The sequence below is a fragment of the Lampris incognitus genome, chromosome 4 (genome assembly GCF_029633865.1).
Source record: "Lampris incognitus isolate fLamInc1 chromosome 4, fLamInc1.hap2, whole genome shotgun sequence".
NCBI lineage: Eukaryota > Metazoa > Chordata > Actinopteri > Lampriformes > Lampridae > Lampris > Lampris incognitus.
In genome coordinates this window covers 48,173,576-48,461,933 of record NC_079214.1, presented here as the reverse complement: position 1 = coordinate 48,461,933, position 288,358 = coordinate 48,173,576, and the positions used below count along the sequence as shown (strand labels likewise).

Here is a 288,358-nt window from a genome sequence, read left to right as displayed (position 1 = left end):
AAGACCATTTCCTGTCAATGGAATCATCCATGCTCAAGAGAAGCTCAATCTCTTCCAGGCTCTCAGCCAGAGAGAGGCGGAGATTGTTCTGGACCTCAGCCTTTTCTAGCCGGGTACAGTCAAGCCTCTTCTTTCCTGACCTTTGGAGACGAACAGCAGGGCGTACCTCCACCTGGAGCCTGGTCATGATGAGCCGGTGATCTGTCCAGCACTCAGCACCTCTCATTGCACGAGTGAGTAAGACGTCTTTTGTATCAGCACGTCTCACAATGATGTAGTCCAATAGGTGCCAATGTTTGGAGCGTGGGTGCATCCAGGATGTTTTGTGCTTATTTTTTAATTGGAAGAGGGTGTTTGTGATGGTCAAGCCATGCACAGCACAGAGGCTTAGGAGGCGCAGTCCATTTGCATTGACTTTCCCAATGCCATGCCCACCAATGACACCACTCCACACCTTGTTGTCTTTCCCCACTCTGGCATTGAAATCGCCCAGCAAAAAGATCTTGTCCTCCTTGGGTATATGACGGAGAGCCTCATCTAGTGACTGATAGAAGCGGTCCTTTACGTCATCCTCTGATGGCAGTGTTGGTGCATAGGCACCTAGGAGGGTGGCAGAACGTTTCTTGGCCAGAGGGATCCTGAGCGACATGAGCCTTTCACTTATGCCAATCGGTGTTTCAGTGAGTCTTGGTAGGAGGCTGTTTTTTATTGCAAATCCCACACCATGCTGATGTTGTCCTCCTGCAGGGTATCCCTTCCAGAAGAAGGTGTAGGTGTCCTCCTTCAGGGAGCCTTCATCCAGGAACCTGCAATTAGTGCAGTCCTTCGCTGAGGTCTTTCGGCATTAACGTCCAGCAGAGTTCTTATGTTCCATGTTGCCAGTTTAAAGGGAATTATTTTCTTTTTTTTATTTCGACCGCAGAGTGGAATGTCCCGATAGGTGCGGTAGCCTATCCAGGATGTTTTGAGTGGGCAATGTTTAGGCCAACTTTTCTAGGCCCCTCCCCAGTTGGGGTGAGCAGTGTGGCTCCTAAATAGGGCTGCTCAGACACACAGGGGTCTGCCGAGAGCAGCTGCCACTCAAGCCCAGCTGCTGGCGACCATGAATAGCCCTGTGCCGCTGGCGTGCAGGGGTCTGAATAGGAGCTTCCAGTGCATTCATACCTGCTCCCGTCACCAGACACCCCATCGCCGCCAGACTTTGATCCATATTCCGGTTGCTGGTCTCACCGAGGCAGAGGTGGATACCTGCGCAAAGAGATTATTTACAGTGCCGCTGGGGGTGCGCATGTCCCAGCAGCACTTCTTCACTGTGAGAGGGTGGGATCTGGTGGCAAGGGGGGCCCAAGACGACCAGCACTCTTCCACAGCTGCAGGAGGCTGCCGGAGCTCCATCAGAGGACCGCCTATCGTGCGCCGCCATGCACATTGCTTTTCTCTCAGGGTGTGCTCCCCTAGCCTTTGTCGTCCTACACTTACCCACAAGGCAGTGGGACAGTGGTTGGTCAATGCCAGGGCGTATCCACTTCACATGGGCCTGCGCATTAGACCTCTGGGGACCACTGTAGCTCCGAGATCCCCTACAGTTTAGCCAGGGACCGCAAGGTACCCAGTTACCGTGTGTGGCCACGAGGAGGCACTGCAGGAGTCTTGGCGGTAGAGAGGCTATGTACCGGCAGGGGAGACTTACGCACTCGGCTCCTCTTTTCACCCCCACAAAGAGGGCTAGCCGGCGACAGTAGCTGAGAGCAGAGAGTAGCAAGCAGAAGCAGCATGCAGCATGCACTAACTACAAGCACTACTACCCCAGTATTACTGCACTGACGCATCACACACGCCCTGTGCATCACACACACACCACACACATGCACATGCGCATGCACACACACACACACACACACACACACACACACACACACACATTAATATGACTGGGTTGATACCTTTCCGAGGAAGTATACCAAACCATCACCAATCATGATGACTGGTGTAAACATTTAACTCAGACTGAAGTCTGTGGGCGGCATAGTGGCGCAGTGGTCAGCGCTGTCACCTCACAGCAAGAAGGTCCTGGGTTCGAACCCCAGGGTTGTCCAACTTTGGGGTTCACCCCAGGTCGTCCTCTGTGTGAAGTTTGCATGTTCTCCCCATGTCTGCATGGGTTTCCTCCGAATGCTCCGATTTCCTCCCACAGTCCAAAGACATTTAGGTCAGGTGAATCAGCCAGGTGTGACTGTGTCAGCCCTGTGATGGGCTGACGGTCTGTCCAGGGTTTCCCCCCACCTGCCACCCAATGACTGCTGGGATAGGCTCCAGCATCCCGCAATCTCGATTGGGATAAGCAGCTTGGATAATGTATGGATAAAGTCTACTACTACTACTTTCAGCTATTCCCGTTAGGGGTCGCCACAGCGGATCATCCGTTTCCATCTCTTCCTCTCCTCTGCATCTTCCTCCTCTATCCCGCCCCAACATGTCCTCCCTCACCATATCCACAAACCTCCTCTTTGGTCTTCTTCTTTTCCTCTGCTCTGGCAGCTCCATCTTCAGCATCCATCACCCAATATACCCAGCATCTCTGCTCTGCACATGTCCAAACCATCTCAATCTTGCCTCTCTTGCTTTGTCTCCAAACCGTCCAACCTGAGCTGTCCCTCTAATACACCCATTCGTAATCCTGTCCTTCTTAATCACTCCCAATGAAAATGTTAGCATCTTCAACTCTGCCACCTCCAGTGCCACCCCTGTCTTTTCCTCAGTTCCACCGTCTCCAAATCATACAACATAGCTGGTCTTGTAAACCTTCCCATTAACTCTTGCTGGTACCCTTCCTTCACAAATCACTCCCGACACTCTTCTCCACCCACTGCACTCTGCCTGCACTCTCTTCTCCACCTCTCTTCTGCACTCCCCGTATTTAAACTCATTCACCTTCGTCACCTCTACTCATTGCATCTTCATCATTCCACTGTCCTCCCTCTCATTCACACACATGTATTCTGTGTCTTGTTCCAACTGACTTTCATTCCTCTTCTCTCTAGTGTATACCTCCACCGCTCCAGGCTCTCCTCAACCTGCACCCTACTCTCGCTACAGATCAGCGTAATCTGCAAACATCATAGTCCACGGAGACTCCTGCCTGATCTCGTCCGTCAACCTGTCCATCACCGTTGCAAACAAGAAAGGGCTCAGAGCTGATCCTTGATGTAATCCCACCTCAACCTTGAACCCATCTGTCATTCCAACCGCACACCTCACCATTGTCACACTGCCCTCATACATATCCTGCACCACTCCTACATACTTCTCTGCAACTCCCGACTTCCTCATACAATACCACACCTCCTCTCTCGGCACCCTGTCACATGCTTTCTCTAAATCCACAAAGACACAATGTAGGGGAGGCCGGAGTTGGTTGTCACACGGGTTGGTTGTCACAGTGCTTATTACAGCCACACTAGAGGGCGCTGTGACATTATATTAACATCAAACAGTTGGCCTGACATCCTGCTCATTTTGCACCGGTCATTTTGTGGAAAAAACATGAAACATTGAGGTGAGAAGATATTTTGTCATTTTTATGGGTCAGAGCAATTTTTTATGTTGGTATTGTTTTTGTATTAAAAGAATGTAGGTTATTAGTCATTTAAAAATCAAACACTTATTAAAAAGTGTAAGGTAATATCTTTGATTTGAGTCAACTTTTAGCTAGCAAGCTAAAGCCATGTGGTAGCTAGCTTAAAATGTTTGTCAAGAGGTTGGTTGGGTATGGTTGTCTCACTGCTCCCAGAGTATGAGCCATGTTTTCTCAGCTATGGATTAGGGATGTTGGCGAATACATATTCGGCAATGCTCGAATAATGCGTTCTCTCCGAATGGTTTCTCCTTCCGAATTTGGTCAATATTATTTGGATTCGGATTATTATTATTATTTATTTTATTTTATTTTTTACTTCCTCGGCGTCACCTCGAGTCCTAAGGTAGCCTATACGATGGATGCGACTCGCTCTGAAGTCCTATACAACCATGCCAGAATGACTGCTTTCGATGTCAGTCATCGCTACGCCATGACAACAGCACGAATAGTTTCTCATTTAGCCACACACACACACACACACACACACACACACACACACACACACACACACACACACACACACACACACACACACACACACAATGTTGCTTTAGTTCCTCATTAGAAAACAATGTTGTATCTAAACAGTTACATACTTCAACCTAGGCTGTTTGATATTTTAACAAAAGTTCCTGGTCATATTTTGATGGAGATTAATCTATTCCAATCTCACTGTTTCATTTAATGTTATATTCATAATGTATTGTTATGAAACAATGGCTTTAATAAAGGCTAGATTTTTTTCAGCACTGTAAATTCCTTCATTTTACTTCTCATTACAGAGGATAATTCAAACAAATAATCACCTGGTTCAAATTCATGGTTTAAACACAAGGGGCATTGATGAGTACTATTATAGAGGTGGTATTCATTTCAAAACTTATTTGGTGTATCTAGCTTAAAAAACTGAAAAGTTACACGTTTTTTTAAATCACTTTTTTTTCTAATGAAACCCCATTGATAACTATAGGGACAACCAACCCCGTACCTTGTGACAACCAACCCCAACCCGGGGTTGGTTGTCACAATGTGTCAGAGTGTCTTTGATGGTTAATTACCTCTTTGTTACAATAAGTTGAAAAAAATGAAAGGGATACACATTTCAAGCCAATACCTTAAGCTTCCATTTAATGTTGGAATGACTATTGTAAGATGTTTTGATGATGAGCAATTCACACGAGCAAAAAGTGTGACAACCAACCCCAGTCTCCCCTAACTCCTTCTGAGCTTCTCTATACTTCTCAATCAACATTCTCACAGCAAACATCGCGCCTGTGGTGCTCTTTCATGGCATGAAACCATACTGCTGCTCGCTGATCATCACCTCTCCTCTTAACCTAGCTTCCACTACTCTTTCCCATATCTTCATGCTGTGGCTGATCAACTTTATACCTCTGTAGTTACTACAGTTCTGCATGTCACCCTTATTCTTGAAAATCGGTACCAGTATGCTTCTTCTTCACTCCTCAGGCATCCTCTCACTTTCCTAGATTGTGTTAAACACTCTAGTTAAAAATGCCACTGCCATCTCTCCTAAACATCTCCATGCTTCCACAGGTATGTCATCAGGACCAACTGCCTTTCCACTCTTCATCCTCTTCATAGCTGCCCTCACTTCATCCTTGCTAGAAAAAAAAAGAAAGAAAGTCATGCACGTTAGGGTTAATACTCCTGTCTGTGCCCCTGACCAAGGCAATAGGATGAAATAACTGGAGTTGGTCCCGGGGTTCTGCACAGCGGCTGCCCACTGCTCCTAGCTACACAGCTAGGATGGGTTAAATGCAGAGTAAATTTCATTTGTATGTATGTAAAAAAATGACCAATAAAGAGTATTCTATTTTATTTTATTCTAATCCACTGCACTTCCTGATTCACCATCCCCACATCATCCAACCTTCTCTCTCTCTCTCTCTCTCTCTCTCTCTCTCTCTCTCTCTCTCTCTCTCTCTCTCTCTCTCTCTCTCTCTCTCTCTCTCTCTCTCTCTCTCTCTCTCTCTCTCTCGATTCATCAGCCCCTCAAAGTACTCCTTCCATCTTCACAACACACACTCCTTGCTTGTCAGCACATTTCCATCTCTCTTCTTGATCACCCTAACCTGCTGCACATCCTTCCCAGCTCGGTCCCTCTGTCTAGCCAACCGGTACAAGTCCTTTTCTCATTCCTTAGAGTCCAACCTCCCATACAACTCACCATATGCCTTTTCTTTTGCCTTCACCACTTCTCTCTTTGCTTTATCCTGCATCTCTTTGTACTCCTGTCCACTTTCTTCATCTCTCTGACCATCCCACTTCTTCTTCGCCAACCTCTTCCTCCATGTACTTTCCTGTACTTCCTCATTCCACCACCAAGTCTTCTTGTCTTCCTTCCTCTGTCCAGATGACACACCAAGGACCTTCCGAGCTGTCTCCCTCACACTATTTCTGCAGTGGTTGCCCAGCCATCCGGCAACTCTTCACTACCACCCAGTGCCTGTCTTAACTCCTCCCTGAATTCCACACAACAGTCTTCCTTTTTCAATTTCCAACCTCCCTTCTTCAACTTCCAATAACTCAGACTGAAGTAAAAAGCTTTTTATTAACATCCCTACTGTAAAAGATTATTCCAAATATGTCAGCTTTTCAGTCAATTTATTCAAAAACAAATAACCATAGCCTCAATATCTGCAAAAGTCATCAATCTGATATTATGGCTTGTAGGATAGAATTAACCAGTTTTCAGCTGGTAAATTATAAACTGCAAATTAAATGGAAACAATCTTCCTGAGCTAAACATATGGTTGACCTGTAGTTGGAATATTATGTTAGGCAAAACTAAATCTATTGGAATTAGGGTTTATCATCTGGATGTATCATAAAAGTTGCCACTGAACTGCGAAGAGAAGTGGATGGATGAAAAAAAAAACTATAAAAAACTGTTCATTAATTTCTATAGTTTTATGGTATTTTAAACAGCTGGTTATCCGCTTCCGGTGTGGGAAGATGATGGCGCGAATTCACGTTTGCAGCGGCCTTACCCAAAATCGGTGTGGGAAGATGGCGGCGCAAACTTATGTTTGCGGCGGCCTCACCCAGTACTGTCCATGCAATGTCTTTGTCCATGTCTACGTCTAAATTTGTTTTGTCTTCGTTTGATGGCTGTGAGAGGTGGTGCTGGATTGGCTGGGAGAGCTTGGGCTGCTGCAACCTGTGGGCCCAGGGAACATGGCCCTGACCAGAGCTGTGCCCGAAGACATAACAACAAGGGTGGTCTGACAGGACGTGGAAGCGGAGCAGGCTAAGCTAACTGCTAGCCCATGCAGATTGGCAGTTCTGATAGCACAGAGGGCGGTCTGGCGGCAGCCTCGCCTAGTGTTGACTGTTTTAGTGTCATCATGTGGAGTGCAGGTAGGTGTGTCGAAGGTGACTGGCTGGGAGAGTTGGCGTTGGATCGGCTGGGGGAGCCTGGTCTGCTGTGTCCAGTGGGCCCAGGGACCACGGCCCTGCCGGAGCTGCACCTGAGGAGGAAACGACAAGGGCGGCCTGACAGGACGCGGAAGTGGGGTAGGCTAAGCTAACTAACTGCTAGCCCATGCAGACCGGCAGTTCTGACAGTCATCTTGGCAGGTGTTCGTTCTCTGGACAGTGGAATTTTTGCACTGTGTTGCACTGAGTGGACTGTGTTGTGTGTGTGTGTGTGTGTGTGTGTGTGAGTGTGTGTGTGTGTTTGGGATATTTTTTGTTTGGTTGTTTTGCTTTGTTCTCTCAGTTTTTGTATATGTTTTCGGTGGTGTTGTTTTTGGGAAATTTGGGATGTGTGTTTTTGGCTTTTGTGTTGCACTACTGTGGGCTGGGAGAAATGGAATTTCGTTTTTTTTGTGTACGCAAGTACTACATGAAAGAAATTACAATAAATTGTTCCTGATTTCTGATTTGCAATGTTTGGGTTGTTTTGCTTGGAGAAATGTCGGAAGAGATTGCCTCTGTGTTCTTCTTCTCCCTCTTGATCTTTTCCTTCTTCATGGCCATGATCGTCTTCTATTTCTTCTCTTACTCGTCCAACCTACCCCATCTCCTTTGGCAGCTTCTTCTTCCTTTTCTTGATCGCTATTCCTATTGAAACCAGTGACTTTTGGTCTCGTCTCCATGACACACCTTTTCTTTGCTCAGATGTAACCGCTGAACTTGATGCTGCTCTTTTTTTTTTTGCTTTGAGGAAACAGGCTTTCTCCTCCTACCAGAGGTGGAGGTGTTTTTTAACCCCTACTCAGCCTGGCTGAGAGCGAACTTCATTCTTTCCTTTATCTGTTCAGATTACTCAGAGGACAGGCGCTTCTTTATGGCCATCTAAAGCCTCAATCCATTTCAGAACCATGAATTTCTTCCAACTTTTTCATCTGAGGCGAACGGCTCCCTCCTCAAGGCAGGACCTCATTTTGTTACAGGTTTCTCGTCTAGGAGGAGTAATTACCCCCCCCCCAAGTCTTGTAGTTGGCCTCTTAACCAATTCTTCTTCTATCCTGAAGAGTGCTTCGTCTTTGAAGACCTGCTGTTTTTGCAGACGTTTATCTTGTGCAGAAGGAGTAACTTCTTCTCCCCCAGTTAACTCTTGTTTGTAGCCTCCACCTCCCTGTTTAACTTTTGGAACTCCGCAGGTTTGAGCGTCTCTTACAGGAATTTTGTCGAGGAAAGCAATTCCCTCTCTTCCACACAGCTCTTGATGCTGGCTTCCAAATCCATTTGATTCGTTTGCACCTCATTTGCTTTTAGAAGCATGTCTCTTGTCAAGACACCCTTCACCAATGGGTTTCTTATTGTCTGGGGAAGCGATATCTTCTCCTACTGCCAACTCTTGTGGCTTGCTTCCTTACTCCGAGAGTATTTTGCAGGTTGATGGTTCAGAGCTGATTCAGCAGTCAAGACGAATCATTTCAGCTTTGCAGTTGAGGAAGATGATCTGGTTTCCTCATTATAGGGTTCCTTTTCTCTTTGTATCTCTACCGTTTCTCCCTTCCTTCCTCATATCGTGCTGCTCATGTCTTACTTTGTTCTATCTAAAGTCCTATGAATGTTTTTATGTTTCCATCGGGGATCCTCAGGCTGCAGTGACTCTCAATTGTGTTGCATTGTTTAAACTCCCTGATGAAAAATCACACAACAACCACCTTGACGAAGACAGTCGGCTTTAGATGGTTGGTGTGACAGGGTTCTGCCTCAGCCCTCTTAGATTAAAAAAAAACACAAAAAAACAAAAGCAAAAAACATAAGCAAAGTCACAGGTAGAGTGATGGTTGAGGTTTATTGTGCTCCCCTCCCGAAAGTGCAGATTAGTGCCAAAACTGTATTTACAAATAAGAAGAATAAAAAGTTTGAGAAAGGAAAAAAAACTCTCTATATATACTACAATCACTGTACCAAGGCAAAGTGGCTGTTACCTCCGCTGTAACCAAACTAATTGACTCCTCCATTCTTGAGGAGGCCCTTGATTAGGTAACATACAAAATAAATTGTGTTCTCAACCACAAGGTAGTCAATAATTTTCTCAATACAAATAAAAAAAACGTTTTTACTTTACTCATTACCAAACAATAATCTTTCAGATAACGTGAAAAAATGAATTTTTACATGGAAAATATATTGAAGTCACTCGTAGTCACATGACCATTACGTCATCTCAATGCGCCCTGCTACAATCCTATTTTAACAGCTGATTGTGCTCCACCTCTAAGAAATTGAAAGCCGAGCGGAATAAACCGCCGTTCTTGCAGTCCGCTCGTCATGTGGCTGGGAGGTTCGTATCCCAGACTCGCCGTAACCGGTCACGGCCAGCGCGTCAACGGGGGTAAGGCATTCATTAGGCCCCCCTTACCCGAGGGATAGTGGGTGTAGATCGGTGTAGTGTTCGGGGACTCGTCGTTCTCCAGCGACCCCTCTGGCCCATCCAGGCGCCTTCAGCCAAGCAACCGAAAGCATTCTCCCTACGTCTCCTTCGCGGCCTGAAGGTAATGCAATCCATGCGAGGCTCCAGCGTGTAAAATAGCGAGAGCAGCCGACACGAGTTGGAAGGCAGCTGGTGTTACGACTATCTCCTTCCTGTGGAAACGTGAGCCAGGGGAGTTATTCGACAGGAGTTCCGGATATATGCCATTGGGTTAATCGGGTGGGATAAGGGGAAAAACTAGAAATAAATTTATAAAAAAAAAGAAGAAAGAAATGGAAACGGATGATCCGCTGTGGCGACCTAACGGGAGCAGCCGGGAGCAGCCGGGAATAGTAGTAGAGATGCTCCGCCTCTGTTTGAATCGGGAAGCCCCGGGAACACACGAAAAGGTAAAGTAGACCAACAGTAAACGCCATGTGTTGTAGAACTTTGCTAGAACTACCAAGTGTGCAACCATGGCGATCTACCAGGCAGGCCAAAACCAGTCGGGCATTCCCTGTGTGCTAGCGCAGAAGATTAAGATCAAAGAAGAAGGGAGTGATAAGTGACGTGCAACTGTCAGTACAGGCTGTCATTTGCGGGATGTTGCAGGAGTGTATAAGGCAAGAAGAATGACTAGATTCTGAGAAGGGGAGAAGGAGCACAGTAAATCCGTGTGTTTGACCTTTGAAGGAATTGCCGGAAAGAGTGTACCTTGGTTATGTGAGTTACAGGGTGAGGCGATATGAGAGAGCTCCTCTCAGATGTTTTTGCTGTCAAGAATATGGTCATGTTGCTGCAGTATGTAACGAAGTCAGAATATGTGTGAGATGTGGGAAGGACAACTACAATGTGGCAGATTGTAAAGTTGAGAAAGCACAAGCAAAGTGCATGCACTGCAAGGGAAATCGTGATACGGGGTCAGCACAGTGTCCAAAAAGAACGACCGGGCAAAAAGGGACTGTCGTATGCTGAAGCTATTAAAAGAATGGAGAGAAACAACGAGAATGATGTGAGACAAGAACCTAAGGAGGACAAATCAGCCAGGAAGCATGCTGAGTTTTGCTTTTGTAAGGACCAGGTGAAGGTTATTGCATTTTTGCAATGGTAATTACTGCTGGAGTAGGAAGAAAATCTTGAGAGATTTAATGTAATTCTAGATGCAGCAAGGACGTTTCAGGGTGTTGTAGGAGTTTCTGGAGGTGTGCAGCAGCCGATGAGAGAGGCTTTTAGTCCCTCAGAAACCTGAGAAGTAGCCAGTTTAATTCGGAATCAGAATCCTGTTTATTGGCCATGTAGGTTTTTACTACATGGGGTTTGACTCCGGTTTCGTGGCTTTTTCAGTGTACTTAACATAGAATAACAACACTACAACACAACAATCTGCAAATATATACACAAGGATTGACTTATACAGGTGAAATAAGTGGCGATAAGGTGCAGTGGTACAGAGAATCTATCAGAGATGCTGAAATAGATGTTAGCACGTTTCTTACATAATTGCCTGAGGTAGATGGACATGACAGAGCATATCAGTACAGAACAGTATATACCAAATGGTTGGATTTATTTGATAGTGTTAAGCGTTCATTTGAATGACAGCCCACAGAAAGATTGGGATCTAAGGACAGGATGTTGTGTTGCTGTAAAACCCCCTGAGGCAAATTTGTAATTTGTGATATTTGGCTGTAAAAATAAAATTGACTTGACTTGGTTGTTTTGGTGTACAGTGCTCTGTAGCACCTACCAGAGGGGAGGAGCTGGGACAGGTTGTGATCAGGACGTGATGGGTCTGCAGTGATGTTGCCTGCCTGTTTCCTAAGTCTGGAGGTGTATAAGGCCTGAATGGAGGGCAGGTTGGCACCAATGATTTTCTCTGCAGACCTAACTGTCCATTGTAGTCTGTCCCTGTCCTGTTTGGTGGCTGAACCAAACCAGACAGTGATGGATGTGCAGAGGACAGACTGGATTATTGCAGTGTAGAACTGAATCAACAGTTCCTGAGGCAGGTTGAATTTCTTGAGCAGGCAGAGAAAGTACTTCATCTGCTGGGTCTTTGTGATGATTGTGCCTATGTTGGATGCCCACCTTAGGTCCTGGAAGATTGAGGAACCCAGAAATCTGTACGTTTCACTGTAGACACCATGCTGTTGAGTATGGTGGGGGGCAGTGTTGGGGGCTCCTGCTGAAGTCTACAATCATCTCCACTCCACTAATTGAAAAGATGAGTTTTTTTTTCTTTAGCAAAGATACATTCTGGTCCACTCACCATTCCAGTTGTTGGCAGTAATGCACCAAATGGTTGTTTGCCAACTGCTAATAAACCTAGAAAAAGATGATGATGAGCAGCGTGTGTAGATGTGTGTCTGCGCACATGCATGTGTGTCATTGTGAGCTCCACCTGCAGTCAGTGACAGGCCACAGTAAAATTGTTTTCTAGACCACATTTGGCAGCTTTGAAGATGGCGGTCAGATATTTACACATTTGCAAGTCTGGAAAATGCGTATTAAATTGGTGAAATATATATCCCCCAAACCAAGCTTTGTGGTGCGTAAAGAGTATAAATCAGCATCTTTTATGAAATATTTGATATTATAAAGTCAAATGGTTGGAGCGTTTAATAGACTGATAGGTTGAATATCAAACAAAAAGAAAACCAATTTTACCGCATTCCTTCCCTTCCTCCTGTCGTTGAAATCACGACTCTTCTAAATGTTTTTCATCTTGATGCAAATAACTTCGTCATCACACTTATATCTAAATAAATACCACATACTTTGGCCTGACTGAAGAGAATACTTAATTCCTCAGCCAATTACGCTGAAATGGGTGTTTTATGAAAGTCATCACTAAATACCGCAACAATAAAATGTTTAAATGACCCAAAAACCTTACTTTCCACACTTCTTTTAATGGACAGTAGGTTTGAGGGGACATGGAAATGAAGACAGGACAGAATAGGCAAGAGTTAGTGGGCCTATACAATTTCTGAAATGAGTCCCATTTGAGGAATGTCAGCTAAGTATATATGGCAAATATAGTGCACAAGTGCCAGTACCTCAGTGTGCCCCGGCCTCACATTTCAGACGAATTTTCAATCTTCATCGTGCACCTATAATCATGAAGGAGACAACATAATATTTTCTCCGTAGTCTACATTAAGAGTCACTCAGTTTCAAGATATATGAAGAAAGAAACAACCCAACTACTAAACAATATCCCCCCCCGTGCATAATTCTTACCCTAGGATTGATTTTTCCCCCCTCCTGGATAGTAGGGGTCCTTCCTATGGTTAGGGGGAGCCAATATAATAGTATTGTCATTTCTGATCATAGTCCTGTACAGTTAGATATAGGCTTCCTTGACTGCCCTAAACCCCGTCGCACCTGGAGATTAGATCCTTTATTACTGTCCTGGGATTCCTTTAAAAAAAAAAAATTCTCCCCCAGAAGATAGATATCTTTATGGAACTCGACTACTCCGGACATGCCACTAACCACTGTTTGGGAGGCTCTTAAAGCCTCCCTTAGAGGCCAGATAATCTCATACACAGCACAAGAGAAAGAAACTGTCTGATAGAACTGTCCCATAGCATAGCAGAAGTGGACTATTCATTTGCTGAATCCCCAACACCAGAGCTTTATATGAAAAAAAAAAATTATCAAAAAAAGAATTTGACAATCTCCCCATTAAATAAACAGAACAATTCTTTAAATCAAAATAGACATTTTAAAAACATGGAGAGAAAGCTGGAAAACTTAGCCCATCAATTTAGACAGTCCACAGCCACTAACAATATTCCTGACAATTGTAAAGAAGCAGGAGTAAAGACCACCAACCCTGACACCCTCAATAACCAGTTTAAATTACCCTTTATAGTTCAGAACTGCCCAGCAACTCGTCACATATTTTTGCTTTTTTTAGACAGCTTGACCATCCCAAAAATTGCCCTTGAGGACCAAGCACAGATATACTGAACAAAAATGTAAACGCAACACTTTTTTTTTTTTTGCTCCAATTTTTCATGAGCTGAAATCAAAGATCTAAGACTTTTTCTATGTACACAAAAGGCCTATTTCTCTCAAATTTTGTTCAGAAACTTGTTTAAATGTGTTAGTGAGCACTTCCGCTTTGCCGAGATAATCCATCCATTTGACAGGTGTGGCATATCAAGATACTGATTAGACAGCAGGATAATTGCACAGGTGTGTCTTAGGCTGGTCACAATAAAAGGCCACTCTAAAATGTGCAGTTTTATCTTAAAAAGATATTTTAGGCACTGAACTATGGATTTCACAGATTTGGGGGGGGGGGGGGGTCAGAAAAACCAGTCACTATCTGGTGCGACTACCATTCGCTTCACGCAGCGCAACAAATCTCCTTCGCATAGAGTTGATCAGGTTGTTGATTGTGGCCTGTGGAATGTTGGTCCACTCCTCTTCAATGGCTGTGCGAAGTTGCTGGATATTGGCAGGAACTGGAACATGCTGTCATATACACTGATCCAGAGCATCCCAAACATGCTCAATGGGTGACATGTCCAGTGAGTATGCAGGTCATGCAAGAACTAGAATGTTTTCAGCTTCCAGGAATTGTGTAAAGATCCTTGCAACATCGGGCCATGCATTATCATACTGCAACATGAGGTGATGGATGAATGGCACAACAATGGGCCTCAGGATCGCGTCACAGTATCTCTGTGCATTCAAAATGCCATCAATAAAATGCACCTGTGTTCATTGTCCATAGCATATGCTTGCCCATACCATTACCCCACCGCCACCATGGGCCCCTCTATTCACAACATTGACATCAGCAAACTGCTCACCCACATGATGCCATACATGTTGTCTGCCATCTGCCCAGTACAGGGATTAATCCGGGACGAGAACACTTCTCCAAAGTGCCAGATGCCATCGAAGGTGAGTATTTGCCCACTCAAGTCAGTTATGATGAAGAACTGCAGTCAGCCCAAGACCCCGGTGAGGGTGACGAGCATGCAGTTGAGCTTCCCTGAGACAGTTTCTGACAGTTTGTGCAGAAATTCTTTGGTTATGCAAACCAATTGTTGCATCAGCTGTCCAGGTGGCTGGTCTCAGACAATCTTGCAGGTGAAGATGCCGGATGTGGAGGTCCTGGACTGGCGTGGTTACATGTCGTCTGTGGTGTGAGGCCAGTTGGAAGTACTGCCAAATTCTCAGAAATGACTTTGGAGACGGCTTATGGTAGAGAAATGAAAATTCAATTCATGGACAACAGCTCTGATGGACATTCCTGCAGTCAGCATGCCAATTGCATGCGCCCTCAAAACTTGCGACATCTGTGGCATTGTGCAATAATCATGCTGTCTATTCAGCATCTTGATGTGCCACACCTGTCAGGTGGATGGATTATCTCGGCAAAGGAGAAGTGCTCACTAACACAGATTTAAACTAATTTGTGAACAAAATTTGAGAGAAATAGGCCTTTTGTGTTCATAGAAAAAGTCTTAGATCTTTGATTTCAACTCGTGAAAAATTGGAGCAAAAACAAAAGTGTTGCATTTACATTTTTGTTCGGTGTAGATAGATAATGGAGGAAGTGAATCGATTAAATCCATACAGAGCAGCAAAGCACCAGGTCTGTATGGTTTCTCAATTGAAATGTATAAAGAATTTGCTACCAAGCTGGCATCGATACTTAACCTGTTGTATCAGGAAATTCTTAACCAACAGAAATGACCCCAAACTATGACGCAGGCCATCATATCAGTGTTGCTTAAAAAAACAAATCCCCTAATGTGTAGCTCCTATCGCCCTGTAAGCTTGCTGAATTGCGACTACAAAATCCTCACAAAAATCTTGGCCACCCATATTGAAACTGTAGTCCCAATGGTTGTTAACTCCGATCAAGCTGGTTTTACACCAGGCAAACAGTCATTCTATAAAACGCACTGCCTATTTAATGTTCTGTATACACCACACTCCACTGAACAGACAGAATTAGTGATTTCTTTAGATGCCTAGAAGGTGTTTGATCACGTCGAATGGCAATATCTATTCGCTGTTTTAGAAAGGTTTGACTTTGGTTCATTCTGGGGTTACATTAGCATGGGTTAAAATATTACCTTGTTCACTGACAGCTGCAGCGCAGATGAATAGTATTTCTGATTTTTTTTTTCTCTTCATAGAGGCTGCATCCCTGTCTGCAGCCTCTCTCTTGACCTGTTCGATTTGTCGATTGAGCCACTCGCTATAGCTCTTATGGCAGCGGATAGCACGAAAGGTATCTCCCAAGGTGGTAAATCACGTAAGGTATGGCTTTATGCAGATGACCTGTTGTTATATATATCTAACCCAATAGAATCCATACCAAAACTATGACTTACCTTGGATAATTTTGGTCGCCTGTCAGGTTATAAGATAAACTATTCAAAGAGCTTGCTCTTTCCAATTAACCACACTGATATAGACTACTCTAGCTTTCCATTTAAACTTAAACACAATGTATTTACATATTTAGGATTTAGTCACTCATACAATTGGGAGTTTATATAACCATAACTTCAAAACACTATTAGAACAAACAAAACAAGATTTAAAAAAATGTTCAACACCACCGGTTTCATTAGCAGGCCGCATTAATATAGTTCAAATGAGAGTCTTACCCAGATTTCTCTATCTTTTTCAAATAATTCCAATATTCATACCTAAGACAACTTTTCAACAACTAGATAGGTTAATTTCATCATTCATCTGGAACAATTAAAACCCCCAGGATGAAGAAAATATACTTGGAGGTTCCTAAGGAGACAGGGGGATTAGGCTTGCCTAACTTTGTTACTACTGGGCTGCAAACATTGTAAAACTTTTAATTGGGCATTTACATTTAAGAATAAACAGGGTACAGATTGGGCTCACATGGAACTCTTATCCAGTCCTTTACTGATACTCACCTCTCCACCACCATATAATCATAACATTCAAATAGCAAACCCAGTGGTTAAAGCTTCACTTTGGATATGGCTACAGTTTAGGAGGCATTTTAGATTAAAGCATGCTAGCGGGCTTTTCCAGTAGCAAATAATCAATTCTTCCCATCGTCTGTGTTGGATAACGCATTTCAACACTGGCATAGAAATGGACGGTGTTTTCCTGTGATCTATTTACAGACAGTACGTTGACCTCATTTGAAACGCTTACCAAAGACCATAACATACCCAAATCCTATTTTTTAGGTACCTTCAACTGCGTAGTTTTGCCAAGAAAGTGTTTCCCTCATTTCCTTATCTGCCACCCAGGAGCCAATTAGACATTATTCTGGAGCTAGATCCCTTTGGGAAGAAACGTGTCTCTATATTCTACACACTGATACAGGGATTAAAACAGACATCCTGGAACAAAACAAAAATTTGCATGGGAGAGGGATTTGGGTGTAGAGCTTTCTGAAGAGGCATGGCAGGACAGCTTAACTCATATACACAGACACCCCACTGTGTATATGACATGGGTTAATTCAATTTAAGGTGCTTTACTGTCTTCACTACTCAGGGGGACAAGCTTGCCAGAATTTTTTCCTCCACAGACCCTGGCTGTCCGAGGTGCAGCCATATTCCAGCCTTGGTAGGACATGTTCTGGGCATGCCCCTCTCTCAACAGTTACTGGGTACATATATCTAATGTATTCTTGCATATTTGCAAACAGACCGTAACCACTGATTTTCACACAGGCACACCACCCCCTAACTATAAGGTCACAACTTTGCAGGCAGAGCATTTGCCTCATTGCTAGCTCGCAGACTTATTCTTTTTAACTGGAAGTTGAATAAAGCCCCATCATTTTTGCAGTGGTTAAGGGAGGTGCTGTCCTTTCTACCTTTGGAAAAGCTCAGATATAAAATATGTAAAACCTGCAAAAACTTCTCTTTGACCTGGAGTCCTTTCATTGACTTTATTGAAGGTTTTCCCTTTCATTGAATGTACATTTTACCTGGTTGTAACTACAATATTTATACAGATGGATGTGTATACTGTTATATTGTCTTCAAAAACATAGTTATCATGTGGAATTGGAATAAGAAGTCCCTACGTAGTCTTTATCTTTTCTTCGGCCTTGGGGGGGAGGGGGGATTTCTACATATGTTTTTTTGGTTGTTTGTGTATACTATATACCTGTTCCAGTAACTTGAAGGTCAGAAAATAAATAAATAAATAAAGATATATGGATGTATCACAAAATGTGAAAATATGAATACTGTTTTTTTGTTTGCAATTTTACAGTTGTAAATATTCTGAAAGCCGTTTGTTTTACTCTCATCAATACTATTTCAGTGATCATTCTATTTAGATGTTTCATTTCTTAAAACAAATAATTCATTCTGCGTACAGGCAGAAATTTAAACTCTAAACCTGTTGTGAGGACATCTAAGAAGTGGACTAGTGACGCTATGGAGGAGCTTTGCACGTGCTTGGACTGTACTGACCGGATATTTTCAGGTCTGCCACCAATAGTCGGGATGAGTACACTGAGGCTTTGACGTCTTACATTAGCTTTTGTGAGGACAGCTATGTACCATCACGCACCAGGGTTAGTTACAACAATGACAAACTCTGGTTTACATCTAAACTCAGACAGCTTAGGTTGGAAAAGGACAAAGGAGTGGGGACGAGGTCCAGTTAAAAGTCTAAGTACAGGTCTAGCAAGGTGGTGAGAGATGCTAAAATAACTGCACTCTGAGAGACTTCCAACAGCAGTTCTCAGAAAACAACTCGGCCTCTGTCTGGAAGGGCCTCAGACAGATCACCAACTACAAATCGAAAGCCCCCCCCCCCCCACTCTACTAATGACCTATACCTGGCCAACAATTTGAACGAGTTGTATTGTCAATTTGAAAGACAATGGGACAGTCTTGACACCATCCCCTGTGACACCACCCACCAGCTCCAGAGCACCAGCTCCTCTTCCCCCGCCTCAGCAGGGGCCCAGGCCTCTCCACAACTGCCCACCTTAGAGGCCCCCTCCTCCCCTACCACAAGGATGACTCTCTCCATTCTGGAGAGGGACGTTAATGGGCTTTTCAAGAGACAGAACCCCCACAAAGAAGCTGGACCAGACTGTCGCTCCCTCCACCCTGAAGCACTGTGACGAACAGCTTTCTCCGGAGTTCACAGACATTTCTAACACCTCACTGGAGACATGCCACATACCAGTCTGCTTCAAGACCTCCGCCATCATCCCCACCCCCAAAAAACCAAGGACCATAGCACTCAATGACTACAGGCCAGTCGCCCTGACCTCTGTGGTAGTGAAGTCTTTTGAGTGCCTTGTTCTGTCCCACCTTGAAACTATCACTGACCCACTCCAGGACTCCCTGCAGTTTGCCTACAGAGCCAACAAGGCTGTGGACGATACAGTACACCATCATCCTGGATCTGCAGCAGGACAAGCTCTCCCAGCTGCACGTTCCTTACTCCACCTGCAGGTGGATCACCAACTTCCTATCTCACAGGAAGCAGCGCATGAAGCTGAGGAAACACATCTCTGACTCCTGGACCATCAGTACTGATTCCTCTCAAGGCTATGTCCTTTCGCCTCTACGCTTCTCCCTGTATACAAATAGCTGTTTCTCCAGTCACCACTCAGTCAATCTTCTGAAATTTGTTAATGACAACCACCCTTATTGAGCTCAACTTTGATGGGGATGAGTCCACCTTCATGTGAGAGATTGACCATCTGGTGTCCTGGTGTGGTCAAGACAACTTGGAGCTCAATGCCCTAAAGACAGTTTAGATGATTGTGGACTTCAGAGAGTACCCCACCCCCATCACCCAGTGTGGTTCCCCAGTAGATACTGGAATCCTCCGCTTTCTGGGCACCATCATCACTGAGGACCTCAAGTGGGAGCTGATCCCTCACCAAGAAGGCACAGAGGTAGAGGGTGTGCTTACTATGGCAGCTGAAAATGTTCAACCTACCAAAGCCAATGATGGTGCACTTTTACACTGCCATAATTGAGTTCATCCTCACCTCCTCCATCATTATCTGGTACGCTGCTACCACTGCCAAGGATAACAGCAGACTGCAGCGTTAGCGTATCATTCATTCTGTTGAGAGGGTGATTGGCTCCAACCTGCCATCCCTCCATGACCTGTATGTCTCCAGGACACTGAAGCAAGCAAGAAAGATCATGGCTGACCCTTCCCACCCGGGTCATGGTCCCTTTAAAATACTCCGCTCTGACAGGAGTCTAAGGTCTATAAATACCAGAACCTCGCACCACAAGAACAGCTTATTCCCTACAGCAGTAGGCCTTTCTAACAAGTGCCCAAACACCCACAGATCATGACACTGCCGCCCCTTACCCCCAACCCCCTTCTGCCTTCCTTACCGTGCTCTGTATATGGACACCTTGCATAAAACCTGCACTACCCTGTACATAAGTCTTATTCTGTAAAAAACTTTTTAAAATTCTCATTTAACGTGTTGTGTAGCTCCTGGCACGCAGTGCCGGACATGAGGTGCTGCCCTGTGGTCTCTGGTGTTTCATCTCTGAACTGGTGGTGATTGTACCTTACTTTTATTTTTATTTTATCTTGTATCTATTTTATTCATTATTCTTTTTAACTTTTACCTTTACTATTCGCTGCTAGTTTTTCCCCTCCTGCACTAACATACCAAGACAAAGCCCTTGTATGTCCCTGTACTTGGCAATAAATGTGATTCCGATTCCAATTTATTCCCCGGGCTTTTACTTTGAAGTTAAATAGCAACGTCGTACCGGAAACAGCCTTCTATTGGTTGTGGTCGGGCTATCCGCGTTGCTGCTGGTTGGGACCGAGAGGTACTTTTCAAATCGCCCTACGCGTCCATTAATTTCAAAACTTCTTCCATTAGTAGATGATGACGTGAAAATAATCCAAAAACATGCTGGATTAACACCAATAAACCCCCCGTGGTTATTATTCTGTGCCGGCCGGTCCAGACAACGATCGAGGTAAACAAAAACAAAAAAACCAAACAGTTATTATTTTTTGCAACTCCTATTACGAGTGGCATTATTCACATCATACTGGTATATTTTAAACTACCATGGGCTCTATATGTGTGTGTATGAATATATTTTCTTTTCTCACTTCACATTTGGATGCAGTATTACCTCGGATCAAAGTGTGACATAGTTTTTCTTTCTGCAGACGGGCTGTCCATAGCTTTCTTTAAAGGACACTCCCTCCGGCCCTGTGCTTCTTCCTCCACCGCGGAAGTCCGCAAGTAACACCGGCCGCAGATGTTGCAGCCGGTCGGGGTGATGAGCGTCCTAGCCGTGCGAGGAGGCAGCCGCCGATAGTGATTTTGTACACACACGCATATACATACATAAATATATATATGTAAGACTTTGGTCCGTCCGGGAGCATGGAGCATGAGGAGAGCCCGTCTGGACCGACGGACGGCTCGCAGAGCCATTCATGGAGGCAAGAGAGGAGCCTGGGAAAGCTCACCACCAAGTTCGTCTCCCTGTTGCAAGACTCGCAGGACGGAGTGATTGACCTCAAAGAAGTAACCTTAAATGCCTTTAATAACTCTCATGTTCTCCTCACTGATGATGGCACTTTGACTCAAGCATGTTTTAAATCTTAACCTCATTTTAATCATCAATGATGTTAACATTTTAGTAGACAGTTGTTAGTTAAAACGGGTCATTTTGACTCTTAACAGAAGGGTTTATATACGTGCGTGTGTGTGTGTGTGTGTGTGTGTGTGTGTGTGTGTGTGAGTGTGAGTGCTGGGTGAAATGGAAAATAAAACCGTAATCAGAGACGTTTACACTATCGAGTTAGTGCTGTGTTGGTGAGAATTCCGTGATATAACTTGTCACAATTCACTATTGTGATATGATACTACAGAAACTGATATGTTGCAGTATTTTGTCAAAAATCTGAGAAAAAGGTCATAAAAAATAACACCTCTGTATGCATACAATCAGATTAATTAGTCATAGCAATTGCAGCAACACCTGTTGCTGTTCACGATACTCAGTGTATCTGTATTTTCTTACACCGCTAATATCGACACGCATCACCCTATCTGATTACAAAATGCCATGATTAAGAATCCAGCTGGGATTTATCGCTTTGAACCATTTGGTAATATAAAATATAATATCAAACCAAAACTAGATTTCACTCATTACTCTCAGATATTTTAGACCTCATTTTGTGAGAAATTTAAGTTAATAGAATCTCATTATCATGAATCCAGACAACAGAATTTGGTATTATGATATTGACACCGCTGGGATAGTCTCCAGCATCCCTGAGAGCAGGATAAGCGGTTTGGATAATGGATGGATGGATTGCTATGACACTAATTTAAACTTCAAGAATACATTTGTGGAATAATTTCTTCAGGTTCAAATTGATGTTTGTGTTTAGAAAAAGGCATTTGTTGTTACCACACTTGTTTGTAACGCATAATGGACATATGTAAATCATGTTACCCTGCATTTTGTATTTTATTTCTGTGCATTTATTTAATCTTTCAGCAAATCATATTCCCTAGGAAGAGAATTGTCTTGAGAAATAATTAGGTATTCTATATTATAAAAACCTTTTGAATATCGTTCAATTTCACTGTTAGCAAGTATCAATTTAAACTGGACCATGCATGTTGCAATAGCAATGCTTGTTGATCCATGAGACACAAGCAGCATTTAAGGAAAATTAAGGAAAGCTGATTAGTGATTTGAAATGTGATTGGATGAAGCTGAGATACATGGATATGCTGGTCATGGTCTTTCACCTCTCTCTAGGCTGCTCAGATCCTGGCTGTCAGACAGAAAAGGCGCATCTATGACATCACCAATGTGCTTGAGGGTATTGGTCTGATTAAGAAAAGGTCCAAGAACAGTGTACAGTGGAAGTAAGTTTTTATCTTCATCAGCATGTGGCTATGCATGTAGAGTGTTTGTGCTTACTTTGTGTTTGATAACATATGAATGCTTTCTTCAAATAAGTGGTATGATACCAGAAAGTAACTCACGGGAGGTTGCGGAGAGACTGATCGACTTAAAGTCTGAACTGGATGACCTGGAGTTGAAGGAAAGTGTGTTGGACCAACAGAACATTTGGCTCCAACAGAGCATTAAGAATGAGATAGAAGATTTCAAAAACAACCCATATCCTTTTTATATCTGTAAAAAAACACAAGCACTTAAAGATCCTTTTGCAGTGTACTGGGGATACAGCCAGCTGAACACTTGTGGTGAAATGTATAATTGGTTTTATGTCTGTCTGTGAATGTTCTCATTCATCCAGGTCATGGTTATCCAAAGGAGTTGAATCACGTGCAACTGGACTTGGTATATATTCATGGTTTTATGTCAACTAGAATATTCTACTGCTGTTTTTCTCTAAAGGGACAGTTAACCCCCAAAATGAAAAATACATGCTTTTGCTCTTGTCTGTAGTGTTATTTATCCATCTAGATAGTTTGGTGTGAGTTGCCGAGTTTTGGAGCTATCGGCCATACAGATGTCTGACTTCTCTCCAATACAATGGAACTGGATGGCACTCGGCTTGTGTTGCTCAAAGCGCCAAAAAAATACATTTGAAAAACTCAACAGCGATGTCTCTTTCCAGAAATCATTTCCCGGTTACTCAAAATAGTCCTCAGGCCTTGTTGTTAGCAGTTTTATGTAGGTGTAGTTCAGTCTAAGAAAATACGTAGTTCCTACTCCAACAAAATATTCTAAGATGAACCTTAACTGTGATCCACTTTTGCCTATGTGAACCATGACGACATCTGCCGCTGCTTCAATGGTATTGTTTTTAATTACCTTTTCTCTCTAAATGGTTGAGTTTTTTTTTTCTTCCCTGTGTTTTGAGTGTCATCAGCCAATATTATGCTGGAACTGTAAGCTAGAGGTGGTTCTTTTTTTTTCTGTTTGCATGTTTCATCAAAGCAGGAAGCTGAATGTCCTGTTGACTGGGTTTTTAGCTGGCCTTCCTGTCAACAGACCAACAAAAAACGACTAAACAAATTCTTAGGCTGGGGATTACAGGTTGCAGACTGAAAACAAGGGATGGCATGCTGGGAGAATGAAATGCATCTGAACACCCTGTTGTTCAAAAATGTGGAAGCAGGGGAGTCCAGGTAGCATAGCGGTCTATTCCGTTGTCTACCAACATGGGAACACCAATTTGAATCCCGCATTACCTCCAGCTTGGTCGGGCATCCCTACAGACACAATTGGCTGTGTCTGCAAGTGGGAAGTCGGATGTGGGTATGTGTCCTGGTCGCTGCACTAGCGACTCCTCTGGTCAGTCGGGGTGCCTGTTCGGGGAGGGGGAACTGGGGGGAATAGCGTGATTCTCCCACGCACTATATCCGCTTGGCGAAACTCCTCACTGTCAGGTGAAAAGAAGTGGCTGGCAACTCCACATGTATCGAAGGAAGCATGTGGTAGTCTGCAGCCCTCCCCAGATCAGCAGCGGGGGTAGAGCAGTGATTGGGATGGCTTGGAAGAGTGGGGTGGACGGGTACAATTGGGGTGAAAAAGGGGAGAAAAAATCCACACAAAAAAATGTGGAAGTGGAAACCTTGATTTTGCTGCTTTGTTCTATATCATGCTCAACTGGAATCGGCTTTTAGTCGGTATGACAGCGTCCTGGAAAGCATAAGACAACAAAGTTTCACAGGTTTAATAAAGACTGAAGTGAAGGAAAGGTTGTCATTCTATGTCAGGTTTTGCATTTTGCCTGTTTGGCTCATTAGGAAGAGAACTTTGTTTTTGGGATGTCCAGAAAGTGTGGCACAGAAACTGTGCCCTCTTCTGCAGTGCTCCTGGCTGACTTACCTCTGCTCTTCCACCTTCCATCTGATCTGTGCACAATGGGTTTTAGGAAAGGAATCCTCCATATTCACTGATTCATATTGGTTAGTATGATCATTAGGTCCATAAGAGGCAGAATTAAAAAATCAGTAGCACCTGGTTTGGCAAAGTGAATAAAATACTTCCCAAAGCAGCCATTTTTCTTTATATATAATCACACAAAGACCAAATGCATTTCACTGTCACATTAGTCCAGACGTTGACTGTGTCTTTTGGCTCTGTAGGTGATACCCTCTTGGCAGTGCGCGCGCCCTCTGGAACACAGTTAGATGTTCCCATACCAAAAGCTGTAAGTCCTGCAACATTGAAACAATAATGTCCTTTTCCCACTGGCCAAAAAACCCGCTAACATCCGCCTTTTTACATTGACCAAAGGCGGACATTAGCGGGCTTTTTTGCGGGGTTTTTTGGCTAGTGGGAAAAGGGTATAATTTTCCCAAATCTTTGTTCACTTCCAATGGAGTGATTAATTTGTATGCTTCTCTACTTAGGTGCTGGATAAACCAAAAAGATATCAGATCCATCTGAAAAGCACTAACGGACCCATCGACATTTTGCTTATCAATAAAGGCCCTGTTAACTCTGTGCCTATGGTAATACCGGTCCCACCGCCCAAAGAACTTTTACAGAGCACCAGGTTTGCTGCATCTTCTGCATGTGGAACTGGAGACACCTCCTCATCTGGATGGGCTGTAGCTAATGCCAACCAGGCAGCTGATGAGCTGGGCACTAATTACCGACAAAGGACCTCACGAGACACCCAGCCTCCTGAGATAACATCTAATATTGCTGACCCTCACAGGACGGACACATCTGAATGTGAGTGACCTATTGTTTGTGCGATGTCAGCCCTTGACATACTAAGGTGTATCTAAATATTTCGTTTAAATTGAAAGCCTTTACAATGTTTGTCACTGAGCGGATGTAAAACTGGTTTTAATAGCTGCTTGCCACATCTTCCTGTTGACCTTATTTGCACTGAAGAATAACGAGCTCAGAGTGTCTTTGTGATATTTAACCATTTGCTAGGGAAGAAGGATTATCTGTTATATGCTTGACTGATTCTATAATGTCTCTTAATATGTCTACCTCCCTGTTGTGTGGTTGCCTCCTTTTTCTTACACTCGCATGCAAACACACAATAGGCTATGCTGTTACTTTTCCTCTTAATTTCTTTCTGCAATTAATACTCATAGATTTGTTTTTGTTTTACCCATCCAATAGGCCTGACAGACATACTAGACCCAACCAAAGGTACAACGTGTGTTTCATGTAATGTGTCAACAACAAATTTGCACTTTCTACTGTTATAAATGCATTTAACTGAAGTGTGGACACCATTCTCTTCTTTATCTCCCTGTAGAAGTAATGAGTACAGATCTGATAGCAGAGCTTATGGCCTCTGAAGGTAAGCATTGCGTGGAATGGTTTCAGTCCAACTCGATTCCATCAGCGCTGTGCCTGTATGTAATCTGTGTCACGTACTGACCTGCTTGCTGCTCTCTTTCTCAGTCTTCTCTCCACTCCTACGTCTCTCTCCCCCCCCGAGTGACCATGACTACATCTACAATCTGGATGAGAGCGAGGGCCTCTGTGACCTCTTCGACATCCCTGTCCTCAACGTTTGACCATGATGTCGCCTTCAGCCAAAAGGCAAGACTACAATGGCACACTTTTCTTCAGAACATGTGCAGAATCATCTGTAGTCTAGTGCTTGTTTGATGACAATTTTCACACCCTTTTTACATACCCTTACCCTTTCAAATATCTCCCATGTTTACCGCCTAATGACCTTTGGTGTTAGGATGTTGATCTTCATTACAGGGCATGTATTTTCCATGAAGGGAGCCATTTTGAGCCCCGGCAACATTTGTAGCCTGGAAGACATATAATGCTTCCCTAATGAATGCTTTCACAAATTAACTTTAATGTTCAATGAATCATTGATGGATATTCTTGCATAATGAACGGATGTGATCCATTTCCCTGGCTGGCAGCATGCCTTTAGACTATTTTATTCTTTGGGTCATTTTAACAATCTAAGCACACGGTCTAAAGTGCATAGTACAAGTACATTTAGGACGTGTCCAAATCCACTTTTGCTAATTTAACAACAGAATCTGAGCACAAAGTAAGGCGCATGATTCAAAGGGGTTGTACTTAGTCTCTTAATTAATCATAGGTGTGTTTTGGGCGTAACATGAAATAAACCAATCAGTGTCATCTCACATTCCCTTTAAAAGCCAGTTGCACTTGTTCCTTGGTGGATTGCTATAATAATCGCCAAAATATCGCGCGTTTTGCCCCCGCCTATGTAGGCACATATTGCTATCTTAATAATACACTCTTATAACCGTAAAGTACTGCGCCATTGACTTAAGACCTAAATTGTAAAGACGAAATTGTCCCTAGGTGTGAATGTGTGTGTTTGTCAGCCCTGTGATGGACTGGTGACCTGTCCAGGGTGTCTCCCCACCTGCCGCCCAATGACTGCTAGGATAGGCTCCAGCATCCCCACGACCCTGAGTAGGATAAGCGATTTGGATAATGGATGGATGACTTAAGACCAGGTTTTTGTTGGTCAATCGCGCAATCACTTTTCGCTGCCTCAAGATAGCGGTGCGCTAACAATGTGCCTGACCACACCTCATTTTAAGACCAACATGTCCATGGGTGCTCAGATGGGCGCAAGTACATTTGCTATTTAAACAAAGTTGGCACTTGATGGAAAAATGACAACTGCGTTGGTCTGAGACTAGCAAAGACATTTGCGTTGCGCTTGGTGCCACTTTGCACTGGGTGTAAGATAGAGCCTTCATCTAAATTAATAGCAAATGGACATGCATTTGGCTCCTTGAAAAATATTTCTTCTTTTAAAGTTCATTTCCTTGAATTCCTGTTTAATATCATGAAATAGCTTTGTGATACTATTATACCCTACTTGGGGGCAATATTCTTTTAGTGAGCAAGCTCTTAGGACAGCTTTCCCAATAGACAGTATATGTCTCAGTTGTTTCAAGATTTACAGTCCTTTATAGATCGCCATTCATTAATCTATATCTCCACTTTGTAGTTTAACTTCCTTTAAAGGGTAGAATAAACAAGACTGTAGCCTTGACTTTAAGTACTTGTTTTATTTAATGAACATGGACTATTCATGGAATTTAGTTTACAAGGGACAACTGTGAAGATGATAGAAACCGTTCTAGTAAAAACTAGGACGTTTGAAAGCGGTATGATAAGTCTTTTTTTAAATTGAAACTAACATTTCACACAAAACATCAATGTAACATTTGTTAATTTCTAAAGTTGGCATTAGCAGTTTCAAAACCTGTTCATCTAAGCCATGTGACGAGGTAGCAGCTCTCCAAATAGATTATGTTGTGCTCATCATCTTGAAAGGAAATTTCACCGATGTTTTGTGTATGTGTAATCAGTACTGGTGAGTAATGCGGTGGATTGAAGCAATAAAGTCTTCCCTTTGTACTATTCTGATGGAGAAATCGGTGTTCTCCTGCTCAGGCTTTCCAACAGCGCCTACATGTACCAGAATGCATTGCATGTAAGCGTCTGTGTGGGCGTGTGTCCTGGTCGCTGCACTAGCGCCTCCTCTGGTCAGTCGGGGCACCTGTTCGGGGGGGGGGGCTGGGGGGAATAGCGTGATCCTCCCACATGCTACATCCCCCCTACCCCCTGGCAAAACTCCTCACTGACGGATGAAAAGAAGCGGCTGGCGACTCCAAATGTATCGGAGGAGGCATGTGGTAGTCTGCAGCCCTCCCCGGATCGGCAGAGGGGATTGAGCAGCGACCGAGACAGCTCAGGAAGAATGAGGTAATTGGCCAAGTACAACTGGGGAGAAAAATAGAAGAAAACAAATGGACAGACTCCAAATGGCAAAAAATATTGCCATAAAGAGTGTGATTTGTGACACAACGAAATAAACGATAGGGCCTAATATGAAACAATGACGTTTTTCTATTGTCATACGATATACGTCGTCATATTACACAGCACAGCCCTAGTCGGGTTCATTAATGGGTCTGTGCTGTTTCTCTTTTTAGGCAGAAAAGGCTATTATTTGGGTGTCTCCCCGCCTGCCGCCCAATGACTGCTGGGATAGGCTGCAGCATCCCCGCGACCCTGAAGGCAGGATAAGCGGTTTGGATAACGGCTGGATGGATGGATGCTGAAAAGAGGAAAGCTCCCACAGAGAATACCAGTTCACTGTGTTACAGCCCTCGGGGAAATGAAGTTGTTTTTTTTTTGTTTTTCTCAAGAGGATTTTTTTCTTACATTTGTTTTTGTATATATTTTTTTAATAAAGTAGTAAATTGGTATCTCCTCTGTTATTGCTCATTCTACAGGGGGTGGCTCTGAGGAACTTTAAGTGAGAATTTGACAACAACAAAAAAGACGTAAATTTAGATTATAAAGAATTTCATGCAGTGAAGTTTCTTACACCTCTTGAACTAGACTCCTAAAATTATTTAAGTGTTTGAGGTATGATCTGTCCATAAAAAGTGAAGTGATAAGGTTTACTGAGCCGTCAACCTGCCTGGAAAAGAGGACTGTCTTACATTCCCTTCACTTTGCATTTATTTTGCTTTTTCACAATGGGAATTTCCACCCATTCGTTTGATGAAACTAATATATTGTACGGTATGTAAAAACAGAAGGTGTACCTATATTGTAATCTGATCTCAATGAAGAAACTGGACTGGTGTAATCCTGTAATTCATTCTAATCTGACAAACTGGAAACCAGGCTATTTGAAGTCGCAGTGCACCCCGTCCTCACAAATCTTACAAAGGTGAATTTCTGCTAGTAAAGATATTGTATAAAAATAAATTGAAGCATTTTATTTTTATATAATATCTTTAATATAAGTTTGTTCCTACTTGCAAAAGACATGGTTTGTGCTATGAGGTATTTCCAATAGAACAACATAGGCCACGATTACGAAAGTAGTGGAGTTGGGTGTTTTGGGTTTTTTTTCACATCTACAGACCTGCTGCCAGTATTTTAGGCCCAAAATTTCATACAAATGTATTTTTAAGGGGGTGAATACATGTTGACAAGGGCAGTTTGGCTACATTGTTTAATATTATAGTTCAATATTTAGATAATTTATCCTGACCACTTAAGTTTAGTACACATTCATCCTTCCCTCCGTCCGTTAAGACTCATAATGATGAAGAAGAGTACTTCTGTCAGTCAGACATACCTTTTTTGTTATAAGCTAATTTTAAAGGATGATTTCAAAATGCATTAATGTGATTATCGGTTATTTGTGTTTTGGAGGGATGAGATTATCACAATGGCAAGATAATTTATTGTTTTATTTTTTTTATTTTGGGATACTTTATTGATCCCGTAGGGAAATTATCCTCTGCGTTTAATCCATCCTAGCTGTGTAGCTAGGAGCAGTGGGCAGCCGCCATGCAGCACCTGGGGACCAACTCCAGTTCTTCTTTCCATTGCCTCGGTCAGGGGCACAGACAGGAGTATTAACCCTAACATGCATGTGTTTTTAATGGTGGGAGGAAACCGGAGCACCCGGGGAAAACCCACTGCAGACACCGGGAGAACATGCAAACTCCACACAGAACGACCTGGGATGACCCCCAAGACTAGATAACCTCGGGGTTCGAACCCAGGACCTTCTTGCTGTGATGTGACAGCGCTAAGCACTGCGCCACCATGCCGCCCAAATTGTAAAAGTTGTAAAGGTTGAATTGAAAGTAGTCATGTCAAGTTTATTTGCATAGCCCAAATTCACGAGGTAGTCCCGAAGGGCTTTACAATCAGTACAGTATACAACGATATATGATAGTATACGACACCCTCTATGCTTGGACCTTAACCTGAATGAGGAAAACCTCCACAAGAAAAACCTTATCAGGAAAAATAATGTGGGAGAGACCTCAGGAAGCGCAACAGAGGAGGGCTCCTTCTTCCAAGACAGACAGACATGTAATAGGTGTTAAATGCACAAAATACGCAAAAATAACAATTGTAATGTAACATCCTAGATAACACAGAGCAAGGTAATGTAGAATACATACAGTTAATGCATAACATTTAGCAAATTTAAATGTGCTGGAGAATAAACTTGTAATGAGAGTGCAAGGCAGATTTAGTGAATCAGTGTCCAACCAGGACATCAGGAAGCCCACAGATGCAGTCAGAAGCCGGCAGGACCCCGCGCCACAAACCAGCTCTGCTCAGTGGGGCCCTCCAGAGAGAATAGACCACATACAAGAGGCGATGCAGACTTCCACACAACATTCACCATTCACACAGAGGGAGAAAGAAGACGAGAGACGTGATGAGAGTGATGCTGAAGTTGTCATAGCTAAAACAGTATAAAAGTAATTTTAAATGAGAACAGTGCAAACGATAGCATAAATCTCCAGGAGAGTGGGATTGTGACCAAGAGAAAACAGGATGCATAGCAAACAGGCACCAAAGTCATCAGGTGCTCGAAAGAGAGAGAGAGAGATGATCCATAGTCATCAGACAGAGCAAAGGAGAGAGCGGGGGGCAAGTGTACAACATGGGCATCAGTGATACAGAAGGTTAGAATGGAGCAATGCGTTCAGAAAGAACAACATTCAATGCATCTTAATGAGATTATAGTGTAGGAAATGCAGTTGGACTGACCATCACAATAGTCCTTGGTTATGTGGCTGTCATGTGAATCTAATTCCTGTGGTTTATAGGAAAATACAATCATCCTCCTGTCGATCCATTAAAAACAAAATGATGTGATTTCACTCAGTCGTTTCAGTCTGTTTTATGAAAGCCATGGTTGAACAGCTGTGGTACAGCGAAATCATTACTTAGAAACTATCTTTATTCTGGTCCATCTAAAACTCACTATGCCGTAAACCATTCCTGTATAACATTGAATTCATTTCATTTATTCATTTTAATTTATTCTTCGAGTCATTGTTCAAAGAGTGAAGCAAAAATATCAATATTTTAAAACATTTAATTGATTCTGTGTGTGATGTGCATTTTGTGAGGAGCACTTGTAGGGAAGCATTTTCTTATTTGAAAATGAAAAACGAAAACAGACAAGACTGTAATGACTTGTAATGATTTAGGTGCACCAGCATCTCCAGCTGAGGTGCACTGCTGCTAAGTGCTGCTGCTTGTCTCAGTCTGCAGCTGCACAGACTGTCCTGCACACATCATCTGGGAAATAAGCAAGCTACATAATGGCTATCACAAACACCATGTGCCAAAAGTTTGGCATTAACATCGTTAAAAAAAAAACCCTCAAAGTCTGGTTCTGGATCTATTTGATGACTTTGGCTTTCTAAGTGAGAGTAAGACGTCTACTGAAGTAGCACTGATTTGGGCCAGAAGTATGAATATTTTAGTAAAACCAAAGAAATGTATGCTTCCTTCATTTAAGTAACATTTGTTGTACTTTAGCCATGCCATGTGCTATCGTTTTGTTATTATTGCATGTTCTGTTTGTGCTCCATACCATGTGATTACAGTCTTGAGTCACATAAAATAAATGAAATGCAAATGCAGGAAAACATCGGCTTGACTAGCAGGATAAATTATACCCAACAGCTGCAATAAAATTAGTGGGATAGACTCAGCCCCGTTTCCTTGAAACTGTGGCTTAATGACAGATGTGTTATGTCAGTTTGTATATTTTCTGTCTATTATTGCTGCAGTGATCAGAAATTTTATGCGTTCAATTGTATGTATGACAAATACCCAGTTATCCATTCATCCACCAATTATCTGCACCACGTATCCTGCTCTCAGGGTCACAGGGATGCTGGAGCCTATCTCAGCAGTCATTGGGCGACAAGCGGGGAGACACCCCGGACAGGCCGCCAGGCCATCATAGGGCGACATACATGCACACCCACACACATTCATACCTAGGGTCAATTTAGTATGGCCAATTCACCTGACCTACATGTCTTTGGACTGTGGGAGGAAACCGGAGCTCCCAGAGGAAACCCACACAGACACGGGGAGAACATACAAACTCCACACAGGTGACGACCCCCCCCCCCCCCAAGGTTGAACTACCCCGGGGCTCGACCCCAGCACTTTCTTGCTGTGAAGCAACCGCACTAACCACTGCACCAACGTGCCGCCCATACCCAGTTATATTCTATCCTATTGTCAATATAATGCTTATGCTCAGAATCAAGCTTCATCCAGGTCTGAAGTTGAAGTAGAATCACTTTATTTGCGAAGTAAATTATAAACATACCCAAACTTTTCCCCCCGCATTTAATCCATCCTACCTATTAGGAGCAGTGGGTAAACCAGGGACCAGCTCCAGATCTGGAGCCAGTGCCTTGGTCAAGGGCAATGGCAGAAGTATGTCCCAAACATGCATGTCTGGTATGGGAGGAAACCCATGACAACATGGGGAGGACATGCAAACTCACTTCCAAGTTGTATATTTCTGACTCAGGAGAATACATTTCAGTAAGGTTTCTAGGTATCTTTCCAGCACTTTGTGAAAAGCATGCCTACTGTCAGCATCAGGAGGCATGGGAATCAAGCCAAATCAGTCTCAGCAGCAACTGACAGAGCTGGTTTCTCCAGCTGATGTCCCTACTGTCATAGCTGTTTCCAGCACAGAGAGAGAGAGAGAGAGAGAGAGAGAGAGAGAGAGAGAGAGAGAGAGAGAGAGAGAGAGAGAGAGAGAGAGAGAGAGAGAGAGAGAGAGAGAGAGAGAACATTCTGATGGATCAAGTTTCTCATTGAATATTCCTGTGGCCAATCGAGCCTTGCCATACTGAGTGACTGCTGTTCCCTACGGTATCAATAATACAAGAGGAAGTTATTGTCCACAGCAGGCCGCAGTATCACACAGCTAAAGGAAGGAGGGGGGTGGGGGCTTCAACCAACCTTCTAAGGTTTCAGGGCCTGCAGACAGTGGTCTGTAGTCTGGGGAGCCTGCTGCCGTACGTTTGTAAAGAGCTCGATTGTACGGCTGGATGGACCAGGGGATAAATGTGTCTAAACAGTGACAACTTTTGGAGACCTGCTCGCCCGGCCCCCTTGGTAAGACTACACTTCCACAGAACCAGTCACAAGATGAGTCCCAGCTGAAAGACGGCTCAATAGAAAATTAGTCAGTGGGAGGCACTGGACAGGATGAGAATGAGATAGATATCCTGGGTGTGATTAACCTGATCCAGATTTTCAGCTTGTTCGAGCAGCTAGCTGACAGGTGTGACCTTCGCATGACTTCGTAATGGTCAGAAATACTGTGCATAGAAAAAGAATTTACTGTAAATTTGATTTCAGAATCATCACATGTTGTGTTGTTAAACAAAACCATGGCATGAGCCAAATGATGTAAGAATGAGTCCTCATCCAGCCACATAAGTGAGGTGTGTGAGTCTAAACCTTTACCTATATACCACTGTCTCTACTTTCTGTGTATTGTCACAGAAAGTGGTCAAGCAACCCATGATGGCCAGATGACTCATGAAATATGAAGCCATGTGACTGGCTGAACCCCAAAGACATGAGAGCAAGAGGTCCAGACAGGGAAATGCAGACCGACGGATAGAGGGCACAAGTGGGAGGGGTACAGAAGGAGAGAGTGAAAAGAAGAGAAAGAAGGAGGGATGGGAAAACGAGAGTGATAGCCAAAAAGAGGTCGGCTCTGAACACACCAACACCTGCGATTTAGAGAAGCAGAAAAAGTCAAGCAAGGATGTTAAGAGAAACAAGCAAAGCATAACTGCTGGTGAGTTACCAAAATACGTTAAATCGTTTTCTTACATCTTCTTCAACCTTTCTTAGGTGTCATTTAAATCCGTGAATTTGCATTAAAAAAAGATGTTTAACATTAGAAAATAATGCTCAACAGACGCATGATTTCTTTTTCACCACCTTTCTCTGATCTTGCTACAGGTTAAAACTGTTTCAGTTTCAGTTTCAAAAATGTCAAGCCAAATTCTCAATAGAGTTTTTTTCCAGACTGCACTCATTTTCTAATTTCATTCTACATCACAAATTTCCCTATCCGATGAATTCATCCACTTAAGGTTTTTAGGAGTCAGTTAGATTACTGGTATTTGGGGTGAAAGTGGTCCGGTGACAGTAGACTCTCATTAAAGTTTAATAGCCCCTCTGCAGTGAGATACTTAACTCCCTGTGTCCATCCCACCCCTGGAAATGTGGCAACTGTCCCCTTCCACTTGAACGAAGGGCTTCCAATGGATTAATATCAGGGTTTTTAATCAATGAGAGGAACAGACTCGAGCGAAAGATATGACATTGGTGTGTCATTCTGTACACTGGTATGAGATGAAGAGGGCGGAGAAAGGGCCAAGGATGGCCCCTATTGGATTCACAACCATCATAGTTTCCATCATTTTACTTGCACAAGCATCTCTTGAAAAGACAGGTGTGTACATCACCTCATCTTGTCCATATAATACAACATTTATACCTTATAATACATGTATTGATAGCATAATGCTGACACTTGCTCTCTTTAAAGGGGCTTCAACAGGAGGAAAAGGAGACCTGAGAGATGCCATCCTCAATGATTTGCTTTCAAAATGGAATAAAGACGGCGGTTTGAATCCTCATCAGACCCCTTCTATTCCAGAAACAAGTCAAGAACACCGTGTGCACCCTTTAGTGAGGAATATCATGGGAGGGTTGAAAAAACTTGGTCTGCTGACGAGCAAAAACATGGGCCTGCCCTCCCTAAACAAACTGACGGACAGGCACCGTCTGTCTGGTTTCCTCTACAACATTTCACTGTACCTCCAAGAGATGGGCGCTGAACTAGAGGACATACAGACTGGGTTCGATGAAGAACAGCTGTGGGAGAAGGTCTTGCACTCCTTTATCATGTCTGAAGGGGGTGCTACGCTAAACCAGTGGAATGAGCATGTGCCACCGAGACCGAGCATAAGACTCCAGGATTGGTTTTTGTCCCTGAGAGGAAGCCCACACTGGGACTGGCTCCTGGGACTGCTGCAGAGTCTCATCTCGTTCTCTGAGCGGCAGCCTCACAGACCCCTCCTGGCTTTCTTATCTCAAAACTGGAAAACAGTGAGTGCTGTACTGGAGGCTGTGCTACAGGGGCTAGTCAGTGGGACCTACGGACAGGCCAGTGCAGGCCTGCAGGGATTCATTTGTGCACTGAAGGGTCGTAATGACTGTGCCTTCAATGTTAGTTGGCTTCAGCGGTTGCTTCTCTTCTTAGAGACTCACAACTGGAAGCCTGTGGTCAGTCTGCACCCAGCAGGTGAGGGGGGAGACCAGAATAGGGGTTCATCAGCATCTGGCCGTTTAAAGCCCTTCAGCTTGCCTCCTGAAGCGGTGAGGGAGGACCCTGTGTTGTCTAGAAATGCCTCTCTGGGAGACACAATGGACACATGGGATATAGGAGATGATATAGGCTCTATGCAGACCTTACTATTACAGGCACTATCACGCACCAGTGGGGGAGAGAGGTCAGTGCATTTGGCAGAGAAAAACCCTGTTCTTGTGCAGAGGTTAGATGGGTTGAGGAGAGGTCTTTTCCACAGGGTGGGTAGTTCTGTCTACAGTAACCTGAGGAAGAAGGTGTCAAGAGTCACCATGGCACTTCTTGATGATGTAAGCAGTCTGGTGGATGTGCCACACCCTAATCCACAGGGGAGGTGCTCAGTAGGTGAGTATGTGGTGCTCTTTACTTCTTTATTTCATGTAAATTCAAACATGGTTTTATAAAATGAAGAGCTGCTAACTACACCTATATGTGAGTTATAAAGGCCTGTCATGTTCACGAAGCACATGGCTACTAAGGTATCACTCAGTCCTCCTTGCCCATTCCCTAATAGCATCATTCCTTAAGTGTAAGTTCCATTCATAGATACATAGATGATAAATCCAGACACATAAGAACAGAGGGGAAATGATGGACGGGTAAAGATGGCAGATACAATAGAGAGGAGACATAATAAAGGAAGAAGTTGTTTTCTCTTTATAGAGTGGCAGGGAGTGCACTAACCTGGATATTTATTAATACAATCTTGCCTTCCTTTCCAACCTGAACAAAAAGAATGTCACACTGAGTAAAACAAATAAAAATGTGCAGTGGTAGAATTTTACAGATGAGCCGTTTTAGTTCCAGTGTTTTTTGGTGGGTGGATAACAATATATGAGGGACCACATCGCAATTCACACCAACTGAAAACTCTAGGAAGAGCAATGCATACAGTCATATGAATTATACTGTGGATCCACTGAGATACGCTCTACTGTAGGTCAGATAAAAAGTTATGATTCTTTATGCTTCAGTTGGTATTATTGAATTAGTTAACTATCTCTAAAAGTGTTGCTAGTTTGGCCCTGGTTTCCATCTTAATACACAAAAGAGAAAGCTTCTGTGACTGACACTGCTTTAAAATCAACATGTTCATTTCGGGCATGGGTGGATCTGTCATACCCTGACTCCCTTTGCCCAGTTAATCTCTTTACCCTCTCACTGATGCCAGTAACACAATATCCTGGGCATTGTCCACTGAGCTATGCTGTTACAATGAGAATTGTATCTAATTGTATGTTGCAAAGGCCCCGTTGTCACTTTTTCCACAGTTCATTTCTCTCTGATTCCACTGAGATTTGCTGTTAATAATTTCCTGCATTTGTCTTTCCAAAGGTGACCTGCGACAACTTATCCTATGGTAAGATATTAATAAAAACTCAGGCCACTGTGCTATGACTGTGGCACGTCGTAGCATCACTTAACATTATAGTTTGTGTTTTGTAGCCTTTGTTGAGAGAAAAAGGAAGAGTAGATTAGTAGCAAAGTCAAAAAATATTTATAATACTGCTGCTGTCTCCAACATTTACCTGTGTACTATATTCAGGGGAATAAGACATAATGTGACATGGAACACCCAGGCTTTAGGCTTCACCTCCCAGGGTCTCCCCAGTACCCCTCCATTCCTGTCCTGCCCACCAACTGGGGGCCATGAAGTAAGGTCCAGACTACCTCCACCTCACCCAGCTCATAAAACCACCCAATCCCAACGAATCCTCAGACAAAACCACCGACATGAGCCCCAGCACAAACCTCACCGCTCCCGGCTCAACCTGCTGCAGAACAAGGAAGTGGAGATGGGCAAAGAGCACCAGAGAGAGGCTGAGTACTCAGCTACAGCTGAGATCCTGGAGGCGGCGTGTAATGCATCCATCCCGGGCTTGACAGGAGTCTCCAACTTCACTGTATTCCTCTACTGCAACCTTTTTGAAATAGAAGATGGGTCAGTTGACCCTCCAATGGGCCAAGTGGGTCTTGACCTACATGCCACTTGTTCTGATGCAGCCTGGTACCTGTCTGCGGCTGAGGAGGACCTCCTATGGGTACATGTTTGTAGTGAGTTTTTTGCCCACGAGTTCAACACCACAGTGTGTGCCAACTCTTCTTTCTGGCTGCAGAGAGCACATCAGGTACGGAAGGAATTTAGTTGGTTTTTAGTAAAGTAATAATGATCAGGGGGTGTCCGGGTAGCTTAGTGGTCTATTCCATTACTATGACATACTAGTAATTATGTCATAGTAACACTATATGAAGTAGTACACATTTGCAACATAGTAATTATATCATACCAGCACTATATGAAGTAATACTACATTTACTATGTAGTAATAATATAACCACGTGTAGATGTCAAGTGTGCCTCAGATGATGAAGAGTCAGTGAAGAGGAAAATCAAAGTGCAAAGTAGATTTTCATTGTCACATATCAAAGCTGGTAAATTATGATGTCATAATGTGGGTTTCCTCCGGGTGCTCTAGTTTTAGATAGATATAGATTAAAGGCAAAATAAAGAGGAAACAATGAAATTGATTGCTGTAATTTTTATTTCAAACGACCTTTAAATACAAGGTTTAACAAACACAAATCTACCTGCTCTTTACCTTGTGTAGTGTAAATCTTAATTTGTACCATCAGTTGGTCTTACATAGAATTTGGTCAAACTGCATGATATTAATTCTTAAACCAGGGGAATTATTGCCCAATGTACACTAAACCATGAATTTGTGTTTTGCATGTTTTCTCTCACTTCTCTACCTCACTTGTTTTGGCCATGGAAATTCTGTCTTTCATATTTGCAGGCAGTGTCTACAAAGGAGTATAATTATTTCAACCAGTCGAGTATTGATGACTTGTGTTCGCACTTGTCAGCAGAGGCCATTTGGAATCCAGAACCTGATAAGAACTGTTTGTCTCAACTGGGCAGCAGGTCGCTCAGCGCTCAAGAATTCCAGCGCTGCTTCTTGCCCAATAACTCTGTCCTGATCTCAGCTCTTTGTGGAAGCGAGTCACCCGACCTCCACCAGTCCATCCTGGAGAGCAGCTGGGCTGCAGATTATTGCTCCAAAATATACAATGTCTCCCATACAGATGCCATGGAGGAGACCTGTAACTACAGGAAGTGGGCTGTGCACCAGTTCTCTAACTCCACCCTCCTGGAGCTGTGCATGCATGCACATGGGCTGAGAGAGTACATCTGTCAGAATGCCTCACTCTATTATCAGCAGTTAAAATTCAAACCCAACTTCTCTGACATCTGTACTGACTTAGAAGCAGAGCTGGAGGGCAGGAAGTGCTTCCTGCAGAGATTCTTTGACATGCTCCCAGCTCCGTATGACTTTGACACATCTCAGCTGTGTGTGAATCCAGCCCCACTGCTGGCAGAAGCCCTCCATAGGTTGAGTGTGTGCGAAGTTGAGGGTGGAGAGCATGGAGGCTGGATAGGAGCATTGGGGTATGTGTTGCGAGTGCTGGACTTCATGGTGGGACTCTCTGCAGGTCTGGAAGAAGGGGAGGGAGAGGCGAGACAAGGGTTGGGCCAGGCCATCCTTCTCTCCAGCCTCCTCGACAACACCTCATTCTGGGCCACACTGCAGCCGGAAGCTTCCATGAGTGTGCTTCAAACTGTGGGCATGTTCCTTCGCAGAGAGAAGAACCCCTCTCTCAAAGAGGACCTGTTAAGTTGCTTCAGTGTAAGAGAGATAATGCACAATAGTAACACACAAACACACACATGCACAAACATGCACGCACGCACACACACACACACACACGTTTTTTTCTATACTTGTTAGGACCCCCTCATTGACCACACTAATTCACTAGCCCCAACCCTAATCTTAACCGCCAGCACTGCATGCCTAAATTTAACCTTTACCCTATTAATAAACCAAAGTTATAACCTTAGAAATTCACCCTTGAAGCAGTGAAGACTAGCTGAAATTGGGCGGCATGGTGGCCCAGTGGTTAGCACTGTCGCCTCACATCAAAAAGGTCCTGGGTTCGAACTCCGGGGTTGTCCAACCTTGGGTGTCATCATAGGTCGTCCTCTACGTGGACTTTGCATGTTCTCCCCGTGTCTGTGGTGGGTTTTCTCCGGGTGCTCCAGTTTCCCCCACCATCAAAAGAAACATACATGTTAGGGTTTATACTCCTGTCTGTGCACCTGACCAAGGCAATGGGAAAACAACTGGAGTTGGTCCCCGGGCGCAGCATGATGGCGGCAGCCCACTGCTCCTTGCTACACAGATCACAGCAAGGATGGGTTGATTTGCAGTAACTGAATTTCCCAAGGGGATTAATAATGGAAACTTAAATTAAATGTTCTCACTTTACAAAAATGTCTTCAATGTTGTGGTTAAAATCTCAAAATGGTCCTCATAAATGTAGCTGAACAAGAACACACACACACACACACAAAACAGAGCAATAAGCAAATAATATTTTGCTGCTTTTACATCAGCCTATCTTGTGGGAGCTCATTCAGCGAGAGGATAACTCCTCTGCCCTCAGAGTTCTGATGCAGGTACTTAGCTATGAACATACATTCACATACACATTCATCATTTAATAACAGGTCAGCCCACTCAACTTTATATTCAGAGGAATTACTTTATCTTGCCAGGAGTATCTCCGGATGCCAAGAGAGAGCATTCGCACTCTTGTGATGTCGGCTGAAAAAGATGCTGTCAAGAGATTTCTTTCTCATATGCACCAAAGTTGGGATCAGCTTCAAGTTGAAACCACACAGGTTTGTTCAAAAGCCCTCCGAGTTGATTGACTCTTAGACATACTCTCTTACACTTGGTAGTGTTTACATTCTATCAAGACCCTAATGGAAAGTTTAAAAGAATAAGATAGCGACCTGAACATATTATTTCCACAATTCTATTCTGTTGTATGGTTAACATACAGCAGTCATGTGGTATGGTTTTATTTTAATTATTTCTTGTTACATGCCAAGTTCTAAAGATAGGGGTACCTTTCTTGAGTGCTGATCAATTTCTGCATGACTCTCCTGTTCAATGTTTAAGGCTTCACAAAAAGAGTTACAAGCCATGGAAACGATGACGGCTGCCTTCATTCACAAGTTCCCACGTGTGACCCCTGAGCTTTTTGTGGACCTGTCTCAGTTCATCCCCTTCATGTCTGTCTCTGACATCATGAGCTTCCCAGCCTCCCTGATGGTCAATGACAGTGTGTGAGTGAATGGAGTTAAAAAAAAATTTTTTTTTCTGTTTTTGTTCCAAAAGTCTCAAGGGCCTTGAGGTTCACAGCTTCTGTATTGTCCTGAAGGTTGTTGGCCATTCGTGACCACAGCTCAGAGATGAAGTCTCCGCAGAAACAGGCCTTTGTAAAGAGACTTCTACAGTCGAGCGTGGTGGGGGATGTCCCCACATGGCCACCATACTTTCTCAGTTCCATCCTCCCGCTACTCCCTTACCTCCCAGTCAGTCATTTTCAACAGCTGACATCGCACCAGGTAAGAAGCAGCACTCCTAATTGCTAGCTCTGATATAACTCTTGCAACATTTTCATAGAGAATATCAGCAATTCAGGATTTTTACAGAAATGAGCAGGTTCGGCATCCGGGTAGCATAGCGGTCTATTCCGTTGCCTACCAACACAGGGGATCGCCAGTTCGAATCCCTGTGTTACCTCCGGCTTGGTCGAGCATCCCTACATACACAATTGTCGTGTCTGCAGGTGGGAAGCCGGATGTGGGTATGTGTCCGGGTGCTGCACTAGCCCCTCCTCTGGTCGGCCGGGGCGCCTGTTCGGGGGGGAGGGGGAACTGGGGGCGAATAGCGTGATTCTCCCATGCGCTACGTCCCCCCGGTGAAACTCCTCGCTGTCGGGTGAAAAGAAGCGGCTGACGACTCCACATGTATTGGAGGAGGCATGTGGTAGTTTGCAGCCCTCCTCGGCTCGGCAGAAGGGGTAGAGCAGCGACCGGGATGGCTCGGAAGAGTCGGGTAATCGGCCGGATACAGTTGGGGACAAAGAGGGGGGAAAAGCCACATACACAAAAAAAAAATGAGCAGGTGACTCGTACATGTTCAGTCATTAGACCCAGTGTCCCACAGATGTCGACCTTTTATCTCCCATAGCTTCGTCCTCTTGTGGAGTTGTTGGGCAACAGTAGCCTGGATGGCACCAGGGGGCGTCATGTGCTGCGCACTGTGTTGAACACAAGGAAGAATCTCACTAGTGACGACATACTGAGGTAGGACCTTGGTGGTGTCATGATCCACCCATATTGTCATCCATGTTTTCCAAGACAATAAAGTGCAAGATAATTTCTTTCTATAGGTTAGGGACTCTAGTATGCTACCTGCATCCAGTGGACCTCCGTCCATTTCTTCAGGTCTCATCGCTGTCCTCGGCTCTCTTGCAGCAACTGGGCCATTGTATATCTAAGGGATTCATCAGTGCCAGTGGCAGGGTAAAGGACATAAACATGCCACATATTGTAACAGATATTTGGTTTGTACTGATGTTTTAAAGTACCATCAGTACAAGCCTCTGCAAAGTATTGAATCACCTCTCAAACATACCATCCGGTGTGGATTTGAGCACCACCTATGTGGTACGAGTGAGTGTCTTAATGCTGACTGTGTTTTGTGGCCAGCTATCTTCTTGGTTGATCCCAGCGGTTCAGAAGCTGAATGCCAGCAGCATGTCTTCTGCAGACCTGCCTACCCTGGTTGGTCTGTTACCTGAGCTAGGAGCCCCATTCCTCCAGTCACTCCCCACCCAACAGCTCCTGGAACTCCTCACACAACCTGGACTACATCCTTACTCCCCATCTCAAGTCAGTACTAGATTTTGTCAAAACTATGTGCCATTTAAGATACTGTAAATGTGTTGTGCTATCACATGTAGATCCTTTGGCTTTCTTGTCTCAATAGAAGTTAGAGTCAGACTGTTGTTTTTTTTACCGTTTTCCTTCATTGAAATATGATATTGTAACGTGCATGGATAAGTAGACACGCTGGCCGCTGGCTCGCGGGTCTGACCCTTTAGTCGAGCGGTTAGCGATGTCTCCTGCGTTGCGGGCGATACGGGTTCGCTTCCCGGCCGCGGCAGTTCCTGTGGTTGCGTTGTCCCCCGAATTCGCTACAATATAGTAATTTCGTGCTTTATCATTACTGCTGATGGAATGTATAAAGAATGTACTCAAAATACATTGGATTACCCAAAAACGTTCTCCAGGTTTGATGAATAAGAACGCCTCCACTACACTCTGATGCACATTATGGAGTGATGAAGCCATTAGGAAAGAACCCCCCCCCCCTTCGTCTTAGGATGTTATACTCATACAAAGTGGAGAAGCCTTTAGAAAGAAGGGTGAAAAGGTTAAAAAGGCACTATTATCTAGGATGGTAAATCTTATGGGCTTCTGCTGCTTTCAAGGGGAATATTTTCATAGGCGCTGCAGTAGCGTAGCTCAGGACGTACTGTAGGTTGTCTGGTAACCGGAGGCTTGCTGGTTGACACCACCATTGGGGTGTGTGTGTGTGTGTATGTGTACGCGTGCGTGCGCACATGTATGCACGTGCACATATGTGCATGTGTGCGGAGCTTAGTGGCTGTTGCAGCTAGAAAAGTGCTACATAAAACGCAGCCCATACACATGTGGCCTGTAAAAATAGTTAAGAATACAAACTGGCTCCTAAATATCTTAATAATGAAATAATCTAAAAAGGATGAAGGTATCTATCTATCTATCCATCTATCCATCTATCTATCTATCTATCTATCTATCTATCTATCTATCTATCTATCTATCTATCTATCTATCTAAATAGTGGCATCTACCTTTAAAACATTAACTGCTGAATTTTGTTTCTATTCCATAACGTATCAAACCTTAAGATAATATTGTTGTACTTTTTTTAGGCTTTTCAGATATTATCCAGGATTTCAAAAGACACCAATGTAAGTTGAACTGTTGTTCCATTGTATTTTTGCTGTTGTTGTAGTTCAGCTGACTGTGCATTGTAACTGTTGTGTGTCTGTGGTGGTGCTCCTCTTGCCAGCTTACCCTGGAAACCCTGTGCAGGTTGAAGCCATTGCATGCAGGTCTCTCTCCGTCTGCGCTGAGAGACCTGCATTTGTCTGAGATCAGTAGGAGTACTGACTGCCAGTGCTGGAGAGGCCTGCTGACCGAGCTGAGGCCTGGCCACAGAGCAATGCTTTACAGTGCATTGCAGAAGGTAATGAAACTGTAGTCCTTATTAATTGAAACTGTCCACGTCCAGACAGTATATGTGCAGTTGATTTGAAGCTGGAAAATCTGTCCAACATGTCTCAGAATAATTTCTTTAAATTTGGTGTTGTGTTTCAACAGGCTCTAGATCAAGGCTTGAAGAATATCACTTTGAAGGTAGATTGCTTTTTGCCGTTGATCCCTTTAAAGAAGCTGACAGAAGCTGTGAACGGAGACACAATACTGAGAGACATCAGCATCTATAGAGACCTGCGCTGGTCTCCACAACAGGTGTGCAGTCAGCTTTGTCATGCTCTTGTGTGACAATAAACACATTATTGATACCACTACAATGGGACACCAGTGCTACTGCCGTGGAATAATAGACATGGTGCTAGCTTTGGTCTCGGCTCCCATTGATTTGAAACTCATTGGATATGCTTCAAATGAGCCATTCAGGATATTAATACTCCATACCAATCAGCCACCATCAAGCTAATTAGTTTGGATGTAGCACAATAGTCTGGAGGGGTAGTATAAATTAGTAATGTCTACCTGAAAGAGATTTTGTCCCATCCAGTAGTGTATTAGGCTGCTTTCACCACCTGTTCTCAGCCTAACCAGACAGCCCTGGCCAAAACATACAAACACATTTTTAACATAGTGGTCATACTAGCATGCATTTTACAGTGCAGTTAACACATTCTATAATTTTGCTATGTCTAATTAAAATGATTATGAAAACTATATAAATTATTATTCAGTATTTTTTGAGATCCTACATGATACTTTTTAAATAATTAGATGTGTGCACACAGATTTTAACTAATTTACTAGTTTAACTACATTGGCGGCATGGTGGCCCAGTGGTTAGCGCTGTCACCTCACAGCAAGAAGGTCCTGGGTTCGAACCCCAGGGTTGTCCAACCTTGGGGGTCATCCCAGGTCATCCTCTGTGTGGAGTTTGCATGTTCTCCCCGTGTCTGCGGTGGGTTTTCTCCGGGTGCTCCGGTTTCCCCCACCAGCAGAAAAACATGCATGTTAGGGGTTAATACTCCTGTCTGTGCCCCTGACAGAGGCATGGCAAGACGAACTGGAGATGGTCCCCGGGTGCACGGCGGCTGCCCACTGCTCCTAGCTACACAGCTAGGATGGGTCAAATGCAGAGCAGAATTTCCCCACAGGGATAAATAAAGAGAAGAGAATTTTGCTATAGTTTAAGGCTGATTTATTTAACTTCAACCCCTGCCTTTAAACATAGAATTTAATTGATTAAATAATAGAAATTGCATTTCCTTAACACTGATTTTTGCACCCATACAACAAAATTACAATGTGACAGCTAAATTATGATCCCTGGAGTGCTGCTGAAAATTTAGTAGACTTAATATATCAAATACAGCAAAATGTAAAACCTCTTATGTTTGAAAATACTTATACAGCTGCTACTATTTTTTGAAGTCCATTTTTATCATCAAGTAGTTGGCTTATTATCAACTCTAAGTTTGTATTTTTCATGTGTCTATATTTTGCATGCATATATAGAATTAGGATAAAAAAGGTTTGGTAGCACTTTGCAATAACCCTTATAAAGGGACTATGAATGGTTTATAATTAGTTTATTAATTAGATTGTGAACACTTTCTAAATCATTAATAATCTGTTATAACACATTAGATAAAAAGGGCAACAGTGACCTGTTGTGAGCCTACATAATTTCTAGTGAAAGTGACTGTTTAACATGCTGACTGATAAAGGGACAAGATAAAGTAACCTAAGCAGCGAGCAAGATCTGAGATTTAACAGGATATATATCAAGTGCAGCAGTAAATTGACCTTGCCAAATAGTGAGCCTGTATTGATGTATGAAAATTGTGTTATAATTTGTTTATAATTGTTTATTAGTGATTTATATAGTGTTTACAACGAAATTATAAATCGTTTATAGTAACGGTTCAATGGCAGAGCATATTCCTCAACACTGACACTGAGACTAACTTTTTTTTTTCTGTAAAGGCCCAGTTTCTGTTTAAGAAGATTAATGAACTTGAAAACATTACAGGAGCATCTGTTGGGTGAGATGAATTTACCCTCCCAGTGCATTAATTTTCTGTTTCATTCATCATCTGCAAGTACGCTTATTGTGGAGTGTGAATAAGTAGTGCAGACTGAATAAATACAAAATCATTACAGAGGGAATTGGATGTCATTTTGCAGCCGTTTAATCACAGTTTAATCACTCATTTGTGTTTTCTTTGTAGGAAATTGGGTCACATTGCTAGTGGAATGACTTGTGATTGGTTGAGGCTTTGGACCAATGACACAGATTTCTTAGAGTTGCTGCAGTTTGTCAGTGAGCTACACGGGGGTATGAGAGCTGCTCTGGTGAGAAACATATATATTTTTATGACCCTAACTTCTTAAATACATTCATATAATCTCTATGAAGAAACCATTATTCATTAAATACCATTCAGCGTAAGACTAATGTGCACAGTGAATCCATCCATAACTACAAGAGTTATATGTTCAAATATTTAGAGCCTTACTGCACACTTAAGTATTTTGAGGGAAATCCTGAATCATATGGCTTTGTTTTAATAAAAGGCATCAGTCCAAAATCTCAACATTTATGTGCAAATATGATAACACCCACATTTCCTGTGATAAATCTGCCAACATTGCTCCTCTTCTGGTTGCCACAGGATTGCAGTGCCAAATGCTTACATGTCCAAGTACTTTCTTCTTTTTTTTTAACTGATTTTTGAACCAGTGTTGCATACAAAACTTTGTTATATATATATATGCAAAATGTCCAACTGAACTGGTTTTATACATATCCAAACAGAACCTATTATAGTGGGGTATACAAACAGTATAAAGAAACAGTATAAGAGTAAAAGGAGCAACAAGAACAGTAATCAATCCCTATTCCAATTAATTCTTACCCAATCTTCATACACCCATTAGCCCTGTAATTCCTCCCACCCAATCCCACCCACTTGTTACAAGAGAAAAACACCAAGTGAAAGGCAAAGAGGTACACTCGTTATACCTATTAACCCAATAACATTTCCCACCCAAATTCTTCCCACTAGCTATTAAAAAAACAAAACAAACAGAACTAAGAGGGAGAAAAAAAAAATCATTTCTCACACACACACACACACACACACACACACACACACACACACACACACACACACACACACACACACACACACACACACACACACACACACACACACACACACGCAAAAAAAAGGGTGGGGGGCTCTAGTTGTCATCTGGGTGAATGGTAGCCATCGTCAAGTACTCGATAAAGGGCTTCCAGGTCATGTCAAAGGATTTACTGGGGTTTTTACAAACCCCAATTCCAATGAAGTTGGGACGTTGTGTAAAACGTAAATAAAAACAGAAGACAATGATTTGCAAATCCTTTTCGACCTATATTCAATTGAATACAAAGACAAGATATTTAATGTTCAAACTGATAAACTTTGTTTTTTTGCAAATATTCACTCATTTTGAATTTGATGCCTGCAACACGTTCCAAAAAAGCTGGGACAGGGGCATGTTCACCACTGTGTTACATCACCTTTCCTTTTAACAACACTCAATAAGCGTTTGGGAACTGAGGACACTAATTGTTGAAGCTTTGTAGGTGGAATTGTTTCCATTCTTGCTTGATGTACGACTTCAGTTGCTCAACAGTCCGGGGTCTCCGTTGTCGTATTTTGCGCTTCATAATGCGCCACACATTTTCAATGGGAGACAGGTCTGGACTGCAGGCAGGCCAGTCTAGTACCCGCACTCTTTTACTACGAAGCCACGCTGTTGTAACACGTGCAGAATGTGGCTTGGCATTGGCTTGCTGAAATAAGCAGGGACATCCCTGAAAAAGACGTCGCTTGGATGGCAGCAGATGTTGCTCCAAAACCTGTATGTACCTTTCAGCATTAATGGTGCCTTCACAGATGTGCAAGTTACCCATGATGCCATGGGCACTAACACACCCCCATACCATCACAGATGCTGGCTTTTGAACTTTGCACTGATAACAATCTGGATTGTCCTTTTCCCATTTAGCCCGGAGGACACGACGTCCATGATTTCCAAAAACAATGTGAAATGTGGACTCGTCAGACCACAGCACACTTTTCCACTTTGCATCAGTCCATCTCAGATGAGCTCGGGCCCAGAGAAGCCGGCGGCGTTTCTGGGTGTTGTTGATATATGGCTTTCGCTTTGCATGGGAGAGTTTTAACTTGCACTTGTAGATGTAGCGACGAACTGTGTTAACTGACGATGGTTTTCCCAAGTGTTCCTGAGCCCACGTGGTAAGATCCTTTACAGAATGATGTCGGTTTTTAATGCAGTGCCGCCTGAGGGGTCGAAGGTCACGGGCATTCAATGTTGGTTTTCGGCCTTGCTGCTTACGTGCAGACATTTCTCCGGATTCTCTGAATCTTTTGATGTTATTATGGACTGTAGGTGATGAAATCCCCAAATTCCTTGCAATTGTACGTTGAGAAACGTTCTTAAACTGTTGGACTATTTGCTCACACAATTGTTCACAAAGTGGTGAACCTCACCCCATCCTTGCTTGAGAACGACTGAGCCTTTCGGGGATGCTCCTTTTATACCCAATCATGACACTCACCTGTTTCCAATTAACCTGTTCACCTGTGGAGTGTTCCAAACAGGTGTTTTTTGAGCATTACTCAACTTTCCCAGTCTTTTGTTGCCCCTGTCCCAGCTTCTTTGGAGCGTGTTGCAGGCATCAAATTCAAAATGAGTGAATATTTGCAAAAAATAATAAAAGTTTATCAGTTTGAACATTAAATATCTTGTCTTTGTAGTGTATTCAATTTAATATAGGTTGAAAAGGATTTGCAAATCATTGTATTCTGTTTTTATTCACGTTTTACACAACATCCCAACTTCATTGGAATTGGGGTTTGTAAGTAAAAATCTAATTCTTTCAAGTTTGATGTGAGATGGCATCTCCTTGAGCCAGCTATTGTGTGAGGGGGGAAGAACATGTTTCCACTTAAATAAAATGAGGCACCTAGCTAAGAGTTGTAAAGGCCAAGACGTGCCTTTTTATCAAAGACAAATTGGGTGCTGTAGATGGTGGGATTCCAAATAGGACTGTAAGGGGTTCAGGCTTAAGGTTCATACCAAATACTGTCCCAAGTGTGTTAAAATTTTGACACCAGAAATCTGTCAGTTTTGGACGGGACCAAAACATGTGAGTATGGTTTGCGGGTGATTGTTTGCACCTATTGCAAGTATTGATAGCTGGGTAGATTTTTGCCAGTCGGGCATTGGTGTAGTGTACTCTGAACAGAACCTTACTCTGGAGTAGACCATGCCTAGCACACATAGAAGCTGAGTGGACCAGATCGAGAATATGGTCCCACTGGTTGTCATATATTGACACACCAATTTCCTATTCCCAAATCTTCTTCAAATGGGCTGCTGGATCAAGGTTAAAGGAGTCAATGGAGCCATAAATGTCCAAGTACTTTTACCCACAAATACTTCACACATGCAAGAGTGCAAATATTACCACCCTTACTCATCAGAGGTACAGTCTGATCTCAATCAACCCCCGATTACCCCAAAATGTCCTCTTTCTGAGCATTTTTCAAAGGTTAGAAAGGGGAAGAGCATGTCAGCACTGGGGTGTGATGTTATTCTTGTAACATGTTCAGATGTGTTTTGGTTTTCTTGCCAGAGGAAATGTGTGGTAGAAGAATTAAGCAAGCAGCCAGAAATAGACCTTGATGTTCTGAATGCTTGGTTTACTGCAAGATTACCGTAAGAACACACTTCGTCATGACAACCATTACCCTTGACATAAGTTTATTCTTTACATACATGTGTATCCATATATATTAATACCTTGGTTCCTCTGCTCTGTTTCAGTGTAAAGATGATAGAAAGGCTCTCTAATATATCTCTCAGGGCTATCCTGGATTACATTCAGGGCCACTTTCCTGATTTCTTGAAACTTCCACGTTACAGGCAGATGAATTTAGCAGAGAAGGCTATTGCTGTGCTGGTAAGTTAAAGGGACAAACTATACAGATATGCCGTACTGATTCTTGCATAATTGGATTGATGTTGCTGTAGTTTTAGGTGGAGGTCCATGTGTCTAGTCATCAAAAACAGTGGCAAATTTATATATAATATTGAGAACTTTACTAACTAAATAAATGAACTATGAATTAAATATTAGGGTCACAAAAGCAGGAGTTAAAAGTTTGGTTTACATACACGTATGGTTACAATAAAGAGGCTGAAAGAAGAAAATCTACATAATATATTTTCCTCAAATCAAGTAGTACACACACACACACACACACACACACACACACACACACACACACACACACACGATGTGCAAAATATCACTGATGTATTCTCTCAATTGCTTATCAAATATGACATTTCAAGAAGAAAGAGCTTATGCTGCTCAGTGGTTATCCCTGAGAGGATGTGATATTACTCTGTGAAATACTATTCATGCCATCTCAGTACCTGTACGCTCTCTGCTGTAGGGCTCCTCGCAGACTCTTGCTGAGGGGCAGATAAGAGGTGCCACTCTGGACCTACTGGGTCCCTTTCTCCCGTTCTTGGACCGAGATAGTTTGGCCGTGGTGGAGAGAGGTGCCCTAGCTCTGCGGCTAGATGAAATGAGAGGCTACTGCCTACCTGGAGAGGCTCTGAGAGATCTCCGTGTCCTGCTTACTGATCTGCTTGGGTAAATCCACACATGTTTTACGGTATCTCTTGTGGCATACGTTGCTTACATCGGGCGGCACGGTGGACCAGTGGTTAGAGCTGTCTCCTCACTGCAAGAGATTCTGGGTTGAAACCCCGTGGTTGTCCAACCTTTTTTGGGGGGGGGGGGGTCGTTTGTAGGGCTGTCACAATTATTACACAATCGCCCGATCGCTTTTATTTGATCTGCCCGTGATCATTTTGCATAATTGTTAGAATCGTTTCCATTCATTTGTATAAAAACAGCTGGATGAAACCAACAGAAATGTCATATTTCCATCAGCATTTCCACTATGGGTTGTTCGACCGGAGCTCCTTTAATGACGTCATCTTGTTGCGCCCCTGGCATATGAGTGGCGAATCAGCACCAACAAACTGTTGAGACGCTTATTCTATAATATTCGACTACTGCATTTCGACGAGCATCTGTTGACATTAATATCATGGACATAATGGCAAAGCCAAACACCACAGCACCGACGTGGGCACATTTTAGTTTTAAGCCAAATCAACAAGCAAGAGAACTTGGAAGAGGCGATTTGTCGGATTTGCAGCAAACGAGTGGTGGTCAAACGCGCTAATACACCAAATTTAAAAAAGAAAAACCATCTACGGATCCACCGCCCCACCCAGTTAGCCGAACATGAAAAAACAGCCACCGCCGCAGTTCCAGCCCGGCAAGTGGTTGTTCCTGAAGCTTTCGGACGAGTGTCTAAATATAAACGTGACAGAACCAGATGGTGCACGTTAAGACAGTGTAACGCGGTACATAGCTAAAGAAATTCAGCCGATTAATACGGTTGAAAAACCAAAATTTAAAGAAATGCTGCAAGTGTTTGACAAGTAGGAATTACTAAGAAAAACATCCATCTCCAAAACTGCAATCCCCAATTTAGACAACCAAGTGAACGATGATACTGTAAGTGGCATAAAATGATAAAAAAAGAAGAAAGAAGATAATTAAGGGCGTGCGGGTAGCGGTCTAATTCCATTGCCTACTAACACGGATCGCCGGTTCGAACCTCCGCGTTACCTCCGGCTCGGTCGGGCGCCTCTACAAACAAAATTGTCCGTGTCTGCGGGTGGAAAGCCGGATGTGGGTGTGTCCTGGTCGCTGCACTAGTGCCTCCTCTGGTCGGTGGGGGGCACCTGATTTCCCACGCGCTACGTCCCCTGGCGAAACTCCTCACTGCCAGGTGAAAAGAAGCGGCTGGTGACTCCACATGTATCGGAGGAAGCATGTGGTAGTCTGCAGCCCTCTCCGGATTGGCAGAGGGGGTGGAGCAGCGACCGGGACGGCTCAGAAAATAGGGTATTTGCAAAGTACAGTTGGGGAGGAAAAAGGGGGGGAAAGCAAAAAAAAAAGAAAAATTAAATCGTTAATCGCCATTATTTGTATGACAATTAATCATCAACTAAAATTTAATGATCGTGACAGCTCTATCTCTGTGTGGAGTTTGCATTTTCTCCCTGTGTCTGCGGTTGGTTTTCTCCGGGTGCTCCAATTTCCTCCCGCAATCAAAAAGAAACATGCATGTTAGGGTTCATACTCCTGTCTGTGCCCCTGACCAAGGCAATGGGAAAAGAACTGGAGCTGGTCCCCAGGCGCAGCACGACGGCGGCAGCCCACTGCTCCTAGCTACACAGATCACAGCTAGGATGGGTTGATTTGCAGTAACGGAATTTCCCCAAGGGGATTAATAAAGGAAATTTAATTTAATTTATAGTATGTATCAGACCTAGGTTTAAGAGTTTCTGGTGCAACTTGTAAATGAGATACACAGGTTACACATGTAACCGGTTATTTTCTTGCCCGGTGCGGGATTCGATATAGGGTGTACTGCACCACAAGGCGACATCGCTAACCGCTCGGCTAAAGGGTCAGACCCGCTGGGGTTAACGTGTCTTATTAGAACTTTACAGTCGTCACCCTCCCCGGAAGCGATATTATGAACCCTACATAGGCCTCGCCAAAATCCCGTTTCTGGCTTTGTCACGTGTGCGCCACCGTAGCAACGCGAAAATATGTTGTTATGGGGTTAGCGCTCATCAAGGAAACGCTGTACACCCACAATTTAACCTGTCTAAGTTATCCACAATCAACATTAACGTTTTTAACTCAATCTTTGCTTGCTCCACGTTTGAGCATAGGATACTTCACCCCTTATCATGACTACAAACAAAACGAGCTCCTATATTGTAGTAATATGACTTTTACATTTATACACAGGTAACAACTTACTGATCAGCTTTCTTAAATGTGAGAAAGTCTATTTATTAGATATATGTTCATTTTCAGACAACTAACGTTACTTACCTCCGTTCTGTTGTTGACAGCCAGCAGTCCAAAATTACAAAAGCAGCCAGCTGTCCAAAATTGCGAAAAATACAAAATTACAAAATTGAAGGTAGCTAACGTTAGCTTTGCTTCGCACCGAGTTGATAGTTGATTGTTTCCTTAGCAACGCAGCGGAAATCCGGCGTCCGTTCGCGAGATTTGGGACAGGGTACGGGATTTTGGCGAGGGCTATGTAGGGTTCATAATATCGCTCCCCGGAAGCGTGCTCTCGCGCTTTGTTACTCCCGCGCTCCGAAGAGACTTCTGAGGATCTGCACACTTCCGGAATCCCACCGCTGCCACCAATGTAATTGGTTATTTTCTTGCCCGGTGCGGGATTCGATACGGGGTGTACTGCACCACAAGGCGACATCGCTAACCGCTCGGCTAAAGGGTCAGACTCGTTAACTAGGGGCTAACGTGTCTTATTAGTAGTTTACGCACACATGAAAACCAAATTACATACATGAAAGCCAAATTAGATTGGGGTTATGATTTTAAACTGTTAGCTAACGCTTTCAAATTTCAACTGTTTTTTTAGAAACCTGATTATCTGTTTGTTTTTATTAACAAATAATGAATTATTGGCGTTTAAAAAAATTAAGAAAGAAATATCTCTAAAGTGTACTGTTCAGTCTTCCTCGCCTACCTACTACTACTAACTTGAAGATTTTTTTTTTGCATTCAGTAGCAGCCTTTGTTTATTAGGACAGATTTTTGATTTCAGTGACATGTGCAGCTCTACCACACTTACACACATCACCATGTAGTCAGCCCTCAATACCGGCGTCTTACAGTATATGATGTTAGTCATTTGCCTTTATTTCAGAGACACAGTCAACAAAGTTCTTACAAACACCAGAATGCAAACTACATTTTTTTTCTGTGTCAGAATTGAGCCGGGTTGTGAAGTATTTACAGCAGTCATCAAATTGTAAATGCTGTAGTGGTAAGAATTTCAAGCCAGCAAAAATTGATGGTTAGCTGTTCACGAGATTGCGTTGAAGTGAAAAACTCTTAATTTGAATTGTTCCCTGTTCAATTATTTATGTAAGTGCTATTGGTGCATTCCTTCTATGACTTGTTGGGGTGATACATTGCATGCACTACACAATATTAGCAATGCCTGAATAAGAAAATCTTATATTTGCCAACGCAATTGGTATGGAGATCAAAATGCCAGTGTTTGGATATGTGTGTTTGCCAGGGAGCCATCGAAGTGGGATGTTGGGGATGTGGAACATTTGGGCAGATTGGTGTTTTCTCTCTCTTCAAAGCAGATCAAGTCCATTCCACTGGTGAGCAACTGAAAGCATGCATGACTCATAACTTTTAAGATAAAGGCCCCCCCCCTTTTTTTTTTTTTTTACCATGGTCTGAGTTTCTTTCCAAGACATACCTAAGTATAGGGCCATGACCGCGAATGAATGCGTGACTTTTTCTGTTCAGTCGGTGTTGAATAAAGACACAGTGGAGCAGGTCCTGGTGGCTCAGAAACACTGGGAGGACAGTGACGTGGGCCGAGTCTGCGTGACCCAGTGTATGGATCAGCACAGCCTCAGAAAGCAGACCCAGAGCCTTATTCGAGGGCTCGTCAATGCACGAAGCAGAAGAGCAAAAGGTTCCTCTTTCTCTCTAACATTTAATGATAGTATATTGCTAAACTGTTTGAAATGTGGGTGGCACGGTGGCGCAGTGGTTAGCGCGGTCGCCTCACAGCAAGACGGTCCTGGGTTTGAGCCCCGGGGTAGTCCAACCTTGGGGGTTGTCCCAGGTTGTTCTCTGTATGGAGTTTGCATGTTCTCCCCCTGTCTGCGTGGGTTTCCTCTGGGTGCTCAGGTTTCTTCCCACAGTCCAAAGACATGTAGGTCAGGTGAATTGGCTGTATTAAAATTCAATTTATTGTCATTGAAAACAATGTGCAGGCACATGTTTAAAATGAAATAAGGGCTGCGGCTTTGCCAAACAGTGCAAGACAGACATAGACAAACAACAAACACAGTATAAAATATACACAGATGAAGACCAAAAGTTAAAAATAAGTTAAAAAAGAGCATAAGTACAAAATATTTAAAAAAATATCCACAGACATTCAGTGGGTAGCCAGGTTCAGGTGGGCGTTTTTCAAATGACAAAATGGCAAAATTGTCCCTAGGTGTGAGTGTGTGTGTTTGTCTGTGTGTGTGTGTGTGTGTGTGTGTGTGTGTGTGTGTGTGTGTGTGTGTGTGTGTGTGTGTGTGTGTGTGTGTGTGTGTGTGTGTGTTGGCCCTGTGATGGCCTGGCGGCCTGTCCAGGGTGTCTCCCTGCCTGCCGCCCAATGACTGCTGGAATAGGCTGCAGCATCCCCGCGACCCTGAGAGCAGGATAAGTGGTTTGGATAATGGATGGATGGATGTTTGTAATGCTTTCAACTACTCTCTGCAGATGAAAGAACAATTCATTATATGTGCACGCCTTCTACCTGAGGTCATGCAGCCACAGAAAAAAACACTCCTTTATCCATCAAAGCACTAAATTCCCTTGTGTCTCATGCTGTTTGTGTAGTGCCAGTTCCAAGCTGTGCTGATATCAGAGGGACATTTTCCTCTGCTTGGACATCCACTCAGCTGAGCCGTATGTCAGCGGAGGATCTGAAAAAGTGCATAGAAGTGGTGGGTGGGGACAGTTCACTGAGCTCTGAGCAACGTCGATCGCTGTGGTTAAAGCTCAGGCCGGTAAGTGTTGTTATAGGTCCATGACAGCTGTTGCTTTTATGTTTTAGTGTCGGCAGAAGTTCTGTGACTTTGTTTTTGCCAGGCCTACAGTCCGGTGAGAGCCCTGAAGCCAGAACAGGTGCTGGCTCTGGGTTCTGTGGTGACTGAACTGGGGGAGAGAGAGCTACAGGATGTCAATCTTACTAATCTAGGCGTATTGGCACATATTGGTACACTGAAAGACTGGAGCCATAAAAAAGTGAGGTTTTGACATTTGGTCCAGATGTGAAACATCTAAGCTCATCTTTTATTTATTTATTTTACATTTACTATTCCGCAGTGTATGTGATACATAGAATTTTTACTCTTTAGATGAGAGCGGCAATTCTAGGTGTGATGCGGAGATGTAAGCTAAAAGTGGAGCAATTAACAACCTTAGATCTGGCAACACTTGGCCATCTGATCTGTGGCCTGTATCCATCAGAGATCAACAGACTGAACCCCTATAGCTTGAGGTTAGTGAAATTCTCCCAAGCAAGATCAATATATTTACTAGAGAATGGTCACACCAAAAATCCTCCAGTGTTATTGACAAAAGCCCACCAAAGAAATGTTGTATTACTTATCCTTACTGACACACACAGTGGTTTATGTTCTGTAACTGTGGGATATGTTTATGGAATACCTGAAATAAAAATTTGAGAGGAACGAGTCTGTCTCTTCCTTCAGCGTAATCAATGCTAACATGTACAAACAGGATGTCTCAGAAACACAGACTAAGGGACACTTTTTAAATGTCCATAAAAGGGCAAGAGCTTTTAAACATTTTGAACCCTTTCTTTTATATGACAGTATGAGTGTCCTGTTCCTGCGGGAGATGAGCCTACCATGTACAGAACAGCAGATGGAGGTGCTGACTAGCCGATTCTCCAGCCCCGAGGCCTTTGGTCCAGTCAGTGCCTGGGGACCAGAAGTCTTCACTGAGATTGGGACATTGGCAGGTATAGTAGATTTCAGATGAGAAACGATCACAGTTGTTTACTCTCACAATGCATTCATCTATCTCTCTCCCTTTCCAGTGGGCCTGGAGGACATGGCTCTGTCAGCTTTGGTGGAAGAGCAAATGGAGGGAATCACCCCTGAGACCATTGCTCTGTTTCCACCAAAGAAGATGGCGGTGAGTCTGTTTTTGACCTCAGAGCTTGTTGACTTTAGTTTGCCAACACAGTGATTGGTGGAATGTGAATATGACAGCTGGCAGCGCTAACTTATAATACAGATATTCCAGTTCCCATTATGTGTTTTATAATATTTGTAATTAGAGTTTGTGTCCCAGGTGGTGTTCAGTGCAACTCAGTTGTCTTGGCTGAGTGTGGAACAGGCATGGGCTGTCACTGAGGAGCAGTGGGCAGAACTGGACCATGGTCAGAGACACGCACTTGGCCTAGCTCAGTACGAAGGAGATGTCTTGCATGAAATAAGAGGTGAGGGTTACAATATAAGAAAAAATAAGGCCTTTTGTGTATAGAGGGCTGGGTTTGTTAAGCTAACATGCACCCTTTTAGCACTATCCTGCTTCCACTTATAAAGAGCATTTATGTTGATTTTTTCTTTTAATATTTGAAGTCAGTATTTACAAGTTGGTGCTAAATGTTCTTTTCATCTGCTTCCACAGGAAGGAACTTGGCTCCAACATCAGGCACCCTTACTATATTCTTATTGGCTCTATGCCTTATGTTATGGCAACTATTCTAAAAACTGAAACATATTTTTATTTATTTGTCAATTCAGTCCCTTATAGTATTGTCACATTTGTACTTAAAATAAAGATTTTTGAACTGTCTCCCACTTGTGTGCTGATCCTGAATTTAATGCTTTTCGCCTTATAATTTGCTTCCTCTTGTGCCTTGCACTTGCATAATTTATATCTAAATTATTTACTTTGCTACATATCACTTACTGGTTTTAACTACACCATATGCAATGTTCTGTTGCTTTGACATCCAGAGATTAACTTCAGGTAGCTGAAGCAAAGAATGCATTGGAATCTATTGGAGGAGGAAAACAGTCAACTTACGAGCCTTGTTAACCGTAGTTGCAGACACTCATGTAGAGCAAGTAATTCAATGGAAATAATTATGTAGGTGGAACAAGGAAAATGTTTCTGATATGAATGTGATATCTTAATAAATGTTTCAGGACCTTTATAGCAAAAAACATTTTTTTTAAATACAGTAGTTGTGGCTAAGTGATAAGACTACAGAATTTGACAAAATAAACAAAATCATACAGTGTTTTTTTTTTAAAAGTTTTAGCAGAGGTGCAAGATCTGGCAGATGCACAGAGGAGTTTATTTATTATAAGGGAGAACAGGAGATTGTCCTGTGTACATACATCTACTGATCCCCTTGGACACACCTTCAGTGATGTTCCTTGAATCATTGGGTGTCACGGGTCTTTCAGCATCATACATCCTCCTCCAGATGACCCAGCCGGGGCTGATCAGACCCCAGCTTGTATCCAGATGGCTAGCTACTTGTGATTCCATGGCTCTCCTCTTTTGAGCCACAGCCATATTGAGGCCCTCTTTGCATCGGTGGTACTGTGGACGGCTCTCCTCTTCGTCTCTCCCTTGATGCCCAAATCTCTGAAGGCTCTGGCTTCACTATTGCCTCCAGAATTTGCCTAACATATTAATCAAACTGCTTCCGTGAAGTCATTTTAGCTGCTGGCCATTTGATCCACCTCCTCTTAGCAGGATGTTAGAGGGATCAGTTTGCAACACTTGGAAGTTCCAGGCTCTATGAGGTGACTCCTGGCCTGGCAGCTCCTTCATCTCACCAGGTTGGACACATGTGTATTGTGCTGCTCCTTCTTCCACCAGACACTTCATCCTCGCTTGGTGGATCGTCACGTTTGATTGCTCTTACAGATTTTGCCACATGCACACTGCTTGTTGATAGTTGTTTGTTTGTTGCCTGGGTCTAATGCCATTGTATCCGGCTGACTGGGGTAAAAAGGATGAGCAAATTGAAGATGATGATTATGAGGAGGATGACAAGCCTCTTCCAGAGAACCAGGAAGTGGATCAATGGTAGGGAAAGTGCTCAACAAATAAGGAGCAAAATAATCCAGTGGGTCAAGTAAATTCTGCTTATGGCATGAAACAGGCTTCTAATGTCTCATAAAGAAAGAATTTACTTGACTCATTGGATATATACATAACTTTGTTAAAAGAAACACCCAGTGGTAGGGATAGTGCTCAACACATAAGGAGCAAAATAATCCAGTTAGTCAAGTAAATTTTCTATGAGACAGTACAAGCCTGTTTCATGCTATAAGCACTCATCAGCTGTCCATCTATGTTTGTAGACGGTAAGTCCTTCCTCCAGTAGTTTCATTGAGAGCTGATGATTGCTTATAGCATGAAACAGGCTTGTACTGTCTCATAGAGAATTTACTCGACTAACTGGATTATTTTGCTCCTTATTTGTTTAGTACTACCCCTACCTTTGAGTGTTTCTTTTAAGAAATATATATATATATATATATATATATATACACTACCGTTCAAAAGTTTGGGATCACATTGAAATGTCCATATTTTTGAAGGAAAAGCACTGTACTTTTCAATGAAGATAACTTTAAACTAGTCTTAACTTTAAAGAAATACACTCTATACATTGCTAATGTGGTAAATGACTATTCTAGCTGCAAATGTCTGGTTTTTGGTGCAATATCTACATAGGTGTATAGAGGCCCATTTCAAGCAACTATCACTCCAGTGTTCTAATGGTACAATGTGTTTGCTCATTGGCTCAGAAGGCTAATTGATGATTAGAAAACCCTTGTGCAATCATGTTCACACATCTGAAAACAGTTTAGCTCGTTACAGAAGCTACAAAACTGACCTTCCTTTGAGCAGATTGAGTTTCTGGAGCATCACATTTGTGGGGTCAATTAAACGCTCAAAATGGCCAGAAAAAGAGAACTTTCATCTGAAACTCGACAGTCTATTCTTGTTGTTAGAAATGAAGGCTATTCCATGCGAGAAATTGCTAAGAAATTGAAGATTTCCTACACCGGTGTGTACTACTCCCTTCAGAGGACAGCACAAACAGGCTCTAACCAGAGTAGAAAAAGAAGTGGGAGGCCGCGTTGCACAACTGAGCAAGAAGATAAGTACATTAGAGTCTCTAGTTTGAGAAACAGACGCCTCACAGGTCCCCAACTGGCATCTTCATTAAATAGTACCCGCAAAACACCAGTGTCAACATCTACAGTGAAGAGGCGGCTGCGGGATTCTGGGCTTCAGGGCAGAGTGGCAAAGAAAAAGCCATATCTGAGACTGACCAATAAAAGAAAAAGATTAAGATGGGCAAAAGAACACAGACATTGGACAGAGGAAGACTGGAAAAAAGTGTTGTGGACGGATGAATCCAAGTTTGAGGTGTTTGGATCACAAAGAAGAACGTTTGTGAGACGCAGAACAAATGAAAAGATGCTGGAAGAATGCCTGACGCCATCTGTTAAGCATGGTGGAGGTAATGTGATGGTCTGGGGTTGCTTTGGTGCTGGTAAGGTGGGAGATTTGTACAGGGTAAAAGGGATTCTGAATAAGGAAGGCTATCACTCCATTTTGCAACGCCATGCCATACCCAGTGGACAGCGCTTGATTGGAGCCAATTTCATCCTACAACAGGACAATGACCCTAAACACACCTCCAAATTGTGCAAGAACTATTTAGAGCAGAAGCAGGCAGCTGGTATTCTATCGGTAATGGAGTGGCCAGCGCAGTCACCAGATCTGAACCCCATTGAGCTGTTGTGGGAGCAGCTTGACCGTATGGTACGCAAGAAGTGCCCATCCAACCAATCCAACTTGTGGGAGCTGCTTCTGGAAGCGTGGGGTGCAATTTTTCCAGATTACCTCAACAAATTAACAGCTAGAATGCCAAAGGTCTGCAATGCTGTAATTGCTGCAAATGGAGGATTCTTTGACGAAAGCAAAGTTTGATGTAAAAAAAATCTTATTTCAAATACAAATCATTATTTCTAACCTTGTCAATGTCTTGACTCTATTTTCTATTCATTTCACAACATATGGTGGTGAATAAGTGTGACTTTTCATGGAAAACACAAAATTGTTTGGCTGATCCCAAACTTTTGAACGGTAGTGTATATATATATATGAAACTTTGAAAGGTAGTTTCATTGACAGTTGATGATTGCTTATAGCATGAATCAGTCTTGTACTGTCTCATAGAGAATTTACTTGACTAACTGGATTATATATATAATATTTGTGTGTCTGTATGTGTATAAACTTAATGATTTAGTATTTTCTTTCTTCTATTCCACATCTTCTTGTTCCAAATTTATAGTTGAGTATCTTTGATCTCAACCCACAAAGTGTAACTCTTGATCACATGCTCCAGCATGTCCACAGTCTCACAAAACCGTTCAGCCATTGATTTTCCTGTTGCCATCTTAATCAACCATCATCTGATGATTTATTAAGATGGCACCAGAGCAGGAAAAAACATCCTTTGTACCACGCAAACCTGGAAACTTGGCTCATAATTTGCATGTGATCTCTCAGCGACTGCTCTGTCTTTTGAGCGATGCTGTTTGGTTGACAATACGATTTGTCACCCCGTTATAATATTGTGGCCCGATTAAACCCGTTTGTAAACAAATCCTTTTTTTCTTCATTTGCCTTTAAATCCACTCATTCAAACCTATATTTGACGACGTATTTTACAATTGCGAAAGCTGGGGTGGGGGGTTCGCCACATCGTGTGACAAATATACGACAGTAGATGGCGCTACTACAATGTAGGTTGGATAAACGCCCGTCAGAAGGAAGGTGTACTCAATCGTTTGCGCTTTGTCCGCTGCGGTGACGTATTTCCTGGGGGTTGTGCGGACCACTTAGCGGTCCAAAGGGTATCATGACTATTTATAACCAGGAGTTGTATGTTGTTCTTTTCATCGGTGTTGTCGCGTCGGTTTGCGGCGTCGCGTCGCGGTGTTGAATACAAACAAGGGCGAAGGGAACACGATGTAAAGAGGAAAGCTGGTAAGTTGTGAGAGTTAAAGTTTTTTTTTTTCTTCTGGTCTTTCGAGGGTTGGTCGGCGAGTCCGTCAGTGAGCTAGCCGCTTGGTGTTTTTTTCTCGGGTCCGGGTACCGGTGGGACGGGGGGTAAAGGGGAGGGGGGGTAATAGCTTGTGCTGTCAGTAGATTTGCCCCGCTGTCACTGACACTCTTGTTATACGTGACGTCGACGGCACTGCGTCCGTCCGTCTGCCGAGCGGCGTCTCTTGCCACAGACTGCGTTGCAGCCGCGGCCAGCCGAGCTCGTAAACGTGACGACCGGAGCTATCGGGAGAGCTCACAAACCCGTTTTAACGGGGAAGCGGAGAGGTCCGCAGCACACGGGTCGGGTCCCACATTGTGTCAAGTTGCTGATAACGCGAAACGATCTCCAGACATATTGTCAGCAAAGGATTCGTCAGATCGGCAGTTGGAAGTGTGGGTCCAGCCGCGGGTCCGTGTGTACCAAATGACTAGCTACGTGTCGCTGTCAATGATTTAACGATTGCGGTGAGTGCTGCGATTGTGAACTACTGGCGATGTTGTTCCCATTATGATGATCGTGCGAATGTAACTTTCGCGTACAAACGAGACGAGATTCACGTTAGGCCTGTTTTTTACAATTTAACTATGCAGAGAGAAGTTTTTCTACTTGCCGGACTGCGGTGGGTTAATGTTCTTTGGCTCAGTGGTTATGAAGAAGCTAGCTCTTTAACTTTTGTCCCAGCGTCACAACGGGTTTCTTAAAAAAAACAACAACGACAAAACAAACAACAAAACACTCGAGGCGTGTTATCAATGTTTAGGTGTAACCTATTATTCAACCAATATATGAAGTTATGTGGAGACTCAAGTGTCGATTCCATAGTCAATCCAAGCTGCGCTTTAATATCTGCATGAGTCAGTCTAGCTCATTAAATAAATGGTTGGTCTACAGCTATCACGTGTGTGTGTGTGTGTGGGGGGGGGGGTCATAATTGAAATGGGTAGATTAAGGTCTGTTAATTACTACTTCCCTTCTTTGACCTCTCACCACTCAACACACGTTGCATTTTGACACCTTTTGTTTTGCATTTTAAATGATGCGAGGACCGGGGCAAGATGACTGCTTTCTCATTTGTCATATATATTTGATCAGTTTAAGCCCTTAAAGTTAAAGTGCTAAGGCAGGGTGAGCAATGGTTATTCAGACAGCCAAGGTTTAGACACATGATGAACCTGCAATTTTTGCCCTAAACACTCAGATCTGTACATTAATGCAGTATTTAGCTGCTGTATGCTATAACCCAATATCAAAAAAAGGTTATTGCACACAGGGACTTCCAGCATCTGAAAGTAATATCTATTCAACACAACGTACGTATTATAAAACAAAATATATTTGCTTGTCTACTCACAATGTTGGGACCCCTGATGGTAGTGCTGCCAGGTTGAGTGAGTGTTGGCATAATGTACTGCAATTCTAGAAAATAAATTCAAGTTTCAAAAAATTGAGAACGGACACAGCATGGCTTTTGAGAATAAAGTAAAAAAATAGAGTTGTTTCACACATACATGAGGTAATTGCCTGACAAACCTTCAAACCAAGGTCAAAGCTGAGCATGTAAAATGTCAATTTTCAGCTTATTTGCAAAGGTTCTGGTAATTTAGTGTTTGTGAAGGACTGCAGTAGCTGGAGCCTAAACCAAAACGAGTATTATTGGTCACAGTCTCATATACAAGTCTTAGAGGCAAATGTGAGCAGAAGAAAGCTTTAATAAATGAGAATCTGTAGGCTTATAATTGAACATTTATGAAATCAGCATGGTTCCCACACATGCTGGAAAAACTCAAAAATCTGGAAATGTATAGACTTGTTTTCCAGTCATGGAAAATGATAAAATTGATCAAATGTCCAGAAAATATTTTGAGGTCATGGAAAATTCTCAAGTTTGGCTATAAAATCCTATTTCTCACCCTAAGAGGGTATATTATTTACATTATATTTAGCTCATGAGAATGCATATCAGTTTGGTTGTGATGTTCAGTGGGAATCCAAAAATTACACAGTCCATTTACAGACTGATGAGGCTTCCACTGGTAGTTAATACTGAATAATATGACCTTCTGTGAGCAACGGCTGTCATGTATGTCCAAGCAAAAGTTGTGGAAAATGTCCTTGAAAGGTCCTGGAAAATGATGTTGTCAAAAGAATGGGAACCCTTAATCAGGTTATTACAGTACCTTCAAATTTCTTTCGTTTGGGATGCTGCACATCCACCTGTTTTGTTTGGGCTATCTGGTACATGGTGAAAATTATGAAATAAACATAAAATTATTTGTTTATTAGGGGAATTTCCCTTATTTTATGTCTTAGACTTTGAAATTATTTTAGGCTTATGTCCCCTGCAAACAAGCTCATGTTTTCTATTAATAAGAGTATGATAGATGTTGAGGCTAAGTAGAGGCGATTAGCTTCATGTTTCCTAGATATATTTTACTTCTCTCTCTGGCACTCTGCCCCAGAACATTTTAATATATAACCTATTAATCGTCGAAGTCTGATGTCTACATTGCACAAGGCAGAATCCATACCCCCAGCTGCGTGCATACAAATTAATACTATATTACTGGCCCCTTGTTGTTTGAAGTTGTGGTTTTGCGCACTGTTTTTTCATTACTAATTATTTAGCATCACAGAACAGAATGTTCAAGATTTAATCATTCTCTTCAAAGTCAAAATTTCTGCTCTCTGTAAAATAATTCTCGTCCTAATGCAGTAGTTATACAGTACTTAATTATTTGTTGCGAGAAAGATCGGTTTTGCAGTCGTTTCACCTAAATTCACAAAAATATCATCCCCTGTAGCACATCTAATATATCATCATCTAATATAAACAGCATGCAAAAAGGTATGAGGAATTTACTTCGCATAGGAGTTGTACTTTAATGGGAAATTATTGAGATTTAATGTAAAATACCAGATAAGAACAATTTAACACTGATGCTCTGCCATACATTTTTTCAGGCAAAATTGTATAATCCAAGGAAATTTCACTGCAAGTGGGATTTTTGAATGCAAAGTCAGAGCTGTTCTCTTGCAGGTCTAGCAAAATTGCATACAGAAACTCCACTGAGCCCTCGAATGTTCAGCATTAACTATCTGTGGTTGGATGGATGGATGGACACGTGTGTGAAAATGGAAGCATGTGCACAGTGTTACAGGAATAAATTATGATTTTAGAGTGTCGCTTATCCAAATCACAGTAAATTTAGTTTCAACATCATTGTGCTGTCATTGCATTAACTTGCCCCGAGGCCCCCTACTATCTTGCCAAAGTGGTCTCCAGTCTGACCATATTTGGGTACTATGAGCAACTTGAGATATTGATTCCATTTGTGGTAAAATGGTTTTCTAGAGCGAAATTTTTTTCCTTAGGTTTTGAATATTGACAAGGGTCACTAAGCAAAAGTTATTTGACTCCAGTGAATTTTAAAATGACCTATGGCGAGTTGAAAATCTGTTCTTTTGCAAATGGTGTTGAGGAGTTTTGCAATGAAGACTGGTGTTACAGATTAAAGATAGGCTTTTTGGATGTAAAAATATTTGTCTAACTTCAAATTTGACAGTGTCTTTTGTTACTTACCTTATCACAGTCTGGCATTTGTTTTCGTTGACTGTTGTATCCTGACTAGTCATGGCCAGATAGCTGACATCTTGTTTGTGTTTTCCCAGCAGTCAAGTAACTTACTGGTATTCCATGGTGTGTGGATTTCACAATGACTTTGAACAAGCCCACTGGTTGAGTGCCCAGTTGAGGTCACAAATGGCACTTCTACTTTGAACCTTGCATGTCTGGTACATAAATACTGGCTTGGAAAGCTACACAGCTCTTTTTATGTGAAGTCTGCTTTGGTTTGCATTTGATTTAAAAATGACACTACTCAGGAGAGAGGTGAGTGATGTATAGTTGACAGAGGAAATTTTGTTTTTCAGGTGCTAGACTATGCCGGAAAAAGTTTCTTTGAGATTTTATTATTGATTTTTTTTTTTTGGTCATTAAGTTGCACTGAATGAATACTTTGGAGCCACTCAAAATTTTAGGGTTATTTCAGACCAGTAGTTTCACAGTTTTTAAAGGGAAACTGAGTGAAAAAATCAAAATGAGTGTCATTACCATCTGAAACACTGAAGTGCTGTGACTGGCTGATGTGCTAGATTTTGCATCAAGTGGCATTAAGTGCACAATTTTGTTGAAAGACTGCTGTGACTGCACCGCAACACAACCAAAGTTTCTGTAAGTCAAAAATATTTCTTTGTCCTCAGGTGTGCTTTAGTTTTTTCTTTAAAACAAGAAATGTCATCACTATTGTGGGTTCAACAGGGTTATAAAATCAATCATACATTTATTCACATTAATTTAAGTGTTTTAATATTTTATAATTAAACTACTAAAATTGATGGAATAATCTGGTTGTAGTAACACTGTGCTACAGACTTGGCTAGTATTGCACCACTAATGGGAATACTTTACTTGGCAGAGGATGTCTTTAATGAATATTGCAGCAAAAACAGGCAGGACAACAGCTTACTCAAATGAAACAATTTATTAAAATAATCAACACTAATTATCAAACTAATGCTCGATCAGGTACAGTCAATAATGAGCAGCACAGAGGGTGATATGTGGTAGAATGAACGAATGAATGAATGATGATTTATTTCGAACATTTAAACAAGCAGGATATAACATACAGATAATCCATTGCCAATAATTTGAAGTGATAAACAAATCCACACATCAAACTCAGTGAACAAATCTCCATATACATCAGATCATTCGTTACATGTTCGAAAAGGAGTAGGAGGAAGTACACCCCTTCTCACCTACTCTTAAGTTAATTCAGCTACTATACATTACAAAAGGAACATAAATAAATATTTATTACAAAAGAATATGACCAAAAAAAAAAGAAGAAAAAATAAATATATAACAACCCAGATATCCACTCAGTGTCATAGGAAAATGAAAAAAATTAATTAGGAATGTTTGGAGATAATTAAAACTTTAACAGTTAACACAACTCTTCATCATCCCTATATCTCTTGAAAATCAGGCCTTTGTACTTCTTGAACTGCGTAATGTTTATGCTTATGTTTGAGTTCCATGCTCAAACTGTTCCACAATTTCACCCCACAGATTGAAATGCCCATGCTCTTCAAAGTTGTTCGAACACATAATTTTTTGAAGTTTAATTATCCTCTCAAATTATATTCCCCTTCTCTATCTAAGAATATTTTTTTTGTATATTACTCGGTAGTAGATTGTTTCTTGCTGTGTTAAATTCTACTAAATCCCTGAACTTCAAGGCACTTGACTTTAAAAATAGCTTGTTGGTGTTCACGATATCCTTCCTACATTATTAACTATCCTTATGGCTCTTTTTTTGTAGTATACATAATGGTTGTAGGTTGGTTTTGTAGGTGTTACCCTATACCTCCACACAGTAGTTCAGATATTGCAAAATAAATGAACAGAGTGTGCAATGATTTATGTTCCAGAATGTGACTTGCTTTTCTCATTACTGAATGCTCCTTGCCGATTTTGCTCATACATATGCTATGTGAGGTTTCCAGCAGATTTTATGGTCTAGTATCATACCTAGAAATTTATTTTCATATACTCATTCTAATTGGACATGGTCTATCACTACTTTTAATTTGGTATTTATTATATGATTTCCAAACAACATAAACTTTGTTTTGTCCAGATTTAAGGATAATTTGTTTTTAATTTGTCATCATCTCCAAAAACTGCTGTAAATTTTCACCAGAACAAAATATATTTGTGTCATCAGCAAATAAAACAAATTTCAATATTTTTGATATCTTGTATATATCATTTAAGTACAGAATGAACAATTTTGGACCTAAAACTGACCCCTGAGGTACACCACAAGTAATATCCATTCATGACGATTTATGTTCACCTATCATTACAAACTGCTGCCCGTTACTTAAATAATTTCTTAGCCAATTCTGTACCACCCCTCTGATATCATATCTTTCCAATTTATCTATTAATCTGTTGTGGTCAATAGTGTCAAAAGTTTTTTTTTTAGGTCTATAAATAGTCCCACGGCAAACTTTTTTTGGTCCATCCAGTTTGTTATTTCTTCAATTAATTAAATGAGCGCCAGAGATGTTGATCTGTTGTTCAAAACTAGTACTGGCTATCGGTCAACAGATTGTGCTTCTCAAGGAATTTGTCTCATCTAACAGCAACGAGTTTTTCTAGTATTTTGTCGAATTGTGACAATAATGAAATTGGTCTGTAGTTTGTAAATTGGTGTCCATCTCTGGTTTTATATAGGGGTATAACTTTTGCTATTTTCATTTTGCTTGGAACTTAACTAGATTGAAAGGACATGTTATAGTTGTGGGTTAGTGCTTTAGCAATACATTCGATTACTTTATTAACTATTATCATATCAATATCATTCCAGTCAGTAGATTTTTTTGTTCTTGCATTTGTTTACAATGTCCACGATTTCCTTCTCTTCTACTGCGCTAAGAAAAATGGAACTTGGATTTCTGTCCCCATAATCATAATCACTATCATTCCCCACTGTGATTGTTTGTGTGTAATTGATTTTTCCTGCCAGTTTTGGGCCCGCATTTACAAAGAATCTGTTGAAGCCATTGACGACGTCTTCCATGTTATTTATAGTCTTATCACTATCTGGAAAGTATTGAGGGCAGCTTGGTCTTCTAGATCCGTTTCTGATAATACTATACAACACATTCCATATACCTTTGGTGTTGTTTTATTGGTCTCTAACTCTTTATTATAGTATTTGTTCTTGCGTATTCTCATAATGGTGGTTAGCTTGTTTTTATATTTTTTGTATTTTATTTCTGCTTCAATGGTTTTGTGCTTTATGAATTCTTTGTAGAGCTAATTTTTATGACAAGCATTACGCAGTCCCTTTGTTATTCATGGACTACCATTATATTTCTGGTTATTGTTGAATTATTTTATTGGGCAGTTTTTGTCACATCAATCAATCATATAAGGATTGAAATATGTTTAGGAATTAATTGTAAGCTTTATCACTGTCTTTTTATACTATATTCCAGTTATGTGTTAATAATTCATCTTTAAAAGCATTCATGGAATCCTCTGTTCTTAATGTTGTTGGGAACTTTGTTACTCCTGAAATTGCAGTCATAGACCGTAAAAACTTGGAGATGGTCAACGATGTCATTTATTAAAAGCCCGCTCTCTGTGTTGCCTTCTATAATGCTTGTGAATATATTGTCTACTAATGTGGCACAGTGTGGGGTGATTCTGCTAGGTCTAGTGATTTTAGGATATAAACCCAAACTATACATTGTGTTAATGAACTCTTCAGTCTTTTTGTGCTTATTTGGATTGAACAGGTCTATATTGAAATCCTCACATATGAACACATCCTTTTGTGTTGCTTTTGAGTAAGTTTCTTATATCCAGTCCTTAAATTTTTCAATATTTGATCTCAGTGATCTGTATATATAGCTCACAATTACATTTTTCTTTTTTCCTTGCAGATTTCTATTGTAATGCATTCTAGCACATCATCAACCGCTGTTGTCATGCTTTACATCACCTTATAATTGAAGCTTTTATAGTGTGTAGGTAGTGATATTATGTGCAAATTTGCGGTGTAGAATTGAATATATGTAAGAATGGAGTGTATGTTAGGGAGAGAGAAGGTGGATGTGTGTGTGTGTGTGTGTGTGTGTGCGCGCGTGCACGTGTGTGCGTGCTGCTGCACACTGGAGAGGAAGTGTGTGTGTGTGTGTGTGTGTGTGTGCGTGTGTGTGTGCGTGCGTGCACATGTGCACGAGCTGCCCCGAAGAGGGGGGTGTGGGAGAGAGGCTGCGTGCAGGCGTACACGGGAAGAGTGTGTGATTAGATTAAGAAAAAGAGTTAAAGAGAGAAAGTGTATCTATCTACAAAGATAGCAAGCAAAAGAAAAATGGCAAACGGCTTAAAATGGAATTCTACATTTATCACAGTGTGCACATACAAATCACGAATGAATTTAAAAAACAGCTCTTTCCTAAATTCCTCACTGCACTTCCAAGACTAACTAATGCCCAGATACCAGCCTTATTGGTGGTCGTTCTTTTGCAGTGATCAGAGGCGCGTTGTTTGTTGTCCGTAGAACATTGCGGGTCGCAGATCCAGGGAAAACAGTTCTTTTCTTCTGCAGCTTGTCAGCTGAAAATCTTCAATGCTCTGTCAGCCGTCTGATGATCTCGACGAAGATCCTCAGAGCTCCATCGGTCGTCCGATGATCTCGAAGAAGTCGAGAAATAACCCTTTCAGTGAAAACTGTGGCTTGCAGGAAATAACCGGTTATGACAGCTGGTTAGCGGATGAACAAAACTAGGTTATCTTCCAAATAAACCGTGGCTAGCGGTAATTTGAATTCACGTGGTCTTTTTTCTGTTCTGTAGAAAAGGGTATCTCTTATGCATGTGAGCTTCACCGCAAGGGAGAGCCACAGTGAGAGAGAGATGATTTCAATTCCGCTGCGGTTTTCAGGGCGAAATTGCATCACCAGATACTGTATTGCCATATCCAATACTTTTACAGTGAAAGGTGAGATGATGGGTGGTGATTACCTGTGAAATTGAGAAGGGAATTATGGGTAGTGTAGGCTATGGGGTAGGGTAGCCCCTACAACTATACCTAAAGAATCAAAAGTCTGTTAGTTGTGTTATTTTTTTCAGTTATCAAGTTCATTCCTTCGCCATACCAAGTGTGAGGAGTTTCTGCACTTTGCATGCCTGCAAAAAGCTTCAGAACATCCATTAGGGGGTTATAGTCTATTTGATATTTGAATTCCAAGTCAATCATAGTGGATTCCTGTAGGTAGTGATAACATCATTACCGAAAGAATCAACAATGGAAGAGGATGGTTTCAATGAAGTGTCACTTTACTTTGTCTCTCGCCTTATCATGCTGTGCCTTAACTTGTGATGTTCCTATTTCCAAAATATGTTTCATGAACTAAAGATTTAAGAGTATAGATTAAATGGAAAAAATAGACTTTGTCAGAATTAATTTCAGCAATTTATGCTTCTAATGTGTATGTTAGAATATGGTGGATAGTGGGTCTAGTATCTAGTAAATCTAGTATCCTGTTCACTAGACACTGACTGCTGCTGGAGTATCTCTGCTTGCATGCTGCTGTGCTCACATAGTCTTGGGGGCAAACCCTGCTAGGCTATGAAGGTCGTACTCGAATCAGTAAAAAGATGTGTGACAGGCATGGCATCAGTAGAATTCAGCAGCTCTTTCAGTGTGATGTTTGTGTCTTTTCTCAGACACATTTTTAATTTCAACTGTTGAGGCAGTAAATTGTTAGATTTTTGATAATAAAGATATCTCATAGTTGAAGCAGGGGGTGACTTGACTTCATTTCCATTCTAATATCCTAATATACTACAATGACCAATATGGTAAAACTTGGATATATTTTCAATCCTGCAAAATGTGTGCAAAGGGGTTTGCTGTTGTGCTGATTTACACAACTTTTCAGGAACTACCACTTTAATATCCTCTGAATCCTGATGATAAGTAATTAGTGTACTAAAATCTGAGGGAGAAACCAGTCTGTTATGGATTAGATGAAGAAAACCACAAAAGTATTCTCATTTTTGCCGACCAACACACACACACACACACACACACACACACACACACACACACACACACACACACACACACAAATTATGTGCTCATGTATCTATACAGGTCCAAGGCCTCTCATAAATTATTACTTTGTATATGTAACTCTTAACCGTCAGATTATGGGTGAAAATATTGATTCACCAAAAGGAAAAATTGGCAAGCAGCTGCAAAAAGCAGATTTTTGATAAAGGTGTCTCCTATTGTGGTCCAATTCTCATAGTCCCCTGATGGGTCACAGGTTTGACTTTACTCTGACACATACCTGCCAAGTTGAAATTCTTGGTCTTTGATATTTTTTGTGTTTTTGAATGCGTGCTAAACTCTTTTGCAGATTTGTAACCCTTTTTTTGCCATTACTTTGTGGCTCTGACCTTCTCCTCATCTCTTATCATTATCTCCAGGCTACCCGTGTGCTGTGACAGTCCCCTTTTGTGTCTCTCTGTGCCCCTGCATGTACCATTGGCAGTCCCGGCCTCTTAGAGAGAGACACTGTGCTCAGAGACTGTGCTGCACTAGGAGAACCCATGGCTTTGGGCTCTCTGTCTTCCACCATAGGCCCCAGGCTCAGGCTGGTGGAGTTGCTGTATGGGGTTCTGCTATTCTTGCTGGTTTCTGGACTGGAAACAGCTCTGGGTCAGAAGGTCTACACCAATACATGGGCGGTCCACATCCCTGGAGGACGAGAGTTAGCTGACCAAATTGCCAATAAACATGGTTTCATCAACCAGGGATCTGTAAGTACCCTTTTACCAAGTTTTCCCACAATTACTGAGGAAGTCAAGTGCTAAGGTTTTCTTTTGCAAATAACGAAATGGTTGGAGTACTCCATCAAATAGACTTTAATGAATGTCATCATCTGAGCTTTGTTTGACTTAAGAATGCAAACAGATAGGCTACAGTAAAGTGAAATCTCATCCAAATGTGATCATGGCAATTCATTTTGCCATTGCGTTTGTCAGTTAAGTTGATGTACTTTTGTTTTGGCTGCACTTGGCAAGTGTATTTTGACAAATACCACCTGGTCTTATATCAGCATTAACACCGCATGCTTGGCACCCAGGTACTTCAGACTTTTCATGTTCTTTTGGAAAGACATTTTAACATTTCAGCTATTTACAATTTTTTTTTTACCCAAATTTCCATTTTGAAGTTTTTCTGTTTGTCCCCCCCCCCCCCGAATTTACCCTCTAACATGCCAGTGGGTGTCTTATCACTGTTATTTACCATAAGAGTTACCGCATGATACTTCTGGAAATGTGAGAGGAGTTTAGGGTGAAAAGGGGAAATGTGATCAATTTGCGATTTGTTTTTTTATTAATTATTTTTTTTAATACATTAAGATTTACAAATTAATTGCGTGCGTTAAATTTGACAACCCATGCAAGGTCAGAGGTCTTTTTAGGATGGCAGAGCCCTAATGTTACATAATAGGTCTTTCACCCTGTGGTCACACTGACACATTTTGGTCAAAGCAATGTCATCGTGTTTGTTACCTTTGCCAGGCGGTAGCCTGGGGAGGATTATGTGTGTGTGTGTGTGGTGTGGTGTGTTTGTTTGCGGCTAATCTCGCAAACTACTGGACCTATCAGCTAGATGTTTTTGTGCAGTTATGACTGTATGATGCAGCACAGTGGTTAGTGCGGTCGCCTCACAGCAAGAAGGTCCTAGGTTCGAACCTTGGGGTAGTCCAACCTTGGTGGCTGTCCCGGGTCGTCCTCTGTGTGGAGTTTGCATGTTCTCCTGTGTCTGCGTGGGTTTCCTCTGGGTGCTCCGATTTCCTCCCACAGTCCAAAGACATGTAGGTCAGATGAATTGGCCATACTAAATTGTCCTTAGTTGTGAGTGTGTGTCGGCCCTGTGATGGCCTGGCGGCCTGTCCAGGGTGTTTCCCCGCCTGCTGTCCAATGACGGGGCTGGGACAGGCTCCAGCATCCCCACGACCCTGAGAGCAGGATAAGCAGTTTGCATCATAGATGGGTGGATGACTGTATAATGAAGAACCTCTCGTGGTTGCAGTGATTCAAAACATCGGTTCTCGCTATCACTGCTCCCTCTCTCCATTCACCCTAGCTTGTTTGACCAACGCTGCTTTCCATCGCTGCCAGCTCTGAATCAACTGTGTGCATGTGGACTCACATCTACAGCTGAGTTATTTCGGGCAGCAATAGTGTCAAAACCAAGGCATGTATTCAGGTATGAGTCTTGAAAGTAAACGAGAAGTCCATCATATTCACAAGCCAGCAAATCATCCACTGCTGATCTCAGCACAGGAGAACTGGAAGAACACGGGATGAACCAAAAATAATTTGCCTTATTCACTTCGCTGCCACGCAGAAGTGCCATAGTCTCCAATGTTAAAACTCCGCTATAAAAATACAGTTTCAAAACTAGGATTAATAAGTCGCAGCTGGACATCATCTCAGTAGCTATAATAAAAAAATTCCCATGGCTAAGCTATGTTTTCTTACAGTTGTTTTATGAATGAAAGTCAATAAGCAGAGCAGCCATTCGCCTTCATTCATTTTATATCAAGAAAACCGCGACAATTAAACCCATTTGACATCTTTTCATAAGGGCTTTGAAATTATGATGGCCGGATCTCTGTCATCTCATATTAGACTTAATCTCTTTCGTGCGAGGGTCCGCCTAGGAGGCTGTGCATCCACAGACTGACAGGCAAACATTTTTATTAGGTAGACTTTTTAGCTTGATTATTAAGTAGCGTTTTTAGCTTATTAAAAACGCCCCCCCCCCCGGAGTATTTCCCATTTAATTGACTTGGGCGCTGTGTAAAAGTCTAATGTGTGGTGAGCGTTCTGGCACAAAATGGCTGCTGTGCATCACCCAGGTGGGTGCTACACATTGGTGGTGGTTGAGGTGAGTTTCCTCCCCTTCCTGGCTAGATAAAGCCCTATATAAATGGTAGAGGCTAGTTCCCATCGATGCAGAGAACGGAAATGGAGTAGAGAACGGTCAACTGAGCATGCGCGAAATGCCTCTACCATGCCTCCACACGCCCCGCGTAGCATCCAGGCGCTAGGATTCTAGGAAGACCCACCCCTACTCTGCGTCTGATTAGCTAACTTTAACCCTAACCCCGCCCTAACCCTAACCTTAACCTACCCAAACAACGGAGGCAACGAGTACTTGCGCATGCTCAGTTGACCGTTCTCTGCATCGATGGGAACTAGCCTCTACCCTATATAAATGTAATCCATCATCATTATAATGGCAGGAAAAACTGGTTTTTCAGTTCGTGTGTGCGTGTATGGAGAAGGGGAGATGCGTATGCCTGGTGGAGATCTGCAGTATACTAAGTGTAGTCCTCTGGTTTGCATATGTAGCAAGGTCACAGTGCTCTCCAAAATAGCTTTTGTCCGAAAAGGGTGGATTATGATCTGAGGATGGCATAGTACTGATGCAGGAATCGGGCTGATGTGATTAACAACAAAGATGTAGACTTTAAATTTGGTTCCATTCTATTTTGGGCAATGATGAATAATGAAGCCTTCATCAGCATGCCCATAGTTTTAGGGCCATAGTGTGGTGTGGTGATGTATTAAAAGAATTTAGTGCATTTGTATGGCATTGTGTTCTTTACAGCAACCTTTCATGTTGATGAATCGTTTTCATGTTCAGCTTTTTATAGCATCTTGTCTGACTTCAGTGGAAACCAGGTCATCTTTTGACCTCCTTACATCTCATGAAAAAGGAAATGAATCTACATTTACCATTTATCCTTATCAACTGGTTGATTTTTCTTTAGAGTTGCCCATGGAACAGATGTGATTTAAGTGCCTCCTGTTGTGTATGTACTCAAAATCCCAATTTTTTATTTTACTTGTCCTTCTTTGAGCTTGCTCAGTTTTGGCTAGAATCCTCTTTCCGTTTTGGGCAGTGTTATTGACGTAATAACTTGTGATCAATAAAACTGTTAAGTTAATCATCAAATCTGCGAGTCTTTGTTGGTCAAAGGAAAAGAAAGCCCCAGTAAACCCTTTTCTCACCCTCCAGTTGGTGCAGTGCAAGCTGCAATTTAAATAACCCAGCCACGTAGGTCTACAATGAATATGATGAAATAACAGTTTAATAATGAAAAAGGGCTGCCCCCGACCCCAAGATTTTCCCAGTTGATTTGTAGTCGTTAGTTCAAACCATTTGTCAACTAGTTGTTGCACGTTTATGATATTAATTTGGTTATTTTGGGCATCAGAAAATGGTTTGAGTTCTGGGGCTGAGAAATGTGATAAGTAACATTGTTAATGCTGTGCTTATGTACATTACAGAAAAATACAAAACTAGGAACGAGCCTTTAAAATATCAATTTTACAAGTACACGCATGAAGCAGGCCGCCTGTTAATGACACTGGCAAATGAGGTAATGAATAATGATTCTGAATGTGTCGGAACAACCAGCAAGGAGACTGAACACGTTAATTTATTTCAATACAGTATCGTATCACACAACTTCACACAACTTAAGAACTTGTAAACCCAACCCAATAACAAATGATGAATACAATGGCCTTTTATTAAAAAATATACATGGAAAAAATATCTTCGGTTCATTTGAAAGCAAAAAGAAATGCAAGAAAACAAGAAAAATTTCATTTCAAATTAAAAGCCCCCATACTTTTCATACTTTTTTTTCCTCTGCAACTAAGCGACCAATGAAAACTTTTGTCAACTGAGACGCTTCTCATTGACCTACCATTTGATCAACTATTAGGGGGCAGCCTTAGAAAAGGGTTTATGAATAATGGCATTTTGAATTGAACATGTAGTTATTGGGGTGCCTCATGAAGAGACTGATGCTAACACAAGCCTAGTACTGAGCTACACTGTGTTCTGAGTATGTTGTGTAATGTGTCATGCTAAGCTTAAGTGTCATGATACTTAATAGGAAAGCTCTCACACTCCAAAACTTAATTGGCCAAGAGAGGGCAGCTCTCAATTAGGAGCCTTACAAATGCAGCCTCGACTGCTTTTTCAGAGCTATTAATGTAATCATGGACCATATGGTTTTAGTGGTCATGAGCAGGAACGTTATTTGTAATAATAATAAATGGTTATTTGTATAACGGTTTTAAAGGTACACAGATGCTTTACATAGGATAAAAAAAAACATAAAAGCAATACACCAAAAACATGTAACACACAACATTGATCATGCATTAAAAGAAATTCTGAAAAGGTGAGTTTTGATTAATGATACGAGCGTGTACAGATCAGTGCAGTCTCTGATGTGTTTGGGGAGGGAGTTCCAGAGGGAGGGGGCAACTCTGGAGAAGACTGTTGCTGCATGTCCAGTGCTCTGAAACACAGACTGCAGGCAAATGAGTAATCATAAAGCCTTTAACCATATGTTGGCCACAAAGAACCCAGACAGTACAATTAGAGGCATGTATTTGCTGATTGTGTGCTTGACACAAAGAGCTGTTGATTTGCCCTATCTCAATGAATGGGGTAAATATATAAAAAAAATTCAGTGGAGGAGAGACCTTTTCCACCAACTAAGTTGATTTTGAGCCAATTTCGTTATGTTTTATTGGCCTTCTCTGTAATTCTTCTTGGCAAATTTTTATGTTGGCCCTTTTGCTGGCCAAATGGAGACATTTTTATCTTTTTTTAAGGCTGCTTACTCAGGAGCCACTTTTCTCATATTTACCCTTGGAATTTTGTTAGTTTTTAGTTTGTTTGACATAGCTCATTGAAATCCAAATTATTTAAAATCTTTCTGATCTGATATATTTGGCAATGCCCACTGTCTTCTCTCATTAACAGACTAGATATCAATAATCCTTGAGTTTAGCTTGGTTCACTTGGCCTCATGTATCTGGGGGATAGTTGATTTTTTCTATAGGAACCTTTGATCTTATGGCGATGTGGGTGGAGGTTTATTTTTCAATCAAATGTGTTTCACCACTTCAGTAGTTGTTAGTCTATACTGCATTCTCCCTTGTTTTTTAGGTTTATGGCACATTTCATGACATAAGCCTTCTGAAACATAGCCATTGTCAGTCACTGATCAAGACATACCTTTTTCGAAGATTTTCTTTTCCAGCAAGCCTTTGAACTTGCAAAAACGTATATCTGTCATGGTGAGCCGCTACGGCTGCAGTTTTCAATAATGCCATAAAGTCTATGAGACAAAGTTGATATACAAAGAGTGATTGCATTTAAGCATGCTCTGCCAGTGCCTATAATTTCTAAGGGCCCAAATAGGAAGAAGAACCTGCTCACTGATGAAAGGATTTTGCACCAACTAGACAGATGCGGTATGAGACATTCTGAACAGATGAAACAAATTAGATAATCCAAGTATGTTGGGCGGAGAGCAGCAATGAGACATGAGCGGAATATGAGGGGGCTTTTTTTTTTTTAGAGATGTCCATGTATTTGTGGGAGGAAGGATGAGATGGTCTTGCTCTCTCCCCTTCCCAATTTGCATTTTTAAGTAATTTCAAACTCATTATCTTAGTTTACCTTTGATTTACTCAAAGGTAGTGCTGTATGAAGGGCTTACCTAAAGGCAGATATGGATAAATGTCCAAGAAACTACGTGGAAATATTAGTTCCACTGTGTTTTATCTGCTCATCACAGCATCTCCTACATTAAATTAGAAAGATAAGCCATAATGATATGTTATGTATGACTTTTTTTAAATAATGGGCACATTCATATTCTGATCCCCTTGACGGGAACGCTACAGTGTTTCATTATGTATCTGAGCATTGTTTGAAAAAATGTTGAGCCATTTGCTTTCAAGTTCAAGTCATTTTGCTTACAGGGCGTAGGAAACATGTTCCCTCTTTGTCCTAGTAAATAATGTCTGGTCAGGCATGACATTCCCCAGCTGTGGAGTTCGGCATGTACATGTCAGACTTCAACTGCTGTTTGCAGGTGTTGACCAGAAGAAAGTGGGAAGGGGAGGGGAGGATCAAAGACTGCAGCTGGGTAGGTTTTATGACTCTACTGATGGTTGCTATTGTTTGGCCTTCCACTTTCAAAGTTCCACTACGCCATCCCTATATCGCTTACCCTAAATATTTCAGAATTCTTTTGTTGCGTGTATGCCGTGTGTTACATTTGAAACTTTTACATCTACAGCATGTGGACCTAAGAACTAAGGCACTGAAAATCCTTTGATTGGTTTTACAGCCAATCAAGGCACACCGGGTCATGTGACAATTTGGTATCAAAGAACAGACAATAATGTACCATCATTGCAACACTGATATAAAACTTTCTAATATTGTGTTTTACAACATCTGACAGTTATCTTTAAAGCTTAAGCATTCTTAAGCTTGTATACTCATTTCTGTCTACATCGCCCCCTTGATTAGTAGAATGAATTCAATAAAGGAAAACAAAGAAAGAATCGTTGCTTTACACTGTATTCAACAGGTTAATCTGTTGAAACAGGTGGTACTCGTAAGATAATCGGAATATGTATCTAATATAGCAATCAGTTATTTTATATCTGCAAATGTAAAGTAGGATATGTGGTGCCAGACATAATTCTCTGATTTGGCAGATGATTGAAATTTAATTCTCTACATCACTGGTTTATCAAACATAAAATTACAATTTGCTTTGTTTGGATGAATGTTGCTATTTCTTTTGAATAGCAATGACCATGTAGCCATTACCTGATTTGACAAATGACATACATATACCGCTTTGAGTTAAGGTCAAGGCTGTTAGGCCACTTTTAGAACAAGAGGACTGACTGGACATGTTAAGTCAGGAAATTGCTGGCAAAAGGTTGAAGATTGGTTGAAATTGATGGTTGCCTGTGCACCCCACTGGGTCATTTTACATTGAAGTACATTTCTTATCAAGAAGAGCTTAGAATAATGTGCATTTCTTTGCACAGTATGGATTTTTTTGTCTTTTTTTAAAAAAAAAATTCTTTTTTGTTACTTTAGAGAATGCGCAAACCGCCAGCCTGCGATAAACGGGACAAGTCGGACTTTAAAGCTAGAATGCGGGACGTTTACATATAAATCAATGTCCGTGACATTCAAACCCTTGCCACACGGTATCACACAAGGATGATTCAGCCTATCCCCACAGGTAAATCTCTCTGTATTTCGCAGTATGCCAGAGATATAAATCTGGTGTGTGGTGTTACATTCCCATGCTGGCGCACCAGTAGTGATGCATTTTCTGTCAAGAGTTAAACTCCTGTGTCATGCCTCTGATTGGTTTGCTTTTCAGGGCCATCTGCCAGAAAGCTTCCGGGCTCAGAAGCTATGGCAGAAAAACCTAAGTGGCGTCCAAGAAAATACGGAGATTGTTTAAATCGCCATAACCTGCTGTGGTCCAGACTGTGCGTTCTGTAGAAAAAATGAGACATGGTCAATAGAATAGTTTGTTAACCTTTGGGCAGCCAGCTAGCCATACATGTTTTTCGTATGTGGTAGCTTGAAAGTGACAGACGAAATTCTTCGTTGATTTTGTGATGCCAAGTTCGGGAGTTGGACGTCGTCCTGCAATAATAATCTTTTTCTCTTCAGAAGTCCTCTGAGAAAACGGAACAGAACGTAACGATTCTATAGTATGCGAATTGTCGCTCATATTTGACAAGTGCTGAAACGTGTGGCGGTGAGCTAACTGAGCAAGACAGACAAGTGCCAGCTTACAGTAACTAGCTTGCTAGATGACAGTGTTGCACATGTGCGCTTCCGGATAAGCTGGTTCGCAGCCAGCTTTTCTGCCCACCAAACTCCCACGCTCAGAAGATACTTTCATATACCAAAAATACAACTGGGAATCACAGAGCGCATGCACGAAGTAAGCTGAACGCTTGGCAGCTTTGCCGTGAGCAGGATAGATGTGGCAGACTAGGGTAATGCGAGTCGGAAAACCAGACCGCAGTTGCCGTTTGAAAAGAAAACAATCGAAGAAACTGAGAAACAAACATTTAAATGATGTGTTTTAATGTAAATAATGCACACGTTACTTATTAAAAATAGATTTTCAGTTCATTATTATACTGTATGTAAATTCTCTCGTCATTTTCAAATGCCTTGGGTATGCACCACATTTATAGCTTATTATGACTGCTCGCTACTGGTGTAGGCCTAGATAACAATCATGAGTCCTCACTGAAAAAATAAGGTCTGGGAAAAGTAGAACCTAACAGTGTGGCTCCCTTGAGACTGACAACTCGACTATTCACCCAGACAACCTCCCGTCTCATCAGCTTGGATAAAGCGCACTTTTGCACATCCCTCCTTCCAACACATCACCTTCTGGTTCAAATTTTGGAAACGCTTTATTTTAGGGGGTCGGAAATGACCTAGTAATTTCCTAGTAATAAGGTGGTAATTATCATGTTATTTCTTACAAATAAGGGTGAAACTACCTTGTAATTTTCTAGTAATAATGTAGGTGGTAGTTTTTACAGGTCATTTTACAGTTAACCCTAACCCAAATTACAAGGTAATTTCAACTTTATTTCTAAGAAATTACATTACAATTACCACCTTATTTTAGGAGGTCGGAAATTACCTGGTAATAAAGTGTAACCCAAATTTTAAATGACTCCACAGCTAATATCTGCCAACATTTTATAGGAAAAATGTACAAAATTAGCATAATGGTTAATATTAACTGTTCTGCCCCTACAAAGGTAGTTTAATATGTTTAAATTGTTTATCTTGTGTAGTATCACCACCCAGCGGTAGTTCATTTACAAGGTCGTTTCTTGCTCGTTTAATTCCTGTGTGAGACGGACTTCAGCAACCAGGCTTCCGGAAGTAAACTCACGATTCACTATACGCGCCACCATTGGTCATCAGTTCTTCAGTTTAAACGCTGTTCTTTTATATTCTGCTAGCTAAAGCAACATCTTTTCATAAGATTCTCAGTAAACTTCATGAAAATCAATACCCTTACCATGGAGTTTTTTGGGAGTGTTTATCTGGTTGGATAGTTTGCGTCATCGGCTAACGAGGCCTACACATTAACCTTTTGCATTCTGCAATAGAAATGGTCTGCCAGTGTCTACATTGGTATCTTTGTTTACTGTGATGTCATTTCTTGGAGTATCTTCAAATGCTTCATATCCCAAAAAATCTGTGAAACCTAAGCTAAAAGGTTATTTAAGTCAATAAACCATGATAACAGATAATACAAAATGGACATGATTTTCATCAAATTTGACTAAACACATTGAACATATTGAACCCAAACAATCCTGAATGTAGAACATTTAACAACATATTTCTGAATACTCCATAAGTTATTTGAACTATGTACATTTTTCAGTTTTTGAAATATGCTAATTTTTATGACCTCCATGGGCGGCCAACAGGGGGCCACCCACGGAGGTCTGTTTTCAAAGGGTTAATCATTTTATACTTTACGTCATCTTTCATGACTTTTGATTGCCCACTTAAAGTGGAACCAGTGTTTACACAAATGGACAACTTGAGAGTTGCTGATGTTGTGTCATGGAGCCGGTCAAGACTAGGAGGAAGGAATTCTTGTACAACAAATCATGGAGACATGACCGCATAGTTGGTGGTTGAAATGGATTAGATGGATGACTATAGGTTTCCACCCCCCATTTTTCAGTGTTGAAGATTTACTTGGGTGATATTCTTCTAAAATTTAATCTTCTCCTTCTCATTCCGTCATGTATGAAGCTCATGAAGCTGGTCTTGTAGTTTATGATACACAAAGTCTCTTTATTAAACTTAACCCATCACTACATTGCAGTGCTGTTTTAGGGCTACATCTTGTCACTGGTAGTTCACTGCCTGTGGGTTAATGGTCTCATCCCTCATGATTAAAGTTGGCATTACTATAAAATAAATGCATTACTATAACCACAAATTTGTATAGATTTAAATGCACTAATTGGAAAGCAGATCTTTTTCTTGCAACAGTTTGCTTTTGGAAAGTCAACAAGCTGAAGGTAAATGCACAGGATCAGTGTCTTTTAGAATGACACTCTTTCCTGTTGTTCAGAGGCACAATTTCGAGGAATCTTATGTGGTTTTTTTCTCTTGCTACTTGTGTTGAAAAGAAAAAATCCAAGTTTGTGAAACATGTTTATACAACAGAGATCAATATAATTACACAATATGCTACATTTTGTGGCTGCAAATTTGAATGTCTTCTTCAATGAAAAGGTCTCAATATGCTCAAGTGTTTATGGTCAAAAGTAGGAGAGAAAAAAAAGCTAACTAGTAAATGACTCATCATTTCTTAAACATTTGGCTTTAGGTGGAATATGGCATTTCTTAGAACCTGGCAGCTTCCTCTTCTCTGAAAAATTGGTTTCTGTTTGTGGCCCTTGAGAGAACCTCTTTAGAAGTCAGAAGCTTGAGTGTCAGAGCATTTGTCTTATTAGAGGCTAAATGTTTTCATATATTGTTCTTCTGGTCCATTCAGGAATCTAGCATGGCGGAGAGTATTTGTGTTTGGTGTACTTTTTATATGATGAGAAAGAATTTGATAAGAAAAACTTAATCAATCCCCATCCATAGGGAAGCTGTAGTGTGTGGAGTAAGCAGACACAACGGTACTAAAGAAAACCCTTACTGTATTCTCTGGCACCATAGCACACTCTACCTAGCCTTGGACTTGTACACACTATCTCTGCTATTTGTGGAATTGATTTTTTATTTTTTTTCTAATTCTCTTAGCTGGTCCAGACGCTTTTGTTAGTGGTGTAATAATTCTATTCTTCACCAGATTGAAGCAGGAGCATTGGAGATAGGAGAGCTTCTGGAGACTGGATACATGGGATGATTACTTTTCCTCACGGTGGCTCATTACAGAGTCCCAGATTTGAGACCGTAGATGGTCAGTTTGAAGGCTTGAGTAATTTGTTGGAGTTCTCATACCCTTCCTTTCACAGTCCCTCAGCAAAAAGTCAACTTCAAGAGATGTTGGCTCTTGCTTTGCAAGACCCTTATTTAATTTTTTTTAGCTCACCTGCACAATTTAGGGATTTGTATCTCTCTGTGGTTTTTTTTTGATCTCTTCTCAAAATCACCCTAGCTGTGTTTTGTCAACTAGCCAAAATAAACTCCACAGCTACTGTAAATAATGGTACCACAAAACACTTGTTGCTGACAATGTTGTTTTGATAATCTGACTTCTCACTTTGTAACTCTTTCTCAGCCTGTTTGAATGACCATGAAAAAATTACCATATCTTATCTCAGTCAGGTTATTCTGAAAATGTATACATGTAACAATATGTTTATTCTGTGTATGCTTCAACACTGTAAGGGTGCAGTAATTGTTGGTGCAACACAAGCCTTAAGCACGGAGCCTACATTTGACCATTGAGCAACTTGCACATTTTAATATTTATAGAAGATGCCAAGATTTGCATTGGGAGTGACAAAGAAGGACGGGATTAGGGATGATTATATTAGTGGGATCACTCAGGTTGGACAGTTTGGAGACAAAGCAAGAGGGGCAAGATTGAGATGGCTTGGACATGTGTGGAAGAGAGATGCTGGATATATTGGGAGAAGGATGCTGAATATGGAGCTGCCAGGGAAGAGGAAAAGAGGAAGGCCAAAGAGGAGGCTTATGGATGTGGTGAGGGAGGACATGCAGGTGGCTGGTGTGACAGAGGAAGATGCAGAGGACAGGAAGAAATGGAAACTGATGATCTGCTGTAGTGACCCTTAACGGGAGCAGCCAAAAGTAGTAGTAGTAGTAGAAAGATAAATAAATTGGCTTGTAAAAGATGAGATAATGTGATAAAGCTGCATGCTTAACCTTGAGAGGAGCTTTATTCAGATGTTTCTTCTGTTTTGTAAAACATAAAAACATAAACACATTAACCAGTCTACCACACATAGGCCTAAAAAATGTCTTAGGCATAGAGACAAAGAGTTCATGTCTTTCTACTTGACTTTATTTCCCTCATATTGACATAACCCGACTGACTTATTTATTCATCTATGATGAGTTAAGTTGGCCCCAGAGCCTTTTTCTAATCCCTTGACAGTTATGAGTAGCTCAGTCACACAAGTTATGCGCTGCCTCTGGTAAATATTGCATGATGCTGTAGCTAGTTTTGTAAGCGGGCGTAGTTGTGCAATATCTGTATTAATCTTTAACAAAGCCAGTACTTGTGCTGTGGTTCTGGCCTACTTTAGGCAATAAGAACTGACAAGTCTAACGGAGCGTGCAGCCCTTTACGGCCAGCAAAGGACGCCTCTAGAGATGCTGCTACTTTGAAGTGCCGTAATGACAACATAGTGCTCAGAGTCTGAACTCTCAGATTGTGCTCTTATTTGAGTTTGGTGGTGCCATTAACAGGCTAGGGTTTGCATCCAAAGAGAAATGTATCTGCTTTCATCTCTGGGATAGTTGATTAGGAACCAAGTACTGTAATGCCACAGTGTCTTTTGTTGTTCTGTCTCTGTCAGTGAGAGAACCTGCATTCCATACTCAGGCCTCACTCACACTGAATAGACCCAGATCTCCATTCATGTTGAGGCAGCTGCTGTTCTTTGAATTGAGTTAATGAGCGCTGAGATGGACCTATGCTGTTTGCTCTTATAGACCTACTGTGGTGGGATGAGGAAAGAGTGAGAGATGAAGAGATGCAGTGCTGTCATAATAAACCCATAGCACTACACAAAAGAACTAAAACAATGAACTTTTTTTTCTCCACAATATACAATGGAAAAAAAAGTGAATATTTTAAGTGCTGAAATCAAAAAGGTAGAGGGATGGGCAACATGATCCAGAAAGGGCTGGTGTGGGTGCAGGTTTTTGTTCCAACCAAGCACTTACGCACCTGAGTCTATGAATCAAGGTCTATAAAGACTATCGGCTGACTAATAGTCAACTAATATAATATAATATAATATAATATAGCGGCACGGTGGCGCAGTGGTTAGCGGTCGCCTCACAGCAAGAAGGTCCTGGGTTCGAGCCCCGGGGTACTCCAACCTTGGTGGGTCATCCTGGGTCACCCTCTGTGTGGAGTTTGCATGTTCTCCCCATGTCTGTGTGGGTTTCCTCTGGCGGCTCCGGTTTCCCTAGGAAATGAATGTGTGTGTCCCTAGGAATGAATGTGTGTGTGTGTGTGTGTGTGTGTGTGTGTGTGTGTGTGTGTGTGTGTGTGTGTGTGTGTGTGTGTGTGTGTGTGTGTGTGTGTGCCCTGTGATGGCCTGGTGGCTTGTCCAGGGTGTCTCTCCGCCTGCTGCCCAATGACTGCTGGAATAGGCTCCAGCATCCCCATGACCCTGAGAGCAGGATAAGTGGTTAAGATAATGGATGGATGGATAATGTAATATAATAATAATAACAATAATGGGGGGGGGGGGAACAAAGACCTGCACCCACACCTTTCTGGATCATGTTGCCTATCCCTGGGTACCAATTGGTTGAGTTTTTCTATTTACAACTTTTCAAAAGGACATATTGTGGCTACATATATGTAGCACAAACCACAAGATTATTTTTGGTGATACTAGTGAAGCGATACAGTGTAGGGCTGCACAATATTGGAAAAAACTCACATTCTGTTTTTTTTTTCTTTGTGATATATTGTGATATGAAAAAATACAGGAATTTTCACCGGATGACTTGAATAACTATTTGAAAGAGAAAGACGTAATCATTCTAGAATGATTGGGGTGATTTTGTAGGGGAGTTGTTGGGAAATTGTGAAAAGTGAATAGTGCCTTTTTTCGCAATTCATATCGGGAAGAGGAGGATTTGGAGCCATACAGATGACACAGAGCAACGGCCAAGAATTGTCATGCGCGGACCGGCTCTGGCGTAATCCGAATCCGCATGTATGCATCATCCACCCGCCACCCACCCAAACAAATTATTTTCTCCAATTTAGAGACCCGCACCTGATCACACATTACCATTATTTCTAAGTGGGATATATGTAAGCGGGATGATGTGGTAACATACACCATGTTTGAGGTACCAGTTTTTAAGCCCTTCATATTTTTTTTCTTTTTAATTCTCCTTTTTTAATTCTCTCTTGGTTCTTTTTTTTCCTCCTCTATTGCTGCTTAAGACAAATGGATAGCGAAATTGGCGCAATGAGAGTCTAGTCTGCTAATTCGTGCCTGACGAAAAATGAAGCTTAAACTATGTTCACATTTTAGAGAATGTCATTAATATTTTCCTCATCAACGATGTATTATTTCGCCAACTAGTAACCCATCTGCTATTAATCAGAATGTTAATTCTTACGACTCAGACCACCCGATCCACAGATTAACTGTGGTGCCCATGGATGTAACTGTGATCCGCACATCACTAGCTGAGATGCAGAAGAAGACATAGATGTGTCATTTGTCCAAACGGAACGAGAAATGACAAAGTTCTTAGCATTAAATCGGTGTAAATTATGCTATATCAGACAGACTTCTCATGTAGATTATTCATGGAAAATGAGAACCGTGCAAGTTTTCCCTCTTGTATCAAGCAGCAAAAAGTTGTATCATGAGATGTTGGAGTTAATTTGCTTTACTTCATATCGCACGTCCTGCAATGTTACTATTGCGCATATTGATGATGATGTTAAAACAATATATTGTGAAGCCCTAATACAGAGCCAGTATTTGATTAAAACTCAATGAAACTAAGTACATAAGAGCTGACGTGGAAAGATGGAAGTCACGTTACTCGGGGGCTTGTTTGAATTGCAGATAAGAGGGTCTCAAGTATGTTTGGCAGATGTTAATATTGGAATTTGTGCTTGGCATGTCATCTTGATGAGACTTTGCAGTTCATCACAGTTATGCAGTTACACAAGTAGGGCTGGGCAATATATCGATATAAAACTAGATGTCATCTGGGATTTTGGATATCGTAATATTGTGATATGACAAGTGTTGCCTTTTCCTGGTTTTAAAGGCTGCATTACAATAATGATATTCAATTTTCTGAACTTGTTAGACTGTTCTAGCTGTTATATTATGCCACCCGTTCTGATATCATATCCACTAGGGTTGAGAATCACAGAGTAACTCACGATATAATACTATTACGATATCTGTGTAACTGAAGAAGAAAAAATACCCCTAAAAAGGCAAAAAGCAGCAATTATGTATTTATTCACTGCATTGTGGTGTCAGTTTCACAGAATTCGCAAACTGAGATGAAACAATTTCCAACAAAGTGCATAGAGCCTTAGAGAGTGCCTCTTTAATACACACACACACACATACACACATACACAGACTGCAGCTTGTCCACATGTGCTATCATTCCAGGGTAAAATAAAAATTGCTGTAATTTTGTTAGCTCTTTTTGTTCTTTATTACTGTATATGTTATTGTTGTTTGAGCTTGACTGTTATCAATAAAGTTGGAAAAAATGATCATGGAAAAAAAAGTTTTTATAAAAATATCCATTTGGCACCAATTTCTCAATAATGTTACGATATATTCCAGCATCAATATTTTGTCCCACCCCTAATATCCACATTACTGTGTGTTTATCAAAAATTACATTTTGTAAATATTTTGTGATAGCACCAGTTTTCATTTCTACAATACCATCATCAATATTGAGTTATTTGTTAAGAAAAATAGTGATATTTGATTCAATCTATATTGCCCAGCCCTATTCACAATTACTCTGTACATTGGGCTTCGGCAATTTATACAAGTAGTTGCTGAGGACAAATTCACATGAGCCAGGGCAGTGTCTGGGTAGCATAGCGGTCTATTCTGTTGCCTGCCAACATGGGGATTGCTGGTTCGAATCCCCGGGTTACCTCCGGCTTTGTCGGGCGTCTCTACAGACACAGTTGGCCGGATCTGTGGGTGGGAAGCCGAATGTGGGTATGTGTCCTGGTCGCTGCACTAGCACCTCCTCTGGTCAGTCGGGGCGCCTGTTCGGGGGGAGGGGGAACTGGGGGGAATAGCATGATCCTCCCATGTGCTATGTCCCCCTGGCAAAACTCCTCACTGTCAGGTGAAAAGAAGTGGCTGGTGACTCCACGTGTATAGCAGAAGTTATGTGGTAGTCTGCAGCCCTCCCTGGATTGGCAGAGGAGGTGGAGCAGTGACTGGGACGGCTCGGAAGAGTGGGGTAATTGGCCGGGTACAATTGGGGAGAAAAAGGGGTAACAATAATAATAATAAAAAAAATCACGTGAGCCCATTTTATTTATTTATTTATTTATTTATTGAAGATGCTTGGTTAACATTTGTTTTTGTGCTTTGTTTTTCAAATCTTACACCTAATACTTTCAAAGATAATGAAATAATTTATTTGACTGGTTCAGAAAAATGCGCCTTTCATCAAATGAGCATACCACGGTTTGATTCAAAAGGATATACTTTATAAAAAAAAATTTTTTTAAAACGGGAATAAAAGGAGAGTGAGCTGGGCAGAGATGAATTATATTTTCTCTAGAAGACTAGAGAACCAACAGCCTTTTCATTCGATCCGTCACCATCAAACAATTGCTGGCTTTAAAAGTCAGTCAACCACGGAAAGAAGATCACGCCTACACACATCTGTTGAACAAGCAAAAATATCTCTTTAGCTGACATTATTCACTGTAGCCCAGATTGTTTTCTGTGGAGGAGATGGTGCGTTGCCAGTGTATGTAAATGGAACCATGAGGCTGTTCTCATTGTGTCCCAGTACAGCACTGTTGTGAAAATTATGTTTCTGCCACCCTCTAGGCATCATAGTGAACTTATTTCTGGATAGTGATTATTCTGTTGGTGTTGGTTTTTATTTTGCTCAAGTTTATGACTGTGATCATCGTGCAGTTTTTTATGTGTACTGTTAAAGATATGTTGAACTCTTGCAAAATATCCTGCACAAAATTCACATGTGGCTGATGTGAGGTGCTGAGGAATTGGTCTGCTTGAAAAAAACAAGACATGCAGCCTTGTTTATGGACTGGCAATTAAGTAGAGTACCACAGTATGTGGTTTTAACAAGTTTAAACCCTTTTTTTCTCTTAAAATGAGATTCCCCTCTTATTTGTGAAACCCACTCAGCGATGCCCTTTTATGGACAGATTCTAATTCAAAAGAACATTGCATGCCGTGATTACTTTTATTTTTATCAAATTTGATAAACTCCCATAAAACTGCCATTGATGAGATTGATGACAACAGTAGCCAAGAGAAACATCTAGAGAAGTAAGAAGAATTTCTATGAATAACAATGTTTTGGGAGACGTTCCCTGGGAATGACATAAACGTCTGGGCCAAGCCAACACTGGCTGCACACCCTGCCCCACTCGTCCCCTTCACCCTAGTAAAAACAGGACCCTGAAGGGAAAATGGGGAAAGGGAAGGGGGGGGGGGCTCTGGTGGTCATCAGGCTATGCTCTCTAACCTACTGTGGAGGTGCAGACACCCAAATCACCAGAGGCCCTGAGCCCTGGGAACTCTTGCAAGTAGAGTCATAGCACTGCTCAGTCACTACCCTGCTCTCCCACAGATTGAGGGGTGGGGGCTGGGATGGAACAGAACCACACAGGTCAGCGGGGCTGTAACAAGAGCCAGATGTGCTGAGAGGACACAAATATACATGGACAGGCAACCCTCTCCAACTCCAGAGCACAGGCATTAACATACTCGGTCATATACGCACGCACGCGCACACATACACTTTGGCCGAACTGAAATGTCCGAGTTCACTTTTGATAATCTCTTGAGGTTCTCATTCAGCATATTGAAGAAATGGGGAATACGCTTTAAGATAAGTAATATATTTTATATATACACTACCGTTCAAAAGTTTGGGATCACCCAAACAATTTCGTGTTTTCCATGAAAAGTCACACTTATTCACCACCATATGTTGTGAAATGAATAGAAAATAGAGTCAAGACATTGACAAGGTTAGAAATAATGATTTGTATTTGAAATAAGATTTTTTTTACATCAAACTTTGCTTTCGTCAAAGAATCCTCCATTTGCAGCAATTACAGCATTGCAGACCTTTGGCATTCTAGCTGTTAATTTGTTGAGGTAATCTGGAGAAATTGCACCCCACGCTTCCAGAAGCAGCTCCCACAAGTTGGATTGGTTGGATGGGCACTTCTTTGAGCAGATTGAGTTTCTGGAGCATCACATTTGTGGGGTCAATTAAACGCTCAAAATGGCCAGAAAAAGAGAACTTTCATCTGAAACTCGACAGTCTATTCTTGTTCTTAGAAATGAAGGCTATTCCATGCGAGAAATTGCTAAGAAATTGAAGATTTCCTACACCGGTGTGTACTACTCCCTTCAGAGGACAGCACAAACAGGCTCTAACAGGTACTATTTAATGAAGATGCCAGTTGGGGACCTGTGAGGCGTCTGTTTCTCAAACTAGAGACTCTAATGTACTTATCTTCTTGCTCAGTTGTGCAACGCGGCCTCCCACTTCTTTTTCTACTCTGGTTAGAGCCTGTTTGTGCTGTCCTCTGAAGGGAGTAGTACACACCGGTGTAGGAAATCTTCAATTTCTTAGCAATTTCTCGCATGGAATAGCCTTCATTTCTAAGAACAAGAATAGACTGTCGAGTTTCAGATGAAAGTTCTCTTTTTCTGGCCATTTTGAGCGTTTAATTGACCCCACAAATGTGATGCTCCAGAAACTCAATCTGCTCAAAGAAGTGCCCATCCAACCAATCCAACTTGTGGGAGCTGCTTCTGGAAGCGTGGGGTGCAATTTCTCCAGATTACCTCAACAAATTAACAGCTAGAATGCCAAAGGTCTGCAATGCTGTAATTGCTGCAAATGGAGGATTCTTTGACGAAAGCAAAGTTTGATGTAAAAAAAATCTTATTTCAAATACAAATCATTATTTCTAACCTTGTCAATGTCTTGACTCTATTTTCTATTCATTTCACAACATATGGTGGTGAATAAGTGTGACTTTTCATGGAAAACACAAAATTGTTTGGGTGATCCCAAACTTTTGAACGGTAGTGTATATATATATATACGTATATTCCACTCCTCATTTGTTGAGCACTTTTATCAACACCATTGACAGTTTCTGGAAAAAAAAAACGCTCTCTCTCTCTCTCTCTCTCTCTCTCTCTCTCTCTCTCTCTCTCTCTCTCTCTCTCTCTCTCTCTCTCTCTCTCTCTCTAATCTGTTAAAAGAAACACTCAACGGTAGGAAAAGTGCTCAATGAATTAGGGGCAAAATAATCCAATTTACTTGACTCACCGGATTATATATATAATCTGGTGAGTCAAGTAAATTCTTTATGAGACAGTACAAGCCTGTTTCATGCCATAAGTAATCATCAGCTGTCAATAAAGCTACTCGGGAAAGAACATACCATTTACTGCCTCGTCATGCATATCACATGCACAACGTCCAGTGGGGAAGGGAGAGGTGCAACATTCAAAAATTCAAAACCACGTGATCGCTAATGGTCCAATGGGGGGGTGCGGTACTTGTCTATTGCCATGGTTTATTTATAATTACAAAATAGGTGCTTATATCTGTGTCTGCAACTGCTGGCCAATTGTTACTCAATGTGGACATTTCTGGTTTGCAAATGACAAAACATTTTTCAGTTAGACATAGATTGCACATTTTACTACTGGTTGAATATGCTTCGTTCTTTGGGAGGATTTTCCAATCAGTATAGATGTTGGAGAAAAAAAAAGTTAAAAACAAGCTTGTACTGCTATGTACATCTATATTGATATATACGTGTGTGTGTGTGTGTGTGTGTGTATGTATATATATATAAGATTGTTATATATACACGTGTGTATAAGTGTGTGTATATATATGTGTGTGGTGTGTATATATATATATATAAAGATCGTTAGCAAGGGCCTTTAAGGTCATGAACCAACTAACAAGAAGCAATAAAAAAAAAAGCTCCTTTTTGGCTGACTAAGCTTCTTAAATCCGACCTGCGTGAACCAGCCTCTCATTTTGACACCCTTCTGATAAATGCACAGAGTCATACTAGTGGACGTGTGCTGTGAAGCAGTCGTTGGGTGCATTTTAGAAAAGGCCAAAGGCTTGGACTGGAAATACTCTTTACAGTGAAAACAATGAAGAGAGCCTTTAGAAGCCTGTAACCAGCCTAATGGAGACAGCAGTGTGGGAGGAATGCAGCATCTGGGTGGAGTTTTTATGACTGCTGCTCGCGGTTCTATTTCCTTGTAATAGAAGACCTGCTAACTTGTAACAGATCTGCATTGTAAGCTGTCCGCTCTGCAGTGTAATGTAGCACAGGCGCTAGGCTCACATTTCATTTGAGATATTATCGCAAAATAGGGGTAGTCTAGTTGAACAGTGCTGAATAGAGTTGCAGTACAGATTTTATTTCTGCTTGGGCATGATTTTTTTATTTGACAGGTATGGTACCAAATAAACAACAGAACTAACCTTTCCTTTTTTGAGGACCGAAGTTGATTCCCAAGTCAAAAAGGTCACTCAAATTCCAGTGTGACATATTGTTGCAACATGGATGTCAACAGGAGCTTCAATTAGCTGCTTATTTGTGTGAGAGATTTTACTTCCTCTAAATTACATCTTAGCATTCATCTTCAGTTTATAATTCAGCACCGTTCAGCAACGATTACAAAAATATATTCATGTCACAAGGCAAGTCTTGATTGATCATATTATTCGACTGGTCAGATTTCCTCTTTCAGGAAGTCAGGTTTTGAGCGTTCTAATTAATGCATTTCTTACATTACATTTTCCGTTTTTGTCTGACACTTGACATGATTCCCTAGCTCCATTTTGTTTGTTTATAATTATTTACAAATCAATAGACATGAGCATACTTTTACTAATGGGTTCCTTCCAGTACAATTACGTGTTTCAGAATGTGAAACTTGCTGTACAGATATCTACTTACCATCATCCTATTTCCTTTTTACTATGGGATGTAACCAACTTTTGCAGCTCATGTTTTTCTCAGCTATCCATTTTCAGATCTTTCTTGTCTACTTTGAACTAGTGCAATGCCCTTTCAAAATGTGCCTGTTTGGAACAGGCTGATTGCTTGGCTTCTAGTATTGCTGCTTGCAGATTTCTCAAGAACCGCTCATTCAAACAACTTCACATTCAACACTCAAAGGACTACGTGTGTAATCCCCCTCTAACCACAATGTGGGTTGCAATAGCAAAGTGGCGCTATTTGTGTTCCGGTTGTGGACTCCACGGGAAGTGAAGAAGCAGAAGCAGCAATTCAAAGTGTTATGACCAGCTTCACTGAAAAGTAGGGATGCATGATGATATCAGCACGACATCAGTATCGGCAAATAAAAACTCAAGAAGTTAATTATTGGCATCGGCAGATATGAAAATTTCTGCCAATGTGCCTGGCCAATAAAGTGATGTGTTAACTATGCGCATACGATGACACTAAATCTTTATTATGAGTGCCAGCAACAAGCTTCAACATGTCAGCTTTATGGAAGTATTTCATAGTACCTGAAACAGATAACAAAATTGTTATTTGCAATGTTTGTAAAGCACCAGTGATGTAAGGATGGGTGAAACCACACTCCTTTAACACTGCCAATTTAATTATGCAACTTAAGTGCCGTCATACCGAATACCATGAAGTCTCTTAAAAAGTAGGCAAAAAAAAACAGTGCCAGCAAAAACCCAGCAGCCCTACTTCACTCATTTGACAAAGCTAACAAATATGATGGTGACCACCCAAAGGTGATCATTGAATTCATTGCTCTTGATAACCAGCCATTCATTCAGACTAGTGCAGTGCCCATTCGGGTGTAATGCCCCCTTCAACTGCAATGTCTGTTACAATGGCAGAGTTAGTTAATGTTAGTCTGGTTGCAGACAGAGTGAGACAGATTACTTCCATTTTAAGTTTGATGGATAACCACGAGTAAATGTCAACATTTGTAAGGGGATACATTTAGGGTAGAATTAAAGGAAATGGTTTATGTCTGTATCTTATCTTCAAGTAGACCATCACAATAAAGGTAATACTTTAATTCTAGTACAGGAGAGACTTGATGTTCTCTTCACTGAAAAAAAAAAAAGATGTGTATGGATCGGTACCGGCAATCGGTCAAAATGAGTTGGAAAATCTCAGCACATCGAATATTGGCAAAAATCCAATATCGTGGGTGTCCGGGTAGTGTGGTGGTCTATTCCATTGCCTGCCAACACGGGGATTGCTGGTTCGAATCCCCATGTTACCTCTGGCTTGGTTGGGCGTCCCTAAAAACACAATTGGCCATGTCTGCGGGTGGGAAGCCGGATGTGGGTATGTGTCCTGGTCGCTGCACTGGCACCACCTCTGGTCAGTCGGGGCACCTGTTCGGGGACGGGGGGAGGGGACTGGGGGGAATAGCATGATCCTCCCATGCGCTGTGTCCCCTTGGCGAAACTCCTCACTGTCAGGTGAAAGGAAGCAGGTGGCGACTCCACATGTATCAGAGGAGGCATGTGGTAGTCTGCAGCCCTCTCTGGATTGGAAGAGGGGGTGGAGCAGTGACCGGGACAGCTCAGAAGAGTGGGGTAATTGGTCAAGTACAATTGGGGAGGAAAAAAGTGGGAGAAAAAAAATCCAATATCATGCATCCCTACTGAAAACTTTACTGCTTGCCATTATATCGAGAACTGCTCGTCCAAACAACTTTACGCTCATCACTTGAAGAACTATGGGTGTAATCACTCCAACCACAACGTGGGTTGCAGTGTAGGCTTGGGCGATTGGATGAATATATCAGCAATCAATGATTGGCTGAGTCCAGTCGGCGTTTTTTTTTTTTTTGGGTGATTTCCCCCCCCCCCACTATTTTTGTCCTTTTATTTTGCTTACTTAATTGTCTGCCTCCTTGAGAATTAAACTTGGTAAATAATTAACCTGTAAAGCACAATTCAATGCATGCATGAGTAGGAACTGGCAGTTGGAGTTGGGCCATGTGGGTGTTGCTGTTGCACTTATTTCCGACAAGTCTTTCATAAAACAGGGCAGTGACTGCAGTGATTAAATAGCAGTTAGGCTGTCTTTAGTGGTTGCTGTCCGATCGATTAGTGCTGAAAAGCAACATCAATTCATAAATAGGGATGGGTACCGAAACCCGATATTAAACAGGCATCGGTGCTAAATTACTGAAGACCGTAGTATTGATAAGCCCCTACGTTAATGGTTCTGCTATCGGTACTGGAAAATGTAAGAAAATAAATTTCCACTTTATTTAGGCTACATAATCGTTTCTTGAGCTTTTTTTTTTCTCTCTCACCAACTCTGTTTCTAATTTGCAATAAGATTAAGACATTTGTCTATGATTCATTTTCGCTATTCCCAATCCAGAAGAGAGAGCTCTCTCTTGGAGCCTGTCAGACATGCGAACCGATGGGCGGGGCCATTCTCTCTCTCTCTCTCTCTCTCTCTCTCTCTCTCTCTCTCTCTCTCTCTCTCTGTCGCTCTTGCTCTCTCTCACACACACACACACACACACACACACACACACACACACATGGACTGCTCAGTGACAATGGCGGAGAGAACTTAATGATCAGAAGTATGGTTATGTGTCACTAGAGTTGATGCTGGCAGTGCTCGTTGCCACAAGTGCAACAAGTCTTTTGCATGTGAGGGCAGAAACACAAGCGATCCTTCGAAATATCTAGTGAAAGTGCATCAAATACAGGCGGAGAAATTTGTAGTTTTTGACTGCCTAGCTTGTAGTTGATCTCCCGTTGGCCCATCCACCTCAGGTATGTTACGTATGCTAGCAGCCTAGAGCCCACACGGAGTAAATTATGCAAACATGGGTCAAGGATTAAAAGTAATGCTCTGCCCAGACATTAGAAAATAAAGCAAATTAAAAAAGAATTATGTTCTTAATTTGTTTCATTTTTTTCTCTTGAAAAAATAACAAAAAGAACGATAACGGTACCATTAAAGTACCCGATCGATTAGCAGCATCAGTAAGGGTGGTAGTACTGTTAAAATCTTAATGATACCCATCCCTATTAATAAATCATATTTGAGAACTAGACCAAAAGCTGTATGTGGATCATTTAATAGCATAGTTATGTTATCCCAATTTGTTTGTTCATTAAGAGGCTACAAGTGGAGGCATCCTTCTCTGACACCGTCTGACTTTTTTATTTTCTTTCTAGTTTTTTTTTCAAATTGTGTTGGACAGCGGTTCAGCCTGTCTTTACAGCTTATTGCTTAGCAAAGATCTCAACGTGATTTATTTTATTTAATTGAAGAAGAGTACCCTATAGCAGGGACGCCTGCAGGATTTCATCTTAGGGTATGCACAAAAAGTTGGCCACACGTGCGTGCACACACACACACACACACACAGAGAGAGAGAAAAACACCACTGGCTGATTATGAATAATTAAATCTGGCCTTTCTATTTGAAGTTTACTCTCCTTCTTCCGGTTGTATCAAATTGTTTGAGCACTTCCTCACTGTCTATTTTAATTTCAGGATGAATGTTCATAATGTGAAGTCCAGTGAGTCTGCTGTCTGTCATCGTGTTGCGTAAATAAGTATTTAGATATCTCAGAGTGCTAGGATTGTGATTGGTGATCATTTGGGGGGGAAAGTGCCACATTTGAAAAGATATAATTTAAGATTTTGCACATCATCTAACCAGTCAGATTTCCCTTATGTCATATATTCCCTTATGTGCGTATTTCTCTGTTTTCGATTTCAAATTTCAATTCCAAAGAGGCAAAACTCATCCCCAACCCAGAGGGAGCAATCCACCATTTTCCGGTAGAGAACCATGGCCTCAGACTTGGACGTGCTGACTCTCATCCCGGCCATTTCACACTCCGCTGCAAACCACCTCAGTGCACGCTGGTGGTCGCGTTCTGATGAAGCTAACAAAACCACATCATCTGCGAAGAGCAGAGATGCAATTCTGAGGTTCCCAAAATGGACACACTCTTGACCTTGGCTGTGCCTTGAAATCCTGTTCATGAATATCACAAACAGAATCAGAAACAAGGGACAACCTTGGCGGAGTCTGACACCCACCGAAAACGTTTGACTTTATGCTGAGAATACGGACACATTTCTCACTGTGGTTATACAAGGACTGGATGGCTTGTAGGGTGAGATCGTGGATACAAGTGGCTGAAAAGAGTTTCCTCTGTAGATCTGTAGGATGATATCCATAGAAATCCATTGGGTAATGGGTGGGTGTCTGGGCTCAGCCTTAGAGCTAGGGTGAGGAGCTCGGACATCCGGAGGGAGCTCAGAGTAGAGCTGCTGCTCCTTTGTGTCGAAGAAGCAAGTTGAGGTGGTTCGGGCATCTGATTATAGGATGCCTCCTGGGCACCTTCCTTTGGAGGTTTTCCCGGCATGTCCAACTGGGAGGAGACCCCAGGGTAGACCCAGAACTCACTGGAGGGACTACATGTCCAGTGTGGCCTGGGAACGCCTTGGGATCCCCCAGGAGGAGCTGGAGGGCGTTGCTCGGGAGAGGAACACCTTGAGTGCCCTACTTAGCTTGCTGCCACCACGACCCAACCCCGGAGAAGCGGCTGATGATAAGATGAGATGAATTCCAAAGGGTTTTATTAGCATTACAAATATACACATACACAGCTATCTCTCTCTCTCATGGTATGCACTCTGTGTACATACAGCTGCAGGCGCCTGTGGCCAATAGGCTGTAATCTTTCAGTAAAATTAGATTTTCACATTAATGCTCGTGCAAATTGGTAGTGTTATAATTTTTTTGCCATCAATACTCATTTGCAAAGACAGCAAATTACTTCATTTAGGTCCTTTGGCTTGCCGGTTGCATTTGGTTTAAAACCAAAACAATCCAAATAGGACATTTTTGTATTCTTTTTCTCAATGAGCTCTTCCATGATTGCAACTGATAAAAACAGAGATTCAAAGTGTTAAGACTAACTTCGCTGAAAACTTGACTCCTTGCCGCTTTCTCAAGAACCTCTCATCTTAACAACTTCTTACTCGACGTTGCACTTCCTTGGGTCCTCAGCAATACACCCGCCAAGTGTGAAGTAGATCGGATGAACGATTCTTGAGAAAATCGAAGGACAGACAGACAGACTCCTTCCATTGTAGTTAAATTAGTTAGGTTATACTTATAACATTCTCTACATCTTCCATCTGTAACACCTCATTAACTCTCTCTCTCTCTCTCTCTCTCTCTCTCTCTCTCTCTCTCTCTCTCTCTCTCTCTCTCTCTCTCTCTCTCTCTCTCTCTCTCTCTCTCATTTTACCTTTTATCTCTCCCCTAATGTTTCTTTTCAGCCCAACACCAGCCTATTGCCTTCTTAAAACACCGCACGCTCGGCGTCCGGGTATCATAGCGGTCTATTCCATTGCCTACCAGCACGGGGATCGCCGGTTTGAATCCCTGTGTTACCCCCAGCTGGTCAGGCGTCCCTACAGACACAGTTGGCCGTGTCTGCGGGTGGGAAGTTGGATGTGGGTATGTGTCCTGGTTGCTGCACTAGTGCCTCCTCTGGTCAGTCAGGAGTGCCTGTTTGGGGGGGAGGGGGAACTGGGGGGAATAGCGTGATCCTCCCACATGCTATGTCCCCCTGGCAAAACTCCTTACTGTCAGGTGAAAAGAAGTGGCTGGCGACTCCACATGTATCGGAAGAGGCATGTGGTAGTCTGCAGTCCTCTCCGGTTTGGCAGAGGGGGTGGAGCAGTGACCAGGACGGCTTGAAAGAGTTGGGTAATTGGACAGGTACAATTGGGGAGAAAAAGGGGGTAAAAATCTAAAAGAAAAAAAATGCGGCCCCTCTTTGGGTGCTTATTTGTTTTTCTATCTTCACAGTAATGTCTTGGTAACCTACCAACTCAGGAGAGCTAATTTCTCTATTGGATAAAGTTTGTAAGTGCACAAGGAAGAAGTTTGTCCCCCCGATTGTCTTTGAAAGTGTCTGTTGTTCTTCCAGGATGTTTTGTATCATCTTTTTTATTGACATGACAAGCCAGTTAGGTCTGCTGCATTCTACTTTTTTCCTGCAAGTCTTTGAAGTTGTTTAGTTTGAGCTCAACAATATGGCAACAAAAGCACTCAAAGCAGAGAATACAGAGCAAACATTTCAATCTGGTTTATTCATCTCGGTTTTAAAGGAAGTGGAATATGTCATGTACGTACACAGTATCAGTTATTGGGATGGATTAGACTGCTCATGAATATTTTATCACAACAAGCTTTGTAGCCATGCGTTGCAGTTCATCTGATGTCAAGGTTTCCTCTTCAACATCAGATGTTTTTGAAATTGAATCCCTGGACATCTGCTGTTAAAGTCTGAACTCAACTCCCTTTATCGTGTGTAATTGCTGACTAAATGTATGCTGACTGAATTGTCAGCTTTATGCTCAAGCTTGTCAACTGTAGGGTATAACATTGAGCCCAGTCAGAATAAGAATGCCTCCTGTGACTTCAGCCAGAATAGGCCCACCTGTCCCTGATATAATTTTCTTTGATGCGAAAGATTCGGTACAAAACATTTTGATAATCTGTTTTAAATTAGCATTAAAGTTTTTGATGGCCGTTTATAGACCCAAACCAACATTGATTGATGGGAGTACGTTTATCAGTTGCCCCTGTCCAGCCCCACACAAGGTGTCACACATTGTCTTTTGGGAGAGGATTGAAGGGTCCTGTTCATTTGTTCTGACAAGTTGCTAATGTGGTAAAGTGTCTTCTCCTGCTTTAATGGTTGTATGGGAATTATATTCTGCTAAGACTACTACTTAATTTGAAAAGGCAGTGAAAATACCAATGATGTGCATATTTATTTTTATACTCTAGAATGCATGTTAATGCCTACATTCTTTTCTGATTACATGCTCGGTTGCATGTAACTTCACACCTCATTAGACCTTTTGACATTGCATTCATAGAAATATTACATTTGGAATCCTTAATTAGAATATATTCATTCAGAGAGGTAAAATATTCATCATGTGACATTGCTAGTTGATGCATTTGACAGCGTGCCAGTGGAACGCCCAGCCAGCCTCCTTTTTATTCCTAATGGTTTGTTTCATGATTTGTTCCTTGTTCAAGCGCACTGAAAATATGCTAATTGTCTCCTTTGAGCCGTGGTGTTTGAAAGAGAGCAGTGTTTTCCTTTTCATTCATTTAGCTGCAATGGCCTCCATCCTCCAGAAATCATCCCTCCCATCTGGAAAAACATAAATGCAGCAAATAAAAAAATAGATCCATTTTGTAATGGCAATTATAGTAGCGCATTTTCCCATTTCATGAGCAACCCACTGTGTCGAAATGAGAGCCATTCTTAAACCGTACCATCTAGAGCTGATCCTGAATAACTCGGGGGTGAATTTTTACAAGCAATACTCCTCACTCGTGCATAAAAAAAAAATCAACATAAGAAACAGTGTAGTGTGTTTTGTAAGTACAGACCATCTGTATATGTAGCTGGTAGGGAAGAGGAAAGACACCACAGTTTTGGACAGGATACTGGAGTGGCTATACTTGGTGTTTGTCAGTGACTTGTTCTCATTCCCAGGGCAGTTTTTTAGACCTGCCTCAGTCCTTGTCTGCTCAGCTGTGCTCCACTGTGGTGTAAAGTAGATACTCAAGCTCTCAGGTTTCCCTGAAAGTCCGGCTCCGCCATTCCTTAACTTGCCAATACACGAAGTAAACCACAAGGCCTGCAATTATGGCGCATGTGAAATAGCTGAGCCCTGTGCTGTGTTTAGCTCTTAGGGAGCTTTACCGACGAGTGGTTTTATTGTTTAGTCCACAGAAAACAGCCTCCCACTGATTTCCAGACCTATAATACTGGCTGTCTCTGAACAAATTTCCCTCTCTCCTGCCTCCCCTTCTGAAACCTTTTATCACCCTTTTTTGTGACAAGGTGAGCTTGTTTGTCTACATGTTAACCATTTATTTTGTGTGTGATGTTCTCACAGTGACCTCAGAGACCGATGCAATACTGTAATTGCCAGGTCAGGAGAAACCGGTGCTTTAAGAGTCAAAATATTAGAGACTCTGCCAGATCAGCACATATGAAATAGTGATTTAATTGTCAACATTCTTTATTGAAACAAGTGGACATACTAGCCAACTAATGTGTCGTAATGGACAGTGGTTAAATGAGGACGGCTAGGTGATGATGGACACTAAACAAAACCAAAACATTAAAGAGAAAACTTAATGCTTTCCTTAAGCTGAGGTGTATCTAGGTAAGAAAATTAACCAACATGAGTTCAGAATGTAGAGACATTCCTTTTAAGCATGCATGTGAGTGATATTTACATTTTTGTCAGACTCTTAAGAGTGGTTGTAATTGTTCCTTTTGTAATCTCCCAGATGCCAAGCAGAAGCAGGATGGCTAGGGCAGCCAGAGACCTACAACCCAACGGTTGTTAGGGCAGTCGGCTGGCCTGATGCCTGAGCCTGCATCTACAGAACTCGGGCTGGACTGGACCCTCAGGGAGAATGGAATGTTCCTCTCTGTGTGACCTTAAATGCCATAGCAGCACATTTTGAACACACACTTGCACACAAACATACACATAGAAGGAACGTGGCGTAAGGGACAGAGAAAAGTACACGTGTCAACATTGACAAGGTCAAAGTGACCGATGTCACAAGTTTTTGGACACCTTGCAATACAATGATTTGTAGATAAAAAAATAAAGTCAATACACCAATTTCAGAGTTATTTACCAGCTGTAACTATACTCTAACAGTGGCTACAATTGGTAGTGCTACATCTGTTCACTGGCTGCAAAGATGGAGGACTCATCTAAGCAGATGCTAATCAGTCTCAGGAGAAGTGCATGGGCTCATTTTGAAATTCAAATATAATGGAATAAGAGGAACTCAATAGTGAAGTTATGTACCAGCTCTGTTATCCCAATTTGCTATCAGGTGCAAGGTCCCGTCTGACATTCATACATGTTGTTTGGCAACCATTCTTATCAGGTTCTCCAAATGATTCAAACTGAATGCTCTGCCATTTCCGCTTCTGGTGTGGGAAGATGGCTGCGCGAATTCGCATTTGTAGCAGCCTCATCCAGTGCTGGTGTCGGAAGACATCGGCGCGAATTCACATTTGCGGCAGTCTCACCCAGTACCGTCCATGCAGTGTCTTTATCCATGTCTGCTTCTCTAAGTTTGTCTTCATTTAATGGCTGGGAGAACGGGTCAGGCTAGGCTAACTGCTAGCCTGTGCAGACCAGCAGTTCCGATAACACAGAGGGCGGTCTGGAGGCAGCCTCACCTGGCATTGACTGTAGTGTTTTTAATGTCGTTGTGAGGAGTGCAGGGAGGTGTGTTGAGGGTGTCTGGCTGGGAGAGCTGGCGCTGGATCAGCTGGGAGAGCTTGGTTTGCTTCATCCGGTGGGCCTGGGGACCACGGTCCCTGCCTGGAGCTGCACCCGAAGAGGAAATGCTGAGGGCAGTCTGACAGGATGCGGAAGTGGGGCGGGCTAAGCTAACTACTAAACCATGCAGACCGGCGGTTCCAACAGTCATCCTGGCTGGCGTTCGTTCTCTTCGACAGTGATTTTTTGTTTTTTTTGTTTGGATATATGCGTTAGTTTGGATATGTGTGTTCTTGTAGTTTTTGGATGTGTTTTTGTCTTTGTGTTGTACTGTTGTGGGTGGACTGGGGGAAATGGCATTTCATTTCATGTACGCAAGTGCATGAAGTTAAATGACAAAGTGCTCCTGATTCCTGATTCCTGATTTTTAGAATGCAGTATCCTGAGATGAGTGAATGCCATAAAACTTTAAAAACTGAGGGATTTAGATATTTGGCTCATGGTTTCTTTTGGGAATTGATCCTATCCTTGTGGTCCTCACACCGGTCATGTTGAAATTCTGCAGCTCCACTAACAGAAGTCGATGTTGTGATGTTTGTTGCAGCAAGATCACACAAAGTATGCCTAGTAATGCACTGCATAATGTTTACACACTGTCTATATCTGGAACCATAGTTCCGGATTCTGTTTTTATACTGGCCCTGCAGTGTGACAGGGAGTTGAAATAAATCCATGCCCTCTGTGTTCAATGTTCCCTGACACTGCAGTGATTGCTTCTCATGATCATAATGCAGATGAGACCCAAGATGTTTTCCACGCTGCTGTCTAGTATGAATAATTCTGCCCCCCCTCACCCAACATATCCCAGTTGCTGAATTATTTGGTGGAAAGATCTCATTACTTTATTGTGTCCAGGGAATGGAACTGATAAATAATATTGCTTATCGGCATTCACCCACATAAGTGAACACATTATATATTTCAAATGAGGATGAGTTCAGAATTGTGCCGTTTGCAGTATGTCACATCGGGAGCCAGTTTACATGTGTGCTCTGAACTTCTGAGGCCTCTGGACGTGTCTTGAGCCCGAGTTAACTGAGCATGTATGGCGGAGGGTATCCACCCGATTGCCACGGTGACATAACCACCCTCCTCCAGCCCTTCTTTCTCTAAAATGCAAGCTAGGTTTCTACACTGGTGCTCACCCGAAGATGGCTTTGGTGGTAGTTGCATCAGTTTGCTCTTTTCTCTTGTGTCTTTAACAGGATTACACAGTGGCACAACAGAACAGTGACTAATTAACAGTCTAAAGACTCAGCGGTCTCATTTCTTGGGCTGGGATCACTGAAAAAATCTGTCAGTTCTATGTAGTTGCCGTTAATGTTTGAACTGAGCTTTATCAACTTTGTATGAATAGCTCATTCTTATACAGTTTGCATGTTACTTTTTATCAAGTTGCAAAGATAGACTAATAGCATTGCAATCCCATGTTGTGTTCATTTTACCTTAGATGAAATTTTTGTTGTCTTCAAAAATACTAAAGGACACTATTTTGATGCACTTCAAGGGCACTAATCCATCAACTAAACTTAAAAACCTTAGAGTTCTTTTGATAATTTTCTTAGAGTCTAATTTATTTAATAAGCTCTGACTATTTGGTTCTGATTGCGGGGAGAGCAGGGACCTTAACTATTCGGCAACAAGCTAAAAGAGAGTTAAAGGTACCCAGTGTAGTTTTTCTTGCAGACATGGTTAAACATGTTCCATACATTACCTATCTCGTAAGTTATTTGCAAAGCCTTATTTTGTAGACCAAGTGAAATGAGTGTGAAACATTGTTCACCTTTGGTTTGACTGACATTATCAAGTTTTTGAGGGAAATACCCTTTTTCTTGGTTAGTTTTCTAGCAATTTGTCATGTGACTAACAACAAGATGTTTTCAGCCAAGGCAATATCATTACAAGTTAGTGATCATGTACCCAGCTAACGCCAGCTGCTATTTATTGTTCAATGTATGTAAGTTAGCTTTAGTGTTACTGCTTATTATTTTCATGACCGAAACATGTATTAAACTTAAGAATGGAGACAATGCTCAAATTATATAAATTTGCTATTGCCTAGTAAATTTGTTAAGAGTAATCTTCATGCAACAATACATAGTCTTCGTTTGTCAATTGGCTGGATCTTCCATTATCCATCAACATCTCAGGGTCTCCGTGGTGGAGTCGGGGTTGGGGGCGGTCGTGCTGGTCAGGGTACAGGAAGAGGAGCTGCTGTCAGCGGTGGAGGGATTTCACATAGAGGGGTGGGGTCCAAAGAATCAGGGAGGTGAGAGAGCAGGCTCAGCGTGTATATGATGTTCTATTTTCGCTTAATAGTGCTCAACAAAATCTAAATTATAGCATTTACCGATCCTATGCACTTATATAATAAATAGAAGATAAAAAAACTGATCATTACTAGCACAGATGATCAGAGTTTGGGTGATGCAACATAAAAACGCACATATATATATGTGCGTGTCTCTCAAATTAATTATAAAAAGTTTGATTTTAGTTGCCCTTACACAATATTTGCACTCACACCTACATGCAGTATTTAGATATTTATAGACATTTGTTTCTAAAACAATTCTCTTAATTTTCCTGCCTGGCCTTGAGGACGCCTGAGGCTGAAATCAGGGAACAATTTCTAAGAGTTGTTGAACGTTGGCCAGGACTTACTCAATCTATTTCTTTATTCCTCTGTTTTCCTCATTACGGTCAGGTTATTTGTTTCTTTGCCTTTGTGGCAGCAGCTTTGCTCTCAGCTGTTGACATTATTCTCTGGTTGATCTTCTTCTATTTCTTCCTATTTCCTGGATGCATATTGATGCGGTTTGATTTCCGGTATGGTATTTCCTCTTCATGTTTTTTCTGCAGATGTGTGTAATCTGCAGCCCTGTGCTTGTGGCGTGCATGTGCATACACATGCATGTGCTGGAAGAACACATGATTTAAAACAGTATGGGGACCCGCTGCTTTGCAGCACCATTAGTGGCAAAAATTACATTGGATACCTTTAAGGGACCTGTTTCTGTAAACACAACTGAGGTGATGCCTCATTGTTTGTAGCTGGTAGAGTTGTGAAAACTTTGGGAACTATGAATGTCAGGCACTCGAAGCCACATGTATCAGGCCACACCATTTAGAGTCAGTTAATGAGTGCGAGGTTTTATATTTATTCCCTGAAAATGTACGTGTTTTCAGCATACTTTGGTGTAAAACCTTATGTTGGTCTTTGTACACCACTAGCCTAAACAGCATATTATCGAATATAAAAAAGTATTTTTTTCCTGCGCGGATGTGTGTGTGTGTGTGTGTGTGTGTGTGTGTGTGTGTATATATGTATATATATATTTTTTTTTAAATTTTGACAGCCGCTTGTATTTATTACCATGTAATGAACAGCCTTAACCATACCTTTCACTGAATTTCATCTCTCATCATTTAGGGTTTTGTCTTTACGGGGCTCATACCAGCTAACCATAAGTCCTGACAGCATGTTTACTCTAGTGTTGGAAGCAAATGCCAATGACAGAGTTGTGCATCAACCAAGGTCATCACATTATTTACAAATGACAGCTGATTAGACATTCAGTTCTGGCAACTTGCTTGCTTAAAGTTTTTCCAGTCAGTGTTTTGAAATGCTCAGTGCATATACATAAAAAGTGTTTTCAAAGTGTGTCTGGGTGTTTACATGCTACAAGGGATTAAGTATCCTGTTTGTTGAATATAAAGTAAACAGATAAATTTATTTTGCAGTCATAAAGGTATACGTTTTGCTTATTTATGCTTATACTTTATATGTATTGCTTATACTTGTTGTAGTGGAGGTTAGTTTGTTGGCTTATTCTGAAAAATAGATCAATTAGGTGCATCATCGACCCAGATTTTTTTTTAATATATATATAATTCGGCAAGATAAACTCTTAAGTAGGTGGAATGCTTTATTAGCATCTCTCCCCCTGCTAGACCCTTTACAAGATTCCTTACTGTCAGTTAAGTCAAAGGATTTTATCATTTCTGCTTTATCACCATGCTAACAACATGAGCGGAGACTCCTCCAGAGCACCCTTCTTCCATCTGTTGTACAACAGCTAGCATGATGGTGTTTGTTTTGTGATCATTCATCTTTTTCACCTCACTTCACCTTCAGTGGAGAGAGAAAGAGCACAATGAGCGAGAGGCTTTTGGAGAGTGAGGAGGATCATTGATTGCAATATGTGTAGCCTCAGGCCTTGGCAGTACTGGACTGAGGATAGTGCAACATTTCATGTTGAATGTGTGCAGCAGGGAAATTCACCTGTGTTCGAATAACCAAAGCACATAGGCCTATATGAAAAAGTAGTTTGATATAGGGGTAGCAAGTGAAAAACTGACAAGATTATTTTGATTGATTTCATTATTTTTGTTTTTTTTGCCACTAATCTGATTAAAATGTCAGATCAAACATAGAAAATTCAAAATGGAAGAAATAGGCTAATAAAATTCAAATAAAAAAAAAATGACAATGGAGGCAAAATTGACCTTGTCCATTGACGCAAATAAGACCAACTTTGGAAACAAGAATTAAACAAACTCCCTACTGTGTGGTGTAAGTGACAACATAATTTGGGTATTACCACTCAGTCATGGTAGTAGTAGTAAAAAAAAAAGAGACTTTCCCCCCCATTAATATTGACTTATGATGGCGATTTTAATAATTGTCATGAAAATAATATTCATAAAATTTTTATCTAGAACTGTATTGCAATTTGATAGAATTGGCCTAGTTGTGTTGTGGTAGTGTGATGCAGAGCCCTACAGTAAAATGTAACCATCTCCCTTTAGTATATAGAGCAGATAGTTCTCTGGCTACAAAATGTAGAGGTAATGAGACTTATTTTGGACGTCCCTTCACATTATCAGCAGTTGCGTTCTGAATAGAAATGTTAGCGAGTGTAGATCAGAAATAGACATCAGTCCATTTCATTAGCTTTTGTCCGCTTGGCCTGTCATCGTCATCTTCTTCCTCGTCGTTCCCTTGTGTCAGATTACAGATAAAATGGACTACACCACAGGCAGAAAAATAAAAAATTTATTAATACAAGTGGCTGTAAAGGAGATTATAAAACCATCCTGATGGCTCTGTCCTTATATTTGAAATTTAGACATTCTTGTAGTGACAAGTGTATGAAATGCTCACATATTCCACCCATTCCTCAGCTGTTATTAACTTGCTGTCACCTTGTGTAGAGTGACTTTCAGCTTCACCAGTCAAACTCATTGTTTCTGTGATGACTCTCTTGTATTGCATTACCTGACATCCCTTTTAAAATACACTGGGAAAAAACAGCTCTTTAAATAGTGTGCAAATGAAATCCCACAATTTATTTATTCGTTTTCTTTCTTCCATTTTTGCACAAATTTATTGGGTCACACCGGAGGGTGTGCTCCAATTATCGGGGCATCACATTGCTCAGCCTCCCTGGGAAAGTCTACTCTAGGATGCTGGAAAGGAGGCTCCGACCGATTGTCGAACCTCAGATCCAGGAGGAACAATGCGGATTCTGTCCTGGCCGTGGAACAATGGACCAACTCGTTACCCTTGCAGAAGTGCTGAGAGGGACATGGGAGTTTGACCAGCCAGTCTACGTGTGTTTTGTGGATTTGGACTTTGTGGCTTACGACCGTGTACCTTGGGGCATTCTGTGGAGGGTACTGCGGGAGTATGGGGTGTGGGGGCAGTATTTTCAAGCCATCCAGTCCTTGTATAACCAAAGTGAGAGCTATGTCCGTTGTCTCAGCACAAAGTCAAACACGTTTTCGGTGGTGTAGGACTCTGCCAAGGTTGTCCCTTGTCTCCGATTCTGTTTGTGATATTCATGGACGGGATCTCAAGGTGAGGAGTGTGTCCGTTTTGGGAACCTCAGAATTGCATCTCTGCTCTTTGCAGATGATGTGGTTTTGTTGGCTGTGTCAGAACGTAACCTCCAGCGTGCACTGGGGCGGTTTGCAGCTGAGTGTGAAATGGCCAGGATGAGAGTCAGCACCTCCCAAGTCTGAGGCCATGGTTCTCTACCGGAAAATAATGGATCACTCCCTCCAGGTTGGGGATGAGTTGTTGCCTCAAGTGAAGGAGTTCAAGTATCTCGGGGTCTTGTTCACAAGTGATAGTAGGATGGAGCGGGAGATGACAGGCGGATTGGTGCTGCATCAGCAGTAATGTGGACATTGTACCGGACTGTTGTGGTGAAGAGGAAGCTGACCCTACCCTGGAGAAGCAGCTGAAGATGAATGAAGGAATGAATTAATGGGTCAAATTTGTAATACCATAATCATTTCCGTTTTCAGAATCAGAATACTTTAGTTATCCCCGAGGGGAAATTGAGTATAAAATGGTCATTTACTGGAAGTATTTTTTTAAAAACTACTTTTGACATTTTATTTTTTTAGAGAAATATTCCGCTTTTTTTCTTTCTTTTTTTTAAACTTTCCCCACCTTTTCTCCCCAATTGTATCTGGCCAATTACTCCACTCTTCCGAGCTGTCCCGGTTGCTATTCCACCCCCTCTGCTGATCTGGGGAGGGCTGCAGACTACCACATGCCTCCTCCGATACATGTGGAGTCGCAAGCCGCTTCTTTTCATCCAACAGTGAGAAGTTTCGCCAGAGGGATGTATTGTGTGGGAGGCTCATGCTGTTCCCCCCCAATTCCCCCAACCCCCTGAACAAGCACCCCAACCGACCAGAGGAGGCGCTAGTGCAGCGACCAAGATACATACCCACATCCAGCTTCCCACCCTTAGACACGGCTAATAGTGTCTGTAGGGATGCATGACCAAGCCGGCGGTAACACGGGGATCGAACTGCCGATCCTCATGTTGGTAGGCAACGGAGTAGACCGCTATGCTACCTGGACACCCCCTGAACATTCCCCTTTTTAATTAACCTGTTAACTGGAATTTTATTATGCACTTAAACAGTTGCGCTCAGTTGTATTTGTAATAGCATTGCATTCACATGCTACTGGCATACACAGTCTACAGCAGTTTTTGAATGTGAATGGAAAAAAAAAAGTTCTCCCAAACTTGGCCTGCTTTACGTTTTTGCAAAATTAGATTTTTTTTTCAAATGTGAAACAGTGCCCTTTGCAAATAAAATTCCTTGCTCTCATGTTGTTACCATTGCTACCATGTCAGAATCATAATTAACAGAAAACCACAAATTCATTGTCATGGTCGACAGCCCAGTCAACTGTAGGGATTTGTGCTGGGCAGCCAGGCATCTAAGTCAGAAAGCTTGGTGGGAGTATGAAGGAGGTTTTGAGACTTGGAGCTACCATCCTGAAGATCATTGTCACTGTTTAACTTACTGATACCAGTCATGATACTGATGATTGAGCCACACAAATCCAAGAGGTCCATTAGCAATGAAACCAAGTCGCCAGGGCTGTTGTGTAAGCACTTTACCCACACCCCAAAGGAAAAAAAAACATGGTTGAAGCTGGGTTTTAGCTACTGATGTTTATTATCAGATATAGTATAAAGTTGTTTCATGATCTCGTTTGCTATATCTGCTTAGTAGCCACATCAATGTGGCTTTTACAAACTTGACACTACCTGCTTTATTCTTCCACAATTGACTGTTACCGTGAACATGTAAAATGTAATCCATTGTATCATTTCTCCTGGTTAAAGTCCTTCCTGACAGTAACATTTAACTGAGCAACTGCAAACACATTATGATTTGGTTATTTGTGGATTAGCTGTCGTCCTAAATAGATCACTGATATCCCTGACAAAGTGTCACAAACAACATTGTGACTTTAATTAAATATAACCCGCAGACGATTGATAAATAAATATGGCTACCTTGAATAAAATGGTGAATCCCAGTCAATTTTTTATTTTATTTTAAATTTACCAGATCCACATATCATGGTAGGCTTTTCTGTTTTCCCTTGGGGAGCAGCTAAGATGACTTGGGTGATCTGCCTAAGTGTTAGATGGGCAGAGGAAACACTGCTCATCATTAACACCTATCAGTCCTGTGCAACCCAGAATTTCATCCATCAATTCACCTCTACTTGCATATAGCAATTTATTTAAGTGATATGAAGTCATTCTTGGCAGTTGGGCTGAGGAGCGTGTTGCATATCTATGACTTTAGATGTGGAACATGGCCTTTGTCACATAAGATATGCTCTCATATAATCCAGATGTTTTCACTGTGTCTTTAGTGCTTATCTTCTTTCTGGTGAAACAGTAGCACCTAAAAAATATTTTCATCTGCTCTGTGCCTGCTGTGTGATATACTGTAGTTTTTCCTTGGTATCAGGTTCCCTCTCAGATTAGATTTAGCGCTCCCTCATGGTGTCAATAGCAGTGATACAGGATGCTCCTCATATTGATATGGCTGCATCCCTGGTGGTACAACCTGTGTCCTCCTGCTCCTCTCATAATCCCTCTGTCTCATTTTAGCTGTCTATTTTACATTCTCATTTTCTCGCTTCCTTTTTAGCCCCCCCCCCCCTCGCTGTCTCTTCCTCTCTCTGCCCAAATAGGCAATCAGAGGTCAGATGTAATAGAATTCCTCCAGTAATGAGGATCAATTCGTCTTGGTAACTGCAAAAATGCAGATATATTTGGATGAATTATTTCTCTACTGTTGTTTTGACTGCAATGATTTTTTTTAAGTAGAATGAATGTGGGGATTTTTTTTTTCTATAACAAATTCATGGACAAGTGTGGTCAGAGATTTTTAACACTAGAATATCTGTGATTGTGATTATCCAACAGATCCCAGGGCCAATCCTTTATGATTTCATGCGCTGCCATACTTGTTATGTTCAAGTGTGTTTGAAAGCCTGTACTTGAGGCATTCCTTTCCTTCTTTTGAATATAATGAAAAGCATCTGAAAATCTCAAACAGAATTTCACAGCAGAGGAAAAACTCTGCCCCACTTAACTTGCAGTTAAGATGTCGAAACGTCTCTATAAAGTAGGCCAACGGAATGCTGTCGTGTGTGTGTGTGTGGGGGGGGGTGTCAAAGGTCTTAGTACTTTTTGTAGGGTAAGATAGTGTTGTTAGTGATAATATTTACAGTGTACATAATAATGAAGGCAGAGGGCTTTTATTAAATTGCTATGGAAAAATTAGGAATGAGGCTATTTAAGTGTGTGAGGTTTACCACGCAACTCTTTGATAGCCCACTATAAAGGCTTGAGTACCTTAAAAGACATTGCTGTAGTTTCTTTACTGATACTGGTAAAGGCAGTTATCAGAATCCCCTAAAGTTTAAACTAAAGGGGATTTTGCACGACACATGCATTTTTCTACTGCAAGTTTTGACAGCAGTGTTTTAACCCCCTGCCACCAGTGGCAAAAAAGTGGCTCTGCACTTCAACACCAGTTCTAACTAGTTGCCATTCAGTTTGAAGTAATTCTTCCTTACTGCAGTGGATATGGAACTGGAATGCATATGGCTACTCTTATTTTTGTGTAGTGTTTGTAATGGCTCACTTTCTCTGTTTGATGTGCTGTAACGTTTTGATAAATGAACAAAAATGCAGAACCAATTTTCAGAGAACATTTTGTCATTTCATTCCATTGCCAAGATCCTAATCATTGAAAAGACTTAGTATGTGAAATTAGCGGTGTAGTGTATACTCACTAAGCATATTGAATACCCCCCCCCCCACAAATGTAACATACATTTTCCAATTGAAAGTGGTGTTACTTCTTATATTTTAGTCTTGGATTCAGTTTGATTTGTGGTATTTTGATGATTCATTCATTAATGACACGAGAACGTTTTTTGATATGGCTGAAAAGATTTGTGCTTGTGCTTTTCTATAGAAATTGCTCAAAATGATTTGGAATTTCATACCATTACAAATGGTCTCTTAGGGCTATCTTTTGAAATAATTGCAAGGTCAATTACCGTTACCTTGTTTTGAAGAAAGCTCGGGCCTAGATTTTCCTCAATTTTCTGACTGTTTTTGCATGAAGACGCTTCCACGCTAAAGCACATTGATCTGAGTCAGGGATTTAAAACATGCAGCCAAGGGGGGAATGTCCATTATTGAAACTTAGCAGTTTATTGGCTACTTGTCGTTCTGTAACTAAGAGAAACAATAGAACTTGCATTTGCTTATTTGATGGGTGTCAGCTACTTCTCATAAGCAGCAATCCTTCGGCAATTTGTATTGAAAGATTCTGTAGATATAAACTTGGTAAAACTGTGTGTCTGTTGTACTTCATGGCAATGTAATTTGAAAATGTAGCCTATTCCATGCTGTGTTTATCTCTCCACATCATCACAACAATGACTGCACAAAGATCTCAATGTATTGAGTCAGATGTATCAGGAAAGCTCTCATCGACCTGTGATCTAACAGCCTTGAAGCACAATATCACTGTGTCTGCTCTATAAACATGAAAGACTCTGGCAGCTGAAGAGTTGACCTGTCTTTTTTAAGTGACATGGAAGACTCCCAAAGGGGTTTGGCAGAATTTTAACTTGTTTATAGACTATTTTTTTTATATTCTGTTTTAGTGAGTCCCTCTCCCATACAAGTGGGAGGTTGTAGGGATCAGCATTCTATTCTGCCAGGCGGTTATTTACGTTCACCTGTTTTTCCAGATATCCGAGCCTCCAATCAGGGATGTTTCATACTTGGAACTACAGATGAATGTGAATAATTTCTTCTTCTTTCGGCTTGTTCCCTGTTTCCAAGGGATTGCCACAGCGAATTTGATAGTTTCCATCGGTACCCTGTGTGGGCACAGGACTGATAGCGCTCGTTGTCAACCCGGGCCTCGGCCAACCCAGCATGGTCTTGTCAATCTGCATAATGATTTGGCAAAATTTTACATCAGATGCCCTTCCTGACACAACCACTAGCCCTATGGACAGGGGCACAGATAAAGCGCAAGATACCATCCCAGTATTCATGGACTTGTGCCCATGCCTGTCGCCAAATGAATGTGAATAACTACCTGGTTGAATAGAAAACCAGCAGTACTGGTGGTACCTGATTACCAGATTGAGAAACACTGACCTAATTTTATTGATCCTTTGTGAGTTATGCTTAATATTGTGAATTATATTGCATGTAATAGAAGAATATGATGATTTTAATTGTCATATCCATACCATCCACACTATAGAACTTCAAATATCCCCAAGTGCTTATTCAAATGGAGTTCAAAGAGAATGAAAATGAAGCCAAACAGACATTTTTCCCAAGACAGGAGCAAGGTCAAGTGCAAGGGCAAGAGGAGGCTCATGGGAAACAAAAGAACATAAAGTTTTCCTTGGAAGAGATTAGTTTCCCAGTTATGACTGAAGATATTGTGACTTCGCAGTCTTGACCGGACTGCAAAGGTCATTCTATCATTGGGCAGCCAGGAGAGAGTTGGGACTTGGTGGAGCGCTGGCCTCAGCGCTGCAGAGAAGGGACCCTGTGTACACATGTTGGCAACAGCGTGCGTAGTCCAAGCTTTAGGCATGTGACATTTCACTGATTTGAACTGATGTGCTGAACTTAATATTTGAGATACATCGATTCAGCAGCTCGTATTGGGCAAAATTTGGGGGGAAATCACAAAAAAATTGATGTGGGCCTCAGAATAAAGTCAGATGAGAAACATATTTTTCATTGTTGGCATTTCATAATTGCCATTGCTGTTTTTACATAGAGTATCTAATCCGGACAGCTTGAAAGGAATGTTTTGAATTGCATCGATTTTCATGTTTTACTAACAACAAATGAGATTCCAAAAGATAATACCATCCTTCTTTCCATCTCCCACTACTAGATAGAGTAGATGTATATTTTCAACATTTCTTCTTGCAACCAATCACAGGCAGCACGGTGACCCAGTGGCTAGCGCTGTCGCCTCACAGCAAAAAGGTCCTGGGTTCGAAGCCCAGGGTTGTTCAACCTTGGGGGTCATTCCAGGTTGTCCTCTGTGTGGTGTTTGCATGTTCCCCCTGTGTCTGCGGTGGGTTTTCTGTGGGTGTTCCGGTTTCCCCCACCATCAAAAGAAACATGCAAGTTAGGGTTTATACTCTCTCTGTGCCCTGACCAAGGCAATGGGAAAAGAACTGGAGTTGGTCCCCGGGTGCAGCATGTAGGCAGCAGCCCCACTGCTCCTAGCTACAGAGATCACAGCTAGGGTGGGTTAATTTGCAGTAAATGAATTTCCCCAAGGGGCTTATTAAAGGAAACTTAATTCTAAAAAAAAAAAACCCAAACAAAAAAACCTATACCATTGGTAGAATTAAAATGGAACTCTTTTCACTGATGAACTGTATTAAGTTACATCATATCGCACTGCTCTGTGCAAGTACATCTGCTTATGCTTCTAGGCACATTTTCAGTGAAGTTTCTGGAATTATTGAATGTTTGTTTCAGGTCTTTAAACAATATACACCCTCCTTCAAGTGGTCTGAGGCTGATCAGACCCCAGCTTGTGTCCAGGTGACTAGCTAGTGACTTTGGCCTCCTAATAGCTTTCCCCTCTTGAGCCAAGCCGTCTTAGGCTCTTTCTGCTGCTTTGGTGGTGTTGTGGAAGGTTTTTTTCTTCCTGCCTCCCTCGATGCCCAAAATACTGAAAAATACTCTGGACAGGGATGGGCCTGCAAAGCCCTTGTATCTGACCTCTATTGGGAGACACCTTACTCTCCAACTGGCTTGCTGACAGTTGCTGACCAGTCCCTCATACTTGGCGAGCTTCCTTTCAAAGGCCTCTTCCAAGCAGTCTTCCGAGGGGGTCATTAGCTCCAGTAGGACTGTTTATCTGGTGGACTCAGACAGGGGAAGGATGTCCGCTTCTCATGGTGGTGGTCACGATGTGGTTGCCACTCAAGGTCAACTAACAGCTACCAGTCCCTTGCAGAGGCCAAGATGCCTGCAGATGTTTTTGTAGAGGGTCTTGGTTGCCCCCTGACTCAGAAGGTCATGGCATGCTTAGAGAGGTGGGCACGCTTGGCCCACTCAACTCCTTTGCTGATGGCTTCAGCGTTGACCTTCAAGACCTGATTGTGCCTCCTTTGATATCGTCCATCCCCAGTGCCTTTGAGCAGCAGCTCAGGATGTGAGATCAACACTTCGTCGACAAGGAGTGAGCACGATTATTGCAATACAAGTCTAATACTCTCAGAAGGTGAGATACACACTCCTATGGGTTGTTTTAATGCACTTTTGCTTTCACTCACAAATAACCCAAAATAATTATATCTGAGTCTTGCAGAAATACAGAAAGGCCTAGGTGCTGATATTGGCATTCTCTTCACCTTGTCGAAATGTCAGGTTTTCAGTGTGCAGGATATTCTGTGGACCGATTCATGTCAGTTTGACCCAAAACCAGTGAAATAATTTCTGCCAGTAATGTTACAGTCACCACCCTCTCTCGTTGGGTGCACTTTTGCCACTCTAATGAAAATGGAACCTTAAGTGGGACTGCTCACAAGAACTTACAAGTAATTGCAAGTATATGCAAGATATTCACAGAAATGGACTGCATTTCTCGAGAGCAACCGGCATTTATGCTGGACAAAAGTCAACAAGGGGAATATTTGTTGTGCACATTTTTGTGTCAAAGATATCCACGTCTTCCACTAGCAGAAATATGGCTTGACTAAGAAGCTAAAGCTGAACCAAGTAGTTCTTTACAGTAGACCTTTTTTGTCTCTGTATTCACTGACTGACACCGGTGCTGTATATGTACCTTACTGGAGAGATATACAAGTTAAAATGCTACATGTTACATTCATTACCAGAAAATGCTACCTGTACATGTACAGGTGCAATAGCTAGATCACAGCACCCAACCAATGCATAACCTCAGCGATTAGTAGCTGTCATCTATGTTGACAGATTTCTACTGTATATCATGGCTAGCTTAGACTGTCTTGCCTGGCACCCTAATAGTTCAGTTATCACTGGGCTAAGTTTTGCCTACTTTAGCTCAAGCAATTAAATTAAATATGACAGCCAGTTCTTCTGACTGCTACCGTGTTTGAGATTAAACGGAAGTATTTTATAAAATATCCATGTACAGTAGCTTTAACACTGAGAGTCATCTATGCAGGGAAAGTGTGTCACTGTAAATGTGTAACAAACATTTACAGCATCACTCAAATAAATATTGATCTTGTTGGACTAGATGCATAACGTTTTTTTCACCAGCGATTCATCCTAATACTGTTAACTGCAGTAGGCTCACAAATACACCTTTTGTCCAGAGCATGGATTGGGCAGAATGTCACCTGACTCCTGTTTGACTTTAGATTCCCCCTAAGACATATATTTGCAAGATGCTCAGTTGTCAATTTTGGGGAATGTAATCACTATTTTAGTTCAGTTTCCTGTACCTTTTGACATTTGAGATCAAATGCTCAGGATCAATCTTTATTTTGATTATCCCTCGGTAATGATAATATTAATGTGATACTTTATCTCTGAGGAAGATATCCCTATCCCCCATCCCAGTAGGGTTTCAGTGGCTTGCTTAAGGGAAACTTCAGTAAGATGATTTCTTGTCACTGGAGCTTTAATCAAGACCCTTGCTTGGCTTGAAGCATAGCCTCTTTGATCACTATTCCACTAAGCTGGTCTTTTTGATGATGAAGATATTGGTGTTCTAATCAACCACATGAACAATAGATAGATAATAGTCTGTCTCTCTTTGCTTCTACTTAAACCATTTTTAATTGTTGGTGCCAGTGAATATGCAGCTTATTCCTTTGTCAGAACAAGCATGATATTAGCAGTTTAAAGCGTTAAATCCTTTTCTTTTTTTCAGCTGGCAAGAAGTGTAGGCAGTAGCTTGATGCAGTTGTTATAGGTTTTTATGTGAATAAATGAGCTGGCGTGAACTTGTCTTGTATAGCTTCTTAAACATGTACTTAATCTGGCAGCAAGCTGCAGCAGTTTGGTGTTTGGGTTTGCTCCAAGTGCGTTGGAGTGTTGGACTACTTGTGTGCATGTGGGCCACCCGTTCACCTAAATACATCCCTGTATGCCAGAAATGTAACCAAACAGTTGAGTTGTGCATTTCAAGCAGAGTGAATGTGGTTATTTGTATTATAGGCGACCACATTTATTTTAATTTATTTTTCTGGTTTCGCTTAAATAGAGGAGATTTAAATTCTTGAAATAAATGTGGGGGAACAAATTAAGCTAGAGATGGAAGACTGAAACAATGAACGAAGGAGAAATGATCAAGGGAAGAAACAGTGATAGAACAGTAGTGTGGATGGCAGGCAGAACATCTGTGCAGTCGCTTTTAGTGCTGCGTGGGGATCACTTGTTCTGCTCTGGCCTGTGTTAAGACCAGCCCTGGGTTAAATCCAGCTTCCACTGCGGTGATCTTTGCCACCACTACACCTTTGTGGAAATTACACTTCAGCCTTATTACGTAAACAAATCACTCAATTGGCAGGCTGTAATTATGCAACTTTTTGTGTTTGAATGTTGACATATACATCTCCTTTTCCATTGCAAATGATGACTAAACTTGATGTTCAAAGGGCTATACATTGCAAAGTGCTGACCTATAATACAACTAAATGAGAAACACTTGTAACATGCCAAATCGCTATCAGATATATCCTATTTTACCTCTCTTTTGTACAAAAATAGGCCCCTGATGTCAACCCCTCTGAATGAACTTCCATAAGCCAGAGCAATGGTGTAAATATAGACAATGCAGACAGTGCTGTTGCACTGATTCAGATTGCCACCTTGGACATATGCCTGTGTTCAAAGGAGAACTCAGGATATGTTAGAAGATGGTACTATTTGCTATAAATGCCCTTGAAAAGGCAAACCCATCTCCATCATGGTTTTCTTTCTTTCCATTCCTTTTTTTTTGTAAAAAAAAAAAAGTCTGTCTATAACAAAATTATATGCTTATTCTACATAAAATATAAAAAACTAGAAATAAACTATAAAAACTTCAATTAAATTAATAATTTCTTTTGTTTGGTATTTTTGTCATATACAAATATGAAGTGATGATTGCTGGGTAATACCTATTTTGTTGTCCAATATCAAGTCTCTATTTGATCATGTGACAAGACGATACGATATAGATGCAAAATCTAAAAGTCAAGACTGACAAGCTAAGCACATCTTCAAGCCGAGCGAGCAGTCGTGCCTTTCAAACATAAAAGCAGCAGTAAGAAAAGACAAGAGAGAAAAGAACAGGGGGAGACAGTAGCAAAGCTCCCTAAATTAGATTCCTTTGGCTGTGGCACGACAAATTCCTTGTATATTCTTGTACTTGGCAATAAATACGATTCTGATTCAGATTTTTTTTATAAACAGTTGCCAGCCCACGGATGACTCTCCCTCCTAGCAGCAATGCAGCAGTTTGGCTGGCATCAGCCTCGCTGCCCTCAGCGGTGTGTCAACCATGGTAACGTTAGGATAGCAAATTAGTTCATTACTGTACCCAAAATGATGTACAAATGATTTACGCTGTAACACAACACTTGTGCAATAGAAGATGAATTGTAGTAATGACGCATTATTTCCTGTTTTGATTGTTACTTCTTTGGAAGGTTACAACACCAGCAACAACAATTTCGCCTGACATTTCAATCACGGAAATGAGCTGATGAATGCGTCTCTGTTCTATGAAGCCAACAGCAACAAGCCAGTGGTTAAACTGACTGCAGAAACAGTTTATTGATGTGAAAAATAAATTTGACGTTAGCTCCAGTCAGCAATGCATATTTACTGAAGTTATAGGCTAGTTATCTAGCAACTCACCTGTGATGTTTTTTTTAACCTACATACCGTCCCATTAACAGCTTTAGATATGTAAATATTCCTGCTATTGTTGATTGATTAGTTGACTTGTTGATTTGATTGACCATCTGTTTACGTTACTGCGTGTCAGAGCGCTATCCATGGTTCTGATAACTTTCTATTTGACCTCGCTACTTTCCGAATACAATAGCCTAAGTAACTCATTCGACTGTAAAATCCAACACATTGTTGGTAAAATATATATACACCTAATGGTGTGTTTGTGTGTGTGTGCTTCATAACTAGTAACTAGTGTGCACTAGGGCCTGTCATAATAGCATGCACCGGGGCCCTTCGTAACTACCTTACACCACTGATCCAGAGGCTCTCTGTTCGTTACTTCACATCTCCACATGGTGTAGAGTTTCACAGCACTTCTCTTCCTGCCCTAAACTTGACTTCAGTTTGGCTCCAGATATTGTTGTGCTCTTTGTGAAACATGATTGTGTCAATATTCAGGTTAGATGAGACACCAGCCTTTCTGATAAGTGCTTAACCACAAGGTAAACTTGGCGAGCAAGGGAGAGCAAACAGGCATACGAACTGACAGGCAGTAATTTTCAACCTTCTGTTACTGTGCATTTCAATGAGGCTGACGGATTAATGCCTTACTCCAGTAATGGGCTGCTCTGAGGAGCACCATTTAAGCTGGTTCTGCTTTATCAGTGGCTTGCTTATCGCATCAGTAATGGTCAATCACAAGCCTTGATCCATCTGTTTCCACATTTCCGCTATCTAAATGTCTATGGCTTGTATGGTCTTTTTCCGTAGGAAAAGCAGTTAAACTTTACAGCAGCAATGTGGTTTCCTGATTGAATGGCTGATGTTTTTCCCCAGTTGGAACATGACGGTTGAGCTGCAGGCTAGACGTTTAATAGCAGGTTTATTTTTTTGTTGATAGAGGTGTGTGTGTGTGCCAGTGTGTATGTGTTTGACATTCAAGCAGGCCTCCGGTTTTGTGACCTTTGACCCATAGACCTGGATGAGCACAATAGATCCACTCCCTGCTCCCATCCCTTTTCCCTCTCATAAGATAGACAATTGGCTGTGCTAATAACTTTTGATATCATTATTCTTATCCTTTTACATCCCATGTTTTCATGCAGCTTTAAGCTTTAGCTATTTTTTTAATCTTTATTGCAACATCATTCACTCTTGGGGGTGTGTTAGTGGGTGTAGCTCTGAGCTGCATCATGGTACAGTGTATGTAACCTTTTCTCTTGGTTGTAGCTTCCCTATTTGTCTGTTAGGTTTTTGTGCGTAGGGGTTTTGTGCTAACCTGGCTGGAATCAGCCTTTTTACTATAATTACATAGAAGCATTGGAGGCTATGGAACTAAACCTCGTGTCCTTGGGAGTGAAGGGATGTTGTGTCATGCCTACATACCAGTACTGTGTGTGACACACACACACACACACACACACACACACACACCCTGTCCAACACTTCAGCTGTATTTTGCAGTTTCTGCATCACCAATAGCAATTATTAAGTTGACACACCGTTCTTTGGACAAAAAGGTCTTTTCCCCTCATTTACAGCACCTGCCTTGATACAGTTGTGTATGCTTAGTTTAAACAAACATGTATCTATTCTGTAATTGATAGTTTTGGTATGTTAAACACTAGCTCTCACAATCTGGCCATGATTTATTTAGAGGTTTATCCAAGTTTACTCTCTCGGAAAAACGTTCAATTTATTATTCTGAAACAGTTCACTTGGCAAAAAGTTTAGCCAAGTTCATTTGTGTTGTTGAGGGAGTTAGTGAACATTCTCTTTCACTCCCATGGGAGTCCAATTTTGATTGTGGAGCCAATATTGTTCTGTCTGATAGCCTATTCACATTTATTTTCTCTGACCTGGATGAATACGTTTAATGCAGTATGCCCAGTCAAACCACTTTGTTGTCTGCCACCTAAAACATAACCCACTTCTGTTCAAGTTATTGTAAACCATACCAATATAGTACATAGAGAGCAAGAATGTCACTGTTGTATAGGAGGTAATGTCCTGTACTATAAAGGGGTGGTATTGTAACTGGACTGTGTGCTGAAGATTATGGGATATAGAGGTTTTTGTGTATGGCCTGTCTTCTTATTAAGTCATGAACATCTGTATTCTCGTTCTGTTTGACTTATTGGGGTCACAGTAAGGCCGTTGGCTTTTTGATGGTGCAGTGATCCTCTATAAAAGTAGTGTCCACTGTTATTTAAGCAGTCAACTGGCTCCACATAAGCTGGGTGTCTTTTAGCCTGTATTTGATCATCTGTGCCATATTACAGAGATTCAAATATTTTCTGGCTATTTGGAATGACTACAGCGTAAGCCCATACCCTGTTTTCAATACAGCTATTTAATAACGGGGTAATTAACATCAGATGATTTAGCCACAAAACACCTTAGATTTTGCTGTCCCCTATTTTCCAAAGGCTGGAACTGACCTCTATCCCGTTCTCAGTGAGATCTTACCTTTTATAAACTGCTTATTTAATTACTATCTGATCAACTAGATTACCAAAGAGGCCAAATATTCTCATGACATTTCAATGGCGTTTGGTGACACCTTGTATGATCAGTACTTCAAGCAGGCTATTGTCACATAAATGCATGCTACTGCGCCTCCAGGAGTATATAGTAGGTGTATTTGTGTGAGAGAAGGAGCCATGAAGACAGAGTTGAAAATAAATGTTCCTCTATGATAAATATTTGTTTTTCTCTCTGTTTGTAGATATTTGGTGATTATTACCATTTCCGGCATCGCAAGGTGGTGAAGAGATCGTTGTCAGACCACAGGGGGACACAAGTTCGTCTACAGCAAGAGCCCGAGGTAAGGTCCATCAGCAAGGCAGGTATATGTGCTAAGATGCCACTTAAATTAATCCCCTCGAGGACATGGTCTATTTCCTTGTCTCCTGCAAGGGAAGTCAGAATGTAGGGTCTGATTCGGCACAGTGCTTTTTGAGACGATATAGATTCAGATCTGAGTTGTCTAAATGATGTCAGCATGCTATGGACAGTGTAAGGTTGAGGGTTGTTGACATGGATGATGGCCTGTGTGTGGGCGATTTATGCTTGTGTATGAATGGTTATAGAAGAAGAGAATTGTATCTTGAATTTTGTGGGAGGAGATTTGATGTGCTTGTTGCTTACTATTCTGGGGGTTTTAATACCAAGGAATTCTTTAATAGCGAGGTCACTGTCCTTTGTCATTTGAAAGTAATAAGAATCGGGAATGAAAACAACAAATCAGAATGATGGAATAACATATAATTAGGGACACAGTAATTAATTGGGGGAATAGGAATTCTCTGCCTTCGATTAAAAAATAATGGGAACAAATTCAAGAAGTTGTTTCTTTGTAGGCTGTGATGAGAGTGGTGCTCTTTATGAAGCTGTATGTATATGTGTTAGATTTAATGTTAGCCTAACATGTACATTGCCTTCTAAAGCAAGCAGATAATCTGGAGATTTATGAGCCCAGTGATGGTGGTCAGTTATTAATAAATGGTTGATCAAGTAACAAATGTTAATACATTGCCTACCTACTGTAACAGTGGAATATCCAGACCTAACTTGTTGAGGGTTTAGTTTTTGATAGAAGTTCAAATTGTTGCCATCCAGTCTCTGATTTACTTAACAGGCAATTTTAAGCTAACATGCAGACAAATTTTATGCAGGCCAAAGTAAACGCTAGCCTAGCCATGTTTCATCTGCTGATAGCGGGTTTAGAAGGGTTGGACCCAGGTCGCTTGAATGTACTTTTGAGATGTTGTTGATCTAACTCAGCAAAACAGTAGTGAAGGAAGTTGCCTACTTACCATATTGTCCTGACTCTTAAGATATGTTTTTCTGATAAGAAAACTTGAAAAAAGGTAATTGTCTTAAATTCTGGGAAGAGGCTTTGAAAATGTAATTATGCTTCACAACAAGTGGTTACACTTATCAGCATCTATTACCAGTAAAGCATTGGTTCCCTTACTGACAGGAGAAGCCAGCCTACACAACAACACTGAGAGACAGAAATAGATAGAGTAGATCTAGTCATACCTTGAGAAAAGACCTGCTATATAGTAAAGTATGGTCAAGTAACCTGAGAAATGAAGAGGGGTTATGACAAATTGAAAAAATCATGACGGTCAGAGAAGCAGAGGCTGCTGTGACAGTATAATGTGCAGGGATTGCATTAACTGAGCATTTTCCATCATTTACTGAATTTTAAGAGTTGATGGATAATTCCAAATGCCATCCATCACCGAGACTGAATCGATATAAGGAATTGAGTTTGTTGGCTTTTTGAGAAAATTCTGGCTTATATTCCTGTCAATTACGGTGTGTATACTCTGTGTGTGAATATCGTGCAGCAGGTTTTGTTTATGATTAGGGCTGGGCAATATATTGAATACTGACAATATACTCAATGTATTTTTTTGCGGGATGCAAATTAAGATATACTTTATTAATCTCTATGGGGAAATTCATCCTCGATATTTAAACAGTCCTAGCTCTGTAGCTAGCCGTGGGTGGCCGCAGTGCAGTGCCCGGGGGCCAACTTCAGGTCTTCTTTCCTATTTCTTTGGTCAGGGGCACAGACCCTAACATGCCTTTGATGGTGGGAGGAAACCCAAGCATCTAGAGGAAACCCATGCAGACGCGGGGAAACCATACAAACTCCACACAGAAAGGACCTGGGGTTCGAACCCAGGACCTTCTTGCTGTGAGGCAACAGTGCTAACCACTGGGCCACCGTGCAGTTTGAACTACATTGATAATATTGCTTTTTTTGTCTAATGACTGCGCCTTTGGTTTCTTTTTTTCCTAATTTTTTTACATTGCAAAAATGGAACAGACAATCCAATAATCGAACAGTGCCTGAAACTGAGCCCCACTGGCCAAAAATGCACTGTAAGAGGTAAATGTAAAAAAAAATGGAAAGAGACACTGAGAAAAGTGGAGCTGAGCACCAGCCAGGCCAAAAACTGTACAACAAATGAAGATTGAGTAAAATGAACTCCCAGTCAGTGATACGGAATGGTTTGGTTTTAGATGAGCAACAAAGTACAGTCAGTTGCAAAGTGTCCTTTGAAAAGATGGTACCAAAAGCAGTACTACTCCAAATCTGTTCCATCATCTCGAACAACACCCTATGTTATATGAGTAAGTGTCAAACTCCAAAGGGGGATGTCCTATCACCAACACAAGGCAAGTTGCCCATGTGCCATTGAGGATGGCGAAAATGTGGCTCAAAACAAAAAGAGTGCATTGTGGGGAGAAATTACCGCTGTTGTTACCCATAACATAACAAATGACATAGTTCCTATTACTTTATTACGCTCTGTTACTGAGCCAGTATTCAATATTTTGTCGTTGCTGGACATTTTTGTTTATCTTTTTATGCTCTCACGCAATGAACCATTGTGGCATAAATTAATTTCCTTATATATTCATGTCAGGGATTTGCGTTGTATTAGATATGCCTTGCATGTGTCATCGACTTGAAATTTTAAGCAAGGATGCATGCTTTTACCTGAGCACTACCGTGTGTTGTACTGAAACTAAAGTTGTGCACATGCGGTTCAGATTATTGCTCAAAATAAAGGTTGTTGTTGGGGTACCCCGGTGACTCACCTGGTAGAGCGTGTACCACATAAGGCCGAGTCCTTACCGCAGCACCCTGGGTTCAAATCTGGCCCGGGCTCTTTGCTGCCTGCCTTTCCTGTCTCTCTTAGCTATTACTATCTAGTAAAAAAAAAAGGCGGAAAATGCACAAAAAAGAAAAAAAGGTTGTTGTTTAACCATAAAATAATTGTTCTGATTGAGAATACAGTCAAGCTATTCGGAATCAGAATACTTTATTCGCCCCCAAGGGGAAATTAGGTATAATAATTGTATATGCATGCATAAAAATATTGAGATTTATGTATTGTTTATCATCACAAAGCCTAAAAATATTGGAATAATATTTTCTAGCCATATTGCCTTGGCCCTATTTATGATTCATAAAACCTTTACAAGTAACTATCTTTGCTAAAGCATAATCAAAATGTAGCCTACTCTGTAGGTAGGCTAGGTAGGCTGCTAGAATTTAAAAAGTGCATTCAATATTGCCAACATGCAAGGTACCAGAATGCATAAACGACTTTTTTTTTTAATCTTTCCATAACTTTAAACACTTAGTTAAACAAAGCCCTAGGCCTGTTGTAATGTTGGTATTAAACCAGATTTTCCATACATAGGCCTACACAAATGCAATGCAAAATATGATATCAGTATACTTGAAAACAAATCCATCCATCCATCCATTATCTTAAACGCTTATCCTGCTGTCAGGATCGCGGGGATGCTGGAGCCTACTCCAGCAGTCGAGTAAAAATAGCTAGGATGTAATTTTTACAACCCTGTCTGTCAGTGATGGATCACGATAAATTGTAGCATAACCCCTGGTAATATGTTGTGTTGATGAAATGAAAGACTGTCATTGAGTGCTAGCAGTCAGAGAAGGGCATTACATGGTCCCAAAAGCATCCACTTTCAAGTGTTTGACAGGACAGCATGCCAATATGACATAAAAGACAATGAAGTGAAGGTTTGCCCATCACCAGAGTTTTGGATTTAGCCAAGCTAAAGAGCCGTATGTACTCACAACTGAGTTCAAAGTTGGCCTCTGTTCAGCCTGGCAGCCAAAATTGAGTTTTTTTTGTGCATATATGATTTAAATCTGATTGATTTTCTTTAATCTGTATGGCACAAAACACCACATGGAAAGAGCCCCCCCCCCCCCCCCCCGCGATCAAATTCTAAACACATTTCTTCGTGGATTTGTATGTGATTTAAATTGTATATCTATAGATGCACCTCAGTTTGACTGCTCAGATAGATCACAAGCATTTCCATTGTCCTTCCACTTCCAATATCTCAGAGATGGTGGGGTCATCTAATCCAATACTATAATAACCCCAATATGTCCAAAAAAATTCATTGAGTTATTTAAATAACTTTTTTTTTCTTACTCATAGAGTGCTCCACAATTTATCTATTTATTTATTTGTGGAGTTTTTTCCCCCCTTTTTCTCACAATTGTACTTTTGTACCCACTCTTCCAAGCCGTCCCGGTCGCTGCTCCAGCCCCTCTGCCAATCCAGGGAGGGCTGCAGACCACCACATACCTCCTCTGATACATGTGGAGTCGCCAGCTGTTTCTTTTCACCTGACAGTGAGGAGTTTCGCCAGGGGGACAGTGCGTGGGAGGATCACGAACAGGCGCCCCGATTGGCCAGAGGAGGCACTTGTGCAGCGACCAGGACACATACCCACATCCAGCTTCCCACCCACAGACATGGCCAACTGTGTTTCTAGGGACGCCCGACCAAGCCGGAGGTGACATGGGGATTCGAACTGGTGATCCCTGTGTTGGTAGGCAATGGAATAGACCACCACACCACCCAATGTGGCAATTTTTGCAGAGTAGGCCATAAAGGTGGATAGGTGTCCCATTAACAAACATCAGAAATCTCAAAATAAAAATATTTGTTTAGGAAAATGTTTCCTCTTGAAGATTTTCACTAAAATTAATGTTTGTAAAGTTAATATCTTTCGCTGAACGAGGTGACACAATGATGATTCAGCCTATTGGCCACTGATGAATAAATACCCTTGCATTTGCAGTAATGCAGAGAAATGCAAACGTGTCTGTGGCGACATTCCCGCTACATGTCCCAAGTGTCGCAAACGTAGTGATGTTTTTTTATGTCACCCAGCAGCAGTTGGTCCACCAGAGAGGATAGGCGGAACAAACGCTCCTGTGTTCTGGTGTTGTGGTAGACAAACTAGTTAGCTGTTTCAACATGACTCCTGGCAAGTGTATGCCAAAAAAGAGCGCAACTGTAATTTTTGCAATTGCCACTTTAAATTTGAAATGAGGGTTTATAGTTGTCTGCCTACTCTGCAGAACTGAATATCATAAGAGTATGTTTTCATGCTCCAGCATTTGAAATGGAAGGATACAGGATTTTTTCAAGTTGCACCTAATGCAAAGCTATGGCCCCAGCTAACTGGCTTGCTGATCATGCAGTAAAATTTATTTTTGTTTTACAAGCTACAGCAGAAGCGTACATATGCATCTTTTGAAAATTCAGGTCCCAGTGCTGCTCCATTTCAATGCCATTTACCTGTGCACTGGCAGTATCGCTTAACCTATGAGGTTTATCTGAGGTGCGATTATTGCTAGTTGAAAACTTTACCTATTTACCTGTGCATGTTTTATGTGATATGGCAGTCTAAAAGTAGGTTACTGTACAATTTTAACACATTTTACACCACTAGGGATATTCGATATTAGTTTCATTATCAAATCTGAGTTTGAGTTAAATAAACTGCTTATTACCTTGACCTCATAAACTCCATTGGCAAGCTTTTTATAAGTCCATCGACATGCTCGTGGCTGGAAGTGTGGGTGTGTGTGTGTGTGTGTGTGTGTGTGTGTGTGTGTGTGTGTGTGTGTGTGTGTGTGTGTGTGTGTGTGTGTGTGATGTTGTCTAAAACACTCATTCTACCCATCCTCATTGACACCTTTTCTGTTTCATTTCTCTCAGGGGGATGTAGCGGTTTTATGCTTGTGTGTAATTGAATGGAAGGAGATTTAGCAGAGGAAAAAAATTATTAGCATCTTGTATCAAATAAGATGTGCGAGTCTGAAAATTTAATGTTATATGAAAACATAATATTTTCTTTTAATTTAGTAAAAGGCATACTCCTCGTTGCCATACCTGTCCTATCTAGCTTGCATACAAATTCTGCAACCTCATTCCTCTGCTCTGCGAAGTTAGAGAACTATGTAGAGTAGTGTTTGGAGGATGCAATATTCTAATAGACTTGCAGTAAGCTCTGATTCCATTTAGCCTATTCAGGGAATAATCTATAAATCTGAATCTACTTAAGTTGCCGCTCTAAACCCCAATGACTTTCTTGCATCTACACACCTAACTTTGTAAAGGCTAGCTTTAGTAGTTCAGTAAATGATGCTGGCTTCTTGATGGGCCAGTAGATTCATTATGGCTGAGCCCCATGTTCTCCATCATAACCACTGACAGTACACTGGGTGAGAACATGGTTAATTATATAGTACATTAGTTTTTGGTCTGAATTGGGCCTCTGTGTTAGTGTTTACTGTAGAATATATCACAATTGTTACGGCATACTCTGCATTGGTAAATGTAATTTTCACATGTTCAAATGTTGTGTTACAAAAAGCTGTGATTTATAAGTATTGTTTAAGATAGCAGCAGTTTTATGAAGAAAACAATTGTCCTGCAAATCCACACAAGCATGGCACTGAACTAAATAGTCCATATTATTCCAGTATTCCATGTTGCAAAAAAGTACATGGAAGGTACAAGCAATTAATACAAATCTTGTTAATGAGCCTGTTGAATAATTTCATATTTTGTAGGAACTTAAATTACAGTAAATTAAATTGAATGACAGTACATTTAACTAACAGGGAAATCTTGTTTTACGAAAGTATTTTCCCTTGTTTGATTTGACTGAAATGCCCTGGCAGGAAAAATATAATATATTTTTTCTCAAAATCACTGTGCAGTGCAGGCATAGAGCAAGATAGAGGTAAAAGGGAGAACATTCAGCTAGCATCCACAGGGCAAGGAGCCAAACCTTTGGCTCTCATTTATCGCCCTTTTTAATGGATGCCTGAGACAACCCACAGCAATCTGGCCTTTCTTTTTGCCTTTTACCTTTGTGCTGATAGGTGAACTGGTGCGTCTGACAAATGTTCCCCAGATATAGTCTTATATGGGTCTTTCAGGAATCGGCTCCTTATGCTTACCTGATCTTATTTGACACAACTGCATTTTCACATTCACATTATTTTTCGATTATTCTTAACTCTCACAAATGATTTAACAGCTGGTCAAAATGTCATTGCCAACCTTGGACACTTCATTTAACATTGTGAATATGCATCACGGACATGTAAAAACCACAATGAGAACAGTATGAAAGGTACCACAACAGCTCTGGGAATACTAGGGAGCATGCATCTGAGAGAGAGAATACATTGGTCTACAATCAGAATACTGTTCTAACTTGTAGGATAATATCAAGCTAGACATGCCCTGAAAATGTAAATAGATAACAGAAATGCTAGCAGCACAAAGCCGTTATTAATGTCTTGCACACCCATGCATCCGCCCACCCACAGATAACCTATCTATGTACTTACCTATAGCTTATCAAATGACCTACACCTGCAACATCGACAGTTAGCATAGTTATTACCACTGCTCATTACATAATAATTATCAGTCACCTGGACATACATCTCTCCACTTGTCATTGGACATTTATTTTTTTATTCATTTCCCTTTGTTAAATCAAACCAATTGTTCTATTCTTCCATAAATGTAATGACGTCCTGTAAAATGGTGAGGCATCCAACTTGAGTTGACTTGTCTTTTGAAGCCCCTGATATGAGCCTTAGTTCGCTGTTCACACACAGCTAACCTAAACCTTTGGCTTGCTTCACTTTGGAGGGCCATAAAAGATTGCTCAATGTTGGATAGAAAAAGCATTGCTTTTCCAAAGTTACAGCTTTCACTGGACAAAAGAAAGTTTGGGAATCCTGGCCCCAAATTTCACTGGCCTGGTTTTCATGCTGTGTGGCCACAGGGAGCAGGTGCAGGTTGGGAAAAGTGTGTGTGTGTGTGTGTGTGTGTGTGTGTGTGTGTGTGTGTGTGTGTGTGTGTGTGTGTGTGTGTGTGTGTGTGTGTGTGTGTGTGTGTGTGTGTGTGTGTGTGTGTGTGTGTGTGTGTGTGTGTGTGTGTGTGTGTGCGTGTGTGTGTGTGTGTGTGTGTGCATGCATGCGCGTGTGCATGTGTGTGTGCTGCCCGCTTTATCACGTCCACTCACAACAGAACTGGCACACCTCCCTCAACTCCCCCTTTGGGATTTCCTTTCCCTCCTCAGCTCAGTTTCCTGTTGTTGAATTCCTTTTCTCCCGGAGCACCTCAGAGAAAGTAGAGCTGAACAGTGCCAGGTCCTCCTGCATCAGCGAAGGTCAACTTGTCAGTCCCTCCAAAAGTTTGGTTTTTTGTATTCCTTAAAACATTTCAGCAAAAGTTACAAAGCATACCCCCCAGGTTTTCCCTATAAATCCTCTCACATCCAGACTTGAACACATGTTGATAATTTCAAGGGAATAAATAGCCTGATCAAAGCACTCAACAAGCAGCTCTTTGCAGAACTTACTCATGTTTTCATTGGCCCCTAATGTTTTTTTCTAGATTACATTTTTCTTTCTTAATGATGAAATATTTCAGGAAACCTCCAAAAAAAGAGAAAAATTTAATTATCAAAATTAAAAATTAACTGGTCTGCAGCCTGAATTTCAGACAAATGTAGTAAACATTAGTTTCTGAAAAATCAAAAATTGCTCACCAGAAACCTCTGTCACAACTTATACAGTCTATTGGTAGATTGAGGAAATCCAAAGCTTGGGCCCAAATGCTCTCTATCTTTGTAATGGAACGCTCTCTTTTTCATTGTTGATTATCCAAACTATACCATTGTCATTAATACAGCATAGATAGAAGTAGCCGTAACATAATAAAGCAATGACATCAGTGCAGATGCCACAGCTGCTGAATGGCAATGTCATTCTTGCTGATTTTTTTTTTTGTGTTTGTGCCATTTGGTGACAGAGGTAGTACATTAGGCTTATATTTGTATCATGGCAAAATAAAGGGTGCAGTGAACAAAGCTGGGGAGAGCTCAAGTCTCCTCTTTTCGACAGAAACATTAACTGTGTGTGAATATTAACTAAGTTCTGCGTGCAAATGATCCAGATAGAGTGGGAAAAGAACTCAGATTTCCATCTTCTGGCATCATTTATAAGGGAGATACTATCTACTAACTGCTGTGCACTGTTCTGTTCTATCCCAGACATTCTATTTAAGAATTCTCTGAGACTTTATTTGTTAACTACTTTTAAACAGACTAAATTGTCTAAATTTGCAGGAGAAGCATTTTCAGGAATTGGGTGGCTAAACAAACTGAAGTGCCATTGTTACAATCTTGATAAAAGGAATCGGGGTTTGCCGATATTATCTGTTTGAGCTGCAATTTTGAAACAAAAAGTTAAGGCTCCGTTTACACTTATTGTTATTCTGTATGGAGAACACATCTTTTACAGGAAACTTGGTTGTTAAAGCTATAATGCTGAAGATTTACATACAAACAAATGTCCTTTTCGATACAATCTCTTACGAGTGTATTTGAGACAGTAACCAATCCATCAGATTATCGCTTTTGTGTTTATTGTGTCATGGTACTTTCCCGAGTAAAATTATATGGATTATAGCATTTTACATCTTCCCCTTAGCAGTCAAATGAGGAAAAAAAAAGGCCGTGAACTTGAAGTAAAAGTAACGTTGGTATGGCCGACAGCCTGATAAGGCAAACCAAAATTTTTGTTCAGCCATGTTTTTGGATTCCCCCCTCCTCCCCCCCCGTTCTCACCAATTGTACTTTGCCAATTACGCCACTCTTCCAAGCTGTCCCAGTCACTGCTCCACCCCCTCTGCCAATCCAGGGAGGGCTGCAGACTACCACATGCTTCCTCTGAGACATGTGGAGTCGCCAGCGGCTTCTTTTCACTTGACAGTGAGGAGTTTCGCCAGGGAGACATAGAGCATGGGAGGATCACATTATTCCCCCCAGTTCCCGCTCCCCCCTGAACGACCAGAGGGGGAGCAGGAAGGCGCTAGTGCAGCGACCAGTACACATACCCACATCTGGCTATACCCACAACCGGCTTCCCACCCGCAGACACAGCCAATTGTGTCTGTAGGGATGCCCGACCAAGATGGAGGTAACATGGGGATTCGAACCGACAATCCCCATGTTGGTAGGCAACGAAATAGACTGCCATGCTACCTGGACGCCCGGTAATTTGTTCTCTGTCATAAGGAATAGATCTCTAGGATTTGGATTGCTCAAAATTCAATGCAATTCACTTCATAGAGATCTTAACTTCAATCGCCTTCACAGTAAGGCAAGGCTGATGATGCAAAATTTGATTGAGCACTTGGCCATTTACTGACATTGTTTGAAGTTGATTTTTAGTAGAACAGTGACCTCGAGTTGCTTTTTTTGTCAAATCTTCTAGAAACATTGTTTCCATTGTCATACTTAATAAACAAATGGCAGCTGTCAATCTTAACTCTAATTTATAACTTAAATTACAGTTGAAAAAGAGAAAATACTTTAGTACGTATCCTCTATTTACTAATGTAGGACCTGTGTGTTTAAGTGTCAACAGTAATTTCAAAGTGTTTGTGCAAGTGACTGTAAACCTCATAGTGGTGATGAATATTTTATACCCCACTGAAACTACTTTTTGGAAGTAACTGCCAACACATTTTGATTGACTGATTTAGCCTCTGGGTGGTTGGATTAGTTTATTTATTAACAAACCTGAACATCTTACTCCAACCATCTCAATATATGTTTCAATAAGGTTGTTACAATAACAAAATTTAGGAAAAAAGTATTAGTCAATTTTGCCATTTCGTGATGGATGGTAATTTCGGACAGTTTTCCATAACATTAGTATAACTGAAATTAAAAATAAGTCGAAATAAAAATGGTGTCACTGAGTCCATTGTAACAACTATTTTCTAAAGAATGGGGCAGCCAGGCATGATCTTGATCTGCTTGCCTTTCTGGGGGTGCTTGAACTGTGGCTAAATGGTGGTGTAGGCAGCCATGTTAATGACTTGTTTCCAGAGTGTTTGCATTGCTTTCTGTGGTGCAGTTATAGAGGTCATCCAGGGCTTTTTTGCAGCATTGTAATGGTAGCTCAAAGGGAAGAGTAACACTGTGCGTGGAGCCTGACATTTGCACAGAGTACCAGGGATCAGTCCATCATGTCCCCACCATGCTTAAATGCCCTCGAGGAAGATGCTGAAAGTCTCGCAGCCCCAGATGCTGTTCCCATGCCAACCCAGAATCAGCAAGTGAATAGACATGCCCACTCACATCTGTGAAGTATCCCATAATTCTTAACGTTGTTATAAAACTGTAAGTTGGAAAAAGGCACACCTCCTGATGTAGTGGGCAGTGCAATCCCACCATTGTTTATCACAGCAGAACACTGTTTTTCATGACCCCCCCCCATGCCTCTTTTGTGGTCATAGCTCAGTGAGGTCTGATGAGCATAAAGCATATGAGAAAACTGGAACAGGAGAAAACACACACTGACTGCCCTGTGTTCCATGGTTAGAATGACATAAGAGACAAAATGGAATGTTATCTGACAGGAAACCACATGGGCTGGTGCATAATGAAGTTTAATTAGGATGCTACGTGCAACCAAATCTTTGTCAGTCTGGTCTTAAATAAACCCCTTCTTTCAGTAGTGCTATTTTTTTCGCAGATTGACAGAATGACTGCATGTAAATCCTCCCGCATATTGCTGTGCTGTGCCATGCTGTCATGGTCCACTATTGGAAGTAGCTGTATTCACCGTACTGTGGATGCATCTGCGCTACTACATTTTTTTTACTTGTTAAAGGAGCCACCACAAACTCATTACACATCTGGAACTTGATGTATTCATTTCCCCCTGCATATATACCATATTTTTCTCTATGTAATGTTTCATTCAGATTTTGTTTTTTTGTTTTTTGTGCGAAGCTACTAGAATGACTTTCATACTATTTATTCCTCCTCCTCTGCATCTGTTGATCTGCAGAGGGGAAGAGAGAGCTACTGTATGCTGTAGTTGTCCTTCATGTCTGGTGCTCTGTCCTTGCGGCAGTCTTCTGTCCTGTGATGGCTGCTTCTTTGACTTACTTTTTCCCCCCTCTTGCCCTCCAGTAACCAAGAAACTGTAGAGGAAGTACACTATGGCACATGCTTATTTTCACTGTAGCCTGTCTCTGTCAGCATTTCATAGAACAGTCTCCACAGCAGGATAGTTTCCTACTTGCTGTAGACTAGCTTATTGTTGTGTTTTATTTGGCTTTGCATTTGTGTATGTGTGTCAGTGTGTGTGGCTGTGCGCATAAACACAAGCACGTTCATATATTTGTGTGTACATGTTTGTGTGTGCATGTAAATGTGCTAAAGACTGGCTCATGTGTCCCAATCAAGAGTTTTAATTGGTCTCAGACTGCTCCGACATTTGTTAGCCATACTCATTAACGAGCAGGCCATGGTGGCCATGTGCCTTTAATTTCTCTCTTGTCGGATGTCATCCTACTGTGAATTGGGATCTCTATTAATTCAGTTGATGCTTCAAGAGTCATTTCCTGCACATCATTATTGCCTTTGCTAATGGTTTTTCTATACCATCTTTGCAAGTAATGGTTTCTGCTCCTCTTTGTTCATACTCACTGCCTTTGGCACTTTGAATATCACCTCAACATCTTGCTGACATTACTAATATCTTTGTCTTTGTGTAATTTCCTCCTAGGTGTTGTCAGCAGAGCAGCAGGTGGTGAAGAGAAGGAAAAAGAGGGACATTTATGAGGAGCCTTCAGACCCGAAGTTCAGAGACCAGTGGTATCTCGTAAGTATGGACTCACCTACACAGACCTGGTTAATTGCAACAAGGGAATAGGGGTGGGTGAGGGATTCACAGGGAGCCATTGAGTTGCACTTTTTGTTTTATTTTTATTTATTTTTATACCTTTTTTATTAGATAGTGATAGTGGAGGCAGACAGGAAATAGAGAAAGAGAGAGAGGGGTATGACATGCAACAAAGGTGGCCATGTGGTATGTGACCATGTGGCCATGTGGTATGCACTGTAACCATTTGGCTAAGGAGGCGCCCCATGAGTTGCACTATTATTTGAAAAGGAAATAACATTGGAAGTCATTCATCATCACAGTTTAATCTGTCTGCCCACCCAAAGTCAATAAACATTATTCAATTCAAGGCCCTGTGATGTATACCCCGTTAAAAAGATGGGGCCGTTGTGAATACATGCAGCCTTTGTTTGAAAGGTTGTATGCGTTTGTGTTTCAAGTTTGCTGAGCAAGCATGAATTACAATAGATGCAACTTAAGCAATCTGTTTTATGAGTAGCATGATTACATATTTCGGCTCTTAAATTTTGAATCCAAGACTTTGATTTATGTTAATCCTCGGTGTGACAACAAAGAAAAGCAATAACAAAAAAAACTGAATCAAGTTGGTGCACTCTTGAGTTCAGCTGATTGGTTGACATTTTACTTTGATAATGCTAGTGACACATCGGTCTATTAAAAGTGGCAGAATAATGACAAACAACTTCTGAAAATTTCTGTTAAGCTGTATGGTTCTTTCAGTTACTGTGAATGTGCTCCAGGCAGTAAGTTGATGGTGATGCAGAGCAAGAAGACTTGCATCACTGATTGCTGAAAAGGCCTTTGCACTTACAGAGATAAACCCATTTCCCTGATACCCTAGAGCTGTAAGTTGCTTGTTTTAAAGGGGAATCATGTGCGATGAATTCCAGCACCTGCCGTTACTATTGTAACCAGGTGCTGTGTATTTATACCAGACCTTCACAGTGGTTACACCAAGTTTAGGTGGGATTTGAATGGATTTAAGTGATATCACTTATCAATACTACCGATGGATACTCCATGTCTCTGCAATATTGGCATGTTTTTAAAACAGTTAAGACTGTGACCCATTGACACTTTTTAATTACTTATCACAACATTTGTTTCAATGTATATTCAGTCAAGATCAAATGAATACGTCAGTGCTTGTAGTCTTGGCTAAAAATGAATTCATCAGCATTAGGGTTGGGAATCTTTGATTCAGTTACGATTCAGGGTGCCAGTATTCACTAATGAATCAATTCTTGATGCATCATAATGCATTTTAATTATTATTTCATGTCATTATTATTTTCTTACTGTGGCTATTGTAGAATTATCACGCAATCTGTGTTTGAAGTAGGCAGTGTTGTTATTAGACATTTTGCCACTCTTGGCAGGATACAATTTTGCCGCGCAACATGATTTTTTTTACATTTTTTTTATTATTATTTTAGTTTGAACACAGCTAATGAGAGAAAGCACAAACCTGTACACTTCAAAAATACCATATATAGAGTGCACATAGCTGGTCTAAAATAAGGAATACAATTGCAAACTGAAGCTATTTCAACACTAAAATGGTCCAGCGAGTAGTGTACTCATAACTCATCAAACACAGTCCCATTTATTATTTCTCACAACTACACAAATACAGCTTCGGCTTACATGCTGAATCCATTATTACACATTCATTAGATTAAAGCCAAGCACACAGAGTTGTTTAACAGAGATATATAGCCTACTTATAGCCAACCAAATATAATTGTTCAGCACACACCACCAAAACACATTTAGTTTTAATGAGTAAAAAAAAATCCCCCCTTTTCAAAGGTCGACTTATCTGGCCTTCTTGGATTCAAAGATCTTCACAGTATCAGATATATTGATCTTCTGTGCCAACTCAAGCTCATGGAAATAGTGGGCAATCCATTCAATTGTTCATGTGTCACTGTAGTACGTAGGTAATTTTTGATTACCTTAAACTTGGAAAAGCTACGTTCTTGAGCAGCTGCAATAACTGGGAGAGTTAGTACCATTCGTAAGGCCACAAAGGTGTTTGGAAAACCAGATGCCATATATACATGGGCATGTATTTGAGTGTTTAGCTCCGGTTTCAAATAGTCTGCTCAAAGCACTCAGCTCTTGAAACAGTTCTTGTCCATCAATATCCTTTGTATTACCATGCATTGAGGCCCACTCAAGCGTTGTGCATTCTTTGAGTGCTGTTGTTGTTGTTGTTGTTTCCTTGTTCTTCATAAATGGAATTTCATGTAAGACTCCAAAGATTTTTCTATGCTCTTGGAGCTGGGACAGACACTCCTCCACCGACTTTATGGCAAATTCACGTATTTGGTTGAAGAACGCTACTATTTTTTTATTTAGAGTCGATGACGGGCTAAAACAGGCCTCTGTGTCCATCTCCTCTGCCAACACTTTGGCACTGTCAAGCACTCTCTCAAAGGAGTTGTCTGTGCGAAAAGGGCAAAGGAATTATTTTGTTGAATTAAATCATTGCAAATTGCTACAAATTAACATTTATAGACTGTAGTTGCTTGCTGGTAATGTCAATCTCATAGAGAATATTATACCAGAAAGCAAGGGAGCACATAAATGTGTACATCTTGATTTTGGTGGCGATTCCTCTTGGTTTTTGTGCCACAAGCCCCAGTGAGAGACTAACAGCATTTGCAATTCACAAGAGTGCATTGTATACTTCTTCAAGTTGATAACAGATAGGTTTGACATCCTCAGTTCTACTTTCTCATCTTGTAGCACTGAGAGGTTTGACTGTTGGTCAGTGCCCCCCTTGTTGTACATGCTCTTAAAGCACTTCCCTCTGAGTGGTAAAGGCAGATTTGTAAATCTCTTTTACCAAAAAGTCTACAGTCTGAAGACAGCATGACAGCATCGTTATCAACAAATTGAGAGATTGAGCGGGTGAGGCTTATGGTGTGGCCCAGACAAATCATGCTCTCCCGAGGGGCTAATTTCCATCCATCCATTCATCCATCCATTATCCAAGCTGCTTATCCTACTTAGGGTCGCGGGATGCTGGAGTCTATCCTAGCAGTAATTGGGCAGCAGGCCGCCAGTCCATCACAGGGCTGACACACTCACACCTAGGGACAATTTAGTACAGCTGATTCACCTGACCTATATGTCTTTGGATTGTGGGGGGAAACCAGAGCACCCAGAGGAAACCCACGCAGACATGGGAGAACATGCACACTCCACACAGAGGACGATCTGGGATGACCCCCAAGGTTGGACAACCCTGGGGTTCGAACCCAGGACATTATTGCTGCGAGGCGACTGCGCTAACCACTGCACCACCGTGCAACCAGGGGCTAATTTGACACTCATAAAGACAATGGTGATTTTTGACCAAGAGTCAAGCTGAATGCCGAGAACACAATACTTACAGTGATTTCTCTTTGCTATCAACCAGTTTTCTGGTGGTCTGTTGACAGTCATAGGAGCGTTTGCTTTGAATGATGATAAAAGAACCAAGATCCTTGGCATTGTTGCTTTTTAACTAAGTGTAGAGGACATCTGCATTCTCACAATACCATCTATCCTGCAAAGGGAACCGTTCAGTTTTCATTGAGGAAGAAATGGACTGGTATTATAAAAGTTGCCGAGCAAATATTTTCTCTTAGATGCCTTATTCAAACACCCACTCTTCATCTATATGCCTTGAATGATTGTTTTAATGTTTTTCAAGCATGCCGGGTTTCACACCTAAAATATGTTGTCTGCCAGCAAAGAAGTGTCTTTCAGATGGTTAGTCTCAAATTCTAATATCTGTTGGCTTTCTCTATTCTCAGTACAATGGAAACCACCGTGACCTAAATGCCAAGGGTGCATGGGAGTTGGGCTACACAGGGAAAGGGGTAGTGGTGTCTATCTTGGATGATGGGATAGAAAAAAACCACCCTGACCTGGAACAAAACTATGTGAGTATCACCACCATACACAAGGAAAGCATCAAACTGGCGGCAACTGACTCTTACAGCTTATGTCTGTCCTTAGGACCCAGCTGCCAGCTACGACGTGAATGATGGGGACACAGACCCTCAGCCAAGATACACTCAACTCAATGACAACAGGTAAATGAAAAACTTACATGGATAACGATTTAATTTTCATTCTCTCCTTAAAGGAGGAAAAATATTTTGGGAGATACATTATAATTTAAACTGACAATTTATGTGGATGATTGAAAAAAATGAGTTATGTCTGCAAGGGTCAGTTTTCAAGCAGAATTCCCTCATCATTGATGATTTCATAAATGCTGCTAATGAAATTATTTTAACTAATCAGAGAAATCCCCTGGAATTTTGCTTGTGTAAATGCTCGGACGTCATGCGGAAATCTAGGCTCTTCCCAACCACCATAAGGGTTGTGCAATGGTGGGACCTCAAGAAAAGGGAGTTGGTCATGTTATATTGGGATACAAAAATATTCAAGATTGAAGATTCAAAAACTTTATTGTCTATCACATAATGATTGAAAATTTTCTTAGGCTAATGGCTTACAAACAACATAAAAACATACACCCGTAAAAGTGCTCTGACATCACATATCTCAGCACATGAAAGTTAACTTGACATGCCAAATGGTTTGTTACCAGAGGTCTTTGTTAACTAGTTACATTTTCTCCATAACATGTACTTGAATATTTTTTTAATGAATTGTACTTCTAAGAGTAGCTGTTTTGCAGAATACTTTTTACTCTTACTCGAGTACATTTGTGATAAAATGTATTTGCTTCTACTCTCTTAAACTGGGCTACACACTTCTCGCTACTTTTACTAGAGTGGGGACCAATCTGATTGGTGTCAGGCGCTGATACTGATGTAATTCACTCATCGGATATCAGACTGATGTTACCAATCCACGACATACTGATCCAGATTCCATAGTCTGATGTTTTTATGAATTATAAATATGTAGCTAATAGTGCAACTTTAAGCCTATAGCCAAAATGGTATAGGTAAGTTCAGGTAGTATGGAAGTGTTTTGAGTGCAGGGACGTGGGACACAAGCACTTCACTTGCCCGCATAGAGAGCGGGAAGTGGAGGTTGCAGAAGCTGCTGACCAGGCGGCTGAAGTGGGGGGTATCGAGGCCGATGGCTGCGGGGAAACAAGTGAAATCCTGAAAAATGTAAACATGGAGTCCCCTAAATGCCATAGTGATTCAGAGAAAGATAAAGTGGCCATAGATGACATAGTAACTGTATCAGAGGGACCCAGTATGAGTGGAGTTAATGGCTTTGCTGCATGCGTAACCTCCCTGGCAGCTGCTGCAGCTGTGCCCAGGCAGGAAGCACAGAGTGATGGGGAGGAGGCAGCGGCAGACCTGTCTGTCACCTAGAGCCAGGAGAAGGAGAATGATCATCTTCCATCTCCTGTATCTCGGTGACGACAAGTGACAGGAGAAGTGAAGAACCACACTGACAATCTTTCATCACTTTATCCGGGTTATTGTCACAATTTGATTTAATTGATGCTTGGAGAATAAAAAAATTCAAACACCAGACAGTATATATGGGTAAAGGTTTCAGGGAACAGGGTCAGTGCTGCCAGGCTAGACAGGGTGTAGCCAGGCTAGACAGGGTGTATATCACCAGACACCAGGTTAGTCAGGAGCAACATATTTCCAGTTGATTTTTCTAATCACCACTTCGTCAATGTTGTTTTTTTGTCTTTCACCAGCAAAAAAATATAAACCTTTCTGGCATATTAACATGAAGTTACTATAGGATAGGTCTTTCTGTAAAGAAATTTAATTATTTTAGGTAATTTGGAGAGGGAAAAAAAGCACAGTTTGACTCTTTAAGTCAATTAACACATTAAAGGAGTTGCCATAGCAATTTGCACTCCTACACCTGTTTGTATATGAAACCTACTTAAACTACAGTTCAAATAAATGGCTTTGGAATTAAATTTAAATTTATTCATTCATTCATTCATTCATCTTCAGCCGCTTCTGCGGGGTCGGTTCGCGGTGGCAGCAAGCTAAGTAGGGCACTCTAGATGTGCCTTTCCCCAGCAACGCCCTCCAGCTCCTCCTGGGGGATCCCAAGGCGTTCCCAGGCCAGATTGGACATGTAGTCCCTCCAGTGAGTTCTTGGTCTAGCCCATGGTCTCTTCCCAGTTGGCTGTGCCCGGTAAAAAGGAAGGCGCTCAGGAGACATCCTAATCAGATGCACAAACCACCTCAACTGTCTCCTTTCGATGTGAAGGAGCAGCAGCTCTACTCCGAGCTCCCTCTGGATGTCTGAGCTCCTCATCCTATCTCTAAGGCTGAGCCCAGACACCCTACAAAGGAAACTCATTTCAGCCACTTGTATCCGCGATCTAACCCTTTTGGTCACTACCGAAAGCTCATGACCATAGGTGAGGGTTAGAATGAAGATTGACTGGTAAATTGAGAGCTTTGCCTTCCGGCTCAGCTTCCTCTTCACCACAATGGCCTGGTACGTCCGCATTGCTGCTGATGCTGCACCACCAATCCGCCTGTCAATTTCCCGCTCCATCCTACCCTCACTCGTGAACAAGACCCTGAGATACTTGAACACCTTCACTTGGGGCAACAACTCATCCCCAACCCGGAGAGAATAATCGAACATTTTCCGGTAGAAAACCATGGTCTCAGGCTTGGAGGCGCTGACTCTCATCCTGGCCATTTCACACTCAGCTGCATACCACCCCAATGTGCGCTGGAGGTTGCATTCTGATGAAGCCCACAAAACCGCATCATCTGCAAAGAACAGAGATGCAATTCTGAGGTTCCCAAAATGGACACACTCCTCACCTTGGCTGCGCCTTGAGATCCTGTCCATGAATATCACAAACAGAACTGGAGACAAGGAACAATCTTGGCCAAGTCCAACACCCACCGAAAATGTGTTTGACTTTGTGCCGAGAATGCAGACACAGCTCTCACTTTAGTTATACAAAGACCGGATGGCTTGTAGCAACTGCCCCAGTACCCAATACTCCCGCAGTACCCCCCACAGAGTGCCCCGGGGTACACGGTCATAAGTCTTCTCCAAGTCCACAAAAGACATGTAGACTGGCTGGTCAAACTCCCATGCCTCTTTCCACAAGGGTAAAGAGTTGGTCTGTTGTTCCACGGCCAGGACGGAATCCGCATTGTTCCTCCTGGATGTGAGGTTCAACAATCGGTCAGAGCCTCCTTTCCAGCACCATAGAGTAGACTTTCCCATGGAGGCTGAGCAATTTTATGCCCCAATAATTGGAGCACGGAGGGTGTGTTTAAATTTAATGCATTTTTGTATATTTTTGCTCTTTTAATAAGTGCTGTGTGGTTTACTACAGCCTCATGTAACCTTACACACAATACCAAAAACAACAACAATGATAATAATAATGTTGATGATGAGGATAATAATATTCTAGAAAAAAGAGCTCTGGGGGAAAGTAGTAGTAGTAGTAGTATGTGTATCAGCAGATATCCAATTCATGTAGTATCAGAATCAGGTCGGAGCTGAAAAAAATTGGATCAGTGCATCTCTGTTAGGGATAGGGTAAGAATATCAGGGCAGGTCACATAATCTGATGGGTTTGATGGGTCGGCTATTTCTTTTTGAAGGACTAATTTGTTAACTGTTTTTCACTTTCACATTGATATAATTGCATCTAATTAAGTCATTAACTACTTGAGTAGTTTTTACGAGATACTTTTTTACTTTTACTCAAGTAGATTTTACGATTACTTCTAGTTGAGTAAATATTATTATAAAGTAACTATACTTTCATTTGAGTACTATTTTTGTTTAGCCACCACTGTTTGTTACACAGAACCATCTGAGAAGTCGTCCTTGGAAACTATTTGGAAAAAGGCAGGCACTTTCAAAAAATACCTAGCCAGGCGATTGGATGAACCATCTTATCACTGGCTATCACAGACTAACTTCAGCCAATCAGATAAAATCAAACTCTTGCCGAATCCAGTCAGGAGAAGAGTGAAAAAAAAAATTCCATCGAGAAAACCCTTCCTTGCTGTTCTTTGCTCTTCTTTCAGTGAAGAAATATGCTCCAGTTCTTATATAACTGATGCTATAGCGGCGTCTGCAATAACCTGTTTAGGAGCTGCCATTGTTGTTTTCGAATGAACAGTCACTTCTCACTGTCGTCACACCTAAACCACACCCGTAGCTGCCAGTAGTTCCTAATAAGACGCTGACTGGTCCTAACCACCATGGTTCAGCCATCACCGCATAACTTGAAGCCTGGCAACATGGATTCATGTGATCTCACAGTCTCACGAATTCTGCTTCACAAGGTAATATGAAAGCTGCACAGTGAGTTAAGAGTTCAAGCATTTGGATCTCAGAACATTAGATTGTTTTATTACTACACTCTCCAGCACTGAAGAACACTGTCAATCTGAAATTGATGTGGTTATAGGCTAGCAGAATCTGCAATGAATTCGTGCTCACTGTCCTCCAAGCCACTCTCTGCCATCTTGTCTGGGGACATTGATTTCACCTTATGCATTTTGCTCTTCTGTATTGAAGGGGCAACTTCACACCAGCGTTGAGCCTATGTGACGGCACACATGGCTGTTGCAGCAGACTACATGACAGCCTCCTTGTGGCATTAGTGATGCAAAAACAGTCACACCTTTCTCATAAATGGTCAGACATGCCTAAAACTTTCTTATGGGCTCTTAATATTACAACCCATGCATCTAATTACACTACCTTTTCTGTTCCCTTTAGGCTTGTGCATGGCATTGCATCTATCTACATCAAAATGTAGATGGATGGCATTGCATCTATCTACATTTTTCAAAATGTAGAGTTGCTAGAAAATGAAAATGTTGTATGTAGCTTACATTGGGGAGATGGGCGCTAGTCTTTGTGTATGAAAAAGCCATCTATTAGACCAACTGCAAGTTTTTGTTTTTTGAAATAATTCCACTTTAGTGATTTATTTATTTTTGAGGACTTCAATGTTATGCACTTGTCCAGTTTTACTTGCCAAGGAAAAAAAGTGGACAATTACTGGTTAACGTGAACACTGTCCCCCAACTCCTAAGCTTGTAAATGTGTTTTGAACTCTCAAACCGCACAGCTGCCACTACAACATTTCGATCCAGTGGTCAAGTAGGAGTCAATCTAAACAGGGATTAAGTGATTGCGTGAGGAGAGAGGCCTCATTGTAGTGACCTTTTGCAGATAGCATTAGGCATTAGTACTGTGGTGTCTTACCTCTATCAGAGAATGCAAATGTCTTAGCTGTGAAGAACCCCTCTACTCACCATTTATCTCTACTGACTGTTTTCCTTATGACTGACTTAATTTGCGATTTTCTATAATCTGCCGTTTGTGGGCCAATGGCCAGAGAGAATTTTCTTTTTCTTTTCTTTTTTTCAATCTTGAGGCTCACCAAGATTACTGATGACAGGCAGAGAAGGTTATAGTAGTTAGGCACTGGTGGAAATCAAACATCCCTAACTGAGACATGAGCATCAAGTGTGCACTGTGTATACTGAGGCCAGGAGATACAGCCATATTCAGATGGACCATATGAGCAGTAGCTTTATGATAGTTCAAGAGGGTAGATACTCCTCTCTGTAGCATGTGCTGGAGGTGGAGCTTGCCTTACAATGGACCATGTTGAAATGCCCTGGGAGTAAAATTGAACTTAACCAGTGTGGGTACAGCAGACAGGAAAACACACACACACACACACACACACACACACACACAACCAACTGAAAAGCCACATATTTGATGAGAATGAAAATGATGTAAACAATATGCTGTGGCTGTTTAATTAATCAGGTCGGTTTTTGTAGTAGATTCTGGAGTTATGTCCAAAGTCATTATTTTCCATCAATATCAAGAAAACCAAATGACGGAATTTCTTTTGAAAGAATGTTACATGCTTTTGATATAGTTCTACACATTTTAAAAACCTTTGCCAAGGCACACTTAAGCTCTTCTGGCAGCCCATTGTGGCCCAAAGCCCAGCTAAGATACTTAATGTTGATGTTTCCTTCATTTTGGCTCATCTTCTAACCCCTCCTCCCAATTCCAGCTCACCCTAGCCCTTATCTCTTTTGCCACCCAGCTCTCCGTGGCTTCCCTGTGGCAGGGTTGTGTTTGTGTGTGTTTGATTTTTTTTTTTCCAATGATGGGTTGGTGCAGATGCATGTGTAAGCACCCTGTAGGCAGGGAGGGAGCTGCATAAGGTTGTGTAAGACTATGTGTAAGGGCCTGTTTCCTTCAGAAAGCCCACCTCTGTTCACCTCCATAAAGCTTTCTTTCTTCCTCGGCATAAGGGCAGGAGCAAAGATGGCTCTGTAGCAATGCGTCCATTCAGCCATATGTTTGTTCAAGACAACATGTGATCTAGCCATTTCTCTCTCCAGGGTTTCTGCTGACTTGGATCAGGATGTTTTCCAAATCCAAAGTTGTGCCCTCTTTTCTGAACTCAAGTTGAAAATGGAAGAGACAGCCCTTTTTATTTTCCCCTTGAAATATGCACACTTAATAAAGACAAGCTTTCCTGCTTGATGTGGTGCAGGACTCGCTTCAGTCAACAGTATTTAAAATTGCTTTATTTATCAAGCACATTACACACTGAGACACATGGTAGAGGGACAACAGAAGTGCAATACATTCAAAAGACAGTAGACTCTACATTAATTGTGCAACTATAAACTCAGTATTCTATCAATAATGTGCATTCTGGTATGTAGAGGTATGTAAAGATTGGTGAGTGAGTGGGTGTCCAGCAGGCCAATTGACTTCACACCAGTGAACCATAAGAAATGTATTCGTAACATGAAGAGCAAGAATTATGTTAAAAGCATAATTTCTGAGATTGAATTGGCATGAAGGAACACACAAATACAGAAATGTTTACTGAATTTTAGAGTAATGTGTTACTGTGGAAACGATGCTTGGGTAATAATTGGTTGGTTGGTACCAAGCAGTCGCATCAGTGGTATTGCTGTTTGTATAGGAGTCCATACATTCCCAAGGGTTGAGTCAAAGAGGGATTGGGAAAGTAGAGTGACAGCTTATGAGGTCATAGGCAGGCCCAGTCAGGTTGGAGCGGCACTGTCTACCTGGCAAAGCTGATGACAATCTTATCTGCCATTTTACTCGCCTACACATCAAGTAGCTCCTTCTAGATGGACCATTGACAGCCAACCACATGCTCAACAGTGCAGACAACAAGCTTGAGCCTTTACTTGGAATAGGAGGAGGCAAAGAATGAGACAGTAATGGAGGGTTTTAGGGGGCTTCACATTGTGACTGACCATTGACGTCCTCACCAAAGATATTTCCACTGATTGAGCTGTTGTGCATACACAAACCGAAGATCTTTTGTTCATGCAAGACTATTGTTGTGTTTTTGTGGCATTGCAACTATTGGTCTGTTGGCTTACTAAATGTAAATATCAATGACACTGTTGATCATTACTTATAGACTGCGTCATTATTCCCAGATTTCCACTAGATGTATTTCATTAACTCAAATATTGATAAATGTGCCATAGCCTAGTAGTGAGTGTCTCTAATCTGTCTGCTACATGACCAAACCCTCTTCCCTTTCCTATGCATGCTGTGATGTGCATTTTATGAAAACCCCATTCAGTTGCAATCTTTATCCACTGTGCCACAAGCATAGTGCGAATGTATTAAGTTCCCTCCGCGTCATACTAAGTGTGTAGTTGCAAATGCTCTACATTTCTTTAGGGTTGAACGCTTTGCGCTTGGACTTCAATTTAACCGCTATATATATATATATATATATATATATATATATATATATATATGTATATATATGTGTGTGTGTGTGTGGATGACAGGAACCATTTTGTACATAATGTAGCAGGCTGGTTAATTTTACAACAATGTACATTACTTTCTCATGACATTTTCTCTGTATTCTTCTCTTCTTGTGTTCTATAAACATTACCAGACCCTTTGTCCCAAAGGCCAACTCATTAGTAAACTGATTAAGTGTGAGCAGAGGGAAACCGTTGTCCAGATTCACCTTTGAAGCACAGTGGCAGCCCTGAGACTAATGATCAACCAATGGCACCAGCCAAGCTTCAGAGAACTCTTAACGATTTTCTCTAGGTAATTAAACTAATGGAAGCTGGAGAAACCAAGTGAACGGAAGGCGCTGTATGCCAACCTTTAAATTGCCAAATATTAGTCCGCTGCTGTGGACAGGACAGTTTCTCATCGTGTCAAATATATATACATGCGGAAATATTTTTGTTTTGCATTTAACCTGAAGTTGAAAAAAAAAACCTTGACAGATCCATCATAGTTTTAAAGATGTTCGAATTATGTGAAACAACTTGACTGTCTGAGAAGTTTTGGATTGCAATGGTTCTGCAAGTTTTGTTTTTTTAATCGCTTTGATTTGCTTAGTCTTGTATTTTGATATGCCAACTTTGTTTGTTGTTTGTTTCATTTGATTGTGTGCTGTCCACCATGTTGGATTTCCTTATGTGTTGAAATTTATTTGTAGCACAAAACAGATTGCAAATGCAGCTAATTGGCTTTATAACTTGTTGGGTATTGTCCTTTGTATGTAGCACGTTGGAGGAATGCTTCACACCACAATTCTTCTAGTTATTAAAAAGACAAGTTATAGTAAGGATATATTGTTGGCTGTATGAGCCAAATAATTACTTTTGACTACTTTTTAAGCACCTTTTTTTTACTCTGTGTACCGCTAACCACAAAAGGTTTAGGCAGATATTTAATTTCCATCTAGACACTAGACCCTTTGTAATGCTTCGACATTCTTCTGAGGGGTCAGTTCTAAAGCTGTGTCTTTAACTTTATCAAGTCTCTGAAGAGAAGTCGTTAAGGTTTTGCAGTTTTAATGGCTCAGACGGCAGTGGATATGAATGCTAATCTTGTCGTTAGTGTTGGGCATGCGGCCAACTGTAAAGTAGGGGCTGTAACCAAAGTTTGTGTCTGTGTCTTAGACCCTGCCACAGAACATGTCTGGTTGTCAGCAAAGCAGGACTTGATGCACATTGTTTGGCTCTGTGTCCCATTGTTGGTATCAGCTGAGAGGGTCCTGAGTAGCAAAGACGTTTCATGATTCAAAAGATCTGGAAGACTATTTCTTTATTTGTGTGTGTGTGTGTGTGTGTGTGTGTGTGTGTGTGTGTGTGTGTGCGTGCATGCGTATGCATGTTTGTGCATGTGTCAAGTCGGTTTTATTTATATAGCCCAATATCAGAAATTGCAAATGTGTCTCAGTGGGCTTTACAGCAATACAACATCCTGTCCTTAGACCCTCACATCAGACAAGGAACAACTCTTTAAAAAAAAAAAAACTTTAACAGGGAGAAAAAATAGGGAGAAACCTCAGGGAGAGCAGCAGAGGAGGGATCTCTCTCACAAGACGGACAGACGTTCAATGGATGTTGTGTGTACAGAATAAAACACAATTTACAGAATTCAACATTGAAAGAGGATAACAGAATTGTAATGGAATTATAAGATACATGAAGAATATGATGAGGATGCCAAGCAGTGTCCAGATACCACCGGAACAGCCCAGGACATGAGCCACATGACCACCGTCACCATGGAGACCTGACAAGACAGACTACACATGCACACAGGGGAGACTCACATCACACCATTCACAAACAAGGAAGAGACAAAAAAAAAAAACTTTTGTCACACATCTTAGTGAGAGAAGGGTATAACATTGAGACAGGATAACAAAATTATATGGATTTATAAGATATATAAAACATGTGATGAGGGGGATGCCAAGCAGTGTCCAGGTAGCAACCACTATCACCATGGAGACCTGGGAGGAGGACGGACTACACGTGTACACGGAAGACTCACATCACACCATTCTCATACACAGAAGAAGAAAAAGGAGAAGACATCATTCAGAGAGAGAGAGGAACGACATGTGAGAGAAGAGAGCAGTTTGCAATAGTCAATAATCTATACTCTATAATCTTGTCGGCAGAGCAGTGCTTGGTAAATTCATTGAGACTGAAACCGACCTGCCATGCAGTAAAGGTCATGAAGTACACAATTTAAAGGCAAGTTATTTTTGGTTAAGGCAAAAAGACAAGTTTTCTTAAGTTTGGATTTAAAAGACTCAACAGACTATGATTGTCTGACGGCAGCGGGCAGGTTATTCCACAAGAATGGGGCCCGATAGGAAAAGGCCCTGCCACCAGCTGACGACTTCTTAACTTTGGGTACACACAGGAGCCCTGTATTTTTTAGAGTTAAGAGCTCGAGATGGAATGCACAGTTTAAGGAGATAAGACAGATGGGATGGGGCAAGCCCATTTAGTATTTTATAAGTCAGCAGAAGCACCTTGAAGTCTGATCTAACATGGATAGGAAGCCAATGAAGGGAGGCAAGAATTGGCATGATATGGTCAAATTTTCTAGTTTTAGTTAGGATTCTCGCTGCAGCATTTTGAACCATCGGAAGATTTTTAGTACTAGCATGTGGCAGACCTAAAGACAGAAAATTACAGTAATCAAGTCTGCATGAGTTAAGAGTCTGCATCAGCCATGGACAGGAAGGACCGAATTTTAGCTATGTGTGTGTGTGTGTGTGTGTGTGTGTGTGTGTGTGTGTGTGTGTGTGTGTGTGTGTGTGTGTGGCATCAGGGTATGGAACAAGTGAAGGCACAAGAAATGTTAACAAGACTAGGTCAAATCCTAGTATATGGCTGGACCGTGTATGGCCAGTGTTCGAAATTGTGGCTAATTTGTCACGGAAATTGTCAGAGGTAGTGTCTATAATGTGAATTCCTAGATATCAAATGTTCACCTACAATTTTCTGTAGTGGTCGTAGTAATACTTGTCGTTAAAAGTGAACTGATGTAGCACATCGCAAAGCATGGTTAAACTACTTTAAAAAGTTTTAAAAAAACGTTTAAAAAAGGGTTATAAATGCAGTTGAAAGAACAGTAATTTCCGCTCATATCTTGGGATATTTGATTTTAAAGAGAACTTAATTGTAATTATTCTATTTATCTCTTAACTCCTCCTCTTTCATCTGTGTCTATCTGCGGGAGTCTCTCGTTGTTCTAAGGCTCAGCCTGTTGAGTGTTTTGTCGGAGTGATTGTTATTTGGGGCGCTTTAACGGTGCTGTCCATCAAGCCGCTCGGTGCATGCAGAGCCGTTTTCTCTCCTACTCTGCTCTATGCTGGACTGTTACAGTGCGTAACCAGATGTGCACAGAGCAGCAACATATTCCGTTTTTAGCATTTCAGGAGTATCCACGAGCAGCAATATATTCCGTTCATTAGCGGGCGATAAATGTGGAAAAAGCTGTAACTGTTGCGCTGACCCCACTTCCGTGTTTACCAGCGATGTCGTTGGTCGGCCAACCAATCGGGTAATTTCAGTGACGTCATTGGTCACCTGATCCAGCGGCCCAATTGTGTAACTTCTTCTCTCAGGCACTCTGAACGTGATCACTCATCACTCAGGGACTTGCGCGTTTATAGGGCTGCTCCGCTGGTCTGTTCCAGCCAAAAACTTAGCACAGCTGTGACATAACTGTTAGTGTAGTTTGATGAAATTGTTTTGAACAGTGCACAGCACGTAGTCTTTGACTGGCTTGTTTGCTAAATGTTGCCAGTTGGATTGTGTGCAGAATATGACTGCCTCTTCTCAGTCATTTGTTTTGTTCTGCTGAAGACGGGTCTAAATTTGACCTGGTTGATGACTAAGCATACCCAACAACATGGATGATGAAGGCATGATGGGAAGAAAATACTCATTTATTAGAAATGAAGTTTATACCAACATGTAATCGCAGTTGGGATTTTTTTTAAATTTCCACCCCCCTCCCTTTTCTCCCCAATTGTACTTGGCCAATTACCCCTCTCTTCTGAGCTGTCAAGGTCGTTGCTCCACCCACCCCGCCGATCACACATACCACACGCCTCCTCGATACATGTGGAGTCGCCAGCTGTTTCTTTCCACCTGACCGTGAGGAGTTTCACCAGGGGGATGTAGCGCTTGGGAGAATCACGCTATTCCCCCCAGAAAAAGGTGCCCTGACGGACCAGAGGAGGCGCTAGTGCAGCAACCAGGACACATACCCACTTCCCACCCGCAGACACGGCCGATTGTGTCTGTAGGGACACCTGACCAAACGGGAGATAACACGGGGATTCGAACTGGCGATCCCTGTGTTGTTAGGCAACAGAATAGACTGCCACGCTACCCGGTCGCCCCCACTTGTTGTTAAAGTTCTCTTCACTCTGAAGTACCATCAAAGAAAGCAGTAGCTCACTGTGTCAAAACAGATTTATTCAGTTATCTCACCATTTATAAAAACCATTTTAGTAAAGGATTTGGTGATTATACTTCATGGGACCTGCATAAATATTTAACAATACCATCGAGTGTCAGGGTTTTCTGGCAAAAAAATTGAGTTGGTGGTAACATTCAGTTTAGTATCATCTGAAATTTACTTTGTACACACATCTTTTGACTGTGGATTGACTTCACATGTAATTTTTAAATCCAACAAAATTGTCTCACAGCAGTTTGATGACTAAGCTCACCAAGTTTCATGCCCAACATGTTTATTGAACAACATGAGCAGATGGTGTTGAAATAGACTTCAACGGATCAAATTGAATAAAACCTTTGAATGGAACTCATCACATAATCCTTTTCCACAGCTGGTAACACAGCTTGTCATTATATCGGTGTAACAAAAAATGTCATATCAAAATGCTTTGAGGTGTTTCAGAGCACTGTACTGCACTGTACTTATTGAGGACATTTATCCCATAGTACATGAGTACAGAGCATGTTGTTCATCTCTTTAGTTAATATGTTTGTTTTTAAGGATGAAGTTCAAGGATAAATTCTGCCTAATTTCCAGAAGCAGACTGAAAGTTGGTGATTCTGTCAGTGAGTCATATTGTCTTATCAGGGGAGCCCGGGCATGTTAATTTATCTCTGTGGCTTGTTAACAAGTGATTGAGCAATGTCCTCCTCCCATGGCAGATAGAGCACATCGCCCGTAGTGCTCATCCGAGTGTGCTCTGACAGCAGCAATTCATTTGTTCGTCTCATGCCCCAGCCCTCACCCCATTACCTTGTTTCTACAACTATCAAGTTTATGGTTGGATTAAGGCACACTTTTCATACTGGCATCTGGAATTGTCTTCTCAGGCCAGTAACTTAACTGAAACACATTTACGTAATGCATTGCAGCCTCCATTTTGGTCATATCACTGGATGTCAAAAGAATATAAGCCTGATAGTTTGTTGAGGCCTAGTATTGTTTGTTTGCCCCCCCCCCCCCCGATTTTAGGCACCGAATTCATATATAAGCATGGATAACTCCAAACTCCAAATGAAGGAATTTTTTTTGGGGAGGGGGGGGGTATTATTTGATAAATTTGTAATATTTAGTAAACAGGAAAACATTTAATTAGGCATTGTAATAGATTTGTACTGTGTGCATAGTGCACACAAAAATATTTAGTTAGACATTTACCTCATAAAACTCAATGATGCTTAAAATAATCAGATTATTGAAGCATAAGTAATGAAGCTTCATCTGATTAATTTCCAGTGTGGTTTGTTTTCTTACAGGGCTTGATTGCTTAGACAACCAAATTTAAGGGGCAGGCTAAACAAGAAGTGAAAAAGCTGGAAAGTATTAAGTTGCACAATGATTGTATTAATAAATACTAAACAAAACAATAATTGCAGAGAGATGCACGACATTTGTAAGCACAAAGTGATATCAGATACAGGATGATAAAATGTTATTTTGTGTTTTCACAGGATTTCTTAAAAAAGGGGGATTGTCAGCAGTCAGTCTTTTTCACATTCTGTTTCTTAACATTTTCAAAGATCAACTATTTCCTCTTGCTGTTCAAAATCTACTTTAGATAAGGCCTGCTTTCTGCAGTTTAAAAGATCTGATAAAGAACAAAGAATGGATCTAAAGACTTTCTGGGATGGTCCGCCACTGCCAAACTGATAATGATGGCTGGATATACTAAGGCAATGCATACATCTCCTCTTTGTTGAAAGACAGCTTGGCATCTTCTTTCTTAGTTTAAATGAAATTTTTGCCACTATAAGAAGACCACATTAAAAAGGACTAATGAATATTTGTTAAAGTCAGTCTTGGGACATCTAGGCCTATACATTTCACCAGGATTTTCTTTTTATTATGAAAGCCGAAAGCCACTTTATTTGACATTGTATTCTTACAATGAATGTGTTCTCTGCATTTAACCCATCCTATTGTATAGGAGCAGTGGGCAGCTGCAGCACCTGGGGACCAACTCGTTCTTCTTTCCATTGCCTTGGTCAGGGGCACAGACAGGAGTATTAACCCTAATGTCATCCTGATCATAATAACCCTGTCACCTTCAAGTTTAATTGTTCTGTTCCTTACTCAAGTTGTTATGCACATGGTTGTAGCAGTAAACCACAGGTAGAATGGGCCTATGTAATTTGTCTGCTTAATAGCATGTTTTATCAACGCTCATAATATTGATTTGCTGCCAATTTTGGTTGGATAGAGCAAAGTTGGGAAATATCTTATTAGCCTGTATACTGGTATAAAAATAGGAAAATGGATGGGTAATGAATTGGTTATGCCACTAAGCTGCCATTAAGCAAGGCACTTAACCTCCATCCACTTTTGTGGAGAAGTTCAGTTGCCAACAATAGGGGTCTGATTGCACTGGGCAGCTCCCAGGTGTAATTGTGAAGTACAGTGTTGCTGGAATAGAGCAGGTGTGTTCACTTGACTTTCCCTGGAAATAAGGGTTTAAAAATACAGTTTTTGAATGCATTTTTTCGAGGCAGATGATAATGCTGTGCTTGCTTTGAGTCAACTCCAGTCACATCAAAAGTGATTTGTCTTTAATTTTACTATCATCACTGCTAAGGTTTCACCAAAATGAGTTTTACTGAAACCATTGCATGGACTAAAGGGGTGCTCTCCGCAAGGCGTACATACATATCTTCCCTTCTCCTGTGTTTGGTGATAAATCACCCCTTTTTTTTGCCTACTTGGAAGAAATACGCACACACAAGGACAGAAAAACCAGTGTTTTTCCTGCCATTATAAGACTTTTGTGCAAAGCCAAATGAATTGAACGGGAAATAAGGGAAAAAAAGTTTTTAATATGCAGCACTCAAGCTAAAAGGTCTACCTAATAAAAACGTTTGCCTGTCAGTCTGTGGATGTGCAGCCTCCTAGGTGGACCCTCACACTAAAGCGGCCAAGTCCGACATGAAATGACAGAGATAAGGCTATCATAATTTCAAAGTCCTTATTAAAAGTTGTCAAATGTGTTTAACTGTGGTGGTTTTCATGATGTAAAATGAATGAAGGCGAACGGCTGCTCTGTTGATTGACTTTCATTCATAAAACAACTGTAGGAAAACATAGGGGAATATTAATGGGATACCTACTATATCCTTCCTTGAAAAAATCAGCAGAAGAATAACAGAATTCTGAGAGCCATAGTCATAAAACGTATTTGTGGATACCTGAAATAATTTTGTGTTAAAAAGGATAACACTTTACTACTATCAAATAATTCATGCACTTCATTTAACTAGTAATAAAGTTTGTGATACAGGTGTGTGTGACTGAAACTCCAAACCAATGTGTTTATTCTGTAGTCCTTATTCTGTACAGTGAGCTATAAGTTGGTAATAGCATTGCGGTTCTGTAAAAAGCTATGCAGAAATAGGAAAAGCCTCCAATGTGACACAAACCATGGATTTTAACTGCTCCAACAGCATTTGGCTATGAATAAGCCTATCAAATAAGTTGATATTACAGATATGTTAAAGGGATTTGGAACTGGCTTAGAGGAAATTTAAGACATAGACTTTTGCATATCCTGCATTTTACAATGGTCACATTTCTCTTAACTACAGAAACAACACCTCCGAACAGGAATACAGTGCTCAACTCCAAAGTCAACAGACTATCATTTCCAGGAAAGTTGAGGAAACATTCATGAGAAAACCAAAAGGGGCTGCCGGACAGAGGCAAAGATAAAGGCTGATATATGTTTTTTTTTTATGGTTCAGCAATCTTTCAAATGACCTGACATATTTTCGCTTGCACCAGTGAAGTGTGCTGCAGCGTTGCCACTGGACCAAGCCTAAGTGTGGTGCCAAGACACCACCAAGTGAGAGAGTCAGCACCCAGGCCGATTGCAGCAATGTTGTTAAGTTCTGACCTTTCAGATCACTATATCGTAAGAGATCCTACGGGATTGAAATATCTGCTGCCATACTTTGGCCCTTTGTCTGGCAGGCTATTCCACAGCTCTTATGTCTGAGATTTTAATGAAACAGAAGTGTTATAAATGATTTAGGGGTTTTCAGTGGAGTGACGTTGAAGAGGATATGATGTTCTTTTGCTTGTAGGTGCCCCACAAGTTGTCAAGATGTTAGTTGGATAGGGCAGTGCACAACTCTGAAAATACCAAAAAGATTCAAGCTAATCATGACCAACACTTTTTAGAATGTTTCTTTTCATGTATTTTTAACTCAGCTCTGCGTGTGGCCATAGGCTGATCCCAGATGTGGCCCGAGTCATTTGAAGAACTGTCTACTGTTCACACCCGAGTGAAGTGTAGTGCTGACATGACATTTTGATACTTCTTTATCTTGCTTGATATCCTCAATGCCTGAATAGATGCCCACTGGCCTAGCTCATCTACTGGGCAGAGGAGCTCCTGTGGTGTTTCTATTCTCTCCTTCTCCCTGCCTCCTTTTCTGTGTGTGCTGATCTGGCACAGAGCTTCCTTAGCTTCAGCAGTGCAGTTGGGAAACGGCTGTGATCCAATTTGGACTCTGTGGTTTGAAGGACATTAGGAGCGTGGGTCCATCTGACTGAATAGGGGGACGCACCTGACTGGAATGTGATGCCCCTCTCTGCCTCATTGGTGGCTCTGAACATCACACTGTGGTGCCTGAAGGGAGAGATCTTACCGGAGAGGCGTAGGCCCGATGAAAGGCCCTCTGTAAAAATGGCAAATCTAATCTACCATTTCCTCCCTTGTGTGGTGCTAGCATGTCATCTCATTTTCCCTTTACTTGGCTTAATTCAAGACCCGCAGCCACTGCAAGGTCACTTATTCTTAGCACAGTTAGTGCTTCACGATCTACACTCAACTGATCATCAACCTGCTTTTTGTAATAGATAAGACTTTTGGGTCTAGGGTTTGTTTTTTGTTTTGTTTTTACGTTTTTTTTAGGGGGGGGTCAATATAAATCTTATTTATTGTATCACATACATTGTTTCTTAATCCCCACCTAAATTACTGTGTCATTGTTAAACAAAGTGCACTACATAGGAACAGTTAACACTAACCTGATATTCACTGTATACATAATCTTTTGGCTCAGCTTAGTTATAGCCAAGCAAAACTTGCTAGGATAGCTGGATTTCTTTAACATTCCTCCCCTTCTCTCCATTGTTGTCTTTAGGCATGGAACCCGGTGTGCAGGCGAGGTGGCAGCGGAGGCCAACAATGGAATCTGTGGAGTTGGTGTAGCATATAACGCTAAGATTGGAGGTATAGTAAAGAAGAACTGGTACACAGAACACAAGGACTGAAATAACACCGCAGGACCCTTTATGTGAAATACTGCTATACTAAATTTTTCTAAAATGGGCATCTATTTTCTTGATTCACTTAACCTTTACTTTTGTCAGCCTACCTAAAATTTGCACTCCCAAATATAAATCGTTTAAAATAAATGTCTTATTTCACACGCACAATGAGATTGTTTCGAATTTTAACATGTTCTGCCGGTAGCATACAAGAGTAGGGGAAGTTGTGCATCACAACAATACTTCCTACAGGAAACAAATAATAGAGAGAGCAGTAGGTGGCTATTTGATGGCAACAATTTTAAGCAATGTGTTTGGTTATTTGTTTTTCCGTGGAAGACTAATGATATATCACAACTGTATTGTTTTCTTATGTATTTTTCTTATATTCTCATAATTATGATGATCAAATCCGTGATACTTCATCTGGTATTAGTAATGATGTCAGATTTTGGTATTGTTTATTTAGTGTCAGTGCATTCTAGTGATAAGGCATGTCATGTTGGTGTGGTAAGCACTTATAATCCCCATGTGCACATGTGCATATCCTTTACCAATGGTTAGGGTCTACTGAGTCCAGGACATGAGTAAGCATGTGTAATCCTGTTAATTAGAGGGATGTCTTTCATCCATTCAGTGCATGCTCGATCTCATTACCTTTCTGCCCATCTTGATACAGTGCCGCTTACTTCCAGCTATCATAGAAAATTCAAGATTAGTTAAAATCATTTTTAATCTTTGCGGTCATTCCAAATTAATTTCACCGACAGCGGTAGAGAGCTGCAAGTTATCATTAACAGGTAAATTATGGCCACTCTAGAAGGTACGTTGGTGTGTGTTTGGGTGCACACACACACACACACACACACACACACACACACACACTCTGCTCTCCATTCTTGTTTACTCTGGGGCAGATTGCAGAACAGAGTTGTCTTAATCTCTACTTCTTGTAAACATGAGACTGAGTTATCAAAACAAAACAGGCAAGGTCCATACCAAAATTTGTTGTCTGTGTCTTTATCCATATTTACAATTATTGTGATGAATTGCAACCGCTATGTTGAGGGGTTTTTTTGTATTCTTTTTTTTCTTTCGCCTCTCTAGCTTCAGAATCAACGATAAGCTTTTCTATCTCACTCCCCCCATCAGTATTTAAGATAATTTTGACTCGTGGATTATCATATGTGTATGAGGCAAAACACCCCCCTCACTTACAAGAAAGGGGGAAATGGCGTTCACATTTTCAACTACCAAAGTTTGGAACCACTCCAGAATAGAGTTGTTCTGTTGGCTCACCATTACAGTTTGCTTATGTTTTAGAGCTTGAATTGGGCCTGAAATTTTGAACCCCACCCGACTGGAGACCAACAACATTCTCTGTCCAAACCCATACCAACCCCCAGCATCAAATTTTTAACCTGAACTCAATTACAGCCTGACATTCTCTCAACAATTGCTTTCTCATTATCATCCATGATAACAGATTTGGAGGACAGACACAGATACACATGCACTAGAACATAGGTCTGTAAAATAGGTAAATGGCCTAGACTTAGGCTTGGAAAAAGCCTTATAAATTTAGATGGACAGGATAGGCCAACAGAAAATATTGTGAATATGCAACCAAGCTAGTCTGACTAGCTTGGTCTAGTCAGAAAGGCACGAACTGAGGAAGCCTCTTGGATGAGAGGCGAAACGTCTTCACGGATATATACCAAGTCCAGTCGCACTTGATTCAACTCCTTTGGAAAACTTGTGACAGAGGTTGCTTAGGTAGGCGCTACAATAAATAAACAAGTACAACCTGAAAACAATGTTGACCTGAAAATATATATTTATATTTTTTTATTTTTTTTATTTTGATATACTCTATTTATCCTCGTAGGGAAATTATGCTCTGCATTTAACCCATCCTAACTGTATAGCTAGGAGCAGTAGACAGCCGCCGTGCAGCACCCGGGGACCAACTCCAGTTAGTCTTGCCATTCCTTGGTCAAGGGCACAGACTTGTGGTCAAGGGCACAAGAGTATTAACCCTAACATGCATGTCTTTCTGGTGGTGGGGGAAACCAGAGCCCCCGAAGAAAGCCCACCACAGACACGGGGAAAACATGCAAACTCCACACAGAGGTTTGCGAAATGAAGACTGATCCCAACCTGACTCAAGTATCTGGTTGTGTTCAGTTGGGTCAGAAATGTCAAACTCTGCTATGTTTTGATTTTATTCATCTCATTTCATCTTCAGCCGCTTTTACAAGGTCGGGTCGCGGTGGCAGCAAGCTAGGTAGGGCACTCCAGACGTCCCTCTCCCCAGCAACGCCCTCCAGCTCCTCCTGGGGGATCCCAAGGCGTTCCCAGGCCAGATTGGACATGTAGTCCCTCCAGTGAGTTCTGGGTCTACCCTGGGGTCTCCCCCCAGTTGGTCATGCCCGGTAAACCTCCAAAGGAAGGCACCCAGGAGGCATCCTAATCAGATGCCCGAACCATCTCAACTGGCTCCTTTCGATGCGAAGGAGCAGCAGCTCTACTTCAAGCTCCCTCCAGATGTCCAAGCTCCTCACCCTATCTCTAAGGCTGAGCCCAGACACCCTACAGAGGAAACTTATTTCAGCCGCTTGTATCCGCGATCTCACCCTTTCGGTCACTACCCAAAGCTCATGACCATAGGTGAGGATTAGAATGAAGATTGACTGGTAAATTGAGAGCTTTGCCTTCTGGCTCAGCTTCTTCTTTGCCACAACGGTCCGGTACAACGTCCGCATTACTGCTGATGCTGCACCAATCCGCCTGTCGATCTCCTGCTCCATCCTACTCTCACTCGTGAACAAGACCCCAAGATACTTGAACTCCTTCACTTGGGGCAACAACTCATCCCCAACCCGGAGGAAGCAATCCACCATTTTCCGGTAGAGAACCATGGCCTCAGACTTGGAGGTGCTGACTCTCATCCCAGCTGTTTTACACTCAGCTGCAAACCGCCCCAGTGCGTGCCGGAGGTCGGGTTCTGATGAAGCCAACAAAACCACATCATCTGTGAAGAGCAGAGATGCAGTTCTGAGGTTCCCAAAACGGACACACTTCTCACCTTGGCTGCGCCTTGAGATCCTGTCCATGAATATCACAAACAGAATCGGAGACAAGGGACAACCTTGTTTTGATTTTATTGCATTATAGAAATATTTTTCATTCCCAAGTATACTGAGTTATCAGTATAAGATGTAACTATTTGTCTTCTCATGACTGAGGAATGTTTTTTGAACCATGAAGAGGTTTTTGCTTGCATCAGATGTAAAAACCGGGGGAAAAAATGAAGCTCAGGCTGAGCCCTTTTGATTTACAAAGGGATCAAAAAAATTGAGCACTGTCACCATGCTAAAAGGGAAATCTCAATGCACTTTGCAATAGGAAACTGACCCTTTATAAGTCTGTTTATACACCTATACATTAGATCCCCCCCCCCCCCCCCAGAGTGGATCAAGCCTTAATTTCTGCTGGCTCTGTGTTATCGACTTGGTCATCTTGTGGGTGGGTGGGGAGATGGATGGAATTTTTTTTCACAGGGATGGAAAACATACGGGTAGATGAGTGTCCTCAGAAGGCTGTGGGGCTATCTCTGGTGAAGGTGCTGGCTGCCATTGAAATGCTTGGCAGCTTGGTGTCTGGCCTGTTTGATGCCTTTGAAGAACTTCAAAGACATCAGAGCTTTGTTTACCTTAACCCATATGAGGGGAGTTTGGAGTAATATGACCCTCTGTGCATCAAAAAGGGAACATATTTGTTTTGAAGATGTATCCGATTGCTCCACCTTCCTCCCTGTGGGTGCAGCTTCCATAAAAAGAGAAGGGAGTGTTTTAATATTGATTTTAGCAGAATTGTTGGGTTAGAGCACACTTCCTTTAGCATTTGTCGTTTTGTTCACATTCCTTACACAAAGATGAGAATAAAGTAGATTTGGTTAACTGTTGTCCGCTAACAGGGAAAACAAGTTCATTTTGTAAAGAAACAGTTTATTAATGCCTGGCTTAACAATTTGCTTTCCGCTTGTTTGGGGCATTATTTTGTCCCAGTGTTTGATGTAATTGTTTCTCCAATAATGACTTACACCATGGTCCAGCTTACTAACTTGAAGACTTACTTTGCTTTTCTATGTTCACTTGGCAGAAAAATCTTTCAGATTTTTTCCGTTAACATATATAGATGGACGCTCTTGCAGTTCACATCATGAAGTGTTTTGTATTGGGAAGTTGGTTTGTGCTCTAGTGTCTGCAACACTCACAAAGAAAGCTTTGCTATTTCATAATTTTGTGTGTATGTTTGTATATCTGTTACCTGGTGTGTGTGTGGCAACATGCATGCAGGTGTGCGTATGCTCGATGGGGAGGTGACGGATGCTGTGGAGGCCCAGTCTCTTAGTCTCAATCCCCAACACATCCACATCTACAGTGCCAGCTGGGGCCCAGAGGATGATGGTAAAACTGTTGATGGACCTGCCAAGCTTGCCAAGGAAGCCTTTCTGCGTGGAGTTACAGAGGTGAGCAGGGATTGGGTTATGTCCATAGTTAAGTGTGTCCAGTCTTGCATTACTATCCTAAAACAGGTTATTTACTGCCTGTGTGCGCCCTAGCTTTTTATAGTCAGTAATTGCATATTAAAGTTATGCAGGCGTCAGAGAACTTTTGCGGTTTAAACAAAGTGGCGCAATTTTTGACCCTAAGAGTTATGAACAGAGGGGAATTTGGAACTGACAATCTTTAAAAACCACCAGGGCGTCAAATGTTAAAAGGCATAGAAGTGGCAGAGGGAAATAAGTATGGAAAGATCTCCTTTAATGTTCATTTCTTTGAAGGACTTTTTTGGAATATACAAACCCATCTTTCATCCCTAAGCCTTTTTATTTCCGCAGCTTGTGTTATTCAGAAATCTCAAAGACTGAGAATTGAGAGTTTTGTCAGAATGATATTTAAGGTTGTTGGTAAAAACTTCACATGCTACAGTTGATATTGCTCGGAGGTCCTTTGCAGGTGTTCTTCCTGATCTTGGATCGGGATGTGCAAATTTAACAGAGTTTGAGCAAAAACACAAGGCTGTTCCGCCCCATGTTTAAGGTATGAGTACAAAGGGGCGCACCGAAGCACTGAAGTTCTTCACACAAAGTTTAGACAGATTTATGGAGATTTATAGGCTTGTATTTAAAAAAAAAAACACTTAGACATACAGCAGACTAACAAGGAATCACACTGGCTAGTGAGTGCAAACCTAAGAGAGAGCCTGTCTAGTAATCATAAATGTCATGTAATCAGTCCTTTGCCTGACAGCAGCACTTGTTTAAAATACATGCTGTACAGTATCCCAGGGAGTGTGGCAGGTATGTAGATGAATGAGTCAGTTGATTGCGAACATAAAATTTGCACATCAGGCTCTCTACTATACCCCATAAACGAAAACATTCATCTAAGTGATACTGTGCCCTCTGATAAAGTAATAGGATTCCAAGCCAGTGCCACAAAAGACACTGAAACCGCTGACGCTGGGAACAACGACCACTAAGATAATGGTATTAGCGACAACACTTGTAAGATGAAAACTCTTTATATTGGAAGTGGAGAACATGGTGGTATGCGAAGTATTGGACATGGCAAGCCTCTGTTGTTTACACGGCCAATGCATAATTGGTTTGCAATCAATACAGAGACTGTGCCACTCTAAAGTACAGCATTTCTTAGATGATAGTACACTTAGTGCTAAGAGGGTGGATGATTTATTACTCTTAGCTGTTGACATGCAGTCCCTGTTTTCCCAATATTGCTGTCATTTGATATTTCGCTCCTTTTAACTCGGCGTGGCATCACAAGCCTCTGTGATGTCTGTACATCTTTTTAAAAGCCTCTTCAGAAATTAGCCCTCTAATGAATTTGCTCCATTTGTAGGATTCCTATTAAGATTAAAAGAGATTACATGCTTCTCTTTGAAATATTATCATCAATAGTGGTGGTTGAAATAAAAAAGAGCTTCTGGTAAGGTCTCTGGATCTGTAGTTGGTTTCTATTATATTTCCTTACTCTTATCACACTGCGTGTGCTGCAGGGCCGTGGTGGTCTGGGCTCCATCTTTGTTTGGGCTTCTGGAAATGGAGGAAGGGAAAAAGACAGCTGTAACTGTGATGGCTACACAAACAGCATCTACACGCTATCCATCAGCAGCTCTACTCAGAATGGCAATGTGCCCTGGTACAGTGAAGCCTGCTCTTCCACCCTCGCTACCACCTACAGTTCTGGGAACCTCAACGAGAAACAGATTGTGAGTCCTTGTTAAGCGTAGATACATACACACACTTGTAGTGAGTGCCATTAGATAGAAGAAACTGGTGACTCTCACCCACTTCTTTGTTCCTCTCTCTGTCTCTCTCTTTCTCTCTGTCTCTCTCTTTCTCTCTCTCAGAAAATATGAAAGTAGATAGTGATAATAGGCATGTGCTTGCAAGTCTATACTGAAATTGTAGTTAGAGGGGGATTGTTCACATAGTTCACCCCCAAAATGAAAATTCTGTCATCTACTCACCCTCATGGCAGTAGAAACTCGGATTAGTATTCTGTTCCCATACAATACTGAAGGAGTTGGCCAACTAAATGTCAGAGCAGCTGTCTCCCAAACAATTGCAGTGGACAGTAGCCAGTTCGTTAGAGTTCCAAAAATGATAGAAAATGGCCATAAAAGTACTTCAAACGGCTCATGCAGATTAATCCAAGTCTTCTGAAGCCATAAGATATCTCTATGAGTGGAAAATACTGAAATTTAAACCATTATTTACTGCAAATCTTCCCTTCCTTCTTTACTTCAACCATTCGTGCTTCCATGCAACTAAACCTCACACAGACAGGTTCTAGATCCACGCGTGAAACCTAAATGTGCCCGCATAAGGGTCAATTGTGTGGAAGATTTGCAGTAAATCATTTAAATTTAAATTTCTGTCTCTTCCGCTCAAAGAGCTATATGGTATAACTTGGATTGATCTGCATAAGCCGTTTGGAATACTTGTATGATTTATTTTTTGTAACAACGAATTGGCCACTGTTCCCTGCAATTCTTTGGTAGAAAGCTGCTCAGACATTTTGTTGGCTAACTCCTTAACTGTTGTAAGAAAACAGAACACTAATCCATGTTTCTACTGGTATGAGGGTGAGCAGATAAGACAGAATTTTTCATTTTGGGAGTGAACAATCCCTTTAACATTTGAATTGAACAAGAGGAAAAGGCATTAAATTCTCAGACGACGATGGAATTTAACTCTACTTGTTGGGTTTGAGTAGCCCCTCACATGGTGGAGTGAAAGCCAAAATATTGATAATACTAATCCAGACTGTTTTTTACAAGAACATATCATCTTTAGATTTGAAGCAAAATTAGGTAGCACTGAGTATTTTATTACATCATAACAGCTGTCTATTAAAACAAGCATATGATGGTACTTATATCAATCACAGTAAACTGTTATGACTGTTTAGCTACATTTATAATTATGTACCACATTGATATGAGTGGAAAAATTACAATAATACCATGAATTCTTCAGCTATACTTAACATATTCCTCCCAATATATCTTACATGGTCATAGAGCATCCCTAGTGCGTATGATAGCTACTGCTGCTCTGTCATTCACTAGTTATCCTGCTGTCTGAACAATAACATTCCACTCTTTCTTTTTGTCAGCCTGCTTTCATCTAGTCTTGGAGAATTTAAACAGATAATTTTGAACTGCTTAAATCTGTGGCTGATTCACAATCCAGTCACAGAAGCCCTGTGCATGCGTGCGCGTACACACACACATACACACGCCCCTTTAATCTCTCTGACATGCCACCGGCCCATTAGCACCCTAGTCCTATAATTATTTAATCATTCTTCCTCTTACAAAGAAGGGAATGAGAAGACGAAATAGATGAAAATGTGTTGAGCCACCTGGATTTTGAAGGCAAGAATATTCTCCTGCATGCCAAGTCTTTTCCATGCTATATCTTATTCATCTGTTTCAATTTAAAGTAAGTGGATAAGGGGAGGTCCAGAATGCATAATGGGACAAGGCAGGGGGAAAGGAGTAAGTCATTCAGCCCAGTCATTTAGCTGTGTTGTCCCCTTAATTGAAAAAGAAACCCAAAAGTTAATGACTTTTAGATGTTTCAGAACTTCACTGAAGTTCTGGCAAAAGTAAATAAATTGACCACATTTGTGATCAACTTTGACTTTGTTTGTATCAATGAGGCTCATTCAAAAACTTCACATTCTGAAATTCACCTCAATTCCCTTTCCACCCATTTGGAAAAAGTGGGTATAGGTGGGGAGTGAGCATTTTCTATCAGCTGTATAAACTGTTTTTGTCTTTCTCCAAGCTCCCCACTGCAGACAGTTTTCCACCAGTTGGCTACACAGCAGCTTTACTAACTGGCGCAATTCTAGATGAAGGACCTTAATCAGACTTCCCAGGATTCTACGATTGCAGATTTTTTATTTATTTATTTACAGAAAATTGAACTTATTGTGGACAACTAGAGAGGTCATAGAATCATGCGGAAAAGTGAAATGTACAGTGCAGATGCGAATGCCTTAGCATTTTACCTCAACGCTTGCCATAGCACCATTGTTGCTATGTGACTGGTGATTTAAAATCCGCAGTTGAGATGTGGGAGAGATTTTTATGCCATGTCAGCTTTCAACTTGAATATTGCATGTAAAAACTTTGCAGTGAAACGTTTTTTTTCTCAGCGAAAAAAGGTTCAGTTTAATTCAGTCTGTAATCTTTCAACCTGGAGCATGCGTGCATAAAATTGAGCCTTTCTATCATACTATTCTTATTTACATTCTTGTTTTGCTTTGCTAGCTGGTGAACATACATTTTACTCAAAATTTCAAAATGTTTAGTTTTCCTAAAAATATGTGGGCTTATGTTTTTGTTTGAAAAAGACAACTTAGGTCTAGCTGAATATTTTTTTATTGCTGCACAATATTGCAGAAATTCGTAATTTACCGTCGCAAAATTTTTAAAACCAACTTCAGAATTCAGAATTTTTTTAATCTCAGTTTCCTGGTGGGGGACTGCTGTATGGAGGTTTTCGCAGATAGTTCTTGAGCAACGGTGACAATAATTTCTTGAGCCTACCCAGCTTAGTTAGAGTAGTTACAGTGGGGAAAATAATTATTTGACCCCTTGCTGATTTTGTAGGTTTGCCCACTTACAAAGAATGCAACAGTCTATAATTTTAATCATATATACATTTTAACAGTGAGAGACGAAATCCCAAAGAAAATTCCAGAAAATCACATCATATGAATTTATAAAAATTAATAACCACCTGATTTAGAAAAATAAGTATTTGATCCCCTACCAAACAGCAAGTATTCTGGCTCCCACAAACCAGTTAGTTTTTCTTTAAGATGCACCCCCAATCCCAACTAATTACCCACATAAAATCCACCTGCATCACCTCGTTACCTGTACAAAAGATACCTGTCCACACCCAATCAATCAGATTTCAACATCTCCATCATGGGCAAGACCAAAGAGCTGTCTAAGGACACCAGGGACAAGATTGTAGACCTGCACAAGGCTGGGATGGGCTACAAGAGAATTGGAAAGCATCTTTGAGAGAAAGTAACAACTGTCGGTGCAGTTATCAGGAAATGGAAGGAACACCACACCACCGCCAACCTCCCTCGGTCTGGGGCTCCACTTAAGATCTCGCCTCTTGGGGCGTCCCTGATCATGCGAACGGTGAGGAATCATCCCAGAACCACAAGGGGGGAACTGGTTAATGACCTGAAGGCATCTGGGACCACAGTTACAAAGCAAACGGTTAGTAACACACTACGCCGTCATGGATTAAAATCCTGCAGTGCACGCAAGGTCCCACTGCTCAAGAAGGCACATGTACAGGCCCATCTTAAGTTCGCCAATGAACACCTGGACGACTCAGAAGAGGCCTGGAAGAAGGTGATGTGGTCGGATGAGACCAAAATAGAACTTTTCGGGCTCAACTCAACTCGCCGTGGTTGGAGGGTGAAGAACACGGAGTACAACCCAAAGAACACCATCCCCACCGTCAAGCATGGGGGTGGCAACATCATGCTTTGGGGGTGATTTTCAGCCAAGGGGACAGGACAACTCCATCACATTGAGGGGAGGATGGACGGGGCCATGTACCGTGGAATTCTGGACCAACACCTCCTTCCCTCAGTGAGAGCGCTGAAGATGGGTCGTGGATGGGTGTTCCAATACGACAATGACCCAAAGCACACCGCCAAAGCAACCAAAGAGTGGCTGAAGAAGAAGCACATCAAGCTTCTGGAATGGCCTAGCCAGTCTCCAGACCTGAATCCAATCGAAAATCTTTGAAGGGAGCTTAAAATTCGGGTGCCATACAACAGCCTCGAAACCTGAACGATTTGGAGCTTGTCTGCAGGGAGGAGTGGGTCAACATCCCTGCCGAAATGTGCACAAACCTTGTCAGAAACTATAAAAACCGTTTGACATCTGTGCTGGCCAATAATGGCTTTCTACTAAATATTAACATAGTGTTTGTCCAGGGGTTCAAATATTTATTTTGGACCAAAAATATGCAAATAAATTCATAAAATTCATACAACGTCTTATTCCACTTTTTTTGGTCATATTCTGTCTCTCACTGTTAAAATGAACCTACGCTTAAAATTATAGACTTGCACTCTTTGTAAGTGGGCAAACTTACAAAATCAGCAAGGGGTCAAATAATTATTTTCCCCACTGTACACATGTAGAGTAGAAAAGAATGCACAAGGAGAATAGGCTTCCTTAACAATTATATACTTTTCCATCCCTTTTGTGTTTGTAATTACTTTAAAAAGCTGTTTATTTGACCAGTTAAACAATCTTAATGTTTTCACAGGATGCATTACTATCAATGCTATCCTTTTTCATCATTGCATGAACTTAATCACTGATTTTAATGGAAAAATAGAATCAGCCTGACTTTTTAAAATTGGGTTTTACTCTAATCAGAATCAGAATCAACTTTATGGCCAAGTGTGCTTATGCATACAAGGAATTTGACTCCGGTTTACAGCAGCTGCTAGTTCTAACATACTATATCACTCAAAAATGGAAGAAAAAAAAAGGGCCGCAAAAAGGAAAAACAAAAGAAATAAATAGGCGTAATAAATAGAATACTGGAGGTAAGTATGTATGCACAACAAGGTATGTCAACTATACAGTGTTTTTATGGCTGAAAAATTTATAACTTATACTATATATTATAATGATATATATATGTGCTGTTTCTAATGTAGGCTTTTTTGTAGAGCTCGACAGAAACCCACCCTGTTCCTTTTGCTAATAGGTAACTACAGACCTCAAATCAAAATGCACAGACTCTCATACCGGCACCTCTGCCTCTGCCCCACTGGCTGCTGGGATCATCGCCCTCGCCCTGGAGGCCAAGTAAGACCTTTTCATCATTGTTCCATGTCTCACCAAGCTACCCTGTTATCTTTATTTCATAAACATGATTCTAACCTTTGTGATCTGCTTATGTCTTTCTTTGTCTGGTAGTCTGTTTGCCGATCGTCATATTAAAGGATTTTGAATAGTTGCATGGTTTAGCGCTGTGAAACATCCCAAAAATTTCTTATGATGACAATACTCACTTATACTCATTAGACAGTTATGAATAGTATGTGTTATCTGAATAGGATGTATATGCAAATGAAACAAGAGGGATTTAAGTTTAATTCACCTCCCTGTGCTGTTACGATGCAAAATTTGTGGCATGTGACAATCGTTTCCATAACCATAAAACAGTCACACAGCACCAACGGGGAAATAAATATCCCATTGTTTTTGTTGCTTGTAAACTGGCTGTAATCTAATTGTAACTTGAACAGGCCTTTTAGAAACTAGTATCAACTCCCGACCCTGCCTGTCCGTGCATTTTCTCCAGTTGATTATTCCACTCCATAAATTACTTTTTAACCCCCTTGGTTCACAGTATTCCGTTCCCAATAAAGGCTTTTTGTTATGTAACCACTAATCATTTTGACACAGTCATGCAGCACTAATAGCGGGACAAACATGAACATTAGAGTTGTGAGGAAAAGGGGAAATAATTAGTCTTGCTTCAAATTAGAGTAAAGTGGGAGAGCAGATCAAAAATAAGCACAAATCCGGCAAAAAAGTGGTCGAGCCACACCAAATGTCTGCTTCAGACAAAACAGAAACACGATTTTTTTCCCGTGTTTTGGCAGGCAGTTTTTCTGTTTTCCATGTCTGACTATTAATCCCGTTTTCCTTCTATCCTGTCTTAATTGGCTTCATACCCCCCAAAATATGAACTGCTCAACTCTAAGTAACCAGCCTTTTGCAGCACAACATGATACATGAAATCTTTGTACGTCAGTAGTGCAATCACATGAAAGAAGGAATCCACTGCTTAGAGCAAAGCTACATGTGGCCAGTCATAACCCTTGTTTTGTATTTTGTCTAATTAAAACTTCCATAACTGCAATCAAGATAATCAGGTCACTCTTTACTGAACTTTTCTGAAGTTCCCCTCCGCACAATGCTGAACTTTTACTTGAGGACAGGGAAACTCATGTGACCTGTTCTCAATTCAGTGCAGAATATTATATAACTGGTATTTTACTGTGTATGTCAATTTAGCCTGGTTTAGACACCACTGAATGAAGGATTTCTTGACAGAGATATCTGTTTTCTGTTCAGGTTAAGCACGGTAACGGTCTTAGAGGGCTTTACTTTCACACAGTGAAAAACAGGTATAAACCGTAAAGAGTAAATGGGCACCTGATAGCCTTAAACCATCAAATCAGCTGAGGAAAAAAACTTCTAAGAAAAAAAAATACAGGAGAAACCTCAGGAAGAGCTTTAGAGGAGGGATAGGTTAGCAATCGCTGCTAAGTGAGCAAGGTAGAAAATGTGAAAAAAGATTTAAAAATACAAACTTAATGGCTACAAAACAACACAAATCTAGAGTTTAGTGCTAATGTAGAAGGACAAATCTAATTTTGCATTGAGACTGAGACCTTCCCAGGGAGAACTTATTAAGGTTGAGCATCAACAAAGCCGACCAACTCAGATGTAACTCCTTTGCTCTAAGGTATTTGTGTGGGATGTGTTTCTTTTGTGTGTATGTGCACATAATATGTTCCAGTAAAAATCTGACCTGGAGGGACATGCAACATCTGGTTGTGCGAACTTCACATCCTGCCCACCTCCTTACCAATGACTGGAGAACCAACGGAGTCAGCCGCAAAGGTACAACTAATCCCAAGTTCTGCAGGCCATCCTCTTCTTACTCTACCATCTGCTGTTTGTAAATGCCATTGAGTTTGATTGCTTTTGAATACACATCTCTTAAACTATAATTTCCTGCATTAAGCGATTACAGATGCAAGACCTTGGCAGTCGAGAGAGCAAGGGAGAGAGGGTTGACAAGGGCATAAAACATGGAATGCACAATAATTTAATATTGAATTTTCTCTATTGAGGGGGAACTGGATTAGTGATGATATAGTCTTGAGCGGGTCAATATTAATGTGTCTGCCTCACTTTTTTTTTGTCTCCCTCTGCTCTATTGTCTGTGTTTTTGTAGTGAGCCATTCATATGGATACGGCCTGCTTGATGCCAGTGCAATTGTGACATTGGCCAAGAAATGGACCAATGTGGGGCCCCAGCGGAAGTGTGTGCTCTCCATGGTCTCCGAACCTAGGTAGGTGCATACGCGCGCGCGTATGCACACACACACACACACACACACACACACACACACACACACACACACACACACACACACACACACACACACACACACACACACACACACACATGCACGTTGCTCACTGGCTTGGTTTCAAGCCCCCTGCCACCATTCCGTACATTGTTTAAGGTTTGACATTGATAAGACCATCCTGTGTTCAGAGTGTGATAAATTGCTATGATCTGAAGACCTGAACGTCTTGCCTGTTAGAGCAGAGGAGGTGAGGGGAAGCAAAGGATGAACTGGTTCGTGATAATGATATTTGGTTTCAAGATGTGGCCATGTGTGACTGAGCTGACATGCTTTGCTGCAATGACGTGTCATGTCTCCGTTTTAGGCCAGGCTCAGGGCGCCTGTTGAAACGCTCCCTTGGGGATGATGTATGTATTTGGGCGCCCGCATGTTTGCATAGAAGGGGGAGATGATCTAAGCAAGAGAACATTTCTATGAGGAATAATCATTTATAGATAAGATCCGTTTCATCCTCCCTTAGCTATTCCAATATTTTTATTTCCATTATATTTACACACACACACACACACACACACACACACACACACACACACACACACACACACACACACACACACACACACACACACACATATATATATATTAATAACAACACCATTGACGGTTTCCAGAAAAAAAGAAAACTGTAATTTGATTTATTTTATATATATATATCTTTTTTTTTTGTCAACTTTTTTCCCTTCTTTTCTTTAAACACTTTTTAAGGTGAAATCTGATCCAAGGTCTCTTGTTTCCACTATTGAACCCGTATGTGATTTTATCTCCTCTTTCTTTCCTATTCATCTCACTCTCTGGCAGACACTACACATTAAGTTCCCCCCTCACACATTGTGGAGATTCGGGACTCAGGCCAGTCTCAGGTCATCTCCCCAAATAGCAGCCAAGTTATGTTAGCGTAAATTATGCTGAACGTATAGTAGATGATATGCCTTTAGCTAATTGTTTTATCCAGCACAGTTTACAATTGGAATTCAGTGCCTTGCTCAAGGACCCAATGTTAGGTTACACTCAGCAGTAGGGATAGAACAGTATAAAAATTTCATATGGTTATGGTTTAACAAAATTATCACATTTAACGTTGTTATCGCAGTATGGTTTACATATGCTGAAAATGTTTAAAAAGTACTACTAATATACTTCACTACACTTTTCACCACACTTTATATTGAAACTGACACTTTTCACATGCAAAATTTATATAAATATAGATAGATGAGTCATGAGAAAACAGTGATACCAATAGTGTCTCTCCAGTTGGAACACTTTTTAGCATTTTTAGACTGTAGACACTTGGGAAAGAAATGCATACAGCAGGACAACAACACTCATGTAGTTTGTGTGTTTACTAGAGCACATAACTGAAAGCGTCACTTTACATATTGACAAGCTACTACCAAGTTAAACCAACAAACCACAACATGTTTCCCTATCACGAAGTTCAAATGTATTGAAGTAACAAAAATTAATTTATCATGCATTTCCTATAAATTAGTGGATGGTGATCACACAGATGGCTCGGTGAGGTTGACGTGTTTCCCCTGTTGCATCAAAATCTGCAACCCCCCAAATTATGTGACTTTACCTTTTGTTTACCACTATTTTGGCTGCCTCCCAGGTACTAATTCTTATCTTAACCACACCAAACTCGCATCTAAACCATTTCCAACCTAATGCCTAAATTTCACCATTTCTGATTTTATGCCTAAATTTAACAGTGTCTAACTGCTATATCCTCACCAAAATAGTGTGTTTTAAGAGTAGGGTCATATAATCTGACAGGTTGCAGATTTTGGTACAACACCCACACTTCACTGCAGCTTTCTTTCTGCATAAAATGAGTTTGTTTCCTTTTAATTTCCCTTCACCAAAATACAACCATACTTGCGGTTTTGTCTTCCTAGAAGTGTGAAATAGCTATAGACAGCAGTCACTGCAGTCATACTACATCTGCATGGTTGCGCACTTTGTAGGGAGATTTGTGGCCATGTGGCTGACTACTGTTGATGTTTGGCAGTGGGCAATTTTCTCTTCACCGCAAAAAAAACACGACTCTTTAAAAAAAGGTAAATAAACACGATTGTTGTGATAATTAAAATTTGAAAAGTTTTACTTAACCATTGCACATCTTTACCATAGTATGTAGGAAAACCGGTACCTGTCCCATCCCTGCTTGGCAGTTTAACTACTTCACTAACTTCCATTTAAACAACAGTTAAATGCAACCAAACTTATCATTGCAGTGCAAAACAGTGGTTTCATCTCCACAGAGACATGGAGGTTGAGTACAGAACACCCTTTGGGAATGTAGGGAAGTTTCAGTGCAGCATACTTTTATTTTTGAATGCATAAATAAGGTTAGACATGTTTTGAATCTCGATAGCGACAGGCATGGGTGCAAGTCCATGAATACTGGGATGGCATCCAGCGCTTTACCTGTGCCCCCGTCCATAGGTTTAGTGGTTGTGTCAGGAAGGACATCCAACGTAAAATTTTGCCAAATCATTATACGGATTGACAAGACCATACTTCATCGGTCGAGGGTCCATACGGGATTGGTCAAGGCCTGGGTTAACAGTGGCCGCCATTGGTGCTGTGCCCTCACAGGGTACTGATGGAAACTGTAAACTGTTGTGGTGACCCCTGAGAAACGGAACAAGCCGAAAGAGAAGATGTTTTGAATCTCGATTTAGAAATTAAGGTTGTAGTCAGCTCAACACACCTAGGCAAGTCAATCAAAGCTGTGTGTGATACTTGTGGGGGGAAACAACCCAATATTAATGTATTTTGGCTCTTGTAAAACTGTTTTTGTACGTACATTTTGGCTTTGTGTCCGTTGATTTTGTGAGCCAACTGACTACACAACTGGGACTCCCACCTCTCTCTCCGTTAGATCTCATGATCTTTTCTGCTCAATGACTTTGCCGCTTTAAGGGAAGTGCAATACTTTTGTTTATGTTGTGTGTGTGGGTGTGCAATGATTATGTTTAGCTTTTGGAAGGTTGGCCATTCCCTTCTGAGACTGCCAGAAAGGTCAGGAAAAAAATGATTTGGTAGTTATTCACATGTTTTAGCATTAATAAAATTTAGCTTTGGAGGCTATGTGTTTTCACACATAGTTTACTATCACACCACATTTTGTCTATCACTTGTGCACTTCAGTGTCACTTAAGCCTTATGCCTTCCCCTAGGCTCCTGCTCAGAATTGTTGTGGATGCGTGTAATCTCCTAAGCGGATTTGGGGGGAGTAGAAGAGAGCTGGATATTTTACTCCTGTGGAGGACATTGGTGCCACAGGACGTGAGCTGCTAATCCTGTTCAAGGCCACAAACTCTCTGCCCTTAGTAATTTTGCATGCCGGCCAGGAGCAAAACCTAAGATGCCTGCAGCGTTGACTACCTTGACTTGGGGCATTCCAGATCTTGAGCGTATATTTAAATGTGTGTATTGCTCTTATTCCATTTGTGTGTGTCAGGAATATTGGCAGCCATTTGGTGATAAATAAGAGTGTGGATGCCTGCTTACGGACAGACAACCATATCAACTCATTAGAGCACGTTCAGGCCCAGCTCACCCTGTCCTACAACCGCAGAGGAAATCTGGCCATCCATCTCATCAGTCCCATGGGCACACGTTCGACACTTCTTGCACCCAGGTACCACACATGCAAGCACAATAAACTGAACAAAATAGGTACATATCTGGCCTATGAAATACAGATCAGTCCCACTGTTTTCTCCACAGGCCACATGATTACTCCTCAGAAGGTTTTAATGACTGGGCCTTCATGACCACCCACTCCTGGGATGAGAAACCTAGTGGGGAGTGGACTCTGGAGATAGAGAATGTCGCCGGGGCCAGTGACTATGGTAAATTAACCTCTGCTTGCTAGTACTGACAAGGATCCCTCACATGACTTTTTCTTTCTTTCTTTTAAAACTGGTCTTAGTTGTGTTCAGAGGACTATATTTCTGTTAAAAATAGAGTGTGCGTTTGTAATGTATGAATATTACCGTCCCTCTGTAAGTTGACAGGTTTCTATGTCCATCTTTCCATTTGTAGGTTGTTTTTGGCATAAATCCTATTGTATTTGTTTATGCATGGGGTGTATAGCATAGTCATCTAAACATGCAATGTTTTATGTGGTGGGACTGGAGGTGAAATGGCTGCGGTGTCTGTGCCAAGACTGTCTCTGCCTTTGTTCCCTATATATAAGCTGTGAATCTGACTCTATAGCTTCAAAACCAGCCTTAAATCAGCTTTGTTAAAGCAATGAGACTGGTCAGACAATAAAGGAGTCCTTGGCTGGTCCTTTCTGGCCAGGGAAACTCCAGCAATATCACCGGCTATGTGCGCACACCAGGTCTACCTGAGACACTTTCCCTCCGCACCAAACAATATCCCCACAAACTGATAACTGCACGTATGTCTCCTGACGTCTCCCACAGCAAGGAGTCGTTTAGAAAAATGTCACCTCTCTCGCAAAGCCCCCCTCACTTAATTTCTCTTGATGTGCCCTTCTTAAACCTCGTAACGGATACCTAGCACAGTCACGTGCCATCTCCACACTGTTGCTGATTTCAAAGAATCCCTTTCTGTCAGCTGGTTAGGAAAAATCAAGAACATAAAACAGGAATAATTGAAACTACAATTACCGAACCCACCTGTCTTCCAGACCTCCCTACTGGAGACCAACCCACCTTTCTCTAATTGTATTTAACCCTTATCCTTTCTCCCTCGTTCCCAGGCACTTTGACCCAGTTCACGTTGGTCCTGTATGGCACAGGCACTACATCTTCCAGCCCCTCTGACAAAGAGCTGCCTCAGACTGGAAACGGCAGCTGTAAGACTGTTGATTTGCAGCAGATGTGCATTGGTAAGACAAGCATCACTTCTCTCCACTGCTCGACTGGTAGTTGTCACTTTAGTCTCACGTGGTAGCCACTGATCAAGGCCAGTGCAACTGTCATTTTAAGTTGTGCTGGATCCAGATTGTTGAGTCAGTTGAACAAAATAGAATTGTCTTCTAACTACACTGTTTTGGCTAGTTTGCATGGCCTTTTTTAAATTCACTTGTAAGGCATTCACAATTCTCAGACTAATTTGGCCACCACAGGATGATCTTACTAAGACTGCTCCATAAAACTGTATTTCAAGAGTGGTTTTTGCTTTCTTTCCAAAGGAAAGGAAGAGATTCATTTCAGAATGCTATACTTTTACTACAGATCCCTTTTTTCAGTTCGCCTAAAATTAATGATATCCAGATTGCTTTTTTCAGCCTAATCCAAATACAGCTGAAGGCTAGGCCTGAGATAGCATGAGATCTTGAGCACTTGCTCTATGCTGTTTATCATCTTGCTGTTTACTATGTTCAAGTCAGGGCTTATTATTAAAAAAAAAAAAAAAACTCGACTGAAACGGTAACAATCTGGCCCCTACTGGATCTCAGGGGTACTTATTTGGTTACAAGGAGCAGAATCAAAACTAGAGTTTGAATTGGTTTTGATCGTCAACCACAAATGTAAAATAAAATTATTTGCTAGATGTAGAATTACAATTTTAGTCTATGAAACGTCAATACTGAATGTATCCAATGTGTATATTCAGCTGGGGCTCTAAGTGATTTGAACAATGGCTTTTATGTCTGAAATGGATGCAAGAATCTACGAGAACCATGCAGTAAAAAAAAAAAAACACACACACACACACACACACCTTTTTGATTTGTTCCTTACCCCTTGGCACCCAAATTCTTTTAATTTCCATTGTAGGCAACGATCCACATCTGGACCTGCTGGATATGGAAATAGGCCTGCTGACTTAAACCTGCTGCCTTCAGCAGATAATATGCAAACCTTTTTGTCATCACATTTCGAGTATGCAAAAGCAATTCTGACAAAAGTTGAATGAAAGCATGGATTATCTTCTAGTATTCCACATGTTCTAAGGCAATGCAGAATGAATGCAGAACTGCCCAAATCCTTTCTGTATCTGATATGGATGAACAAGGTACAAAAACTGTCGACTACATGTGGATTAAAAGATGTGCATATGCCTGATATAATGTGCAAGTTATTCTTTGAGCCACAATCTTTTTGCAGGGCAGTAGTACATACCCTGTCTCCATAGTGTGAGGGTTTTGATCAAATAACAATTCTAGAACAAAATGCTCTGCTATTGTTCTACTACAAAAAAACACACACACAAAACCTTCAACCTCCATGCTTTTCTTTCCTTGCAGAGTGCAATGCTGGCTACTACCTCTTTCAGCAGGGCTGTGTGAAGGAATGTCCAGCTGGCTACACCGTCGGCTCCCAACCCCTCAACTACACACTGGGCAACTTTGTACAACCAGCCTCCGTCCTGACCTGCCTGCCCTGCCGGCCGCCCTGCCTGACCTGCAGCAGCCTCAGCCCCCTTGCCTGCTTGTCCTGTCCCCCTCACAGCTACCTGGACTCAACGTCTGGCACCTGCCTGCACCTCAACCAGATCGAGCGTGAGTCCCCTGGCAGCTTCATGGTGGGTCAGGGGCACAGTCAGCTGCAACTCGAGCTCACCTCCCAGCTGCCTATCACCATAGCCATTCTCAGCTGCATGGCCATTGTGGCCACCTTCGCTGGAGTCTTCGTGCTGCTGCAGCTGCGTTCAGGCGCACTCATCAAGCTGCCTTCCCTGGAGGCTGGCGGAGGCCTGAGAGGGGGCTTCAGCTTGGCTGGCAGCAGGCTGATTTCTTACCGCGGTATCCCCACAGTGTGGGGGGAAGAGGGGTTCAACACAGACTCCGAAAATGAAGAGTTTGACGTCCACAACGAGAAAACTGCCTTTATCAAAACACAAAGTGCTCTTTAACACAACCCGTCTCTGTCCCCCCCCCCCCACACACACACACACTTCTCCTTGCTCTCCACAACTCTTTGCCCTCTTTTCCCTGGTAATTCAGAACTGTGGTACTGTCCTTTCATAGTCTGTTCTGCTTTTATCTCATCCCCCCACCCCCTCTCTCTTTCTGTCACTGGGTTCTCATCTGAGCGCTGGTGGTGGAACTTGTCTTCCACTCTGCTGTTGGTGACCAAATGAGAGGTTGCTGTCTCCGAGAGCCTTAGGATGGCCTGAGCTTGCTCTGTTCACACTTGGGCGCATTTCTATTAAACCGGCTCCCCACCCCCTCTCACCCTCAGTCACTAATGGATAGAGTGTGTCTGCAGAGCCCATTTCCCCTACAGCTCCAGGGTTTCTTTGCATCACAATAAACAAACAATTATTGTTTGCTTTCCCCCACTTTTTTTTCCACCAGTCTCAATGCAGTAGCCGAATGAGATTGTTGAATGTGGGGAACACAGCTTTGTGTGTGTGTGTGTGTGTGTGTGTGTGTGCGTGTGTGCGTGTGTGCGCGTGTGCGCGTGCGTGCGTGCGTGCGTGCGTGCGTGCGTGCGTGCATGTAAATTGGGTGAACAGTGTCATAAGACTGGATCTTGAGAAGCTACAGCCAGACCCTTCCCATCCTGATCCATAACTGGACTAAATTAAGATGTAACAAAAGAAAAATTAATAATTAGACATGTATTTCCATTTGTAAACACTGATTGGCTGATGTCAGCATCCAAAACTTCCGTAGAATATTACTTATTTCCCCTCCCTGTTCATTTTTTTTATAAGCCAGACTTGATAAAAGAAAAGGAAATAGCTCAACAACCCTATCACATCAAAGTAAATCTTATAAAGAAATCATAATGACTCTTTCCTTGTAATGAATGTCTCCTCTTGATGGGCGTTCTTTGGCATGTTGTTAATTGGCTGTAATCCTCTGTTATAGTGGGGAAAAACAAACAAAATTACCCATCCATAAGTTTTCTGAAAATTGCTTCTGACATTTTGTAGAAATTGTAGTCAGACAGTAATTCATATTTTACTTGAATTTAATCTTTTCAAATTGTTCTGAGTGGAAGGAAATTGGCCCACCCACTCAGATGCTGGCCGAGTGTAGCTTCAGTTTGTGGGTAAGATCTGATACAAAGGATGACAATTCAGCAAAAGGGCTTCAAGTAGCTGTTGAGTAACAAGTCCGTTGTGATTGATTTTCATGCCAGAATATCAGCCCAAAAAATACACCCAGAAGTGTTCAGGGAGCAAAATCTTCATTGTCCAGTATAATTGCAGAATATAGCACATCCTTCTGTTCATCAGAGAAAATTGGCATTGTAAATGTCTTATACCTAACTAACATAATGTGTGTGTGTGTGAGTGAGTGATTAAAAGGATGGCTTGGCATCAGTTTAGATTATATGGTGTTGAAATCATGAGAAATCGTCCTAATGCACAGAAGTGGGGAAAACGCTGCCCTTTTACCCACTCTGCAAACACTGTCTTGCAGGTGAAATGGTAGTTTCCTGTTCAGTTTAAGCTGAGTCAAGCTGTCTTCTGTAAGTCTCAGCTTGTGTTAATGAATCCTGCATTGAGATCGGACATTTTATCACAGCTTATCTTCACTCGCTCTTCAATCATCACCCGATCTGAGCTCGAGATTATCTCTTCAGTATACTTGCCAGTTAATTATATCCTGAATGACGTTACGGAAACAATGTATCCTGAGGGAGTTTATTTTTTCATATCGTTAGGAATTTGTTTTCTTAAGTGATTTTTTTTCTTTCTTTCTTTCTTTCTTTTGGGCTGCATTACGTAAATGAATCCAGTATACATATTTTGGATGATCCATTAATCTTATATTTCTGTTGAAGTTATTTTCTGTTTTCAGCACACAGCGGTGGGGCTTGCTGAGAGAGGTTGTCATGGTGATGACATGCATACAAAATTGCAGCTGCTCATCCTTTCATCTACCTCTCATATTGTTCAGCAATGTTTCATACTTCTCTCAGTCGCTCATGACAAATGAATATTTTGGTCAAATTGAAACTTATCTTGGGAAATAGTTTTTAAGGCGTGAAGGGGTTTTCAGGTTTAATTTATGTTTTGTAGGAAATAAGAGCAACTGCAGTGCGGAGACTATAAATCTGCAGTGTATGGTATGCCCCCCCCCCCCCCACACACACACACACACACTGGACTTGGATCTTAAATATATCGCCTTTATGATTGGTATTCATGGGAATTAACCCCTGTTATTTAAAATGGGGTTGGTAGAAGGAACGTCCATAGATGTAATTGACCAACACCTGAGTAGCAATCCTAGTTTTCCAACTTGATGGTGTACTTCACCTCTCCTCTTCTACTTTACAGGGACCACTCCATATAGTATTGAGGCATTTCTTTGCTCCTGGCTTTTTACTGACAATCACTATTGTTTTGGTTTGTTGGGGTTTTTTTTGTTTTTTGTTGGCCAAGCATATAAAATGAGTCAAGATTAAATATTTTTGGAGGCTCCATAAATATGCAGAGGCGAATCGGATTAAAATTGCAAAGGAGTATTCAGAGCTCATTGGCCACACTAAAAATTAAGCTAAAAGGGACAAACGCAGAGAATTGAGTTTCAAACAAAATACTTGCCAAAAGGGTCTGCTCCATATTAATTCTGAAATGCAGTAATCAGCTAGAAGGCCCAGATCACCACAGTTGGTTAGCACAGCTGCTTTAACACGTCCATACATATGTTGTACACTGCAGTACATAAGATTTTAACACTGCTCGAGCCAGGTAGCACCAAACTGAATTGGAAATCACTCTCAAAATCTAGATTCAGAGTAACTGACTAACGGCCACAACAGGAAAAAAGCTAAGAGAAGAAGGGGTGTGTACCATGGGGCACCATATAACATACATTATTTGTTACTGTGCCAGTTAACAGAACACATGAATTCTAAAAAACAAAAACATAGTGATCCCTGCTAAAATAACAGCATGCTCAGGCTTAACTTATTAAATCAATTGAGTGATGTGGCAGCAAATTTCTATTTCCTACAGTTTAACATTTTCTGGAGATCAGGGTGCTAAAAGTGTGAACACAAGTGATGTTTGACTTTGAGCCATTTCAGTTAAAGTCTGTTTGGTTATGTCTAATTGTCACCTGATCCAGTCAAAAATACTACAACATATTTCAATGTACAGTCTCTCAGTCTCTTACTAAACAATTGCAGTTACTTTGTCTCCTAAAAGTGGAACGAGTCACTCCTGAGCTGTGACGTCTTTGCGTGCATGCACACAATGTTGTGTGTGTGTGTGTGTGTGTGTGTGTGTGTGTGTTTTCCCTTCTTGGTTTGATGCTCTACTCACTACATCATGGAAACAACATTAAGCCTAATGAAATCCAAACGTGCCAAGTATTTGGCACGTTTGCTTGGACAGCGCTGATGCAGATAGCAGTGAGAAGCGAGTGCTGTTGCAAATGAGTTTCCCTCAAAAATATAGAGAAAGCTATACACTTAAAATGAAATGTTCTTTTAAAATACCAATAAAGCCATGAAGCATTTCACTAGGTAGCCACTTATTGACACTAATTTATTAGACATTTTAATACTTTCAGAAATTATTGAAAATAGATTGCATCACACAGTGGATCCTATGATAATGACAAAACAATTGGTTAACGCGACCAGAAAACTTTTATGTAGTAAACTCCATACCTACGACATGCAGTTAAACATTTCAATCCTGCCTTAGGATAGTTTTATGTGGTTAGTGTGTGAAGTTGAGGTTAACTGCAGCAATATCTTTGGCACAACCAAAGACAATCATTTTAATATTGTCCAATTTTGAGAATGTTACTTTCAGGTTATCGGCATCCATTTATTCTTACATCTGTACTGTTTTTTTTTGTTGTTTGTTTTGGAAATCTTCCTGTAACTTCTGCCTTCAAAAGATGTGAGATTTGCCGTGACGTTTGGTACGCTCAGCGGCTGTAGAGGGAGGAGGTAGAATGTAATCCCATCGCCATCAACTCAAGGGCTGAATCAAATTTGTGTCTGCATACATGCACATGTGCCTCCGTGTGTGCACATGCTGGTTAAAGTGGAAATAAAACATTGTGTGTGTGCGTGCATGTGTGCACACGTGCATGTGTGCGTGCGTGTGTGTGTGTGTGTGTATGCGTGTGGTGGGGGGCTGCTAGCAGAGCAGCTTCAGGCAACTCTGTTGACTTCCTCCTGCCTCTTTTGGGGTCACCGGCTTTTGGCTGCAAACAGTACCTTACAGACACAGTGACCTATGAATAATGTAAAAGAATGACTATCTTAATGGGACGTGACTCTAAAATAAGGCCTATTTTTGTACTATATGAACAGTGCAGTGTAATTTTCTTGTAATTTAAAAAAAATGGTTTTGCTCTTATTTTCTCCTTTTATTTAATTGATGTCAATTATAGATTAGATTCTACTAAAAAATAAAGATCTATGCAAATTTGAATTGTGTTTTTATTCTTTTGAATACACAGCAACTGAATGTGAGTGGTTAGGATAAAAGATGATTCATGCACATTGCACATGAATGACCCATTCTCGATAAGGTTGCAAGTAGGGCCGGGCGATATGGCAAAAAATATGATCACGATAATTTTTTTTCCATATTGATCAATATCGATATTTATCACGATATATAATTTGATAATGCTGCCAGTTTGAAGAGTATCCTGATGACTGAAGCCTGAAGAAACCACAGGGTTCATTAGTTAAACTTTAGAATATAGTTTACTAGAAGAACCCTGCTACAATGTAGCAGTTTGGTTATCCACCCGTCTAAATCTCCATCCTCTTCATCCTGCCAGCTAACCGCCTTCCCCCTGCCCCTAAACCCCCCCCACTCCAACTCCCTTTCCCCAAATGCTCAGAATCATCTGAAATGCCGAGAAAAGTGGTTTTTAGCCATTTTTAGAAAATGCATATTTTGCACAATTATTATAATTATTTTAATTTTCTGCTATTTTTCTGGTCCTCTCTGGAACAATACCTACTACTACTACTACTACTTTCGGCTGCTCCCGTTAGGGGTCGCCACAGCGGATCATCCGTTTCCATTTCTTCCTGTCTTCTGCGTCTTCCTCTGTCACATCAGCCACCTGCATGTCTTCCCTCACCACATCCATAAACCTCCTCTTTGGCCTTCCTCTTCTCCTCTTCCCTGGCAGCTCCATATTCAGCATCCTTCTCCCAATATACTCAGCATCTCTCCTCCACACATGTCCAAGCCATCTCAATCTTGCCTCTCTTGCTTTGTCTCCAAACCGTCCAACCTGAGCGGTCCCTCTAATATAATCGTTCCTAATCCTGTCCTTCGTCACTCCCAATGAAAATCTTAGCATCTTCAGCTCCGCCTCCTGTCTTTTCGTCAGTGCCACTGTCTCCAAACCATATAACATAGCTGGTCTCACAACCATCTTGTAAACTTTCCCTTTAACTCTTGCTGATACCCTTCTGTCGCAAATCACTCCTGACACACTTCTCCACCCACTCCAACCTGCCTGCACTCTCCTTTTCACCTCTCTACTGCACTCCCCATTACTTTGGACAGTTGACCCCAAGTATTTAAACTCAAATGCCTTTGTCACCTCCACTCCTTGCATCCTGACCATTCCACTGTCCTCTCATTCACGCATAGGTATTCCGTCTTGCTCCTACTGACTTTCATTCCTCTTCTCTCCAGTGCATACCTCCACCTCTCCACGCTCTCCTCAACCTGCACCCTACTCTCGCTACAGATCACAATGTCATCCGCGAACATCATCGTCCATGGAGACTCCTGCCTGATCTTGTCCGTAAACCTGTCCATCACCATTGCAAACAAGAAAGGGCTAAGAGCCGATCCTTGATGTAATCCCACCTCCACCTTGAACCCATCTGTCATTCCAACCGCACACCTCACCATTGTCACACTTCCCTCATACGTATCCTGCACCACTCCTACATACTTCTCTGCAACTCCTGACTTCCTCATACAATACCACACCTCTCTCGGCACTCTGTCATAAGCTTTCTCTAAATCTACAAAGACACAATGCAACTCTTTCTGGCCTTCTCTATACTTCTCAATCAACATTCTCAAAGCAAACATCACATCTGTGGTGCTCTTTCGTGGCATGAAACCATACTGCTGCTCGCTGATCGTCACCTCTCCTCTTAACCTAGCTTCTATTACTCTTTCCCAAATCTCCATGCTGTGGCTGATCAACTTTATACCTCTGTAGTTGTTACAGTTCTGCACATCGCCCTTGTTCTTGAAAATCGGTACCAGTATGCTTCTTCTCCACTCCTCAGGCATCCTCTCACTTTCCAGGATTGTGTTAAACAATCTGGTTAAAAACTCCACTGCCATCTCTCCTAAACATCTCCATGCCTCCACAGGTATGTCATCAGGACCAACTGCCTTTCCATTCTTCATCCTCTTCATAGCTGCCCTCACTTCCTCCTTGCTAATCCGCTGAACTTCCTGATTCACTATCCCTACATCATCCAACCTTCTCTCTCTCTCATTTTCTTCATTCATCAGCCCCTCAAAGTATTCCTTCCACCTTCTTAGCACACTCTCCTCGCTTGTCAGCACATTTCCATCTCTATCCTTGATCGCCCTAACTTGCTGCACATCCTTTGCAGCTTGGTCCCTCTGTCTAGCCAATCGGTACAAGTCCTTTTCTCCTTCCTTAGTGTCTAATCTGTCATACAACTCACCATACGCCTTTTCCTTTGCCTTTGCCACCTCTCTCTTTGCTTTACGCTGCATCTCCTTGTACTCCTGTCTACTTTCTTCATCTCTCTTAGTATACCACTTCTTTGCCAACCTTTTCCTCTGTATAATTTGCTGTACTTCCTCATTCCACCACCAAGTCTCCTTTTCTTCCTTCCTCTGTCCTGATGACACACAAAGTACCTTCCTAGCTGTCTCTCTCACTATTTCTGCAGTGGTTGTCCAGCCATATGGCAACTCTTCACTGCCACCCAGTGCCTGTCCTAACTCCTGCCTGAACTCCACACAACAGTCTTCCTTCTTCAACTTCCACCATTTGATCTTCGGCTGTGTCTTCACTCGCTTCCTCTTCTTGGTCTCCAAAGTCATCCTACAGACCACCATCCGATGCTCCCTAGCTACGTTCTCCCCTGTCACCACCTTGCAGTCTCCAATCCCTTTTAGATGGTGCCTTCTACATAAGATATAGTCCACCTGTGTGCACTTTCCTCCACTCTTGTACGTCACCCTGTGTTCCTCCCTCTTCTTGAAATATGTATTCACCACAGCCATTTCCATCCTTTTCGCAAAATCGACCACCATCTGTCCTTCCACATTTCTCTTCTTGACTCCATCACCTCCTCATCACCTCTGTTCCCTTCACCAACATGTCCATTGAAGTCGGCTCCAATCGCCACTCTCTCCTCCTTGGGTACCCTCTCCACCATGTCGTCCAACTCACTCCAGAATTCTTCTTTTTCATCCATCTCACACCCAACTTGCGGGGCATATGCGCTGATAACATTCAGCAATAAACCTTCAATTTCCAGCTTCATACTCATCACTCTGTCTGACACTCTCTTCACCTCCAGCACGCTCTTGACATACTCTTCCTTCAGAATTACCCCTACCCCATTACTCCTCCCATTCACACCATGGTAGAAGAGTTTGAACCCACCTCCGATACTCCTGGCCTTACTCCCCTTCCACCTGGTCTCTTGCACACACAGTATGCCTACCTTTCTTCTTTCCATCATGTCAGCCAGCTCTCTCCCTTTACCAGTCATAGTGCCAACATTCAAAGTTCCAACTCTCACCTCCACATGCCTACCTACCCTTCCTCCTCTCTAGCTGTCTCTGGACATGCTTTCCCCCTCTCCTTCTCCTTCGCCCAACAGTAGCATAGTTTCCACCGACACCCTGCTGGTTAACAGTACCGGTGGCGGTCGTTGGTAACCTGGGCCTCGACCGATCCGGTATGTAAGTCTTATTTATGATCCGCATATTTGATTTGGCAGAGATTTTACGCCGGATGCCCTTCCTGACGCAACCCTCCCCATTTGTCCGGGCTTGGGACCGGCACTAAGGATGCACTGGCTTGTGCATCCTCAGTGGCTGGGTTCTCTGGAACAATGCCTACCACCTCCAAAAACAATTAGGAACATAAGTGCATTTTTGCAAAAATGCATTTATTTTGCATAATGCCAAAACATTTCTAAGTCCCAGAATTTTTTTTATATAGGTTAAAAAAATCAAAGATGTTCAGAATCATCTGAAATGCCGAGAAAAGTGGTTTTTAGCCATTTTTAGAAAAATGCATATTTTGCATAATTATGCATAATTCTAATTTTCTGGGATTTTCCCCTTACTCTCTGAGACAATAACGACCACCTCCAAAAAGAATTAGGATCATAAGTGCTTTAGTTTTCAGTCCCGCTATCTACACTAACTAACACACACACACACACATTCTGAAAATATATGAGTAGATTAACATGCAAACAGAAAAACATTACACTACAATAACAATAACAATGTAAACATTCAACTGTGCAAACATGGCTTGGTTCAGAATATATTTTTTGATAAATTATATTTATTGAATGTGTTCATTAACTTACCAATGGCTAGATGCAGCCGGTGACTGAAACACTGCAGGCGATTCCAGTCTTTAAATTAAACAGCCTTGACAATGATTACCCCATTGTCTGTTGTGATGCACACCTGTCGGTCTTCGCTAAGGCCCCAAGATGCGAGTGCATCCTCCAGCCCCTGGCAGATTATTTCAGCAGTATGGTCCTCCGGCAAATATGCCGTCTGCAAACATCTGCTTTGAAGAGCCCACTCCTCGTCGATGTAATGAATGGTGAGGCTCATATATGGCTCAGATGTACGGCTGGACCGCAGGTCGGTGGTAGTGGCAAAGTAACGCACATCCCTTAGCTGAATTTCCAGCTTTGCACGGCACTCTTCGTAAAAATTAGGCAGTACAGTTTGGGAAAAGTATTTTCTGCCTGGGAGTTCGTACCTGAAGTCCAGCACTTGAATTGATTTCCTGAACCCCTCTTTCTCCACTGTGCTCAGGGGCATCATGTCTTAGCAATAAAGTAAGACACTACACTTCTTATATCCATGCTCCTTTTTGATCGCTTTTCATACGGGGCAATGGCCGCAAAAGGTGACACTGTGGTGATACACAATGGAGGATAGACCCAAAACGATGACAACGCCGCTCCGGCTCCGAGTGATGCTAACGGTATGGCTCATGTTAGCGCTAGTGTAAACTACTACTAATAAGACCCTTTAGCCGAGCGGTTAGTGATGTCGCCTTGTGGCGCAGTACACCCCGTATCGAATCCCGCACCGGGCAAGAAAATAACCGGTTACACTAGCATCTCAGCAGCAACGGTGAAGTTGCCCGACTTGTGGCAGCACAGTCCCCGGCCATGGTTTCAGCACATTGAAGCCCAGTTCGAGCTGGGAGGAATAACGCGAGACGTTACGAGGTATTTCCATGTGGTGGCGGCGTTGGATGCCCAGACGGCGGCCCGCGCTGTGGGGCTATTGGAAGTCCCCCGGCTGTGGGAAAATACGGCGCACTCAAGGCATTCCTTTTGCAGCTCTTCGAGCTGTCGGAGATTGAGAAGGCGGTTCGCCTGTTGTCACTCGGCGATGGCAAACCTTCTGAGCTGCTGGAGAAGATGTTGGCCGTTTTGGGCTCGGCGGACCCCTCCTTCATTTTCACCCATATTTTTCTACGGCAGCTCCCAGAGCCTGTGCGCACAGCGCTAGCCAGCTCCCCCCCCTCTCCTCCACCAAACACTACCGCGCTCTGGGTGCAGAAGCGGGCAGGATTTTCCTCGCCAACCGGCAGCAGTTCGTTCATGCGATGATCCCCAACCAGACCTTGCCCCCGCCTCTGGAGGACGCAGCGGGCACCACCACGGCTGCGGTGGCTGCTCGCCGTCAGCGCCATGGCCGGCGGACAAGGCCCCCCGATGGATGCCGCGAACGGCCCGCCCATACGTACCTACAGCACAAGGTATGCAGAGTTGTGTTTCGGCAGGGACTTCGTTATGGCCACGGTGTCGGTTCCCCTCCTGGGCGCGGACTTCCTGTGCGCCTTCAGGCTGCTGGTGGATGTTACGAACTGTCGCTTGATCGATGCTGTCTCTCGCTACGTACCCGTGCACACTGGGAGGTGCAGGGACGCTCGGCGTGTCAAACATGCTCGCCGCCGGAGATACATATCAACGCCTGCTCGCAGGGTTCCCTGACCTCACCACACTTACATTCTCATCGGCTGTGGCCGGCCAGCCGCTGCGTGTCCCATGGGAGTTTCTCCCAGACGCCGTGGCCCCCTGGTCTGCAGCTTCTCATCGGGCTGTGGCCCGGGACGGTGCCAACGCTTTCGCTCCAATTCCTACATCTCACCACTACCTCCTCAGTCCTACGTCCCCAAGAATCTGCTGTCGGTCAGGTACGTCTTCATCCGCCACGACAGCCACCGTACCCCCCCCCCCCGCAGCCCCCCTACGACGGGCCCTTCCGCGTCCTGGAAGCGGGGCCAAAGAACTTTGTGGTGGACATGGGGGGCAAGCCGGAGCGGGTCTCGTTGGACCTTCTCAAGCCTACCCATTTAGACCTGGGTGGGCCGGTCGAACTGTCCCTGCCCTCGCGGCGTGGACGCCCCCCTTCTCAGGCACCCGGCCCAGCCTCGGCCCCGTCCCGTCCCTGCCCCCGCCCCCATACCCTTCCAGCGCAGCCGTTTTGGCCGCCTGGTCCGCCCCCCGAGACGTTGACTGTTTCACTGGGGACTATTCGCCTGTTGGCTGTTTATGTTTCATAAAGTACTTTTGTGTTACATTATTGTTTTGCTTTTTTTTGTGATGGTGAATTCTGGGGGGGGGGGGCTGTGTGGTTATACATAATGGAGGATAGATTCACCAGGGGCTGCTGCACCTTTAAGGAAGACGTTCAGAGTTATAACATAGGCAGGGTTTAGCGTTTCCCATGATGTCACTCCCTCCAGGAATTAGACCAGACCACTAGTTCTCTGCCACAGATGGATTTATTTGTCTACACCGCTTTTCTTCCTTAAATCCACCGTCAAACTTTAAAGATGCAAAATGCACTGAACAACAACATATTACTATCACGTAGTACAAGCTGTAAAACAATAATATAAATATGCACAATGACGAACAAAAATAAAAATCAACATACCTCGCTGGCTGCACCAACCTCGAGGGAATGAGTCCACTTAAGTATAAATAAATAGAATCATCGAAGAAATGAACACAGAAATAAAAACTCCCGACTTTAAATGGAATACAAAACCTCTTACACCTGTCGACTTCTTAGAGGAAAACTGTGCCACATGGCAAACATCACGTGCAACAGCAAAATATGTCCCCTGTGCAACACAAACTGCACACCCAGTTCTCGTGCAGCTCCAATACAAACAAAATCAAAATTCACGAAAATAAATCATATAAATAATGTCAGAAAACAAAATATATCAAATACTGACATAAATAATATTTATGGCAGTTAAACTCCCACCAAATCACAGTTATGGTGATTTCACCTTCACATCACACTTTCAGGTCACAAAGTTCAGTTTCACACAATGAACTCAATATCTATGAAAAGAACAACCATGACACGTATTCGGCTTCAAGAAGTAGAACAGTCTTTTGTACAGGTCTATCAAGATAGACTGGCTTAGTGATGCGTTTTCCCTTGTTGTCTAAGGTCGAGTCACTCATTAACAGTTTCACCTTTCTGACTCTTCCATCAGTGCTGGGATACACCTGTTATTCTTGCCAATCTCCATTGATTCCGTGGAGAACAGTCCTCACAGAGGATGACAATGTCGTTAACTTTTGCATTTCTCTTATCCTTTTGCCATAATTGTCTTTGCTGAAGAATAAGGAGGTATTCCTTCTTCCACCTGATCCAGAATTCATTTGTCAAGAACTGCACCTGACGCCATCTTTTGCGTAGATATAGATCCTGACTCACAAACTGACCAGGAGGGGGCGATATTATGCTGGATTTCATCATGAGGATGTGGTTAGGAGTGAGGGGTTCAATGCTTGTTGGATCATTCAAGTGCTCTGTAGTCAGATGTCTGCTATTTATAATAGCCATCACTTCATACAGAAAGGTTCTGAGTGAGGCACTGTCAAGTCTTTTAGCAGACTGATCAAAGATTGCTTATAGAACACTTCTGATCGTCCTTATTTGTCTTTCCCATACACCTCCCATGTGGCTTGATGATGGGGTGTTCATTATGAACTCACATCCATGTTCTTTCAACTGCTCATGATCCAAATACTTCATTAGATTCATGAACTCTCCTTTTGTGCCTACAAAGTTGGTGCCTTGATCGCATCTCAACTGTCTCACATGTCCACGGATTGCAATTAGAGATAGACCGATATGTTTTTTTCAGGGCCGATACCGATACCGATTATTAGTAGTCAAGGAGGCCGATAACCGATATTTGGAGCCGATATTAATTTGCAGTAAAAGGGAAAATATTGGCGTCAAAATTTTGAATAATACAAACTCCAACACTTCACTTCGTTTAAATGCCTTTAAGCATATGTTTATTAAACAGCTTTTCAGATTTGCAACATGTTTAAGGTTTTTTTAAATCTTGGACAATAGACATCTTTGTTTTAAAATTCTAACAAAAAGTGCAGGGAGCTCCCAGGCTCAGCAGCATGTCTTATAAAGTTAAATGAAAACTTAAACAAATAAATAGCTCCCTAAAGTTGTCTACAGTAAATAAAGTTGTCCAAAATTTCAATATAACGGAAATATTAATCTTTCACTTCTTTGTTTTAAGTTCAAACAAAAACAAAAAGTGCAGGGAGTTCCCAGGGTCAGCAGAATCTCTTATAAAGTTAACTGAAAATTTAAATAAATAGTTCCCTGAAGTATTATAGAGTAAATAAAACAGATTTAAATAAAATTTGCACATAAATGTGAGTCTAAAATCAATTAGTAGTCCCAATTGAGCAGCACCAGATTGTGGTGCAAAAAGCAGAGTTGTTCAGCGTGCTCTCCAGTGAGACGGCTTCTCTTGCTCTCATAAATTGCAGAGACTTCACTGAAGACGCGCGCTCACTTGGGACTGATGAGGGTGGTGCACAAAGAAACTTTCTTGCTTGTTTCGCAAGTAGCTTGAAGCGCCCATCATTCTGTCTCCACCACTGGAGTGGGTCCCCTTTACGCCTGTCGATCACTGGCTCCTTGAGGTACAGATGTAGCTCATCCTCAACGCAGCTACTGGCCAGCAGGTCACCAGTGTGATGTGCCAGCAGAGAACTGAACATCTCATCAACACGGCTGCGGAAGGATGTGTGTTCTCTCCGTTGCCTTTTGTGGGTGTTTCCGTCATTCTCATGTGTCCCATATGCAGCTGCCTGCTCCTCCATACTGGCTCCTTCTGTGGCAGCCTGCTCCTCCATATTGGCTCCTTCTGTGGCAGCATGCTCCTCTCTAGTGGTCTGTTGTGTGGCAGTGTCCTCTTCCTCTTTCAACCATCCTTTGGCCTTGCTCAATGTCGTGGCAGAGGAGAATGCATGACTCTTATAACAAGGATCTAAGAGACAGGCCAGCACCACAGTTTTTGTGTCTTCTACTTTTGAGAAACGCTTGTCGAGGCTCTCCCTCATGGCTTGCCTGAGCGTTCTGATGCCTTTCGTGGAGGGCCCCTCATCATCTTGAAGAAGCATCTTCAGCACAGTCAGACATGGAATGATGCAGGATGCTGATGAGTTGCTGTGGCTCACCTGAAGTGTCACTTCCTCTATTGGGAGAAGAGTTTCAATTAAATTGGACACAAGGTCCCACTGGTGAGCATTAGGACCTGCAAATCCTCCATGTTCACCACAGTAGATGGTAAGCGCACGCTTTTGCTCCAGCATTATTTGCAGCATGTGGAGTGTTGAGTTCCACCTCGTTGGAACAGCCTGGATTATGTTGTGCTCTGGCAGGCCAAGTTCCCTCTGAATGACTCGCAAACGCTGTTTGGCCAGAATGGAGTGGTGGAAATGTGTGGCACACTTCTTAAGCATTGCAATGACATCTGTGACGGCTCTTTGACTTGCCAGACCGTCATTCACCACAAGTTGCAAGGTGTGCGCCGTGCAGCTGAGGTCTGGGAGCTCAGCTAGCCTCATTCCCTTCACAATATTGGCTCCGCTGTCTCGAAGCACTAGTGCTACACGGTCTTTGCTTATCTTCCAGTCCTCAAGCATATTGAGGAATGTCTCTTTCAGGTATTCCCCAGTGTGGGACCCATGCATCGCTCTCGTATTTAAGATGACCTGCTTTCTTGTCCATTCAGTGTTGATGAAATGGCATGTCAGGCTCATGAGAGACTCTGTCACACCAGACCAGCAGTCTGTGGTGAAGGAGAGAAAGTAGCCAGCATTCTCTGGTTGAATCAGCGCTTTGATCTTGTCCACAATCTTGTGGTGAACTTCTTGCAGCTTCTCAGTTCGGTAATACTTGTCACTTTTCAGTGCATATCATGGCTCCGCTGCAGCCATGAGGCGCTTAAAGCCAACATCAGACACCACCGAGAACGGTTGGTTGTCAGTGACTATCATCTCTAGGACTAGTTTGTCCGTTAGTTTTGACCTGTCATCGGAGTTTGTCCACTTTCTTTGTTTCTGAAACATGTCCTCTATTGTTGGCTGAGATGAAGTTGCCTCATCCTGATGAGATTCAGATTCCCGTTTCTTCTGTGCTGTTTCATACAACTCAGGGTGATGAATCCTAAGATGGGACCACAGGTTTGAAGTATTTTTGTTTTTCCCAGTTGTTGCTCCCATGCTGACACCTTCATTGCATGTATTACAGACTGCCTTCCCTGGTGTTGGTTGAGTGTAATACTTCAATACTGCACTTTTAAACTGAAGTCTATCCATCTGCAATAAGGGTTTGAAAAAAAGAGAGAGTTAAAAGTGGGGCCACATGCTGACATATGCTCAACTCATCATGCTTCATTTATTACAGCATTTGGGAAGCCTGTAGTTGATTTTATTATGTAAACGTTACATTTTAACAACATGTGATAGCAGGGACCCTGTCATTCAAAACTAGGCTGCTACATTAATAATGATTAATGTAACTATATCTGAAAAAATAGTACAATAACAATAGGAGAGACTATTCATCCCTGAACACCATGCAGTTCATGTAGGCTTTATGATGCAGTTACATTATGTCTTAAGTCTTAAACAGCAATATCCTGCTCCTCTCTACAAGAAACTATCAAAGACAGCTTCGGGACACACTTAATCTAACAATATGTCATTTTCTGCTGCTTGGGATCTCTCAATCAACACAGAAAAAGGTAAAGTAAAATAACTTGGTAGTTAAACAGCCATTATTCCCTTACAGTTTTCTCTCAGACAGACGGTGCTTTGCTTACTTTTATCACTATTTCCCTGTCAATATTATCAGCAACCTTGTTTCAAGTGATTAAACTGTTAAAAACACTAAATAGCCTACAGCATCTTCACTTTAATAATCAGTTTATCATAGGAACAAGACAGCTGCCGCTAACGTATTTGGCCTCACAGTAACGTTAGTAGTAGTGAATTGTAGAGTTTCTCATGTGGCTTCCACAACAGACATTCTCCCCATTCATAGTATTCCATGACGTCACTCAAAACGAACCGCGGCCAGTATAACAGCACGACGTCGAGCGTGATATTACTTTTATACAATATTCTACAAGCGCCATTTATTAGTTAACAGTAATAAGCGACAACAGATAATGATTAGCTAGTTTATTTAATCATTTATTTGACTCCACCAACACAAATACTGCTGCATAGCACTAATTTTGCACTGTTGGTGCATTTCTAACGTTAGCTTTTGAACGCTGGTATCTTCTTGCTGTTTCTGTCCCTGTTGGTTAGCTAGCTGGCTGGTTAACGTTAGCGCTAATGCTCCAGCTAGCATTCGCTAATTTAAGTTAGCAGAGAGCGATCGTTATCTTAAATGCATTTGCTATGGCAATGGCTGTATGTTTACTAGCAGAGTGGCCAGTGTGCTCATTTAAGATAACGTAAGGATATCTCTCTGCTAACGAAAATTAGCGAACGCTAGTTGCAGCATTGGCGCTAAAGTTAACCAGCCAGCTAGCTAACTAGCCGGCTTATGGCTTGTTACCCTGCTATAATAACGTGACAATAACGTTAACGTTAGTTGTCAACACTGGCATTAATCCATTTGATCTGGCTAGATTATAACCTCAATGAAGGTGCTCAGAACACACTCTGCTGCTTTGTGAAGGCAGGACATTTTTCCGGTTTATTCTGGCTAGCCTCCTGGCTTGGAGGAGAAAGCGGACCGGTGGGCTAACGTTACGCTAAAAGCTAATCAGCCTTCACCTTAACGTGCTTCCCTGCAATAAAACTGGACTGAATTGAGTTCATTCGGTTTTTACTCTCTCTCTCTCACTCACACACACAGACTTCTACTATCACGGACTATTTCCATATCGATATTATCGGCAACCTTGTTTCAGGTGATTAACAGGCACGTCTGGAGAGACTGCGAGCGAGCAGAGCTGCCGCTTATGTTTATATAACGTTAATGGGCTCACAGTAATGTTACTAGTAGTTGTGAGTTGTAGAGGACTGGGATGTTCATTACAATTTCGGGAGAGTCTGCTGCCTTAACTTACCTTCGAAACATATATCTGCTCTCCGAGTCCGGACCTTCTCCAGATTCGGCAAAACTTTTTCTCCTCTCCCCTGTGTGTGAGCACTGTGCATGCACAGCTATCACTGCTGATTGGCTGTTACCCGTGCCGTGGCTCTGCGTGTAACCAATCGGAGCCAAAATAACCCCGTTTTAAATTGATCTCTTAGCGGCCGTTGGATTTTTAAAAAAGGCCGATGCCGATATGCGTCAAAATGCCAAATATCGGCGCCGATAATCCGCCCGTTCGATAATCGGTCTATCCCTAATAATTACCATCTTCTTTGTGTTTAATCCCATCTATCAGCTTGGTCAAGAAGTGGAGATCTTCCTGAGAGATAGTCGTCTCTTCTCCAACTCTTTCACTGAAATCGGATTCCAGCAGCTTGATTATCTCATCTGGAGAGAACATTTCTTTGATCCGAGTCTTGCAGACGTAGTGAACTTCACCTTTGAGCTTGACTGGTGGTTTGGTTCCAGGTGTGACTTGCCTTACAATGATGCGATGACTTACTCCAATTGCATCACCTTCATGTCCACATGGGTCACCATAACTCACTATGCTCCAACCTAAATCGGTTTTCTGGGCAAAGGGTTGGGTTTCCTCCCCACACACAACCTCTCGAGGCATTAGAGCTTGTGGGCAATTATACCCAATCAGCAGACCAATCTCACATTCCATTTGCAGAGCAATGTGTTCTGCTAGATGCTCCAAATGAGGCCATGCCTTGGCAGTCTCTGGAGTTGGGATGTGTCCCATTAGCAGGGATGTATTCACGAGTGTAAACTGTCGGCACTGTGATCTTCTTAGAGAATAGCCCTCTTATTTGTAGGCCTTTGAGTCTTTTGCAGGGTACAATCGCCCTTTTGATGACATTGTTGACAGTTTCAGCTTCACTTCTTCTGTGTTTGTGTCTAAAACATCTGCCACTCCCTCAAGAATGAATGAGTCACCACTTTGTGAATCTAGTAGAGCGTAGACAAGTACTTCCTTGCTTGAATCACTCTGAGTTGACACATAGACAGGTATTATTGTCGAAGTCTGGGTATTATTGCCGTCTTGTACAACTCTGTTGGATGTGGTTTCATTGGTGACATCCTGTTGTAATGTTGACTTTGGCTTTCTTTCCTTACTGTTACTTATTTCCTTAGATTGTTCTCTCTTTGGTTCTTGTTCTGGTTTTGAGCGATTTTCATGTCGGCATGTGGGTCTGACGCTTTGAGCAGGTGTCACAGACCATCCGGTTACCACAGCTCTTGGAATGATGGCCAGGACTCAAACAGCCGAAACACAGTTTCGCACTCTGAATAAACTTGACTCAGTCAGCAACTGGCTTTTCAATGAATTTGCGACACTTGTGCAAGGGGTGTCCTATCTTCTTACAAAACGCACATATGACTATGTTCCTTTCACTGGTGTTGGTCGTGAAGATCTTGGCACCTACAGTTTGTTTCTTGGAGACAACTACATTTTGACTCTTAACCTTGGCTTTGTCAGGTTCACTTTGCTGTAGTGCATGGTAGGACGTTATAGGATTACACACAATACTAGCTTCCATTGTTAGGAACGTCACAAAATAGCTGAAGTTTGGGAACCTCCGGTATTCCAGTTGGTATAGCGTGGCCTTTCGGTTCCATCTGGTACTCAACCAGTCAGGTAGTTTGGCAGTCAGTTTCTTATTCTCAGTGCCATCATTGAGAACATTTAGACTCTCATTGTGAGCCATGGCAGATTCACAACTGCGTAGAAAATCCACAATCTTTCTTAGATCAGCATTCTCCCTTGAGCCTATTTTTGGCCAGGCATGTAATTTCTCTCTGAAGGCTTTGGCAATTACAAAAGGCTCACTATATCGTTCGTTTAGCAGAGCCCATGCTGCGTAATATGATCTTCTGAATCATTCAGAAAATGACCTTCTAAGGCCTCTTTAGCTGCTCCTCCAACATATTTCTGAAGGAACAAGATTTTCTCTGTCATTGGAATATTTTCCTCTCAATTAGTGTCTGAAAGGGTGACTTCCAGTGATTAAACTTGAGTGGATCCCCACAAAAGATTGTAGGCTCTGGTATGGGTAGTGTGTTTCCTGATATAGCCTCAGCCAAAACCTTCACAAGCTCTCCTGTGTCATCTTGAAGCACATTTCTTGGAGCCACATTTTTTGGCGGTTGTGTGTGCTGATACGCAGGGTTCATCTGATTACTTGCTTGTGCAATTGTAGGAAGTTCAGAGTTCTGTGGTTTAAGTTCTTGGTCTGGATAGAACTCATTTTCATCATAGACTTGAAGCCTTGCTCTGGCTGCGTTCAGCTTTTTCATCTCCTCCAAACGCTCAATCTCTCTTTTCAAATCTTCCGCAGACCTTTGTCTTGCAGCATTCTCTTCTTGCTGTTTCTTTAAGAGAGCAGCCTCTTGTCTCTCCTTTTCTATCCTACGTTCAGTCTCTTCCTTTTCTGCTTGAAGACGATGAGTTAATGCAGCTGCTTCTTGTTCTGCAACTATCTGCTTATTCTCAGCTTCAAGTCTTTGCCGTTTCTCTTGTTGGCTCACTTGCTCAGCCATAATCTGCAATACAGCTTTTGTAGCTGCATACTCGGCAGCAGCCTCTTGTCTTTTGACTGACGATGTATTACAGTGAATGGAATTAGCCTTAGAACAATTGGAGGCTGGAGGTGAAACACTAGAACTTGAAGATGCAAACACAGAGCTGGAATCAGGCCAAATCAGCTCTTCCTTTGTTCCTTGAATTTGAGACTCAGCATTTTTACAACAATGCTGGTGATTGATGTACACTTGTCCAGCTTGCAGCGCATGTCGTGAGCTGGGCTATCAATTCTTCGATAACCACCATAAACACTATTTAGTTCAGAAAATTCGTTTTGAATAGCGTTGATGTGTTCTTGTATGATGTTACTGGGATCCTGTTTTATCACAGATTTTTTAGCCTCCTTAATTAAAGCTTTCCAGCGTTCATAAATGCTGTTAAAGCGAAGTAGAAGCCCTTGTGTTTTTCCTTTTTGCAATTCCTTTCCATTTACTGTTAATGTGCGGGCTCTTTCTCTTCTACGAGGCTCTTTGAACTGTACTGCTTGTTGCACAATGTTAGACTCGTATGTCTGCTCTGGCTCTGCAGCTTGTTCTGTGGCAGCTGCTCCACACTGAGTCCTCTCACTTGTTTGTGACATTTCAAATTATTTGGAAATTATTTTAGTCAGTTAACTTGTCTTGCACAAGCAGTGTAGCTAACAAAAACACTTCCACAAAATACTCAAGTGAATCGGCTACACCAAATTAGGTCACTTTTCAAAATACCCTTATAGGAAGGTCCATTATAAAGGCTTGAAATTATTACATTCACTTACAGCTGACGAAGGTCCTTCTGACAACACTTAAATGACATTCCTTCAAAACATCAGCTTACTTAAATGCACACATTTTCTCACATAAATAAATAGCCTTTTTCCTTTTCTTCTTCCAGTTAAATGATGATCAATAGACCAAGTACCAATAAATCATTTCCATCAATGCCCCTTCTTATCTTATGAAACACTGTTAATGTTATTCAGCTTCACACAGTCTCTTGTAGTTTTTCCAATCCGTGTGTCACCCTTCAGACATACACTTTTAATGTCTGACCTTTGGACGTCTTCATGAAAAAACGGATAAACTTGTATGTCCTTAACGCTTAACAGTGCCTTATCTGTATTCCCGTCTTGACGAGCTGTTGGACACAAGCAGGACGGGGAACGTTCAAGCAGGTCCGAGTTTGACTGTCACTCCCTCCAGGAATTAGACCAGACCACTAGTTCTCTGCCACAGATGGATTTATTTGTCTACACCGCTTTTCTTCCTTAAATCCACCGTCAAACTTTAAAGATACAAAATGCACAGAACAACAACATATTACTATCACATAGTACAAGCTGTAAAACAATAATATAAACATGCACAATGACGAACAAAAATAAAAATAAACATACCTCGCTGGCTGCACCAACCTCGAGGGGACGAGTCCACTTAAGTAAAAATAAATAGAATCTTCGAAGAAATTAACACAGAAATAAAAACTCCCGACTTTAAATGGAGTACAAAACCTCTTACACCTGTCGACTTCTTAGAGGAAAACTGTGCCACATGGACAACATCACGTGCAACAACAAAATATGTCCCCTGTGCAACACAAACTGCACACCCAGTTCTCGTGTAGCTCCAACACAAACAAATCAAAATTCACGAAAATAAATCATATAATGTGAGAAAACAAATCAAATACTGACATAAATAATATTTATGACAGTTAAACAGGAAGTGGAACCATGTTTTCGACAGCCTATCCATTAGCTTGTTGCCACGAAAGACTGTGCTGTATCGGTGTTGTTTTGTGTGGCGAGTAAACGGAATTAACTCGACTTGATCTCTCCGTCTCCTCATTCCTGCACTCCCACAACACGATTGATTGTTGTTTTGGTACAACCCCGCTAGCACTGTTTACCGCTGCTTGCTTAGCCCTGCTAGCATTGCCAACAGCAGAACCGCTAGGACGTTGGGACAAAACTTGTGGTTGGACTAACATGGGCTCGCATTTTCATACTCACGGTATGGTCCCTGAGATGAAACCTTCAACACTAGAACGACCGGGATTTCACTCCTACTTAAAATGACCATGGGGGGTCAAAATGACCGCCGGTTTTTAAACTATTCCATCAAGATACCCAATTGAGATATTAATGCATAGCATATGTTAGTATGCGGCCTGTCAGGCGGGCGGGCTATAGGGTGTCTGCCCGCCTGCCGCCCAATGTCTGCTATCCCAGCAGTCACTGGGCGGCAGGCGGGCAGACACCCTGGACATTGAGGCTCCATTAACCAAAATACACCCTGGATGCAGGATAAGCGGTTCGGATAATGGATGGATGTATTATAGTAGAACAGGATACCGTATCGGAAAAGGTTCTGGCTTCCGAGTTACTTCCGGGTACATGGGTCCCACCTGGATATGTTACTCCCGTCATGCCTCTATGAGAACGGCTCGTACACGCCGTGCTGTCATGCAGGGGGGAAAAAGATTTTTCCGGGCTTTGGACATTTTTAAAAAAAAGATTACAACACCATGGCTTAAACGTATACAATATAAAGAGTAATAATTGACCATGATTATAGCTGCAGGTGTCCTGTCAAGTTTTACAGGCGTCTCTTTTACAATGGTGGTGTACGGGGAAAAGGCTTTTTGGGCCGCAAGTGGATTTTTTCCGCTGCAATACCACGAGTCACCACTGGAAAAAAATGGCTGCAAGGATGAGCGGCGAAGCCGCATACTTCCACGATAACAACACAACTGTGTTGCGAATTGATCTAAAACTCAGGCAGCGGCAAGTCTATCTTTTTTGCAGTTTTTAAACTTTGAAAATCAAAACGGTCATCATGAACGTATATTTGTTGTTTCCCATCTTGGTTGGCACCGACCGACGGCATATTTTGCAGACTGTCTTAACCTGCGCTTCGTGGCTTTTGAGATATCCAAACCACTTCCATATAATTGACGTCGTGTTAGCTTTTTTTTGTCAACAGTTTCATCAGCTTTGGAGGATAACACGGCTTCACTTTCACCGTCACTTTCGTGCCCCTCAGTTCCACTCATGTCCCCCTTTTTACCCACTCTCAAGTCCACTCTCTTCACGGGTAGCTCCAACAATGCTTTGCGGTAGGAAATGGGCGTGTATTTGGACCTGCAACCCCCATACTGCAGACTGACTGGCTGTTGTCGCGTTTATTTCTGATGTGTGACGGGCTGTTAGATCCATATCGAGTAAAAATGTCGAAAGTTTACCGTCGTTATCGATGTAAATTTTATCGCGATAGCGTATCGAGATCGTTTTATCGCCCAGCCCTAGCTGCAAGTATGAGTACTTGAGGTAGTATGAACAATTTACTGTCATAAGAACTAATATACAATTGTATCACGAGAATGATACTCTGTACAACAATGATTTGTAATGCACATATACCACAGTTATGTATGGTTCCTGAAAACCACAGTTGTGAGCTCAGAGCTGGCTTGCTTCTCTTGCAGCCTGCATAGCCAGCATGAGCAATACAACATGACATAATATGTCCGCTAGATACCTGTGGCGAGAGGATGTGTTGATGTACAATTAAGGCAATGAGTGTACAGCTGGGTAATTGCACCTAAACACCACCTTGCTCGTGGATGCTGGCAGTAAACTGAGACTTAACCTTTCACACACAGTTGGGAAAAATAGTACAGTGTGGTGGACACGTATTGGGGACAGAATTCAACCCAGGAACTAAGGGTTAAGTCATGGTTGCCCTGGCAGGTTAACGCAGGGTTAAGTTATGGTTGTCCAGCCAGTTTTCTGGTTATTCTTGCCACCTCCGCTCAGTCGAGCTGTGGGTTTTGTTTGTCTCGCTGATTTACCGTGGATTAAAGAAAGTTGCCTACACGGCTAAAGTGTGAACCTACGGTCTTCTCCGTTACTTCGGCTCTACACTGGTGACCCCGACGTCGGTTTTCGGATAAGTTTTCTGAAACCACACACATTATGGCTACGAACGCCGTTGCAATTAAACTGCCGGAGTTTTGGGAGTCTTCCGCGGCTACATGGTTCGCGCAGGCTGAGGCGCAGTTCGCGCTCAGAGACATAACAGCAGACGAGACCAGGTACTACTACGTAGTTGCAGCGCTGGGGGGCGCTACGGCTTCCAGGATAAGCGGTTTCATAACCAACCCACCGGCCGATGGTAAATACGCCGCACTTAAACATCTCCTCCTTAAAACTTTTGAACTGTCAGCAACGGAGAGAGCACATCGCCTCTTCGCAATTCAGGGCTTGGGAGATGGCAAACCATCGGAGCTAATGAGCAGGATGTTAAACCTACTGGGTCAAGAAAAGCCATGTTTCCTGTTTATGGAGCTGTTTCTGCGCAACATGCCGCCCCACGTCCAGACTGCGCTCGCTAACTCCACCATCACTGATCCCCGTGAGCTGGCAAAGGAGGCTGACCGATTCTTCGTCGCTACACAACGTTCCTCCCATGCCGGGGTGCTGGCTCCTACCTTCACTGGCCCCCCGCCGACATCGCGGGCGTGGCCCGACGGTGGCGCCACAGCATCAGACCGCTACAAGCCCTCTGGACTCTGTATGTACCACGCTCGATTTGGTGCGAAAGCTAAACGGGGCCGTTCCCCCTGCAACTACAGGCCGACGGGAAACGAGAGGGCCAACACTCAGTAGTGGCCATGAGTGTTAGCGATACGAGCAGGCTACTCTTCATCCTCGACACCATCTCCGGTCGGCGATTTCTTTGTGACACGGGCGCACAGAGAAGCGTGCTCCCTGCTACTGACGTCGACATCATGGGCGGGGAGCGGGGCCCCCAGTTGGCGACGGCTGACGGCAGCCCTATCCACACCTACGGCGTGCGGTCTGTAGAACTGTGTTTTGGTGGACAACGTTTCACGTGGGAGTTCGTCATGGCCAATGTAACGCTTCCCCTCCTCGGAGCTGATTTTTTGTGCGCTTACGGTTTGCTAGTGGACATTCAGAACAGCCGTCTGGTCGATGCCTTAACCTTCTCCTCCTTCGCATGTACACGGAGGGAAGCGGCCTATGCAGGTCTAGCCAACTCTCTCTCAGAGGCAGACAAGTTCACCCGCCTCCTCGCTGAGTTCCCTGACCTCACCCAGCCTACCTTCTCTGCACCCACCGCTAAGCATGGGGTGGAGCATCACATTACTACGAAGGGGCCCCCGGTCTACGCCAGAGCCAGGCGTCTCGACCCCGCCAAACTCGCCATTGCCAAGTCTGAGTTCGAGCACCTGGAACGCATGGGGATCATCCGCCGCTCTGACAGCCCGTGGGCGTCCCCACTCCACATCGTCGCTAAGCCTGATGGAGGTTGGCGCCCATGCGGGGACTACCGCCGACTAAATGACGCCACCACGCCTGACCGCTATCCTGTCCCGCATATCCAGGACTTTTCTGCAAACCTGTCTGGCAAATGCGTCTTCTCAAAAGTCGACCTGGTCCGTGGTTATCATCAAGTTCCCGTGCACCCCTCAGACATCCCCAAGACAGCGGTGACAACCCCATTCGGCCTATTTGAATTCCTACGAATGCCATTTGGACTCAAAAACGCGGCCCAGTCCTTTCAGCGGCTGATGGATTCAGTGCTCCGTGGCCTTCCTTTCATCTTCGTCTATTTGGACGACATACTCATCGCCAGCGCCTCCGAGGAAGAACACCTGTCCCATCTTCATGCCCTCTTCACACGCCTCAGCCAGCATGGGCTGATCGTCAACCCGGCGAAGTGCCGGTTCGGGCTGACAGCCATTGATTTCCTCGGGCACCGCATCACCGGGGACGGGGCAGTCCCCCTGCCCTCAAAGGTGGAAGCGGTGGCGGCCTTTCCGCGCCCCCAAACAGCTCGTGCGCTCAGGGAGTTCATCGGGATGGTGACATTCTACCACCGCTTCATTCCTCGAGCCGCCTTTATCATCCGGCCACTGTACGAGGCGCTGAAAGGCATGTCCCCCAACCAGGCGGTCGACTGGACAGCAGAGCGGGACCGTGCGTTCACCGAGACTAAAGCTGCGCTCTCCCAGGCTACCCTGCTAGCGCATCCTTCACCTACAGCGCCTATTTCCATAACCACGGATGCATCGGACTATGCTGTTGGTGCGGTTCACGAACAGTGGGTGGGGGGGGCTTGGCAGCCTTTGGCCTTTTTCAGTCGCCAGCTTACACCCCGAGAGCGCAAGTATAGTACTTTTGACAGGGAACTCCTCGGTCTCTGGCTCGCCGTCCGGCATTTCCGTTTCCTGCTAGAGGGCCGCGAGTTTACTGCGTACGTGGACCACAAGCCCCTCACGTTTGCCATGTCCAAGACGGCCGAGCCATGGTCCGCTCGCCAGCAGCGACAACTCTCCTACATTTCGGAATTCACTACCGACATCCAGCACGTCGCTGGTAAGTCTAACCAGGTAGCTGACTGCCTGTCTAGGGCAGTGATTGGAGCGGTCCACCTAGGCCTTGACTATGCACAGATGGCTGCTGACCAGGCCACGGACCCGAGCATCCTCCGTCTCCGGGCCTCCGACACGGGGCTCCGCCTGCAGGACGTTCCTTTCAGCGACACAGGTGTCACCCTCCTGTGTGACGTCTCCACAGGACAGCCCAGGCCCATCGTCCCGCACAGCTGGAGACGCCCCGTATTTGAAGCTGTGCACTGCCTCTCTCATCCAGGCGGTAAGCCATCCGTGCGCCTGACCTCTGCTAAGTTTGTGTGGGAGGGACTTAAGAGAGACGTGAAAGCGTGGGCCGACTCGTGTGTTGCCTGTCAGCGGGCTAAGATACACCGCCACATTAAGGCGCCCCTGGAACGCTTCGCAGTGCCGGAGAGACGATTTGACCATGTCCACGTCGACCTGGTTGGTCCCCTACCCCCCTCCCATGGGTTCACCTACCTCTTCACTGTGGTGGACAGGACTACGCGCTGGCCTGAAGCTGTTCCCCTGGCATCCACGACGTCTGCTGATGTGGCCCGGGCTTTTATTGGGTCGTGGGTCTCACGTTTCGGTACGCCTTCCGACCTTTCATCTGACCGCGGGCCACAGTTTACCTCAGAGCTATGGAATGCTGTGGGTGAGGCTCTGGGCGTCAAGCTTCACCGCACTACCGCCTACCACCCTCAGGCGAACGGCCTATGTGAGCGCTTCCACCGGTCCATGAAGGCTGCGCTTCGGGCTACTCTCAAGGACTGCAACTGGGTTGACAAGCTCCCATGGGTCATGCTGGGCCTGCGGACCGCCCCGAAGGAAGACCTACAAGCCTCCTCTGCGGAGCTGGTGTACGGCACGCCGCTGCGAGTCCCAGGCGATTTCATGCCCAATGCAACGCGTCCCTGGTCAGCTGTGGACCAACGAGCCTCCTTGCTGGACGGGGTCAGAGCTTTCACACCCGTCCCTACCGCCCAACACGGCGCTCCGGTGTCCCAGGTGCCCCCAGGTCTGCAGTCAGCGGACTACGTGTTCATCCGTCACGACGCACACCGCCCCCCTCTGCAACCCCCTTATGACGGCCCCTTCCGCGTCCTGGAACGGGGAACTAAGCACCTGGTGGTGGATTTTGGGGGCACGGCCGAGCATGTTTCAGTGGACCGAGTTAAACCCGCACACCTGGACTTGACGCAGCCGTTGGAGTTAGCCCAACCTCCTCGTCGCGGTCGTCCCCCGGCTCCGCCTCCTCCCCCCGTGGAGGCCCGAGCTGCCTCTTCTGCTCCTCAGGCCGACCTCCACAGGCCCGCGTCAATGCCTCCCAGACACTCCGGCCCCTGTTATCCGGAGCCGCCGCGGACGGCCTGTCGTCCACCCGCGCCTGCCTGACTTCGATTACTAGGGCGAATTCTGGGGGGGCTCATGTGGTGGACACGTATTGGGGACAGAATTCAACCCAGGAACTAAGGGTTAAGTCATGGTTGCCCTGGCAGGTTAACGCAGGGTTAAGTTATGGTTGTCCAGCCAGTTTTCTGGTTATTCTTGCCACCTCCGCTCAGTCGAGCTGTGGGTTTTGTTTGTCTCGCTGATTTACCGTGGATTAAAGAAAGTTGCCTACACGGCTAAAGTGTGAACCTACGGTCTTCTCCGTTACTTCAGCTCTACAACAGCTTTGTAACTTGTCTATAAAAATAACTTTTCATTTCCTGTGGGCTCATAAGCATAAAAGATGCGAGGGGTCTCCCCTCTGAGCTCTCATACCTATGAACGTTGCTATGAAATGCTGTTTTCTTAATTAATTTACTACATTGAGTTACAAATAAGGTTACGATGGGTGCTGTACTTACCCAGTGGCTTCCCGGTCACCTGGTGAGTTAGGTTAACTTTAAGACCGTTCAGTCTTTTTTGGAGGGAAGGGGGGATCCCCCCCTTTTTTTTCTCCCCAATTGTATCTGGCCAATTACCCCACTCTTCCCAGCCGTCCCGGTCGCTGCTCCACCCTCTGCCGATCCGTGGAGGGCCGCAGACTACCACATGCCTCCTCCAGCCGCTTCTTTTCACCTGACAGTGAGGAGTTTCGCCAGGGGGACGTAACACGTGGGAGGATCACACCAATACCCCCCCCAGTCCCCCCCGAACAGGCGCCCTGGCCGACCAGATGAGGTGCTAGTGCAATGAGCAGGACTCACCCACATCCGGCTTCCCATCCGCAGACACGGCCAATTCTGTCTGTAGGGACATCCGACCAAGCCGGAGGTAACACGGGGATTCGAACCAGCGAGCCCCGTGTTGGTAGGCAACAGAATAGGCCGCTATGCCACACGGATGCCTAACCCTTCACTCTTGATGTCAATTTAAATCAAGTCTGAATTTTTTTTTCAGTTACATTTGCAAACAAATGAGTTTCTCATAGGACACACAATGCAATATCTAGTGGACAGAAAGATGCTTTAGTATCATGACGCATCAAGGCAACATTGCAGTAATAAAACAAACACCACAAAAGGAAGAATGCTCGTCAACAGAAGATAAGCACAAACAGCCCAAGAATTAAATGGTGTCAATACAGGGACAGAGAACAAACTCGTTGAATTTCGGGTCTACTTGCTGCATTAGTGCAAATATATTGTCTTCACTGGCCTAAACATCTTAAAAGCAATCTAAATCTTTTCTGCTGCCTAAGCTCTCATAGCTCTTGAATCTGATGTAAAGCCTGTGGAGAGCATTACAGGGTGTGTGATCACAAGGCAGGTGGAATTTTGGGTCTGTACACAATTTCAGTGATTGCTTTTGACCATGTGCTGCACGCATGAGGAAGCAGTACGCAATTTCAAAGTTAATGCTTTTGACCACGTGCTGCACACATGAGGAAGCACTATTATAACATTTCATAGCTTTCTCTTTGTTCATGAGGAACTGAAACTTTCCATTAGTCTCCGATGTCACCCAGAGACGACTCTCCCAGTCATCAGTAGCTGCTTCAAAGTATCGGCTTCTGCTGCTTCCTTGCTGACGAGAGGACAAAAGCACTCACTGGGGATTTTTGATTATTATTTGATCAGGTCAGGGAGAAGAGCTGTGGTAGTGCTGTCAAATCCACTTTGGTCCGTTCAGCATCTGAAGAGATGGGGTTTGGGGAGGACCTCTGGTGCCCCCAGGCAAATGCAGCCCTGATGCGTCTGCAAGACTGTGAGCTTCACCTGATGGAGGTCATGAAGAAGTGGATGGGTCAGCGGGCGAAGAGTGAGCGGGAGTTCTCCGTGCAGCTGCACCAGATGACTGCTATGGTGGACAGACAGGACCGGCCCCAACCTGGTGGAAATTTGGATTACATTAGCCAGCTCCACAAGGTAGGTTGGCCAAGACCGTCCGCTGCAGAATCATCTATTTATGTAACATAAATCATCAGTTGTTTCAATCTGGAGTGGAAGACCATTGCCAGACCAATACCTTAGATTGTACAATCGCATATTTGTGATTTAGCGAAGTATTGATTCATATGTTCTTGAGATTTTCTCATATAAAGATAAGATAAAGTTTAAAAAAACAGTAAAACAAAAAGGATGGTCAGCATTTCAAACAAAAACAAATTCCAGATAATCTCTGGACAACCCTGAATAGCAGGATTCAGTCTCTAGATTCACAATGTAATGTGTTTTCTCCTCTTGGAATGGTGCAGCTGCTTTTGAATGCAGTGGAGAAGCTCGGTGTGTGCAGGTCGTGGTAAAGTCAAGACAAAACACATTTGTAAGGATGAAGGAGACTAATGGACAGCTACGGAAAATGTACCTTCTGGCAGACTAGTTTCAGACGTCACTGAAGTTTAGGGAACCTGTAATGCTTCCTGTTGCATTTTCCCAGATTCTGTTTTCTAGAATGATAGAAATGTTAACATTTTACTTTACTAATTGAGTTTATTAATTGAGTTAGAGTAATTTAGTATTCTGCAATCAAATTGATTAGTCACCAATGAATTTCTGGATGCTTTCCTGTGATGCTGACAATCAAAAGAAATGGTGGCTATCAGAAGAATTTAATATTTTGCTTGAATAAATACATACAGTAAAACATGGACAACAATAAAACAGGTGTCGATAACATCGGCACCCCCTCCCCCGTATACCAACATATTACATGGCTCTCTTTGTGAGTAACCTCTTTCTTTGACGCCGGGTTCTTGTCAGTCTTGGGGCGTGCTGGTCTCTCAGACAGAGAGTTTGAGTCGCGTGATGAAGAAGCGGTCTGAGGACTTGCTGAACGGCCCCATAAGCAAACTGACCCTTCTCATCAGAGACAAGCAGCAACTCCGCAAGACCTTTGCAGAGCAGTGGAGCCAACTCAGTCAGGAGCTCACAAAGGTGTGTTGCAAACAAACACACACACACACACACACACACACACACACACACACACACACACACACACACACACGGAGCATGGCCTAAAGGCGTTATTATACCTGGCTACACATGCACATACACATGTGAAAATAAGTCAGACAGATAGTATATAAACATCGCTTTGCGTCTTAAACGTAGACTCTGTAATGGTGTGAAACGGCTGTCTCTAAGGCATTTTATGATGATTGCAAAAACGTCTTTTGTTGTCGGATGGAGCCGTTGCAGCAGGCTAGTTGAGAGAGGGTTGGCGGCGGGCTGACACCGGAGGAGACAAGCACCCTCCCGGATCATTACCCTTAACCTTCATCACAACCTACCCACACGTAAACGAAACCAGGAGGTGGGAAGAGTCGGCGGGTGTCCACGAGTCCACTGTCTTGCTCTGATGTAGTTCAAGATTGATTGTAGTGAGAGGAATTGGAGGTGTGGGAGGCATCGGAGCAGCCCCGGCTCCAGGGCAAAATTGTTAGAGGGGCATTGTGAATAATACGGGGGCGAGAGATATTAACATGGAAAATTACCAATCTGACCACCGTCAAAGGCACCCAAACAATAAATATATTATGGACAAATAAAGGCTTGCGATCTAATTGGCACAAAACATAGCAACTCATTCCAAGCTTATGCATCTCAGTACAACCAGTTCCCATACAGAAAAGGCAGGCCCTATATAGCCGTCAGTCCACATCCACTACGGCGAGTGGCAATAAACGCGCATTCTCGCTTAACTCGCTCACAAATAGGGTGGCGTGGCAGCCAGCCACACAACGTTAAATGGCACAGCAGATACCTATCCACAATCAGTTTGCTAAATAGAATATCGAACTCACCGAATAGTAGAGTTGAAGGCGGCGATTCCGCTAAGAGTTGAATCTCTACATGACGTTGTGGAGTTAGAAAACAACGAGACAGGAGACGTGAGTAGACGTAGTCGAGGTAGTTTACTAGCTCCAACTTAGCATGTCATACATTCGACAACGACACTGAACTGTGAACCGGAAGCGGAAGTGCATTATCTGACCCCTCGCCTCTTCCCTTAAAGGTACACCGTCCTCTTAGGTGAATGTCTCTCGTTATATAGATGTGGGTCACCACACAGGCCCCCCCAGAATTCACCTACACAAAACAATGCAAAACAGCGAAAGTGCAAGTCATGAACTTAAAAATAGACTCTACAACAGAACAGTCAATGACATAGTGCAAAGTCACGGGGAAAACAGGTGACGAGTCGGGGGGCGGACCCTGCGGCCATAACGGCTGCGCTTCACAGGAGGGGAAACAGATGGGGCCGAAACCCGGGCCATAGGCGGGGCCGAAGCAGGAACAGAGGCAGGTGCCGGGGCCGACCTAGGAGGGCGCCCCCGCCGCGGGGGTAGGGCCAATTGCATTGGCTCCCCAATGTCCAAGTGAGCGGGCTTGAGACGGTCTATAGCGACCCGCTCCTGCCTGCCCCCCATGTCCACCACAAAGTTCTTATCCCTCGCCTCCAGGACGCGGAAGGGCCCGTCGTATGGGGGCTGCAGCGGGGACCGATGGCTGTCGTGCCTAATGAAGACGTACCTCGCCGATGGCAGATCCTTGGGGACGTAGGACCGGGGGAGGCAGTGTTGAGACATCGGAACGGTAGCGAAGGCACCGGCAGCGCTCCGGGACGCACAGAGGTGAGAGGCGGCCGACCAGAGAGCCGTAGCATCCGGAAAAAACTCCCCCGGAACCCGCAGGGGCTGGCCATACACCAGCTCAATGGAGGAGGTCTGGAGGTCTTCCTTCGGGGCCGAACGCAGGCCGAGCATGACCCACGGGAGCCGGTCCATCCAGTCGCAGCCAGTGAGGCTTGCCCGCAGAGCGGCTTTCATGTCCCGATGGAACCGCTCACGGGTTGTACGCCGTAGTGCGGTGGATCTTCACCCCCAGGTGCTCAGCGACCGCCGTCCAGAGCTCCGAGGTAAACTGGGAGCCCCGGTCGCTCGTGATGTCACCAGGCGTGCCGAAACGGGCCACCCAGCAGCCGATGAACGCCCGTGCTACCTCTGCTGCCGTCGTGGAGGACAAGGGAATAGCCTCTGGCCACCTGGTGGCCCTGTCCACAATAGTGAGGAGGAACGTATAACCACGGGAGGGGGGCAGGGGACCCACCAGGTCAACATTGACGTGGTCAAACCGCCTCTCTGGAACCACAAACGGCGCCAAAGGGGCCTTGGTATGGCGGTGCACCTTGGCGCGTTGGCACGCCACACACGAGCCGGCCCAGGCTCTAACATCCTTACGGAGCCCAGGCCAAACGAACTTGACGCTCACCAGCTTGGTCGAGGCCTTCACTCCCGGGTGGGAAAGGCCGTGGACGGTGTCGAAAACTCGGCGCCGCCAGGAAGTAGGCACCAGGGGGCGCGGTTGACCGGTGGAGATGTCACAGAGGAGGGTGGCGTTGGCCGCGTCGAACGTCACGTCCTCCAGCCGTAGCGCCGTAGGGGTCGACCGGTAGTTTTGAACGGTAGAGTCCTTGAAGGCGGCGAGAGGAGAACTGGCCAGTGCTGTGCGTACAGGTGCGGGGAGCTGCCTCAGAAAAATGTGTGTGAGAAGAAAGGCCGGATCAGCCGATCCCAGCACAGACAGCATTTTTTTCCATTAACTCAGACGGTTTGCCGTCGCCGAGGCCATTCAGGGACAGTAAACGGTCTGCCTTCTCCAGCTCCGACAGTTCAAATAGTTTCAGGAGGAATGTCTTTATAGCATCGTACTTGCCAGCAGCTGGCGGAGCTTCCAACAGTGTCATTGCTCGCGCCGTTGTCGATGCGTCTAACGCCACCACTAAGTGGAAGTACTGCGTTGCATCCTGCGTTATCCCTCTCAGCTGGAACTGGGCTTCCACATGTTGAAACCACGGCCGTGGATTATGCTGCCAAAAGTCGGGTAGCTTCACAGTAGCGGCGTAAATGCTAGCGTTAGCAATAGCCATGTTGTTAGCGTCGGGAGCGGGTACCGCGGCAGCATTATTCCCGGCGTCTTCGTTGTCAGACATACTCGTATTAGTAGTTCGATCACGTCGGGGTCACCAATGTGGAGTTAGAAAACAACGAGACAGGAGACGTGAGAGTAGACGTAGTCGAGGTAGTTTACTAGCTCCAACTTAGCATGTCATACATTCGACAACGACACTGAACTGTGAACCGGAAGCGGAAGTGCATTATCTGACCCCTCGCCTCTTCCCTTAAAGGTACACCGTCCTCTTAGGTGAATGTCTCTCGTTATATAGATGTGGGTCACCACAACGTCATCTTTCCACTCATTGCGAAATCTTGCTGTCAAGTCCGTTTCAAAAGACAGCTGCACCAAGCGTGCCTTCCGTTCATGCAACATAGTTAGCCTTTTGTCTGTAAAGACGTTTTCAACGTTGACAACGAGTTTTCACACATGGCTGTTGATGCGCCAAAAGTGAGTGCATGTTTCATCAATATTTTCTGTAATTCTGGATCTTTCCTTAAGAGTGTATTCAAATAGAGAGAAACAGGCCACAGCTGTCCTCCTCTCGTGACTGAAGCGCATCTTTGCTCCCCCGAAAAGCTAACTGGTTTGACGCTAGAAATTCTATCATATCAATGATAGCAGAGAGATAATAACGATTTCTCGCTAACTGCTCTGTGTTGAGCCCATTGTCAATACCTCTTTACCAGTGTTTGCTCGTCTCTCCCTCTCTTTCCATCTTGTCATATTCTCCATGTGTTCTTTTGATGCAGCATGCAGTGGCGCTCCCAGAAATTTTTGATAGGGATGGCCAAATGGGGCCACTGAAAATCTTGGGGTGGCACACCAAAACCAAAAGCCATGACTGAATTTCAGGAATTCTATTATGCTGTTGTAGTATACTGTATAGGCTAGTTGAAAACTGTCGATATGAGAGTTAAGTTAAGCTGCTGTCAGAGGCAAACTGTGCACGAGGGAGGGAGCGTGACGCAGTGACGGACGATCAAAAGTGGCTGGCTGCCTGGCTATGCATTTGTTATTTTCTTTGACATGAATTATTATGAAAAATATACATTATTGATTTAAATGAACAGCACCTAATGTAAAATATCAGCTAGAAGCATATTATGCATAATCAGAAGCATATTCTGCATGTGCAACTCATGGCTGGGGGGGCCAGCGGGGGGGGGGGGCAGGGATAGTATCAGGCCCTTGCCACCCCTTGGGGGCGCCACTGGCATCATGTTTGTTCAAGCCTCTCTCTCGATGGCATGTTTCACGTGAGAGAATCCCATTTTGGTGAACACAGAGTCAACTTTTGGCAAGCGAAACAAAATGCTGCGTCAGCTTTGACGCTGTTCCAACCACTCCCTGCGGTTATACCACTGGTTTACGAAAGACTGTTTCTGACCCTTGGGAATTTGCTCAAGGTGGGCTGAGCAGGCATATCAACACCCAAATCGTCCGGTGCAAAGCTGCCAGTTGGAGAGCTACTGTGAGGATTGTTTGCCACTTTCCTCACTGTTAGCCATGGCTAATGATGGCCGTTGCTCCCCGCTCCATGCCTCTGTTACTTCGGAAGCTGTTCCCTGTTGCTCCTCGCTCGTGGACTAGCCTCAGTAACTCCAGATGTGGTTCCCTCTCCTCCTTCTTCGCTTCAATCATTTTGAGTTGGTATTTTGCTTTTGTCAACTTTGAAAAATCTTCTTATATCCATTTCGACTTTTGGTTAGTTCACGCGCAGCAAAAACAGTGTATCGACTGAGCATACCTTACCCTACTGAAACTCGCGAGACACCTGCTGACGCAACACGTGACGGAAATGTGCAAAACAGATATGATTTGGATTGGATAGCCGCCTAACATAAAAAAGAAATCTTTCCTAAATTGAATTAAAAATTAGAATTTGGTAAATAGTGCACTGTGGTGACCCACATCTATATATCGAGAGACATTCACCTAAGAGGACGGTGTACCTTTAAGGGAAGAGGCGAGGCGTCAGATAATGCACTTCCGCTTCCGGTTCACAGTCAGTTCAGTGTCGTTGTCGAACGTATGACATGCAAAGTTGGAGCTAGTAAACTACCTCGACTACGTCTACTCTCACGTCTCCTGTCTCGTTGTTTTCTAACTCCACAGCACCAACATTAAATAATGCAATAACAATTTTGAATTACTGAGAGGATTTAACCATCTTGAAATAATTTGGGTGGAGGGGGGGGTATTGAATGTCGCTGGGGGGGGGGGGCTAAGCCTCGCTACAGCGCCCCCTTGGAGCCAGGCCTGCATCGAAGGTGTCTTCATATCCGCCGCAGAGCTATTTAGTTGACGTTGTGCATACTAATTTGCCAAGCTAAGTAAACATAGCAAGCTATTAGCTACCAACAGTGTTGGGAGGGTTACTTTTAAAATATATTCAGCTACAGATTACATGTAATGAAATGTTATTTGTAATGTATTCCGTTAGATTACTCAATGTGAGTAACGTATTCTAAATACTTTGGATTACGTTAATATTTTCTTACATTTTGTGTAACAGTATATGTAGCATTCACACAATACTACTTACTTGAGTAGACTATTCTGTTTCTTCTATTGTATCAACTGGCTGAGTGCATTTGAGTCACCTTAAATAAAGGCTAGAAGAGTATGTAAATACAAAAGATCTATGATTTTTTAATCTGGTAAAAAAAAAGAAAAAAAGAAAGAGAAGAACTTTTCCATGTCCTTTTCTTTATTTCCATAGCTGTTAGAATGAAAAACCTTAGACAAAGATGAAAATATAGCATACTGTTTTACAGTATTTACTGTTGAACTAACATTTAGGTATCACTTTCACTGCATTTTGTGTCGCAATCCTCTTAAAATAAGAATTGCACCAAAGAAAAAAAAATTAAGTAATCCATTAATTTACATAATGTAACTGTATTCTGAATACCATAAATTTAAATTGTAACTGTATTTGAATACAGTTACTCATATTTTGTATTCTAAATACGTAACGCCGTTACATGTATTCCGTTACTCTCCAACACTGGCTACCAATAACGGGATGAAATCAAGTTGTCAGTTACTGGCATTGTAAAACTAATACACATTATAGGGAAAGTGTCCCCTCCGGTGTTCAGGTATGATCAAATCATCCCACCCAAAATTATGGATAATGGTTTTATCCATATTTCTACTCAGCTGGGGACCAATGTTCAAAACAGTCACTTTCGTTTATACGTGTAGGTGATCAAAATTATTACTTCCATCTAATGTCCATTTGAATAGGCTGCATATAAAAGTTGGGAACATTAATGGATATGTCAGTGGTTTATGATGAGGCACAAAAAGTAATAAGCCTGTCCATAATGAGCGCAGAGCAATGCAGGATCCATGATTTTTAATGAATAGGCAGATTATTCTTCTTCATTATTATTCTTTATTTCAGGGAGGCTTGTATCTTGAATCCCTATTAGTATTATTTGCCATCAACTCAGTATGTCTTCCAACAGGGAAAGAAAAAAAAGCCTTTTATGATTTAGCAATTGAAAATATAATTCTCATCAATTGATGTCATGAAATGAATATTTCTGTAATATTATTGTAAATGTGTTTTAGGAGACTTGAAATGTTCTGGGAATGGACCCCCAGAACCCAGTGTCTGTTCGATCCTCCCAAATGCTGAACACATGGTTACAGCCTTGACATTTGACAAAAAAAACACACAAAAAAGCAACCTGCAAACATGAAACGTTTCCTGTGCATGCATGAAAATATCTTATTTACACCCCGAGGTGTGTTGTTTGTGGGAAATGATTTAAATTCACCAGTAAAAGACACACAAAACCACTTTCAAAATATAGTCAAATGCCATCCAGATACATGTAACCCTGTGGTTAAATTATAGGCCTTAGATATATTATATTGCACTATTAGATAAGAGTTTGGCCTATGTTTGTTATTTTGTTTACCTTTTGAATATGAATATATTATATTGTTGATATTGTTCTGCAAAACAGTTGTTTACCAATGTGAAATGCATTTACTTTTATTGGTGAAAACTTATCATTGTTGTGGTTGGTTGGCTGTGGAGAGAATAACGTACCTTGAATGTGATTGGTTGAGAGGGGAGCGGGGAACGTCAGCGCGAGCAGACTGAACTGGGAGAGAAAGGAGGTCACTCGTCCCCTGAGTGAGCAAAACGGAGCAGTTTGATGTCGAGTTGTTATATGCTATTTTGCGGTGAGAGAAATGTAATTGAAGTTTAGTGAACAGTGATGTGTGCGGGTGTCTGACCGAGACCCATCCCGGGAACTGTTTGTGTGGACTGGGGAGACAAACTGACTACTCGTCAGTCCCATATGTGGACCCGGCGACGTTACGGTGCGAGCTAGCCAGTCGGTGTTCGTTGCTAGCACAGCAAGACACCAAAGGACTGGATGCGGTAAGGGGCTTGCCCCACAGTGAGTCGGGCCGTCTTCTAGTTTAGCGAAGTAACGTTATCAGTTACAGTGTAGTGTTGTGTTCATGCGACCATCGAGGAACGCACAAGGAGTCGTCTGTTGCCGTGTTGTGCTGCCGAGGCGAGCGCACGGTTCGACCGTGAGATGGTGCTAACGGCTAACTAGCCAGTTAGCTAGGAGGGCTGCCGGCCTGACGTTCGCTGCTGCGCTGCGGCGGGAAGCGCGAGACGAAGAGGAGCATTCATTCTTTGTGAGTCCAAGCCGGATGTGCGGGCTCCCAGGGGGGCGAAGAGGGCAGTTTAGGACCCCAACGTACCCGATAAAGAAACAGGCCTGCAACTGGAGGTTGACTTTCTTTTATTTTTATTGCCGGCTTAGTTATAGGGTTGTTGAGCTGTATGCTAATGTGTTGGTCTGATTCATTTGTGTGTATATGAATGCATATGCTTGTTGGCCATTGAGGCTTATTACTTTCATTCATTCTAATAATTATTACTCATAATACATTTGTATATATAATTCTATGTACCTGTGTGAGTGTGGATTATTCATGTGTGTTTATTCCTGTGGTGTCTAGGCTATGGTAAGTGACATGTTGAGTTAGCCTTAAAGGGGCCGTCCACCATATTTTTACAACCTTAAAGGGCTAGTCCACCTTTTTACTGGAAGTAACCTAGTGACACCCAGAGATGTGTAGACCATAGTATATAACCTTAAAGGGCTAATACACCATATTTTAGAACCTTAAAGGGCTAGTCCACCGTTTTAATATAAGTTACTCGGTGACACATTGAGGTGTCTAGACCATGTTAGATTGCCTTAAAGGGGTCATATGCCATATTTAAGCGCTTTAAAGGGGTAGTCAACCTTTTTAGTTGGAGTTACCAGATGACACTGAAAGACATTTAGAGCCTTTAGAACATACTTTAAACACATAAGAAGCGAGGTTAGCATACTTCAATAGTTTATTGGATACCGAGTTGTATAGAGAACTCAGGAGCGTTGTCCTTGACAGTTAAAAGGGATAGATAACGCTACATACTGAAAAACACTTGCACACATAAACACTTGAGACACTTGCATGCATATATTTGTGTGTGTGTGTGGGAGGGGGGGTGAATGCATTTGTACGTGTGTTTGTGTGTGTGCTGTTTTGTGTGTGTGTGTGTGTGTGTTTGCGTGTGTTTCATATGAAAGTATGCGTGTACAGCAAAGATCGGTATGCCTTATCTCTATAAATACTAATACATACCAGTGCTACTTCCTCAACCATTCTCCACACTGCTTCAGTTTTGTTTCACTTTACTACCACAATCAGTTCAACTAGTTTTGCATGATTAGAGTGATGGTTCACTCTGCAGCGTTCTTGTCTCTGTTTTTGAACCTGGGTAATCTTCGCCATACCATGTCTGTAAGCAGTGTTAACGCTATGCACCCGAATGAACTGCTATGGAAACATCATACATTTTACATCAATTAAACTTATAAGGTTTCTTTAATTTGTTATAGTTTAATACTAACTGAATGTCTTCAACATATTCCACTAGACGGCGGCCGTTTTCTGACTTGGCAGAGCGGCTCTACGAAGTCAGCTTTACTGTAAAAGATTGTAACTTGGTTTGGTAACCAAATACATTTTGATGCTATGAGGTTCTACACCCATCTTCCACACTCACCCCCCCCCCAAGGGAATTTTTTTTTGTATTATCCAATTATGGCAAGCAAATGATGAGTCTGTTTTCAGTGGTCCGTACCAGTCCGTTATGACAGTCTGACAGGCAATTTAATTCCAATTTAACGATTTCTTTCCTGTACTGATTGGATGTCATTCCTCTGATATGTTTCTATGTTTCTGCTTGTGTCACACGGAGTGTGTGTGTGTGTGTGTGCGTGTGTGTGTGGGTGATGGGGCTCTTCCTGTATGAGGAAAATGTGTTTCCACACGAATGTTGTCAATTAGCACTGACTTGTTTTTTGTTTTGTTTTTTTAAAGAAAATTCCCATTTACAGTATTGCACAATGTATTGACTTAAATTCATGTTGCTAAATCCAGGGCCTGAACTGAAATGTCAAGCACAGCATTTTTGCCTTCCAGCTGATACCAGTCCAGCCTGGATCTTGTTTTGTCTGTGCTGCCCTGTGTTCAGGTCACCCAGACAGAGCTGGAGAGGCTGAAGTGCAGCTATAGGCAAGTTGTGAGAGACGCAACCCAAGCTAAGAGGAAGTACCAAGAGGCTGTTAAAGGTGGGATATTAAGGCAGTGTCTCACTTCTCTCAAACAGGAGCTCTGAAACCCTCTCACGCGGACAGCCTGACAAAGACAGTCACAGTCACACTCAACTGTCACCTTCTTTTTAATTGTACACTTCTTTTTTCTTTTTTTTGTGGCTAAAATGAAAATGAAATTTGCACAGCATGTCCATTCTGACATGATGTGTTTACGCATGTACCTTGGGTTATTTATTTTGCTTGTGTGTGTGTGTGTGTGTGTGTGTGTAGGGAAGGAGCGGGACAAGGCAAAGGAACGTTATGTGAAGGCTACACTGAAACTCCATGACTTGCATAATGAGTATGTGCTGTCTGTGCAAGCGGCCCAAGTGTACCATCAGAATCACTACGGTCAGATCCAGCCTGCCCTGCTCAGTGCACTTCAGAGCCTACAGCAGGAGATGGTGTTGATACTGTAAGCTAACTCTTTTTTTTTTTTACAGCCTCTATAGGGAAGGTACAGAAGTATGTGTGTGCGTGTGTGTGTGTCTGTGTGTGCGTGCGCGCGTGTGCGTGTGCGTGCACACACGAGCGAGAGAAAGTGAAAGATTGCATGAGATTTGTTAGCGTCAGTGCGACATTGAAAAACATTTTCTCTGATGGGGTGATGTTTCCAACGGTCATACTGAAGTTTTGCATGCATGTATGGTATCAATAGCCTATTTCTGTTTTTCCATCAATCTCTTCTTTCATTTCAGCCCTCATCTAAGTTTCCTTCCCTCATACACAGCACGAATAAGACAGGAATTCTAATCCTCATATTTCATCATCAGTCTTCATATGAATTATTTGTGTTGTCTCTGGTTTATATTTGCACAACCTGTGGTTCGCATGAAGCTTCTGCTGTATTGAGGGGCATCACAACAGTAAGACACTCTGTGATGAAATGGTAATGGGTAGCGAGTGTTATTTGCAGAGGCCCTGCATGTGTAATACTCCTTTCCAATAATGACCCCTGACCCAGGAAGGAGATCCTGCAAGAGTACTTTGACATTTGCAGCTTCCTCCACCACGACGTGGTGCATATTCACAGGGAGATGTCCTCCTCTCTGGTGGCCATAGACCCTCACACAGAATATGAGAGTTTCATCCACCAGAATAGGTACGCAACTGCAAGCACCTCTCCCGAAGACATCTACAAAAAAAAAAAAAAAAAGTGTAGAGAACCATGCTTTAAACCAGCATTGCAAGTAACTTTGTGTATGTGTTTGTGTGTGCTCTTGCTTATGTGTCCGTTGGTAGGTCCGTGGGAGAGATTGTTGCATGTGCAGAGTTTGACTGCAGTTTAATTGAAGATACAGAACAGCTAAATCCAAGGGAGCTAGAAATGAATGATCTCACACTTGAAAAAATTCAGCACAAGTGAGTACAAGCAGAGATTGGGCAACATCTAAAGTGAGTGTCCAACTCTTGTGCACACACAATACATTACCACCGTTAACACTGATCTCCAGTGATCTGCCACTACTCTCACCTTTCTAAATTTTTTCATTTTTTCCAAACTACTCTCTTCATCAACCATAGGAAGGGTCCTTGGCAGCAATTCCTTCCTCATCTCTAAAATCTGGTATTTCTGCCCCTTTCAGTTCATCTCTGCACCTTCCCACACACTTCCTCATAATCCTCTTTCCTCTCTCTCCATCCTCACCTCCCAGACTGACTTCGGTAGAGGAGGAGCTGATGGAATTGGCCAGGGCTGTTGGCTCACAGCAGGTGTCAGTCGATCAGATGGAGCTGGAGTTAGAGCAGGAGGAGGAGGGTGTAAGGAAGGGACAGAGGTGAGCTAACCTTGGACACAAGCCAAAATCAATTACCCTCTGATGTTATGCTGTCAAAATTGAGTGGAGGCTCAGAATTGTCCAGAATATTCTGTATTTGCTTGTCCCCCGGTGAGGAGGTTAAGTGTAGGGTCAGCTAGATGAGAGCACCTTGCAAGCTGGTAGGGATTCAGTGTCTCTCCCAAACTCATTTTAAAAGGGTAGATGCCTGCCAGCAAGGAGGCTTGAACCTCACTTCATCTGGCTCAAGAACTTCCTGTCTAGCCATAAACTACCGGCCCTCTGCCTCCCTGTACATATCTCTTTAAACAGTGAAGATGAGCAAAAAATGGAACAAATTATTGCTCACTGCTCACATAAGTGGCAGTCTCTCCTATCAGTGTGACTTGGATTGCATTTGAATGAGCTATGGCTGAGTAAGCGGTATGATCTCAGAAACGAATAACCTGTCGTATATGACAGATTATAATTCGGGGACACAGTCAAAATTAAGGAACTCCCTCCTCTCATTTGTCCTCATGAAGCTGTCTGAAGGTATTGAAACTTCCTCATCCTGCAGGAGCTATGAAGTCATTAACAACATCTGTAGGACAGATAGAAACACTGCTGTGATCGGCAGCGACCCGATGTGAGAGGAGCCGGGGTGTGTATTTAGTCGTGGTGGTGGGAATGTGTGGAGGACTGGAGTGTGGGGTGGGGAAATTGATTGACCTTAGTCATCCGGGTGACAAAAATCTCTGAAAATCAAGTTAACTGCATTTTTCCTCGGTCGGGGCGCCTGTTCGGGGGGGGGGGGATAGCGTGATCCCCCCACACGCTACATCCCCCTGGCAAAACTCCTCCCTGTCAGGTGAAAAGAAGTGGCTGGCGACTCCACATGTATCGGCGGAGGCATGTGGTAGTCTGCAGCTCTCCCCGGATCGGCAGAGGGGGTGGAGCAGCGACCGGGATGGCTCAGAAGAGTGGGGTAATTGTGGAGAAAAAGGGGGGGGGGTGTTCTTGCTATGGGTGTTGTTATGGGCAGTGACAGTTGTTGCCGAGCATAAGGCTGACATTCGCTCACCAGAATTGCTCATGAGACCTCCAGTTCATGCTTGAAACCACTGTATGCCAGCGTGTTGCCTTTCTCCACTGTAAGGGTGTACCAGTTCAGCAAGAGACATGCACTAGAGGAGGGTCGACATCAGGTTGCACTGTCCCTGGCCGCCAGAGCCAAGCTTGAGGCTCAGAGGCTGCTGCTGAAGGAGAAGCTGGACCGGCTGGGGACGAGTGAGCCCCCCTCTGGCCTGCAGCTGGATGAGGACTGCGCCACAGTTTCTACCAACATCCCCAGAGTATGTTCACTTGTTTGGATTCTTTCTTTGTCTTTATTGTATTTTAACCCAATTGTTCACCCTGTCAGTCTGGAATGAAGAGAATGAGAAAGAATTTGCCTTGCCCTCCCCCCCTTTCCCCCTCAAAATCTCTCACTGACGTCTCATAAATAAACGCTGCATGCACAAACAAGAAAGCATGACAAAGTACTTATCGTACCTGTTTTCATACTGTTATAAAGGTTAGTAATGCCTGTTGTGACAAAGCACCTAGCATACCTGCTGTCACAATGTTATGCTTGCTGAAAAGCAAAAAAAAAAAAACAAAACTAAGCAACCCATATATTTTGGCTTTCTTTTTAGATTTACTAAAATAAGGGCAAGCTTACTTAAATGTTGGCTAGTAACGTTTTTTTTGTCTTCTGCAAGTGAAACCAGTGCATTGACTGTCATTCACTCAAAGCTACGCTCCTGAAGATGTAAACAAACATCATTTTTTCATTCTTTCTCCCGCAGGCATATTTTGAGATGATAGCAAATATATGAATGCCCAATTCATTAATTTTTTTTCCGCCATTTGAATGGTTATTGTCTATCAGGACTTTAATGGTGAAATGACACGGCACATAATGTTTTATGTCTTCAACATAGCAGCCAAATGCAGAAGAATAAGGCAGGTAGTGTCGAGCTGGAAGAGGAAGCAAAGTTATGACTAACAAGCAGCTATATAGATAGCAGCATAAAATCACAGAAGATCTTTATTGACAAATACTTGAACATTAATAGCAAAAATCCAGATGCAACCATGTTTTTTTTTTTTTTTGCTCTGTGGTGGGGAAGGTGCTGCTGACACAACTGCACTTCAGCCCTGTCCACCTCAGTGCCAATATGGATCAGTCTGTCCATCCATCTGTCACGTGGGATATGTCAGTAATCACCGACTGCATTTTGATGAAACTTGGACTAATGCTGCGTCGTGACACACAATTATGAAATAACGACTTGTTCAACATAGACCCTCTGAGAGCCAACAAGATCCCTAACTGTATGCACGCAACATTTTCCCACAATTTGAGCAAGACTTTCGAAATGTGGTACACACACACACACACATTTCCCCCATCAGAACTTTTTCTGCTTCTAGCAACATGAAGCATAGCACTTTTCCCTTTTATTTCTGCTAATTTACTTCTTTCTTTTTTTTTGTTGTTTTTTTGCATAGTCCACTTCCATTATCTCAATTTCCACGAGTTGAAAGTTTCTAAATTATGGTTTCAGGGGGACCCCTTCACTGTATATAACAAAATACTGAACCATAGCATTTTGTCATAGTGCTCCCCACAGGACATCATCGTGAAATCACCTGACTCCTCTTAGATTTGATCCAGTATAACTCTTCTTCCCTTGCACCTAGACACACACCATGACACACATGTATACACACCATGCATGAATCTCTTCAAGTTGAACATTCGTCCCTCATAATCAGGTTAAAGTACTTGGGGAAGTGATGTGTTTTGCGTTGGAAAAAACATCAGTAAAGAAGGGCAGGTTATAACTCTAGCTTTAACTCTCAGATTATATTGGGAGGGAGTGGGACACGCCTTCATTTGCAGGGGTCACAAAATGTTTACTGTTGTTTCACCACATGCATTTGAATTGCGTGGTCTCACAACAACAATCTGTAGCAATGTGGCTTTGAAGCAGGCCAAGAAGTGGGCCAGTAGGATAGTGGTGGACCCATCACACCCGGCTCACTGCCTCATCAGAAAACTTCCATCCGGCCACAGGTTCTGCTCCATCATGACCTGCTCCCACCAGACACCTGAACAGTTTTTTCCCTAAGGCTATCACTCTCCTCACAAACCCATCTTAGCTCCCACTTTATCCTGACTGCCCTCCACGCATCATCACCAATGCCCCCCCCCACACACACACACAAACACACTGTGTAGGATGGTACAACCCCTACTATGGACCCAACCGTCCTGTCAGGACTGTGCAATATGTGGCATGTTGTAGCATAAATTAGTATATATATATTTTTTTTAAATTTATGGTTATTTTTATTTTAGTACGTTTCTCCTTCTACTTTCACTTTTACATAATCTTAGTGTGTCCTTCCATATCTTATTCTGCTTTCTATTCTGCAACTATTCTATTCTGCAACTTCCTGTGTACATGGTGCTTTTGGCAAATAAAGCAATTCTGATTCTGAATACATTCACAGCAAATATATATATATATAATCCAGTTAGTCAAGTACATTTTCTTGCTTATAGCATGAAACAGGCTTGTACTGTCTCATAGAAAATTTACTTGACTCACTGGATTATTTTGCTCCTTATTTGTTGAGCACTATTCCTAACGTTGAGTGTTTCTTTTAACCAAGTTTTATATATATATATATATATATACATATATAGCGTTTTTTTTATTTCTTCCTGAAACCGTCAATGGTGTTATAAGTGCTCAACTAATGAGCGGAATATCAAAACAGATACAGGGAAAAAAAAGTTTTAATACACTGCAGTATAGGTCTGTTTCATGCGTCACACACTCATCAGCTGCTAAATGAGCGCACGACGCATGAAACAGGCCTATACTGCAATGTATTAAAACTTTTTTTCCTGTATCTGTGTTGATATATATATATATATACACTACCGTTCAAAAGTTTGGGATCACATTGAAATGTCCATATTTTTGAAGGAAAAGCACTGTACTTTTCAATGAAGATAACTTTAAACTAGTCTTAACTTTAAAGAAACACACTCTATACATTGCTAATGTGGTAAATGACTATTCTAGCTGCAAATGTCTGGTTTTTGGTGCAATATCTACATAGGTGTATAGAGGCCCATTTCAAGCAACTATCACTCCAGTGTTCTAATGGTACAATGTGTTTGCTCATTGGCTCAGAAGGCTAATTGATGATTAGAAAACCCTTGTGCAATCATGTTCACACATCTGAAAACAGTTTAGCTCGTTACAGAAGCTACAAAACTGACCTTCCTTTGAGCAGATTGAGTTTCTGGAGCATCACATTTGTGGGGTCAATTAAACGCTCAAAATGGCCAGAAAAAGAGAACTTTCATCTGAAACTCGACAGTCTATTCTTGTTCTTAGAAATGAAGGCTATTCCATGCGAGAAATTGAAGATTTCCTACACCGGTGTGTACTACTCCCTTCAGAGGACAGCACAAACAGGCTCTAACCAGAGTAGAAAAAGAAGTGGGAGGCCGCGTTGCACAACTGAGCAAGAAGATAAGTACATTAGAGTCTCTAGTTTGAGAAACAGACGCCTCACAGGTCCCCAACTGGCATCTTCATTAAATAGTACCCGCAAAACACCAGTGTCAACATCTACAGTGAAGAGGCGGCTGCGGGATTCTGGGCTTCAGGGCAGAGTGGCAAAGAAAAAGCCATATCTGAGACTGACCAATAAAAGAAAAAGATTAAGATGGGCAAAAGAACACAGACATTGGACAGAGGAAGACTGGAAAAAAGTGTTGTGGACGGATGAATCCAAGTTTGAGGTGTTTGGATCACAAAGAAGAACGTTTGTGAGACGCAGAACAAATGAAAAGATGCTGGAAGAATGCCTGACGCCATCTGTTAAGCATGGTGGAGGTAATGTGATGGTCTGGGGTTGCTTTGGTGCTGGTAAGGTGGGAGATTTGTACAGGGTAAAAGGGATTCTGAATAAGGAAGGCTATCACTCCATTTTGCAACGCCATGCCATACCCAGTGGACAGCGCTTGATTGGAGCCAATTTCATCCTACAACAGGACAATGACCCTAAACACACCTCCAAATTGTGCAAGAACTATTTAGAGCAGAAGCAGGCAGCTGGTATTCTATCGGTAATGGAGTGGCCAGCGCAGTCACCAGATCTGAACCCCATTGAGCTGTTGTGGGAGCAGCTTGACCGTATGGTACGCCAGAAGTGCCCATCCAACCAATCCAACTTGTGGGAGCTGCTTCTGGAAGCGTGGGGTGCAATTTCTCCAGATTACCTCAACAAATTAACAGCTAGAATGCCAAAGGTCTGCAATGCTGTAATTGCTGCAAATGGAGGATTCTTTGACGAAAGCAAAGTTTGATGTAAAAAAAATCTTATTTCAAATACAAATCATTATTTCTAACCTTGTCAATGTCTTGACTCTATTTTCTATTCATTTCACAACATATGGTGGTGAATAAGTGTGACTTTTCATGGAAAACACAAAATTGTTTGGGTGATCCCAAACTTTTGAACGGTAGTGTGTGTATATATATATATATATATATATATATATATATATATATATATATATATATATGTGTGTGTGTGTGTCTTTGTGTGTGTGTGTGTCTTTGTGTGTGTGTGTACATATATACAGATACATATATACAGATACATATATATACATATATATACATATATATATATATATATACACACATATACATATATATATATAGTAAAATAACACGCTGTGTTATGTATTTGTGCTTCTACTCTGTGTTTTCAGGAACAGGAAAGGAACAGCCTTAAACTGCTCAGTATGGATGGGATCATGAACCACCTAGGTGGTCTGTTTAAACCCAAATATCCGGTAACTCGTGCTGACTGTCGAGACACAACTGTTACCTGGTACCATCAAGTGTGACTGTTCCTTTGGGGACATCAATAGTCCTACATGACATCCAAGCTTATACAGTGAACAGGGATTTTTCCCTTTCCAAGTCTTCACATGAATTACAGTGAAGCATAAAAAGAATGCCATACTCACACTCAATACAATTAAAGTTTCTATTTCTGCACCCTTGTATAACTCACACTTCTTCTTATGCAGAAAACAATTGATCATGTCTTGGTGTAAACACCAAAGCTTCAAAGCTTACTTCCCTATCATGGGATTTTCTTCCATTTTAGGGCCTAATGAGGGCAACTATGTGTAGGATCTGCTGTTCAATACTGCCTGCCCCTAAATCATTTTTATTCTTTGTTTTCATGCTGTCACATTACATGTCAACCATTTTATCACTCCAAAGAGTAAATATTTTATAAAGAAAAGTAATCCTGCGCTCCGCAACCAAATTTCCCGATAGTAAAAGGCCTCCTGCAATATTTTCTCTTGTTTTTTAAGGCTGAAAGTGATTTAAGTGATCATCTTTTAAATGTACTAATGAATATGTAAAAGCTACACCATACAGAATATGGTGTCTAAATCTTTAAGATTTACTCTTAATCTGATTTCAAATGTTGGCTTATTTTGGCAAAATGTGACTCAGTACTTGATTTCTCACAGGTTCCTCCAACTTTCATGTTGTATTTAGGGCAGGAAGGGAGAAGCAGGTTGATTATTTAAGGTGTTATGGACTGTAATCAATCAAAGAAGTAACCTACATCTCTTTTAGTTTCATTAGCGCGATTTCAGTGTTCAGTCTGTCGTTAATTACGCTGGTTTTGTTTTCTCAAGATACCCCCGGCCCTCACCCTAGTCCCCGAGGTTGAGCGTCCTCTGGGGCAGCAGGACTGGTACCATGGAGCAATCCCTCGCCTGGAGGTCCAGGAGCTGCTAAAGAACGATGGAGACTTCCTGGTCAGACAGAGTCAAGGCAAACAGGAGTACGTCCTCTCTGTCCACTCGGGTGGCAGCTGCAAGCATTTCCTCATACAGAGAACTGACGTGAGTCAATCTGAGACCACACCAGGGAAACAGAATAGTACTGCTGGACTACGGGTTGTACATGTATACAAGACACTGATTTTACAAATATTATGTGTGTGTGTGTGTGTGTGTGTGGGGGGGGGGTGCACTACATTATGTTATGGGAAGGTGGATGTTAGCAATTAAGAAAAAAAATTGTGAGTGTGTGTGTGTGTGTATATATATATATACACTACCGTTCAAAAGTTTGGGATCACCCAAACAATTTCGTGTTTTCCATGAAAAGTCACACTTATTCACCACCATATGTTGTGAAATGAATAGAAAATAGAGTCAAGACATTGACAAGGTTAGAAATAATGATTTGTATTTGAAATAAGATTTTTTTTACATCAAACTTTGCTTTCGTCAAAGAATCCTCCATTTGCAGCAATTACAGCATTGCAGACCTTTGGCATTCTAGCTGTTAATTTGTTGAGGTAATCTGGAGAAATTGCACCCCACGCTTCCAGAAGCAGCTCCCACAAGTTGGATTGGTTGGATGGGCACTTCTTTGAGCAGATTGAATTTCTGGAGCATCACATTTGTGGGGTCAATTAAACGCTCAAAATGGCCAGAAAAAGAGAACTTTCATCTGAAACTCGACAGTCTATTCTTGTTCTTAGAAATGAAGGCTATTCCATGCGAGAAATTGCTAAGAAATTGAAGATTTCCTACACCGGTGTGTACTACTCCCTTCAGAGGACAGCACAAACAGGCTCTAACAGGTACTATTTAATGAAGATGCCAGTTGGGGACCTGTGAGGCCTCTGTTTCTCAAACTAGAGACTCTAATGTACTTATCTTCTTGCTCAGTTGTGCAACGCGGCCTCCCACTTCTTTTTCTACTCTGGTTAGAGCCTGTTTGTGCTGTCCTCTGAAGGGAGTAGTACACACCGGTGTAGGAAATCTTCAATTTCTTAGCAATTTCTCGCATGGAATAGCCTTCATTTCTAAGAACAAGAATAGACTGTCGAGTTTCAGATGAAAGTTCTCTTTTTCTGGCCATTTTGAGCGTTTAATTGACCCCACAAATGTGATGCTCCAGAAACTCAATCTGCTCAAAGAAGTGCCCATCCAACCAATCCAACTTGTGGGAGCTGCTTCTGGAAGCGTGGGGTGCAATTTCTCCAGATTACCTCAACAAATTAACAGCTAGAATGCCAAAGGTCTGCAATGCTGTAATTGCTGCAAATGGAGGATTCTTTGACGAAAGCAAAGTTTGATGTAAAAAAAAATCTTATTTCAAATACAAATCATTATTTCTAACCTTGTCAATGTCTTGACTCTATTTTCTATTCATTTCACAACATATGGTGGTGAATAAGTGTGACTTTTCATGGAAAACACAAAATTGTTTGGGTGATCCCAAACTTTTGAACGGTAGTGTATATATATATATATATACATACATACATACATACATACATACATACATATATACATATAGTATATAACTTTGTTAAAAGAAACACTCAACGGTAGGGAAAGTGCTCAACAAATAAGGAGCAAAATAACCCAGTAATGTAAATTCTTTAAATTCGTTAATGGACAGGCTTGTACTGTCTATTAAAGAATTTACTTGAATCACTGGATTTTATATATATGTGTGTGCGTGTGTGTGTGTGTGTGTGTGTGTGTGTGTGTGTGTGTGTATGTCTATATATATATATATATATATATATATATATAATGTATAAAAGGTTCTGGGTTCGAGCCCTGGGGTAGTCCAACCTTGGGGATTGTCCTGGGTCGTCCTATGTGTGGAGTTTGCCTGTTCTCCCCGTGTCTGTGCGGATTTCCTCCGGTTGCTCCGGTTTCCTCGCACAGTCCAAAGGCATGCAGATCAGATGAATCAGCCGTGCTAAATTGTCCCTAGGTGTGTGTGTGTGGGGGGGGGGGGGGCTGTGATGGCCTGGCAGCCTGTCCAGGGTGTCTCCCCGCCTGCCACCTAATGACTGCTTGGATAGGCTCCAGCATCCCCGCGACCCTGAGAGCAGGATAAGCGGTTTGGATAATGGATGGATGGATATATATTTGTATATATATATATATGAGAGAGAGAGAGAATGCCCCTAAGGTTTTTTGGTGTGTGCGCACTTTTCCGTTTTTGTATTCCTGTGTGTGCATGTACATCTGTATGTGGGTGTGTCAATAGAATTTTTACCGTCTGGATGGAGAAGGCTTCAACAGTATCCCCCTGCTGGTGCATCACCTAGTCTCCACATGTCAACATGTCACCAGGAGGACAGACATTGTTCTTAAGAACCCTGTCCTTAAGGTATCCTTCAGTCACCTTCGCATACTCAGATGCGCCCGCACACACACACACACACACACACACACACACACACACACACACACAGATTCAAAATATAATCTCACACTTTTGTGGACATGGGAGGAGACAGTTTCCTAAAATAAAACCCTCATTTTGTATCTGGGATGTTGCTCAATATTATCCATCAAACACTGTTTCAGACAACGTGCTGCCTAGGCACATGCTGTGCAGCTGTAGCACCATTATGTTCATCAAAGCATCCACTAGTGCCACAACACAGAGGGATGGATGCACACTTACACTCCTTCTGTATCCCCATTCTGACCTACTTTCCCTCCCATTCTCACCGTCCTCTCTGCTCCTCTCACTGCTCTGTGTTTCTGTGTTTAATTCTCTTTTCCTCAGGACAAGTGGGTACTGGAACATGATGGTATCATCTTGGGACCCAGCATCGGGCGGGTGGGTAATCTGGACATCTGCTAGTGTAAAGATGAACTGATTATTATTTTACTAGGCCTCAACTTCTTCTACAACTTTTTGTGTTATTAATTTACAACTGCGTCAGTGCAGCAGTGAAGTTCGTTAGTGTCCTTAACTCCACTTTAGGTGTCGGTTTCCTGGAAATGTATTTATCATGTTCGCTGGTAACGTCGTTACATTTCTTTACATGTTTTGTCTGTGGCTGAAGGCCATTGTGTTTCTCTATTGACCAGGGTAATTTTGGGGAAGTATACAGCGGCCGTCTCAGCTCTGATAACAGCCCCGTCGCTGTGAAAGCCTGCAGAGAGAACTTGGCCCCAGAGCACAAGAGCAGGTTCCTGATGGAAGCCAGGTTTGAACCCATGCACACGCATGCAATTCTCCACACAAACACACGTGTGCACACACTTTGATGTCTGATTCATGAGGCATGCTTTTATTGGAAGGAAGAGGGTTTTTCTTTGTTCTTGTATCTTTTCCGCTCTTCATTATTACTCACACTTCCCCTTTCCTGAAGGATATTGAAGCAGTATGACCATCCTAACATTGTGAAGCTGATTGGGGTGTGCACACAGAAACAGCCAATCTACATCATCATGGAGTTAGTGCAAGGTACATATTCACACAGGATACAGGTTGTGTCTCGGTAGTCACTGTTTCCACATCTCCACCACAACTACAGGGTTTCCTTCTGTTTTCTGTGATAAAGAAGTAATTATTGTTTGCTTCCTCTCTCTTTTCCTCCAGTCATCATTGTATGGGCATTAGCCAGAAGCCGATTTTGAAAGGCTCAACCTCAGCTTTGTTTGACTGTGTGTGTGTGTGTGTGTGTGTGTGTGTGTGTGTGTGTGTGTGTGTGTGTGTGTGTGTGTGTGTGTGTGTGTGTGTGTGTGTGTGTGTGTGCGTGTTTGCCTGCTCCTACAGGCGGTGACTTTCTTTCCTTTCTGCGTTCTGAGGGTCAGAACCTCAAGGCTAAGATGTTGGTGAAAATGATAGAAAATATTGCATCAGGCATGGAATATCTGGAGAGCAAAAAGTGCATACACAGGTTGGTCAAATAAAATTAATCAGACATACACTCGGTCTACACTGAGTGAAATTTTATTTTATTTTAAATTTCACATTCAACATACAGGCATATACATGAAAAATGCACATTGATACATTGCAATACTGTATGAGAGTGTTTGCAGTATATACAACACATTACACATATTTTCATTTAGTTAACTTGACTATAACAACCCTAATGCCTTCAAATACAACACAATAGTATTTGGTTACTGTCCTGGTCGCTGCACTAGCGCCAATGGTTGTTCAGAGCGCCTGTTTGGGGGGGGGGACTGGGGGGAATAGCTAATCCTCCCACACGCTTCATCCCCCTGATGAAACTCCTCAGTCAGGTGAAAAGAAGCGGCTGGCGACTCCACATGTATTGGAGGAGACGTGGTAGTCTGCAGCCCTCCCTGGATCGGCAGAGGGGGTGGAGCAGAGACCGGGACAGCTCGTAAGAGTTGGGTAATTTGCCATGTACAACTGGGGAGAAAAAGGGGGAAAAATCTAAAAAAATTAAATTAAAAAAAAACCCGATAGTATTGAGTTACTTTGTACAAGACTTCCCTAAATTCAGCACATAGCCGATTTACCAGATTGTAGTTTTCCCCAAAGCACTTCCCCATACGTCGATTTAGCAGTATGATTGATTTAGACTGAGATGGATGAGTCTATTAAACCATTTGTCTAATGAACTACTCGTCTTAAAATACAGTGTCAGTGTGTCTCCACCCGACTGCGAGGATATAGAATGTGGATGTGGTGATGTAGCTATGACTCTGACAGTTAGTCATATATCCTGCTAACTTGCATGAGACTGCCTCAAAACCTTCAACATCACATCACCAGTTAGGGTTGGGTCAGCCGTGCTGCAAGTGTAAAAATTTCAACCGAGAGGGAAAAGCCCCTCGTTTGTATTTACTGAACGTGGTTTGATCAAGCAATCAGCTCGTGTTGAAATTATGTACATTGTTGATGGCTTTCATCAGGTAGAATTCCGGTCGCCATGTCTACAGCCAAGAAGAGTTGAGCATTGACTCACCAATTGCAATTTCCTATTGCATATTTTGTGTAAAGTACAAATAAAAGCAAAATTTGATCATAAACTCCACATATTCATAACCCTTGGACAACTTAGCCCAGTCTGAAGAATAACCACTGCTCTGAAGTGCATTTATAAAAATGGAGTTTCCAAAAATTAAAAAGGCTTTTTTCCCCCCAGGACCGATGTGGAAAGCAGCTCAGTCAAGACTTAAATGGCAGCAGCAGTATAATTTGGGAACTTTATAGTCGCTGTGACACAAACACATGCATAATGAACATCAACCAGCACTCTAGGCCAAGTCCACATGCACTTAAAGATAGCAAGTTAGGGGGCATCGGGGTAGCATAGCGGTCTATTCCGTTGCCTACCAACACGGGGATTGCTGGTTCGAATCCCAGCATTACCTCCAGCTTGGTCGAGCGTCCCTACAGACACAATTGGCTGTGTCTGCAGGTGGGAAGCCGGATGTGGGTATGTGTCCTGGTCGCTGCAGTAGCACCTCCTCTGGTCGGTCGGTGCGCCTGTTCGGGGGACTGGGGGGAATAGCATGAGCCTCCCATGCGCAACATCCCCCTGGCGAAATTCCTCACTGTCAGGTGAAAAGAAGTGGCTGGCGACCACGTGTATTGGAGGAGGCATGTGGTAGTCTGCAGCCCTCCCTGGATCAGCAGGGGGGCTGGAGCAGCGACCGGGACGGCTTGGAAGAGTGGGGTAATTGGCTGGCTGGATACAATTGGGGAGAAAAGGAGGGGTGATAAATAAATAAATAAAAAAGATAGCAATTTAGTCACTTATTCCCAAGTATTTTCATTACTTTGCATGCATGGGGCGAGATAGATGATATGAGATACACCATTAGCCTCTTTACCTCTATGGATGCCCTGTGCAGAAGGGGCATGGCATACATATTATAGTAAACTATATAGAGTGGCGACTATGCATACTGGATCCCAGAAGTGAGAAGGGGCAGATCCTGATTTCTGCAAGTCATAGCCTTTCATTCTCGCATCAATAAATGATTTGCTGACTGAGCCAATACAAACCTTTAGCCGAACTGGATCATTTAACACAGCGTTTCCCAACCCAGTCCTCAAGGAACACCTATCCTGCAGATTTTCATTGTAACCCTGCATAGGTAGCCCTGCTTGTACTTACTTAACCAATCATCTCACAGCACTCAATTATGCAAGGTGTGCAACAGCTGACATAATTCATTGCTGATTGGTTGAATAACTACAAACAGGTACCTATTCAGGGTTGCAAAGAAAATCTGCAGGATAGGTGTTTCTTGAGGACTAGGTTGGGAAACACTGGTCTAACATGAATCTGACTGCATGAATGATATGACAGCCTAGAGACATTATTTCAAATGTTGATTTGAAAACATCTCACTTTCAGGAATCAGAACAGCGAGGAAAGGTCAGTTTGAAAAAGAAATCACGGATGGGGGTTTTGTAGGCAGAACAGTGGTATTTGTGAAAGTGCCTGCCTCAGTGTGTCTGATGGCTAGGCCTCAGTGAAGGTTGTTAGGGGAGTGGAGGAGACAGGAAGCTCTGAACTCTGCCTTGTTAGACGTATGCTGTATGATTTGCCCAGCAGGAATGGGTGGCAGCCGTTTAGCCTGTACTGCTGCATATCAAAATTCTTCAGATGCAACACAATGGGGCATACCAGGAAGCATTGACATGACATGTGTGCTCTTTCTGTTTTCCCTTTTAGGACTATTCTCCCCTTTCCAGTTTACAGTTGTGATTTCTTTTGTACGTGGTGTTTATCTGCCTCTCCGACATGCAACTCCAATCAGCCTCTGCCACCCATTTTCCTACATCTTACTTCCTTTCTCTTTCTCGTTTCTAGGGACCTGGCAGCAAGAAACTGTCTAGTGGGGGAAAACAGCATTATCAAGATCAGTGACTTTGGGATGTCCCGTGAGCAAAACGATGGCGTCTACTCTGCCACAGGAGGCCTCAGACAGATCCCTGTCAAATGGACAGCCCCTGAAGCTCTCAACTATGGTACAACCCGTCTGCCTCTGCCATACAACCCAGAAATAACACTCAGTATTTTGTTATTCATATCTCTCCCTCTCTCTGTATATTTATATGCCCCAAGGCTGACATAAGCTTCTGAAGAATTCCTATTTCTCCATCCCTTAACTCAACCCTTTTCAACTTTTGAACCTGTGCAGTGAAATGTTAAGGACTGGCCGGTGGCTTTGTCAATGCTGCCCCCTGCTGTTGTTCTCAGGTCGTTATACCACAGAGAGTGACGTGTGGAGCTTTGGAGTTTTGCTGTGGGAGACGTTCTCCCAGGGAATGACTCCCTATACCTACATGAACAACCAACAGACACGGGAGGAGGTAGAGAGAGGTACAGAAAACGTAATTTTGGTTAGAAACATCACACACATACACACAGCCATGTAACGTTAAATGATTACATTGAGCAGTGTTTCCCCAACCAGTCCTCAAGCCACCCCTGTCCTGCAGATTTTCATTGTAACCCTGCATATGTAGGCCTGCTTGTACTTAATCAGCACTTGATTATGTCTGATTTGACACACCTAGAATAATTAAGTACTATGATATGATTGGTTGGGCGGCACGGTGGCCTGGTGGTTAGTGCTGTTGCTTCATGGCAAAAAGGTCCTGGGTTCAAACCCCGGGGTTGTCCAACCTTGGGGGTTGTCCCGGGTCATCCTCTGTGTGGAGTTTGCATGTTCTCCCCGTGTCTGTGAGGGTTTCCTCTGGGTGCTCCGCTTCCTCCCATAGTCCAAAGACATGTAGGTCAGGTGAGTCAGACTTACTAAAAAAATTGTCCTGAGGTGTGATTGTGTCTGGCCTGCAATGGACTGGCGACCTGTCCAGGATGTTTCCCCACCCAATGACTGCTGGGATAGGCTCCAGCATCCCGTGACCCTAATTAGGATAAGAGACTTGGAAAATGGACGGATGGATGGATATGATTGGTTGAGTAAGTACAAGCAGGCCTATGTATGCAGGGTTACAATGAAAATCTGCAGGACAGGGGGGCCTTGAGGACTGGTTGGGGAAGCGCTGGTCTATAGCATGCCCGGCTCTCTCCATTTGCATGGTGTGTGAGGTCCCATTTCTGTTTGCCTACCTCCTTAAGTTGCCAACGTGTTTCTGCACCATTATAATCCAGCCTAGGAGCTAGAGAGGATCTGAGCTTTTGACCCTGTCGTTATTGTCTGTCAGGTTACCGTATGCCGCCTCCAAAGTCATGTCCATCAGAGATCTACAACCTGATGTGTTGCTGCTGGCAGTGTGAGCCCCAGAACAGACCATCTTTCAAAAAACTCAAGGCCGAGCTCACTGCTCTCTATTACAAACTTAGATGACACACGTGTTTTTCAGAAGCAGAATCATGTTTATTGGCCATGTAGGTTTGCACAAACACCGAATTTGACTCCGGTTTTGATTGTGTATTTCAATTTATGTGTAAATTATTTTGTTTAATTGCTTGTTTGTTTGGTGTTATTTGATTTTAATTTTCTTTCTAACTGAAAGGACGGCACTGAAGGGCAGCACGGTGGCACAATGGTTAGCGTGGTCGCCTCACAGTAAGAGGGTGCTTGGTTCAATTCCTGGGGTAGTCCAACCTTGGGGGTCGTCCTGGGTCATCCTCTGTGTGGAGTTTGTATGTTCTCCCCATGTCTTCCTGGGGTTCCGCTGGGTGCTCCGGTTTCCTCTCACACTCCAAAGACATGTAGGTCAGGTGAATCGGCCATACTAAATTGTGCCTAGGTGTGAATGTGTCAGCCCCGTGATGGCCTGGCGGCCTGTCCAGGGTATCTCCCCGCCTGCCGCCCAATGACTGCTGGGATAGGCTCCAGCCTCCCTGTGACCCTGAGTAGGATAAGTGGCTTGGATAATGGGTGGATGGATGAAAGGAGTTAAGACATCCAGTTGGAAAACTAACTAAAGTGAACTACAATTGAAATCCAAATTGAGAACATTTTTTTGTTTTTTTCATACTCCAAATCATGAAATAACTCACAGACCAAAGGAGTTATTATGTGGACGTAAATGTTTCTGTAAGTGTTGTAGCTGAGTGGGTGTTGAAAGATGACTTTCTGGTTTGGTGTCATCATTTTTTTTCATACCTGTCTGGCAATGGAAAACAGCCAGAAATATGTTTCTTCTCGCGAATTTGAAGAGAAAAGCTGGATGTGATTTGCGCAAAAAAATCTCTGGGTCAGGCTACACAGCAGTTGTATATCTGGCAAAATTTCAGGTATAATATAATGTAAGAAACATAGATATTTAAGTGAGTACAGTAATTTTTTTTAAATGTCTTGTTATATAAATGCACCCAGCTTATCTTGTGAGAGGCTAAATTGCCTGCAACTTTTTATTTATGATGAACAAGTTAAGCTCTTTTCTGTCGTGCTGTTTTACAGTATGTCTGTGGAAATATAATAAAGATAGAAGTGAAGGAGGATTACTTTTGTGCTTCTCACCAAGGGATCGGTGTCCTGTGTGTGTTTTGTGTCATTCTTTGTACTTGACAGGAGATGCTGCTTCAGGGCATCTGTCTAGGGTAAATGGGGCCGTTCTGGTTCTGCAGAGTTGCTGTTTAGTTGTGTTTGTGTCTGTCTGTGTGTGTCTGTTGGTCTTCGGCGGTTCTTTGGTTGTTACAACATAGACAGTGACAATAACAAGGCATCTCCCCCACAACTAGATGAGTGTAACTTCACTTCCCGGTCATGAAGTTGTTTTTTTGTTTTTTTGCATGCAATAAAAGAGAAAAATAGGGGGGAAATGTGAACAAGTCACCTTATCAGTGGGTGAGCATGGTTTATATGCACCACATCTTCACTCCATATCACATTTAGTGTGCTTGAGAGGTTTAACTTGATGTTGTACAGCATACCAAATGCTGTATCAATATCAACCACTTGCAAAACAGTAATAAGGCATAGTCATGCAGCAGCATTTTATTCTTAAGCAATAATACTAATTAATAATAATTTATTCATATTATTTTATTCCTAATGGGAGCAGCCGAAAGTAGTAGTAGTAGTCATGCAGCAACATTTTAAGAATTATGATAACCAATTAACTAAGGCTATTTAACAAGAATCATCCATTTTGAATTAAAGTAGCATGTCCTGCAACCGACTGCAGCTATATTTATGCATGACATGAGAGTCAAAGTAAGACTTGGCAGTATGTAAGCCAAGTGTAAAATCCACTGGCTTCACTTCACCTCCTTCACTTTGCCATCATAACCTATTTCATTGTAACACGGCGATACCGTTTGTGTTTGGACTTTGTTTTGTGCAACATGGGGATCGTGAGACCTGTTCACATGGAAAACGATTTTCAGTTATACGACAGAACATTTTTTGCAATGGCTGTGTATGAACTACAAAGTTACAACTTTTCTTTAAAGGCTGGAAAATAAAATATGAATTTAACTGCAAAAAGTCACAAAATTCCTCTGGTATGAACTGCTTTGACTGAAGATGTGACAAATATGTTGAGCAAGCTAAGCTGGATATTTGGAGTGGGGTAGGTCAAACGGTTTGTTGTTGTTTTTTCTTTCCAGAATTGGTCTTTGGTCAAAGCAATGGTCTTAGTCTTTTCTTTTTTTGTATGTGGTGATGCTGGTCGCATGGCTTGGGTCCTGGGCTGTTCTGGTGGTGTCTGGACACTGCTTGGCATCCTGTGCATCATATTACTCATAAATTTTATAATTCTGTTATCCTCTGTCAATGTTGTATTGTGCAAATTGTGTAAACACAACATCCACTGCACGTTGTCCATCTTGGGAGAGAGATCCCTCCTCTATTGCTCTCCCTGAGGTTTCTTCCTATTTTTTTCTCCCTGTTAAAGGTTTTTTTTTTAATTTAGGGAGTTGTTCCTTACCCGCTGCGAGGGTCTAAGGACAAGATGTTGTGTTGCTGTAAAGCCCCTTGAGGCAAATTTGTAATTTGTGATATTAGGCTATACAAATAAAATTGACTTGACTTGATTGACTCGTTTCACTCGAGAGGCTAAACAAGAGAATACAACCGACAACATTTTGAAGAAATCTAGACTTTATTTTGGGAACACAGCTGAAAAGACATTACATTATGTCCCATTATACTTGCTAGGCCTACGTTTTACCAGTGAACGTAGTCCGATGCTGCAATCCCGTGCGTCATACTCCAGAGCAAGCCTTCACACAGAAGTCAGTTACAAACAAAAAGCAAATGCACCGACCAATGTCCTAACACAACGTACTAACCTATCAGAGGTTGCCATAGAGGACATCAGGCTATGCTTTCATGAACCTAGTAGCAGCACTTACTACACTCCCCAGCTATCCAGCGAACGTGCAACCCTCTCTGCTGCAGGCTCGAGTGTGTGAGAGAGGCCATGTGTTCCTGGTTATCAAGATAGCACTATTGGAGATAAGATAGCATTATTTTCCGTTTGTCAATTTCCGTTCTGCATCCAACACCATCTTACCAGAGCGTCTGCAAGCTAAACTTTTTCTTAGCTGGTAGGCCACCAACCTCCTGACAGAAAGGGGACAGGACAGCATTCCTCTTTTCTTTTTTTTAACATGGTAATGGTGGTCACGTGGCTGAGGTCCTGGGCCGTTCCGGTGGCGTCTGGACACTGCTTGGCATCCTCCTCATCATATTCTTCATATATCTTATAATTCCATTATAATTCTGTTATCCTCTTTCAATGGTGTACTCTGTAAATTGTGTAAACACAACATCCATTGCACGTTGTCCGTCTCGGGAGAGAGATCCCTCCTCTGTTGCTCTCCCTGAGGTTTCTTCCTATTTTTTCTCCCTGTTAAAGGGTTTTCTTTTTTTTTTTAGGGAGTTGTACCTTATCCGATGCAAGGGACGAAGGACAGGATGTTGTGTTGCTGTAAAGCCCCTTCAGGCAAATATGTAATTTGTGATATTGGGATATACAAATGAAACTGACTTGACTTGACTTGACAACATGTGAGGCTGGATAGGCACACATCAAACAGGCTACACCTCAGGACTGCTGCACCGCAATGGGTGTGCATGTGTTCTCTCCTCTGCTCCACTCCCAACATTATGGTTTGCACATCCAAGGACCTGACAAGATGATCACTGGGCTCTTATGGGGTCAGCACAAATCGGCGCACAGATGGGATAAAGCAGATGGCTCGCTGGTGCAGCCAATTCAGCTTAGAGCTCAATGCGTCTGTAGGTCTCCCATGCCTGCTGGCTTTGTCCCTCACACCATGGCTTCACTCTTAATGCTTTCCAGTGTCTGCTCCCAGACACGTTAGTTGGATGTGCTGCCACATGGGAGAGACTCACTTTACACTGACAGAAGGTGCCTTTTTGGCACCATGTGGGAACATAAGAGAGACACAGGTTCCTCTTCTACCATCAACTACCCTCACCAGCACACACTACATCTTGATGCGATTATTCTAAGTGTTGTGCATGTAACGAAAGTAACATTTCTAGTATTTTCCCATTCAGTCTGTAGTGTTGTTTTGCGTTCAATAATTTTTATGAACGACAAACAGTTCATGGCCTTGTAATGGCTCTGTTTTGGCCCCGTGGTGACAAAGGCAGAGCCAAAAACAGAAAACAATCTGTTGGCAGTAATCTAGTGAGCTCTAGCTGAATTTGGACATAAAATTCAAAATGCTCTTAAAGCAACGCTGACGTCCCAGCAGTGGTCAAGTGAGGATGTCAACAAAAAAAGTATCTAGAGACAGTTTGGCGAGACAAATCACATGTTTGTTCAGAGATGAAGCTCGGTGGCGGGGACACTCCCATATCTGTCTGCGGGAATGAATGAAAAGGGTCATGGAAAGTGCACGCTAAGCGATGCGAGGGCCCATCAAGACAGAAGCTGCACTTTTGTCTAGACGTGATTTACCTTGCCTACCAGTTGTATTTCACTAGTTGAGTGACAAAATTAAATGGCGATGTAATGGTTGCTGAGACAGTGTGCAACAACTCCGACAGGTTGAAGTGAGTTTGAGGTAATATCATTGTTTTGCACAATAGGGAAAAGTAAGCCACTCACAGATAAATTGGATCGCTGGTAATTTGGACCCTTGCCAATGAAGGAATGCAAACATAAAAAATATGAATGCAGAATCCATCACACGTCTCTGTTCCTTGAGTTTAAATTTACAAAGCTTACTCGAGAAAGCGTAACGGCAGTGCTCTTCAAAAACTCGGCTTAATTTATTCATTAATTTATTCATTATCCAAACCACTTATCCCTTATTTAGGGTCGCGGGGATGCTACAGCCTATCCCAGCAGTCATTGGGCGGCAGGCGGGGAGACACCCTGGACAGGCCGCCAGCCCATCACAGAGCCAACGCACACACACACATTCACACCTAGGGACAATTTAGTATGGCTGATTAACCTGTCCTGCAAGTCTTTGGACTGTAGGAGGAAACCGGAGCCCCCGGAGAAAACCCATGCGGACACGGGGAGAACATGCAAACTCCACACAGATGACGACCCAGGACGACCCTCAAGGTTGGACTATCCTGGGGCTCAAACCAGGACCTTCTTGCTGCGAGGCGACCGCACTAACCACTGCGCCACCGTGCTGCCCCGGCTTAATTTATTTCACACAAAAATCTGTAAACTTTTGTGCATATCTGTGAGACAGATCACATTTTAGTGTGGCTCTTGAAAAAAAAAATGCAAGAAACTATCCCCTTTGGTTGTTTAGGGCCCGTTTCTAAATGCATCGACAGAGCAAGAGTTACTCACGGAAACTTTTATGACATTGAAATTCAAAGAAACGCATCACATGTGATCTACATGAGTGGATAAAGCAGGGTGCTTTTGATGACTTTTGTTTCACCTCAGTAAATGTGACTTGGATATGTGAAGGCGTGGTCCCCGTCGCTCACCAGTCACTGGTTATTAAAGACGACAAGCTGACAGTCATGAGACACAAAGATGTCAAGTTGGCAAAGTAATTGCTTTCTCCTCTGCGTCTAAAACCAGCTCACCTGCTCGGTATGTTGTCAGCTGATCTTCCCTCGATGATGAGGCCTGCCAAAACATTTACCTGCCCTTACTCGCATATAGAAAACAAACAGCGGCTGTTACACAACATGGTGAACGGGTGGCATCAGGCCACTCAGTGAACTTTGACACCCAGGTGGTACTGTGTTGCAGTGTTGGGGGGGGGGGTCTGGCGAGTCACTTGATTCATATATCATTATTGATCTGTTAGCATCCAGCCCTAAACCATTACCAAGTCACATGTCTCTCTGGAGGAGGACCCCCGTTTAACCGGGAGAAGAACAGTCCAATCTCCATCTGCTGTCTGCATTGGTATAGACTTCCTGCTGGTAAGAGTTGGTAAGAGGTATGTTGCTTGTCTCAAAGTGGAATAATTAGGCAAAAATTATGACTGGATATTACAAAATCCATACAGTGGATTTTAGAACTAATTGGAGCCATATTTTCTTTCTTTTTTTTTTTGGATCAGTATATTCACTCCAGATTTGAAGGTGCCTCTATTGTTGATCCTTTTCCTGTTTGGTTATCCGATGAGTGCACCTTTGAAAATGGAAAGCAGTTTAAAAGTGCAGTTTGCACTACGAGGATCTATAGGAAGACACCACAGAAAGGGGTGATTTCTCAAAAACTGAAAATAATTTTCTAACTTTTCTGTGTCCTGGATGGGGCTGTGCGTTGCGTTCATGGATTCAGTCTAATTTTCTGTATGAAAAAGAGAGCAATCTCTGCTGTGAAATGGCTCATAATACTGAAGGGATTAACGCTGGAACTCGAGTGAGAGACGCGTTATGAGCGGATGGGATGAATGAAAGCTGACTTTGATGTCAACAAGTTGTCGTCTGTGACCAGTTGAGGTTAGCTTTCCCTCCCACATGGGAATTTTAATCTTGTACCTTGACTTTGGCATATTCAAAAGTGAGTTTCCCCATAAGCCTGAATACAACAACCAGTATGTAGGCTCTGCCACACCTCCTACTGGGTCCGCGGGCACGTGGCATGCCTCCAGAGAAACACACAAAAGACATGCTTTACATTTCAGGCCCAATCCTTTTTGTCATCAGGGGGCACTTGGAGCGTGAACTAATGAAAGCCCTTGATCTATGAAGAAGATAGGCATTGAACTCTGACCCCCCCACCCATACCCCGATAATTAAATGTCTGGTCTTCCTCAGAGCCAAGATTTCTGAGAGAGCTTCTCCTACGGTCCTCGCCAGAAGGTTGTGTGACATCCTCAAGGCGCTCACTTAACTATGTGAAGACAATACAGCTCCGTCACATGGCAGAGCATGTGACAGAGCGAGCGTAGAGGAAATCTGTTATATTACTTATATCATCAATACCAGTGATTGGGAAAGACTGATATGGATATTATTATTATTGTTACTATTACCATTAGTATCATTTGATAACCTTGATTCGGTACTTTTGACTTCATACGATAAAAACGAGTGCAAAAGTTAAAAAAAGGAGATTTAATTCGTGTTATATCCCACTAATATCAAACAATCAATCACAGCTTGCACAAAACCAAACTCTGGCCTCGGTTTTATCTGAATGTCCCATCTGTACCATAAGTGGCTGTCACCCAGCCTGCTGTGTGTCTCTATTATATCTCCCCATATCTGTTACAAGACCAGTTCTGTACCTGCTTGGCTGGTACCTGTTTTCTCTGCTTATTCATAGTCTTCGTGCTGCTGCAGCCCCCAACCCTGGCTCCCCTCCAGATTGACAGTTAAATCATTTGACGGCTCTGACGTTTCCTCAAGTTGCGCCATTGAAAGAGACAAAAATCTCGACTGTGATCACTTGCAGTAACCCTATGCATCTCCATAGATGATGTACTACACGTTTTATATTTATTTTCTTTCCACAGCTGTAGCCTTTGCTTGCAACTGCATCAATTGGTGAGGTGAATTCAAAGGAAACAGACACCCGAGCTGCATGTAAACGGAGCAGCGGTTCTTACATTGATATCATTGCATTTTCCCAGCCTTTGAATGTGTGCATGATTTCACAACCTCGGCGGGAAAAATGATATGGCGGTGATGCATAGCATGAGGGGAGAAGCGTGGGAGCGTGAAGTCGCTCCGATTGTGTGAATGAGCAAATTTGACTGCACATTACTTCAATATAAAACCAGCGGCTTGCATGCTCACATTTCTATGTGAAACCTCTTCCTGTGTCAACCACAGTGGTTACAGATAATCACAGAAAAATTAAAATCCTGTGGTAAATTGTAAGTGAGGCAATATATTAGACCTGGCATGAACGGCAGGGTTACGAAGATTCTACAAAGGGAAGGTTTTGGGAGTGCAAAGGGAACGTAAAAACAAAAACCTCACATGGATGAATTGCAGTTTTTCATTGATCTGTGCCTGTAGATTGACAGGACCTCATAATATCTCGAGCTGCATCACTTGGTGCTCACGGCAACGACAGTGCAGAATGCCCCGAGCATGTGACAGAGAAACTCTCTGGAATGTTACCGTGCCGATAAGATCTGAGGCCAACACGTTGTTCCCTCTGTCACATGGACAGGGGCTCCTGTGTTGAAATTGGGTTTTTTTGTTTGGGAGCTCTTGGTTCGTAACACCCACACACACTTGATCCCTGCATTTGCACTCATCATTTGTATAGTACATAAACGGTTATGCCAACCCTCAGCCTCAGATGTGATTTTCCTTGTTCTGTTATCGATGCCAGATTTACTTGGCACATATTGCTCTTATTGTCATTCTATTTAAGTACCCTATTCTTCAGTTATTTAGCCTATTTCATTGCATCCTTGCCTCCCCTTCTCATAAATAATGAAACAAAACATACATTTGCTACGATTTTTTCTATCATATTCCATTTACCACAAACGAGAAGTACTCTCTCTGCTCGCCAAGAATCTCATTCACCAATCTTAATCATATTCAGTCACATTACTTTATTCGCCACTCCATTTATTTATTTTAATAACTGATCAGTCTAACGGTTAACTGGACCAAAAAGACAGACAATAGCAGAATTCTGTTCCTTCGCCGCAACGATTGAAAGCAAGACATAATGATTTCTGTACCTCTGACTTTCCCTTAAGCCACACAAAACATTTGTAATATTCAAAATATATGAGGTATAAGTTGAAGCTGCAGCTGCACGGTTTACAGTATGTCCATCCATCCATTATCCAAGCCACTTATCCTGCTCTCAGGGTCGCGGGGATGCTGGAGCCTATCCCAGCAGTCATTGGGCAGCAGGCAGAGAGACACCCTGGACAGGCCGCCAGGCCATCACAGGGCCGTTTACAGTATGTATTTACAGTATCTAAATTGACATTTACAGTATGTCCATTTAGAATATAGTCAGTCATTTATGATTGTACACGTGTGTGTGTGTGTGTGTGTGTGTGTGTGTGTGCGCGTGCGTGCGTGCGTGCGTGTGTGCATGCGTCCTGTTGAGCAAACACAGGGCCAGTACCTGGGCAGACCTAGCAAGAGGTTTGAAGCGGGGCCCTCATGCAGTCAAGGCAGCAAGTGTTATATAATGCCCTATAACAGCCTGTCAGAAATAGCAGGAAACCAGATTGCATCTGGAATGCTCTTTGTCATCACAAAGAGTGATAGAGCCCCAACACATGATTGAATGTCAAAGACGAAATCTGCTCCGGGTGATTGTAATACAGATTGCCGATCAGAGTACACATTTCACGTGAATGGGCAAAAGTGGGCAGCCAAAGCCATGACATTGCTCAGTCATAGACTTGACATTTAGTCCGGGCTTCATTTAATTCAGTTTTAACAAGATATGCAACACTTAAGATATTTAAACCAATCATGGTGCCTGCTCCTAGGGATTTATATGTATTGAGCAATCTTTTCATTCTTGTTATTGGTGGTATTTACTGTTCTACACCCAGGGCCTTGTGCATAGGAGTCACCAATCTTGCACTTTCCCAGACTTCAATGACACATAATATACCTTCAGTGTTAAAATATATACATCCTGACCAATTTAGACAGCTATGACGGACTTGTGCCCTGTCCAGGGGCTGATCGTTCCTTGCACCAGTGCATGTTGGGATAGGCTCCAGCAACTCCCGGGACCCAGATCAGAATAAGTCGGCATAGATAATGGATGGATGGATGGATGGATGGATTGATAGTTTAGGCAGATTAGTGCACTAATCCTGCTAACATTTGCCTATTTGAAGCCATCAAAGGATACCATCATTGCATTTGTTAGGTTGCTATGTGACTTTTCAGTAATGGTTCATCAGCCAGTGTGACAGGTTTATTTATATAAAACCACATTAAGGCTATCCTATTACAAAGCTGCCGTTCAGATGTCACTTCTTATGGTGGATTAGGCCTACCTTTTTTACACAGAGCAAATGGTCGCTTTTCCCTATCAGCGTCCAGTTACAGATGTATTATGGAGTGCCTGAGGCATTTACAGACAAGCAGATTAAGGAGAACATTGCAGTAATTGAGTTTATGGGCCAGAAGAAACTCCTTCAGGATCCGACTTCTCAGTAAACACTGTTAACATTTGCCTTTTAAAGAGAGCAAAGGTGCATTTTTCAAAAATGGTGCTTATACCCAAGCAACAATTGCAGTCTCTTTTAATGTAAAGTCTGTCCCAGTTGCAAAGGACGGATGTTTGCTGTGTGATAACCAGTATGCCATGATGTCCACTGAAATGAAAGTCATGAGGGTTATTAAGTATATGTTGGCACACTGAGCAGATTAGATTATTGTGATTAATTTACTGAGAATAAATCACGATAATCAAATTGAAACAAAAATGTCAAGATCTCAATTTGGTCATTTACCCTGTAAAAGAGGAGAGGTTACGCAGCACAAGGTCAGTCTGTTTTTGGCCTGAAAGTCAATATCAGCATCAGCACCAGTCGTCTGCAGTAGAGCATTTTTGTCAAACAGGGATGGAAGGAATCAGAAGCAATTTATTTTGCAATTTTTCTCTTTGCTTTCTTATTACACATTTGAGAAAGAATGTGCCAGCAACACATTCTGGTGGCAGAAGGAGGAATGGGGATGAGCAGGTAAGGTCACACCTTCCACAGGACACACCTCTCCAAAGATCGATATAAAGCTGGTCATATGTTGCATTACCGAAAGTCTCAAGGGCACTGCTGGAGTGAAGAACAGGGCATTACTCATCTGCACCTAACTAGCTGGCACCATGGGAAACTGTGCACAAGGTGTAAAGGACTACTTCTGCCGGCAAAAAAATACCAACGTGCGGGTTAGTCTGCCGGCTGTCTGCTTCATCTGGCAAATCGCCATGATTGTACTGTTTGGAGTCTTCATCCGCTATGATGAGGAGTCGGATGCCCACTGGGTGGAGCACAAGCGGTCCCATAACATCACCAGCGATATTGAAAATGACTTCTACTTCAGATATCCCAGTAAGTTGATCCATGGAAAAACCTGTTGCATATTTGAGATGAATATATTGCAGCATATTGTTGAACATACAATGCCATGCATTGGTAGGGGACGATTGCATGATGAGATTGAGACATAATCTGTGCAGTTATCACATACAGTACCAGACTCTTACTGCACCCATCTCATCTACTGCTCTCCCCAACATGACATTAAACGTAAATGACTAACTTGTTTTTCTAGTGATTGTGGTCCATCAGCATTGGAGTGTGTGTGTGTGTGTGTGTGTGTGTGTGTGTGTGTGTGTGTGTGTGTGTGTGTGTGTGTGTGTATATATATGTGTGTATATATATATATATATATAAACAACTACTTTTCTGATGCTTGTTTACTGACAACAAAATGGTGACTGGCTTCTTTTTTTAATTCATAACCAGTCCCTTAGACTTTGATTTACAAATGAACAATATTGTGTACAGTTTCTGACATTTCATCCATCATGTCTCATGTCAATCATTTCATTCGTATGTGTCAATAATTCCCAGAATATCACCCTGTACTTTCAGTTATACACAATTCGGCACACAAAATTCTCAGTTATTTTAGTAAAGAGGAAATCTTCCTCCATTGACCTTTGGAAGACTTATTCATTTCTTCAAATGTAACATTTAAATGTCATATGATGGGAAGTAAAACATTTTCTATTACCGAGTATGAATTAATTGAGATGTGACCAAGGGCAAATGACGCGGGGCGCCGCTGTCAATGGTCAAGCATGCCGTTTTGTAGGATGGATATAGACAGAAAATGTACTGGAAGCCTTAATCAGAATTTACTTGAATAACTAAACAATTTTACAATTATGAATGTGATCTGAAATGATGCAAAACAGCACACTGCCAATATACAGGAACAAATTAACTCAGCAAACCCAATGGGAAGATTTACATCGAGGTTGGGAACATTTCTTGAATTCTTGCTCATTCCCATGGTATTGTGTTGTGTCACATTGCATTTTTTTTGTTGATACGATTCTTTCTTCTTTTTTTTCTGTGACTCTCTATATCCTATTTATCTGACTTTATAGTACACTAGCTCTGCTGCAGGTTGTCTCCTTCAGTTGAATTAGCCTTTGACTGTCAAGTCAATCGTTTGGTTTCTCTTCCTCTCACCAGGCTTCCAGGATGTGCATGTCATGATCTTTGTTGGATTTGGCTTTCTCATGACCTTCCTGAAACGCTACAGTTTCGGTGGTGTCGGCTTCAACTTCCTGATTGCATCCTTCGGTCTGCAGTGGGCTCTGCTCATGCAGGGCTGGTTCCACTCCCTCGATCACTCCACTGGAAAGATCTACATCGGCGTGGAGAGGTAAGGCGCTGCACCAAAAGCACAGCAAAAACACTCTCCTTAGGGTTAAAAAAAAACATGGAGATCTGATGGAGAAAAAAACCCAAAACTTTTCAAATGTGTTTATTGATTTCAAAGTGAAACTGTTACAGACCATCTTGACAAATGGCAAGTCAAGATACATGGCAGGTTCATTCATCACCCCTGTCTCAACATGGATACACGAGCTTTTGTGTGATTCAGGGTCATGATGTCACAAAACATTTTCCTCATAGCAACGCCGAGGAGCAAACTGTAAAAATTATTTTAAGAGCTTGCTTTTCAAGTTTGTGAAACGTATGCATAGTTGACTCTGTCTGGCTCATAAGTCATTTCAATCATCGCTGATATATTCCTCCTTCTCCACCCTTCATTCTTGTTTGCAGTTTGATCAACGCAGACTTCTGTGTGGCTGGCTGTCTGATAGCCTACGGCGCCCTCCTGGGAAAAGTCAGTCCGGTCCAGATGATGGTGGTTACCCTATTCGGTATCACACTCTTTGCCGTGGAGGAGTACATCATCCTCAGCCTTCTTCATGTGAGTCTCAGCAAGAGCTTCACAACAGGGATCCTTCGGATGATGATGATCCCTTCTGTTCCCTTTCTGTTACTCAGTTTGCTGTTGTCTAAGTCTATTGAACCAGCATCACTGTCCCTGTCTCCACTATGTAGCCGCATAAATTCCTCATACAGTATAACTAACACTCGCAGTATATGTGGTGTGCTGTTGTGCTGAACTTCTCATATTCCCACAGGCTCGGGATGCCGGTGGTTCAATGGTTATCCATGCCTTTGGAGGCTATTATGGTTTGGCCATCTCCTGGATCCTCTACCGTCCAAACCTACATCAAAGCAAGCGCCTCAATGGATCTGTCTACCATTCAGACGTATTTGCCATGATTGGTAAGTTTCAAGCGTCTAATTTTAGACTGTCCACTGTATTTTCCATCTCATCTTCACAGGATAATGATCTCCAGGCTACTTTTATTTTAGCCATTGTTGATTAAAAGCATATGGAGAATGCATGTGTGCTTGTGCTGATCTATTATTGTACATGTAGTTTACTGCGTCGTATCAAATCCTCTCACCCTTTTACACAATCCACAGGTACACTGTTCCTATGGATGTTCTGGCCCAGTTTCAACTCAGCCATCACAGACCATGGGGATGGACAGCACAGAGCAGCCATCAACACCTACCTGGCCCTGGCTTCCTCTGTCCTCACCACTGTGGCAATCTCCAGCATGTCTCAGAAGAGAGGCAAACTGGACATGGTAAAGCTTTACCAATTAAAGACAAAAAACTAATAAACCTCAAACTGTATCAAAACATTTATGTATGAGCTGTATGTGTCAGTGGTGTTTAATAGATCAAGCCAAAAGCAAGAAAAGTAAAGTGCACTTACTATATAGGTTTTTGCATCCACCCTGACAAACGTCCTTCTTTAACCTGACAGGTACACATCCAGAACTCGACCCTGGCTGGTGGTGTTGCAATGGGAACAGCAGCTGAGTTCATGATCACTCCATATGGTTCACTCATCGTGGGCTTCTGCTGTGGCATCATCTCCACCTTTGGCTACCTCTTCATCACTGTGAGCCTATTTTTCTCGAACCGGTGTTTTGAAATAGCAAGCGTACTTAGAATCTGTTGCAGACTAAAAAATATGAGAAAAGAACTTGACAAATTGATTTGCCGGATGAGAAGGAATGGTAAAAGAGAACCATAACTTTGTTTTAAGGAAAATTGATGAATAGAGTAAGGAGGCCAACATAACCCCCCTCCCCAAATCCAGGTGGAAGTGTAGACTAAGAGAATACAAAAGAAACAATGGTACAATTATGTTTGTGGAAACCCTGCTTTCAGAACCGCATTTTTATGTTTCCTTCATCTGTAACATCAGAGAGTTTCACTGCCAAGTTTGTGACCATTGATCGCAAATTGTCTTGAATAGCGGGTTAAATATAGGTAATGATGAACATGCATTTGGCTTTTCCCAACCAGCCATTCTTGGAGAAGTATCTAAAAATCCAGGATACATGTGGAGTCCACAACCTGCATGCCCTGCCTGGGATGCTCGGTGGTTTTATTGGAGCCATTACTGCTGCAGCTGCCACTGAGTCTGTCTATTCAGCAGAAGGGTGAGTCACAGGCATGCACATACACACGTTTGTATGTTTATGTTGGTGTGTGTTTGTAGGCATGTGTGTGTGTGTATGCATGCGCACTTATACATTTTGAAAATCCTGACCCAGCATCGTGATTCAGATGATTCATACTCATCAAAATCTCTACTTGTGTGCTACCATATGAGAAGTTGGCAAAGTTGCCATTAAAAAAAGAAAGAAAACCCGGGTAAATGGATGCTTATAATGGAATCAGTGTTTCTGTTTGAGATCTGACTGACTGAAAGAACTGACATCTCTTTTGCAAAACAGTTAAATGTGCAAAACTAACTATTAACTTTTTTTCTGCCCAGACTGAAGAACACGTTTGACTTCAAAGGTTCCTTCGCGAGCAGAACTGTTGGGATGCAGGGAGGATTCCAGGCTGCGGGCACATGTGTGGCCATCGCATTTGGTCTTGTTGGAGGAGCTCTTGTTGGTAAGTTTGGACAGTGTACTGTATTGTACAGTAGTGTCTAATTAAGCAATAGCTCACTCCAGGCCGCGGTATATTGTGATCATATCACAGCAGAGGAACACCCCTTAGCTGTGATATATTGGGCAAACAACGCCCCTTAGCTGTGATATAATCACAATATACCATGGCCTGGAATGAGCTATTGCTTTTATAAAATGGTTACCAAGTATGGCAATATTAAAGACAGTTTTTTTGTTAACATGTTCGTAAAGATTTCATAAAGCATTGTTCTTACAAAGAAATAGGCCCTCCTGGCAGCCTGCCAACAGTGCAAAGCGGTTGCTACAACACGCGGAGTGATACTGAATTGTGTAAAGGAATTAGACGTCATCGCCGTTGTATATGGTTATTATCCCACAGCTAAACAACCAATCAGATTGCTTGATTTAAGCTATCCATTTTATAAACCCTATCATGTCTAGCTGCCATGTGGTCTCATCACTTACATTTACAGAAACCTGAAGCAGAAGTGTAATGAAATTCATTAATACAGCAGAGCACAATTTAAAACATTTTGACACCAATTCAAATTTGCTTTTAAAGGTCGTTTCATGGTATTAAGAGTAAAGTAAGTTTCCATGTACCAAAAAAAGATAAACAATGAAAGGTTAATTAACAAGGCAAATTCTAAGCCTCAGTGCAAATGGGATGATATAAAATTAGATAAAATTATATGATATCCCTAAACCATTAAATACACTACAAATAGGCAGAGTTACAATCATGTGATTTTTGAAAATGCGCTCCCCCCCAAAGTCTTCTAATCTAATGTGTTCAAACAACATTTTAAAACAAAAGACCCATAATTGGAAAAAAAAGCCTTTGGTTTACATAATAAAGAAGAATAGTCAGTTTGGTATTTCCAAAAAACTCATAGGGCTATGCCATGATGCAACCAAAACCACAGTCTAAACTTATTTTGCATGTTATTTATCTATTTACTTAGGAAGAGGCAAATTAACACAATCAACCATGACAGGTTGTAGCTGAGGTGGGACATGTGTATCACGCCTCTTTCTTTTCCCTTTCAAGGTTTGATCTTGAGGCTCCCTATCTGGGGCGATCCCGCCGATGACAACTGCTACGATGATGAAGTCTATTGGGAGGTGAGTGTTATTCAGCAACTGGCCACTAGATGGCAATATCATCCCAATAACTAAAAGGGAATACTTATTTGTCTTGAAACCATTGTGTCATTTTCCTGGGCAAGCTGTAGTTACTGGTTCGTCTGCTGATGATAAATGTCTCCCTCAGGTTCCCGAGGATGAGGAGATCATCCCCCCCGTACTGGAGTACAATAACCACATGATTCACAAGCATCAAGACATGTGAGTCCAGATTGTGTGTTGAGCCTCAGTAGCTGTCTGTTCCAATAGAAGTTGATGAAACACAAATGTCCATATCCTTTTTTTCCCTTTTTTTTTTTACACCCATTTCTCCTTCATCATGAATTTTACTAACTTATAAATCCGTCTTTCCTCCTCTACAGATCTGAGTCCAACTTCTCTGTGGAACAAAGCTAGAGCCACACAGCCTGTTCCCCTGAACTGGATGCAGCCATGACACAGCTCTTATTTATGAAGAAATGTCCCGCTGAAAAGCAACTTCCAGGAGTAAAAGGCCTTTTTTTTTTTTTTACTCACAGGTCCTCTGATGACATCATTGGTCTTTTCATCAGTCATTTGATATACCTCATAACATTGCGATCGTTCAAGTTTTGAAACCTTGTGGTCACTATGGGTCAGCACAAAACAGCTAACCATTATCCCAGGGATACAAACCCCCCCCCCCCCAAAAACACTGAACAATGATGTGAGTCATTATTTATAATATGTGGTATTGTTTTTGAAGGAATTTTAGATTCTCTTTATAGATTTTGTTTGATTGTGGCAGCAAATCAATGGAATTTGAATATGGATAGAGATTGGCATTAGACCAGGCTTTGAGTCCAAGTGTCGTACTGAGAAGCAGCCACCTCAAACATTAGCACTTTGTCAATTCAATGTCAGCTATGACTATAAAACAAGAAAATGAGGAGCTATTGCAACATGTCTTGCAAAATTAACTACCACCTGATTATTTAAAAGACTATATCATATTTTGTGACTTCACACAGCTTTGACTTTATCCGAGATGAGACAACATTTTGATGGTGTGACCATAATTTCTTTTGTCCAAGATTGAATATGGTGTTTCCATATTCAGCTAGTCTGTTTTCAGTGATTTAATGTAATCTATTATCGTGTAGTTTTTGCATAGATAAATCTTGTTCCGAATGAAATGCATTTTGGTTTTTGCTCTACATCTAAAGAGCCTTGGTGAGAACAAACACATGCTCTATACTTTTTTTGATCATCGTATGAGTGTCTTTAAATATCATGTTTTCTAAGTGAATATTTCATAATGTGTTTCAGACAAGCTATTGCAGTATTTAAGCAATGAGTCATTGGTAAATAGTATGTCTTATTAGTATAAGTAGTGTAAGAGCTATGTCTTAGAAATTATGTATAGACCTTTGTACACTGCTTGTATATATATATATATATAAAAATATACGTCTTCCTTTGATTGCACACCACCTATTCTGCAGGTAAGATAAAGAAACAGTAAAAGTTTCATAAAGTAACTGTGCTGTCGAATGTGACTTTATGACTTAATTGTGAATCATAATCTGTTTGCCTGATCTATTTAAAATCTCAGTTGGTAATGTTCACAAAACAGCTGGAATGACTGGAGTGAAACAATAAAGGAGTGTATTTTCTTTAATCTTACTACTCCTGAATTCAGGTTGCACAGCAACGTGGTCAAATAGTCACGTAAACACCTCATTAGTTCCATACATCTGTGAAAATATACATCAAGGAAAACCCAAAGGAGTTTTGTTAACAGCTTTGACAGGCAACATCTTAGTCACCCACATCTCTCTAACGCCAAAACAGTTGTTTTTTTTTACACAATAGCTTACCCATGTTTTACAGTAAGAGATAGGGACAGCCTGAAAACATCTTTTTTGAAAGTGATCATCAAAGTGAAACTTTAATTGCTTCTGAGGTGATGATGACAATGCTGATGATGAGGAGGATGATAATGATGATAATAATGAGGATGACAATGATGATGATGAAAATAATGATGATAAGGAGGAAGATGATGATGATGAAAATGATGATGATTATGTTTAATGCCATTTAACATTTCAAGCATTGTTGGGTATTGTTTTGTGAACCACTGAAGTGGAGAGTGAAGATTTCATTTCCAACTTTCTGCACTGTTTATTTGTACAAGGCATGTGATTTTGAGCCTTCAACATGGAAACTGCAACATCACTGTACAATCTCCATTTTTGCAAAAAAAAGCTTTTCATTTCAATAATAGAATAGAAGGATACAACATATTGTGGAAAAAATTAGGACTATACCTCAATGACATCTAGTATCTACTAGGGATGAAGGACAGAAGGCCGCAGGTCTAACCCCGATTTAAAGCTAAATTAGCATCACATAGCTGGACATATGTGTGGGTGTGGAGGGTTAAACAGAGGGGCTGAACAAGTCTAATGGGAGTTTTTGTCCATGTGGTCATCATAGGCTTTCTGCCCCCAGGGCTAACATCCCTGATCCCTTCATTCTGATGGTAATGAGACACGGACATGCCGGTCAATCAGGTCACCGTCTGACCAGTCCCTAATGAACTCTAAACACACTGGGTGGACATCAGCTTTGTGCTCCCCTGATGGTTTGGCTGGTGGCAGGATGTTTATTGAGTGAAGAAGGTTGCCAAGTGATTTGATGGGGTTAAATGAGTTAACCACGAGTCTTGTCTATTGCAATTTACATACTTCAGAGAAGACCCTTGTCATGTGAAAAGGCGTACAATGAATTAATAGCCTTTAATTAGCATTGCACTATATTATTTGTGCCGTACTTCTGTGTTATATTTTCACTTGCAGGCGGTCAAAATATTTGCATTCATTACATAATGAACTAAATGAAAAGCAAGACCTGTTGGCAGCTATGAAGTTAAAAAATAAAGAGTCATTTTAAGCTTGAGCTTTAAACATTTTTCCAAGCATTTAGCATGAACAGAATGGTGAGGCATCATATATGCAAGCTCAATTATGTATGTTCACATGCACACACACGTGTACACACACACACACACACACACAGACACACACACACACACACACACACAGAGTTATTTATTTCTGTTCCATCCTTGTGATACAACACAACTATGAAAAGTGAACAGATAACTTCATATGCTAACATCTTAAGCACTGCTGTTATATCAGTTTCTGATTCTAATTCCCTTACACTCATACTGTGCTTTTGTATTAATGATGACCTCCAGCATCTCATAAACACTTCATATCAATTATTATTACCTATTGTCTAACTAAACACTCCAACTTAGTTTCTCATCTTATCCCAGGGTGGTGCTCAGCGTGCCACGCATAGGATGTTGTTGGATTTTCGCCATTTCTGTAGCCTCTCTCCGATGAAGGCACATCACGTTAGCTGCTGGCATAATGTGTAAATAACAACACTGCCACGAGCTTCAACTTTCGCACATAAAGGATGAAATTTGATTGTTATTAATGAGGCCTTATAAGTTTAGAGGACTGCATGGCATAAATGAGGGTGAGTTGAAAAATTGGATGCATATGAGGTATTCAATCCAATAATTTTACATAGTTTACCTACAAGGAAGGGAAGGTCAGATAGGAATTTTGCCACATAAGATGGTCCTGTATGGCTGTAAGCCCAGACAGGACATTTGAACTGAAGGAAACAGGATTTATGAAGTTGGGAGTTTTTTTTTCTTCTTCTTTTTTTTAAAGATTCGGCTCACACTAATGATACATATTTCCTTGATAAATCTGAATAAATTCTAATAAATAAAAAAGGTGGGTTTTTTTGGGGGGGGGGTACAGTACTTAAAGAGACACTCATCTTTTAAGTTCTCTATATGGTGAATGCAGGTATGCAGGCGGGCCGGATAGATCCCTGTGTAGTTGCTCTTGAAAAGACCTGATGTCGGAAGAGAGTGCGCGTAGAAGCTCCTCTCATGAATCATATGACCCCTGGGAGAGTGTTTGTGAAACCACTTGGGCTGCTATTGTCCTCCAAGGACTGGCCTCATCTGAAAAGCAGCAGAAAGCCTGTAATCAGATTAAAGGTTGCTGGAAAGGGGAGGAGGGATTTTTAGGAATAGGGAAGAAGTTGTGGACGTTCTCTAATCAGTACCTGCCATTGAAGTGCAGAAGAAGGACTAAATAACTCAGCAGGGGGGGAGGCGGGAACCAAGCTAGGGGGACAAATTGGCCTGTTGTCAGATGGGGATAATGGGGTGGGGAGGGAGCGAAGCACAATCAGTGAGGTTAGAAGAAGGGTAGAATGGACGGAATGGGAAAAGGAGAACTGAAGAACTCCAGAGGTGGTGGCCTTCTCCCATCCTGCCTCAGTAATTATATCACCTTTGTGAGCTGATTGGAGCAGGCTGCAGAGTCCATCTGGGCTAATATATGTATGCAATAGCCTCTATTTTCTCACTGTCCTTCAGTGGTTTCACCGACCCACAGAGGGAGCTTTCAGAGGCTCCCTTGGCTCTAAATAGGGCTAATCAGCATGCTCCTGAAAAGCTCTCCTGCCATCAGAGGCCCAAGATACCTAAATATCACATGGTAATGACAGACAATGGGCATTTCCCTGCTCCCTGTCTGCATACAGATGTCAGAGTAATGGAGACACCATTTCATGAGATAATGTTATTTTGCAAAAAAAAATAAAGTTGCAGAGATTTGTTGTTCTCGTCTAAGGAGAAATTTAGTTTTAAATTTCAGGATACAACAAGAAGCAAGCGAGAGAGGCAGGCAGAGAAAAGGTTGGGGAACCATCTAATAATCTAATCAACAAAGGTAACTTCCCTAATATCCAGAGTTTGTAATGCTAACTCTGTATCACAAGGTACTCCACCAAGTGGGCTCCCTGAAGCACTCTCTAGTATTGTCCTTACTTCATGATTACTCATCATATGTGTATTTACTGAATACAAAGCATTATCCAAGGTGAATATATCACCACTTTTTATCCATCTGACAAGAGTCCGTGTGCCGGGGGTCAAAGGGGAAAGTCTCAGGGGGAATGACCCCTGTGGTAACACTGGTAAGGAGGAGAACCAGAAAAATCCCCATTCATTTCAGGGGAATGCTTTGATTCCAGCACAAAGGCCACAGAATCCCTGCTAGTGTGAAAGAAGTAGAAATCAGAGCTGCTTTGAAACATACAACAGGGATGAAAACTAAATGGCTTGGCTAATTGGGAGCTCCACCTGCCCCTGGCCTTTGGTTAGGCCACAAGATGAGATATAGATGCCATTTCAGCATGTTAATCTTTTTTGTATAATTTCTTGGCTTTGCAGACAAAATGAAGGTCAAGATGAGGGAAGATGATGACTAAAATTGAACATTATTCCCATCACTGCTGTTCCTTTTCATAGTTAGGACTCATCCATGAAAGTGAATAATGTATCACAATGATATTAGTAAAACAGGATTTTTGCTTGTTTATCATGATTAGGGTTAATATCATATTTATTGTCTGTAGTACAGTACCACCTGTACACTAACAAAGAGGTAAACATGTATTTATCTTCAGAGTGTTGTCCTATTAGCACTGTGCAAGGGTTCACAGATATATAAGGGCCATTCTACCGAATTGGTGCACACTGTGCCCCACAACCTACTACTACTACTTTCGGCTGCTCCCGTTAGGGGTTGCCACAGCTGATCATGCGTTTCCTGCGTCTTCCTCTGTCACACCAGCCACCTGCATGTCTTCCCTCACCACATCCATGAACCTCCTATTTGGCCTTCCTCTTTTCCTCTTTCCTGGCAGCTCCATATTCAGCCCCATAAACTGTGCCCCCCAACCAAAGAACAAATTTAAAAAGCATTTAAGTTGCAAAACCTAGATGTTTACTAAGATCCTTCTATTATCTACTGAAACCAAAAATAATATTTGAGATAGCAGTAAGCTTAATATATTGTAATGATCACGGATGAATAGGCTCGCTTAGCCTTTGGCTAACGGGTCGGACCCTTTAGTCGACTGGTTAACGTTGTCGCCCGCAGTGCAGGAGATACGGGTTCGCGTCCCAGCTGTGGCGGTTCCCACGGCTGCCCCCCGAATTCACTACATGGTGTCAGAAGTGGGATGGTGAGATCGTGAAGGACTGTGAGGCCATCGTAAGCGTTTCCCGAAGGAGGGGGTGTGGAATACACAAGTTCACGCCCCGGCTGTGATGGTCTGGCTGGGGTCGCCCTTCCCGAAGGAAGGGGGCAATGTAACAATTACGAATGAATAGGCTCGGTAGCCCTTGGCTAAGAGGTTGAACCCTTTAGTCAAGCGGTTAGCGAAGTCGCTCGCGGTGCGGAATACACGAGTTCGTGCCCCAGCTGTGACGATCCGGCTGGGGACGCCCTTCCCGAAGGAAGGGGGCAATGTAACGATCATGGATGAATAGGCTTGCTTAGCCCTTGGCTAACGGGTTGGACCCTTTAGTCAACTGGTTAACATTGTCGCCTGTGGTGCAGGAGCCCCAAGTTTGCGTCCTGGCTGTGGTGATTCGCGGGGACGCGAATCCCAAAGGAAGGGGGCAATGTAACGATCATGGATGAATAGGCTCGGTAGCCCTTGGCTAACGGGTCGGACCCTTTAGTCGACTGGTTAATGTTGCCACCCGCAGTGCAGGGCAGTCGAGGAACCGTCGCCACACCTGGGACGCGAACCCGTATCTCCCGCACCGCGGGCGACAACGTTAGCCAGTCGACTAAAGGGTCCAACCTGTTAGCCAAGGGCTACCGAGTCTATTCATCCAGGATCATTACAATATATAAAATCATCATTGCATATTTTCCATTGTTTTTAAAAAGATCTTTTTGATTTTTTTTTAAAAGTGAAGTTAAAAAATACATTTATTTCATATTTTCTTTGTAAGTCACAAAGCCTAATGTAAAAAATGTTGTCCAGCATTTTCATGTCACAACCAAAACAGTGTAAGTTTTAGTTCATGGGCTGAGATTGATTTTAGCCACAACCCTAGATCTTTGATCAGGAACTATGCCTGCGTTCTTCTCTCTCATGGCTGCATGGTGAGAAGACATGTCCCATTATTTTGAAGTAAATGTATTCAAAAGTCTGAAAATCAGCATGTAATTTTAAGGAACGTCATTGCATAAACACATTTTGTGTGTCTGACATTCTTCTGTAAGTCGGGTTGTTGTGAAGTGTCTAGTGTGTTGGTGTAGTATTCTGTGCCTGTCATGTCTCACTCGCAACCTTCACCGCTGGCTAGCAGAAAAGCGAACAGGAGAGCTGAGCACGTAAGTCTCTCCAACAGCAAGCCCTATGTAGTGCCTCCTCGTGGCGACACACGGTAACTGGGTACACCTCGGATCCTGGCTGAACTACAAGGGACTCGGAGGAGGTCTTGCCCCTAGACGTGCGGATATTCCCTGATGCCCACGAACCAGCCCCCAGCTATGGGTTAAATAGTGCCACTGCCCCTAGTGGATACCTCGGGAGAGGAATAGGCTACGGGAGTAAACCCCTACAGGAAATCAACGTCTACAGTGCTGTTGTTTTTTGTTTTTCTTGTTCTTTTGTATCTGTTTAAGTCGGAGAGTACTGCTGGCATCGTGTGTGGCTGCCGCTTCTCCCTCTCATAGCCCCCCCCTCCCATCCACCCCTGTATGTTTGTGTTATGTTTATCCGTTGTCTTGTTTCACCCCGTTTATTGTAAAGCGACTTTGAGTGTTAGAAAAGCGCTATATAAGATTTATTATTATTATTATCATTATTATTATTATCCATCCATTATCCAAACCACTTATCCTGCTCCCAGGGTCATGGGGATGCTGAAGCCTATCCCAGCAGTCACTGGGCTGCAGACGGGGAGACACCCTGGACAGGGTGCCAGTCCATCACAGGGCGTATTGTTTTTTTTCTGCAATTAAACAAACTTTTTATGGTATCAATGCAAAAAAATTTGCTTTTACGCGTGTTCAACTGTTCAGAACTGTGCTAGCTAACCATGTGCTGACTAGCATCTTTGAGATGGACTCAAAATTATTTAAAATTGTCACTACAGAAACAGTCATGACTGAAACATGTGGCGAAGTTTTGGTTGTGACATGATTGTTTTGTTAGTGACAAAAGGGAAATAAATAAAATTTTAGCAAAGTTATTCAAATAAAAAGATAAACTCCGTATCAGTTAAAATTCTGTAATGTTATGTGGTTTGAATACCAGCTGAAATATAACAATTTAAATGCGAGTCTGCGATTCTAGCGAAAGGTTGTTGATTTGAACTCAACAGCCAATCAAATTACACCCTTCCCGTGTTCCTGAGGCAACGTGTTGATTGGCTGGAATAGAGTATGGTTCGGTCCGAGTCACTTTGTTTCCCATTTAAAGAGCCAGGACTGTGTACTAACACCAGAGTGTTTTTGAGCGCACACACAATTTTCCGCTAGAGGACCATCCATCCATTGTCCGAACCGCTTATCCTGCTCTCAGGGCTGCAGGGATGCTGGAGCCTATCCCAGCAGTCATTGGGCGGCAGGCACCCTGGACAGGCCGCTAGAGGACCATGAGGAGATATTTGCTGAATATCAGGTGAATAAAAATACACAGAAAAGACAAACTGCAATTAGACGGCATTGTCACTGTAAGTAAAACAAGACTAATGCAGGGATCAGACTACATGATATTTTTGTCTTTCGTGATGGTCACCATGTCAGATTGGGCAATCACAGAGGCATAAATTCTTGCCGTGTCTTGGCCAGGGGACTGGCAACACCCTGTATGACCCTGACCAATCATCGTATGTTGCCTTTCACAATCTTGCGCGAGTTCATAGGTCGTCGGGGGGGGGGGGGGGGTCAAGAAATTCAATTTTTAGCATTTCAGTCGTACCAAGACACATTTATTTCAAAATGTTTTGTCATTGCTGCTGTGCCCTCACAGGGTACTGATGGAAAATATAAAATGCACTGTGGTGACCCCTGAAAAACAAGGAATAAGCCAAAAGAAGAAGATTTCAAGATGTTTCCAACTCTAACTTTGAACCAATTCTGTAGAATGGCCTATATATATATATAGTATGTTTGTGTACCCACAGAAAACTTCAAGGGGGTGTGATGAGTGTGAGTTGGCAAGATTTTCTATCCCTCAGATTGATTTCATGATCACCGGTACCTCAGGGCATTGTATTGTAAGCTCATGGTGTTGATGCTCAGGATCTCAGCCAGGTGATTAGACAAAGAACGAGAGATAATCCTCATTTGTTTACCTCTCGGTTGCTCTTCCTTAATTCAGCCACAGATGGAGCAGACATCCCCTTGAAAGCGCAGAGGTGCAAAAGTTCAACATGAGTCGTTTGACATCTGTAAGTAGAATGAGATTCAATTTGGCACTGTGAGCTTTTGGCTCGTGTAAGGTAAATACACCCCCCGCCCCCCTCCCCCGTCTAGCAAGTACAAGCAAAGTGCTCATTGGCAGCTCATTTCAATTTCGACCACAGTCCTGGTAAGTGTTACTCTTCTGCCACTGTATGGTACTTTATGGTTGAATGCTGGAGAACTAGCTTTCAACATCATGAGGGTTCAGCTCCAAGGTACAGGCAACACTGCTCACCTCAGCCCCAGTGTCGGTTTGAACTGTTGAATAGAATAGGAATTAACTGATTGAAAACCTCTACCTAATCAATTTCCCTTCCACAAGACAGAATAATCTAAATACGTTTCCCTCACTGTCAAGGGAACATGATAATTGGTGGATAGAAAAAGGTGAAATTATTACAAAACACATCTCCCCAATGAGAGATGAAAGGAAGTATTGGTACTACTTTACAATAAGACTACCCTTATAAAGGGTTTGTGAATGGTTTATAGTTAGTTTATTTATTAGGTTGTGAACACTTTTCAAATCATTAATAAACTGTTATAACCCATGACCTGTTGCTTGCCAAATAGTGAGCCAACACTATTTGTTCTCTACTGTTTAAGCCTCAGATCTCACTGGTTACTTAGCTAGCAACTAGCAAGATCTGAGATTTAACAGAATAGATGGATAAAAATTGCAGCAGTAACTTTATCTTGCCAAATAGTGAGCCTGCATCGTTGTATGAAAACTGTTATAACTTGTTTATAATTGTTTATTAATTATTTATAAAGTGTTTACAACCTAATTAATAACCTGATTATAAACCATTTCCATCCATCCGTTATCCAAACCGCTTTACCCTGCTCTCAGGGTCACGGGGATGCTGGAGCCTATCCCATCAGGCATTTGGCGACAGGCGGGGAGACACCCTGGACAGGCCACCAGGCCATCACAGGGCATAAACCATTTATAAACCATTTATAAATTCTTTATAAGGGTAATCTTATTGTAAAGTGTTATCGAAGTATTTTATAGAAGTACAGAATAAATTTTCCTGATTCCTGACTTAGGAAAATGCCCCAGCAGACCCTCTGGTCTGCCATCTGGGGTTTTGATCAGTTTTGTGTTGTGTGTGTGGGATTGTGCAGCAAATAAACAAATATGGTTTGGGCTGTCATGCTCTGGAGAAACACAGGACCTCATAATTGCAGTTCATTTTCCTCATGTTAAATTCCATTCACTTTGCACCCCCCAATCACTGAATATTTCATCTCTTGCTTTAGACGTTGAAGACTAAGGTCAGCTGTAACCTTTTCCTTGAATGCAAGCTTCCCGTTCGCTTCCTTCCCACCCTCAGTAAGCTATTTAGTAAATGGCGCTCAGCAGAGCTGTTAAAACCTCTTTTGCACCTCCATGGCAAGCAACAACTGATTAGTCATGAGCTTATCCTCCAAGAATCTGTGCTTTTCTTTATATCCCATCCAATTTTTTTCTTTTTCTTCTCTATTGGATCGGGGACTGAGAGAGAGTACTGTCTTTTCAGAACCACCAAATGAACGTCACACCAAATAAATTAAAAGTGCTCTTTAGGTGGAGACAGAGAAGGTCCTTGCACAACTTGCATTGCCAAGAAGGAAGGCCTTCTCATTGATATGCTTCTGTTGGTGCCTCGCCGGAGGCTGGTTGCTAGGCAAGATAGAAAACTGGAAAGTGCATGTGGCCAGTCTACTAGCATTGTTCTGCCCGGCGAGACATCTCTGTCCATCGGGAGAGGTGATTGACAAGGCCTTGCCTGCCTCATGTTGGCCTGGCCCCAGTTGGGACTTTGAGTCTACTGGGTGGCGCGCGCACGCACGCACGCACGCACGCACGCACGCACGCACGCACGCACGCACGCACACACACACACACACACACACACACACACACACACACACACACACACACACAATATGGGTTAACAAGGCTAAGGTTTGCCTGACCAATTAATTTCTGTAATGAAAAGATTCCACACATTCTTGTTGATGGGTGTTAGATGGGGATCAAGGAATCATTCAAAAAAGGGGTTTTGAAACTCATACTCCACAAATGTGCCTTGGTGTTCAGCATTGTTCCACAAAAGCCGTAGCATTCCATCACAGATTCACATAGACACAGGCTACAATTTTAAGGTAATAAACCATCTTTTTCCAAAACTACTTTCACCCTATGTATACGTGGACCTTTCCATGCCTGTCTAAATAGAGATAAACTGCCCGTGTATCAAAGGGGATTAAAATGCATTCCATCTCTTCCTGTCTGGATGCAGTCTCACAGACACACAGTGTGCATGGTCAGACTGTCAGCCACGAGCAAGAATGCAGGAACATTTTCCTCTTGCTGTGCTGTGAGATTGTTAGAGAAGAGGTGGACCTGAGAGGCCTCTTACTTATTATGCATCCATATTCATGGCCAAATGTATGCAGATGTTTGGGGCATGGGGATGGGGGTGGGTGGGGTTGTGTCTGACCTCCCTGTCTGGGACTACTCTATAGGCCAGCATTAGAGGCAGAAATGTGTGATAGGTCTGAGACATCGTCTGTGTTGGCCTCCTCTCCCAAGCGGTTGCCTGCCATCACCTCTGAATTATAATGGAGCGAGGTACTGGGCTACTCCACTGCTCCAGGCAGCTAGTGAGGGACATGCAAAAAGACAAATTCCAACAACTGCTTGTAAAATCAGCCAAGAAAGTAACCTTAATATTAAATTACTACATGCTAAGATCATAATTATATGTTACTGTGGTGTAGGCATTCTACATTGAGAACAGCCAGCCAATGAAAACCCTGAACAACACATTTTAAACATCACAGGAACGTTTGATGATTGTTTCATTCAACCTCTTTTTGCAGAAAGAAAGCGTCACAACTAAGAGCCTGCTCACGAGATTGCGCTGACGGAGATAGGCCGGTTATCTCACACACCACTGTGAGACAAGTGCAACGGAAAGAGGGGAGAGCCAGTGAAGAAAGGAGGAAACCAGGGACGGAGAAGGAGGGGAGTGGGATGATTCTCTAGGGAAGGGTGGGTGTTTGGGTGAAAAGCGACAGCATGTGTATTGTTTGAGGCCCTGACTCGCCACCCTGGAGAGCTCCCCGTTCCCACGGTTTGCTCAACAAACAAACGCATTCCCCCTCCACTGCCCCTCTCCCCCATGCACCCGCTCTCAGTGGTGATGTCATTAATTACCATCAAAATGACCGTGACTGCAAGCAAGTGTGCGTGCGTCTGCCAGCGAGTGTTTGTGTGCATGTGTGTGTGAGTAAGGCAGAGAGGGAGATGGAGGGAAAGAGAAAGAAAGAGACCATTGTCTGTTCTGAAATAAAGAAATCTCCACTGAAGCATTGTAAATGGGAAAGGCAGAAAAATGGACCAAATACGGGGTTCTGTGAGTGAGAGCTGGCCTGTCACATCTTGTCAGAGCCTCACAAAACCTGATGTGCACACATTGCCCTTCCTGGACCACTGAGAGACACTGTGCCCCTGTGCTTGTGTGCTCTCCTGGTGTAATTCAGCCTTTTCCCTGTCAACCCCTGAGTAGCATAGAGATCGTTTTTTTGGGACAGTCTATAGTGTATGTGTGTGTGTTTCTGTCCATCCGCATGCAGCCTGTGTGAGTGTCTGTGTGCGCGTGCACATGCACATGCATGAACAGTAAATGTTAGGGTGCATAAGTTCATATACTATGTGTGCCGATGTGTGGAATATCTTTCATACAAATGAAGCTCTTAGCATCAGTTCAAGCAGGAAGACAGATGTTAATTCTAGTTATCCTCACTCACCTGGTCTCTGCCTCTGTTGTTAGCCAATGATTACTCTCAGAGAGGTTAGTGGGCTTTTCTGTCAGCCAATGGCCAGCTTGCTAATACTAGTATCTGAATATCTTACCTGACATATCTCTTTGCTGTCATTACAGTCTATTCAGCTCACCCCTCCACCACCTCACTGCCCCTCACGTCAAGGCCCTCTCCGAGGCTCCCGGGGGGAACATCTCTGGACCCAAATGTATCTTATGAGTCATAAGATAAATTATGACAATTTATAGGGTCATACGTTATGACCCTATAAATTGTTATCAGTGACAGGGTCGATGTTAAAGTTCTTTTAGATATTATATTAAACATTGTTCTCACTTCACTATTTTTAGGGTGTCTTTCATGTTTGAACTAACCCAGCCACTGAGGATGCACAAACCAGTGCATTCTTAATCCGGTCCCAAACCCAGATAAATGGGGTGTGCATCGGGAAAAACACCCGGCATAAAACCTTTTCCAAATCAAATATGCGGATCGTAAGTCAGATTTCCATGCCAAATCGGTCGAGGCCCGGGTTTACCAATGACCGGTACTGTTGGCCAGCAGGGTGCCGGTGGAAACTATGCTACTGTTGGGTGAAGGACAAGGAGAGGGGGATGGCATGTCTAGGGGAAGCGGGAGAGGAGGAAGGGTAGAAGTGTGGAGGTGAGAGTCGGAACTTTCAATGTTGGCACTATGACCGGTAAAGGGAGAGAGCTGGCTGATATGATGGAGAGAAGGAAGGTAGATATACCGTGTGTGCAAGAGACCAGGTGGAAGAGGAGTAAGGCCAGGACCATCGGAGGTGGGTTCAAACTCTTCTACCATGGTGCAGATGGGAGGAGAAATGGGCTAGGGGTAATTTTGAAGGAAGAGTATGTCAAGAGTGTGTTGGAGTGTGTTGGAGTAGTAGTAGCAGTAATTTCATGTTTGAACTATCTTGCAGGAAACCAAAGCAGCCTTTTGCAAACAAGAGAGAGAAGAAGAATGAGATACCAAGTTAGGGAGTGACAAAGGTGAAGCATGTCAAGTCACCTTCATAGTGAGGGACTAGGTCATGGGTATTCAGTCATGTGCCATGGAGGTCCAAGTGTATGCAGGTTTTCTTTCCAACCAAACACTACACCAGCTGATTTCCTCCATCAGCACTCCTTCAACCAGACAGGGGAGGACTAATCACTGAAATCAGTTGGCGTAGTGTTGAAGAAGAAAACCTGCATACAAACAGCCCTCCATGGCACATGATGGAAGGCCGAATCAGTTTAAAATCCTCTCACATAAAACAACACAAGACATGTATGTGTGTGTGTGTTTCCGTTTGTGTAGAGCCAATAATTACCTGAAGAGTACCTGATGAGTTATGAGCCTTTATTTTAAAGCGATCCATTTCTATTGATTCATCACTGACAGTATCTCTAGGAATGATTGTGACATAACTTAAAATAAAGGAAAAGGAGGGAAACGAAAAGAAAAGAAACGGTCTTGTCTTCTAAAAAAAACCTCTTTTTCGTGGTTATTTTGGAAAGTGGAAAGTTGAAAAATACTCCAGTCTCATACCCAGAACCAGGCCCATCTCTGTCTTTTGTACATTTTTAATTTGGGCACCATCCTCCAAGCTCATCAGTGGCCCCTAAGAAGCTGGAATAATGGCTTGCATTCAAGGCATGAGTTAGATGGATAAATCACTTTACTCGATTGGTAATGTTTATATCTTCACCATCCCCTTTCTGTTGAGGTCATCATAACACAAATTTTCAGGTTGTAATTTGTATTTGATTGCAGTGTGTGTGCGCGTGTGTGTGTGTGTGTGTGTGTGTTGGGGGGGGGTGTACACAATTCATGATTTTCCTCCAAGACCGAACGAGACATTCTTTGCCATTACTTTTTTACCTGTACTTGACTAAAACAACCTTCTGGGATATGAACCCAGCTTCACACGGCCTGCATGCATCTAGCACAGCCCATCATGTAGCACTGAGGTTCATCACAAATTGGAAAGCCCGTATTCTTCATTGTTTCCCATATGACTGGATTGATTGATTGGCCTGCAATGTCCACTGGTCAACTCAACCACGGGAATATTAATATCTATAAAGCAAGTCTTTGTCTTCTCCTGTCTTGCCTTGTGGCTATGTCAATCAACAAAGTGCTCAAAATGACTGTACCAGGAATTGAGATTTCTGTCTGTCCCCAAATGCATGAACTGAAATGGGAAAAAGCTTTTTACATTTCCTGCTTGATCTGCTTGAAAATATGGAGTGTTTTAAATCTTGATCTTAATAGGTGCCTTTATATTTATTTTGAAAACTTTGGCGCTGGGAACATCTGATTTTAAATATTTAGTGAAGTTACATGCCCCAAGTTGCCCTTTTATTGTGACCTTTATCTTAACTTTTTAAATTGTCTTCGTTTTCAAAATTCCATTTGCTTGTACTTTGTGTTGTCTGCCTTGTGAAAGAGATGTGCACGGATAGACACATTAAGCCACAGAAGAAACCTTTATTTCGGGGCACATGACACCTTCGATCTCAAAGTACCGAAGACGTCACACAGAATGGATGAACAAGTCAAACGGCTCAGTTCAAATGATGAGAGGTGGGCCATGTTTCCAGTAGATGGCGCCACTATGACAGACAGCGTTACTGGATAGTTATGGCCTGATCCAGTGTCATGGAGCGTAAACCCCTTTTTGACCTAAAAACAGCTATAGTTTTAATTCATAATTTGGAGATTTCATTCTACAAACTTGAATGACTCAAGGCATGAGTTGGAGGCAAAATTGAAAAATTACTGTTTTTTTTTGTATGTATGTATGTTTTCTTTTTTAACCTCTTTTTCCATGCACAGTCAACGTAACATATACACCAAAGAAGGTTGAATCAGTTCATCTGGATACAACATTTATTGACAGATACGTTTAGTCACTCCATCACTATGTAACATACACATATGTTGGCCTCTGGGCAGCTACACTTGAGGTTTAAATGTATTGCTCAAGGGTAAAATCATGTTGTTCTTAGGGGGAGGGAGCAGTGTCTCTGATTTATTTGCCTTGTAATGATGTTTTAGCAGAGTTCAGATTCACACCAGTGAAATTCAGGTTACATGCTTATTTCTTTAACCTCATGGCCAGCCACACCCAATCAGGGTTGTAATACTCAAGTCCAGAACTCGGACTCGAGTCCGATTTGAGTACTGATTTTCAAGTCTCATGACTCGACTTGGACTTGAGCACTGATGACTCGGACTCGGACTCGAGCATTGACTGCATTTAGACTCGGAAGTTGAGATGAGGACTGGGTCTTGTTAATTGATAAAGACTGTTTTTTGTTTTTGTTAGTTTTTAAAGTAAACTACATTAGTTTTAAAGTACATTCAAAGTAAATAAACTCCATTTGAAATGGTGACCCTGTGTCATTTTTGTTTAATGTAGACTTTTTTTTATTTGTATGTCAGCTTTTTTACGATGCCAGAGTGGAGCACTGGAGCCCATCCTGGAACTCAACTCAGACTCAACCTTGATGACTCAGACTCGGACTCAGGCTCAGGTAATGGGGACTTGACTCGGACTCTTCTGTGGGGACTTGGACTTGAACACTGGGGACTCGAGACTCGACTCGGACTCGAGGTTTAGTGACTCGAATACAACACTGCACCCAATTAAGCATTCAATGCTTTATATCCTTTTGAAATGTGTAGGCAATGTATATCTAAATGCACTCGCATTTGGAGAAGGAACCCAATCATCCTAACGTGCAGTCAATATCTTTGGTTAAAATAGGTGAATTTGAAGAAGCACTTTAGACGATGGACTGTCGAGATATTACTCCTCAATATAATGAATACATTTGTGCATCTTGGATTTTATTCCTTTCTGCAACATCAGAAGTTGAGAAAGGGACTGTTATTCTTAATCGTACTTTGTTGAAAAACGGTATACTTATTGCAACTTGCTGCAGGAAGGATGTCTTTCCACATCAAATGTTGCACTAGAATATGATGAATCCAACACTAAGATCTGGCCAAAGTTGTTTGAAACTCTGACATTTTTAAATAAAGGAAGATACAACACTCTTTGGGGAGCCGGCTGGCTCGATGCCCCACTGCCTGGTTACATTAACATTCACAGAGTACCACCATGGCCTAAATTCCTGAAATTGAGGATCTCTCCATCCCTCTTTCTCTGTCTCTCCCTGTTTTGCCCCCCCCCACCCTTCTCTCACTCTCAGTCATTCTTGCTATACAATGACATCACTATGTCACTTTCTCTAACAAACCCGGCACCCTCTATCCACTCATTCATGGCTCTGAATGGACCCCACTGTTAGATGACCAAACACAGTGACCCTGACTAAATATTGGGCCCTCTGTTATTTTTGATGCTGTGTCTCACTGTGTTCCCAGTCACTGTGCTCCAGTCGGGTTCCCATTACTGGCAGCAAGAAAAGCAGAAGAAGAGAGTAGCTCATGATCATGGCTCCTTTTCAGTGGCATATACTTCCAAGACAACAGGATAAAAAAAAAATGCTCTCTTTATTTTTATAATGGTTTAGGTTACCTTTATCAGGCCAAAAGCAGGCCAAAAATATGGCCAGTTTGAAGTCAGAGTAAATTTCATATTACTAAGATTGCATTTAGCTCAATTTTCCCATTCAAAAAAGGTTGTTTAGGAATTATACGAGAGACTGAAACATTCATCAGCCTTTACATCTCTAGCTCTCAGGTTATCTTATAAAGATGTATGTTATTAAACAGTTATATATTCTTAGGGTGGCTGACTTAATAGCATTCTGGTTCAATATTGATGGATATTATGGCTATATCTACTCAAACCAATGGTGTGATGGCTAAAGCCTGTGTCAGCAGGCATTGGGAGGGAGGTAGGTAGACACCCTGGACAGACCAACCGCCAGTCTATCACATGGCCCACATACAGTTGCTCACACACTCACTTACACCTATGGACAATTTAGAGAGTCCAATTCATCTAACATATATGTCTTTGGACTGTGAGAGGAAAACAGTACTCGAGGGAAACCCTCGCAAACACAGAGAACATACAAGCTCTCCACAGTGAGGCTGGAATAACAACAAGAGCCTTTTGCTGTGAAGAAACATGCTAACCACTGAGCCCCAGTGACATCTTGAATATGCTATAACTTGTATTTGTTAATAAAATCCCTCAAGCACTGTTAGGGTTAGACCAACCCACTTATTGAGCCTATCAAGGGGGGTAATTTGATCACTCTCTTCAAATGCAGCACTAAGGTCAAGTACACGAAGAGTGTATTAGCCACTGCAATGTGGACAATCATGTGCAATAATCCTATTTTGAGCTTTAAAAGTCACTGCTATCTTTTATTGTCTCATCATAATTTTTGCTACCTCACTTATTTTTACTACCTCACTTGTTTATAATAAATGTTGTTTGTTCTTGTTTTTATCTTGTTTTTTAATCATTTACCTTGTCTAGTGTTGTTGGTCTGAGAGTCACCAAATGAAATTTCGTTGTGTGCGCACAATGACAATGAAGTATCTTATCTTATCTTATTAATCCGTGTCAGCATGCAAAAAGTCATTTGGCATCCTAAGAAGCATTGCTTTGGGTAAGTAATGAAAAAGTGAAACCCAATTAGAGTTTCTCAAACATGGTTTTAGTTGCACCACTTCCATGAGCTGTTTGAAAACCTGTCACAGCCCTGACCATGCCTCCAGTTATTACCCTGGCATTTCCCTTTTCCCCTGTGTCTCCTGTTTCCCCTGACACACTCTCTCGCTCTCTCTCTATCTCTCTCTCTGTAAGTGGTGTAGGAATGGTTTCCTTCCTTGGCACTCTTCGGCTCCCTCCTAACTGTGGCTCAATCACTTCCCCTGGTCAGCCTGCACACCTGCCTTCCATCAACTCGTCAACTCAACAATATATCTCCGGTTCTCCAGCCACTAATCGCCAGATCGTTGTTTCAACTACAGTGGATCACCACCCTGCCTGCCTGCCCGTTTACTTAACCCCTGAGCTTATCCTCAGCCATCCATGCTTACGCCCTTGTCCACCTGTCCTGCTCAACTCTGTAACCACCATCCAGCTCAGCTCAGCTCTACCATCACATCTCTACCTTGCCTGCCATCCTCATGCCCCTTTTACTTCTACATTAAACTTTTGGGTGGGTGGGCTAACAAATACAATATATCCATCTATAGTTCACACTGCAGCAACAGCAACATAACATCAGAGATACCAAGTTAGAGCAATGACACTATATACCTTGTTATAGTAATTGCTCTACAACATCACTATAGAAAGTATAAGAATGGCCTGATGCCAAAAACAAAAACCCCCTCTCTCTCTCTCTCTCTCTCTCTCTCTCTCTCTCTCTCTCTCTCTCTCTCTCTCTCTCTCTCACACACACACACACACACACACACCATTTGACTCTGTACACATTAGCACATACCATCTTTAATAAGCACAACATATGGAAGAAAGATGGAATGACATGCTACATGATAGAACAGAATGCAGAATCGTGTAGCCTACAGTGTCAGAAAAGGGCTCCCCTAAGGATGCACAACAAAACGTGTCCCAACTGAAACGACTGCCAATATTGCAACTGTTTTCATCACAACTGTTTTGCAACACATTGTCAAACATGTCCCGAATAAAACAATTTGGTAAGCACAGCAAAAATAAGGGTCATTATAGAAGAGAGACAAGCAATATGTAGACAGGAAAGCTAAACGCGTCTGATGGTCTTTTAAGAGGTCTATAGGCTTGGGCCTACCTTATTTGAAGAGAAGCTCATATCGACGACCTTTCTGGGATGCAAACAGGTTAATCACCATGTCATTGAGGTCCGATGATTTTTGGATGAAGTTCCACTCAATGTCATAGCCAGGGCGTTCAGCATATCCTGTCCCATAGTACTTCGGAGGAATGAGTTGATCCTCTTAAGTGTACTGAAACACCTCTCTGACTTTGCAGACGTCATGGGGGTTGAGATGGATATTTGTGTTAATTTCAACGTTTCAGAAAAAGTGCTCTGAAGATTGTTCTCAGATTGTCCCCTGAGCACAATCACGCACTGGCTTACACATGCCACGTCGGTTGTCCCATCCGCTTGCAAAGCCACAAATGGTGCCTGCGATATTTCATCAGCCAATTTTTGTCTATAAACTGCTAACATACACTTTGGCTTGTCTTAGACGTGTACTTGGCAACCTGAGTGTTTGACAGGTGATCGGCTAACTGGCTAACCAAAAAAAAAAAAAAGAGAGAGAGGGAGAGAGAGGACTGGCCAGCGACGTCCAGAAACGCCCCGCTGGATTGAAGTCGGAGATTCGTCGGACCCCCGCAGAGCTAGCTCATGTGCCCCACAAAATTTAATAGTCCACAATCCGTGACAATGAATGCCTGTTTTTTTTTACCAGCTCGTCGTGTCTCTGTATAGAAATGTGGTGGCCCTCCTCAGGTTGACTGGCGATGCTAACTTTACCCAGCACTGATAGCTTTGCGTTATTTTAATGACTTGTGCTGCATTCGTGTTTCCTAATTTCGTCGGATAAATGGTTCAAATCCACAATTCCTTGCTGGGTCCAAGCCGCTTCTCCCCCAAAAAGCACGCATGGGGAACAGGAAAGCGAATTCTTAGCTACTGGCCGTTAGCCAGTCCTTTCGTAACACAAAACTTACGATTTTGTCGTTTGTCCTTTTGTGTTATTTGAACATCGTTTGGGCGATGTGTCCCCAGTCTCTTCACTTCCAATTTTTCTTCAAAAGACATTAAAGAAAATGGATGAGAAAGTAAATAATCCCCCTCGTTCACGCAAACGCCCGCGGCCGCCATTGCCACTGTCGCTCACTTTTCTCCCTTTCCACTCACACACAAATAGCACTTCGCTCTATGTGCTGTCATTGTTGAAAAGTCAGTGGCCTGTGGGCTGATTGACTTTGGCCCAAATGATCAGCAAATCAAGGGGGCGTGCCAAGAGTCACCTGTCACTCACGTAACACGAAGATGAACGGAAGCTGATGCAACTGTGTTTGGTTGACGCTAGATCCAGCGGGGTGTAGGCACGGAAATAGACGTGATTGGTTGTTGCGTCGGCGCGCGCTGTCTGCCAGACCGACAGACAGAGCAATAGTTAGGGCGAATTAAGTTAACGTTAGTTAGCTAGCGATAGCAATAGCGGTTGGGTTACAGTACGAACTGACAATGTTCAGGTCAGTGGTAGGCTAGCTAGCTAAATGTTTCAGTGCGCATCGTTTGTTTCAAGTCAATGCGCTTTCAGGTTCCACGCTGTCTATTGGCCGACGCAACAGCCAATCACGACTGCAACAGCCAATCACGGCTACTTCCGTGCCTACGCCCAGTTGGATATAGATTGGTTGTTGGTTAGGGTTTAAACGATTTTTGAATTTCCATTGTTAGCAAGCGTTGACGTAAGCTATCGTTGCAGTACGATCTGGCAATGTTTAGGTCAGTTGTAAGCTAGCTAGCTAAATGTTTAGGTGCGCATCGTTTGTTTCAAGTCAGTGCGCTTCGAGGTTCCGCGCCGTCTATTGGCCGACGCAACAGATAGATCGAACGGGGTGTAGGCACGGAAGTAGCCGTGATTGGCTGTTGCGTTGGCCAATAGACAGCGCTATTAGGCTGTAAAAAAATTAGCCAATTTAGATGTATTTTGTGTTTTTCTTGTGACTATTTAGTGCTGTTGCTGCTCTTACGTTCCACCAAAATTTAAAATAATCGGTTCTAAGGTTTTTTAACAATAAATTTCTCATCTTTATTGTAAAAGAGGGGGGGGGGTCCTGTTAGCCCATTTATACCAGCCGCCCCCTCTTAATTCCATTGTCTGTGTCCGTATTTGGGTCCGCGTCTACGGATCGTAACAGAATGATCTGGCCAGCAGGGACCCACCCAGCAGACGCCGACCACCTCCGCCAAGCTCTCGCCACCCAGGGTGCCCTCGTGGGACAACAAGACCAGCAGAACCCTCAAGTCACTCTCAGCCAACGTGGCCCAGATTGGACTTAAAGTCAACCAAGTTTCCACAAAATTTTCCTCTCCAGCTCCGCTGCTGCAGTACAACCTTCAACCCATCTAGCTCTCAAGCCCAGACAACCACAAATCCCTGCGCCGGAGTGCTACGTTGGAAACTTGGGGACGTGCGGGTCTTTTCCGATGTAATGTTCGTGCAACAACCCTCTCCCTACATAACCGATGAGGCAAGAATATCTCATATCGCGTCCGTGTGGCGTGGCGGTCAATTCGTGGCTACCAACACGGGGATCATTGGTTCGAATCCCCGTGTTATCTCTGGCTTGGTCCTCGCTCAAGTAACTCGTGTTACTGAGTCCCTGCACCTCATCTTGTCCGGGAATCATCGTGAGTCCATCGCAGTCCAATTTCACATCTTTTCCGCCCATAACCCCTTCATCCTCGGTCAGACCTGGTTAAAACGTGATCCCCACATTGATTAGTCCAGCAATACAGGTCAGAGCTGGAGCTCTTTTTTGCATTCATCTTGCCTGAAATCTGCCCTATTCCCTATAGAGGCCGCTACTCCCTCATCAGACACCAAACCCCCAGACCTGTCATCTATTCCCACAGTTTAGCATGCATGACCTGGGAGAAGTTTTTAGTAAACAGCAAGCTCTTTGCCCCCACATTGCCCTTATGATTGCACCATTGATCTGCTCCCAGGAGCTCCCTTGCCTTCCAGCCTCCTTCTCAACCTGTCTCGCCCTGGGAGAGAGAATCCATGGAAACGTACATCCACTACTCCTTAGCTGCCGGTGTCATAAGGCCATCATCCTCCCCTGTTGATACAGGTTTTTTTTGTTTGTTTCCAAGAAAGACCATTAATTGCACCCCTGCATTGACCACCATGATTCAAATAACAACAGTTAAAAACAAATATCTTCTTCCTCTGATTAATTCTGCCTTTGAACCACTCCAGGGAGCCACCATCTTCTCCATACTCGACCTCAGAAACTCCTACCACCTGGTCCGAATCAAGAAATTATATGAATGGGAAACTGCCTTTAATACACCTCTTGGCTACTTTGAGTATTTAGTCATGCCCTTCAGTTTAACCAGTGCCCCTGCTGTCTTCCAGGCTCTTGTCAACGTCTTTCATTATCTTCTGAACCGGTCAGATTTTGTTTATATAGATCAGACAAGGGCAACTCGGAATGCGGCCCCTGTCCTCACTCAGTACAGTCTGTGGCTCAATTTCCAAATATCAATAAAATGTTGGTATCTCAGGCGTTGGAAGCAAGCGGGCCATTTGAACCGGATCCCAATTGTATTATATGGTCCACTGATATGGATTGATCCCTCGAAACGCAAGAGGTGCGTAGCCAAGCAACTGCTTACACATGGTCTCATCTTGGAGCCACTGTCATCGCTGACCTCAAAGCCAAAACATATCAACAGCAGAGCCTTTTTTTTACCAAAACTATGTCTACACAGGAGTCCTCTCTCAAGGCATCTTATGCTGTTTCCCTTCACTTTGCTAAAGCAAAGAAGCCCTTGTCAGATTGCGAAACAGTGAAGCTGTGTGCAGTAGAGATGGCTAAAGCTTTCTGAGGTAATATGGCTGTGGGTGAATTTCAATGGCTTCATCAGTGTGTGAATGTGAGGCTATATAAAAATGCAGTCTTTTTACCATTTTGAGCTAAAGGCATGTTTATTTGTAATGTCATGGAATGGGAAGGCAGAATAGAAATGCACTATAAAACGTGAATATTAGTTGTTGCACTTAGTGTTAATGTTAAATTTTGTACCATTACTGAATGATTTTTGAGACCCCATTGCACTGAAATTATGGCATATCACTCAAGAATGTGGACGTTTTGTTTCTGTTTTAAGCTCATTAAATAGAAATGTTGATATAATAAACTTTGATTACTGGTGTATATATTTTGTTTCCATTAAATTAGTAGCTATAATTCGTTAATTAAGTGATGGGGCCCTGTGATGACCTGGCGGCCTGTCCAGGTTGTCTCCCCGCCTATCGCCCAATGACTGCTGGGATAGGCTCCAGCATCCCCGCAACTCTGAGAACAGGATAAGCGGTTTGAGTAATGGATGGATGGATGAGTGTTGGGGTTACAGTATCCCACTAGTGGAAGTGCACAGTCACAATCTGTCCTGCTGATAGTGAGGATAACATTTTTGTGGCCCGCTCTATCATCAAAGTTGTCCATTCCTGATATGATATCCTTATCTTCTCCCAGAACATGGAGGAACACATCCAGCATATGAGGCAAGTTCTCCAAAGACTACTGGAGAACAAACTGATTGTCAAAGCTGAAAAATGTGAATTCCATGTCAACTATGTTGGGTTTCTAGGATATATCAATGAGAGTGGGCAGGTGAAGATGGATCCTGGAAAGATGCAGGCAGTGGCAGAGTGGCCCATACCCACATCTTTGAAACAACTCCAGTATTTTCTGGGCTTCGGTAAATTTTACAGAAGGTTCATCAGAGACTACAGCTGTGTTGCGACACCTCTTACCCAACTCACCTTATCAGCTACTCCCTTTTCCTGGACTCCTGAGGCAGGTGCTGCCTTCCCCGAGCTAAAGAAAGACACTTTACATCAGCACCTGTCATTGTCCAACCAGACCCTTCAAGTCAGTTCATCATGGAGTTTGATGCTTCAGATACAGGGGTTGGAGCAGTTATTATCCAGCACTCAGCTTCTGACCAGAAACTCCACCCCTGTGCATTCTTCTCTCACTGATTATCCCCTGCTGAGCAGAATTATGATGTTGGGAACAGGGAACTGGTCAGTTAAGCTCACTCTGGAGGAACAGGCTAGAGGGAGCAGAACACCCATTTAATGTTTGGATGGATCACAAGAACCTGGCCTACATCCAGACCACCAAACGATTCAATTCCCATCAAGCCCATTGGGTGCTGTTCTTTGTGACAACTTAGTTTCACTTTCACTTACCGACCTGGTCCCAGAAACATCAAACCTGACACCCTCTCCCGACAATGATCCAGCCAAACCAGATACCTCATTTGCGTGGTGGCCGCAGTGACTTGGGAATTGAATCCCTCGTCTAGGAACTCAACCGGACCCAGGAAATGGCCCTCATAACTCTTTTTTTCTTTTCTTTTTTTTGCCGGATTCAGTTCACTCACAGGTCCTGATACCAGGGTGACAGGGAGGGATAACCGGGAGGTATCAGCCAAACTTTGTCCCTTCTGAAAAGGCATTTCTGGTGGCCTTCCATGGATGCTGATACCCCTGCATTTGTGCTTGCTTGCACCGTTCATAGTATTTCATCTCACCAGCCTACTCTGCCCCCTTCCAGCCCCAAGTCAACCATGGAGCCACATTGACCTTGACTGTGTAACCGGACTTCCACCATCTCAAGGTAACACCGTTACACTCACCACTGTTCCAAGGCTGTAGATTATTTTTCCCCTACCAAAGCTTCCCACAGCCTCGGAAACCGCTGCCTTGGTGGTCCACAACACTATCTAACGCCACAGGATCCCATCTGACATTGTCTCTGACTGTGGACCACAGATCTGTGGTATTCTGTGGGGCTCTCAGAGCATCAGTGAGTCTCTTATCAGGTTACCATCTCCAGACCAATGGACAGATGGAGTATTCCAACCAGGACCTGGGAGCTGTGCTTCGCTGTTTCACAGCCCAGAACCCCTTTAGCAGAGCGAATATGTAAATTGTTTTACTCAAAGCGTGCACATCTGGATAAAAGCATGAAAATGGGTACAAGGGGTTTTTAGAGTATGCTTATTCCACAAATAGCGGGAACCACGACGTCACTCCAACGGTTCCTGCCGAAAATGAAAAATTCAAGATGGCCACCATAAAACACCGTTTTTGCCAATAAATCAGCCATGAATATTTCTATGATTAAAAGGCATATACCCAGGTTTTTTTGGGGGGTCAACAAATGCAATAAAACATATCTCAAATCTGTTAAAGTACATCTTTATACAAAAAAATAAATTCAAAATAAATTCAAAATGGCCACCATAAAGTACGTTTTCGACTAAAAATAAGCCGTAAGAGACAATATTCAAACTGACTATACATGTTTAAGGGTCAACAACTCCAATGCATCACATGTCAAAACTCAAATGTTACATATTCACACAGGAAAACACAACAGAAATTCAAAATGACCGCCACCATAACAATTTTGTTTGCAAAATGTACCTTCATTGACATGACTGCCACCATAACAATTTTTTGAAAAATGTACCTTCACCGACATGATACTAATTTATATCTTAGGTAAAACAATTCAAAACAATACGTGTGAGACATCACACGGAGCCTCTTCTACCAAAAACTGAACACTGAATATGGCAGTCACTCTAATTACCACAATACTAGTATTTAAATTAGGCTTTTGCTTTGATGACTTTAGTAGAAAATCATGGTGAAAAGTTGCTGCCTAATAAAATGAATTTTTTAAATGGAATGTTATTTATTATGATTTTTACTGTACCTTTATCTATATTTTAGGTCAAATATTCATATTCACTCACTTAGTCTCTCTCACATTGTCCTGAACAATAGCACAACTGTGTGCACTTGAGATTCGCTTTAATGCACTTGCATCTCTTCGTGCACGACTTTTTACAGCCTCATATCAACAGTTCCTGGCAGGCCCTGGCTGCCTCTGGAAGTGTGGTCCAGCAGGTAGACCATGGGGAATCTTCCTTTACTCTCTCCCAGCCCCATAAACCTGGTGATGGAATCATGGGGTCCCCTACTGTCCCCAGATGTGTCCTGCCTTATAAACAGCCCTTTCACATGCTGTTCAAGGGCATGCAGCATTGGAGGAATGTTTTCTATCTTACGATTTTGAGAAAACAGCTGCGTCCTCGCTTCGTTCACGTGGCTGAGTGTTGATGTTCTCTGATATAAGAGGACAACATATCTCTCTATTTCTTCCAAGTCGTCAGGTGATACCTGGCCTGGTGCATTAGATAGCCTAGCAAAAAGCGGCTTGAGGTGAGGCATACTGCACCAAACAGCCCAAGCTGTTCTCTTTCCAACACCATGGAAGGCAGAAACAGTATCACAACCTGATACTGTGTGGAAGAATAGGAGGCCCCAGGATGTGTCTTTGCCCAATTCAGCAGCAATTAGGTGGCATCGGATATAGCGCAGCTTAGCACCATGACCAAATGCTATCAATATTTCACAGTCCTGCAAAACACTAACTACTGCGGTTGCAATTATGTGTTTAATGGTGTCCATTTTGAATTTTTGATTTTGGGCGGGAACCGTTGGAGTGACGTCGTGGCTCCCACTATTTTTCAAATCAGCATACTCTAAAAAAAACCCAGGTACCCATTTTCATGCTTTTATCCAGTTGTGCACACCTCAGTCACTTATCTGCCTCGCTACTTCTGCTGGTGTAATCACCTTCCCTATATTGAATATGCTCACAATTCCTTGCCCAGTGCTGCCACAGGCATGTCACCCTTTGAATGCTCTGTGGGTTATCAGCCGTCTCTGTTTCATGCTCAGGAGGGTGAAATCGTCATACCCTTGGTTCAGGCCCATTTTTGCCACTGTTGACTGATGGGTCCATGGTGCGGTATCAGACCATTTATTGCAGCATTTACTAGTCACACCGTAGACACACCATAGAACCACCTTAAGAGCTGTTCGCCTTCCAGCTAGGTGCTAAATAAATGATGATGATCAATGAACTATAAGTTGTGAATTCGTTCTGTGCATAGCGAACAAGACCATCGTCTTCAACTTTCAGTTTAGTTCTGCCGTTTTCTCGCAGCGGCGCACAGCATCATGGGAGACCAGAGTTTTTCAAATAAAGGTCACATAACAAAAGGAAGTGTAATTCGCTGTTAATATCAATCAGGACTGTACTTTAGGCACCAAATACAAATCAATAATGAGCACCATACAAATCAATAATAATAAAAAATATTATGACAAAATTATACGGGTCATTTACACTCCCACCAAATCATTAATGTTTCGAATATAGAAAATCAAGCATAAGCAAAAACAAATGATTTCTCAACTCAAAATGACCATAAACCATAAGTATCGTGGGAAAGGAGTGTCAAGTATTTTAAAACAAAATAAAAAAAAAACGCATCTCAAGAGATGCAAGGCATGTGTTAGTTAGTAACTAACTAGTCACTATCTAGTAACAAGACCAGTTTTTGAACTGGCCGTTCAAGCACTGTCTGCTTGGTGAGCTGTTCACCTTTTTTGCCTAGGTTTCTATCCCCTAGACAGATCTTCACCCTCCTAACCAGTCCATCTCTATCTACTACAGTCTCTAAAACTCTACCCAACCTCCATTCATTTCTGAGTCTCAGATATGAACACTGTCCGTAGCCAGTCGTGCTTGCATCGGAGAAGTGGTGTAACTCCTGTCTGGTGACCCTCCCAAAGTTTGCAGGTGCATAGCTCCGGGGAATGTCTATCTTCTCCATGTTGGTAAGATCATTTTTCCATCTCTCCCACCGTGGGTGAAGTTCATCAGTCAGAGGATCATCCCAACCCGTTCCATGTCTGCACATTTCCTGCAGTACTCCCTTTCCGATGAGCAAGAATGGGGTGACAAACCCTAGGGGGTCATGCAAGGAGGCAACCGTAGACAGTATACCTCGGCGTGTTGCAGGTTGATCCTTGAGATTGACGTTGAACTTCAAGCAGTCTGACTCGATGTGCCATTGGATCCCCAACGCTCTTTCTGAAGGCAGGTCATCCAAGGTAAGGTTAAGATCTTGGATTTCTGATGCACGTTCAGATGACGGTATGCTTTCTATTACAGCTCTGTCGTTGGACACAAATTTGTGGAGTCTAAGGCCACCCAGGGCACAAAGTTCTCTGGCTTCTCGAGCGAGCTGAACAGCCTTCTCTGTACTGTCCATACTTGCGACACCGTCATCGACATAAAAGTCTCTCAGAATGAACTGTGAACCTAGGGGGTATAGGTCTCTGTTCTCAGTAGCCAGGTACTTCAAGCCGTAGTTTGTGCAACCAGGCGATGAGGCAGCACGGAAGATATGCACCCTCATTCGGTACTCTTGAGGTTGCGTGCTGACATCTCCTTTCTTCCACCACAGGAAGCGCAGGTAATCCTGATCGGTCTTGCTCACGTGGAATTGGTGAAACATCTTTTCTATGTCGCACATCAACGCAGTAGAATGCAGTCGGAAGCGAAGGAGAACACCATTGAGATTGTTCATCAAGTCGGGTCCGGTGAGCAGATGATCGTTTAGACTGGTTCCCTTGTATTTGGCAGAGCAGTTGAATACCACGCGCAGTTTGTCTGGCTTCTTGGCGTGGTAGACACCATGATGAGGTATGTACCATTTTTCTCCTTCCTTCCCATCATCATGTACTTCCTCTGCGTCACCCTTTTCTATGACATCCTCCATGAACTTGATGTACTGTTCTTTGTATCTTTCATCCTTTGACAGCTTCCTCTTCAGATGGCTGAGACGAACGATGGCAAGCTGTTTGTTGTCAGGTAGGTTGGGTCTCTCCTTAAAAGGTAAGGGCATTTCGTAGTGACCTTGACTGTTCTTCTGGATGCCGTTTTTGAGTTTGTCCAGGAACAAGATATCTTCCTGGGACACCGTCTTTTCATCCTCCTTGGCATCTTTGAAGTCGGACTCCAGAATGCGAATAGCATCTGCAGGGGTGACTGGCGGGAGCTCCTTCACAGCTACCCGGAAACACTGTCTCGCCACGCTTGGAGTGTCAAGGCACGGTGAAGAGCAACCCACGATGCTCCATCCAAGGTCGGTTCGGATTGCGTAAGGCTCTTCATTTCCTCCTGCTATTACGTCTCTTGGTGCCATTGCCCTCGCACAGTTGTATCCTATTAAAAGACCAATATCACAATCTTGCAGCGGTGGATGTTGAGATATAACACCAGTGTATTTGTATGACTATGTGTTACTGTGTACTATTATTTTGTTTACGACTTTGTTTGTCCACAAGTGGGCGGTGTTGCGCTTGCATGCGTGGATTGATTACGTCACTGAGACGCCGTTCATTTTTCTTCATCTCCCCAAACTACCGTATAAACGAAGGCTGCATTTTTCCCTCCAGCAGAAGTTCGGTAGTCAGTACGATTCTTTATAACGGTTTAATAATCCACTTCATCTGCGCAGAGATGGACATAAAGTATTAGTCTAGTCTTCTAACAGGTTATGGGCCCAGATAACGTTGGATTATTTAGTAGTTTGATAAAAGAAGTACACGAAGTGTGATAACCTCGGATGGCGGGATGCGCGCAGGTTAGCACGGAGTAGCAAGTTAGCAAGTGTGAAGCTAGTTAGCATCGAGAGAGCCTATCGGGAAGCTAACGGAACGCTAAGCTAACGCTACCTGGGGAGATGGAGCGGAAGAAGAGCAGGTGGCCCACATTCAATGGACAGGCCGATGAGTATGAACTGTGGGAAGAGCGAATGCTCTGTTGCATGCATGGTGTGGGGCTGAAAACCACCATTCTTACCGAGCCCGTGGGACCTTTGACAGCGGAAGAGCAGGCCCTAGACGAGGAGCGGAACGCGGACGCCTACTGCGCATTGGCGCCTTTATTGGACAACACAAGTTTGGGACTGATCTTCAGAGAAACGAAGAACAAAGGTAGAGAGAGTCTACGGGTGTTGCGGGAACATTACATTGGTAAGGGCAGACCCCGGATTGTCACTCTGTATGTAACATTGACTGGGCTAAAGAAAGCTGATAATGAGACGATAACCGAATACATTATCCGAGCTGAACAAATCATTACGGCTCTCAAAGGGGCGGGAGAAGCACCGAGTGAGGGACTAATGATGGCCATGGTGATGAGGGGGTTACCCGAGAGATATAAGCCATTCACTCTAATGGTGACACATGGCGACAGTGAGTTGACATTGGGACAATTTAAGGCCAAATTGAGAAACTTTGAGGCGGCTGAAGATGTAGCTAATGCTACAGCATCGGACGAGACGTCCGAGAGGGTGATGAAGGCCCACGCAGCGCCTAAGAAAAAGCCAGTGAAACGCTGGGAGGGAGATGATGAACAAACGGTGTGCTGGCGATGCGGTGACAAAGGCCATCGGAAATCGGACTGTTCACGCAGCGTGTGGTGCAGCTTCTGCCGGGTCAAGGGTCACACGGACAAAGTGTGCAAGAAGAAGGACCGCGCTGATGGAGCCAGGTGTGCACGCGAGCAAGGTGGCGGCGGCGGGGGTGGTCACGGAGCAGGTCGAGGTCAGGGACCGGGGAATGCTGCGGAAGAAGAGAACTACATCTTCAGAGTGCAGGCTGGAGAGACCAGCTCAGCAGGACCAGGACGACGGCAACAGTTCAAACCAGGATTGATTGTGGACTGTGGGGCTTCTTCCCACATAGTCAATGATAAGAAGTTCAAGAGCTTTGACAGCTCGTTCGAGCCAGAGAAACACTGCATGGAGCTGGCGGACGGTAAGCGCACCTTTGGTGTGGTGCAGGGGAGATGCTACGGTATGTCTGCTCGACAGTGAGGGGCGATGGTGTAGAGTGACACTGCGGAACGCACTATATATTCCATCGTACCCCCAAGAGCTCTTCTCTGTGAAGTCTGCGACAGCACACGGAGCCAGTGTGTTCTTCGAAGAGGGCAGAGATGCCCTGATGTCACCGGATGGTACCAGGTTTGACATTTTTGTACAGGGGAAAATGTACTATTTGCAAACTGAATGTGTTGTTGAAAAGTGCCATGTGAGCCATGATATAGAAACTTGGCATGAGATAATGGGCCACTGCAACTATGACGATATCGTAAAGCTACAGGATATCACTGATGGTATGCATATAAAGGGTAAAGTGTGTAAACCTGACAAAGAGTGTGCAGTATGCATAGAAGGGAAGTTTACCCAAAACAGGAACAGGAAATCTACAAAGCCAAGACACCACTGGAGTTGGTAAACACTGATTTAGCCGGTCCTGTGGCAAACGAGTCCATTAATGGTTTCAGGTACATGCAATCATTTACAGATGTGTGCACAGGGGCAGTGTGTGTTTATTTCTTAAAAACAAAGAGTGACACAGTGCAAGCGACCGAGAAATTTCTGGCAGATGTAGCTCCCTATGGGACAGTGAAATGCATAAGGTCGGATAATGGAACTGAGTTTACAGGCAAGGAGTTTCAAACCCTGTTGAGACGGAACAAAATAAGACATGAGACGTCCTGCCCATACTCTCCCCATCAAAATGGCGTTGCAGAGAGAGAAGGACGCACACTATTCGAGATGGCAAGGTGTATGCTAATGGATAGTGGTCTACCAAAGAGCCTCTGGCATTATGCTGTACAGGAGGCAGCCCACACCAGAAACAGATGCTTCAACAAGCACACAGGCACTACGCCATACACGGCAATGACAGGAAAAAAGTGCAACATGGCTAGAATACAAAAATTCGGGACAGAATGCTATGCTTACCAGCAGGACAAGGGAAAGTTAGATTCTAGATGCGAAAGGGGGCGTTTTGTAGGACACGACAAGAATAGCCCGGCCTACCTAGTCTACTACCCTGACCAAGAGAAAGTACAGAAACACAGACTAGTTAAGTTTATACACAAGGCAACTAGTGAAAATGAGACTCAAACACCAGGTCTGCACCCAGAAGACTGGGTAAGAGAGAGAAAGTCTGTTGAGACAGCTGCAACTCAGCCTAGAGTACAGAAAAATGTACAGACTGACGGTACACCGTCAGCACCTGAGGATGATGACGAAGAGCACCCAAGGGTGACGTCACAAGCCTCAGCCAGTGGGAGGTACCCCCAAAGGGAACGCAACCCTCCGAGATACCTGATCGACTATAGTCAGGGCGACAGTGATGACAGCTCACTCACTACTATAGATTATGCATACAGGGCAGTGTGCGGTGTCCCTCTGACCTTTAAAGAGGCTATGGAATCGCCAGAATCAGAAAAGTGGTCCAGGGCAATGGACGAGGAAATGGAGTCTCTAAGAGACAACAAAACATTCACCCTTACGAAATTGCCAGAGGGCAAGAAAACAGTGGGAGGAAGGTGGGTGTATTCGATAAAGACAGATATAGACGGACACGACAAGTACAAGGCTAGATTTGTAGCAAAGGGATATAGCCAGAGAGCTGGGGTGGATTATGGGGAGACATTTTCGCCGACAGCCAACCTAACAAGTGCTCGAGTGCTTCTACAGAAGGCGGCTCAATATGACTTGATTTTACACCAGATGGATGTAATGACGAAGCCCGCATCCAAGGTAAAACTGAAGACATTTGCTAAGGCAATGTTTGGTGTGTGAAATGTGAGTGGTATGGGTTATACCAAGTTTTTTTTTATTTTGTTCTATAAATATGAAAAGGTATACAGTAAGCTCATGATTCATAAGTGGGAGTGTTGAGATATAACACCAGTGTATTTGTATGACTATGTGTTACTGTGTACTATTATTTTGTTTACGACTTTGTTTGTCCACAAGTGGGCGGTGTTGCGCTTGCATGCGTGGATTGATTACGTCACTGAGACGCCGTTCATTTTTCTTCATCTCCCCAAACTACCGTATAAACGAAGGCTGCATTTTCCCCTCCAGCAGAAGTTCGGTAGTCAGTACGATTCTTTATAACGGTTTAATAATCCACTTCATCTGCGCAGAGATGAACATAAAGTATTAGTCTAGTCTTCTAACAGTGGAATCTCGTCTATGACTGCGGAGAGATGATTCCATTGTCTGGCTGTTTCACTCGTAGGAATGTGGGCGCGGTTCACCGGTATACCGTCCTTAGCGTAGGCAGGAGGAAGGTCGATGTGAAGGGAAGATCTGTAACCGCGCACACGAAGCCCCGAGACTCGTTGGCTTTTCACGATGGTGTCACGTCCTATCATTGTCGTTAACTTCAGTTTCACTGGACAGGACTCTGCCTTTAGAGCGCTGCTCACTTCCTGGTCGACGAATGTGGTGTCACTCTGTGTATCCAGCAGGGCGTAGACAAGTTTTTCTGTTCCTGAGTTGTTCTTGGACGACACCCATACGGGCACAATCATCGATGTGTTGGTAGACTGTCCAGTCGTGACGGTATGTGACATTGCAGTCGCGGCAACTTCTGATTCATTAGCGTTGCTTGGGGGAGTGTTTTCACGAGCTGCAGACGGTTCCCTTTTCACGTGGTTGTCATTGTGAAGACAGGTGGGTTGTTTGCCTTTGCAGGTGTTGCAGGTATGTCTATGTCGACAGTCCTTCGCGCTATGGCCAGGTTTGGTGCAGCCATAGCAGAGCTTGTTCTCTTTCACGAATTCTCTTCTCTCCTCCAGAGTCTTGGCGATGAACTTGGGACATGCATGTAGCCCGTGTTGACTGTCTTGGCAGAACGCACAGGGGTTTTTTTTCTTTCCGCTGGCTGGCTTTTGCTTGTCACTGTCCGTTTCAGTTTGCGTACTCAGAACACTCGCCTTGCTCCTCTTAGGGTCCCTGTTATTCAGTTTTGCTGTGCTAGACTCGGAGTTGCGTAAGGCATAAGGTGAGGTGATCGGATTGCATGCGATCGCTGCCTCCTTTGCCATGAAGGTGGTGAAGTCCTTGAAGCTGGGGAATTCTTGATTCCTGCCCAAAGCTTCCGTAGCCTTCCTGTTCCATCGAGATGCTGCCCAGTCTGGCAGTTTGTGGACCAGCTTCATGTTCTCTTCACAATCATTCAATATTTCGAGGCTCTTCACATGAGACATTGCGTCTTGGCAGGCGTTCAAGAAGTCGGAAAAGTGTCTAACTCCCTCTGCATCCCTTGGTTGGATTTTTGGCCACTTTGTGAGCCTGTCTCTGAAGGCTCTCTGTATGACGAAGGCCTGTCCGTATCGGTGATTCAGTTTGCTCCATGCGTCCTTGTAAGACTCGCCATCGTTTCTGTAGAAGGTCCCTTCCAGTGTCTTACGAGCTGGGCCGCCTACATATTTCCTCAAGTAGTAAAGCTTGTCTGCTGAGGAGATGGCCTTTGAGTCAATGAGTGACATGAATGAAGTTCTCCACTCAATGAACTGAATGGGGTCGCCATTAAATACCGATGGCTCTGGCACTGGAAGTCTATTCAGGGCTATACTATCTTGGAGGGCCCGGGCGAGGGACGACACGTTTACGTCAGGTGACGATGCCGTTATATTGAGGGTTTGGTTGCTGGTAGCTGGGGAGCCGTGAAGATTTCTTTCAGGATCATTAGAGTGGACACTGCCGCCCTGTGATGTTCCCTGGTTATAGACTTGAAGTCTGGCCCGTGCAGCCCTTAAGTCCTTTTCTGCCTGTAGACGTTCAAGAGCGCGTTTTTCAACTTCAAGCTGCCACCTTTGTTGCTCCTCTAGCGTCCTTCGTTGCTCCTCTAGTGTCCTTTGTTGCTCCTCCAAACGTTGTATCTTCTCCCTTTGCTTATCTTCTTCAAGCAACCCTTCGAACTCCGCTTCCTTTGCTGCAAGCTCTGCTGCCGCGTCCACACGTTTGACTGTTAAAGTGCTGCCTTCGTGGCTGTGGACTGACTTTGACACTCTTGAGACAGTGGATCCATAGATTGAGCGCGCATAGCCGCCCTTGAGTAGCTCCTTGAGACGTCGTTGTGCTTGTTCTGCATCAAATTCTAAATCGATGTCTACAATCCTCTCGTCGGCGCTTTTCTTAATCTTGTAGCTGCCTCACATGCATCAACACGGCTTCTCATTTCGGCTGAGGGTGTGAAGTGACCTCGTATGTCATTATAGGTGTTCAACACAGCCTCTTTATCCTTCTCCAAAGTATCAAGCAGAGATGCCAGCTCAGTTTCCTTGAGGTCTTTCTTTAGCCGCTCTCTTGACTCACGAGCTCGACTCTTCCATTTTTCGTACGCTGAGAGGAGCTTTCTCTCCTTCTTCCTCACCTCCTCTTGTTGCAGTTCAAGCATTTTAGGAGTCGAGATCTTCATTCGAGTCGAGCGTCGGAGGCTATCCCCATTTTGTTCTTCAAGTTGACTTTGGAGGCTACTTAGTGTTTCTTCCTTAGTTTGAAGTTCCTTCTCTAAGTGTTCTATCTCGGTAGCCTCTAGCGTTTCGTTGAGAGCCTCTTGTAGCTTACTAATTTTAAGCTGTAGTCTATTTATCTGATTCTCTAGCTCCGACTGTGGGGCAGGATTCTCTGTTTCGGTCATATTCAATTCTGCCATGATAAATGTGATGTAATGAATTGTTTGCCTTTACTATAGCCCATAGACTACCCGAATAGAGGAGCAGAGAACCTGGTATAGCTACAGACAGCTTAGAGGACTAGAGCCTATTACTGTAGGCTGACTGTTATATTACTGACTGCAAGGTTATAATATCAATCTCTCCACTGAATACAACATTCAGTTACCATTCAGACTGTATAAATCATGCATTAAACATTTTCCCCTTTTTTTTTACAGTCAACAAGGAAGGATGATCAGTAAATGGATAGTAATAATAATAACAGTCAATAAACAAAGTCACTAGATTCACTTGTTACTTTGTGTGAACTTATTTGTTCCATAAAGTCCCATCAGCTTCACATTGAGAAACATCAAATTCAATAAATGTCCATTGTTGTTGATGTCTTTTTCTTCTTAAACCTTTTCTTCTCAAACCATATGTTTATCAATGTTATCAGTGAAGATGAATTGTTCCTTATCAATCAATGAAATGTTCCATACCTTTAGAGTCTGACCGTCACACCAAACCTTCAAGCCAGCTGCCTGCCGGTATCAGACCATTTATTGCAGCATTTACTAGTCACACCGTAGACACACCATAGAACCACCTTAAGAGCTGTTCGCCTTCCAGCTAGGTGCTAAATAAATGATGAAGATCAATGAACTATAAATTGTGAATTCGTTCTGTGCATAGCGAACATGACCATCGTCTTCAACTTTCAGTTTAGCTCTGCCGTTTTCTCGCAGCGGCGCACAGCATTATGGGAGACCAGAGTTATTCAAATAAAGGTCACATAACAAAAGGAAGTGTAATTCGCTGTTATATCAATCAGGACTGTACTTTAGGCACCAAATACAAATCAATAATGAGCACCATACAAATCAATAATAATAAAAAATATTATGACAAAATTATATGGGTCATTTACACTAATGCATTGCTGACCATCACTGGACTCCAGCACCAAAGTACCAGCCAAGTTAAAGTGTGGCTTTCTTCAAAAGATATTCCTTTACAAACTGAATCCAGAAAATTAACACCCTGATACATTGGACCTTTATGGGATAGGCTGTACCACCAATCCCTCTGCCCTTAAACTCAAGTTGCCTTTCTCCATGAGAATTCATTCCACCTTTTATGTCTCCCAGTTTCTATCAGTCCATTGTACCCTCCAGCTGTTCCTCCACCCACCTGGGTCATCAACGACCACCTAGCCTACACTGTCAGCAGCTGTTGGATGTATGCCACTGAGGCCGTGGCTACCAGTATCTGGTTGACTGGGAAGAATACGGCCCAGAGGAACACAGCTGGATATCCGGCCAGCTCATCCAGGACTTCCACAGTTTTCCCATCTGTCTCTGTGTTT

The 288,358-nt window shown here is 42.6% G+C and overlaps 6 protein-coding genes and 1 pseudogene across 6 annotated transcripts; 6 read left to right on the top strand and 1 right to left on the bottom strand.

The window, feature by feature from the left end:
- The first annotated feature begins 20,810 nt into the window (after positions 1-20,810).
- On the top strand, positions 20,811-28,633 carry LOC130111770 (transcription factor E2F4-like). Its single transcript, XM_056279049.1, has 10 exons — positions 20,811-21,069; positions 22,322-22,431; positions 22,526-22,687; positions 23,287-23,330; positions 24,628-24,692; positions 24,895-25,222; positions 25,628-25,657; positions 25,767-25,811; positions 25,916-26,056; positions 28,468-28,633. Exons 1-9 carry the CDS (start codon positions 20,926-20,928, stop codon positions 26,029-26,031), a joined length of 1,044 nt encoding a protein of 347 aa, XP_056135024.1. The 5' UTR covers positions 20,811-20,925; the 3' UTR covers positions 26,032-26,056; positions 28,468-28,633.
- Positions 28,634-34,888: 6,255 nt separating this feature from the next.
- LOC130112053 (stereocilin) lies at positions 34,889-57,522 on the top strand. Its single transcript, XM_056279355.1, has 28 exons — positions 34,889-36,080; positions 37,071-37,095; positions 37,282-37,864; positions 38,534-39,424; positions 40,195-40,257; positions 40,357-40,482; positions 40,766-40,932; positions 41,028-41,214; positions 41,843-41,958; positions 42,045-42,177; positions 42,364-42,546; positions 43,635-43,673; positions 43,775-43,951; positions 44,086-44,235; positions 45,961-46,019; positions 46,206-46,329; positions 49,688-49,770; positions 49,879-50,014; positions 50,514-50,716; positions 54,282-54,372; positions 54,524-54,695; positions 55,619-55,788; positions 55,871-56,026; positions 56,140-56,282; positions 56,620-56,768; positions 56,847-56,944; positions 57,104-57,251; positions 57,443-57,522. The coding sequence occupies exons 1-28, from the start codon at positions 34,889-34,891 to the stop codon at positions 57,520-57,522; spliced, it is 5,844 nt and encodes a 1,947-aa protein (XP_056135330.1).
- Positions 57,523-61,710: 4,188 nt separating this feature from the next.
- On the top strand, positions 61,711-182,082 carry furina (furin (paired basic amino acid cleaving enzyme) a). Its single transcript, XM_056278306.1, has 16 exons — positions 61,711-61,849; positions 71,991-72,323; positions 122,375-122,473; positions 135,134-135,229; positions 139,081-139,209; positions 139,286-139,362; positions 156,772-156,860; positions 161,260-161,432; positions 162,986-163,198; positions 168,267-168,367; positions 170,094-170,197; positions 170,535-170,652; positions 174,206-174,385; positions 174,475-174,599; positions 175,478-175,606; positions 176,972-182,082. Exons 2-16 carry the CDS (start codon positions 72,114-72,116, stop codon positions 177,577-177,579), a joined length of 2,451 nt encoding a protein of 816 aa, XP_056134281.1. The 5' UTR covers positions 61,711-61,849; positions 71,991-72,113; the 3' UTR covers positions 177,580-182,082.
- LOC130112169 (U4 spliceosomal RNA) lies at positions 127,808-127,930 on the top strand (annotated as a pseudogene).
- An 8,544-nt stretch (positions 182,083-190,626) lies between the features above and the next one.
- LOC130112052 (zinc finger BED domain-containing protein 4) lies at positions 190,627-196,224 on the bottom strand. The gene is given in 6 exon segments (XM_056279354.1): positions 190,627-190,740; positions 190,743-191,027; positions 191,148-192,563; positions 194,708-194,877; positions 195,899-196,089; positions 196,199-196,224. Coding segments are annotated over 6 exon segments (2,202 nt in total).
- Positions 196,225-206,352: 10,128 nt separating this feature from the next.
- On the top strand, positions 206,353-234,457 carry fes (FES proto-oncogene, tyrosine kinase). Its single transcript, XM_056278976.1, has 18 exons — positions 206,353-206,709; positions 207,544-207,717; positions 217,319-217,415; positions 217,671-217,854; positions 218,404-218,541; positions 218,682-218,801; positions 219,095-219,217; positions 220,356-220,551; positions 225,054-225,131; positions 225,999-226,208; positions 228,388-228,510; positions 228,916-228,969; positions 229,224-229,342; positions 229,508-229,602; positions 229,915-230,038; positions 232,946-233,103; positions 233,336-233,458; positions 234,307-234,457. Exons 1-18 carry the CDS (start codon positions 206,485-206,487, stop codon positions 234,447-234,449), a joined length of 2,484 nt encoding a protein of 827 aa, XP_056134951.1. The 5' UTR covers positions 206,353-206,484; the 3' UTR covers positions 234,450-234,457.
- Positions 234,458-245,243: 10,786 nt separating this feature from the next.
- rhcga (Rh family, C glycoprotein a) lies at positions 245,244-252,155 on the top strand. Its single transcript, XM_056279146.1, has 11 exons — positions 245,244-245,521; positions 246,677-246,869; positions 247,274-247,424; positions 247,642-247,789; positions 247,994-248,160; positions 248,343-248,480; positions 248,891-249,027; positions 249,366-249,490; positions 250,562-250,635; positions 250,784-250,857; positions 251,019-252,155. The coding sequence occupies exons 1-11, from the start codon at positions 245,296-245,298 to the stop codon at positions 251,050-251,052; spliced, it is 1,467 nt and encodes a 488-aa protein (XP_056135121.1). The 5' UTR covers positions 245,244-245,295; the 3' UTR covers positions 251,053-252,155.
- Positions 252,156-288,358: the final 36,203 nt, after the last annotated feature.

Coding starts and splice junctions, on each gene's coding strand:
- LOC130111770 (XM_056279049.1), top strand. CDS start 20,926: ATGGAGCATGAGGAGAGCCCGTCTGGACCGACGGACGGCTCGCAGAGC. Junction 21,070..22,321: donor GAGTGATTGACCTCAAAGAA/GTAACCTTAAAT, acceptor ACCTCTCTCTAG/GCTGCTCAGATCCTGGCTGT. Junction 23,331..24,627: donor CATCTGCCGCTGCTTCAATG/GTATTGTTTTTA, acceptor TTGGCTCTGTAG/GTGATACCCTCTTGGCAGTG.
- LOC130112053 (XM_056279355.1), top strand. CDS start 34,889: ATGCTGACACTTGCTCTCTTTAAAGGGGCTTCAACAGGAGGAAAAGGA. Junction 36,081..37,070: donor ACAGGGGAGGTGCTCAGTAG/GTGAGTATGTGG, acceptor GTCTTTCCAAAG/GTGACCTGCGACAACTTATC. Junction 50,015..50,513: donor AGAAGGCTATTGCTGTGCTG/GTAAGTTAAAGG, acceptor TCTCTGCTGTAG/GGCTCCTCGCAGACTCTTGC.
- furina (XM_056278306.1), top strand. CDS start 72,114: ATGGCTTTGGGCTCTCTGTCTTCCACCATAGGCCCCAGGCTCAGGCTG. Junction 72,324..122,374: donor GTTTCATCAACCAGGGATCT/GTAAGTACCCTT, acceptor CTCTGTTTGTAG/ATATTTGGTGATTATTACCA. Junction 122,474..135,133: donor GTCTACAGCAAGAGCCCGAG/GTAAGGTCCATC, acceptor ATTTCCTCCTAG/GTGTTGTCAGCAGAGCAGCA.
- fes (XM_056278976.1), top strand. CDS start 206,485: ATGGGGTTTGGGGAGGACCTCTGGTGCCCCCAGGCAAATGCAGCCCTG. Junction 217,855..218,403: donor CAGGAGATGGTGTTGATACT/GTAAGCTAACTC, acceptor CCCCTGACCCAG/GAAGGAGATCCTGCAAGAGT. Junction 233,459..234,306: donor ACGGGAGGAGGTAGAGAGAG/GTACAGAAAACG, acceptor ATTGTCTGTCAG/GTTACCGTATGCCGCCTCCA.
- rhcga (XM_056279146.1), top strand. CDS start 245,296: ATGGGAAACTGTGCACAAGGTGTAAAGGACTACTTCTGCCGGCAAAAA. Junction 245,522..246,676: donor CTTCTACTTCAGATATCCCA/GTAAGTTGATCC, acceptor TCCTCTCACCAG/GCTTCCAGGATGTGCATGTC. Junction 248,161..248,342: donor AGAGAGGCAAACTGGACATG/GTAAAGCTTTAC, acceptor TTAACCTGACAG/GTACACATCCAGAACTCGAC.